Source organism: Phocoena sinus, chromosome 12 (genome assembly GCF_008692025.1).
Source record: "Phocoena sinus isolate mPhoSin1 chromosome 12, mPhoSin1.pri, whole genome shotgun sequence".
Taxonomy (NCBI): Eukaryota; Metazoa; Chordata; class Mammalia; order Artiodactyla; family Phocoenidae; genus Phocoena; species Phocoena sinus.
The window spans coordinates 40,063,677-40,352,034 of NC_045774.1; the positions used below are offsets into that span (position 1 = coordinate 40,063,677).

The following is a 288,358-nucleotide window of genomic DNA, read 5'->3' on the forward strand; positions in this document are numbered from 1 at the left end:
ATCATTAATTTATGTTATTATGAACTTACAGACATTTATTTTATGCTGTGTTATAATCCAACACTATTTTATTGCTCAATTTGTGCCAGTTTGGGCCATTGGGATATCTTTTAGTTGGCTTCTGTGTCCCTTTGACATACCCCCATCATTGCAGGTTTTTGTTCTATTTTGAGCACTTCCTTACTTTCTGACACTACAAGATAATCCAGTACATGTTGTCTATTGCCTAAGCCAGTCCTAGAATCAGCTATTTATCCAACGATCTCTTGTTCCTTTTACTGGAGAAGGATCTTAGAAACCAGATCTGAGTGCTAGTTGTGCTCTTTGCTTTTGAGGTGTTTTGGCTTCCAGGCCCTCTCAGCTGATAGAGCAAGGAAATACCTATGTGTATACTGACCTGTGAATATATACATATCTAATAAATATTTCTATATGTAACCATCTGTATCTATATTAAGCTAAACATGAGTTCATACTGATATCTCCAACTTTAATCCACTACCACATGGATCATTCTAGCCTCCCTTCCTTATCTGTAAACTCTCACTTCAGCAGTGAGACACTGGCTCTCACCACTTGCCATCTATTTACTTAATTTTTCAATTCCAGTGTAATGGATAGCAGTATTAAAATTGTTAACCTATACCACTGTGGAGAAAAAAACTTTATCAACTACAGTGAATTGCTTATGTACATTTTTTTTTGCCTTTAGTTTTACAAACTCCACATATTTGCAAAGTTCTCAGGTCAGCATATTTTCCCCCCATCCTCTCTTATACTTTTCCTGCCCTTTGCCTGAAGTGGGATTCTTTAATTTTTCAGATGGTTTGGAGTCTCAGAGGTGGGAGTGAATGACAAACGACATGCCGAACACCTACAGTGGAGCTTCTACCAGCAGGATTGGGTTAATGTCAGAAGGTGTGAAGGTGTTCCAAGCCCTTTCATTACTTTCCTCAGGGAAGAAATTGTGGGCCCGTGGTGGTTAGACCCACTCATAATCCTCACACCTCATTTGGGGCACTAGGAGCAAGTTTCTCCTTACCCTTCACAGAAACAGAAAAAACAAAACTGATACCTAAACCAAGCTGTTATGAACTGAGGATTTACACACTGCAAGAAATTCTCTTTCCTAGCAGAGATAGCAGCCTATTTTCTAGGAAAGGGCCATAGATATTGATACTTCTCTGAGTAAGAACAACAGACAAAAATTATGGCTCCTTAAGTTCACCTACATCCCACGTGGAGGAAAGAAATCATTACCTGGTGGTGGCAGATATTTCAAGTTCCGCAAATGAGATTTCTCTGAGGGTCTCCCGTAGGACATTCATCTCTTTGCACTAAAAAGATCACTCATACACAGAAAGTTACAAAATATTTTCAGAGTCCACTAAATAACTTTGTGGATGAACTCATCCACACAATGAAAAGTTCTTGGGTTTTAAATTCCACATTTAGGGAGTCCTTTGGAAAAACACAATAGGATGGTTTAGAAATCAGTCTGGTCTAGGTGATTCTGGGAACACCCTCTTAGAATGCTAGTAATGTTCTCACCATTCTCAAAACAGTCCCTTAAGTACTACATTTTGAAGTGACTTAGGTTGTTGTTCTATGAGAAATTTGTTTTCTAGGCAATTTCCTATGGAAGTGGCAATTTTCATTCAACTACAGAGGATGATCCTGTTAAAGCCTCAGTATAGGTCATCCTCAGGAGAATTATTTATTGAGATGGTGAAGGAAATGTTGCTCCATAGCTACCCCATCACGATTGTTACATGGTGATCATTGGATAGATTTCTTCATAGATTGACCCTTTTAGTGCCTTGCTGGGACCATTTCCCATGTGTTACTTTTTAAGGTGACCATGAATTTTAATGGATATGTCTGTGTCCCTAGGGTTCACACCCATCAGCCCTATTATGTCCCTAGAGCAACAATGGATAATTCTGATAAAACTTTCTCAGGAAGCAACCAGATTCAACAATAGGATTTATATCTATTAGTTTTGCCAAATACATATCATATATATTAAATAAGTTACAGTATATAACATAATTATCAATCTGATTCAACAATATGACATATCTATTAGTGTTGCCAAATATATATGGTATGTATTAAATAATTTACAGTATACAATATATATTTCTCCATCAATCTATTTATCATTACTCTCCGCAGACAGCCTCCATTGTTTTGTAGCATATGTGAGTAGAAATTACATGTTATTAGACGCCCTTGTCCAAATTTTCCCTTTATAAGTCTGAAACACCCTGACACACTACGTTTTTCCTCACTTAAGAGAAAACGTAGAAAAAAGTGACTTTTCTATTTTTTCTCAAATAAATTGCAGCAAGATTTATGTGTGCAATACTCAGTAGCTGTAATAATGACAGCTCTAGCCAGAAAGCAAGGTGAGTAGGTGGATTGGGTAGAACATAAACAAAATACAGTACAAATATATTATTTGTATTATTGAGAATAGGATTGTTTTAAAATTCATACTGTGAAAATTGATCTCCTTTCATATGTTTTATTATTAAATGCCTTAATATGTTTTTCTATTTGGGCAAGTACCAGTAATATAATGTTTTATTGTTTAGAGATTAACTATAAGCCTTGATTAAAGAGATGGTATAATCTAGAGGTTAAGAAGGCAGGCTCTGAAACCTGACTACATGGTTTTGAACATAGCACCATTATCTACCAGCTGGTATTGTGTGACCCTGAGCATGTTGTTTATCTTTTTCCTGCCTCAGTTTCCTCTTTGGAAAAATAGGAAAAACGCAATTCTACATCATGGAGTTGTAGTGAGCTTATCAAATTAATTAATGTGTGTGAGATGGTTTGAATAAAGCCAGGCACAGAATAAGTATTCAATAATGTTAGTTATGCGTTATTGCAGGCTTACAATGCCACAATCTGTTTTAATTTGCATGAACTATTCAGTACTTGTAACCAATAGAAGATACTGAATATATCAGTTTCTTAATCATCTGGATTATTATGTTAGGGCTTACAATAAAACTTGGAAGAAAATGAAAAATAAGACTAATTTTCTTTGAAATTATAAATTAAATATCTGCCACCTCATAGAACAATAATCCATAATCTATGTTGTCATCCATATAAAGCTGACCTTATTGTTCTCACTTTGAAATCAATCTGAACATAGTGTGTAATTGGAAAACAAACACACAAATGAAATACAACATTCCTAAAAATTTAAAAAGCAACTTAATTCACCAATGTAATCCCCCCCTAAAAAACCGCCAAAGACGAGATGCAGTCATAACATATCACAAAGTTCTTTGAATCCTCTTTTTTTACCTATCTTTTAGAGTCCTGCCCCACATGGTAGAGAAGATTAACCTAAACTTTCATCCGCAATGCTTCAAACATCCCCTAAAGCGAGTCTGGATTGATCTTTAACTTTCTTGCCCTCCATTCCTTTATTTTTTCTTCTTTTCCATAATTTTCTTTTGCAACTCTGTCATTTCCAATTTAAAGCAATCCAACTGGCTCTGACTCCTTTCAATTCTTCCCTTGCCTGGTAACCTGACTGCCTAAGACCCAGGAATTTAACAGGCAAAAGAGAAATATTCTTAGTGGGCAGGGAAAGAAAGAGGATATGAAAATATCTTATTATTTTTTTTTCTGTAGCAAATGGAGTTGTAAAACAGGAAAAACTCAGAATAAATGATAATTAATATAGACATATATTTATATATATATTAATTATCCAGTCCTCAATTATGCTTACTATTCAACTGGCAAAATAAATATGAAAAAATAACTGTAATTACAAATTGTGGCTTCTTTAGACATATGGCAGGCTTAGTAAGACTAAGCTCTACTTTCAGAAAGAAAATGAAGATCAATTGATCCTAGTCAAAAAATAATGATATTTTACACCTTAAAATAGTTACATATAAGTGGTAGTGGTAAGCATGTGTTTTGGATAGTGTCCTTTATCTCCAAAAGTTGACAAAAATAATATTAAAATGCTGTTTCATCAGAATATTTAGTTGAGCTACCCTTTTTGAATCTTTGTATCATTTTTTGAATCTCTGATCATTTTATTCCTTATTTTGTTTAAACAAAAATGAAAGAATGGAGAACTTAATGCCTTATCAATCAGGTGATTTTTTAAAATTCAGTAAGAAATAATTTCTGCTACTTTGAAACATTCTATTGGAAAGTGAAAGAGAAAGGAAGGGTCAGAATAGCAATACTGACTAGTACCCAGTTCAGTAAATCTTATTTACTTTCCAGTTTCTCTGACACAACTTATTCTGATACCTCATTTCATCATGAGAAAGTATAATCAGGAGTGGATAATTTGATACAATGTTATTACCAAGTGATAAAATGTTTGATTGCTTTATATTATTGCCTAAACACATCCCAAAATGAGTTTTTAGATTAGGAATACGTTTTGAGGTATTATATTATGTTACAGACTGTGAAGTCATTTGAAAAATGTTTGAGGTTTAAATGAAGATAAATCAATAGTTGAAAATATTGTTCATATAAAAAAGCTAGGGATTTTATCCTAGGCATGAGACTGACACTTCTTTTGATTCATATTTACAGACAACTTATTGAAGGGTCAAAAATACAGGCTTCTCTGAGCATACCTTTGAATATTTAGAAGAAAGTTATGAGCATGTTGTTATTCTCTACCACAAGGAAGCATTTTTCTGAAATACATTGGTCCTCTAGAATAAAAATGAACACAATCAATAGCAAGAGTTTCTGAACCTCAGCCTAGTATCTGACTATTTTGCTGCAGATTATCAAACTTTTATTCAAAGCCTTACCAGCTAGGTATCAAAATGCATTATTTGTCTTCACTTTTTGCCTTAGACAACAGTTTAAAGTAGATCTAAGGATTAGACCTTTGGGAAAAAATAAATCATTCAGTTCTTCCCTGTATAACTTATTGTCTCCACCACAACTACATACTAACAGTTTTTCATAGTGAGTATAAGTAGTGCTTTATGTTTAACTATGAGAAAAGTTAGCCCAGAAAACAAAACAATGGGCTTCCCTGGTGGTGCAGTGGTTAAGAATCCGCCTGCCAATGCAGGGGACACGGGTTTGAGCCCTGGTCCGGGAAGATCCCACATGCCGCGGAGCAACTAAGCCCGTGCACAACTACTGAGCCTGCTCTCTAGAGCCTGCAAGCCACAACTACTGAGCAAGCCACAGCAATGAGAAGCCTGTGCACCACAATGAAGAGTAGCCCCTGCTCGCCGCAACTAGAGAAAGCCTGCACACAGCAATGAAGACCCAACACAGCCAAAAATAAATAAATACATTAAAAAAGCAAAACAAAACTGTTGCTGCATGAGAGGATAAGTTCTCACTTAGGTACTATTATAAAATCTGAGCTATTTAGAGAAAATTCTGTCACCCTTAGCCAAGTTGTCAGATAATGTTTTAAGACTTATTCCACAGGGCTATTCTTAATTACTGTTAGTCACGTTCAGTAGCTTCTGAAGATATATGCAGAATATAAAGTTGTGTCATAAATTATGGTCATTACCACAGGAGTGACAATACACAGGATACAATTTAATAGGCATTTTTATGCTTCTCTTCTATTGGCTGCTTTTTACACCCATATGAAATTATTCTTCTGTAATACTTAAAGGAAAGGGAAGCAAGGACTTGCCTGGTGGTCCTGTGGGTGCTCCCAATCAGGTGGCCTGGGTTTGATCCCTGGTCAGGGAACTAGATCTCGCATGCATGCCGCAACTCAGAGTTCACATGCCTCAACTAAGAAGTAGGCATGCTGCAACTAAAAAAAAGAGATCCCGCATGCCGCAACGAAGATCCTGCGTGCCGCAATGAAGACCCAGCGTAGCCTAAATGAATAAATAAATAAATAAATAAATAATAGGGAAGCAAAGAGTTCAACATAGTGAGAGGCAATTGTGGTTCTCAACTGCAAAGACTAATTATGTGTTTTGTTTCTGCCGAAAACCAAACAGCAAGATACTGAATTAATAATGGGCAGAATCTTGGTTGTCATTTACCGTTTACCCACAGGTCCCTGAGGTTGTCTGCTCTGTTCTGAAATGTGAAGTAGCTGATGGCAGGGTATCTTCTTCACTGGGATTCTATTCCTTCCTTTAAGTCTATCTAGTGCTACTGAAAAAGAAATCACTAGCCCTAACAAATTTGCCCTGAGGAAGCTCTGTCTTGATATCAAAAAGTAGGACAAGATTTTTGGTAGGCCTAGGCTAATTAGCAAGCAACAGAAGAACATATAAAATCTGCTTTTTTTTTTATTGGTTTACTAACTTGGAAAATGTTTCCAGATCACTGACTATTGGACAAGGTAGAGACATTATCAAAGATTTTATGAATTATTATAACATCCTTCCCCAACCTGTCAAGCTAAGAAAAATAATGAAGTATTGATAGAATAAATTAATTATGTGACATTAGGTAGAACAGTGTAAGTTTGCATTTACAATGATTAAATTTGAGGGAACAAATTTTCTTTTACCTTATGCTTTTATTCTAACATTTGAACCGAGTTTTTTGTTTGTTTTTTTTTAACTGCCTTTTTGGGGTTCTTGATTCTTTAGTTAGTAAGTGGATAACACTGTATTTTATGTGTCTTAAAAGCACTTTTTTCTTTCCATATGCCATGGCTTGTAGCTACTTGAATGCAAATACTTATAATACTATGCTAGTCTTTTCCTTTTGTCTACTGCAAGCAATTGAAGTGGTGATGAGTATCAATGACCATTGTTGTTGTATTCTGTCTCGAGAGTCGAAGTAAGGCCTAAACATGATTCAGACAAAACTACACAGGAAGCCAATGTGACACCTATTACATATATTAAAAATACAGAGATTTTGGATTCTATCACTATGTTTGTAATCTGTAAACTGTAAAAGTGCTAGGTTTATAATTTTATTCATACCACTCTCATGTCCTTCTTGCTATCACTTCTTGGATTAAAAAAAAAATTGGTTGAGGAAGCAAAACTCAGTGACCACCTTTCATATTTTACTGCTATTAAAACCTTCAGGGCTTATATGATTTTCTTTGTACAAGTAAATATATTACTGTAGACTTTATCTTAGAGATAATTTGTTCAAATAAGCAAATCAATAAATATTATTGAGTCAAGGAAGGTGAGCTACAGTTGGGTGATTGCCAAGAAACCTCACAGGACTGCACTACCACGGAGAATTTACTACAGCGTGACAATAAGGTCTGACGCAGTGTTTCAGGCTTCTAAGATTTAAAATATTTTTGTCAATTGGCCACAGTTGGAAAACCAAAAGCTCACTCAAAGTAGATCAAGCAAATCAGATTCAAGAAGTATGTTAGGTTCTTGTTCTGACTGGTCATCCTTTGTATCTTTTTCACCATCTTCACCTGACTTCTCTTCTTGTTCTTTACCTTCAGTTGTACTTTCAGTCTTCTGGGAACCATCAGTTTTGGATCCCTTATCACTTGGAGATTCTTTGCCATCTGGAGAGTAAGATCTTCTCCGGGATTTATCTTTTTTCAGTAAGTCAATGCCTCTGTTGGGAGTCCTAAGTACCAATGTTTTGTATTTTTCAGACAGGTCAACTTTTGCATATCTCCCTTGAAACCAAAGGGCCTTTTTCAAACAGTGGTCAACCATTGCCATTGCATCTTCTCTGGTCTCCATCTCAATAAAGGCCTTTATTCTTTTATACTTCTAGGATAAATTAACTCTCACTGGCTTGCCAAATACTAATGCTGGTATAGCTGTATAATAATCCACTGCAGCCTGAGCATCTTCTGTGGTTGCCATTTCAATAAATGCCTCATTAATTTTATTTAGAATCAGATGATTTGAATAATTCCAAATGGTTCCACCAGCTGTAATAGTTGATATCTCAAGTTTTTCCCTTGCCAGACATCCATGATGTGAACAACTCAGCTAGTTCCCACTCTGCATGTGTCTCGGTCCTTGCAGGTTTCCATTTCCAGCACCCAGATTTCCTCTTGGTCCAACTGCTGGCCCCCCAAGATGAAATGAGGGAGGTGGAGGTCCCAGAATTCCTGGTGCTGGGTTTGTACATTGCTGCAACATGAATGGATCACCCATTGTATGTCCTATATCATTGTTAGGGTTCCATTCTGGGTAGATTTCAAGAAGAAGCTGGCATCAACAACTGTGACTTGCTCCATTGATATGTTGACTCCACTCCTTATTAGAATGAACTGGCAAATCACATATAGAGCACAGATGGGGATAACCCTTTGGTAAGAGTCCATGGAAGTCTTCTATATTGCTACTTGGAGGATCACCCCTCTTTTTCTTAAAGAGAGATCTCTCTTGTAAGGGGCCAGGACCATGTCCCATTCTCTCATACTCACTGTCAAATTTATGATAGTTACATGAGGTCTCACCAAAAAAAGAATCATCCCTACATCTTTCTCCATCTCTTAATCTGTCATCTTCATAATCCATTCTGTCATAATAACCAGATTCTTCCAAACGACTTCCACGGTCATAACCAAGCACTGGGTTGAAACCAGGACCATGATCATCAAAACTATCTCTTCTTGGGCTTCCCTGGTGGTGCAGTGGTTAAGAAACCGCCTGCCAATGCAGGGGACACGGGTTCGATCCCTGGTCTGGGAAGATCCCACATGCTGCAGAAACTAAGCCCGTGCGCCACAACTACTGAAGCCTGCCCGCCATGCTCCGCAATAAGAGAAGCCACTGCAATGAGAAGCCTGTGCACTGCAAAGAGGACCCAACACAGCCAAAAAAAACCCCCCCAAAAACAAAAAAAAACCTATCTCTTCTAAAGTGCTTCTTTTCTTTCCAATCGTCCCTAGGTACTCTGTATGGTGGCTCCCATGTAGCAGATCTGCCATCTCTACCATAACTCAATGTAGGGCCTTCTTCAGTTCTCCTCCTTTCAAGTTGTAGAAGGATTGGGGGCAAGTTCTCAGGAGTAATCTTGTCCTCTGGATAACGACTCAGTTCATCTAAGTCTCTAGCAGACAGACCAAAGCTGGCCAAAATGTTACTGGTCTGGTATGCACCTCCACGGTGCTGAGAAGACAAAGGGAGGGGACCTCTACTTCCAATGTTAAATACAGAAATCAAATCATGGGAAGAAGTACTAGCAGAAGACAGTGCACTATGGGCTCCTTGTTGATTCAATGAAGAACTCATTCCAAGATTTGTCAAAGTAGCAAGGTGTGCAGTACCCTGGTTCATCCTTCCAAGAGATGCTGGCATACTTAAAGACTGGGTAGCAGCAGCAAGAAGGCCTATTCCTGCTGCAGACAGGTCACGCCCACGGCCCTGTGAGTCGCTAGCAAGAGATGACTGCTGGAATGACTTGGACATTGTAGAACTATCTCTTGTCTAGTTTATAGATTAAATTTTTTTTAAAAAAAAAGATGGCTAAAAAGAAAGCTCAAACTAGAAAACTAGGTTAACTTTGCTTCAAAAAATGGTAACGCCAAGAAAAAGGATCAATAATGACTGTAGAATCTTCTTCAAGCTGAGAACCAGCAGACAACTCTCAGTCCCATTTCAGCACGCGCCAGGCCCCTCCCCCTACTCAGCGCACACACGTCGCTCGCACTCTCAGCTGTGGTCGTTGTTTTCTCGCGATAATTTTTAAACAGTATTTGAAAAAGTGGGAAATAACTTACTGAATAACAACTTTGTGCCAGGAACTATGCTAGTTGCTTATGTGCCATCTCACTTAATCCCCACAATTCACGGCCCTGTGAATTAGGCATTATACCCTTCCTTACAGATTAGGAAACTGATGTTCACTTGTTAGTGCCAGGAAGTTAATGACTGACGTTGCTGAAATACAAGCCCAGATCTATCGAACCCCAGAGCCTGTCTTTCTCTGTCATTTTCTTCCTGGCACAAGTGGGGAATTCTACTTAATATCCCTCAACATTATTATTCCTTTCATAAATATTTAGCTTCTCCCACATGCCAGGGGTACTGCCAGACGTTATGGATACAAAAAAGGAGTTCTTGCCTCCTTATTTTAGTGACTGTTTTCCTCTTCTGAATATGCGAGTCCAGTCTGATAACCTCAGTTATGCTGGATGCAGGAAAGTGGGACTCAAAATGCCTGTCATTTTGTTCAGCAAACATTGAATTAAATAGCAAAACAAACAATTAAGGGTCACATCCATAGAATAAACAAAGTAAATTAGACATAAAATTTTATGAATGCCCTTTTGTCATTCTAAAAAAATAGCAAATGTCTTTAAGATTAATATGACTTTATCTGAGTAATCTCAGCTATGTGTACTTGGCACAAATTCTGAAGCCATTATGGGTTTCTGTCTGGCATTTTGGAAACATACATCAAACAGACTGTAAAAGAATACTATGATCTCTCAGGAACGCTGGAACATTACTGTGTTATTTCTGAGAAGTGACAGCCAATCATGAAGAACTTTGTGTAGGTGTTTGGAGTTCAAAACTTGATGTGTAACTGATTGGCATAATATGTGTTGGCACGGAGATAGTTTTTCTGGAAAAAAACGTAATAGTGCTTTCACCAAGAGAAATGACATCAGGGTGCAATGAATGCACCCTTTGGATATTTTTACCTACTGTCGGAAATGTAGTATACGGCTTTTACTGGAAAAGGAAAAAAGTCTTGGCATTGTCATTACTTTTTGAGAAAGGATTTAAAAATTGTTTAGAAAACTGGCCTTACTTCAAAGGGTACACTTAAACTAGGTCTTGCATCCTGTCTGAAGAATCAGCAGCCTAGTTTGTTTTCATAATTCTTCAACTCATCTGCTTTTTTTCTGCTAACATGGAAGGCTGGGTGCCTGGACTGACTTGCCAATAAAAACAACTAAACAGTTCTCATAAAATATATTTAATAAAATTTCCTTAAATGCATCAGTGAACTAATAATAAGGTAAGAAAATTTCAGGTCTTATCTAAGTTAAGTCAAGAGCTCAGATAGGTAAATTGAGAAATGGAACTGGCTTATTCCCTAACCATGTTTCTCCATGGCCCCACAGGATATGGCAACAGGAAACAAAGCCCAAAACTTGTTCAAGAGAAGGAGTCTAATAGGAAGACACGTCTCCCCTATAAAACTAGGACATCAAATGGCCAAATGTATAATGGTGAGCCAGGATTAAACCTGCCCTCCCTACCTCATACCCCAGAAGATAACAAGGAAAATCAACTTTCTTGAACATAAGTTCTGTGCTGAGAAGGGTACAAAGCTGTAACTGAGAATTTGAACCACAATCTGATTGGCAGGCTCAATATGTACCAGAGGTCCAGTATTAGTAATAAAGAAAAATAAATAAAGGAGATGTGGATTGGAAAAAAGCAAAGATGCCATTATTTGTGGATTTTATAAATAGACATAGAAAAAAATTGAGAGATAAATTACTAGAATTGAGATTTTAGTAAAGTTGCTGGATACAAAATTAATTTGCATAAAGCAAATGCAATTCTATATGATTTGATAGTTTTGTTTGTAACGGCAAAAATAATGGAAACAACTCAAATGTCAAGAGTAGTTTGAACAAAAATGTGGTATAGGCAAAAGCAAATAGAATACAGTGGAAAAAAATTATTGGCAGCAACACACTTTCTTGGGTCAACCTCACAAATATGTGTATTAGAAAATGGAGCTAGTTATAGCATACTATACGCAGTAGGGTTCATTTAGATACAGTCAAAAACAGGCAACATTTAACCTGTAGGTTAGGGATAAAACCTTTGATAGTACAAAGATAAAGAAAAGTGAGGGGGAACTTCCCTGGTGACGCAGTGGTTAAGAATCTGCCTGCCAATGCAGGGTACACGGGTTCAAGCCCTGGTCCGGGAAGATCCCACATGCCATGGAGCAACTGAGCCCGTGCGCCACAGCTACTGAGCCTGCGCTCTAGAGCTCATGCACCACAACTACTGAAGCCCACACGCCTAGAGCCTGTGCTCCGCAACAAGAGAAGCCACCACAATGAGAAGCCTGCGCACCACAAAGAAGAGTAGCTCCCGCTTGCCGCAACTAGAGAAAGCCCGCACGCAGCAGAAAAGACCCAACACAACCAAAAATAAAATTAAATAAATAAGTTAAAAAAAAAAAGAAAAGTGAGAGCATGATTATCACGAAAGTAGAGATAGTAAATATGGTTTTGGTAGGAGAAATTCTGAACTTTAATTTGGCGTTGAATTTCACTGAAAGTGCTCTGAGAATTTCATCTTAGATAAACATGTTGTAGATTCTGGTCCTACAGACCTGTATTTTACATGTTATCTTTTTATATCCTTACATGTAGTCATTTTACAATTAAAAATGTACATTCTTAATATAATTTTTATTTTTAAAAGTAATACATCTATACAGTTTAAAAGAGCAAATAGTACAAAGCTTCTAATCAATAAGCTCTAATACTCAGCCCTATCTCTCTCAAACCTCAATACGTGATTTCCTTGAGAGGTAAGCAATTTCAATACTTAATTTTCTTTTCTCTTATTTACATCCATATTTTATTTTATTTTATTTTAAATTTATGTATTTATTTTTGGCTGTGTTGGGTCTTCCTTGCTGCGTGTGGGCTTTCTCTAGTTGCAGCGAGCAGGGGCTACTCTTCGTTGCGGTGCACGGGCTTCTCTTGTTGCAGAGTACGGGCTCTAGGTGAGCGGGCTTCAGTAGTTGTGGCACGCGGGCTTCAGTAGTTGTGGCTTGCGGGCTCCAGAGTGCAGGCTCTGTAGTTGTGGCACATGGGCTTAGTTGCTCCGCGGCATGTTGGGTTTTCCCAGACCAGTGCTCAAACCCATGTCCCTTGCATTGGCAGGTGGATTCTTAACCACTGCACCACCAGGGAAGCCCTACATCCATATTTTAAATACAATATATTGCCATCCTTTTTTTTTCAACTTAAAGCATATGTTGACTTCATAATATGGAAAACAAGGACGTAGCTATATAATAATATATTTATACTCGCTAGTTCATCTGCTTGTATAGCTATATCACAATTTTTGGTAAAATTTGTATCCATTATGTCTGTATTTGTGACGTGAAAATACTGTTCAATAGCAAGCCAGATAGTATGCTATGATTATAATTATTTTTCTGTACAATGCTTTGTTTCTCCAGGAGTCAATGGTTGCCTTATTTGTTGTTATTATTGTGGCTGTGGTTGTGTTGTTGTTGGGTTTTTTTTTTCTATATTCTTACCACTAATTTTCTCCAAACTCGCCAAGATCATTGCAAGCAAGATATGTCAATGTGATCAAACACTTCAGTTAATTTCTCATTTCTAATTTTATTTTGTAGAAATCATTTCAGTACCGCTTTGCCTTCGATTACAATTTGGTTGCTCTTTAGGACTGCCATTCTCCCTCTGCCATCCCAGCCTTATTCAGATATAATTGACATATAACATTGTTTAAGTTTAAGGTGTTCATTTAATACACTTATTTATTGAAAAATGACTGCTACCATAATGCTAGCTAACACCTCCATCACATCACATAATTACCATGTCTTCTTTTGTTGTAACATTACTCTCTTAGAAACGTTCAACTATATAATACAGTATTGTTAACTATAATCACCATGCTGAACTTTGTACTCTTTGTCCACATCTCCCCATTTTCCCTATCTCCCAGCATCTGATAACCATCTCTCTACTATTTCTGAGTTCAGATTTTTTAGATTCCACATATAAGTGATATCGTACAGTATTTATCTTTCTATGTCTGACTTACTTCATTTAGCATAATGCCCTAAGGATTCATCCATATTGTTGCAAATGGCAGGACTTCATCTTTCCTCATGGCTCAATAATATTCCATTGTATATATACACCACATCTTCCTTATCCATTCATCTGTTGACAGACACTTTTAGGTTGTTTCCATATCTTGGTTATGGTGAATAATGCTGCAATGAGCATGAGAGTGTAGAGCTCTCTAAGAATCTTTTGGGACTTCCCTGGTGGTCCAGTGGTTAAGAATCCACCATCCAATGCAGGGGATGTTTGGGGGAACTAAGATCTCACTTGCTGTGGGACAACTAAACCTGTGTGCTGCAACTACTGAGCCTGCACACCGCAATTACTGAGCCTGCCCTCCACAACTAGAGAGAAGCCTGCACACTGCAACGAAAGACCCTGCATGCTGCAACTAAGACTTGATGCAGCCAAAAATAAATAAATAAATAAATAAATAAAGATTTTTAAAAAAAGAATCTTTCAATTCCTTTGGATAATACACAGAAGTGGGATTGATGAATCATATGGTAGTTCTATTTTTGATTTTCTGAGGACTCTCCATACTGTTTTCTATAGTGGATGAACCAATTTACATTGCCATCAGCAGTGCACATGGTTTCCCTTTTCTCCACAACTTCACCAACACTTGTTATCTCTTGTCTTTCTGATGATTGCCATTTTAATAGGTATGAGATAATATCTCATTGTGGTTCTGATTTGCATTTACATAATGATCAATGATGTTGATCACCATTTCATGTATCTGTTGGCCACTGTATGTCTTCACTGGGAAAATATCTATTCAGTTCCTCTGCCCATTTTTTGATTGGATAGTTTGCTATTGAGTTTTATGAATTATTTATGTATTTTGTATATTAATCCCTTATCAGACATGAGTTGCAAATATTTTCTACCATTCTGTTGGTTGACTTTTCATTTTCTTGACTGTTTCCTTTGCTGTGCAGAAGCTTTTTAGTTTGATGTAGTCCCACTTATTTGTTTTTGCTTTTGGTGTCATATACAAAAAAATAATCTTTGACACATCTTGTGAAGAAGATTTTCACCAAATTTTCTTCTAAGGGTTTTATGGTTTTAGCTCTTATGTTTAAGTCTACAATCCATTTTGAGTTAAATTTTGTGAGTGGTATAAGATAAGGGTCCAATTTTATTCTTTGCATGTGATTATCCATTTCCCAATACAATTTATTGAAGAGCCTGTTCTTGGCTCTTTTTGTTAACTATTAGTTGACTGTACTGTGAGGGCTTATTTCTGGGCTCTAGATTCTTTTCCACTGGTCTATACTATTTTTATGCCAGTACCATTTTGTTTTGATTACTATAGCTTTGTAGTATGGTTTGAAATCAGGAGTGTGATACCTCCAGCTTTGTTCTTTCTCAGGACTGCTTTGGCTATTCAGGGTCTTTTGTGGTTCCATACAAATTTTGGGATTGTTTTTTCTATTTCTGTGAAAAATGAATTGGGATTTTGATAGAAATTGTAGTGAATCTATAGATGGCTTTGAGTAGTAAGAACATTTTAACAATATTAATTTTTCTGATTCATGAACATGGGGTAACTTTCCATTTGCTTGTGTCTTCTTCAGTTTCTTTTGTTGGAGTTCTTACAATTTTTAGTCTTTCACTTCCTTGGTTAAATTTATTCCTAAGTATTTTATTATTTTTGATGCTATAGTGAATGAGACTATTTTTTTAAATTTCTTTTTCAGATAATTTATTGTTAGAGCATAGAAACACAACTAATTTCTGTATGTTGAGTTTGTATCCTGCAACTTCACTGAATTTGCTTATTAGTTCTAACAGGTTTTTTTGGTGGAATCTTTAGGATTTTCTGTATATAAGATCATATTATCTGCAAACAAAGACAATTTCACTTGTTCCTTTCCAATTTGAATGCCTTCTATTTCTTTTTCTTGCCTGATTGCTCTGGCTAGGATTTTCAGTACTATGTTGAATAGGAGTGGTGAGAGTAGGCACTGGAGCACAGTTGTGCAGGCCAGTGACAGAAGACAAAGCCTGATCCAGGCCCACGAGCAGTTGTGCAGCCCTGGCTGTTGGAATGCTCTCCCATGTCTGCACATGTGCACTGCAGTGGATGTTGATGACAAGTGTCAGGCTGGCAGTGTGAAAGTGCCCAGCTTGAGGGGCTAGCCCCAAGTTTGCAGATGGTGGTAGGAGTCAACTGTAGGGATCTAGGCTGTCATCTTGCAGTAGAGCTGCACTGCAGGGAGGTGTGCAGCAGCTGTGCTGTCTATTGTTTTTTTTTTCATTAGTAAAATCTGCCCTGTTTGTCTGCAGAGCAGGTCACTGTAAACCACAGTCTCTCCTACTGCATGGCTATGATTGGTAACCTCTGTTTCTCTTCCTTGTCCCTAGCCATCTCTATTGTTTCTATATGTGTCTCAGCTTTGCTGAGTCTGGGTGGGGCGAAATTGAAAGGAGACCTTCATGTGGTGCCCCAAAGGATGGGGCAGCTGGTTGCTCATTCCACTTTTCCTTTCCTGGTGAGGGTAACTCTTTCTAGCTGGGAAGTTCCTTCTTCCTGCTGAGCAATGACAGCTTGGAGGATGGGATGATGCAGGCAAAATGAAGCTATCTTCTTTTATTTTTTGTGCAGTTATTCTCAGAGTTTTTGTTTGTTTGTTTGTTTTCCTGTGTTGCTAAAGTTGGACTCCAGAGCTCTCCCAGAGCTCTTTTTGTTTGTGGGTAGCTGGGGTTTCACTCCACTCTATCAAGTCTGCCATTCTGATATTTCTCTTTGCCATCATCCAGATCATTCCCTTAGTTCTCTTCTGTATTCATTCATTCGTTCAACAGATATTCTGGAAAGCTATGCACCAGGCAGTATTATGGATACTGGAGTTATATCAATGAAAAAAGATGAAGTCCCTGCTTCTATAGAGCAAAAATTCCAGTAAGAGAAGCATAACATGAAAAAATATAGTAGGATGTTAAACTAGAAGTTTCTACTGAGTCACTAAGGTACATTAGATATGAAATTCCAAAATGAAATAAAAGATCGATATTAAAATTTTCAAAGGAGAGGCTTCCCTGGTGGCGCAGTGGTTGAGAGTCCACCTGCCGATGCAGGGGACACGGGTTCGTGCCCTGGTCTGGGAAGATCCCACATGCCACGGAGTGGCTGGGCCCGTGAACCATGGCCACTGAGCCTGCGTGTCCGGAGCCTGTGCTCTGCAACGGGAGAGGCCACAACAGTGAGAGGCCCGCATACCCCCAAAAAAAAAGATTTTCAAAGGAGAGAGTTGAAAAGTTTTTGCATGATTCTTTACCTGCTTAGGGAATAATCTGTGTAACAGTTGGAGAGAACTTTGTGATGAATGATTAGAAAAGAGTATTTTTTTTAATATAAGAGAGCAAAGATCTCTCTTTACTGAACACTAGTTACTTTATTGATATTTGGCAGAGATCTAAAGAAAGTAAAAAGATCAGCTATATGAATATCTGAAAGTAAGAGCATTCCAGCCAGAGGGAAAACATCAAAGGCCATGAGGTAAGAGAATGCTTAATGCATTTTAGGAATAGCAAGAAAGCTTGTAAGCATCAAAGTGGCTAGGGGAGGGTGGAAGATTAGATGCGAATGAAATCAGAGAGGGAGCAGATGATGTCTTGACTTGGGGTGGTATCACTGGATGTTGTAAAATACAGAGATTCTGCACATGCTTGAGAGCAGAGCTGGCAGAATTTCCTGAAAGCCTGGGTATAGTATATGACTGAAAGAGAGGAATCAAGGATAATTTTAAAAATTTAGGCTGAGCAATTGGAAATGAGGGTGGGTCATTTACTGAGATGGGAGAGACTCAGGAAGTGAGAGGAGGAAGAGTATTTTCTTTCTTTTTAAATAAAGAAAATTATTTTTTTTATTTTTGGGGAAGAGTATTTTCAAAAGTTGGATTTGGAAATGTTAAATTATTAGAGTCCTATCATTTATCCAGATGGAAATGTCAAATAGGCAGTTGCATATAAGAATCTACAGTAAATGTGAAATGTTAGGGCTGGGGATAAAAGTGAGGGAGTCATCATGGTATACTTGGTATTTTAAAGTCATGGCTCATTTAAGTCTTTGTAGAGTGTAGCTTCCTGAGTTTGGAAACCTATGTCTTCTGACTCATTTCACCCTTCCCCCAAAAAATAAGGTTTCTCTCTTGAGTTAGTACGCCCTTGACATCTCACTAAACTCATGCCTGTATTCCTTGTACACCAAAGGTTTTTCCTCTGAGTATATCTGCCTATGTCTCATGAGGTCTAATTTCAGGATAAGACCTCATTCACACTCAGAGGACGCAAACGTCTCCCTTGACTGTTTCTTGGTGTATAATGAAGCTTGAGCTATCAATAAACCCCTGCCCACTTAGAACACACATAAGGCCTCCACCCAACTCTGTCTTCTTTTACAATGTAGCTCGACTTATGGAAAATTCCTATCTACATGAACTATAAGTATTCTTAAATTATGCTTCCTTGCATAGAACAAGGTGAGATTTCAAGCTAAATCCTTACCCACAACTTCTAAAGATTCATCCCAGAACTGCCAGCCTATGTTTGAGTAGGTAAACCCTCACTTATAGTGTACAAACAGAATAAACCAAATTCTCTGTTATCTCTTCTCAACATTCTCTTTGTCCTTGGGGGTTTATGGCTTTTGTATTTCTTTATCCTCATTTTAGTGGGGTTTCTGGATAGAGCAGGAATAAATGCATATGTTCAAGTTGCCATATTTAACAGGTTAAATAATTTTTAAATCCAGTAAAATGCTTCTTATAGGGCATTGCTAGTTATAACAAATGTATTTTGTACAGGCAACTTTGCTTAATAGCAAAATGTTTCTTAAAATGATTTTTTTAAAAAGGCTTTAAAAATTACTCAGTGCTTACTGTTGGTAGTCTAACAGTACTTGTGACATTTTACTATAATTTTGTAATTCACTAGAATATTGTATTATGGAATTTTGTTAGTAATTTTTTTATATCTGCATTAGAAAAAGGATAACAGTTTTTACAGAAAACCTCAAGTTACCAAATTCTATTAAATTGATTCTTCTTCCAATTCAAATGTTATTTTAGTGCCTTTCTACCTTTAAAATGTGTTATCCTAATGTTCATGGTTAGTATAAATAGGAAAAGTACCTGGAAAAAGAAAGGATATGCTTAATTTTATTGTTGAGGACATATATAAATAAATTTGAAACTACCACTAAAATATTAAATATTACAGAATACAAAGGCTATTTTAAATCTGTATATGAAGAAACTGACCTGGAAAACAAAAGAGTTCCAAAAGTAATAATGGGATAAACAGAGGCAGCTGAAGAATTTGAATTAGACTATTATAGCTTCACTTAGATAATGCAAGTATTATATGCCAAGATTACAAGAAAATCACCAAAACTACTATGGACAAATAATTGAACTGAACAGACTCTCCAAATGCTGATTCTTAGAACTGGAGGAAATCATTCAAGATAATATGTAGCACCTTGTCTAATTATCTATAAACATGTCTCCCTTACATGTTACATGTCTATCTCACCAGACTGTGAGCTATTAGGGACAGCAGACTTGTCTTGCCTATCTTACTGTTCACTGATCCAACCATAACATATAACAAAGTACCTAGCACATGGCAGATATCTTATATGTGTTTGATTAGGAGATGGCTAGTGAGTGATTTTATAGAGATGATCAGTGACTCTGGAAAAAGAAACAGAGTATGTCTGCTCGACTCCTTTCTCTTTTTGATTTTTAGCCTCAGCCTATGTGCAGGATGTATGCATTCTGTTCTGCTTTCTGTCTACCTCCTTGGGGGTGGCCTGCTATTTTATAGCTACACAAATGGCTGGGTGGGTAAAGGCTAATTTAGCAGTGAAATATTAGCAAGCCTGTTGTGCCACAAACGTAAGTCACATTTTTCAATTAAACTTTTAATGAAGTTGGTATTTTATCTTCAGCTGTTGGACTCCTATGTTTGCCTCTCAGTTCTGACCTTGGGTGGGAAAGAGGAGCGCTATTTATTGTGACCCCATGTACTACCAACTCTAAAAGGGCATTCTGTTTGTAAAATGAAAGTATAAATATGCATTAATAAAACTAAAATAGTGTAGTAGAACTTATAACAAAAGGCAAGTGTTTCTGCCTCATTGCTGCCCCAACCCTATTGGAGTTTCAACCTTCTCGGAGGCAACCATATTCAAATGTTTGTTTTTAGTTGCCTTGATAGTTTTCTCATTAATTCAATATAATATAACCATGCCATGATGTATCAACTTATCAACTTCAGACATAATCCATTGGCTTTCTATAGTGCAGGAGGATTTAGTATACTTATTCTATACCTGGACTAAGAATTTGTTAGGTCTAGCATTATATATACTAATATGACAATTACGGTAGAAGAAATTTTCATCCATAATTGTAAGATATGTGTGTATTGCCTAATATATAATCATGCAATGCACATTACAGACACTCAGTAAATAGAGTGAATGTATACAATTTTAGGTTCAAACTTTTCCACTTAAAAAGTGAATAGTTCCCCTGTTATTGAACATTCATAGGAAACATATTTTTAAATGGCTGATATTAACAGCATATGCCTATGCCATAATTTATTTAACCTTCATCCTATTACGAAATACTTAGGAGCTTTTCCTGTTTTTTTAAAGTTACAAATAACCTGTCTGTAAACATCCTCATAATAAATCTATCAACTGCATCTCTGATCCTTGGAGTAGATTCTGAGAAATAAAATTACTGAGTCAAAAGTTCTTGATATATATTGCCAGTTTCATTTCCAAGATTTTGCTTATATGTACTCCTTATAACATAATAAAAGAGTAATCATTTCACTGCATATTGTTCAATCCTAAATATATATATGCTCTAGAACTCTGCTAATTTTGTAAATTGGTTACCTTGTTTTAGCTTGCATTTTTTTCTTTTTTAACCAGTGTGGCTGAAGATTTTTTCATGTCTATTATTATTACATAACACTTTAATTCCTTCAGTTTAATACTTGGCTATATCACTAATTTAAACTTTTTAATACTTCAGAGGAGTTTTTTTGGGTTTTTTTTTCCTGCAGTACGCGGGCCTCTCACTGTTGTGGCCTCTCCCGTTGCGGAGCACAGGCTCCGGACACGCAGGCTCAGTGGCCATGGCTCACGGGCCTAGCCGCTCCGCGGCATGTGGGATCTTCCCGGACCGGGGCACGAACCCGTGTCCCCTGCATCGGCAGGTGGACTCTCAACCACTGCGCCACCAGGGAAGCCCAGTTTGCTAATCCTTAAAATTGCTTTGCTTTAGGATTTTTTTCATGTAAAGACTAGCCAATAATGCTAAAACAAATTAATTTTTAAAATATAAGTTTCCTTTGGGATTTTTTTTCATGTAAAAACTAGCCAGTAATGCTAGTCTTGGTCCGTGAGCCATGGCTGCTGAGCCTGCGTGTCCGGAGCCTGTGCTCCACAACGGCAGGGACCACAACAGTGAGAGGCCCTTGTACCGCAAAAAAAAAAAAAAAAAAAAAAGCATTAGCAAACTTACTGAAAGTTCACAGTGAAGCAAAAATTAGCTGCATGGTCTATTGTATGCCATGGCATCCTCTACAGAGTCTTACGGAGTTTTGAATGCAGGAGGCATTGAGCGGCAGTAGAAACAGAGATGATAAAAAAAAGATAAACTGAGTCACAAAAATGATAGGATTATTACAGTCTGAATAACAAATAATTAGGTTGGCACAACAATTTCTGGATTATTTTGAGAGGCTTTTGTATCTTTAACAATGATAAATGATATTTCAGGCCTGCATAAATGCTAACCGTGTATTGCTGAGACAACTGTATTTTCTTTACCTGTATCTTGCAATCCAAAAAAGCAAATCTAAAAAAAAAAAAAGATTTTATTCAACTCTGAAGTGCATCTTATTCAAGGATATTTTGTAAGAACATGTGCAGAAACCTTCTCTGGGAAATTAAAGACTTTTGGAGAGACTGGAAGTTTTGCTTACTTACTTTACATTTAAAATTGCTATATCTTCCCGTTGAATTAATATTTTAAAATTATGAAGCGACATGCCATATTCCTAACAACTCTTTTTCTTAAATTTCATTTTTGCTGACACAAATATAGCTTCAACAACTTTTTCTTGGATAATATTCACCTAGTTTTTCTTTCCTCACCTTTTTAATGTTAATGTTTCTGTTTTTAGGGTTTTTATAAATAGCATTTAGTTAGCTATTTAAAAATCTAATCTGACAGTTCCTTTAAGTGGAGTGTTGAGTTCATTTAAATTTAGCAGTGTTCTGTACTTTATCTGTCATGTATCTTTGTATATTTTAAATTTTTCCCATTTTTCTTATGCTTCTGTTTTCTTACTTGATTTTTTTTCCCAATCGATTGAGTTTTTGTTTTTCTATCCTTAAATCTCCTTATATCATTTTCCCTCCATTTTTTGAATTTAAGTTCTCTATATCTAGTCTTTTAATGGTTACATCTGAAATTTCACCATGCCTACCTGACCAAGTTTAATATATTAAACTTCCTTCAGAAAAATTCAAGGATTGCAGAATACTTCAACTTATCATTATATTTCCTACTTACCCAGGGTTGTTTATAGTATTTTAATACTATGCATTTTCACCTTCACAAATTAGAATATTATAAATTACTTTTTTATACAGACAAGATTTATTGAGGTTTATTTAAATACATTACTCCCCTCACCCCCTTCTTGGCTAATTTTCCTTTTTGAATATCAGGTATTCTTTTAAGTTTTTTTTCCTTCTTCCAAAGGTATATCGTTTAGAACAGTGGTTTTCAATCTGTGCAGTTCAAATCTCCCCCCACTGTTCCCAAGAAAGCATTTTAGAAATATGTGGGGGTCACTCTGTCATCACAATAATTTGATGGCATTTACTGGTATTTGTAGTGTGAGCTAGGGATGCTGAACATCTTGAAATACACAGGACACTCTCCCACACAAAAGAATTGTTCTGGTTCCCATATGACTTTCAACAGTCCTGCTGGACATTCATGTAGATTAAAAAGCTCTTGATAAGATTCTGAGTCCATGAACTGATTCCATTTATATAAAAATAATATTTGGCACAGTTTTAATACACTGACTTTTCTAAGAATGCAAAAACTATGTAAATAAATAGTATATCTTATTTTGTTCTGAATTTTACCAATAACAGTCTACCACTTCAAAAAATTACATCGCTAATGGCTATGTTAATTCTGGTGTCTGAATTGGCAATATAACTCACCTGTGTTAGTCTGAAAATGCAGTTGTCACATGCTGGTGATTCTACGCACATACAGGTATTGGCTTTTATAGCTTCGCCCACAAATAAAGGTACAAGTATGCCTACTCTGCGTTTGTTTTTTTCTTAATGTGGTAATAAGACAACCAAAATTGAGCATATATTTCACCAAGAAACATGCTGCTAGAGCTGGCAAAGATATATCATACTTTTGCTCCTGGAAGTAACAGCATAGACAAAGAAGTCATTGATCCTGGCTGACATGTAAAGTGAATCAGATGTTGTTGGACCAGGGGCATAAAATATAAAGCTGGATAAGGGAGAATTTATTGACATTGAACCACATATCAGTGATTTGGGATTGACTATTCTGTAGACACCAGCATCTGATCCTAACCAACACTGATGGGTTGGTACCTTGCAGCTTGGACATGACCATGGACTGGGTATTTACCTAGATTGGAAACTGTATGAAGGACCATGATTATCCATTGCAACATCCTGCAGAGTGATCTTTATATATGATATCTCACGATTTAGTTCTGGAATCCCACTGTGTTCTACTACTTTCAAGACAAACCTCTAATCCCTTAAAAGTGCCAAATATGACCCTTTCCGATGTGGTCCATTTACTTCTCTAGACCCCTGTCCTCCTCTTTTTAATTCTAAAAATTCAAGTACCAGAATATGCTACACTCTCTCAGGTCCCTACCCTTTGCACGTTCAGTTTTCTCTTCACTTCTTTCCTTGACTCTTCTTTTGGGTTAAAAGGTGATTCTAGGTTTCCACAGCACCTACCTGGCGCATTTCTCTATCGTAACACTTAATTGCACTATGTTGTAATCGCTGACTTCTTGTTTGTTAGAATGTGACAGCGTCCTCTTCTTCACAGCTCCTAGCAAGGTGCTTGGTAAAGGGTAGGAGTCAATAGGTGTTAGCTGTTTGAAGGAAAGATCATTGCAACACTTCAATACCATTCACTCAATTAAAACTTTTCAAGCTGCTTTCAGTTTCACTTCTATTATCTTTCTTTTATTAACCCCTTTCTCCTCCTACCCTTTTCTTCCTCCCACCTACAACCCTTTCAGCAAGCGCACCTGAAACTTCCTCTAGGAGCCCGGGCAGGTTGTCAAGCGGCCCTCCCTCCCATCTGGAAAGTCACGTCAACGTGCGGACGTCACGCGTAGCGGTGACGTCCCGCCGTCAAGTCCACCCGCAGAGGCTTTGGGATCTCTTTTTTGCTCTTAGTCGGTGCAGCTTGAATCCTCTTGGCCCGGAAGGGCGGCAGCGACGAGTTCCAAAGGCGGGACCTCGAGGATTCTTGTTTTCCCAACGCAAGGTAACTTGTTTTTCTGGACGACGCGCCGGCAGCCGAGGGCCCGCCCCTAAGCGCCTGCCGCGGTCTCCCGGGGAACGGCGCTGTTCGCCGGTGGGGGCTGGGTGGGGACGCGCTTGCGCAGGGCGCGGCGTTTGCTGCGACCCTCAGCAAAGGGCATGGGCGTTTGATTCTGACAGAGGATGGCCCATGTCTTTGGCGAGGTCGAAGTGATGCTGCAGGCGATGCTGAGGCAGTTGTTCCAGAGCGTGAAGGAGAAAATCACGGGGGCTCCCTCCCTGGAGTGCGCCGAGGAGATCCTCTTACATCTGGAGGAAACTGATGAAAATTTTCACAAGTAAAATTCCTTTTGATTTCTTAAGCAAACAAACCAGCTGATCCAGAAAAGATCAAAATGTAGTTGGATAAAGAATGTTCACTTGGGGCTTCCCCGGTTGCGCAGTGGTTGAGAGTCCGCCTGCACGATGCAGGGGACACGGGTTCGTGCCCCGGTCCGGGAAGATCCCACATGCCGCGGAGCGGCTAGGCCCGTGAGCCATGGCCGCTGAGCCTGCGCGTCCGGAGCCTGTGCTCCGCAACGGGAGAGGCCACAACAGTGAGAGGCCCGCGTACCGCAAAAAAAGGAAAAAAAAAAAAAAAAAGAATTTTCACTTGATTGTTGTCAAAATAGCGCCCAAGTTGGAGGTTCATGATTTCCTTTATTTAATCAGATACCGAATTTATCTTATATTCTCGTTTTCCAAACCTAATGCTTCCTCTGTGTTTTTACTGACACAACCGACATATCCTAATTATTTTATTTTTTTTTCTCCTGGGCAACATAGTAACATTAGTTGTAAATTATTCTTGTTCATTTGAGAATAATTCTATCATCCCAAGGGCTTTCTGTCACTATACCTCAAAAACATTGAGTTCCCAAGATCCCTGTTGCTTTGCTGATCTGATCTTTCAGTGGCTGCACCAATTATGCATTTTGAGCACGACAGGAACACTCCAGAGAGATTAACTTCCTATGGAATAGCTTAAGTTCCTACAGAGGGATAAGGTGCATGCTCAAATGCCTGTGATACATGTCAGGAGTATAAGTGCTATAGAAGTACAGAGTGCTCTGGGTTTGGGAGCAGTAGATAGGAAGATTTACCATTTGAGGTAAATCTTGAAGGCTATGTTTCCCTAGAGACGTGTGTTTTTCTTTTGATTTGAGTCATGTGTAATTTAAATTAAGCCTCTCCATCGAAAAGTCTCCAGGTGCCTCAATTTATTATTAGTAGTAATGATTTTTTTTTTTTTTTTTGCGGTACGCGAGCCTCTCACTGTTGTGGCCTCTCCCGTTGCGGAGCACAGGCTCCAGACGCGCAGGCTCAGCGGCCATGGCTCACGGGCCCAGCCGCTCCGCGGCATGTGGGATCTTCCCAGACCGGGGCATGAAGCCGTGTCCCCTGCATCGGCAGGCGGACTTTCAACCACTGCGCCACCAGGGAAGCCCCAGTAATGATATTTTTAATTACGTGTTTGCCTTTCATTTTGATCTCATAGAAGATGACATTTAACAATTTTCTTGTTATGTTATCTTTACTGACTTTTGCATGCCCTGAAGTTCTTATCTGGAATTCCTACCTGCTTCATATGTGGGCATCAGTGGAATCCTTGAACCCTTTAATATTCTGAACAAAAGTTTGTGTTTACTTGCAGTTTTATGGGGAGAGCATTACAGTTTTCACCAGATTCTCAAGGGAGTTTTAAGAAGTGTGGAGGGAATTTTTTTGTTAACTAGTATTTCTGGTTATACATATGCTTTCTTTTGTATTTCCATGATTTTCCTGTTTATTCATTAAGTCCACTATTAAGAGCTGGTATTGCATGATAATATTCTTTATTTTGGAGATACCAGAGACCAGCTTTTATTGGTTAGCTATTGATTTATTACTTAAACAGAGGAATATAGAAAAACTGCAACTTTCTCAAATTCAGTTTTGGTTGTTAATGTTTATTATACTCAGGTAATACTTATTTACCTCAAACAAATTCACATCAAGCATTAAATTTGGGGTTTAATTTCTGGTTTTTATTTCACATGTAAATACTTGTTTAAAATATTTTCAGATTATTGAGTTTTTGCTAGGATCATATTCTGGGAATTTGTCCATTTAATCTAGATTTTCAAATTTATTTGTATAAAGATTTTTGTTAATATCCTATTACTTTTTTAATATTTCCAGTATCTATAATTGTCCCCTTTTTATTCTTTTTTTAAATTTATGCCTTTCCTCCTTTGTTCTCCATCTGTTCTGCTAGAGGTTTATCTAGACTAATTTTATTAGTCTTTTCAAAGAACTAGCTATTAACTTCGATTTTCCTTTCTATTATGTATTTATTTTATGGTTTTTAAAATTTCTGCTCTTCTTTATTCCCTTCCTGGGACACTTTTTAAAATTTGTGATGAATGTTTAACTCACTTATTTGCAGCTTTTCTTCTTTTTTTAATGTAAACATTTACGACTACACATTTGCCTATAAATATTGCTTTAGCTGTGTCAATTTTTAAATGCTTTTCAAGTTAAAGTTGGATCATTCTGGTTCCTTTCAGCAGTGTAATGACTATTGTGTTAATTTTAACTCTTCTTCAACAGTTTATTAGGTAGATTAAAGGCCTGCCGATTAATTGCATAGTTAATATTTAATAAAGAGATTTACTTGTGGCCTACCTAAAAAATCCCAGACACATTCAAATTATAAAAGTGTGTAGTCTTAAAAGTAAGATTTATAATTCTAAAAGTAGTTTGAGTAATTTTTAGTCTTAAAAATATAGATAATAAAATTCACGTGTTAGCTGCACTAGCCTGAGATCTGTGTCTTAGGAGGAAGGAACTCCTTATGAAGGAGGAAAGAGGAGGAGATGCTTGTGTTTGGTATTTTCGTAGTATCTTACAGTCTCAGAGTTTGATGAGATCCTAACTGTCAGTCCAGGTACTCATATTTTCATTTGTCTTTCTATTCACTGACCTAACTCTCCTTGAACGCTAAATGTTCTTGAGTCACTTAGGTATATGTTGCTTCCCGAAGTGTTTCATACACCAGAATTATCTGTCATCCCATCTCCACTATCAGAACATTGGTTCCTTAAATCCACCCGATGTTGTCCTGGTATAATAGCAAGAAAAATAGTCTTATTAAATAGTTTTATAGGGGAAACTGGAATCTCTAGGCTATTGGCATTTTTGTAAGAAGCTGGTTGTTAAAACAATTGAGTCCATGAATGATGGAATTTCAGGTAGTATAATAAAGTGGGGGAAGAAAGCAGTCATTTGGAGAGAAACCATAGTGTAGGCAGAATGGCCCTATCTGGGGATTTGCCCTATCTGGGGATTTGCCCCACAGTGCAGCTGCCCTAACCTATCTCTGCTTTCCATAGCCTCTTTTATTATTTTTTTTTACCCTAAACTGTACACTTTCTCTAAAAGATCCAAGCTTTCTTTCTTTTCTTTGAAAGTGGCAGCTAGGATTTGAGGCTTGCAGGAGGGGTGAGAGGTAGGGAAGAAGACATTGCTTTCATTATGTGTCTGTGTATTGTATAAATTTTTACACTTAGACTGGCTTCCTTTAAAAAAAAACAACAGCCCTGTTTTTCAGTCTTGGTTACACTAGGATTGATTGGAGTTTGTTTAGAAAAACACTGATGATGAACTTTAACCATACGTGAATCCAAATTTCCTGGGGGGCTTGGCAGAGGGGCAGTGGTAGAGACTGGGCCTTAGTATTTTTGGAAGAACTCTCTAGGTGATTCTAATATGCAGCCAGGGTTGAGAACCACAGAGCTAGAAAATATTTACTTGCATTTCAATGAGAATTGCTATATATATATATATATATATATATATATATATATCATTAGGGTTGCTAAGTATATAAATACTTAGCAGCCCTAATGATTGTAACAGTCTCTAATGCAGAGGCTCTTCTTTGTAGCCCTCTAATCTGATATATTTTTGGTTTGATACAGAAGGAGCGCAATTGTATTTATTGAATTGGGATTTTTTTTTTTTAACAGAAGAATCTACCAGTGACTTTCTAAATTAGTGAACTCTCTAGTATGTTTAATTAGTGAACTCTAGTATATTAGTGAACTTTAGTATGTTTAACTTCAAGAAAACATCCATTATGTAAAGTGTTATCCCTGCATAGAAGAAATTGCTAAGAATTATATGTATGCTTCCATAATTAATGAATGCATTTAGTAACTGTTTATCATGATTCAGAGGCTTATTCTTTGACCTAAAAGATTGTAGGTAGTATAAAATACTCATTCTTTTTTTTTAACATAGCTTTTTATACACTAGTATGTATAAAGTTAAGTTTATCATATAATAAGTCCTATAATCCTGAAATATAATCCATATTTAATCCAAATATCAGCATTATAATTCATAACTTAATAAGTTATCTTTTTATAACATATCATTACTGATAATTTTTCTGTATATTATTGAAAAAGTTCTTTTTTAAATACCTAAGAGGATGATTTCCTCAAACAAACTTGTATTAGATTTTTTATGTCCTTATACTGTAATAGTAATCTCTGTATATTTTGATATCAACATTTGAACATGTCAGAAGTTCATCATGGGAAAAAAATCCTTAAATTTTCCTAGGTAATAAAGGTGAGGAAAGAAGAATGGAAAACAGTGAATGTTCTTTTACTCAACTTAATAAAATTTTCCTGTGTAAATGTGAAAATTTTCATATTTGTCAGAAGTAAAGCAGAATGATCAGACACATTGCTGTGTATTTTACTTCTAGGATTTTTTTGGGTATTGCCATGAATTCAGATGAAAAGAACCAACACAAAATGAATTATCGGATGGGAATTTGAAGATGTGGATTACTCTTACACACAGAGTAGAAGCGCCCACTTGAAGAAATGACTATTTTCACTAATTTGGGATTGGAGACTCTCAGAGTTTTCCAATGATCAGTGAGTCAGTAGAGCATCCTAAGGTCATAGGCAGCCTGGTAGTCCTCCCATGATAGAGGACCTGGCCTCTCAAGAGATCTTTTTTTCTTAAAAGATTCATTTGAAAAGAGCAGTAACCCATTAAGGCAAGATTCAGACTTGGGGTCCTTGGGTTAATTTAACTTGGCAAATGAACCAAAACTTTAAAGCATTTTGAATGGGGTCTTCAGGGAGATGTTATTGTGGTCATAGGTCAAAGTGATGTCATTAAAAAAAAAAGTGTGTGGTTACTTAAGTTCCCAAAGAACAGATTTAAAAATGTTCCCAGCATATTTGTTATTTACATCTGATGCTAAATAGTGGGGATTTAAAAAATATGTCTTTTATTTTAGAATGATATTATCTTAACTTTCTTGAATACATTTTGTTAATGGGCTTGCATTATATTTTCTTACTGCCTTTGTTATGAAAATATCATTTTTGTTACTTACAGATTGGGCTTTAAACAAAGCAAACACAAGAGTTATATTTCTCAGTTAAATATTCGTTTCTGCTAATTGTCTGATTTGTGGCACAGAGGTAAGGCTGATGAAACTAAGGGACTAGGGTAATACTGCTATTCCATAGTAGGTGTTGATGGTGGGATTCATCCTCAGAATGGCTCTTCTTTCAATTTCAGGGAAATAATTCAGGCTTGCCCCACCTTCCATTTCTCACTGAATATCTCAGAGATGCCAAAGAAAACTGATGTGTCTGATTGACTAGCCTTGGGCAGGATTGTGGAGAAGATCAGAATTATTTTTAGGGACTTTTTGTCTCTCTCTTCACTTTCTTCCACATTCACTGTTCTCTTCTCTTTCCCAGTAAGAGACTGGCTGTGAGATCACACTGGGCTGAAAGGGTTATCTGGATCCTTTTCATTTTCAAAGTCATTTCAAAGAAAGCAGTGATACCTTTATGATATCTTGGCTGTGTAAGTTTTCACCATTTTGTATAGAATATGCAAAGATTTGGTTTAGAAATACCCTAAACAAAAATGTCAACATTTAAAATGGATGGATCTAATAAATTATAATATATAAACTCTAATGGAAAAGATTATGGAAGAGAATATACATGTATATGTATAACTGAATCATTTTGCAGTACACCAGAAACTAACACAGCATTGTAGGAATCTGCTGATCAGAGAGCCTAAGACACTTAGGCTAGTTTAAAAGCTATCTGAATACAGAATCTGTATCTAGATCAGTGCTTCTCAGGTTATGGTACTAGGACCAGCAGCATTGGCATCAGCGTCAGCATCACCTGGGAACTTGTTAGAAATGCAAATTGTTGGGCCCACAGTATACCTGAATTGGACCTCTGAGAGTGGGGCCCAGCAATCTGTGTTTTAATAAGCCCTTCAGGTGATTCTTATCCATGTTATACTTTTTTAAAAAATTAATTAATTTATTTTTGGCTGCGTTGGGTCTTCATTGCTGCACGAGGGCTCTCTCTAGTTGCGGTGAGCAGGGGCTACTCTTCGTTGCAGTGTGCAGCTTCTCATTGTGGTGGCTTCTCTTGTTATGGAGCACGGGCTCTAGGCGCGCAGGCTTCACTTGTTGTGGCATGTGGGCTCAGTAGTTGTGGCTTATGGGCTCTAGAGCGCAAGCTCAGTAGTTGTGGCGCATGGGCTTAGTTGCTTCACCGCATATGGGATCTTCCCGGACCAGGGCTCGAACCCATGTCCCCTGAATTTGGTAGGCTTATTCATAACCACTGTGCCACTAGGGAAGCCCCATGTTATACTTTAAGAACCACTGATTTATAGTATGACCTAAGAGAGCCCTTGCAATTGTTTAGCTAAAGTTATGAAGATGTGAACATTAGTCTGATGGCAGTGGGAAAGGAAAGAGAAGTTGTGGAGGAAGAATTTACAGAATTACAGAGCTTGGTAACTAATTAGATCTGAGGTGTAATAGAGAAGATTGTTTGAGGCTATACACAGGTATCTGATTGAAGGATGGTACCATTAACAAAGATATATGTCAGAAGAGAACGTGGTTTGTGAGCGGATGGGTAGGATGATAAATTTGGTATTGACTGTGCTGATTGATATGGTGAAAAAAACATAAAGTAGCCTTGTCCAGTAGGTAGTTAATATATAGGCATACCTCGGAGATATTGCGTGTTTGGTTCCAGACCACTGCAATGAAGCAAATATTGCAATAAAGCGAGTCACATGATTTTTTGGGGGGTTTCCTAGTGCATATAAAAGCTATGTTTACACCATACTGTAGTCTATTAAGTGTGCAATAACATTATGTAAAAAAAGTACATACTGTAATTAAGAAATGCTTGATTGCTAAAGATGCTAACCGTCATCTGAGCCTTCAGCAAGTTGTAGTAGTAACATCAAAGATCACTGATCACAGATTACTGTAACAAATATAATAATGAAAAAGTTTGAAATATTGTGAGAATTACCAAAATGCGACACAGAGACACAAAGTGAGTAAATGCTGTTGGTGCTGGTAGACTTGGTCTGATGCAAGGTTGGCACAAACCTTCGGTTTGTTAAAAACTCCCAATATCTGTGAAGCACAGTAAAGTGCAATAAAACGAGGTATGCCTGTATAGGTCTAGATTCTGGGGAGACGTTTTGGCTGATGAAAGAACTAAAGGAATCACCTGTTTGTGTTGAGTCTGAAGTTGACACTGTCGGAGTAGAGAATATCCTTCTTAATTTTGTTGTTTATAATGATTAAGTTTCTTGTCTATTGCCTCCTGAATTTAAAATAGTGGAGTGAAGCAGACATGATCATTTCCAAGTTACAGATGGAAAAACAGACTTGTCCCAGGCCACTCCAGCTAGAGTGGTAGAGCTGGAGCTGACATTCAGGCCGTTTTGACTCTGAGCCTGTACCTTTTCTATAATACTACATGGTTTCATGTCAAGTATCTCTACTTGACTTTTGGAGCCTGCATCGTCTATGGCAGGCCTGCCACTTACATTACTGAAGCAGCCATGGAGATTCCAGGAAGCAGCAATGGGTTCAGAGTTGAGGAGAAATGGGCAGGGCAGGAAATCCAAATCAAAAGCAGTTAAAATTGAAAATGAGATCCTTTGGCTACCTGGGTAAAAGGTGGCTGTTCTTTAGAGGACATACAATCATTTAATAAATATTAAACTGAAGACTGTATGCTGGATACCATGATGGACTTATAATTATGTGAAGAAAATTATTCAGGCTCTCCTTGATCTCCTGTACTGCATATATGCAAGGCTCTTATACAGTGATATATTCAAACTACAAGTCTTAAACATAGTGGCATTTACAAAAATGGCCCGTCCTAAATTATCTTTGTCATTTAAGAGGCCACAAAAACTTTTTAAACCTTTGTAAATCGTGATATTAATTATAATCGTTGCTCTTTATTTTCAGTAAACATGTTTCATAATATAATTATCCACTTTTGGAACTCTTGCCCTCTCATATTTGCTTATTGTCTGAGTTTGCAAATGGATTTTAATGTTAGCATCAACCTAACAGTATGAAGAAGAAGGTCCAATGTATTGAATTATCTGAGCGACTTCTTGTGAACATAGTCAGACAAAAGCTGATTAGGTGGAATTTAGGTCAGTTCAAAATGAACACAATTTACAAATGTACAAAAAACTCTTGACGATTGGAGCTTAACCTTTTCCTATTTACTCTTTTATAATTACTGTTATCTAGTGTGGTTTTCTTCATCAGCTTGAACAATTGTGAAAATCTTTAACAACTGCTTTCCCTACCATTAAGCATCACACGTAAAAGATATGAGCATAAAAAAGAAGTGTGAAAAGACTCCTAACCCCCTAAAGTTTGTGCTGGTCCCGAAATTTGCTGTCTGCTGTCTACTCTCATCATCTTTAAATGTGATCTTTTCCAAGTGTCTCAGAAAAAAACAACAAAATTCTAGATTAGCTATATGATTTGGGATGAATGACTAATTTAATCCTGGTTTAAGGTAAGAAATCTGATTATATGTTAGAAATCTTTCTGTGCTAACATTTTTTCTGGGTATGGTTGATAAGTGAGTTCATGATATTTACTGCATTTATTTTTTAAATGTTTGTTTCAGCTATGAATTTGTGAAATACCTTAGACAGTATATATGTAATACTTTGGGGTCTATGATTGAAGAAGAAATAGAAAAATGGACATCTGATCAGAATCAGGGTGAGGAATTTGGCTATGACACAGTGGTACAGCACGTTACTAAAACAACTCAGGAATCTAAAGAGTGAGTATGCCCACAGTAATATTTTAAAGTAATTTTTCTCTCAACAGCGTTCCTTGAAAGCACCCTTAACCCATGTCCCCTACCGTCTTTTCACCTCATAGCAGCCAGAATGATTCTTTAAACCAGTGATTCAGATCATGCCACTCTTCCACGCAACACTCTCTGAAGGCTTCTCATCTCATTCAAAATAAAATCCAGTTTCTTCTGTCGCCTACAAGGCCCACCATGAGCCTTCTGCTCCCTCTCCTACCTGATTTCTTATCATTTTCCCTCTTCCACTGCTCCAGCCACACTGGTCTTGTTTTTTCTCAAACAAGCCAAGCAAAGTCCTCCCTCAGGGCTCTTTGTATTTATGTTGCTTCTGCTACCTAGAATGTCCTTTCCCTAAATATTTGTGTCACTTACTCCTTCACTTTTCACTTTTTTAAAATAGACTTTATTTTTAGAGCAATTTTTGACTCACTGATCTTTTTACTGTCTCCATAGTTTTGCCTTTTCCAGAATGTCATACAGTATGACATATGTCATACATACTATACAGTATGTAGCATTCCAGATTGGGTTCTTTTACTTAATAAAATGCATTTAAGTAGCACAGGGAATTATATTCAATGTCTTGTAATAACCTATAGTGGAAAAGAATCTGAAAAAGAATATATATATATGTACATATATATGTATAACTGAATCACTTTGTTGTACGCCTGAAACATTGTAAATCAACTACACTTCAATTAAAAAAACATTTAAGTTTCTTCTATGGAAACTTTTCATGGCTTGATAGTTCATTTCTTTCTAGCCCTGAATAAATTCGATTGTTTGAATGTATCAGACATCTTGCTTGCTTCCAAGTTTTGGCAGTTATGAATACAGCTGCTATAAACATCGTGTGTGGGTTTTTAGGAGCATGATTGGGTCACATTGTAAGATTGTGTTTAGTTTTGTAAGAAATTGCCCAGTTGTCTTCCAAAGTGGCTGTACCATTTTGCATTTTCATCAACAATATATGAAAGTTCTTGTTCCACTTACTTGTCAGAATTTGATGTTGTCAGTATTCCAGATTTTGGCTATTCTAATAGGTGTGTAACTGTTGTTTTAGTTTGCATTTCCCTAATGACAGATGATGTGGAGCATCTTTTCATATGCTTATTTGTCATCTGTTTATCTTCTTCGGTGAGGTTATCTGTTAAGAACTTTGGGTCATTTTTTAATCATGTTGTTTTCTTATTGTTGAGTTTTAAGAGTTTTTGTATGTTTTGGATAACAGTCCTTTGTCAGGTATGTCTTTTGCAAATATTTTCTCCTAGTCTGTGGCTTGTCTTTTCATTCTCTTAACAGTGTCTTTTGCAGATCAGAAATTTTTAATTTTAATGAAGTATCTTTCATGTCATGCCAAATCCAAGGTCGTCTACATTTTCTCCTATGTTATTTTCTAGTAGGTATATAGTTTTGCATTTTATATTAAGGTCTGTGATCCAGTCTGAGTTAATTTTTGTGCAGGTATAAGGTACCTATATAGATTCATTTTTTTTGCATGTTGATGTCCAGTTGTTCCAGCACTATTTGTTGAAAACACTGTCTTTGTTCCATTATATTGCCTTTGCTTCTTTGTCAAAGATCAGTTGACTATATTTAAGGGTATTTCTGGGCTCTCTATTCTGTTCCACAGATCTATTTGTCTTTTCTTTGGCTGATACCACACTGTCTTGATTACTGTAGGTTTATAGTAAGTCTTGAAGTTGGGTAGTGTCAGTCCTCTAACTTTGTTCTTCTCCTGCAGTAGTGTGCTGGGTATTCTGGGTTTTTTGTCTCTCCATATAAACTTTAGAATAATTTTGTTGATATCTACAAAATGCTTCCTGGGATTTTGATTTAGATTGTGTTGAATCTGTAGATCAAGTTGAGAAGAATTGAGTCTTCTTAATCCTTGAACATGGACTGTCTCTCTATTTATTTAGTTCTTCTTTAATTTCTTTCAATAGAGTTTTATAGTTTTCCTTATATAAATCTTTTTTTTTTTTTTTTTTAAACATCTTTATTGGGGTATAATTGCTTTACAATGGTGTGTTAGTTTCTGCTTTATAACAAAGTGACTCAGCTATACATATACATATGTTCCCATATGTCTTCCTTCTTGCGTCTCCCTCCCTCCCACTCTCCCCATCCCACCCCTCCAGGCTGTCACAAAGCACCGAGCTAATATCCCTGTGCCTTGCGGCTGCTTCCCCCCAGCTATCTACCTTACTACGTTTGTTAGTGTGTATATGTCCATGACTCTCTCTCGCCCTGTCAAAACTCACCCTTCCCCCTCCCCATATCCTCAAGTCCGTTCTCCAGTAGGTCTGCGTCTTTATTCCTGTCTTACCCTTAGGTTCTTCATGACATTTTTTCCCCTTAAATTCCATATATATGTGTTAGCATACGGTATTTGTCTTTTTCTTTCTGACTTACTTCACTCTGTATGACAGACTCTAGGTCTATCCATCTCATTACAAATAGCTCAATTTCATTTCTTTTTAAGGCTGAGTAATATTCCATTGTGTATATGTGCCACATCTTCTTTATCCATTCATCCGATGATGGGCGCTTAGGTTGTCTCCATCTCTGGGCTATTGTAAATAGAGCTGCAATGAACATTTTGGTACATGACTCTTTTTGAATTTTGGTTTACTCAGGGTATATGCCCAGTAGTGGGATTGCTGGGTCATATGGTAATTCTATTTGTAGTTTTTTAAGGAACCTCCATACTGTTCTCCATAGTGGCTGAACCATTTCACATTCCCACCAGCAGTGCAAGAGTGTCCCCTTTTCTCCACACCCTCTCCGGCATTTATTGTTTATAGATTTTTTGATGATGGCCATTCTGACTGGTGTGAGATGATATCTCATTGTAGTTTTGATTTGCATTTCTCTAATGATTAATGATGTTGAGCATTCTTTCATGTGTTTGTTGGCATTCTGTATATCTTCTTTGGAGAAATGTCTATTTAGGTCTTCTGCCCATTTTTGGATGGGGTTGTTTGTTTTTTTGTTATTGAGCTGCATGAGCTGCTTGTAAATTTTGGAGATTAATCCTTTGTCAGTTGCTTCATTTGCAAATGTTTTCTCCCTTTCTGAGGGTTGTCTTTTGGTCTTGGTTATGGTTTCCTTTGCTGTGCAAAAGCTTTGAAGTTTCATTAGGTCCCATTTGTTTATTTTTGTTTTTATTTCCATTACTCTAGGAGGTGGGTCAGAAAGGATCTTGCTGTGATTTATGTCATAGAGTGTTCTTCCTATGTTTTCTTCTAAGAGTTTGATAGTTTCTGGCCTTACATTTAGGTCTTTAATCCATTTTGAGCTTATTTTTGTGTATGGTGTTAGGGAGTGATCTAATCTCATACTTTTACATGTACCTGTCCAGTTTTCCCAGCACCATTTATTGAAGAGGCTGTCCTTTCTCCACTGTACATTCCTGCCTCCTTTATCAAAGATAAGGTGTCCATATGTGCGTGGGTTTATCTCTGGGCTTTCTATCCTGTTCCACTGATCTATCTTTCTGTTTTTGTGCCAGTACCATACTGTCTTGATTACTGTTGCTTTGTAATATAGTCTGAAGTCAGGGAGCCTGATTCCTCCAGCTCCTTTTCTCGTTCTCAAGATTGCTTTGGCTATTCGGGGTCTTTTGTGTTTCCATACAAATTGCGAAATTTTTTGTTCTAGTTCTGTGAAAAATGCCAGTGGTAGTTTGATAGGGATTGCATTGAATCTGTAGATTGCTTTGGGTAGTAGAGTCATTTTCACAATGTTGATTCTTCCCATCCAAGAACATGGTATATCTCTCCATCTATTTGTATCATCTTTAATTTCTTTCATCAGTGTCTTATAATTTTCTGCATACAGGTCTTTCGTCTCCTTAGGTAGGTTTATTCCTAGATATTTTATTCTTTTGGTTGCAATGGTAAATGGGAGTGTTTTCTTGATTTCACTTTCAGATTTTTCATCATTAGTATATAGGAATGCCAGAGATTTCTGTGCATTAATTTTGTATCCTGCTACTTTACCAAATTCATTGATTAGCTCTAGTAGTTTTCTGGTAGCATATTTAGGATTCTCTATGTATAGTATCATGTCATCTGCAAACAGTGACAGCTTTACTTCTTCTTTTCCGATTTGGATTCCTTTTATTTCCTTTTCTTCTCTGATTGCTGTGGCTAAAACTTCCAAAACTATGTTGAATAAGAGTGGTGAGAGTGGGCAACCTTGTCTTGTTCCTGATCTTAGTGGAAATGCTTTCAGTTTTTCACCATTGAGGACGATGTTGGCTGTGGGCTTGTCATATATGGCCTTTATTATGTTGAGGAAAGTTCCCTCTATGCCTACTTTCTGGAGAGTTTTTATCATAAATGGGTGTTGAATTTTGTCGAAAGCTTTCTCTGCATCTATTGAGATGATCATATGGTTTTTCTCCTTCAATTTGTTAATATGGTTTATCACATTGATAGATTTGCGTATATTGAAGAATCCTTGCATTCCTGGAATAAACCCCACTTGATCATGGTGTATGATCCTTTTAATATGCTGTTGGATTCTGTTTGCTAGTATTTTGTTGAGGATTTTTGCATCTATGTTCATCAGTGATATTGGCCTGTAGTTTTCTTTCTTTGTGACATCCTTGTCTGGTTTTGGTATCAAGGTGATGGTGGCCTCGTAGAAGGAATTTGGGAGTGTTCCTCCCTCTGCTATATTTTGGAAGAGTTCAAGAAGGATAGGTGTTAGCTCTTCTCTAAACGTTTGATAGAATTCACCTGTGAAGCCATCTGGTCCTGGGCTTTTGTTTGTTGGAAGGTTTTTAATCACAGTTTCAATTTCAGTGCTTGTGATTGGTCTGTTCATATTTTCTATTTCTTCCTGATTCAGTCTTGGCAGGTTGTGCATTTCTAAGAATTTGTCCATTTCTTCCAGATTGTCCATTTTATTGGCATAGAGTTGCTTGTAGTAATCTCTCATGATTTTTTTTATTTCTGCAGTGTCAGTTGTTACTTCTCCTTTTTCATTTCTAATTCTATTGATTTGAGTCTTCTCCCTTTTTTTCTTGATGAGTCTGGCTAGTGGTTTATCTATTTTGTTTATCTTCTCAAAGAACCAGCTTTTAGTTTTATTGATCTTTGCTATCGCTTCCTTCATTTCTTTTTCATTTATTTCTGATCTGATTTTTATGATTTCTTTCCTTCTGCTAGCTTTGGGGTTTTTTTGTTCTTCTTTCTCTAATTGCTTGAGGTGCAAGGTTAGGTTGTTTATTCGAGATGTTTCCTGCTTCTTAAGGTGGGCTTGTATTGCTATAAACTTCCCCCTTAGAACTGCTTTTGCTGCATCCCATAGGTTTTGGGTCGTTGTGTCTCCATTGCCATTTGTTTCTAGGTATTTTTTTATTTCCTCTTTCATTTCTTCAGTGATCACTTCATTATTAAGTAGTGTATTGTTTAGCCTCCATGTGTTTGTATTTTTTACAGATCTTTTCCTGTAATTGATATCTAGTCTCATGGCATTGTGGTCAGAAAAGATACTTGATACAATTTCAGTTTTCTTAAATTTACTAAGGCTTGATTTGTGACCCAAGATATGATCTGTCCTGGAGAATGTTCCATGAGCACTTGAGAAAAATGTGTATTCTGTTGTTTTTGGATGGAGTGTCCTATAAATATCAATTAAGTCCATCTTGTTGAATGTATCATTTCAAGCTTGTGTTTCCTTATTTATTTTCATTTTGGATGATCTGTCCATGGGTGAAAGTGGGGTGTTAAAGTCCCCTACTATGAATGTGTTACTGTTGATCTCCCCTTTTATGGTTGTTAGTATTTGCCTTATGTATTGAGGTGCTCCTATGTTGGGTGCATAAATATTTACAATTGTTATATCTTCTTCTTGGATCGATCCCTTGATCATTATGTAGTGTCCTTCTTTGTCCCTTTTAATAGTCCTTATTTTAAAGTCTATTTTGTCTGATACGAGAATTGCTACTCCAGCTTTCTTTTGGTTTCCATTTGCATGGAATATCTTTTTCCATCCCCTTACTTTCAGTCTGTATGTGTCTCTAGGTCTGAAGTGGGTCTCTTGTAGACAGCATATATAAGGGTCTTGTTTTTGTATCCATTTAGCCAATCTGTGTCTTTTGGTGGGAGCATTTAGTCCATTTACATTTAAGGTAATTATCGATATGTATGTTCCTATTTCCATTTTCTATACTGTTTTGGGTTCGCTAGTATAGGTCATTTCCTTCTCTTGTGTTTCGTGTCTAGAGAAGTTCCTTTAGCATTTGTTGTAAAGCTGGTTTGGTGGTGCTGAACTCTCTCAGCTTTTGCTTGTCTGTAAAGGTTTTAATTTCTCCATCAAATCTGAATGAGATCCTTGCTGGGTAGAGTAGTCTTGGTTGCAGGCTATTCTCCTTCATCACTTTCAGTATGTCCTGCCACTCCCTTCTGGCTTGTAGGGTTTCTGCTGAGAGATCAGCTGTTAACCTTATGGGGATTCCCTTGTGTGTTATTTGTTGTTTTTCCCTTGCTGCTTTTAATATGCTTTCTTTGTATTTAATTTTTGACAGTTTGATTAATATGTGTCTTGGCGTGTTTCTCCTTGTATTTATCCTGTATGGGACTCTCTGTGCTTCCTGGACTTGATTAACTATTTCCTTTCCCATATTAGGGAAGTTTTCAACTATAATCTCTTCAAATATTTTCTCAGTCCCTTTCTTTCTTTCTTCTTCTTCTGGAACCCCTATAATTCGAATGTTGGTGCGTTTCATGTTGTCCCAGATGTCTCTGAGACTGTCCTCAGTTCTTTTCATTCTTTTTTCTTTATTCTGCTCTGCAGTAGTTATTTCCACTACTTTATCTTCCAGGTCACTTATCCGTTCTTCTGCCTCAGTTATTCTGCTATTGATCCTATCTAGAGTGGTTTTAATTTCATTTATTGCATTGTTCATCGTTGCTTGTTTCATCTTTAGTTCTTGTAGGTCCTTGTTAACTGTTTCTTGCATTTTGTCCATTCTACTTCCAAGATTTCGGATCATCCTTACTATCATTATTCTGAATTCTTTTTCAGGTAGATTGCCTATTTCCTCTTCATTTGTTAGGTCTGGTGGGTTTTTATCTTGCTCCTTCATCTGCTGTGTGTTTTTCTGTCTTCTCATTTTGCTTATCTTACTGCGTTTGGGGTCTCCTTTTTGCAGGCTGCACTTTCGTAGTTCCTGTTGTTTTTGATGCCTGTCTCCAGTGGCTAAGGTTGTTTCAGTGGGTTGTGTAGGCTTCCTGGTGGAGGGGACTAGTGCCTGTGTTGTGCTGGATGAGGCTGGATCTTGTCTCTCTAGTGGGCAGGTTCACGTCTGGTGGTGTGTTTTGGGGTGTCTGTGGCCTTATTATGATTTTAGGCAGCCTCTCTACTAATGGGTGGGGTTGTGTTCCTGTTTTGCTAGTTGTTTGGCATAGGTTGTCCAGCACTGTGGCTTGCTGGTCGTTGAGTGAAGCTGGGTGCTGGTGTTAAGATGGAGGTCTCTGGGAGATTTCCACCATTTAATATTATGTGGAGCTGGGAGGTCTCTTGTTGACCAGTGTCCTGAAGTTGGCTCTCCTACCTCAGAGGCAGAGCCCTGACTCCTGGGCTGGAGCACCAAGAGCCTTTCATCCACACAGCTCAGAATAAAAGGGAGAAAAAATAGAGCAAATTAGTAGAAGTATGAGTAAAGAAAGAAGGAAAGGAGGAAAGGAAGGAAGGAAGAAAGAAGCAAAGAAGGAAAGAAAGGAGGGAGGGAGGGAGGGAGGGAGGAAGGAAGGAGGGAAAGAAGGAAAAAAGACAGAAAGAAAGATGATACAGTAAAAATAAAATAAAGTATAATATAGTTATTGAATTAAATAATATTTAGAAAGAAAAAAAAAAAGGGACGGATAGAACCTTAGGACAAATGTTGGAAGCAAAGCTATACAGAGAAAATCTTACACAGAAGCATACACATACCCCTTCACAAAAAGAGGTAAAGGGGGAAGAATCATAAATCCTGCTCCCAGAGACCACCTCCTCAATTTGGGGTGATTCGTTGTCTAAAGGAGGGAAGGAAGGAAGGAAAGAAAGAACGAAGGTAAAGTATAATAAACTTATTACAATTAAACTTAATTATTAAGAAAAAGAATTTTTTTAAAAAATCATGGACGGATAAAGCCCTAGGACAAATGGTGGAAGCAAGAGTATACAGACAAGATCTCACACAGAAGCATACACATACACATTCACAAAAAGAGGAAAAGGGAAAAAAAAATCATAGATCTGGCTCCTAAATTCCCCCTCTTCAATTTGGGATCATTCCTTGTCTATTCAGGTATTCCACAGATGCAGGGTATATCAAGTTGATTGTGGAGCTTTAATCCGCTACTTCTGTGGCTGCTGGGAGAGATTTCCCTTTCTCTTCTTTGTTCTCACAGCTCACAGGAGCTCAGCTTTGGATTTGGCCCTGCCTCTGCGTGTAGGTCGCTGGAGGGCGTCTGTTTTTTCGCTCAGACAGGACGGGGTTAAAGGAGCCGCTGATTCGGGGCCTCCGGCTCACTCAGGCCGGGGGTTGGGGGATGGGGGAAGGAGGGGCACTGCGTGCGGGGCGGGCCTGCGGCGGCAGAGGCGGCGTGACGTTGCGGCAGAGGCCGGCGTGACGTTGCACCAGCCTGAGGCCCGCCGTGCGTTGTCCCGGGGAAGTTGTCCCTGGATCCTGGGAACCTGGCAGTGGCGGGCTGCACAGGCTCCGCGGAAGAGGGGTGTGGAGAGTGACCTGTGCTCGCACACAGGCCCCTTGGTGGCGGCAGCAGCAGCCCCAGCGTCTCCCGCCCGTCTCCGGGGTCCGCGGTTTTAGCCGCGGCTCGCGCCCGTCTCTGGGGTTCGCGCTTCCCGCGGCGGCGCGCGCCCGTCTCGGGGGCTCGCGCCCTCAGCCGCGGCTCGCGCCCGTCTCTGGGGTTCGCGCTTTTAGCCGCGGCTCGCGCCCGTCGCTGGAGATCCTTTAAGCAGCGCTCTTAAACCCCTCTCCTCGCGCACCAGGAAACAAAGAGGGAAGAAAAAGTCTCTTGCCTCTTCGGCAGGTGCAGGCTTTTCCCCGAACTCCCTCCCGGCTAGTCGTGGTGCACTAACCCCTTCAGGCTATGTTCAAGCCGCCAACCCCAGTCCTCTCCCTGAGCTCCGTCCAAAACCAAAACCCGAGCCTCAGCTCGCAGCCCCGCCCGCCCCGGCGGGTGAGCAGACAAGCCTCTCGGGTTGGTGAGTGCCGGTCGGCACCGATCGTCTGTGCAGGAATCTCCCCGCTTTGCCCTCCGCACCCGTCGCTGTGCACTACTCCGCGGTCCCGAAACTCCCCCCTCCGCCTCCCGCAGTCTCCACCCGCGGAGGGTCTTCCTAGTGTGTGGAAACTTTTCCTCCTTCACAGCTCCCTCCCACTGGTGCAGGTGCCGTCCTTATTCTTTTGTCTCTGTTTTTTCTTTTTTTCTTTTGCCCTACCCAGGTATGTGGGGAGTTTCTTGCCTTTTGGGAGGTCTGAGGTCTTCTGCCAGCCTTCAGTAGGAGTTCTGTAGGAGTTGTTCCACATGTGGATGTATTTCTGGTGTATCCGTGGGGAGGAAGGCGATCTCCGCGTCTTACTGTTCCGCCATCTTCCCCTTATATAAATCTTGTATATATTTGTTAGGTTTATACCTAAGTGTTTAATTTTGGGGGGTGCTGATATAAATGGTATTATGATTTTAATTCCAAATTCCACTTGTCCATTGCTGGTATGTGGGAGAGTGATTGACTTCTGTATATTAACCTTGTATCCTGCAACCTTGCTATAATCACATAGTTGTCCTAGGAGTTTTTTGGTTAATTCTTTCAGATTTTCTGCATAGATGATTATGTCTTCTGCGAACAGTTTATTCTTCCTTCCCAATCTGTTTGCCTTTTATTTCCTTTTCTTGTCTTATTACATTAATTAGGACTTCCAGTAGGATGTTGAAAATCAATGGGGAGAAGGGACATCCTTGTCTTGTTCCTAATGCTTCTTCACTCTTTTTAGGTTTCAGCCACTCTGAGTTCTTGAGCAGTGAGATAGCATGACAAAATGCCTGACTCTCACTCAGAAAACAATTTAATACAGAGCAGTAATTGAGATGAAAGAAGATTTGAAATTTCCTTCTCATGTTTAAACTCAGCTACTTAGGTATTTCTCACTTTAATTATCTTTCAACACTGGCATATGATTGATGATTGAAGGTCTGGTTCGCCACCCCCCATCCCCTCTTGCCCCGCATGAAATGTAACATAACAGAAGACTCTTTAGGGCTATAAAGGGCAGAATGGGCAAGTAGAGAGCATAAATTTTTATTTTCTTCTTAATTCATGCTTATTAGTGTAGCTCTATTTAGTTTCTAATTCTTAGGGTAGGTAGCATATTAATGCTATCTAATGTTAAAATTTGCTTTTTGAAGCTAGATTGCAATGATTTTTTATTCTGATAAAATTTTTGCATAATTTTTATGCACAGTAAAACTTTAAAAATTTGGATCCCCAAAACTTATTTTTGGTGATGATTTGGACACATGACATTTGCTTTGTTAATTCTAGACTGTGGACTTGGATTTATGTGATGTTTTTAAGTGCCTTTGGCATCTGGTTTCTCTGCATGCTGGACCATCATGGTTGCTTCCTATTGCAGTTTGAAGGCAGGTGCTGAAGCTTGAGATATAGCCCCTCTTTCAAGTAGTTGAAAAATTGAAATATATACCTGAGCTTATATTACCTATTATATTTTAAAAATTATATTTGATTTATTTTGAAATTGTTAAACATTTCTTTATGATGTTGGATGAGACCTCTTTCCCCTTGTGACAACTGATTGTTTAAACATGTTATGAACAAAGTGACAGTGTGCAGCTATTTATAAATTTAGCAAGTTCTAACCACAATATATATTAAGTTAAAAGCCATGGAGATCAAGATTTCTTATTTACTGATTTGATGAAAAAACAAAACTAGAGCCACTTCCATCTTTGGATAATACAGTATCCCTGCTTTCCTACAGGGGGATACATTCTAAGACCCCAGTGGATACTTAAAACCATGGGTAGTACTAAATCCTATGTGTTTTCCTGTACAGACATAACTATGGTAAAGTTTAATTTATAAATTAGGCATAGGTAGAGAATATCTGAATTGCTAACATCACTACTCTTTGCATTTTGGGTCCATTGTTAAGTAAAATGAGGATGGCTTGACCACAATCACTGGGATACCTTGACCAGTAGATCTGATAAGCCAGATGGCTGCTAAGTGACTAATAGGTGGGACTGAATAAAGGGATGATTCACATGCTGGGCAGCTGGATGACTCTAGATTTCATCACCTACTCAGAACAGCAGACAATTTAAATCTTATGAATTGTTTATTTCTGGAATTTTCCATTTAATATTTTCAGACCACGGTTGACTGTGAGTGACTGAAACTGTGGAAAGTGAAACCCTAGATAAGGAGGGACTACTGTATTATAATTAGTAGTCTATTTCTGACAGTATCATTAAGCTTATTCTAAAAGGGGGACTAAAACTCTTCATTAGTCAGAAAATAAAAGCTTTTTAATGCTAAAAGCAAAGTTTTACATGGGATTGTTAGGAAATTACTTTTTGTCTCTGGGTAAGACATTTAATTTTCTTCTGTTTTAGTTCATTCATGTGTAAAAATTAATACAACAATAATTACCTCAAAAAGATTTTAAATGTCTTAATGAATGTCTTCTGCTTTGTGAATCATGGATGAAGGATTTTAAGTTGTACAGAGTATTAATTATTTTCTTTCTTTTTTTGTGTGTGATTCTTTAGAAACTACTTGGGGCTAATGTGTCAACAGTACATTTATTAAAAACATTTTTACTGTAATAATTCAAATTGCTTCCCTAATTACACATTTTGATATTTATTTTTTAAATAGAGGTTTGTACATGAAACAGCTCATTTGTAGCATCTGTCATACATTCTCATATATATAAGTGAAAGTACTCACAATGTGTATTTTCATTGTTAATTGATATGGGTTTTTTCACTACCTCTTAGAGCTTTTTCTTATTTTAACTTCTTGGAGTATGAAGGAATCTTCTCAATGGTGTCCATATTCTATCCTTGGCTTTTTCAAATCTGCAGTTGCTACTGAGTTCTAGTTTATTTAACTCTTGATATTCAGGGCCTTACTCTCTAGTTTTTTGTTTTTTTAAGTATTATTCTTTTATCTACCTTTAGCTCATTTGCTGATATTTCTTGCAGAAGAATTAATGTTTGTGGTTTCAAGAAATTTATGTTTTCTGGAGGAAGTATTTCTAAAATGAAACTTAAAGATTTTCTATGGATTTTAATTACCCTTACTCTTATCCTGTAAATCATTGAGATTTACATTTTTTTTAACTTTTTATTTTATACTGGAGTGTAGTTGACTAACAATGTTGTGATAGTTTCAGGTGTACAGCAAAGTGATTCAGTTATACATATACATGTATCTATTCTTTTTCAAATTCTTTCCCCATTTAGGTTGTTACGTAATATTGAGCAGAGTTCCCTGTATATACAGTAGATCCTTGTTGGTTATCCATTTTAAATATAGCAGTGTGTACATGTCAATCCCAAACTGCCTAACTGTCCCTTCCCCCCACCCTTCCCCCTGAGATTTACTTTTATATTCCTTTATTAAATCACTGTATTGTAAATTTTAAGGGGACAGGAGTTTATGTTCTTCACATGGCTATACCTAACTGGAACAGAGTCTGGGGAGTGTAGTTTACTCCTATTCCCAGCTATAATCCAATTACTGTGGAAGGGGAGAGCAGCTCTGGTGGATAGCTATTGATTGCTACTGGGGCATCATTATACTTCCCTGTTTCTTGGTGCACAGAATGTGTAGAGGAGGAAGCTGGGGCCTCCTCACTCGGTTCCTATATGTACTTCACCAGTTAGTCTAATGAGTGTATTAGGATTCAATTCCTTCTTGATTTTTTAAAAAAATTTTTTATTTTATATTGGATTATAGTTGATTAACAATGTTGTGTTACCCTTCTTGCTCTTTATATCCCTTTACTGTAAACCTGAATTTTCCCTGGACTGTTTCTTACCTCTATAGCGGTTCTTTTCTGTATGTGTTTTCCCTCTGTATCATTCCTAATCTATTCTAATTTTCTTTTAATATTTTTGTGTTTTCTCATAATTTCTGGGACTTTAAAAATATGTACATATACAGCTATATGTATTATATTCAATTTACTTAAAGTTATATAATATATAAATTATATATTGTTAAATAATATTAAATATATAATGTGTTTTAAATTACATATAGAAATCACATATATTTAATAACAATGTATATAATATATAATTTAAAATATATTTTAAAATTTCTTTAAAGTTCATTTTGTTTTTATTTTTTAAATTAAGTAATTTATTTTGGCTGCTCTGGGTCTTCGTTGCAGTGCATGGGCTTCTTTAGTTGTGGCATGTGGGCTCTAGAGCACGCAGGCTCAGTAGTTGTGGCACGTGGGCTCTCTAGTTGTGGTGCATGGGTTCTAGAGCATGCAAGCTCAGTAGTTGTGGTATGTGGAATCTTAGTTCCCTGACCAGGGATTGAACCTGGGCCCCCTGCATTGGGAGCATGGAGTCTTAACCACTGGACCACCAGGGAAGTCCCAAAAAATTTCTTTAAACTTTAAAAACTCAGTCCACTATTTTTAGCCAAATCCCCCAGCATGATTTTATTACTTCTATGAGAAAAGTATCCTTTCTCTGATTTATGTAGTTAATATGATGCATAAACCAGAAATATAAAGAAAGGGAAGTTTCTGTGCTTATTTTCTAGTGTATTTCCAGTGTTATAATGATAAACAATCATATTATCATGCTTTATATTTACAAAGAGCTTTCAGATATATATTCTCATTTATTTCTTGCTATGGCTATGTGAACTAGATCAGCTAGATTGTATTTTTTTTTTAATTTGAAGATCTAAATGGCTTTATTCAGTAATTTATAAATTGGGCAGCATCCCAGCTAGTAAATAGAAGAGTGCTCCTAGATTGTATTCTTTTTATCTCATATGTAGTTGAGGAAAAATAGACTTATTTATAATGACAGAGCTTGTACATAAAGTAGTCAGGTTTCTAATCCAGGTTTTCTGATTCCAAATTTAGTACTTTATTCACTATGTTTATTTAAATCTTTATGCCTTTTTATTTTAAATATAGAAATTTCAATAGTTCACATCTCATATTCCTCATTTGTAAAATAAAGGGTAGACTAGATTATTTTTGTTTCCATCTAGCTCTAAAATTCTATTTGTAGGGTTTTGGAGGATCTCAGTCTAATGTTAGTATGGATGTTTGAGAGTTTGCACTTAATAAATGGAGAAATTTATTATAAGTTTTTAAAATATATATATTTTTAGACCGGCTAGAGCTGAAAGGGATCTTAGAAATTATCCAGTTCAAACTTCTACTAATTTCAGGAATCCTTTTCTTAACATCTCTGACAATGGGTTCTCTAGCCTCTGTTTGAAAGGACCCACTGATCTCTTAATACTTATTTAGGTCTCAATTGTGGTGATGGATGTCTATACATATAAATTATAGGCAGGAGAGAAGGGAAGCAAAAAAAATAGAGGAAGGGAGGATAGTGAAAGAGAAATTAAAAAAGGAATAAAAGTGATGTGTAAAGTAGGCTGGGTTTTGGTAGTTTGATATTAATAGTTGACTTTGTTACTAATAACTGGAATCTATGCCATTGGAACATCTTGCCTTGGATTCTTTTAATTTTACTGCCTTGGTTCATGTAACCAGATGGAAAAACTTGGGAAATAACACATTTTAGATTCCCTATTAATTTTTTTTCCTGTTGTGTGAATTCTGTTGTGCCATTTATTCTTTCAGAAAAACTGTCTTTTCTCTTTAGAATTGTTTGTTAAAGGGACTTTACAAGAAAGAAATAATCAGGTAGTTTAATTTAGTTGAATGTTTTAATCTGTGCTAATAGCCATTCTCTTACAAAGATTGCTTTGAATTAAAGATACAAAGAAATGATGCATTCCCTGAAGAACATCATGATGATAGTGGTGGATTCTATGATCAACAAGTTTGAAGAAGATGAAATGCAAAGTCAAGAAAGGCAGAAAAAAATCCAAAAGGAGAAAAGCAATAGTTACTGCACAGACAATTGCTCTGATAGTGATTCGTCATTCAGTCAGGTATGTTGTTTAGTTTTGCATTTATGTCTTGAAATGGTGTTTAATAATCATTACCTTCAATACATTCTTTATTAGCTAGACTTTTTTCCACTTTCTAGTTTTAAGATTCAGAAGGATAATAAACAATAACATAATCTAATATTAAAGATTTAGTCCATGAAATAACATCTTCTAGAATTACATGTTCAGTGAATTATATCTGAACAGTTATTAATGAGGTAAGGAAATAAACTAGTGGATTTTGGATTAAAAATAATAACACTTGAAACAAATCTGCTTAGACTTTAGTTAAAGATCTTATTCCCAATTAATCCTTATTAATCAAATTTTAACTACATTATAGATGAAATATGGAGATAAAACATTTCCCTTATTTATCTTCTGTGAAGGTTGCTGTGAATTGTTAGTTTTAACACATTAAGTTTTTTTTAATGTCAAAAGATTTGAGGTTTTATATTTTATCTTTCCAGGTTATTGGAATCCTTGTCTTTTGGCTTCAGCAGAGCTAAGGGAAAGAACAATGTCTAGATTAGTCCTAATAGAAGACAAAGGAAACTAGATAGAGTAGAGCCCATGCATGCACCATGAAATTCCACATAGAAAATTTCAAGCCAAATGGAATCTGTTTGACCTTTGTGTGAATCCTACCTGATATTTTTAGTGAAACATTTTCACCTAATTAGTTCTAACGTAGGGACATAACTATAACGTAGATCCTAAACGTATAGCAAAAAGGGATTTGTGGAGTTTGGGTGAAACCTGAAATACGTGTGTGTATTAGTCACAGTTGAGACTGCACTTTTGAAGGAAAAATGGTTTTGGAATTAGTCAAAGCAGAATGTAAAAGTTATCACTGCATCATTTAGCAGGAGATAATGTGCTGAGTTTTAAATTTTACAAGTCAGGTTAATTATCTGATGATGTGAGGAAGGAAGTGACAAAGATTGTGAATTTTCTTCATGTTTTGGCTCTTAATCATCCCTTGTTGATGTACTCTTTGGAAGAAGCTGGGCTGTAGAGATTTTAGTTCAGCTTAATACAGTCAGATGGCTTATTCAGTAGGTTTACTGAACTGCTTCTTCAGATCAAGGACTTTCTGGAAATGAAAGACACAGAAAACCCAACTTTAGGACTCTGAGGGATCATAAGATTATACTTTCTTAGTTATTTGATGAACCATGTGTATACACTGAAATCGAACCACAAGAGAAAAAAAGTGGAGCACTGTTAATTTGTTCTAAGAAGTACAAGTATTCAGATCTCAATAGGATTGATTGAGTAGCTGGCAGTTAAGAGGTGCTAGCTAAGCACCAACTTATTTCCAGTCATAGAATCATAGATTTTTGAAGAAATTCACAGCATTGGTAGAAATGGAGTCATACTTTCAGAAGATATTCTTGTTTTTTATTTTGTTTTGATTCTTGAGAAGGATCATGCTCTGAGTTTATATGGCTTCCTTTGGAATGTCCACAGGGTATATCTGCATTTTCAAGTACCTGCCTTATGAATATGACTTTGTGTCAGAAGCGACTAATTGAATTGAAAGTGAAGTATGTCCACCAACAAGGTGTGGGATCCCTGGGCCTTTGGAAAAAAGCAGATGAATGCCAGACCTGTCCTGAAAGCTCTTTCAGTGTGGCCAAACTCTAAGATGTTTGGTTATGCTTTTGTTTAGTGAAAAAAGACTCTCTTGCATGTAACTGACCGAAGAGAGGCTGAATTAATAGGTTCAGAATTGAAAGGATCCCTGAAAATATATCATTCATTCCATCAAATATTGATGTTATTATTGATGCCTTCAAAATTGATGTTACTTGCATTGGGCTTTAAAAAAACTGAATTGTTCTATGAATAGCATTCAGTAAACAATTTTGATGCTGCTGTTTTGATATTAGAACACTTGTATTTTGTGAATAGAGTAGGCTTTATTTCATTGCTTTATTTCATTATTTCATTGCTATTTTAAACATTGCATCCTGATTGTGTATGGATTTCTGACCCAGTATTGAAAAAAAGGACATTACTGCCTTGGAGACTGTTTGTGTAAGTTTGAGCATATTAAAGAATAAAGTCGGCTGATTTTTACTATAGTTGTGAGCAGAGCATTCACTGAAAGCATTTGGCACTGTGATTAAACCTGGAAAAAGTCTGCAAAATAATGCTAGAGAGATAAAAATAATAATATTAGATATCTGTTATTGAGATTGCTGCCATATGTTGGTCCCTTTGCTTGGCTTTATATTCACTATAGGTGTTACCAGCCTACTTTACAGGAAAAAGCGAGGCTTATAATAATAGGTAAAACTTGTGTTGCTCCTTAGGATTCCACTGTGAATTTAAGCCTGGTCTCTTACCCTTGATAGTCTGTTCTCTTTGTTCTGTGCTGCACTACCTGGAGACTTCTTGGGTTCAAATCTTTGTTCTACCACTTACTAGCTGTGTGACCTTAGACAAGTGTCTTAACTTCCCTGCCGTAGTGTTTTTCATTTTAAAATGGGAATGATAATACCACTTACCTCATCCTGCTGTTGAGAAGATTAACTGATTTAATAATTGCTGCTGCTCTGTACATGTTAGCTTTTATTATTGTTGCTATTTCTTGAAGGATATGCTGAAATGGATACCATTGAGAGACATACTCAAATAGAAAATTTCCCAGCTCTAGTCCTGTATGGTTTCTAACTGAGCTTCTATGGGTCATTTTCTACTGCTGGAAGATTAGAGGATTACCTCTAATTAAGCTTTCAAAATTAATATCCTTTCCTCTTGCAGCTTTTCTTTCTCTTCCCTGACAGTATTCAGTTGTAATATGGCACAGGCATTACATTATGCTTTCTTGTAGTGTGCAAACTATCGATATTTTATTACGTTCTAAGGGAACCCCAAGATGTACCCTTTGTATGGAGAAGGTGAGTTTAGGATAACAGTCACCAGCTGTTCTTTCATGATGTGAACCTATTTAAGGAATTTACTGTTTCTTTACTTTCATGGTAACCTCCCCCTGAAGCCCACCCATCCTTTGGTACCTATGGCAGGCAGAATAACAGCCCTTTCAAAGACATCCATGTATTAATACCCAGAACCTATGAACCTGTTACCGTACATGGGCCAAGGGACTTTGTTAGTGTGATTAATTTAAGGATCTTCAGATGGGGAGATTATTCTGGATTATCCAGGTGAGCCTAATGTAATCACAAGCGTCCTTATAAGAGAGACTCAGGAGGGTCAGAGGCAGAGAAGGTGCTGTGCGGGCTGAAGTAGATGTCAGAGTGGCTGCCAATGTATTCTAACCTCTAGAACTGTAAGATAATAAATTTGTGTTTCTTTAAGTCACTAAGTTTATGGTAACTTGTTACAGTAGCAGTGAGGAAACTAATATCTTGCCATTGTTGCTACTTGTTCACCTGAAGGCCAGGATCTTTTCTGTTATTTACTTCCTGGAAAAGAAGCTTTGTGTTTGAACTGCCTCCTGGGAACAATTTGAATTCCATCTTGTTGCTAGGTTTTGAATTCTTCCAGTAAGACTTTTCTTGAGTAGCTTTTTCCTTTTATCGGGTTTGAGGCCTTTCCCCTGTCTCTGAGTATGTGCTGTGTTATCAACCACTCTAATTTACGTTTTACCCTAACTTCTCAAATCTTAGAATATCTTGAGTTCAACCCCTTTTCTGGCCTCTCCTAAAAATCTTTAAAGTTTTTACAATGCTCTTTTTGGTGAGGAATTCTGCTTTTGAGGATGTCATACTACTGCTGAGGAATTACGAGATTCTCATCTCTTGTTCAGCAGCATCGGCCAGAACAGTAGGATAACCACAGCCCAAACTACTATTCAGAAGTTCCTCCATCTCGAGCTACCCTTAATTGATAAGACTTTTATTATTATTATTTGTCTTATAAACAGAAAAAGATAGGAACCTAAAATCCTAAAAATGTAGAAGGGAAAGGGAAAGGCAGCTGAGAGTAGGGAAAAAAACACGGTAGTATTGATAATGCAGCTGCCTAGAGTTAAGCTTGAGGCAGGGGGTTTGTTTAGGAGAAGAACTGGGTAGGTGCAGGTGTGAGCTTTCTTTGCTTGCTGGTTTAATAGTAATGTCTTGAGACAATTTGACACCAGAAAAACTAATTTCTCTGATTAACAATGCTAATATCTTTATGAATACCTAAGTTTCTTTATACTTGTAAATATTAATAGATTTTTGTTATTTCTCAATGGTAGCACTTTTAACGAAAAGTGCAGAAGTTCTTTTTTTGTTAAAACATTATTTGAACATCTAGGAAATTAAGAACTTTATCATTTGAAAATATTTTTAAAACCTTATTTTTGTTTTGAATTAATAACTTTGTTCTATATTTAAGGCTTAATGAAGGGTGGGCTCATAATTTTTTTTTTTTTTTTTTTTGCGGTACGCGGGCCTCTCACTGTTGTGGCCTCTCCCGTTGTGGAGCACAGGCTCTGGAGGCACAGGCTCAGCGGCCATGGCTCACGGGCCCAGCCGCTCCACGGCATGTGGGATCTTCCTGGACTGGGGCATGAACCCGTGTCCCCTGCATTAGCAGGCGGACTCTCAACCACTGCGCCACCAGAGAAGCCCGGGCTCATAATTTTTTTTTTTTTGCAGTACGTGGGCCTCTCACTGTTGTGGCCTCTCCCATTGCAGAGCACAGGCTCCGGACGCGCAGGCTCAGTGGCCATGGCTCACGGGCCCAGCCGCTCGGTGGCATATGGGATCTTCCCAGACCAGGGCATGAACCTGTGTCCCCTGCATCGGCAGGCGGACCCTCAACCACTGCACCACCAGGGAAGCCCCCGGGCTCATAATTTTAAGAAGTTTTAGATGCACTACAATTAAAAAAAACTACTCTGCATGAAGCTAACTCATTCTGAATCTTGGAAACAAGTCAAACTCTGGCTGTGCCATTGATGAGCTGTGGGCTTTGTCTTCTTACCTCTTTCAGTGCCTCAATTTTCTTAACTATTATAGAGGAGATAGTAATAGTATTTACTCTTATAATGTTGCCTTGCAGATTTAATATATGTAAAGCATTTTGAACAGTACTTGGCTCATATTAAGCTCTTATATAAATGTTTGCTGTTATCATTGTCATCATCACTGGGTGGTGGTTCTTTTTCTTTTGTAAGAACAGGAAAGAAATCATTGTACAGTTACACATACTAAAGCCTAAAGAATCATTAGGTTTAATATTTATATATTTTATTTCCCATAGCCCTTTGAACAACAGTAATAGTTGTCTTTCTTTGACTAGTTGTATTTCAATGGTTTATGTAGTTTACAAACCAAATATTTAAAATAGAGATTTCTAGAGTAATTTGAGGGTGGTATGATTTTTGAACTTAAAGTGTAGTTATTGACTAATGTGAATATTCTCCAATATATATTGTAATAAAGTGAATATATCTCTTTAAAACAACAAAAGTTACAGAATGCATCTTATGTTCGCTATCTTTAGGTATACTGAATTTTACAGAAATGTATACAAATCTTATTTTAGCATCTGAAGACCTTTAATTAGGATCCTTATGATCATAAAGTAGGACCAAAATCCATCTTAGATTATCAACCTATTCTACTTCTTGCTCTTTTCCCTGTAGCATTTGCTCAGAAATTATTTGCTTGGTTTATACTCTCACACATGTAAATATGTCTAAAAATGTTTTCCTTTTGGAATTATCTACTTATATTGATAGCAGCAGCAGGTCTCTTTTGTGTTGCTTTACCAATCAAGTTGGCAGACACTGCTCCCCTCAGGAATTTTTAATCTAACAATTTCAGCTGTTCTAAATATTTCTAACTGTGTTGTAGTCAGTGGAACACGTTATCTACATGTTCCAGTTAAGTATCAATAAATTATTATAGTTAGTTGCAATGGAAATTTGTCCATCCAGTGATACACAATAACACACAGAAATGTTAAAAACCTATATAGGTAACCTTTAAGGTAGGTATTAGACTTATTCTCATTTCTAGTGTAGTATGTATTTCATTGCTTAAGTAACATTTTAAGAGTAATTTGTACTATGTTTAAGAAGACAAAGGAATCTTATAGGGTAGTAAGCATATTATTGAGGCTACTCCAATCAGATAACTACTAAAGGCTATGCTTTTCTAATATGCATTACTACCTGAGAGGAAAGGCAAACATGGTAAAATTAAGGGACTTCAACTGTTTGGATACATATTCAACCAACAGATATGTATTGGGCATATGCTGTGTACAATATCTTGTGCCAGGTACTATAAAATTGCAAAGATGAATCAGATATACATTATTTTTTCAAGGAGCTTACTTGAGGGTAAAGAGATAGGATATGTACATAAATAACCAAGTTGCAAGTAGAAGTAATGTGTCATGGGAATTCAAAGACGAGCCCTTATAACCAAGAATATCCAAGAGCTATAGAGGAAAGTATTTCAGACAAGGGAAAGTTCAAAATTTCTGCATCAACAAAGAATGTGGCATATCTGGGAAGCTCTGAGTAGTTTATGTGAAGGGTTAGGACAGAGTTTGCAGGGAGTAAATTGGAAGGTTAGATTAAGGGCAGTTTATGGAGTAAGGGTAAGGATTATATCTTAATCATTATTTATTGTTTCTAGCTATAAAATCATAGTGCCTGGTAACATAGTAGGTGTCTGACACATAGTAGATGCCGAATAAATATTTGAGGAATAGATGAATGCATTCAAAAGCTAAATTTAATTGTTTTGTAATTTGAGAGAAATCATTTTAGGTTTCTTAACAGGAGAATGTGTGTCAGACTTACCTAACAGTTGTATACAGAAGGGCATGGGAAGGGGAGAAAGTGAATGTAGGGAGATAAGTTAGAAGGCTATCATGGTAGTTAAGTAAAAAGTAATGAGGACCTGAACTGAGGAGGCTTTGTAGGAATAGAGACTGATGTGAAATTATTGCAGAAGTAGGATCATTAAGCTTGATTTTTGATATGTTTTGGAGAGAGTAGTGCAAAGTGGAAGTAGAAGTTAAAGGTCTAGTTATTTTTTTTTAAAGCCAAAGTAGCTGGGAGACTATGATGTTATGAACCAAATCTGGAATTAGGGAGGAATTAGATGTGGAGAAGAATGTGGTGGGTTCTTCTTTTATTCTTTTTTGTTGTTGTTGTTGGGTATACATATTGAATTTAAGACACCAGTAAGGTATCCCAGTGGTGTAGCAGGTAGTTGAACATGCAGGATTCATTTGGTAGAAATGTTGGGGATAACAACGTGAGTCATTTGTGCAGAGATGTTGCTACTTAAGCCACCTAAGTAAGCAAGATCTTAGGAAATGCATTTCAGAGGGCAGACAGAAATGGAAGAATGGGTTAGAAAGGGTACCAAACCATATTGCACTGGGTAGGAGGTTAAGGGGGGATGAAGGCTAGAGGGAAGTCAAATAAGGTAAGGACTAAGAAAAGATCTTTGGATTTGGTGGTTAACTGTTCACCACAGAATAATGTTGAGAGTAAGAGGAGGGAAGTTGAGGGATCATCATGCTGATTAGTTGCGATCATTTTTGTGAAGTGAAAAGCAAAGACATTTTCAAAGTAAGGGTTGCTTGCCTGAGGTATTGATCATAAAGAGATAAAAAAAAAGTCTTTGTTAGGGGGAGCATTTAAGCAAATGAATTTTAAGATCTAAGTATTATCTTTTTTGACTGCTACTTGACATAATATTGATTGTTTCACCAAATATGAACTCCTGTAGTTGCAAATGTTCAAACAGTATCTGACCCTGCATTTACCAGGGCTGTTGTAGAACGTGACTTCTCTTTTAGAAAAGAAGCTGAATGGAAATCTGAAATCAATGAATTATATTTATAGATCTTGAATAGGCAGTAGGTAGGGGGGACTCAGTTTTCTATTTTCAGATAGAAAATTTCCTGGTTGAAGTAAATTTGAGATTTACTTCAAATTTTAAAATTTAATAATGATAAAGCAAAAAGACTTTACATTTGTTCTCGTTTAATTCTTACGGTGATGCTAGGAAGTGGATGTGAAAACTGTGGATGGGGTTAAAGATTCCAGGGACACATAGCTAGTTAGAATTTTAAAACCTGGCTTAATCTTCCATCTGATTAAAATTCATGTCCTTGATATTCTTATTTGCTGATGAGTTGGATGGCAGGACATTTTAGACATAGATGATAATCTGATGAAAGTCATGATAGTGGAAGTGGGAGAACCAGAAGAAATCAATTTTACAAGAGGTGAAAGGGCCAGGCTAAAGAAAAGAGCTTGTGTAATTAGCAGTAGAATTAGTGTGTATATGTACTTTATATACATACTGTATACACATATGGACATATATACTTATATCTATATACACACAACATATATCTTAATGTTTGTATATGTATACTATGTAAGATATCCTGTGTTGTCTATACTTTTTTCCCATTAGACAAGACAAGCTGCACTTATATATACTTATATTTTATTTAGTAGTTACCACTCATACATTTTAGTGTTTTAATTGTTGTATAACGAAAACTCAAAATTAAAGCTCTATTATTTAATATACAGTACTTCTAATTTTAAAAAGTAGTATATACAGACTTCAGCAGTTGAACTAAATACTTAATTTTTTAATTTAATTTTTTTTATATACAGCAGGTTCTATTTTATGCACGTTAATGTACGTATGTCAGTCCCAACCTCTCAAATCATCCCACCACCTCCTCCCCCCGACCCCCACTTTCCCCGCTTGGTGTCCATACGTTTGTTCTCTACATCTGTGTCTCTATTTCTGCCTTGCAAACTGGTTCATCTATACCATTTTTCTAGATTCCACATGTATGCGTTAATATATGATATTTGTTTTTCTCTTTCTGATTTACTTCACTCTGTATGACAGTCTCTAGGTCCATCCACGTCTCTACAAATGACCCAGTTTCGTTCCTTTTTATGCTGAGTAATATTCCATTGTATAAATGTACCACATCTTCTTTATCTGTTCATCTGTCGATGGGCATTTAGGTTGCTTCCATGACCTGGCTATTGTAAATAGTGCTGCAGTGAACACTGGGGTGCATGTGTCTTTTTGAATGATGGTTTTCTCTGGGTATATGCTCAGTGAACTATATACCTTTAGAAAGGAGTAAAACTGAGGACATTTTAAGGCTTTTTAAGAAAACTTATGTTGAAGGATCTGAAATATCAGGCTGTTTTGGGTTTGTTATCAAGTGACAATATGTACCCTGTATTGTTAGAGGCAATGTAACATGGTAGGAAGACTGGCTATGGAATCGTTCTCGAGTTTAACAAATGTATATTGAGTGCCGACTCTGTATCCAGCACTGTTTCAGGTATTGAGGATACTATAGTGAAAAAGACCAAAAAGATCAAAAAGACTAAGTGATTGGAAGGCAGCCATGCAAAGCTCTAGAAGAATAGCATTGCCAGGCAGCAGGAGTGGCAATGGCAAAGGTTCTTAGGCTAGAGTGGGCATGGCATCTTCCACAGATGGGGGAAAAAAGGTCAGCATGACTGAAACCTACATGGCAGAGGGCAGAGTGGTATGAGAGAAAGTTAGATAGGCAGGGGCCAGATCGTGTAAGTCAAACTTTTATATTTTATTCTGAGTAAAGCGGGAAGTCTTTTTGTGGGGTTGAAGTAAGGGAGATAAAGAGGCTTGATCTATAATTTTGAGAAGCTTTGTCTATTGCTAGAGAATGGATGATGGGGTAGAGTAGGATGAGATTAAGAGCAGAGGCAGGGAGACAAGTTAGGATGAATTTAAGTAGTCTAGAGTCGATGATGGTGTCAACTAAGGTTTTAGCAGTGAAGTGGCAATGGGTAGTTAGAGTTACGATATGTGAAACTTGGGAGTTGGCATTGGATGTAGGAAATGAGAGGAAGCAAGGAGTCAAGATTGCCTCCTATTTTTGACTTAAGACAAAATATGGTTGGATAGAACTATTTACCAAGATGGGGAAGTTTGAGGGAGGAGCAGGTTTGGAATAAAAGAATCAAGAATTTTATTTTGGATTTGTTAAGTTTGAGGTGCTTATTAAACATCCAGGGGAAGTGTTGAAAGGATAATTATATATGTTACCTTGGAGATGAAGTGACTGATAAATTTTAGTCATTGATGTATTTAAGAACTAGGTGAGAACACCTCAAGAGAGTATAGACAGTGAAGAGAAGAGGGTCTCTAATGAAGATGGGAATCTGAGTTCTGATTGCTGGGTGACTTGGTTTTCATATTTCTCATACTTCAGAGTCATTGTGAATTGAGGTAGTATGAGGCTTGTTACATAATAATGGCAGCTTTTATTTTTAGGTGGTTATTTAAGGTATTATTTAAATTGCTTTGGCAAGAAAAAGATTCCTTTTCTAAAACAGCTTATGGTGTACTATAAACTTTTTTCTAGATAGAAGTTTTTACTTTAGGAATTCTTCACCTAAGAGGAGACATGGAGAAAGTTTAAGGAGAAGCACAGGGAAGAAAAGGAACAGAAAAGTTCAAGCAGCATCATAGCTATGCTTAGGGTACCATCAGTGCCTTCTTATTTGTTTATGTTGTTTTACCTTTGTTTCATACATCTCAGATTCCTGGGTACAAAAGATTTTTAGCTTTATATCTTTTGAGTCTTATAATGTTCTATATGTTGCATTTGCTCAGCAAATGATAACCTCATATACATGAAAGTACACTGTCCTACTGGGACACTAAGTTCTCATTTAAATGCCTTGGGATACAAAAATTCTAAGTTTACCGCTAAATCAAAATAGATCATCCCCTTCTCTTGTTTCAGAATTTGTTTTGTGCTTGGAGTTATATGAAAAATCATTTATAACAATACTTCTAAAAGTCTACTAAATGAATGAAGGAATTAACGTTCTTTTAATTGTGTTACAGAGTTATAAATTTTGTCAAGGAAAATTACAGTTAATTTTAGACCAGTTGGATTCTGGGCAACCTAAAGAGGTAAGTTTAAAGGAAAACTGTTAAGTTCAGTCAGAGAGATATATATATATAAATAAATAAAATAGATTATAATTAGTAGCAGCTGGAGTATTTCTCTTGAAGATAGTAATTTAATACCATGGCAGTTCTAGACTGATATCCCTGCTAGACTTCCTAGTCTTGAAATGAAAAGTCACAGAGTAAGAGAGGCTCTCCTTAGAGAGTTCTCACAGTTTGTAAGAGGAAATTTTTATTTCTAGTTTCAATTTTCAAGGGATGAATTTATGAGCAGTTTCTCCCAAACTGTTCCTTCACTGTTGCTTTGTATGTGATATTTTAGTGATTTCTTTGAAGAAAATAATCTTCATTTAATCCTCTTTCTACTTCTGGAAAACGTGAGCAACTTTGACACATGTTCATTTATTAGAAAATATTTTTAAAAAGCAATTTTATTGAATTGAGCCTCTTTATATTGTAATAATTGTATAAATTACTGTTTATGAAGTTTTATTTCATTTGAAAGTCAGTCTGTTTCACTTGAAATAGAAAATTATAGGATTTTTGAAGTACCTCAGACATCTGTTATATCTTGCCATTTGGTCTCGTTTTTGAAATACGTTGTTTTTCTTCAACTTTTCATTTTAAATTAAGTGAATAGCTATGATTTACTCCCACTGATTTTTTTTTTTCCTCTCAGCATTTCACATTCTGATTTATTTTCTAGGTTTTAGTAAATGTTTCAACAGATTGGCAATGGGACCTGACTTTATATGATAACAATATTATTGACTTTAAGTGGATTATTTGGAAATCTATACTTGTTCAGAAACCTTTGTTCTACTTCTGCAAATAGTAAATTGTTAATGGAGTTTTGTCCTAAAAATTAACTGAAAAGGAGAAATTTACTTACTGTTTTTAAACTCTCTTCATAGTCCCCCTAATGCCTATCCCAAATAAAATTGTATTTAAGAGTTTTTCATATGAATATATAGACATTTTAAACACATGTATATTCTATTTGTTTCACCTAAAACTTGACACCCTGAAAACTGACACCTTGACACATTCAGAGTGCTTGGTGTCCTAAGGTCTTAGCTCTTTGACTCTTCATTTTTTTTCCCCCCCACTAGGTTTCAGTTATTTCAGCTGAGGAACAACCAAATTTTGAGGAACAGGTTGGAATCAGTGTGTTATTACTCACTAGTTGGAGAGTGAGTGGGGGAGAAGCTTTACTCCACTTACGATTGGAGTAGAGCTATTTGCCACTGCTGTCCCTTGGGTCATACTGTCCTGAGTGAATTCTGATTGAATTTTGAGAAGAATGCTTAATAAGATTTCTGTGAAAATTCAGAAATTCAGTTTTGCATCACATTGCTGAATCACTTTTTTTCCCCTATGTCAGTGGTTAGAAGGTCAGAAAATATGGTGTAGCGGCAAAGAAGTTCAAATTAATTGCTTTGTGAGAATTGTTCATATATCCTAGAATGGGAATGCTTCACCAGGGACATAACTGGGCAGTGTTTTAGAATTAGAGTCCTCAAACTGTAGGACCACCTATGGGGTCTGTTCAAGTGAGGAAAGTCTATGGAGGAGACACTGGAATACCTTATTCTGGTTATTCAGATTTGGCTACCATCCCTTCTCCTCTTCCCCTTAGATGTGTGACCTAGAATCTCCTAATATATTTAGGTTATTTTATGTAAAGCAAAAATTAAAACACTAGTTTCTCTGCTTAACAGTTTAAAAAATGAATTATCAAGAATTGTTTTATAAAAGGGCCTCTGATTTTCAACTGGCTCTTTAGAGCAGTTATCCAGACTCCGCGTTTCAATGTTTGTTAAATATTTGGAGAATTGCTATTATTTTGGTGGCTGAGTATTAATAAAAATTCTTTTAAAAAATTATAGGTGAGATATGAAGCCTTGCAAACGTTATGTTCAGCTCCTCCATCTGATGTACTGAACTGTGAAAATTGGACCACTCTCTGTGAGAAACTGACAGTGTATCTTTCAGATCCTGATCCTGTATTTAGTGTAAGGAAATGCTTACAGAAGTGTTAAGAATTCCTGTCTTTTTTCCTACTATTCTAGGAGCAAATGGAATATAATTTTCTTTAATAGTAGCTCAAATATTTAATAGTAATGCAAATATAATTTCAGCTCCAGCTTTTGAATTGTCAAGATTTTTTTTTTTAAAGGAATTAACTTACTATGTCATGATTAGATTCAAAGTATGGTTGGTCAGTGTCATACTTCATTGCCAAATAATAGACTATGTTAGTTTATGCATTTTGTTTTATCTTGTAAAGGGATATCCAAGTATCTGTGTCAATGTTTTTGAATTAAGAAAAATATTTTAAAAGAAAGAGTGGGCTTCCCTGGTGGTGCAGTGGTTGACAGTCCGCCTGCCAATGCAGGGGACGCGGGTTCGTGCCCCGGTCTGGGAGGATCCCACATGCCGCTGGTCCTGTGAGCCATGGCCGCTGAGCCTGCGCGTCCGGAGCCTGTGCTCCGCAACGGGAGAGGCCACAACAGTGAGAGGCCCGCGTACCAAAAAAAAAAAAAAAAAAAAAAGAAAGAGTGTGTTTTTGAAAGAATTCATGATATATGAAGACTTGAACTTACAATGATTACAATTTATTCTAAAGGATTAATAAGCATTTTCCCTGTGCAGTTAAGTGTTAGAGATTGCTTAACTGCTTAAAAAGAAAAGTTAGAAAACTGTAAAGCTAACACTTTAGAAGATAATTGAGATGAATTATAAAACTAATGTAGAAAATTCCCCAAACTGTAAAGTTAGTCAGTAGAGAGTTATTTTATATATATAAAAAAAATGATTCACATATGACTTCTCAGAAACACTATGTTGAAAAGTAAGATTATATTAAAAAGTGCAGTAATTATATGGGATTAAAAAAAATCCTGACTGTATTCCAGCATCACATTTAACTACAAACTAGGTTTTTTATGTATGTACATATGTATTTATTTTGGCCGCACTGGGTCTTTGTTGTGGCGCATGGGCTTCTCTAGTGCGGCACGCGGGCTTAGATGTGGTATGTGGGAACTTAGTTTGCAGACCAGGGATCGAACCTGGGCCCCCTGCATTGGGAGCACAGAGTCTTAACCACTGGACAACCAGGGAAGTCCCCCAAACTAGGTTTTTTTAAGTGTCTTTTTCTTCATAAATGATGTGTCAGTGAAGAAAAACATTAGCTTTAAAATTGATAAGGTTTTTTTATATAGAATTTTTAAAGGTATTAGTAAAAAAGAAAGTTTTCCAGCTCTTCAACAAATATGCACTGAATACCTACAGTGTACATCATTCTAGTTCAGATGCTGGGAACACTGAGCAAGACAGAAGCCTTTGCCTTCATAGAACTTTAGAAGAGGAGACAGACAGTAAACAGTTAATACAAATAAAAATAAAACTCAGTACCTTTTTACTACTTAAAATTGCTCTTCCATCAATGAAAATATACTGGTAAACAGAAGTGGTTTAGAAACAAGTGGTTTGTTATTTTTATAAGGGGGAAAATGGTGTTTAATTACCCAATACCTGGATGCAGTTCAACCATACTAACCCCAGAGGGTGAGGCAGACTTCTCTAAAAACTCAAGGATTCAGGAACTTCAAAGGGGAAAGATATTTCAGGGTTATCTTTTAACATTTCAAGACATTCTAACAGGAAATTGTAAATTTCCCTTTTAAAGACATAATAGTGGTCTAATAGGTTTCCTTTATTCCTTTTATAAACATGGTAAAGATCTTACTGGGTCAATGTAAGTGGCCTGATTTGTCCATTGTATTCAGCAAGAGTCAGTGTGGATACTTAAGGCAATAAAACTGGAAGATGTTGTCATAGAGGGGAAATGGTAATAAAACCAATCAACTTGAATAGAAAACAAGGCATGGTGTTCTTTTCATCTAGAACTTATGCTTTACCCAAATTCTTGAGTTTGATTCTGTTTTTTCCTTCTCTACTCTAAAGCAGGGGTCCCCAACCCCCAGGAACTGGGCCACCCAGCAGGAGGTGAGCGGCTAATCTTCATCTGCCACTCCCCATGGCTCGCATTATGGCCTTAAGCATCCCCGCCCTCCTGTCTGTGGAAAAATTGTCTTCCACAGAACTGGTCCCTGGTGCCAAAAAGGTTGGGGAACGCTGCTCTAAAGGACTCTTACATGTAACTGAGTGGAGCCTATAGTGTTCGAAAAGTATGACAAATACTTACCAATTGCTGCAAATATGAAAACTTCCCAAAGTATTTAATATCCTGTGTTCAGTACGAACCTCTTGGGTTATTGAAATATATTTTTAGTCACTTGGGTAACCATTGTTTGTAAATGTATTCATCTAATATTTGATATAGTCAAGGTTATTTTTTTCTTCAGAGTAGATCATTTGAGGGAATTTTATTTTTTTAATGGGAAACTGAATCTCACGGTTAGGATCAATCCCATCAAAGTTGGTATAATTAAAATGATAAGCTGTCATTTCTAGGTACCTACGAGTGTCAGGTACTGACTACATCTGTTATCTCATTTAATTCATTTACATTGTGGTAGTTTCTACTTTACATTTTAATAATGTAAAATTTTGGAATATAATATTTTTCTTGGGAATAGGCAAAATTATTGAAGTCCTAACAATCTAATTAATCTTCCTATGTGAGCAATTAAAACAAAAACAAATAGTGGATTTGGAAAGGAGTGGGGTTTTTCGTTTGTTTTGTTTTACATTTAGTACTCCTACTGTTTCTTTGTTTGACTCCTTTACATTGTGTCAAATTGTAACAAATTATATTGTTTCCTTTCTTCACTCCATCTCCCCATGTCTGTATCTGCTATTACCAGATTTTACAACAATATACTGCTGTATTAGATTGACTCTTAGTTTTGGTCGACTTTACTTTTTGCCAACCAACACAAGAATGCGCCGTTTTAATTACATTTCTACTGAAATTTTTGAATGGTCTTGTGTTTATTAAGTTTTTTACTATGTAGAAAACGATTCTTACAAAAATAGATGATGAAAGAATATTGGATACAAATCTTGTTTCATTTCCATAGGACCGGATTTTAAAATTCTATGCACAGACGTTTACACTTTCACCATTACATATGACCAAGGAAATTTATAAAAGCTTAGGTATGTTTATTATATAATTTTTAAAATCTATAAGTTTGTACTTAAGAAAATGGATAGGAAATAACTGTTTCAGAAAGCACTGTGAATGAATGGTATTATAACCTTATTTTTATATTTTCTTTTTAGCTAAATATTTGGAGTTATACTTTCTTTCTAGAGAAAATCATATTCCTACTCTTACAACTGGCATAGATATAACTAATCCTAATGTGATCCACTTACTTAAAAAGGTATTCATTTTTTATAATATGCTTTTATTTCTGTTTAATTCTATATTTAAGAATTCTAACTTCTTGAGAACGGTTATGCACTGTTTTATAGGTTCGTCTTCTAAATGAATATCAGAAAGAGGCTCCAACTTTCTGGATTCGACACCCAGAAAAGTAAGCCCCCTAGTTTATGCCAGTATAAAATTAGGAGTGTTACTGTCCATATACATTTCAAAGAGAGTAGAGACGGTCTTAACTGATTTATGTGGTTGGGAAAGGCTTACTAGTTTATTTTTTAGCTTTTCATGTTTTTTACTTAACTATGTGAATGGCTCTATGCAAGTACCATTTTATACCATTTAATTATCACAACAAGGTAAGAGGCTGTTGTAGCTTCAGGTTCTTTCATTACTGGTCTTTGCTACTTTGGTCAAGTTCCTTGAATGTTCTTTAAACTTTTCCCTTTTTAGTTCTAAGATTTTTAATAAGGTTGTAAGAGTAACTGTGGGTCTAAAAAGGAAAGTTAAATTTGGACAGCCAGTGTTGAAGTAGAACGTACGTTTTTAGAGCAGAGAAAACTGGGGGTGAATTTCACCCCTGCTATTTACTGAAATATTAAAAAATGTTTCTAAAGATTACCTATTACTTTATCATTCCATAAATATAAAATGTCACTATTACATATATATAGCATTTGTTTTTTTCTAAAAATCACTTCTTTCCCAAACTTTAAGGTATATGGAAGAAATTGTGGAGAGTACTTTGTCTTTATTATCAGTTAAACATGATCAAAGCCATCTTGTCTCACAAAAGATTTTGGATCCGATATACTTTCTTGCATTGGTTGATACCAAGGCTGTGTGGTTCAAAAAGTGGATGGTAAGGAAATACGGAATGTTTTACTACCTTTCTTTGTGTATTGCTCTACTGTGTCAAAGAATAGCTGCTGTTTGAATGTTTACTGTGTGCCAAGAGTTCTATCACTTTTACACATGTTAACTCACTTAATTCTTATAACAATCTATGATGTAGGTGGTATTATTATCCCATTTTACAGATGCAGCAACTGAGGGATAGAGAAGTAACTTGCTTAAGATGGTTTACCTATTAGGTGACAGAGTCAGAAAAGGATTTTAATGGTAATTCATTTGAATCTATTAAACTGATGACCTATCCAAAATCATGTCTTAGTTTAAAAGCTATGAATTTTTTTAAGCAGATGTGGTAGAACATAAGGGTTCAATGCTCACTTTTCTCTGGCTTAGAGGTCTGAAAACATCTCTTCATTTGCCACTTAATGAAATTGCAGTTTGTAAAATGTGTCTAATGCCTGAATGCTGGTGACTTCCTGTGGAGTTGATCACTATCTTAGAACTGAAACTAATATAAAAGATTCTTACACTGTTACCTCCCTCATCTGTTGAATAAGAGTGGTCTGTGTCTGGCAGTAGTCATAGCTGTGTTGGCCTGCGTTCTTACATCTTTGTCCCTCTCAACCTGTATTTGTTGCAGTGGGGAAGGATGGGAATGGGACCATGACTTGCCATGCAAACCATGCAAAGCAAAGCAGCAACATGTTCATTTACTGCTGAGCATGATTTGGACATTATCTAGCTGACGGCTTTCTTTCTTTCTTTTTTTTTTTTTTTTTGCCTTTTATCTAGACTGTATAATAATGCCCAGTTAACCAAAACATAATTCTGTTTGGTGCTTAGCATTTACCTGGCCTACATATAGTATATGTTTGATAAATGCTTGCTCAACTTAATTTTACCTGAACCCTTTGTTCCTCACATCTGACATTTGACCTTTTTCTTTTTTATGATTATCAAATTACACCACTATTGTGGACAATATACAAAATATGTAAAAGCACAAGTAGAATTATATTTCTCTAATTCTATAACTCAGAGATAACAGCTATTAAGATTTTGTTTTATGTGGTTGTATGCTTTAAAAAGACCTAAACAGGTGAATTTTAACAAATCATATTCTGTTTATAATTAACTTTTTTTTACTTAACATTTTTATTGTCAGCACTTGATTCTTAAGAGAATGATGCACATTACAGGAAAACTAACCAATGGAAAATTATTAAATCAGCTCCCCAAGTGTGTTCTAGTATTATTAAAATTTATCACATTCTCCTCCACTCATCTAAGGCAGAAGTTGTCAAACTTTACATAAAGGGTCAAGCAGTAAATATTTCTGGCTTTGTGGGCTGTTCTGTTTCTGTTGCAACTACTCAGTTCTCAGTAGCCCAGAAGCATCCATAGGTAATATATAAATGAATGGATGTGACTGTGTTACAATAAAACATTGTTTGCCATATCAGGGGGCAGCTGAATTTGGCCTGAGGGTTGTGGTATGTCAACTCCAGTCTAAGGGATGTACTGTGAGGCTTTCGTTTTAGAACATGATCAGTAGTTTAATTGTAAGTCAATATGTTTCTCTTACTAAACCTGAAAAAAAGATTAATGGTTTTTTAAAACATTTTAAGCTACAAGGGTTAAAACACACAGGGTTTTGATTAACCCTCAATTAACCCAAACCCCACTTAATTAAATTCTATTCCCCAGAATTTTGATAGATTTTTAGACTATTATTTAATTTTTTAAAGTAAAATAAACTACATTGAAGGCTAATGATATCGAACATAAGTAATATTCATGTAAATTTTCCCCTTTGTACAATGCATAAAAATCATATTTTAATCTCATCCATGTTTAGTTCTAAGGAGAGAGTTTTTTGGCACTTCGAATCATTTTTAAAACATGACTGGCAGAGAATGATTAAGATACTGTCCCTTCAGAGCATTTCAACCTTGGCAGATTTCTGCATGTGTAAACAGTACAGTACCCTCTTCGTTGTGAGAGTTGTGATTCCTCCCCCGACCCCCCTCACCCTCACTTCTTAATCTTTACTTTAGGCTCTGTCATACACTGGTAGTCAGACATGGGTTTTTTTTTGGTTTTAAAGTAATTTAGCATGGTAACTGGACACAACTGAGGGGTAGATTGTTTTCTATTGGTCTGTCAGTAAATGCTCCAGTTTTTAATATAATTTTCATTCTTATGACTGCTATGCTCATAATCCATTGTACTTAGAAAAACGTGTTTTACCCTGATTACAATAATTTAAACTAAGTTATTGTGTAATTTATGTTAAAGAAATGTTACAGGAAAAATAGATTTTGAATGGTATAGCTTGAATATTAAATACCATTTTACTCCTAATTTTAGCATGCATATTACAGCAGAACTGCAGTACTAAGACTTATTGAAAAGAAATATAAATTTCTGGTAAGTCTATATTTCTGTTCTTATCTTGAGAAATATTATCAGAAAAAGATATATGATGTAATAACTTGAATGTGCAAAGTTGAGTGATTAATTAATATCGGATAATGAAGCAGTCCCCCTTTTATGTGACTTTTAAACTACCATTCTGTGAACATAAAAGGATAAAAGTAGGGGCTTCCCTGGTGGCGCAGTGGTTGAGAGTCCGCCTGCCGATGCAGGGGACACGGGTTCGTGCCCCGGTCTGGGAGGATCCCACATGCCGCGGAGCGGCTGGGCCCGTGAGCCATGGCCGCTGAGCCTGCGCGTCCGGAGCCTGTCCTCCACAACGGGAGAGGCCACAACAGTGAGAGGCCCGCGTAACGCATAAAAAAAAAAAAAGGATAAAAGTAGAGACTTAAAACACTGTCAGGATAACAGTTAGGAAATATATAACTTCATAGTAAATTGGGCTGGTAACTAGCTATTTTGGGATAAGCCATATTAAGTATTGGGTTGGCCATAAAGTTCGCTCGGGTTTTTCTGTAACATTATGGAAAAACCCAAATGAACTTTTTGGCCAACCCAATATTATCATATAGTTTAATTCAGATCAGTTGTTTGTAAGGGAGTTTGTTCTATAAAATTTACCCATGCTTTTAACTGAAAGTTGCATGATAAAATTCAGAATGGTAAATGCTTTTGTACTTGCAAAAATTGATTCAAGTTACACTAAATATAAACTAATACTGTAAAATATTCATAAAATTTTCTGCATTTACTGTTATTAGTAGAACAACATGTTGGGCACTGAAAGGAACTGAAATCAGCAAGTCTAGCAATTAATAGACAAACATGAAGATTGTGAAATTAAAGTTATACTAATATGACTTTGAGATAATAAATACGTTCTATGTAGTTAGGTAGAATCTTGAGTTGAGGAGTGAGGTAAAGGGAACGATTCCTAGAACTGTGAATTTTAGGAAGACTGCAGTAGAACATAAATTGAAAGGAGAATAATAATTGTTTTGTGTTTGAGAATTAGGCTTCAGAAAGGAGAAGAGGGAGATGTTGAATATTAGGATGGGAATTTATTTGTAGAGGTAATAGGTATTTAAAAATCCTTAGAGAAACTGAAAGTCTTTCCACATTTCTCTCATTCCCATTTTAACTGGAAATTTGTTGCTGCCATATGAGCCTAGAGTGATCTTGCTAGAAGAGAAAAAGGAGAAAAAGCCAAGAACAATTTTTTTCCTCTTATGGTTTGACATACAAATAACTGTTGGTATGACATAGGCCCTAGTGGACGTATTTCAAATGTTTCTTGTAGATTAACTCTTAAAATCCATTCCTTATTTGGAAAGTGAATTATACTATAATCAATTCTTAGCCTACAAATAGTTACTTCATTATCAACTTCAATATTCTATCAACTTGTTCAAATATTTCATGTTCATAATTAATCAAACTTGCATGAGATTTCATCTTAAACCTCATTTTCTCTTAAAGCTTTCCTAAATTTACCAAAATATCAAGAGATTTTTTTTAATGGGGTGTGTGTGTGTATGTGTGTGTGTGTGTATATATATAATTTTAAAAGTAAACCCAACTTTTGAAAAGAAACATTGGGGAAAATGGATGCCATGTGTGTTTGTTCCCATTTTCCTTTCAGAATTGAAGATCAAATTTTGTATATCTTAAAAAAAAAAAAATTTGTATATCTGCAGTGGGAACTTTGGACCACTCCATGGATTTGTCTTTGGGATCTGGGATCTTCCCAGGCCAGGGCTCAAACCCATGTCCCCTGCATTGCCAGACATATTCTTTATGACTGTGCCACTAGGGAAGTCCCTAAATTGATTCTTTAATTTTAATTAATTTAAATTTAAAAGTAATATGGGTTAGTGGCTACCCTTTTGTGCAGTTTGTTCTGTCTGTGGCATATATGACATTTTCAGTAGGTAGCATTGGGCAACAAATAATTTGTGTATGTGCTATCAGTTTTTTAAAGCAATATCTGTACTGATTGAAACGCATTTTGGCTATCAGCATAACTATTATTTTTAACAATTTGAATCTTTGGTCCAGTTTACCCTTAAGGGAATGACTTCTGAAATGGCTTTATTATGTAGTACGTTTCCTATTTTTCTTGCCCTCTTAAAGTCATTTAAAAAAAATATTGACAGCTAGGTTATTTAAATTCTCCCTACCTTACTGTTTTTTATATTTCCCCCACCCCGCCTCACCAATCTTAGGGGTTAACAGTTAAGTGAGCTGGCTAGTACATATTTCCTAGTGCAGGAGAATAAGTATGAAATAAAATACTGAATTTTACAGCAAATTTGTCTTTCCTAAGGTTTAGGATACTCGCTTTTTATACCCTCAACTTGACTCTTTAATATTTAAATTTACCTACTGTAGATCTTTTTTTTTTTTTTTTTTTTTTTGCGGTACGCGGGCCTCTCACTGTTGTGGCCTCTCCCGTTGCGGAGCACAGGCTCCAGATACGCAGGCTCAGCAGCCGTGGCTCATGGGCCCAGCCGCTCTGCGGCATGTGGGATCTTCCCAGACCAGGCCACGAACCCGTGTCCCCTGCATCGGCAGGCGGACTCTCAACCACTGCGCCACCAGGGAAGCCCTAGATCTGCTTTTAGCTCCTGCAATTTAAAGGGGTTATTATATCATGTGATTGTCTCTCTTCTAAGATGTATCTTTTTCTGTGATTGTTACCCCTTCTCAAATAAAAGATAGAACGTGTAAGAAGTAACAGGAAGGAGTAGAAGGAACAGAAGTGGGTTTAAGTGGGTAGTGAAGATAAAGGTGAGTAGAACTGAGTGCAAGGAAGAATGGGTCTTTGAAGGTTTGAGTGGAAGTAAAGTAAAGAGTGAGAAAGATTATCTTGGAGATGGTACTTTGAGTTCTCAGAGAAGCTATTTGTTCTTTTGTCTTCTAATTCTTTAGAGCCTCTCAAGTATATTTGTCACATCAAAAGTTCTCCATAATGGCAGTTTTTCAAAGTAATTTTTTTGTTTCTATTTATCAATTTATGTGTAAGAATTAGGATCTTAAGACTAAGTTCATCTAGGAAGTAGTTCTGTCAAGGAGGTTGCACCTTAGATAAACTCATGACAAACGTGAAACAGATCACTATACTTTTGGGCAAAAGTGTGTGCTTATGAATGGTGTCTCAGGTTCTGACTAAGCAGAAGCTAGGGAGGGGCTGTGTGATTGGTGACATGATGATCATTGATTCCCCTCTTTCAAGAATTGACAAGTCAGGGAGTGTCCTCATGAAATTTTTGTAGAAGTCCCAAGGCAGTTTGACCAGTTGCCTTTGCATGAGTTTGTTGCTGGTAGCCACTCATCTCAGGGCTGGCTTGGATTGGATTGACTGGATTAGAGACTTTTTGGACTGTGCCTCCTTTTGTTTCCTATGAACACTCCTTTATATATTCAGTAGATGCAAGCTAAACCAAAAGAAGACAGGAGTTCAGAGTCTACAAATAACAACAAAAGCAAAATGAACACAGAAGAATAAGCAGGTTAATAGTAGAACTATTGAGCAAATGGTGCTCCTCCAAAACAAAAGGCCACTTTGTACAAAGACCTATTTCATTACAAATCCAAGGAAAATAAAATCTAGCAATGAGAACTCAGTGAAGCAAGTTGAAGCTTAGATCATTGTTGAGACAGACTCACATGGTGGCAGATCTGAAGGATTATCAAAGTATGGGACTTGGGGACCCAGTGAACACTCTTCTTTGAGGACCCCATGGAATGATGCCAAATGAGAATCCTCAAGGTAATCTCAATGTAAGCTCCAGAATCATTGAGGGTTAAGACCACTGTTCAGTATCTGAAACAATGCATAAAACTGAGTTTATTGCTTACTTAATTAGGCAAAGCAGATTGTTAATATAAAATTTCGGGGAAAACTTGGAACTCAGGTTGGGCTTTCAGAGGTGAGAGTGAGTTATGGCCAACTGTAGATTTCCTGGAATGTGTCTGTTGTTGGCTGACTTTTAGAAGAAAGGGGCTAACTGATTGGTTTGCTTACAAAAGTATGTTCATTGAGATCTGTTGACATGTCATGATTAACAAGGTTTTAAACTTGTTCTAGATACCTGTTAACCATGGTTATATAGAAATATGGTTCTGGTTTTTATCTATAGAACAATTGCTCATTTTCAAGGATAGTGGGAAATTTTTTTTATTAATGAATAGGTGTTATTCTGGGAAAGAGGGGTGGTGGTTAAGGCAGTGGTGGGAAAATATTTCAGGGCCACGGGAATAGCATGTTTAAAGGCTTTAGGGATTGGAAAACACATAGTACACTTGGAAACTGCACATATTTCATACGGCTGGACATAGATTGCTAAGAGAAATGTGAATTAGTATTAGAGAAATTTCCTGAAAATCAGTTCCCTGAAAGCTAATATTAAGTGGATGATGTTTTTTGAAAAGTTCTTAGATGCTTTAAGATGTGCCAGTTGACCTCAGTTTGTTTCATTCATGTATGAGGCAGGATAGGGCCTCATAATTCCATTAAAAATAGGAAAGAGCTACTTAAGGGGAATCTTAAGCCCTTTCCCTTTTGCAGATAAAAATGAGTTTGTTGTTAATTTCAGGTTTGAATGTGTTTCACATTCAGTTGGTATGCATTGACTGGTGAGATTTTTAGTGGATTTGCTTTTAATGAACTGGTCATTTGACTGGTCACATGTTGAACTGGCTTTTGGTGACAGACTTTTACACAGGTAAATGTATTTCTCTGTGCGTGCGTGTGTGTGTGGCTGCAGAGGGGGACATCTGGAGGATGAGAGGAATAAGACTAATGTTAGATCATTAAAAAGTTCTTATTGTCAAATTTAGGAGATTGGCCTTTATTCTGGAGGTTTAGTGAGCCACTGATAGATTTTCATGTACTGAAGTAATATCATATTAGGGCTTTGGAAAATTTGGAAAATGGGCTGAAGGTGCTAGGTGGAGATAGTTTTTACTTCAGTACTTCTCCCCTAAGAGGCTTTGCAGTAATCCAAGCAAAAGATGATGGAAACATGAATTAAGGCTATGACAGTGTATTGGGATAAATGGGTGGACTCAGGAGTACTGTATTTAGAGTGTAGGTTTTAGAGGACTTGGCTTTTTGAAAGGGGTTTTGGTGAGGACTTACTCATTTGAATGTCTATCATTCTTTGGTCATATCGAGTTTGAGATCCAGATTTCTGGGGGGAAGTTTCATTTTATTGATCTGGATCCTAAAGTTTGATTTAGATAAGACATAGATATGGAAGGGGGTTCCCTAAGCCCACCCCCAGATTTGATGATTTACTGGGAGCACTTATAGGAGTCAGCACATAGTTGTACTCCCAGATGTGATTTCTTACAGAAAAAAGATACAAAGCAAAACTGGTGTAAGGAAGAGGCGCATTGGGTAAAGTCTGGAAGATACCAAGCATAAGCCTCCAAGAGTCTTTTTTGCCAGTGGGGTCACACAGGACTCCACTTAATTTCTCCAGTGTCAAATTGTGACCGCTCATGTGAAATGTTGTTTACCAGGGTAGCTCATTAGAGACTCAGTGCCCATATTCTTTTTAAATTGGGGGTTAATCATGTTGGCACCTTCTGCCTGCTACATACCAGGGATTCCACATTCCCAGAAGGAAAACAGACGTTCAGCATAAACCACATTGTACAGTTTAGGTACAGTTCTTAGAATGGGGGGAAGCTCCTGAAATCCAAGTTCCCAGATGCTGGTTAAGGACCAATCTTGTAAGCAGGCCTTTCTAATGATAGAAATCCTGCCCTGTTAACTCTTCTGCGTGAAACTGAGGCGATAAGAATGAATGAGACTAGGAAATCTATCAATTCCTTGATTCCATGGTTATGAACTTGCCTCTATCCACACAACCTCCATCTTTTTCCCATCTAAAGCTTAACCCTTCCTTCCACTTAGGTCCTAGCTGCTCCTGCTCTTAGACACCTTTCTGTCAATTATCCTTTCTCTCCTGCATAGTCAGACTTTCTATTTACTTCATTATGACTGTATCCTTTCAACCTGAGGAATTCATTCTTGACTGTAAGATCCCACCCCTATGTTTTACTCGTTTTTTTCTTTTACAACCAGCCTTCTTGTAAATGAAAATTATACTATAGCTGCCTTTATGTTTTCCATTCCTATTCCTTATAGTTAGTTTTATTCCCCAAACTCCCCTGAAAATGATCTTTTCAAAGTCACCAAAAACCTTCTTATTACCAGATCTAACAGTTATCACTCCTTGTCTCACTGGTGGCCTCTATTTTATTCGAGAGTTAGAATGAGAGGGCATCTACAGGAAGTATGTAGGTGCAGAAGAAAGGGAGGAGATCAGAAATCTCTGCTTGAGGAGAATGGGAGAAGGAGGTAGAATAAAGACTAACAGAGAATCGCTGGGTATAGAAGTTGGAGGTCAATTTTTATGACTGTTCTTTGGGTTGAGATTTTTTTATAGTTTTTAGCAATTCTGGTATCTAAGATAGAAATGAAGGCTAGATCCAGTTCACATTTTGCTGGCTAAGTAGGAAGAAAAGACTCAAAGGCAAGGGAACTGGGGATATTGGCAAGATAATTTTTAAAGTCATGGCCAGAATTTTTGCATCTTTCACTATAAAATGTAAAGTACAGTTGTATTTTTGCCTAGATACCAACATTGTGACAATGTTATATTTGTTGGTTTACAAATATTTTCTGTGTTTCCCAGAATGATGCCATAGTTAAAATGTAACTGGGGAGACTGAGCTTTAATGGCCTGGAAAGGTGCCATTCTAGATTTTCTGAATATTTTTCTTAGATATTTTCCCAGCATGTTTTATAGCCTTGACTAACTTCTTTTAATACATGGACTTGTGGACTTAAACTTCTGGAATTAATAAGCTATTATTTTATTAGATAACTACAGCAGTTCAGCAGTGTGTTCAGTACTTTGAGTTGTGTAAGACCATGAAAGCTGATGAGGTTTTGGGACATTCAAAGCCTTGTGGTAAGTATGATACTTTGTTACATTTTAAAAATGGTAAATTTTGTTAATAAAAACAGCTTAGTAATTTATTTTTTAATATCATGATAAATTAGATTGCTTTTGCTAATATAAAATACTTTCCACAAATTTAAGATATACCGTAATGATGACTTTTTATAGCCGCTCTACATTTGAGGTTATTGTAGTGAATCTTACCATCTGCAGTTCTTCAGTTCATACCACGGTGTATGTCCTAGTGTGTTCTGCTGCAGTAATACACTAGAGGAAGAAAGAATGAATGTATCAGCCATTTATGCATTTTAGTGGGAGGAAAGTTTCTGTTTTATAAAATACTGTCTTATTATTGGACACTTCACCCCACTCTGTGATTCTTCTCTGCTTATCCTCAGTCTGAGCTAAAATATCCTAGTTATTTCATAATCTGGCCCTAATATATCTATCTAATCTCATATCTAGTTATTGATTAAAGTGAATCTTGTCTTAGAAGGCATGCCAGTGCCTGTATACTTTGTTATTCCTACTCCAGCTGTCACTATCCATAATCCCCTACAATGATATAAATCTTATTGTGAAAGAATAAACTGTTTTCAGGAAGCTTCCTTTGCCTAGTGTGACTTTTTATTGCCCTTTTGCTTACGTCACACAACTTGCCATGTGAATTTGATGTCTTTTATCATTCTATTTTATGTCACTTCTCTAAGCAAATATTAAGTTCTTTGAGAATATGAAGATATCTTATAATTTTCTTTATCCCTGAGTAAATTCTTAACTCAAGGAAAATGGTCAAAGACCAATTATTAACAGGTTTCAATAGATAAGTATTTTGTAGTAGAGGAGAAAGTACAGAAGCCAGAACTTCGAGAGACAAAAAAGGTATATAAGTTGATATATATGTTCTATCATCTGTAAATTCATAAATTTTTCTACTCTAGTATTAAAATGTTGTATCTAGCTTTTTTTTCCCTCTACCACTCTCCCAGCCCTTCATGGCTTTGATTTTTTTCCCTATCTAGTGAAGACCTCTGGGTGCTTCACTGCATTCTTTTGACATTTCTTTCAAAATTCTTGCTTTCTTTCAGAGTTTCCTGCCTGCACTTACTCAACTTTAGATCATCTCTGGTCCTCAGAAAATTGAACACAGAGCATTGTAACGTTAAATTGATGGTGCACTGATGTATTTCTCTGGCTTCCATGGCTCTTTGTGTTGCTTTGGAATCAACTTATTCTTTCTTCAGTGTTCCACCAGTCCCATCAAAACCCCCTGCCTTGTTCCTGCCTACTTTTCTCTCCAGGAAACCTTGCATCCTACTTTACTGAGAAAAATGGAACATTTTGGATATGAAATTCCCAAATGTCCTGCATCTATACCTACAGATGCATATTTATATGCCCTTATCAGTATTCCCTTCTCCAGGCTACAATGAAGAGTAATCCTTCCATTCCAGATTGATCTATTCGACTGTTCTTGATTCTGTTTGCATCTGGTGTTTTTTTTTTTTTTTTTTAAGAACCAGGACATTGCTTCATTTGTTTTGTCTCCCTTTCTGTTGGTACCTTTCCTTGCATTCTCTAAACCTACTCATATCTTTCATATAAAAAACTGAGCAAGTTCATATGTACCTCACATCTCTCTGCTTCCCTTAAGAGAAAAGGCCTTCCAAGTGTTTAATATATACCCAGGTCCCATTTCTTTACCGCCTATTCACTTCTCAATCATGGAAATGAGGCTTTTATTTCTATGGTTCAGTGATCTTCCCATTATTAACTTTCTCTTCTTTCTTGCCCTCATTTTATAGCATTCACCTCTCTTGACCCTTTCCCTCATCTTCCTAGTACCATTCTTTGATTTCTTCATTCTCATCTAATAAGTTTTTCTTAGTTACTTGAAAGGCTCTTTTCTTTATATGTCTGTGCTCACAAAAGTTTTGCCTTTTATTTTTTTTTTCAGCTTAGTCTACCTGTTCTTTCTTGAAGGAGCCCATTCACTCTCATGGTTTCAAATATTACATATTTATATATATAAGTGATGACTCTAAAATATTTAAGTCTATACTGCTTTTATGAATTCCAGACCAATGTACTCATTATATTTAGTATTCTATCTGGAAGATCCATGGCAGCTTCAATATTAAAATATCAAGGACTGAAATCACTATTCTCTTTCTAAACATTTTTTCTTCAGAATTAAATAGAAGAAGAATTTACTATGTACACAGATATTTGAGTTAGGAACTTGAGAAATTTTTTAATCTTTTCATGGTCTGCATGTAATCCTGGCTAAGGCATATTGATTTCAGTTCCTTAAACATTTGTCAGCTGTTCTCCATTCTTTTCTCTTATGGAGGTTTTTGTTCATGATTTTCCTAATGAGTCTTACTTTAAGCCTTGGCCGCCTTCCATTCACCTTTCCATGTTGCCATCAGAGTCAGTTTTCCACATACATGTTTGATTCCTTTCCTGCTTGAAACCCTTTAATATCATCCCAGTTGCCTCTATAATAAAGCCCATACTCTTTCTGCAGCTCAGTCCTATGTGATCTGCTGCAGCTACCCTCTAGCTTTTGTTTCTCCTACTTGTCCTCGCTATGCTCTATGTGTATCAGGCTGTTTGCCGTACTCTGAATTGGAAGCCCAGTTTCATGCTGCTTCTTGGTTTTTGACACCAGCAAATAGTTCAGGGTCTTAAATAAAAGAGGTACTCAATAGATCTCGAATGTATGGATGAATGAGTGAATAAATGACATATGTTAGAAGGAGTCTGTATTTTAGAGATTGTAATTTCCTTTGCAAACATGGTTGTAAATATCGTTTGTAGTACTGGCTTTTAATTGGTAGAATTAAACAATAAGTAATGTTTTATATTCCTTTCTTCCTTAACTTGAAGTATCTTTATAATGAGAGATAACTAACAATCTTATGGTGTTTGTTTTAGAATGAACACTGTATGCATGTTGTACTTTTCTGAGGTTTGACAAATTTTATTATGAATGCTTTTCTTCAGATTTAGGTGTGTTAAAGTCTCTTGGGAAACAGTAAAGAATGTTTAAAAAAACTTACACCGAGTGTCTCCATTATAGACTGCAGCCTTGTTTAATATTCAGGCTTGTTTAATGAAATAACTACTGTAAAATATAATGGCATTAAAACAAATGTAATTGTTTTTCTTTTAAGGGAATAAGCAGAAAACTTTCTACTACTCAGGACAAGAATTACAATATATTTATTTCATTCACTCACTGTGCCTTTTAGGAAGATTATTGATCTATACACAAGGCAGAAAGCTATTTCCTATAAAGCTGAAGAATAGAAAAGGTAAGTGCAATTAGATATGAATATGTTCAGGTATGGTAAGATTTGTGCTATGGATTTTTAAAATTTAGAGGTTTGGCTTGGTCTCTCCTAGGGTACTGAGCAACATACCTTTTGTTTTGCTGACAGGCTTACATATCTTGAAGTGTTATTATTTTTTTTTGTTTTTCAGTATGTACTTCTTCCTATATGTATAATTTTATTTTCCCTGTCTTTAATGTTTTCCTTATTTTTTCTCTGACCTTCAAAATCCTAGATATACTGGATGATCCAAATCTGGATACAGAGCTGGAAGTCCTTGTTTAAGTTCTGGTTCCCCTAAAAACTAGCTGAGATCTTTGGGCAAATCACTGAACTATTTGTTTCTTTATCTGTAAAAACTAGAATATCAGTGCTGGACTCAGGGAATATTTGAGATGATCACAGAGAAGAGGTTTGGGAATAGTATTTTATAAACTGCAAAGCCCTGTACCATATGATATATTACTGTATTATTGTTACCCTAAGTCCCATTTTTAAAGTTTTCTCCTTCAGAATTCACATGCTGTTAGTTGTCTTCCTTACTTTCCTTAAAACTTTTGTCTATTCTAGGAATATAGTACAGAGTAGAGATCAGCAAACTTTGCCTGTAAAGTGCCAGATAATAAATATTTTGGGCTTTTTGGGCCACATACTGTCTCTGTTGCATATTCTTTGTGTGTGTATATATGCACACGCATGCATGTGCAAAAAAGTTAACGCATTAGGCAAGAGACCACTATCCTTAGAAAGGGCTGCTTGCAAGGCTGGACTTTGGCTGGCATCTAGGAACTTGGATTTTTCACTGTTGCCAGAACTAATAACATTTTAGGCACAGTGAGCCACTCTTAATACAAACAATGTGTTTTAAGCTGAAAACCTGCTTTCCTTCTGGGTGTCTGGAATCCTGGTATGTATTGGGCAGAGAGTGCTTATGTATACGATCAGTCTCCAATAAAAAACTTTGCACATTGACTCTCTAATGACCTTCCTTGGTAGACAGCATTTCACATGTGTTGTCACAACTTGTTGTTGGAAGAATTAAGTGTATTCTGTGTGATTCCTTGGGAGAGGACTCTTGGACAGTTGTACCTGGTTTGCTCTTGATTTCACCCTATGTGCCTTTTCCCTTTGATTTTACTTTGTTTCCTTTTGTTGTAATAAATCATAGCTGGGGGTATTACTGTATGTTTAATTCTGAGTCTTCCTAGTGAATCTTGGAATGGTTTTGAGGACCCTGACATGTTTTACACACCTTTTAAAAATGGAAAAATCATTCTTAGCTTGCAGGCCTTACAAAATTAGGATATGATGACTATATATGCCCATTCCTGTTATAAAGTATCTTCATTTTGAACATTTTATACTGTTTCCTAGTTGTTTTACTTAAACCTTTTCTCCATGGTTAAGTTGATTGTGAACTCCTTAAGAAAAACTGTTTTATGTACTTTTATGTGGTACTGCCATATAATCCTATGTATAGTGGGCACACAGAGAAATGACTTTCAAGAAAAGAGCTGCCGTTGTATAGGATATTGTTAACTTTACAGAAATAGAAAGAATGTATATTTGTGATGTTTCAGGTGTTCAACTTAAATTTATGTCTATCATCCAACTTATTTAGCATTTTTAATTGACTTTTGACAGCAACATTTTGGCCTATCAGATGTCACAGGTCATCTCAAAACTCAGTTTTGAGACATCTATCCTACTGTATTTAGTATAGGTCAGCATTCACTTTTAATTCACATGTGCTTTCACCAGAAATTTTTTATGTAAGCTTCTATAACAGGTGTTGGTAAACTACAGCCCATAGACCAAGTCTGATACACTGTTCTGTATGGTTTTTGAGCTAAGATTAGCTTGTATATTCTTAAATTATTGGGAAAACTTAATGTGTGATGGGGAAAAATATATAAAATTCAAATTTCAGCATACATAAATTTTTTTTGGAAAATAGCCACACTCATTCATTTGCAGATTGTCTATGGCTACTTTAGTGCATCAAGAGCAAAGCTGAATCTTTGTGACAGACTGGCCACAAAGCCTATACTATTCACTATCTGGTCAAGGTTTGCTAACCTCTATTCTACAGTGCTATATAGGTAAGTTAGCTGGACCAACATGTTAAGCTGAATTTTACTGCTCCTAATTGAATAAACTGAAACAGCCCTGATCAGATTCATAGATCTTTCTATGGTAGGTTTATATTAAATGATTGGTTCAACATAAGTGGTAAAACTACACCTTCACATTAGCACCTATTGCATCATTTACCCTTGTTATCTTTTAATTTACTATGTCTAATTTATTCTTCCTGATACAATCTTGGATTATAGCCCCTTTCTCCCTAATTGTACCACAGTCTTTATGAAACCTCAGATTAGGAGGATGGAAGCTTAGTTAAAATTTTTCTAAGTTGTAAACATATGCTAGAAAGTAACTTTTTTTTTTCCTTCCTTTTTGAAGATTCAGTATCCCTTGCAGATCTGCTGGTTCTGTTTACCCAACTTATCTATTACTCACCAAGTTGTCCAAAGATGACATCACCTGGTCATTTAGGTAATTCTGCTTCTATTGTTATTATAAATAGAGAAATAGAAACCATCTAAAAATATTCTATTTTCTGGATGTTTTGAGTGATGGACCTAGTTTAGTAAAGAGGTTTCATTAAGATGCAGCATTATTCATAAGAAATTACATTGGTCCTCCCAGATGGCTTCACAGGAGCCATCCTTCTCAAGGAAACAGAATCCAACAGCACATTAAAAGGATCATACACCATGATCAAGTGGGATTTATCCCAGAGATGCAAGGATTCTTCAGTATACGTAAATCAGTGTGACACACCACATTAACAAATTAAGGAATAAAAACCATATGATCATCTCAATAGATGCAGAAAAAGCTTTTGAAAAAATTCAACACCAATTTATGATAAAAACTCTCCAGAAAATGGGCATAGAGGGAAGCTACCTCAACATAATAAAGGCCATATATGACAAACCCACAGCAAGCATCATACCCAATGGTGAAAAACAAAGCATTTCCACTAAGATCAGGAGCAAGACAAGGATGTCCACTTGCCACTATTATTCAACATAGTTTTGGAAGTCGTAGCCACAGCAGTCAGAGAAGAAAAAGAAATAAAAGGAATACAAGTTGGAAAAGAAGTAAAACTCACTGTTTGCTGATGATGTGACACTATATGTAGAAAATCTTAAAGATGCCAGCAGAAAATTACAGAACAAATCAATGAATTTGGTAAGGTTGCAGAATACAAAATTAATGCCCAGAAGTCTCTGGCATTCCTATACACCAACAATGAAAAATCAGAAAGAGAAATTAAGGAAACACTCCCATTTACCACTGCAACAAAAAGAATAAAATACCTAGGAACAAACCTGCCTAAGGAGGTGAAAGACTTGTACTCAGAAAACTATTAAACACTGTTGAAAGAAATCAAAGATGACATAAACAGATGGAGAGATATACCATGTCCTTGGATTGGAAAAATCAAAATTGTGAAAATGACTATACTACCCAAAGCAATCTACAGATTTATTGCAATCCCTATCAAGCTACCAATGGCATTCTTCACAGAATTAGAACAAAAAATCTTACAGTTTATGTGGAAACACAAAAGACCCCCGAATAGCCAAAGCAATCTTGAGAAAGAACAATGGAGTTGGGGGAATCAGGCTCCCCGACTTCAAACTATACCACAAAGCTACAGTAATCAAGAGAGTATGGTGCTGGCACAAAAATGGAAATATAGATCAAGAGTACAGGTTAGAATGCCCAGAGATAAACCCACGCAAATATGGGCACCTAATTTACGACAAAGGAGGCAAGAACATACAGTGGAGAAAAGACAGTCTCTTCAGTAACTGGTGCTGTGAAAACTGGACAGTTACATGTAAAAGAATGAAATTAGAATACTACCTAACACCATACAAAAATAAACTTCAAATGGATTGTAAGATCAGGCACTATTAAAACTATTAGAGGAAAACATAGGAAAAACACTGACATAAACCACAGCAAGGTGTTTTTTAACCTATCTCCTAGAGTAACAGAAATAAAAACAAAAATAAACAAATGGGACTTAAAAGGTTTTGCACAGCAAAGGAAACCATAAACAAGACAAAAAGACAACCCTCAGAATGGGAGAAAATATTTGCAAATGAAACAATAGATAAAGGATTAATCTTCAGAATATACAAACAGCTCATGGAGCTTAAGTATCAAGAAAACAGTCCAGTTATAAAATGGGCAGAAGACCTAAACAGACATTTCATCAAGGAAGACATACAGCCAAGAGGCACGTGAAAAGATGCTCAAACCCACTAAATATTAGAGAAATGCAAATCAAAACTACAATGAGGTATCACCTCACGCTGGTCAGAATGGCCATTATCAAAAAAATGCTGGAAAGGGTGTGGTGAAAAGGGAACCCTCCTGCACTGTTGGTGGGAATGTAAATTGATAACAACCACTATGGAAAACAGTGTGGAGGTTCTTTAAAAAACTAAAAATAGAACTACCATATGATCCAGCAATCCCACTACTGGGCATATACCCTGAGAAAACCATAATTCAAAAAGAGACATGTACCACAGTGTTCATTGCAGCACTATTTACAATAGCCGGACATGGAACCAATCTATATGTCCATCGACAGATCAATGGATAAGGAAGATGTGGCACATATATACAATGGAATATTACTCAGCCATAAAAAGGAACAAAATTGAGTTATTTGTAGTGAGGTGGATGGACCTAGAGTCTGTCATACAGAGTGAAGTACATCAGAAAGAGAGAACTACCGTATGCCAACGCATATATATGGAATCTAAAAAAGAGAAATGGTTCTGATGAACCTAGTTGCAGGGCTGGAATAAAGTGGTAGACATAGAGAATGGACTTGATGACATGGGATGGGAGGGGGAAGCTGGGGCAAAGTGAGAGTAGCATTGACATATATACACTACCGAATGTAAAATAGTTGGCTGGTGGGAAGCAGCAGCATAGCACAGGGAGATCAGCTTGGTGCTTTGCAATGACCTAGAGGGGTGGGATAGGGAGGAATGGAGGGAGGCTCAAGAGGGAGGGAATATGGGGACATGTGTATGCATATGGCTGATTCGCTTTGTTGTGCAGCAGAAACTAACAGGGTATTGTGAAGCAATTATACTCCAATAAAGATCTATTAAAAAAATTAAAAAAGGAAATGCCTTGGTCCTGGAAGTAAACCATGAAATTTAATTTTTTTCACTGATATTTAAGGTGTATATTTTTATTTAGAACCAATTTTGCTGAGAATTCTGATGTTTAAGATCAAGATGTTCTTAAATGATATTAAGATAAGTTCCATAGGTACTAGTGTGTTCTTTATTGCTATTTTCTATCCTTTATATTTTCTTGGGTGTTTTGATCAGCTTGCTTGTTTCAGCTTATATCCAGTACTTATTTTCGGGGTCATCTTTTATTGAAGAATAAAGCAAAGGAAAACCTTTTCTTTTTTTCAGAAAAATACCTTTTAGTCTTATAACTGTTGGCTGACTTATAAAATTTTTTTAAAATGTTAACATTTAAAAGATAACTTGTATTGATATTCAAAGGAAAAATTTGTTTTCAAAGTAAAACACTTAATAACAACCCGCCTCCTCCCCCCCACCCAGATTTATAGACTCAAACATTCTAAACGTGGAAGTTACTTTAGAAATGATGGTACAAATTCTTAGAGGAACACAGGTGAATCACAGAAAAAAATTATTTGGGTCATATATATAAGTGTTGTAATACATCTATCAATTGGTAGGTTTTATGCATGCAATTATAATGGCCTATTAGTCCTAACAATGTTTCTCATACTTTTTCTGCCTTTAAGGTATTGATATTTACATGTATAAAGTACTAGGTTAGGTACCCCTGCTATATGCTCCTACAGCATACTATGCTTCCTTTATGAAAAATATTATCCTTTGTTATAATTGATAATGTCTTTGTTTACCATCTTGTGAAGTATTTGTCTTATTTACTTCTTTGTCTACGTAGTACTCAAAAGTAGCAGAAAGTTGGATGAGTGAATGAATAATGGTCAGATGCTCATCAGTAGTCTCTCACTGCAAACAGCATTTCTCATCTTGAGCTGGTTAAAAAAATCACTGAACTTTTCTGTTTTCCCTTTCTGTCAAGTATTTGCTTAGTGTATTTATGGAGTATGGAATATTGTAGTATAAATTAAGAACTTTGGTGTTTTAGTCTTGTATCTTACTAGGACAACCTTACATTACTAACTTTTGTAAAACTATTATTTTCATGTAAAACACTTTTGTTCAGTATATTAGGAGTTCAAGTGTCTGAAAATGTTAATTTATGAAACTAAAAATACCATATTTATTTTAGGGACTGTTCCCCATATTATATTTATTTGTATCTGTATCTTCTTATGTATATTTTAAAACAAAGTCTTAAAAATTCTCATTCATTTCATTGGTTTTATGGTAACATAAGAAGTATTCTAGTCTCCATTAAAGTTTCTCCTCTGCCTTCTTTTTGGCTGTGTTTTGTCTTAATGACTCTAATTTTCTACGAGGCTTGACACCTGAAGACACTCTTATTTTTTAAGAAAAAGAAGAAAAGTGAATACAATAAGTAAGGTGTTTGCCAGGAGGGGAGAAGTTGTAAATTTGTTTCAGACCACATTCTCACTATCAAGCAGAGCTTTAATGTCAAACAGCAAGTGATCTCATGGTGTCTTTTGGTATTTATATTATCATTTACTCACTTTTATTAACTTGAAGATAAGCTAACATTGTCTTAAGTTTAAGGTCATAATTTGGTAATAAATCATCCTTTGGGCATCCTTTAATTAACCTTGATGAGCTTTTTGGAACAGCAGTAGTTAACAGAAATAAAAGATATAATAATGTTCTAAGTTTTAATTTTCAAAAAATACTTCTTCTTTATCAGAGAATTACTCTCCTGCAAGTATGGTAACTGAAATTCTTTGTATACTCTGTGATCAAAAAGAATGTGCAATTGAATGTTTATATAACAACACTGTGATCGAGGCGCTTCTTCAACCTATTCATAACCTAATGAAAGGAACTAAGGTTAGTATTAAAGTCTCTTAATTGGATATTAGTGAATATTCAGTGGGACTTCTAAATTTGATAATCTGAAGTATTATACCATTTTCCCTATAAATGTATTTTAAATCTTAGTTATACAATCAGTTGATTTTAGTTGTGACAATGTGGGGAGAAAGTACATATAACATCTTAAACTTGTTATGGTCAGGCTTAGATTGTAAGGACTAAAGTTATTATATTAAGCTATTTGTTTTGCAAATCTAATGAGTCTTGTGAATGTTTTGTTGTTTGTTTTAATGGCAACTGTATAGCCTTTGGAAATGTTTTCCTGAAGAGCCAGCTTTGTTTTACATGAAGAACAAGTACTACTTTAGAAAAACTTATAATTATCCCAGTTCTGAACATACATATATGTCTCTTTACAGGTTGTACAGTATATTTCCTTACATTATATAATTTAACCTTCACAGCTGAGGCTGAAAGAAGCAAATTGCTTAAGGTCAGACATTTAACAGGTGGAAGAGTTGGTACCACTACCACTAGTGCAGTCTAATATATCTCTCCACTTTTTATGACTTAAATTTCTGGGGAATGACTTAAAGCTTTATCAGTAGGCTACAGGTTTTCGCCTTTCCATGTCTGTGTTTTGTAGTGTTTTTATTAGCTTCGTCTCCCTTTGCCTACCTCTCAGTGGGCTGGGCAGCTGCTCAGCCACTCAAGTATTCATTATTTATTGCTCATTTAGAAAACATTAAGCGTTTATGTGAATGTAGTACAAAGTATGGAATTCTAGGAAAGTAAGTAGATATAATGAAAGTATTTTGACCTTAGTCCACCTCAGGGAAACGAGATGAGCAGAGAAGAAACAAATAGAGCATAATACACAACTGAATATTATAGAATGCCATAAAGTAAATTGTGAAACGTAAACCGTATACCAGAGCTGAGAAATGTACTCCTGAATCTTGAGCCATAGCTATTGTTTGCTTCTTTGCTTCATACATCTATCTTTAACTTTCTGTTTTCTTTTGGCATCTTTCTTTACCAGTATATACTGGTAAAGCTAGTTTTAGTACTTTTAAGAATCAAAAGTGGGGAAATATGATTGGTCCAACCTATGTTTTCTCATTAGATGACATCATTGGCTATTTGCCAGCCCATGAATTGGCTGTCCTTAGTCACACCTACAATTCATGACCCAACAACCAGGTGTAGGAAGGGATGGCATCCCTTAGAAAAGATGGTAGTATATTAGATACCATGTATAATAAAATTAGATCGGATATACAGGAACCCAGTGAGTGAGAAGTAAAGGGCTAAAAAGAAGAGCTACTCCATTTGTCAACTAGAATTATATACATATAAAACTGTAATAGCAATTTTTTCAACTGTCTAAATAATAATTGGTTTGGGTAAAAAGTGTGTATGTATTTGCCTTATCAACTGTGCTGGTACGAGAATATAATCTAATGACACATTTAATTCAGACATTATTTCACAGCCAAACAATCAACTTTTTTGTTGTGGTAATATAACTTTATTGGACTACACGACCACCCTTGAATGTTAGTCTGTTATATGTTAGCGTGTCTTAAAATTATATGATATATTTAATGTACAGGCTGCTCCAAATTGCTCTGAAACAGCTTTAATTCATGTAGCTGATATTTTGGCAAGAATTGCTTCTGTAGAAGAAGGACTTATTCTACTACTTTATGGAGAAAATATGAGCTCTTCTGAAGAAAAAAGGTATGTTTCTGTTTTGAATTTGTGGAATTTTTTAGCATATTTTCTCATACCTGATTTGAAGTTTCCCAAAATTTTGTCATATATTAATGAAAATCGGGATAACTATTCTAGACATAGTTAGGTTTCCTGATCAACTGCTAACATTAGATCATCAGAAAGTTGCAGGAGTAACCAGGATTATGGATTATACAGGCAGAGTAGGTCTTGATGTCTGCAACTTCAAAATAAGAATAGGAGGGTTCACTCTACATGGGATCTTTTTTGCTTCCTTGGACTGTACTCTATCAACTTCTAAAGCCACACATGATTGATTTCAAGTTAAACCACACAATGGAAATGCTGACTACTTCCACATCTTCCTTCTCTAACCCCTACTCCGTTCTATCTCCTGGCTTAGCCAATGGTAACATTTTGGTTATGCTTCCAGACTTTCTCTTCACCTATAATGATGCATCAAGTATATATGTTCATGTTTATAGAATTCTTTCTCATTTCAAAAATGGTGTATACCTTACTCTGCAGTTTTTTTGTGTGTAACCAAAGCATCTTCCTAGGTGAATGAAACATTTTTAATAGCTCTATGATACTTTTTTGTATGCTTTACCATAATTTATTCAAACTTCTGTCCAATTATTGGATATCAAGTTTGTTTAGGATTTTGCCTTCATAAGTAACACCACAGTGAGTGTTCTTTTATCCTGTTGAAGTGGTAGATTACATTAATTAACTTTCTGAATATTGGACCAGCTTTGCGTACCTAGAATAATTGTTTTTATACATTGTTAAATTTGATTTGCTAATATTAGTAGAGGATTTTTGTCTGTGCTTGTGAGAGAGATTGGTTTGTAGTTTTTGTGATCTTTGGCCTTACTGTAAAATGCTGGTCTCATAAGTTAGGAAGTGTTCTGCGTCTATCTTACGGAAGAGATTTGGCATAATTTCTTAAATGTTTGATAGAATTCACCAGTGTACCTATTTGGGTGTGGTGTTTTCTGTTTAGGAAGATCATTATTTATTCTATTTCTTTAATAGATTTGGGTTTGTTCAGATTGTTAGAATTTTGGCAGGTTGTGTCTTTCAAGGAATTGGTCCACTTATCTAAGTTTTAAATTTGTGGGCATAGAGGTTTTTTTTTTTTTTTTTTTACAGTATTGCTTTATTACCCTTATAAAGTCTATGGGATTAGTAGAGACAGCCCCTCTTAATTCTGATGTTAATTTGCTTCTACTTTTTCTTTTTCGCCTCTAACCTGTCTAGAGGCTTTTCAATTTTACTGATCTTTTTAAAAGACTAGCTTCCCCCCCCCCGTTCATTTCCTGTTTTTAATTTGACTGATTTCTGCTCTAGTTTTTATTGTCTTCTTCCTTTTGGATTTAGTTTCATTTTCCATGGTGAAAGCTTAGATTATTGAATTTTAGGTTTTCTTTCTAATATGTACATTCAATGATATAAATTTCCCTCTAAGCACTGCTTTTGCTGCATCTGACAATTGAGTTGTGTTTTCATTTTCATTAGTTCAAAATATTTTTAAACATCTCTGGAGACTTCTTTGACCTCTGAGTTATTTATGGGTCAGAGAGTATATTTTGTATGATTTATATTTTTAATTTGTTAAAATGTGTTTTATGACCCAGAATGTGGTCTCTTAGTGAATGTTATGTCTTATGTGAGCTTGAGAAAAAGTATATTCTGCTATTGAAGTATTCTATACATACCAGTTATGTACTGTTGGTAGTTGGTGGTGTTCAGCTATGTCCTTACTAGCTTCATGCTGGATCTGTCAGTTACTGACAGGGGTGTTGAAATTTCAGACTATATCAGTGAATTCATCTTTTTCTCCTTGCATTTCTGTTAGTTTCTGCTCCATGTATTTCGATACTATTGGGTGCATACACATGAAGGATCGTTATGTCCTTTTGGAAAATTGACCCCCTTTATTATGTAATGTGCCCTTTGTGTAATTTTCCTTGCTGTGAAGTCTGAAATTAATATAGCTACTCCAGCTTTCTCTTGATTGTTAGCATATGTCTTTCTTCATCCCTTTACTTTTTTTTTTTTTTTTTTTTCGCGGTACGCGGGCCTCTCACTGTTGTGGCCTCTCCCATTGCGGAGCACAGGCTCCAGATGCGCAGGCTCAGCGGCCATGGCTCATGGGCCCAGCCACTCCGTGGCATGTGGGATCTTCCCGGACTGGGGCACGAACCCGTGCCCCCTGCATCGGCAGGCGGACTCTCAACCACTGTGCCACCAGGGAAGCCCCTTCATCCCTTTACTTTTAATCTGTCTTTGTCATTATATTTAAAATGCACTTCTATAGATACCACATAACTGAGTCTTGTTTTTTTATCTAGTCTGACAGTCTGTCTTTTAATTGATTCTTGTCATTTAGAGTGATTTGATATGATTGGATTAATATCTACCGTATTTGTTACTGTTTTCTGTTTTGCCTTTATTCTTCCGTTTTTGTGTGTGTTCCACACTTTTTCTGCCATCTGTTATTTTTTTTTTCCATCGTGTGTTTTAATCTGTTTACATCTGGGAACATACTGTCTTTCTGATAATAGTCACACAACAAGACCAAGGTCTTTTCTTGGGTCACCGTTTAATCCTCACAGTGGCTAAGGAGGGGGCCTCTGTGGTCATCTTCATTATATAGATGGAGACTTTGAGGCTTGGATTTCGATAACTTTGATTTAGTATAAGAGAAGTGGTTTTTTTCTTTTTTTTTCTTTTTGACCTATTTTGCACTAATGAAACATTTCTTTTCTCTGCTATACAAAAGTAACACATACTCCGGACAGTGAACTTGGGAAGGAGGAACGGAGCATTAGTAACTAAATTGAGAGGCAGCACTGAGTGAGGGTTAGTCACACAAGCCCTGGTTCAGACTACTTGGGTTCACATCCTAGCTCCACCGCTCAGTCATTCCTCACCTGTGAATTAGGGACAATCAGCACTACCTGACTCACAGGGCTGTCAACACTTTAAGCCAGTTACTACATGTGAGGCAGTAAGGGTTAGTTCGCTTTTAGTGTGTGTACATGTGCCTTATAAAAAGGGGGCTTGTGCCTTACGTTCAAGTACTTAACACGTTTTGTAGAAGGTAAGCTTTCTGAACTCCTACCTTTGAACAGAATAAATACATTTTCATAGTTGGTTGATAGCTTGGCTAGGTGGGGAGACTGGAAACATTGTTACATTGCCTTCCTGCATCCACTATTGTCAAGTTCCATAGCTGAGTTTCTTTCTCAGGAGCCTTTTAAAAAAAAATTTTTTTTATAGTATCCACTACAAAGGAGTAAAGTGATGAACTTTATTTATTTATTTATTTTTGGCTGCATTGGGTCTTCGTTGCTGCATGGGCTTTCTCTAGTTGCAGTGAGCGGGGGCTGCTCTTGCTTGCGGTGCGCGGGCTTCTCATTGCGATAGCTTGTTTTGTTGTGGAGCACAGGCTTCTAGGCGCATGGGCTTCAGTAGTTGTGGCTCGCAGGCTGTAGAGCGCAGGCTCAGTAGTTGTGGCGCACGGGCTTAGTTGCTCCGCGGCATGTGGGATCTTCCCGGACCAGGGCTCGAACCCGTGTCTTCTGCATTGGCAGGTGGATTCTTAACCACTGCCCACCAGGGAAGTCCCCAGGAGGCTTTTTTACCTCTGAAACTTTCCAGGACCTGATGTTTCTTGAGGGTATGACACTGGGCCTTTTTCCCTTTTCTCAGGCATTAGCTGGACAATGTTAGGGAGAGGACTTGCATTCTTTGGCACAGGGGACTTTGCTTCTGTTGTGAGTTTAATCACTTTCTCTGCTTCTGTTTTCTCTTTTTGGTGCTCCTGTGAATTGGATGTTGAATTTCCAGGTGTGATCCTCTGGGTGCCTTAGCTTTTCCCTCATAGTCCTGCCTTTTTGATCTTTTTCGTTACGTAGGAGATGTTCTTGGATTTATTTTGATAGTGATTTTTACTTTCTAAGAATACTTGGTTTGATATGTTTTAAGCTTGTCAAATGGGCCAGGTTTTCCATGCCTGGCTTCCCAGATCCTGTAGTTTAGTTGGGGAGGGGCCCTTCTGGCCCAGAATGCTGACTTCAGCCCCTCTCGAACTCCCTGTCTAGTTGGGCACCTCATGGCTCTCCTCAGCTATGCCTGGCTTCCAGCTCTGAGCCTCTTAGGCTTACCTTCTTCAGAGCAGCTTTGTCCAGTAGAGCTTTATGTGATGATGGAATGTTCTAGATCTGAACTGTCTAGTAACGTTACCACTAGACACTTATGGCTGTTGAGCACTTAACATATGGCTAGTGTGACAGAACTGAGTTGTAACTTTTATTTGCTTTTAAATTAAAAAAAATTAAATGTGGTTAATGGCTATGGTATTCACCACTCTAGAGAATAAACCTCTAGTCTTTTGGCAGGATGGGGAATCGGGGCTATGGATTGGGAGACCTTAGACTACTACTCCTGTGTTCAGCCCCACCTGCATCCTGCCCTGGGCTGTTCTTGGTGCCTGAGATCTCTGGGCTTGGGCTGTGCCTTGCTTCTGCTCAGTTCTGCAGGTCTGCTTCTTCCTGGGCTGCTCCTCAGTTACCACGTGTCTCACTGCCGCTTTCCACCTCTAAGTCACTGCTGCCATCTTTTGGCTATTGTTCTTTTTTCTCTTTTCCATTGTGGGTTTATATCTCTTTATTTCTTGGTCCCTGTTTTTCTGGGGCTGGGAGGGGGGAGGGTGCTGAGTAAGCATGTGGTCTAATCTTCCATGAGTAATCCGTTTTCCTGATCTTCTATTCTTATTTACTGTGATATTCTTCCCAAATCACTCTCAGCCCAGTAGTTAGCTGTTCTTTTCTATTGCTTGAGTTCTCTTCTTTGGGTTCAGCTTTTCATGTTATTCGTTCTTTTTTTTTTTTTTTTTTTGTGGTACGCGGGCCTCTCACTGTTGTGGCCTTTCCCGTTGTGGAGCACAGGCTCTGGAGGCACAGGCTCAGCGGCCATGGCTCACGGGCCCAGCCGCTCCGCGGCATGTGGGATCTTCCCGGACCGGGGCACGAACCCGTGTCCCCTGCATCGGCAGGCGGACTCTCAACCACTGCGCCACCAGGGAAGCCCCCTGTTATTCGTTCTTTAAGACAAAATGGATGTAGACAAGGGCTCTGCCGCTTAGTTTTTATAAGTTGGGGAGTTTCCAGCTAGACCTTTCCTGAACAGGATTTTGATCAGCAGCTCTGTGTGGACCAGTGTGGTGAGTTGATTGGCAAATTTTCTCTGAGAGTATAAGGGCATTGCTGGGAATTTTCTGTTATATTGAGGACATTTCAGATGCCAGAATTAAGACTTTTACCTTAGGAGCTCACTTCTCTCTCTGGAGAAGCCTTCACTTCCCCTAAACATTTGTTCAGAATTTTGCCCTGGTATAAAAGCTGCTCATGCTTCTGAGGTGAGTGTGGGGCAGGGGCAGATCAGACTCCTCCCCACTTTGGGCCCCACTGCATTTGCTGACTCTGAGCTCAGAGCTCCATCATGGGCTCTCCTCTTCTGCATTCCAGGCAGGGTTTTTATACTGTGGGTTCCTCTGCCTCTGTAATCTGGAGCTGCTCCCTCCCTGTCTGCCTTCTCCCAGAAGTCTTTAAAACCTCTTTCTCTTCCCATTCTTGCCATTGTTCAGGGGTTTCCCTTTTATACAACTGTATTCTTATTTTACTGGGCTCTCATGAGCAATGGGAGGCAGATGTGTGTGGACACCTGCGTATACCTTCTTTGGCTTTAATTGAGCTGAGCATTTTATGATTCAGTCTTCTTCTTTCCTAGCATATCAATTATACTTTTCTTTTTCTTTCTTTTTAGTGGTTGCCCTTACGTTTGTAATACATATTTACAGCTGAATTAGCTGTAACTTCTGGTATTAAATCTTCTTTCAAATAACGCTATACCACTTAACAGGTAGTGCAAGAACCTTATAAGAATACTCGCAGCTCCTCCTTCCTATCCCTTATAACTTTGTTGTCATTTCACTATTCCATAGGTATAATCATCAAATACTTGTTTGCAATTATTATTCTGAAAAAACTTATCTATTAGGTCAATTAGTAATACACGAAAAATTTGTATTCTTTATGAAGTACCTTATATACTAGGCTTTTTTAAATTTCAAAGTAGACTGCCCTAAAAATGGTATTGCTGGGTCAGAGCAGCATGTATATTTTATATTTCATGGGTACTACCAGATGATTTTCCAATGTTGTAGGATTTTACCTTCTTGCTGGCAGTGTGTGAGAAGCATGAAGAGTACCCTTCTTTCCATATTCTTGTCAAGACTATATAATCAGTTTGACTATATTTTGGCAAGCTAATGGGTGAAAGACCTTGTTTTGATTCATATTGTCCAACTCTTTTTGTGTTTGAGCATCTCATTGCTCCTATGGAGTTACGGTTTTTGGCTATTTCCATTTCTTTTTTTTTTTTCAGTTTACTTTTTATTTTTAAAAATTTTATTGGAGTATAGTTGCTTTACAATGTTGTGTTAGTTTCTACTGTACAGCAAAGTGAATCAGCTATATGTATATATATATATCCCCTGTCTTGGATTTTCTTCCCGTTTAGGTCACCACAGAGTACTGAGTAGAGTTCCCTGTGCTATGCAGTGGGTTCTCTATTTTATACATAGTATCAATAGTGTGTATATGTTAATCCTACTCTCCCAACTCATCCCACTTGCCCCTTTCACCCTTGGTATCCATACATTTGTTCTCTACGTCTTTGTCTCTATTTATGCTTTGTAAATAAGATCGTCTATACCAATTTTTTCAGATTCCACATATATGTGTTAATGTACGATATTTATTTTTCTCTTTCTGACTGACTTCACTCTCCATCCACATCTCTACAAATGACCCAATTTCGTTCCTTTTTATGGCGGAGTAATATTCCATTGTATGTGTGTACCGAATCTTCTTTATCCATTCCTCTGTTGATGGACGTTTAGGTTGTTTCTACGCCCTGCCTATTGTAAATAGTGCTGCAGTGAACGTTGGGGTGCATGTGTCTTTTTGAATTATGGTTTTCTCTGGGTATATGCCCAGTAGTGGGATTTCCGGGTCCCATGATAGTTCTATTTTAGTTTTTTTAAGGAACCTCCATACTGTTCTCCGTAGTGGCTGTATCAATTTTACATTCCCACCAACAGTGAAAGAGGGTTCCCTTTTCTCCACACCCTTTCCAGCATTTATTGTTTGTAGATTTTGTGATGATGGCCATTCTGACTGGTGTGAGATGATATCTCATTGTAGTTTTGATTTGCATTCCTCTAATAATTAGTGATGTTGAGCATTTTTTCATGTGGTTGGCCATCTGTATGTCTTCTTTGGAGAAATGTCTATTTAGGTCTTCTGCCCATTTTTGGATTGGGTTGTTTGTTTTTTTTTGGTATTGAGCTGCATGAACTGTTTGTATATTTTGGATATTAATCCTTTGTCCATTGCTTCATTTGCAAATATTTTCTCCCATTCTGAAAGTTGTCTTTTCATCTTGTATATGATTTCCTTTGCTGTGCAAAAGCTTTTAAGTCCCATTTGTTTATTTTTGTTTTTATTTCTGTTTCTCTAGGAGGTGGGTCAAAAAAGATCTTGCTGTGGTTTTTTTATGTCAAGGAGTGTTCTGCCTATGTTTTCCTCTAAGAGTTTTATAGTGTCTGGCCTTACATTTAGGTCTTTAATCCATTTTGAGTTTATTTTTGTGTATGATGTTAGGAAGTGTTCTAATTTCATTCTTTTACATGTAGCTGTCCAGTTTTCCCAGCACCAATTATCGAAGAGGCTGTCTTTTCTCCATTGTATATTCTGGCCTTCTTTGTCATAGATTAGGTGACCATTGGTGTGTGGTTCTATCTGTGGGCTTTCTGTCCTGTTCCATTGATCTGTATTTCTGTTTTTGTGTCAGTACCATGTTGTCTCGATTACTGTAGCTTTGTAGTAGAGTCTGAAGTCAGGGAGCCTGATTCCTCCAGCTCCTTTTTTATTTTTTCTCAAAATTGCTTTTGCTATTTGAGGTCTTTTGTGTTTCCATACAAATTGTAAAATTTTTTGTTCGAGTTCTGTGAAAAATGCCATTGGTAATTTGATAGGGATTGCACTGAATCTGTAGATTGCTATGGGTAGTATAGTCATTTTCACAATATTGATTCTTCCAATCCAAGAACATGGTATATTTCTCCACCTATTTGTTTTGTCTTTGATTTCTTTCATCAGTATCTTATGTTTTTCTGCATGCAGGTCTTTTGCCTCCTTAGGTAGGTTTATTCCTAGGTATTTTATTCTTTTTGTTGCAGTGGTAAATGGTATTGTTTCCTTAATTTCTCTTTCTGACCTTTCATTGTTGGTATATAGGAATGATTCCTTTTCATAGCTTCAGCCCACTTTTTTAGTTTGATTTTTTTTCACCGACTCTGAGTTACATATACACACAGTGAACATGCAAAGCTTATTATAAAAAGTTCCTTCCTTGTTCTCCAGAGGCAGCTACTTTTGGCTGCTTTAGATGTTTCCTTTAGAGCTTACATCTAGATCATTAAATAATGCACTTATAATACTTTTAGATTTTAGTTTAACGTATTAGTCATTGACTTATTACAATGATTTATATCTCTCTCTCCTTATCTCCTCCAGCCCACCTGCATGTACACACTTAGTCTCTCCCTTCCCTCTATCAGTGCAATATAGTTGAGCCAGTAGTCTTGGTTGGAATCATACTGTATCTACCCTACCATGAGCAACCTTCACAGCCCAGCCATATCATTACTTTCACAACTTGTTTTCTTTGGAGTTAGTTTTATTTCTTTTGTTGGCATTAATTTTCAGTGTACTTAACTTTCCTAACTAATTATATCTTCTCTCAGTATATTCAAATGCTAGACAAATTCTATCAATTTTTATCAAAGACTTTTTTAGCCTTCTGATCTACTTTATTCAGACTAGTTCCTGGCTTGGTCTGGTGCATAGCTTTTATCCTTGTAATGACCTTTATCATCACTAGGATGACTTTTTCCCCACCGCCTCTGGAAACTTTTCAGTCTTCTGTTGCCTGTTAGTATTCTGAAATTTTATGATGTTTCTTGATGAAGTTCTATTCTTAACCTATTTGATGGACTTTTTTAATCTGAAGATTTATGTCTTTCAGTTTAAGAAAAATAGTTGGATTTCATTTCTTTTTGGTGTCTTTGTTTTTACATAATATGACTTTATTCATATGAAATGTGAAAAATAGACAAATTCATAGCAACAAAGTGAATTTGTGGTTGCTGGGGGCCAAAAGTTGGGGTAATGATCTTCTGTTTTCTCTTAAACTCTCATTGGGATTTAGACTTCCCTATCTGTTCTATGTGTTTTTTTTTTTTTTTTTTAACTTTCTAGCAAATTGCCTCAGCTTGCTCTATTTTAAGCACTTCTACTGAAATTTTTATTTCTAGTTCTTTTTTAAGAGTACATTCTTACTCTACCACCTTATTATTTTAATTTGTTTTTTATTTTATGTGAGTTTTAAAGGTTACTTTACATTTACAGTTATTACAAAATCTTGGCTGTATTCCCCATGTTGTACAATGCATCCTTGAGCCTGTCTTACACCCAGTAGTTGTTTGTACCTCCCACTCTTCCACCCCTATATTGCCCCTCCCCCTCCCCACTGGTAACCACTAGTTTGTTCTCTTATCTGTGAGTCTGCTGCTTTTTTGTTCACTAGTTGTATTTTTTAGATTCCACATATAAGTGATATCATACAGTATTTGTCTCTCTGTCTGACTTATTTCACTTAGGCTAATGCCCTCCAAGTCCATGGATATTGATGCAGATGGCAGAAGTTCATTTGTTTTTATGACTGAGTAGTATTCCACTGTGTGTGTTTGTGTGTGTGTGTATATATATGTGTGTGTGTATATGTATACACACACACACCACATCTTCTTTATCCATTCATCTGTTGATGGACACTTAGGTTGCTTCCATTGTAAATAATGCTCCTATGAACACTGGGGTGCATATACCTTTTCAAGTTAGTGTTTTTGTTTCTTTTGGATATATACTCAAGAGTGGAATTGCTGGGTTATATAGTAGTTTTATTTTTAATTTTTTTGAGAAACTCTGTATGGTTTTCTACAGTGGTTGCACCAATTTACATTTCCCCCCAGCAGTGTTCCCTTTTCGCTACATCCTCATCTCTACATCCTAACATTTGTTATTTGTGTTCTTTCTGATGATAGCCATTCTTACAGGTGTGAGATGAAATCTCATTGTGGTTTTGATTTGCATTTCCCTGTTGATTTAGCAGTGTTGAACATCTTTTCATGTGCCTATTGGCCATCTGCATTTTTTCTTTGGAAAATATGTCTATTCAGTTCTGCCCATTTTTAAATCTGGGTTTGGTTTGTTTTTGATGTTGAGTTGTATAAGCTGTTTATATATGTTGGATATTAACCCCTTATTGGTCATATCATTTACAAATATCTTCTCCCATTCAGTAGGCTGTCTTTCATTTTATTGATGGTTTCCTTTGCTGTGCAAAAAGCTGTTAAGTTTAATTAGGTCCCACTTGTTTATTTCTGCTTTTATTTCCTTTAGGAGATGGATCAAAAAAAATATTGCTATGATTTTATGTCCAAGAGTGTTCTTACTAGCATCCTATTCTTGTTTCATGAGTGTAAGTTCTTCTTACCTCTGTGAAGGTAATGAAGTTTTCATTTGTCATTTTATTTTTCTGTTCAAATAGACTTTTGTATTTGTTATCTTGGTCTCTGACTTTTTAAATCAGGTTTCTTCAAGTATATTAAAGTTAGTAAAAAGCTGCTTGAAACTCATGCAGGGAAGTGTGACTTGTCACTTGTGGCCTTTGCTGAAGGGGAACCTTGCCATGGTATTGTTTGAGGAACCTTTAATGTAAGTATCTTTAGTCTTGTCTTTGTTCTGGTCAGAGTCCATGAAGAAGGCTCTTACAGTTAGCTGCCTGAAGAGAGTATAAGCCTAGTGAGAGAAGACCACTGAATGCAAAAGGTGATGGGTCTCAAGCTTTAGTATATAAAACTTGATTAAATCCTGTGCTGCTTGCTATCAGTTTTAACCTCTGCCTAACTTCCAAGAGGTACAGGGGTGACTACCTGGAATGTGAAAAGAACCTGGAGGTCAAATTCCTTCTTAAACTAATTTCAGGTATCTCTATTTTAAGTCCCACTTGTACCCCCAATTATAGAGATTTTTGGTGCCACCAATTTGAGTTTTTTGAGAGGTTCTATGAAATCATGTTGATTCCATTTTCTATGCTGTGGCTGATCATTCAGTTTTTCTAGGCTCTGAATTATTCTTTTATTCTAGGTTCCAAACTTTGTTACTATCATATCCTTTTTTTTCTCCTTGTCCTTGATGGCTGCAAGAGCCTTCTGAAAATTTTGTTCACTTTTGCATTTTAATATTTCAGCAGGGAGCAGATGTGAATGTATGTGTTCAATCTGACATAGTTAACCTGGAAGTCTTTTTCTTATCCATATATAACAATTCTTTTAAAATTATGAAGACTAACCCTTTGTCATGAGTTCTAAGGTTTCTTTTTATTGTCCATCACTTCTCTATTTAAGTTTTTTTCTGCTATGTAGACATCCTTTAATTGTATGTAGTCGTTTTTCCCAATCATTATCCTTATGATTTCTAGATTTTTTTTTTTAAAGCGTCTTCCTCACATTGAAGTTAAACAGATAAAGCATAAAACGTTAGAACTTCTTCTGAATCCTCATTGTGCAGTGGTGAAGAGTTTCTAACTTTATTAGCGAACACCTGGATATATCTCAGATGTCCAACAATAAGAGGCTAGTTGATTAAATTATGTTTATACAAAGGAGTACTTAGCAGCTGTAAAAAGGGGATGAGGAATTTTTTTATGTACTGCTATAGAATTATCAGAATATATGAAGTAAAAAACAAAACAGAAGAATGTTTATAGAATGCTACCTTTTGTATAGTACGATGGAATATGAATAAATACAATTATATTTGCTTTTTCAAAAGGGAATGATAAAAGAATAAGCTAAAAAGTAATAGTTTTAGAGGAGGGGAAGAAGTATATGGATCGGGAGGTATCGGTATGAGACATCTGGGATTATTCCTTGATTGTACCTAGGTCTAACTTAGGAATCATGTATCTGTTTCATATACTAAATGTTAAAGTTAAAAAGTAGAATTTAAAAAAATTCAAACAAATGGAAATAAGTGAACTTAACTACCAAACAGTCAAGTTAGTGATATACTCATGCAGAGAAAAGCAGTTCAGTCAGATTAGGTCACTTGAAGTACATTGCTTTTAGGTATCATCTTTTAGTCCTACAGGTGCTCATATAATTGCCCAGTTTTCGAAAAAAGTTCTTGATGAAGATATTTCTATTTTTCCTGGATCGGAAATGTTTCCTGCGGTTAAAGGAGCTTTTACTTCTGTGTGTCGTCAAATATATGGTACATGTGAAGGCTTGCAGGTTTTAATTCCTTATAGTTTGCATGAATCTATAGCAAAGGCATGGAAGAAGGTAAGTATTTTCAAACTTTTTTTCTTCTCTTCAAATCTTTATTTCAAATACGGTCACTATTGTAATATCATACTACAGTTAAAATATTTTACTGGAGCAAATATGACGACTTTAGCACCACAGTAGTCCAGGGGACATAATGCTTTCTTATTTGGCACAACATGACTTCAGTACATCCTCTCCCCATAGCACAAAGCTCTATGACCTAACTGGGCACTACAAAGTCTTTTCTTCTGAAAGGAGAGCCTTTGAATAAATTGTCTCTGCATAGACTGACCCTTTGGAAGTTATTTCTGAGCAATTTTTACAGATACCTGGGTTTTTGTTGCATACACTGGAGATCATAATGTAGCAACAGTCAAATATAGTATATATGACATATAGTATATGGCAATATCTTCCCCCCACCCCATTTATATGCTTCATTTATGAAATACTTTACATTATAGTTAAGAATCAAATAACTTAAAATTTGCAGGTAATTTAATTTTTAATTACATTGAGTCAAATATAAAAATGTTGCATGAGAGCTTATGAATAACACTATCAGTAAAAAAAAAAAATGTAAATTTGTTATATTTTAGACAAGTTTGCTATCAGAAAGAATTCCTACTCCAGTACAGGGTTCTGATTCTGTTTCTTCGAAAAGCCAGGAATCCCAGAACATGTAAGTAAATCTGTTTTTTCACATTTGCTGAAATAATTTCAAGATGAGAAATGTAATAGAATACTGTGGCAAAAACATTTTATAGGAAGCTAGATGTATATATATAATATATAGGTTCAAGGAAAAGTACACCTAGGAGGAACCTTAGCAATCATATATACTTGTGCCTTTTAAAAGAAGAAAAAATAGCAATATTTATTATACTTCAACCTGTATTTACATTTTGGGTTAGGAAATGTGACATGTTGTAGTGTTTCCAGAAAACTTGGAGAATTACCAAATACTAAAATTGGAAATTCAGTAGAAGTAGAATGTTTTCAAATGCCAGTGAAGTCCATTTACATTTAAACTATAACTTTCCAAAATGTGTGGGGTACATTTTAGATTTTGGCATTGGAGAATTATTTAAATCAGTATTTATAGTAATTTTAAAATTTAGATGTTTCCATGTTGTTTTCACAAATATCAGTAGGATATGGAGTCAGATTAATGGGGACTATATATATATATTTTAAATTAAGATCTGGTGATGTATTCCTGGAGTCTCTTTTTAATTGAGTGTTGGCATAATCTACAAAGATAATTGGAACTTTAAGTGATGTTTAGTTAAGAGAAATTTTAAAAGTCACCATTTTTCTTTAGGTAGGCATAGTTTAACTCAAAAACAAAAAAGTCAAACAAAGCCTTTTACATTTCCTTAATGATGTAATCGTTCAACAAATAGTTAATTTTCTAAAAATCAGTTATAGTTTTTTTGTCTGATATAGTTGTGAAACTTAAATCAACTGCCATCTTTTTCTTTGCATGAGGGGGTGAGTAACAATGTTGCTGCAGTTCATTTTTCAGGTAATTTCTAGGTCTGTTTTCTTCGATCTGTGATTTATCGTTTTCATTCATGCATTCATTTTCTACTCATTCATGCAGCCATTTATTGGACCGAGTACTTTGCTGGGTTCTGAGTATACCTATACACCTTAGAGAACTTATTGTGTAGTGTAAAATACAAATAAGTTAATACAGTGCGTCAATGTAGCATGCTAAATTTATGAGAGGGGGTCATTCAGGGTCCTTTGGGAGCTAACTTGGGGAAATCTTTCCCCAAGAAGCAGTTATTAAACTAAGTTAAAATGGATACATGGATATTAACTGTCTGAAAAGGGGAGAACATTATTTCGGGTGGAAGAGATAGTGTGGTCAACAGACTAGCAGTGAGAGAGAACATAATGTATTCAACACGTTTTACTGTCAGTAAATTTTTAGATTCTGATGTTAGAGTCTGAGGGAACTAATAAATTATATGTCACTCCTTCTCTCCTGTGTTGTAAACCAATTAATAGAGATAAGTCAAGGAAATCAAAACACTGAATAACATAGGCTTCCCAAGATCAGAAGAATTAGACAGATTTACCCTTCTTTCACTATCAGCAGTGGATAGGCTTCCATCACCCCCAGAGGCAGAGCTTACAAAGATCAAACTTAACCATGTAGTAGAACCAAGCAGACTGTGTGCTTCCTACAGGTAGCTGGGTCACAAAGAAGTGGTGGACTGGGGGACTGGCATTGCCTAGCCAATCATGCTTAGGTCATCCTACAAATTTCCTAAGTCCCTTCTTCAGTGGGGAGGAGTGAGTGATTAGGTGGAGAGAGGCAAGCAGTGTTAAACTGGGGAATGTGCTCCATGTGTAAACTTGATGCTAGAGGAAAAGGAGGTTCCTTCAGTATCTGATATTACTGTCTTAGAAACAAAGGTTTAATAGTTTTTGATAAAATAGAACTGTTTTCATTTTTGTCATCAAAATCAAATGATCTCATGGAGTTGTTGAGTATCTTCTGCATTGATTGAAAAGTTGGTATGAGATGGGCATTATTTGTTCCATTGTAGTTTGGTAAAACTTGAGCACAAAATCATTTTGGCCAGTTAACTAGACTAGCTTGTCTCCAGCATGTAGCAGGTGCTTGATAGCTTGGTTGAATTAGTGAATGAATAACATTTCTCCTACCACCAGGCACTAGATTCTAAATAAGGACAGTGATGGTAAGACTGAGATCTTAGTCTTACTGAGTAGGGTAAAATGAAGAGTAAGTTGTTATAATCTGACAGGCTAATGTTAGGCATTTTGATCTTACTTTCTGACAGTATATGTTGGAGATTTCCTCTCCGTCCTTTCATTTATTGGTGCTTACAATACTGTAGAGAAGATAGAAGCTGCTTTGTAGTCATCGTAGGGTATGTCTTAAATCTAGACTTTGAAATGCAACCCCAGATGAAATTTCTACGAGGCTAGTTTGATATTGGTGATTGCAGTGACAGCAAATTACTTAGGGGCCATCCTTAGGGTGATGGTAGAGAAGAATGTAATCACAAAAAAGCCAATGATGCCCAACCTGCCCCAACCAATTACCAAGGGACCTTTGGTAAAACTAGATGCTGAAGTAACGGGGGAATCTTTGATCTGCAAAAACAGCCTATGATCCCAAAGAAATAAACACCTAAAGCTTAATTACCATGAGAGTGTCTATACTATACACTCTATAATATCTAACCATTCAAAAAATGGAGTTCTCATAAGCTAATAAAGCAGTGTGATCGTTGCCTATTGTCCTAGGGGGAAGGGTTCTCCAAGGATGATAAATTCAGTAGCTTAGATCTTCCGTTTTGAAACATTGAGTGTCTTCACTATAATTTGAAGGGAGAATTAAATGCTAGGTTAATAGGAGAAACGATAAGCTAAAGGATATTAACTTTCTCAGAATTATATGACACAACCTGTAAGTTTTTTACCTGTGTTTTTACTTGGGGGGAGTCAGGGTAGACTTTTTAAAAATAATTTCTTTAATGGCTAATAGTTCATTCAAGGTTTTTATCTCTGCTTGAGTGACTTTTGCTATATTTTCTAAAAAACATATTTTTTTAATCAATATTTACTTTTTTGGTGTTAATTTGTACAAAGTATTCTTGTGATGTTAAAAACAATTCTTTACCTGTAGTTATTTCTCCTTTTTTGATTCTTAGTATTTTTTGCTGCCCCCCCCACCAATTTATTTTCATTAGTTTATGCAAAGACCAGTTTTTGATTTTGCTAATGTTCTCATTCCCTCTCTATCTTCTCTCCTTCCCTCACTTTAGTAGTACAGGAAAACAAGTGAAAGGGGATTGAGAATGGATATTAAAAGAAGGAATCTACATCAGCCATTCTAACTTTAATACATTTTGATATGTAGTACTTTCATTATTAAGCTCATAAATATTGAGAAATTTCTATCTTGATTTTACTCTTTAAATCCATGAAATATTTGGAATACATTTAAGTTTCCAAACGTAGTTTGTTTGTTTTTTACTACTATATTTTACTGTTGACTTCTAATTCATTTCTGTTCTTTTCAGAAAATATAGATTGCATAATATGTATCCTTTTAGGTTGGTTGAGATTTTGTGTTGTAGTACAGGGTCAATCAAAACAAAAATCTGTCCTTGTTTGAAAAGACTATTTTATGTTTTTTATTGGAAATAGAGATATTATAAGTTTTTAATATTTCCACCAATATTTTGTTTTGTCTGCATATATATAATCATTCACTATAAAAGTTGATTTGTCCATTTCTCTTTGTAATTCTGGGGTTTTGTTTTACATATATTTTACGCTATTAGGAACATAATTCACTGTTTCTTGGGAACTTTTTATTATATAGTATTTCATTACTGCTTTGCCTTAAGTTTTATCCTGTATGTTACCAATATTGCTAAATATACTTGGCTTTAGTTAGTATTTGCAGAGTACATGAGTTAAGAATGTGTCTGATTGCAGATAGCTCAGTAAGACTTTCTTTTTCTCATAAAGCAAGAAGTCTCATGGAATACTATCCAGGCATTGACTTAACTGATGTGGTTTGAGACCCAGCCTCCTCTTCTTTTTCATTATTAATGTTTTTTGTGGGGGGGGGTTGCCCTCAAGTTTGCACTTTTGAAGAGGAAAAAGGTTGTAGAGACAAATGGCTTCTTTTCATGATGCTTTGTCTTTTATTTAGGAAAGAAATCTCTTCTCATTAACATTTTTGTGAACATCTTACTGGATTTGCTGTATGGCCACTTCTTGCTGGATGGGAGTTGATAAAAAAGGAGTTTAGATGGAGGTTGGGTCAGCCTGTTAACACAAAGTATATTTTTCATCTCTTTATTTCCTGTCATTCAGAGCAGTAAATTTTGAATTTTTATCCAGTCTGATAATCTCTATTTTTTACTAGATGAATTGAAGTTTTTTACATTTTCGCAATGCTAATATCTGGGGCTTATTTTTCTTATTTTGTACTTTCTATTTTTATTCTATTTTCTTTGCTTTTCTCCCTTTATTGCCTTATCTTAGATCAATAAATTTTATCCTGTTTTTCCCTTGGTTTTGACTTTATAAGTCACTGTTCTGTTTCTTTTTTTAAGTGGTTGTTCCTAAATTCTCAATATACATATTTAACCATATATTTTTCTAAGGAAGTAAGAAGTAATTGGGTATTTATATCATGTTTTGAAAAGCATTATGGAGTTCAGCGTACTTTGACCAGTTGCTGCTCCTCTAAATACTCCATGACTGTCTTGTTATAGTTATCCAGAATTTTGGTTTTATATTTTTTAATCACCTGATTTATTTTTTCACAGATATTAAATTTTTTGACATGTTTATTATTTTAGGCCATTTGTTGAAACTTGTAGGCCGTTCTTTCTGATAAGCTCACTTTTTTCCCTAATAAGTTTCTAAATATAGTTATCCTTTAATTGTTCTTAAGGGTTTGAGGGTAGTAAACTGTCCTTATCTTTCTGTGTCTGATAGTAGCTATTCTCCTTCCAGCCCACACAAACCACCCCCACCCTGTCCACAGCTTTTGAGGGCTCACATTCTCTCTCCTCTAAATGGTAGTTTATCTGGGTATCAAAGTTTTGATAGACAATCATTTCTTATTATTATTTGAGGCTTTACTCCACTGTCTTCTAGAATAAGTAGTAACTGATAAGCCTGTTAGTATTTTATTGGTCATATCTTTTCTCTCTCATAGCTTTTAATTTCTTTTTGGGGATGTTTGCTATTTCTGTGTGATTTAAGTTTATCCTGCTTGGTACTTTTTTTTTTTTAATTTTTCTTTTATTTTGGAGTATAGTTGATTGGTACTTTGAATGTTCTTTTGATTGATAGACTGGAGTGGCATCTTTCTTCAAATCTAGAAAATTCTTAGTATTTTTCAAATATTTCTTCAATTCTCCTGAAGCTTTTACTAGATGCATTTGAAAACTTTTAGTATGTTCTGTCTCATCTGTTTTCTTAAACATTTCTTATCTAGCTACCGTTCAATTCAATAATTCTTTGTGGCTGAGAGTTTTCCCATTTGCTTTTTTAAATTAATTAATTTGTTTTTGGCTGTGTTGGGTCTTTGTTGCTGCGTGCGGGCTTTCTCATTGCGGCGAGTGGGGGCTCCTCTTCGTTGGGGTGCACGGCCTTCTCATTGCGGTGGCTTCTCTTGTTGTGGAGCATGGGCTCTAGGTGTGCAGGCTTCAGTAGCTGTGGTATGCAGGCTCAGTAGTTGTGGTGCATGGGCTTAGTTGCTCTGCGGCATGTGAGATCTTCCTGGACTAGGGCTCAAACCCGTGTCCCCTGCATTGGCAGGCGGATTCTTATCCACTGCGCTACCAGGGAAGTCCCCCCATTTGCTTTTTAAGTGGGTTTTTAAACAAATACTTCCAAGATTACCAATGGGTTTTTTAAAAAAATATCTACCTGTTTTTCATTTCTGCTTTTTGCTTCAGTTTTAATGGAAGATTAAAAAATTTCCTTTATCATAAATAAAGCTAGTCATTATTTCTAAACTATTTCAGCTGGAATGGATTCATTTAACAAATGTTGATTCTGCTGGCTCTTAGCTTTAGATGTCTTTTGAAGTTTGATTTCAAGTGCATTTAAAAATGAGTCTTTTTTTCCTTCACTACTTTCCTCCCTTCTGCCCTCCCTCATTTCCCCCACTTTCTATTTCTATATTCATTCTTCCCTGTCCAGCAGTTTTATGTTTTTTTCTTTTACCCCTATGTTTTAAATAAACATTGTATTGGCATTTTGAGGCTCCTGTCAGTGATGATGAGGATACTGCATATACTGTTAAAAGTTAGAAGATGAGGGCTTCCCTGGTGGCGCAGTGGTTGAGAGTCCGCTTGCCGATGCAGGGGACATGGGTTCGTGCCCTGGTCTGGGAAGATCCCACATGCCGCGGAGCGGCAGGGCCCGTGAGCCATGGCCGCTGAGCCTGCGCGTCTGGAGCCTGTGCTCCGCAACGGGAGAGGCCACAACAGTGAGAGGCCCGCGTACCACAACAACAACAACAACAACAAAAAGTTAGAAGATGAATTGATTATCTGCTCATTTCTAGAAATGAAGCTTTCTCTGTATCTTCAAGTCTCCCTAGGCTTATGGCTTGTCAAAAGCCCCAATTTTAGTCAGTTTTATACATATATAAGTATTTTGTTTATATATTTATGTATATAAATTATATATTTTAATTAAACATATATTATTTTTAGTAGTCTTACCCAGTCATGAATCTTAAGCAGTGAGCTTACTGCTGGTCATACATCTCATATGCCACTCTTTGAGTCCTTTATATCCTTTTGGAGCCAAATTTGGTTTCCATTGCTTGCATTTGCCTCAGAACTAGTCCTACTCCTTTGTCCAAGGGATATATATTTTGTGTTTGAACATAGTTATATCTTTGGCCATTGCTGTGTGATCACTGATCGATATGTGTCGGCATGTACTGATTGTTCCTTTTCTGATCAGAAAAGTTCTGAATTTCAAATCTCTTACCAGTTTCAAAACACATTTCTGAAACTTCCTTGGGCAAAAAAAGGCACACTTTTCCATGCTCTGTTTCACTGTGCATATAAGCATTTGATTTTGACCTATTTTAATATCCAGTTTTTTTTTTTTCTAGGCAAGTAGGAATATCCAGTAGGGTGGGTAGAACATTTTCTCTTACATCTGATACTTCAGGTGAAGTGCTGATATCCTCTCCTGTGTTTCCAAATTGCTAGCTCTGACTCTCCAATTTACTGTGTGTCTTCTGAATATTTCAAGTTGTTTTCTTTGTCCTTTCTTTTTCTCTGGAGAATGTTACTGGCCTTTTAGAATTATTTTGAGAAAAAATGTTATTCTCCAAAAGTAAGATTAAGAACCAATGACAATAAAGATAAAATGCCTGATATGCTTTAGAAAGTCAGAAGACAGATACTCGGTAATGAAAAGAAAGTATAGAAATAATGGAGAGTTGGGGCTTGGGGAATCCAGGCACAGCAGAATTATAATAGGAAAACAGAATGAAATTAAGACCTGATTGAGAGAATCTAGGTGTAATGAAAATGCTGACATGTTCAGTTAATACTTGATTCATTTAGTGAAGGAAAATTATTGGATAGAAGAAATAAGAAAAACAACTCACTGTCGAGGAAACCATGATGTTTATCTTATTTTTAAACATTTGAGTACTTTGTAGCCAATGTGTACTCTATAAATTTAATTGTTAGTAGTATTAAGCTGTTTTTTGTTGTTGTTGTTTTCAGTTTTGAGTACAATAAAGACGTTCATACCTTTCTTTTTACCTGTTTCAGTACGGCTTGGGAAGAGAATTTGTTAGACTATTTACTAAATTTTGCTGCCACTCCCAAAGGACTACAACTTCTTCAAAGAACAGGTGCCATCAATGAATGTGTGACATTTATGTTCAGCCAATACACAGAAGAATTACAGGTGCGAATTACCATCTGCCACAGGCAAAAGGAACTTTCCTTTCTGTAAAAGCCATTAAGAACATTATTCTGTTTTCTTTGTGTGAAGAGATTATTAAACCTCAATTAAAAAACCATATAGCATTGTAATATTTAACGATATTTTTTCAGGAAAGCTTTAGAGAGTTGATGTTGGTATCTGTGAGTATTTTACAGGCTGAAACAACTGGATGAAATTGAAAAACTCAGTTAATCATCTAGATGTTTTATAAATATGATATCAAACATCTGGCTATACTAAAACTCGGTGGAATTCCAGGAGAAAAACCTTTTGGGTCTAAGTGTATGTGTCATTGGGAGTTTGGGGTTCACATTTTGGAAGAAATAAATATATTTGTAGAGGGGTTTTGTTATTGGTACTGTTAAATAAAATTTACTATAAATTTAGCCCTTTATCAGACAGAGATCTTTGAGGTATATTCATCATTTTGCTGTTACAGTAAATATCCCTAGATGTCAGGGATATGCTTTTAAAAGTGTGTCCTTTATCTCTGGAAGCTATTGTTTCTTGATGTTCAGACTTCTTATTGTAGCCTAGCAGAAGGGGCTAGGGTCTCTTGGGGATCTTTTTTTTTATAAGAGCACTAATTCCATTCGTGAGCACTCTCTACCTTCACAACCTAATAGCCTCCCAAAGGCTCCACTTCCTACCATTACTTCCAGGGCTTAGGATTTCAACATAGGAATTTTGAGAGGAGATAGACATTCAGATTATAGCAAATATAGAAGGTTTTCAGGCTTTTAGTTTGCATAAATTGTGTTTTGATCTGCTGATGAGTTTGAATTTCTCCTTGTGTACTAGTTAACCATTTGGGTTTCCCTTTTTTTTTTCTTTCCATTTTTGAAAATATTCAAGTGACTGAGAGATTTTTCTTTCTCATTCAGATTCTTGAGACCATGTAGACATAGCTTTTTACTGTTGTGATAATACACCTAGGACTAGATGTCATTTTTTTATATTCATAACTTTTAAAACAATCTGGTCTTCCTTTTAATATACTGTTCGTTTTAATAGAAGATGTTGTTCCCTGGACATCAGTAACTTACAACCATATAATTTAGTATAATAGTTTAATGTTGATTTACACCATTCAAGACATTTTTTGAACATTTAGATTCTCAGTTATCTTGTAAGAAGGCAACTAGACTTTCCTTAATTTTGCTGAAGAGAAATTGGAGATCCAGGCTGGTTATAAATTATCTGCTTGTGTTCACACATGTAGTTATTGATGGTAGTAATACTGGAACTCAGATTAGTCTTAACAGTGTCCGTGAAATCTAAGTCTTGTTTAGTGAAGCCCCTCTAGCTTCTCTGAAGTTTTCCTCTGCCCTTCCTTTTTAGTATAGTGTTGATCTGGAAGACCCCTGTGGCTGCTAATATCTGAATCAGCAGTGTCCTTTGGGATGATTGATGAGTAAGGTGTTTTTCCCATTGTCATGGAAGAAGGCAAGTGGGAAAAAAGATAGGCATTTATCTTGCTGTACTTCTGTGTTATCCCACTGCGGAACTAATGGATGATAAATTAAGGAAAATGGAAAATAAGAGTAATAAAAATGGAAAAGGAAGGCAAATTTATAGAGAGATGAGCAGCAAAAAATTTTAAGAAATAAACCTAATTGTTTCCTATGGTCTTTTAGTCTCCCCCTGCCTTTTTTTTTTTTTTTTTTTTTTTTTGCCCTTAACATGGAATGTGTAGTTTATATTTTAAAAATTTGATAAAAACATATCCTTATCCTTTTAATGAAATGTTGAAAAATACAAATTCTAAATGGTTAGCTCTGTTTAGAAGTCAAACACTTTGTCTAAGGTCAGGCTGAGCTATAAAGTCTGAGGAAGGAGGAATATTTTATAACGTCTTTATTTTCTTATTCTGATTTCTGCTAAGGGATACTTCTCAACTTTACCATGAATACATGGATGATATTCTTTGTGAAATAACAAATTATTTAAGGTTTTCTACAATGTTGTTTAGAAACCTGTATATTAAATGAGGATTGTGTGTGTATATATAACTTCCTTCTTTAGGAAAAAAATCACATTGCCTCTAAAACTGTCATTTTTAAGAAGATACCATTATTCTGTTTAAAGTCGTTTACTTGAAAGCCCAGTTAAAAAACTGGCAGTCAATACAGATTAATTAATGAGAATTTATTATCAAAGAACCAACCTAAAGAATAAAATAGTAAGATAACAGAAATTAGAATTGGAAGGAGTTTCTCTTCATCTGGTCCAAAGTCCCTTATTTTATATATAAAGAGACTTAGAGACATAGTGACTTGTTTAGGGTCATGAAGCAACATAGTTTTAGGGCTGGTTCCAGAACCTAGATCTCTGAAACAAGATTATCAAAAATATTACATTAGTATTAACTCACTGATTGTTATAGTTTGAGTTTTTTCTGCTCTTGTTATCTTTTCTTGAAAGACTGTCCAGCATTTTAATAAAGAAATCAGTAATGCTACATGTAACATGTAAGTAAAATATTAGCATGCTGTGTTTTCCTGCTTCTCATTATTCCTTATTTATGTTAGGTCAGCAGGCATAAAAAGTTTGGCTATGGAGTTCTGGTTACGCACGTGGCATCAACAGCAGCAGGTGCAGTAGCACTACAAAGTTCAGGTAAGTTCTTTAGAATTATAATTTAAATAAAATGAGTGAGTCTATGCAAAATTTAACTGCCATGATCAAGTATCAGGTATTTCACTCAAAAGTTCTTTTTCCCAACTTAGGCCTTAGGTAAAAAGAATGTTATTGGGATTTCCTTTTTACCTTTTCTCTTCTGTGCAATCCCACTAGGAATTTTTTTTTTCTCTGTAAAAAAATATATAATTTTTTTCTTTCCTCAGAACAATGGTGCATAATGATCTAAACTGAGTTATATTTGATGGCTTTAAGAAGCCTTCATCTTATAAATCAAAAGTTTGTCATCCTCTCTTGGTATAATTGCATCTGATAGGATTTAATGCTCAGTTTCAGTAAATTATATATAAATCAAGATTTCCAGTCATAATAATCACACATACATGCCATTTTCTTATTCCTTTTTCTCTTCCTTTCTTGAAAGATTCTCTCTCACCCACTTAATTTTCACCACTATTTTTGGAGTTTGTAGTTGGCATGTATTGAATATTATCTACTACAGATTGGATTTTTAAGACATTCTAACATTGGGAGATTTAATATATTGTATATTAAGGTTATCTGAACCCTGAACCAGAGACAAGATGTAATCTCTAATAGAGATGCTGTGATTATATTTAAGTCTTAGAAGTGAAGAATCATAACATCAGTGGTCACTATTGATTCTCTCCTCAAATGTAAATATTTTTCTATAGTGTATCATAATATTTCTTGGCTGGACTAATTTGGAATACTTATGAAACACGTTTCTTGCAGAAGCTGCCCTAAGCTGAGCCACTTACTCTTTTATTTAAAATAAAATCCAATTTATAGTATTGAGGGACACATTAATGGAAGCATTTGAAGACTAGATTCAATCCCAGATTTTCTTGTTGCTCAAGTCATTAAGCTTCTAAACCTCGTATAGCCAACTTTTCTTGAGAGGATTAAATGCAGTTTTTCATAGGACAAAGGAAGGAAGACTAACACTGCTCGAGTTCCTCTGATGTCTTGGTACTATATTAGGACCTCTGTGTATATCATCCCATTTATACTTTATGGCAACCCTCAAATGCAACACTTTTCTCAGCTTTCAAATCGGGAACTGATGCTCTTAGAAGTCAAAAGATTCAAGGACATGTAACTAACAAGCTGGCAGATTTGTAACTTGAACACTGCTATTTTCAATTTCAGAGCCTATATGTTTTCCATTGTACCAGAGGACCCTTTCTGCTCTAATGTGTTATTATGAACTTACTGATTTATGATTAGGTGTTCTGTCTTGCACCTTTCCATATGCTTTGATTCCTCATAAAGGAATTTGATAATTGGGCTTAATAATCACTTTCATTTAGATTTATAGTATCTGACTCAGGAGAATTTAAAGACTGTATAGAGCCAGAAGTTGTATGAAGTGGAGAAATGTTCTAAGCATATGGAAATGCAAAAAAATTGTTACACTAAAGAAAGGGAACACACACTGGTTGTTTACTGTGCCTCCAGGATACCTCCTTCTTTACACACATACACTCCAGCTTTCAGGCTGCATTTCACTATTAGCTTATTTGCTGAGTAACATGTAAACCTTATTTTTTTCAGGAAAACATGCTCGGAGAGGTCATTGGCTAAAGGATAAAAACTGGGGCTCAAAATTCAGTCCTCTAGGGAAATAGTCTTTGAGAGTTTAGGCATTCCATAGTTATATGATAATGAAGCACCAAGGATACAAGTATGTCTTCTGTCAGTGTGGACCAGTCTTGTTAGAAGGATAATTATGTCTTTCCTCCATAATCCAAAGAAGTAGTATATTATAAATATGATGTAAAATTCTTCTTAGGGTTTATTAATGCACTTTTAACTGAATTATGGGCCAATCTGGAATGTGGAAGAGATGATGTTAGGGTAACCCATCCCAAATCTACTCCAGTGGACCCTATTGACCGAAGCTGTCAAAAGGTAAGAAATGATTTAACTAACAATGTATAGATTTGAAATATCTCTCTCAAATTACTTCATCCAGACCTTAATCTATACTCAGTTACAACCAGCAGCCTTTCCTAATTTTTTCCCTCCTTTCTTTTATTTCTAAATTTTTATTTTTAAAATAAACTTAGTAAAAGACAAATACCAGTGTTCCCTGTGAATTGTCTTGCAAGGACGTTTTTCTTTTAGGATATTCCTACTATAATTTTACTCAATTAATAAACAGTACACACCAGACATATTAAAAAATCAAAACAACAAATGCCGACTCAAAGGAAGTAGTAAAAGAACAAACAAACCCAAATTTAATAGAAGGAAAGAAATAATAAAAATCAAAGCAGAAATAGAGACTAAGAAACCAATAGAAAAGGTCAGTGAAACTAAGAGCTGGTTTTTTGAAAAGATAAATAAAATTGATAAACCTTTAGCCAGACTTCTCAAGAAAAGAGAGGAGCCAAATAAATTGGAAATGAAAAAGAAGTTACAGTCAGTACCACAGAAATCATGATATTACTATGAACAATTATATGCCAATAAAGTGGACAACCTAGAAGAAATTGTATATTTCTAGAAATTTATCCATCTCCCAAGACTGAATCAGGAAGAAATACAAAATATGAGCAGACAGATGACCAGTAATGAAATTGAATCCGTAATTTTTAAAAACTCCCAACAAAAGTCCAGGATCAGATGGCTTCACAGGTGAATTATACCAAACATTTAAAGAGTTAATGCTTTTCTTTCTCAAACTATTACAAGTTTGAGAGGAAGGAATGCATCAGAATTCAGTCTGTGTGGCCGGCATCACCCTGATTCCACAACAAAAGACTGTGAAAAAAAAATAAAAAATACAGGCCAATATCACTGAATGTAGTTGCAGAAATCCTTAATAAAATACTAGCAAATCAAATTCAACCATATATTAAAAGGATCATACACCATGATCAAGTGGATTTATCCCAGGGAGGCAGGGATGGTTCAGTATCTGCAAATCAGTTGTTGTAATATACCACATTAACAATTGAAGAATAAAAATCATATGATCATCTCAATAGATACAGAAAAAACGTTCGACAAATTTCAACATTTATGAAATTCTCAATTCACTGACGTATGAATGGATAAAGAAGATGTGGTATAGGCATAGAATGAAATATTACTCAGCCATAGAATAGAATGAAATCTTGCCATTTATGACAACATGGATGGACCTAGAGAGTATTATGGTAAGTGAAATAAGTCAGATGGAGAAAGACAAATACCATATGATTTCACTTTTTTTGTGTGTGTGGTAAGTTCTGGAATTTATTGTAAAATGAGATTTTTCTAACCACAAAACTTATCTTTATGTTTAAGGCTTTTCCTATACGTTGCTTTATTCAAAAAATATTTTTGACGTTAAAATTAATTTGAATAGTATTTGGTCAAATATGAACAACTACAGCAACAAGGCTGCACTGTCTATGAATGTGAATATGTGAAGAAGAAACATCATTTACTAATTTGTAGAAGATGAAAAAGTTAACATATGATTTCACTTATATGAGGAATCTAAAAAATGAAGCAAATGAACAAACATAACAGTCATAGATTCACAATAGACAGGTGGTTGCCAGAGGGAAGTGTGGTGGGGGAATGAGTGAAATAGGTGATGGAAATTAAGAGATACAAACTTTCAGTACAAAATACATGAGTCAACGTGATGAAATGTATAGTGGTGAATATAGTCAATAATAGTATAATATCTTTATGGTGGTAAAGGTCAAAATGTACAAAGTTTCAGTTATAAGTAGGTAGTAGGGATGTAATGTACAATGTGATTAATATAATTACCACTGCTTTATGTTATATGAAAATTGTTGAGTAAATCCTAAGAATTCTCATCACAAGGAAATTTATTTTTTCTATTTAATGCTGTATCTATATGAGATGATGGATGTTCACTAAACTTATGGTAATCATTTCCTGATTATGTAAGTCAAATCATTATGCTGTACACCTTAAACTTATGTAGTGTTATATATCAATTACCTCAAACTGGAAGTGAAAAACAAAGCTGAAACAAAAACCAACCAACCAAAACTAAGAAAGCCTTGAACACTTAGACTCAAATCTAACAGAAAATTGTCGTGATTATTTGAAGGAGGGGGTGGGCAGAAGATTTGACACTGAAGAGAAGAAAGGTGTCAATTAGTAAAGTGCCTTGAAAGTCATGCTAAGGAGTTTAGACCTGATGTTTAGTAATGGGCAACCACTGCGTGCTTCTGCATAGGGGATCCAAAGAATGAACTGTGCTGGAGAAAAATATTCAGATTCTTGTCGATAAGACAAGAGCAGGAGCTTAAAAATTTCATGGAGAGATTAACTTGGTAAGATTGCACCAGAAAATGAGCGGGTTTGGATAGGAAAAGCCATGGCTTTTTCTAATAACTATATTTAGATTACTTGAATTTCCAGTGAATGTAGTTAAAGGATAAAGATAGCCTTGTGACCTGAGTGCTATAATATATAGAATTTATTATTATCTTGCTCCAGAGCCCCAAAGTATTTTCTTATGCATCAGATATAACAGTGCAAAGAATGAGAATGATTGCTCATTTCATTTTTTGTCAGAACCTAACTTTCAAGAGATATGTGATATTTTAAAGCATTTTCCAGTTCTCATTTATGTTTTGTTACAGTTATGTATTGTTAGGACATAGATTATTGTTGACGTTAACTATTTTGTACTTATCATAGATGCATATATTTCAGTTATATGGATTGATTAGACTTATTTTAAAAATTGCCCTTCGCATTAATGAGTCTTCCTTGGATGTGATTAAAAAAAATGAACCATTTGAACGATTGGTTGTTTCTCCCCCTCCCACCTCCCCCAACCCCAGTCTTTTCTAGCACTGGTGAACCTGTTATCTTATCCTGCTGTTTATGAGCTTGTAGGCAATCAGGGTCTTCCTGATAAAGAAGAATATTCTCTTCGTGAAGTCCCAACGAGGGTTATTGTAAGTCATTTTCTTTTAATCTTTCACTCTTATAGTGCCGCTTTTTAAGATCTGTAGTAAAAATGCAATTTAACAGAAAAAAAGGTATACTAAATCACATTTAAAGACTGTTTGATTTATTAACCTATAGAATGTTAGCTTCTGAATTATCTGTAAATGGAATCTTTGATCTAGCTGTCTAACAGTGGTGGCACCTATTGAAATAACAAGGTTAAGGCTTCGCAACTAGGAAAGAGATTTGGCATATATAGAAGTACGTGTATGAATTATTTTTAGGTGACTTACGTTAATAAATTGTATCTAAGGAGTCCAATGCATTTTCTGCCTATATTTTAAATGAACTACATATTACTGCCCCATGAGGGCAGTATATACATATTTATTTAATTTGAGACTTATTTTATATTCATACTCTAAGATGGGTAATTTGTTTTAATCATTCAGAGACATTTAGTTCCTCATCTTTGGGTAAGTTTATGAATTGAACACACATAAATATGTGTATATATGCATTAGTAAAGAATTATTTTGTTCTGAAATTCTGTTGTTAATCATTACTTTTATTTCTGGTCACTTTGTCCTGTGTGTTGTCTTTTTTTTTTTTACGGTTTTGACATTTTGAATTCTTCTAATTCTTTTGACCCTAAACATTTTATTTTTTTAAACTTTCTCTACTTTGGGAAATTTTTTATGATTTATGTGAATGAAATATAAAGATAGGTATTTTTATCATTAAACTTTTATATTCTTGAAGTGTTCCAATTTTATCTTATCCTTGTATCTTGGCACTTCTCTTTTTTTGCTTGTTTAATTTTTAAATTTATTTTTTTATACAGCAGGTTCCTATTAGTCATCAATTTATACACATCAGTGTATACGCGTCAATCCCAATCTCCCAATTCATCCCACCCCCACCCCCACCCCCCCGCAGCTTTCCCCCCTTGGTGTCCATACGTTTGTTCTCTACATCTGTGTCTCAATTTCTGTATCTTGGCACTTCTTAAGTAGTTTTATAATTAGCCATTTATGCGCCTGTCTTCCCTACTATACTGTGAGGGCCTGAGAGCAAGTAGGATATCTTAGTCATATTTACATATAGAACATAGTAGATATCCAGTGAATGGTTTTTAAAAGTATTTCTAATATTATTACCTTTATTGAAATCTGTTATGGAACACAAGTACAAATGAATTATTTAATCTAGCACAATCACTTGGATGTTTGTTCTCAAGTTTTCATGGATGTTCTACAGTGCATAGTCAGAAATATCTTTCCACTTATGTTAGGATTGATCTTTTAGTTTTTTTAAATAAATTTATTTATTTATTTTTGGCTGCATTGGGTCTTTGTTGCTGCATGCGGGCTTTCTCTAGTTGCGGTGAGCAGGGACTACTCTTCATTGCAATGCATGGGCTTCTCATTGCGGTGGCTTCTCTTGTTGTGGAGCATGGGCTTTAGGCACGTGGGCTTCAGTAGTTGTGGTGCTCGGGCTCAGGAGTTGTGGACTGTGAGCTCTAGAGCACAGGCTCAGTAGTTGTGGCGCACGGGCTTAGTTGCTTCGTGGCATGTGGGGCCTTCCAGGACCAGGGATCGAACCCTCATCCCTTGCATTGGAAGATGGATTCTCAACCACTGGACCACCAGGAAGTCCTGCTCCTCTATCTTTGAGATTACTCCTTAGTGGTACGTAGAGCTCTTACTCATGCCTTTTTACAGTTACATAGTGCTCTTGTGTGGATGTACTAGAGTTTATTTATCCAGTTGTCTATTGGTGAACCCTTGGTTTCTTTCAGTCTTTTACTATTATCAATTATGCCAAAATTAATAGCCTTGGCTTATCTTGTGTTTACCAGTATGTCTGTAATTTTTTTTTTTTTGTATTGCTGCATAACAAATTGCTACCAACTTAGCAAATTAAAACACCCACTTATTATAGGTCAGAAGTCAAGTACTGTGCACCTGGGTTTTCTGCTCAGAGTATTAAAAAGACTGAAATCAAAATGTTGGCCAGGCTGAGTGCTTGTCTGGAGGCTCTGGGGAAAAATCCACGATAACAAATTCGTTCTTGTTATTGGCAGAAGTCAGTTTCTTATAGTTGTGGGATTGAAGTGCCTGATCTGCTGGCTGTTAGCCAGGGGCTGCTTTCAGGGCTTTGTCGGATTGTTCCCTCCATGTCAGCATTGAAGAACTTCACTCATGCTTTGAATCTCTCTGACTTCCTCTTCTGTGACCAGTCAGAGAAAACTCTGCTTTTAAGTGTCTCATGTGATGAGATCAGAGCCACCCTGATAATCTCCTCTTAAAATCAACTAATTAAGGGCTTTAATTACATCTGCAAAATCTCTTCATAGCACTACCTATTGATACATTAGTGTTTAAGGGCTGAGAATCTTGGGGCCATCTTAGAATTCTGCCTACTACTGATTTTTGGGCTGGATTTCTATAAGTGGGATCCCTGCATTGAAAGGTAAATTCATATGTAATTTTGGTATGTATTGCTAGGTTTCCAACCACAGGGAGTAATTCTTCTGCATTCCCATCAATAAGATATTACAGTGCTTGTTTCCTGACAGGCTCATAGAAGATAATGTGGTTGGTGGTTTAGATATTTGTCTGACAGGAAAGAAGTGTTGATTTATATTTTTCTCATTATGAGCAGAATATCTTTTCATGTGTTTAATGTCCATTGACGTTTCTTCTTCTCCTAGTGGTCTTTCAACTTATTTTTGCTTTTTTTCTATTTGTGTTATGTTTCTCAATTTTAAGAAATTCTTTATACTTTAAGAATATTTGGCCTTCACTCTTCATGGTTTCCTATTGAATATCTACCAAAATTCTAAGCCCTGGAACAACTTCCAACTTGTACTTGTGTATATTAAAGATGAATGACACAAAATATTCTTTTCCTCTGACAGATATATTTTTCAATTGCTTTTCTATTTCTTTTCTATTTATATACATTGTATATTAGGTTGGACCCCTTTAGTTATTGGAGAAACTCAATTTGAATTAGTTTAGGCAAAAAAGGAATTGACTTACCATCTTGCAATAAAATCAGGGACAAGTGGAAATAGAACTTTGAATTCAGTCAGGTCGACATCTGTCTCTCTTGCTTTCCCCACTCCCTTTCTTTTTATTGCTCTCCATTTTGACTTTATTGAAAGGCATATACATAGTATAGTGGTTAAGAGTTTGTATTCTGAAGCCAGACTGCCTGGATTAGATTCCTGGTTCTGCCTCTTACAAGCTGTGTGACCTTGGACAAGTTTGACCCATTTTCTCCTCTGTTAAAAAGAGGGCAATACTGCTACTGTCTCAGAGTTGTTGTAAGAATTAAGTGAATTGAACTCAATTAAATATAAAAGTTTAAATCACTGACTGGCAGATAAGTGCTATATAATTGTTTGCTGTAATTATTATTAATATGTTCTTTTGCAGATGGTGTCCTCTATAGAAGAACACATGGGAGGGACTACCTGTCATTCCATACTGACACGTTCACCATCTCCCCTTGTATTAGTTTCCTAGGGCCACCATAACAAATTACCACAAAGTAGGTGGCTTAAAACAACAAATTTATCCTCTCTCAGTTCTGGAGGCCAGAAGTCTGAAATCAAGGTGTCAACAGGACCACATTCCCTCCAAAGTGTCCAGGGGAGAATCCTTCCTTGCCTCTTCTCATTTCTGGTGGTTTCAGACATTTCATAGCTTGTTACTGCATCCCTCCAATTTCTGCCTCCATCTTCACATGGCCGTCTCCTTTTCTTTCTTAAATCTCCCTTTGTCTTTCTCTTATAAGAACACTTGTCAATAGATTTAGGGCCCACTTGCCTAATACAGGATGATCTTATTCTCAAGATCCTTAATTTCATTACCTCTGCAAAGACCCTTTTTCCAAATAGGGTAACAATCATAGGTTCTGGGGATTTAGAACATGGACATATCTTTTTTTTTAGAGGGAGTCACCGTTCAACTCACTACACCAGCAGAGTGGCATTTTCCTCTACCTCCTGTCTATAGACTGAATGTTTGTATACCCCGCAGATTCATATGCTGAAACCTCATTCCCAGTGTGATAATATTTGGAGGTAAGGTCTTTATGGGGTGACTAGTGCCTTATTAAAAACCCTAGAGAAACCTCTCACCCCTTCTGCCATCTGAGGACACAGCAAAAAGATGACTGACTGTGAACTAGAAAGTAGGTCGTCACCAGACACAAAATCTCTGGCAACTTGATGTTGGACTAACCAGCCTCCAGAACTGTGAGGAATAAACTTTCTGTTATATATAAACCACTCAGTCTATGCTATTCTATCACAGCATCCAGAATGGACTAAGACACTCCCCACTTTGAAAAATCCCAAGGGAGGACCTTAATAGACTGAGTTTTGTTCATGGATGTTTATGGACTAACCAATCACAAACCACTCCTAATAGTGCAGGTATAGGAGTATTGGCATTATGGTTGACATATTCCTCACTCTTCACTTGGCCCTTTCTTAAGTAAAAGGGATCAGATAGCACAAACCCAGCCATTGGGACAATTGTAAACGGAATAGGCATATTCCTCTTTGTTTTTCCAGTCGTGGTTTCATTCTGGCTTACTAGATTACTGAACATATTCCCAAGCTAGACAATATGCTTTTAAAAAAGCACAGGTTCCAGACTCCTTTTTGAGTCCCAAGCCTTACTTGCACTAACTTATTTCTCAGAAGCTGTTGCTTAATTTAGGAAACTGATTGCCTTATTGACACACATTGTGGTGCTTACAAACTGAATTTCTCCATAAGGTGGGCTTCCCGGGTGTTTACTTCCCTAAGTGGTGATCCATCAGTGTAATCCTCTTTGAAGAAGAATTTATTTACTGTAACATTTGTTCTCTGAAAATGCATTATCATTGATAGATAGCTGCTATTAGCTTGTTGGTAATACATTCTCTACCTTGTATTCTTACAGTATCTAGTACTTAGATTCAGAACTAGAACTTTGGAGTCACAAGGTGTCATGTACTGTTTTGAAATGAGTGTCCAGCTAAGTAGCAGCCAACAAGGGCAGATTGTTTAAGATAGCAATCTTTTCATTCTTCATTGTTAGGCAGTTTATTTAATATTTGCTGATTGTAAACTCTTTGTGCTAATATTATTTACACATTTTACAAGATGTTTGTAGAATGGTAAATGCATTCCCTAAGTGTTCCATGTAAACTTTCAGTTGGTAAGTTCATACAAAATCCAGTTTTTACTGTGTCTTATTTAGTATTTTTCAGATGTGATTTTTAGATCCATTATTTCCTCCTCCTTACAGTCTTATTTCCTGGCCTCTTACATATTTGATATGTTTGTACTATCATCTACATAGACCTCAGGAAATATTATGTGACTTTATTCCCTAGCATAACCATTCTTCTTTTGCCCTGTTGGTTACAGAAATATCTTGAATTTAAACTCGTGGAAAGTAACAAGTTTCTTGATCAGGAAAATGATCAATGAGAGAGACAAGTATTTGCTATGAATAAATTTCTTAGGCCTGAACCCAAAGATATGCACAAAAGCCAGGTCTTATAGAAAGAAAGGCTTTTAGAGAATGCTCAAAATTTTGTGATAGGCTTAAATTGTCAGTGCTTGGAACAATTGATGGCACCTAGGCATCAGGTTCTCTCTGTACTTGCATCAGTGATTTTTAAGCATGGTTACCCATTGCAACAACTGTGGGAAGCTTTTACAAGGATGTTAATGCCAGAATCATACCCCAGGGATAGTGACTTAATTGCTTTGGGATAGAGCTTGGGCAGCTATTACACTTACTTTTTTTTTGGCTGTGTTGGGTCTTTGCTGTGCATGGGCTTTCTCTAGTTGCAGCGAGCGGGGGCTACTCTTCGTTGCGGTGCCCGGGCTTCTCATTGTGGTGGCTTCTCTTGTTGTGGAGCATGGGCTCTAGGCGCGTGGGCTTCAGTAGTTGTTGCATGCAGGCTCAGATGTGGCTCGCGGGCTCTAGGGAGCAGGCTCAGTAGTTGTGGCACACGGGCTCAGTAGTTGTGGCTCACGGGCTCTAGAGCACAGGCTCGGTAGTTGTGGTGCACGGGCTTTGTTGCTTCGTGACATGTGGGATCTTCCCGGACCAGGGCTCGAACCCGTGTCCCCTGCATTGGCAGGCAGATTCTTAACTACTGCGCTGCCAGGGAGGCCCTATATTTACTTTTTAAGTTCTCTAGGTGATTGCAGTGTTTGCTCAGGGTTGGAAACCACTGCTTTACATGAGCAGAGAATGTCTATTAACAAAATCTCAAATAATTCCTAGATAAAACTATTTAAATCCACTGTTCATGCTTCACATTTTTAGAGTTCATATTTGTTTTTCAAGGTAGTTTACATTTTTAGCAGTTTAAACAGTATTTAACTGGCTGCAATAAACAGCTTTGGGTAAACATTTGATTCATTTCAGGAATGTTTACACGTCTTGATGCTCATACCACACCCAGACCAATTAATTTAGAATCTCTAGGGGTGAGATTTAGGCTTAATTTTAAAAAGTTTTTTTTTAAACAGCTCCCTACATTCAAATGGAAAGCCGAGTTTGAGAACCACAAATCTAAATAAATAATTGTTGATTTGATTTTCTTTAAATGGTTTCAGCCAAGAACAGTCTAAGTCTCTTTTACAGGATATTATTGACAGACTTATAATTTTGAATTCTGAAGCCAAGATTCGTTCTTTATTCAACTATGAACAATCACACATCTTTGGTCTAAGGTAAGATGCTGAATTTCACTTGATGTTTTCTTATTGCAAAAACAGTTAAGGATATGTTCTATATACTTTAAAAAAGTATTTAAAATAAGCTAATTTTTAAAGCATGTTTAAATGTAATTTGTCTTTCTGTAATATTACAAAGTAAATTATAGTCACTAGATTTTTACATTATGGCCTTTGCCACATTTAGGTTCTGTATTATCACAGTGTATTTCACTTTTGCTCGATTCATTAGAGGCATCCTGTGGACTATTCAGTTTACTCAGGAGTCAACTGGGGCTTCCCTGGATTGGTGTTGGATTGGACTCCTGCCATAATGTAGTCTTGAAAGAGGCCTAGAAATGGATGATTTATCTTGCCCAAATGTTGCTCCTCAATGTTAATCATACTCTTTAACCCAAGGTTTAAATATTTTCTGGTTGAATTTATATTCCTTAACATTTAAAAGCAGCTGAATTAAAGAAAATTTTCACTTTCATAGGTTCATGATTTCCTTTCTACTAGCAAAGTAACTTTTAAAAGTATGAGGGGGAGGGAGTCAGTGAGAATGTTCTACCTAAGAAATAAAGCAATTACTTTTCTAAAATTAGATTTCTCTAATGGTAGTGTATATTATAAGTCTTAAGCCTTTTTTTTTTACATTCATTAATAGCTGAGTTTCATTTTTGGATTTATAGTTCAAAGAAGGTAGGAAAAAAAGCTGCAGCTATTATAGTTCTTTGTGGTGGTATGCTCTTTATCTCAAAACGTACTTTCACATTAAATTTTAACTTTCTGTGAATAGCATCAGATAATCATATAGCAAGAAGTGATGAGGAATTCTGGGGAAAACCTATCAGTAGAATCTCCTTTTGCATAGCAAGTATGTTTCTGAGTTTTCTAATTATAGAACATAGATTTTGGTCTCTTGTTATTAATATGTTGAGTAAATTTTTTTTTCTGTATGTTTTCTTTCTTTTATAGAGTAATATTTTCTTCTGGTGTTCTTCTGGCAAAATATTTAGCAGTAGGATTTTAAGTCATGTAAAAAGCAATCCAAGAAGTAAAATGCTCCTGGGAATAAAATATATTAATTTGCATAGTGTATGCTTTCTCATAAAGTCTAAATGGAAACTAGAAAATTTGCCATCCCATTGTAGATACCTATAATAGCCGTGCAATATAGTGGTCAGCAACGTGGACTCTGGAGTCAGTCTACCTACTGTTTACTAGTTTTGTGAAGTGAGATCTCAGTTACCCATCTGTAAAATGGAGGATAACTATATACTTTTCCTCACAGAGTTACCATGAGACTTAAATATGAAAAATTAGAAGGGCTTATAGCAGTGCTTGGCACATAGCAAGCACTATAAAAATGTTAGTAATAGATATAAAGTAGCAGTACTTCGTTTCTTTATATCTGTCTACTTGCAGTATACGGTTTTTGAGTTTTACTTAGGAAATAAATTGACTTCATTTTTTCAGTATCTCAGTAGTCTTCCACATCTGCCAAGAAATGTGCTGTTTACAATATCAGCATTCAGACAAAGAAAATGGCAAAACCACTTTTTGAGGAAAAGTTTGTATTTTAATTTTATGTGTCTTTTAACAAATTTTTCTTTGACAAGAAATTTCATGGTATTTTGAAGTCCATTCTTATAATACTCAGTTGTATTTTTAAGTTATGCATCTCAAGTTAACTTTCATTTTTTAAATGAAACTTTCACTTTTCTATGAAAGTTTACTTTCATTTGTCTATGAAAGTTTACTTTCATTTGTCTACTGTTTCAGTCTAGCATTGGTAACTGAGGTCCAGTGGTGATAATTTAAATCATAGCTTAGTATTATATAAATCTCATGTTTCTATGTATTTCAGATTTTTGCCTGTATCATTTTCTTTCACTCCCACAGTTTTTTGTTTTTAATTGTACCGTTCCCTCCCAGTAAGTCATCTCATTAATGTGTTTGATTCCTACATTTAGCATTGCTTTGTTCCATTCACTTTATTTTTTTTCCCCTTGCTTCAGAAATCTAGACTAGCATGATGGTAAGTTTGATACAATTTCTTTAGGTTTAACGCAGCTCTTAGATGAGGCTAATTTGGGGCTTAAGGAAATGTGGATTTTCACATTCAACAGCATCACATTCTATTTAAGTTTCTGAATTTTTATTTGCCAAGATCTTCTTACAAATCTTATATTGTAAATGACTAATATACAAGAAGCTTGCTCCTTTGATTAGCCCTCCTATCCTCTTTGTTTCCACTTCCAACCTGTCCTTTTCTACTACTGGTATCAGTGTGCAGACATGCCTTCACATGTCCCATTTTACAATGAAATGAAACAAAACACACGCACGGAGAAACTCCTTGACATCACATCTCTCTGCAGTCACTGTCCTATTTCTCTGCCTCTTGCAGCAAAATGTATCTATACAAACTGTCCCTACTTGCTCACCTCTGCTTCCTCCTCAGCCCCCTTAGATTTGACACTGACTTTACAGTTCTGTCAGAACTGCACATCCTACTCATCTCAAGGTCACTTATAACTTTTATGCTGATGAATCTAGTGGATTCTTCTCTTGATTCTCATCTTACTGTAAGTAACATTTGACATAATGGGCCATTTCTATGTGAAAGTTCTTTTAGCTTCTGTGATACTACATACTCCTATGGCTGCAGTTTCTCCTTTTCATTCTCTAAGCAACCTCTGAATGTTCGAATACTCAGGACTTGGTCCTGGGTCCACTTTTTTTCTTTACACGCTGCCCCTAGTTCATCCACTTATTCCTTTGCCTTTAAGTATCATCTGTATGCCAACGGATGCCCCAATTTATATCCCCGATCTAAACTATCATTCTGAGCTACCAGACTCATATATATGACTGCATCCTGATATCTCAATTCATACATTTCTCAGATATCACAAACTTGTCTAAAATTGAACTGTTGGGTCTTCTCCCACAAAAACAAAACAAATCTTTCATTTCCATCTTATTAAGTGGCCCAACTATCTATTTAGTTGTTCAATATTGAGTCATCTTAACTTTCTTTCTTTGTGTTTCAAACAATAATTTGTCTTTATTATAAAAAAATTAACCAATGCAGGAAATTAAATATAATAAATTAAATGAAATTCCTCCTAACTCTGAAAGTGATATTATTAACACTGAGGAAAATCATTCTAGATGTCTTATATGCATATACAGACAGAAGAATAGCTATATGGAAATATTTTATAAAAATGGAATCATAATATGGTTTCTATTTTAAATTCTAAATGAATTTTATAGAAAAGGAAAAGAAACCCTAGTGAAACAGAAGGAATTGCTGAATTTCAAATAGCTGTTTTTTCACTCCAGAGGTAATTATTTCCCCAGCATTTCCTAGAGCTTAAGAACAAAGATTATATAAAACACTTCAAGTGGTTTGAGCATTATAATTCACTTTTAGACAGTATGCTCTGTGCTACATGTGGGAGATGTAATAATGTGTAAATGTGATGTGGTTCTCATTCTCTTTAACTTGGCTACCTAGTGAGGAATTGGATTTTAAGATAATGAAAAATGTGAGGTAATTAATGCAGAAGAGAATAGCATCTTTTTTTTGCGGTACGCGGACCTCTCACTGTTGTGGCCTCTCCTGTTGCAGAGCACAGGCTCCGGACGCACAGGCTCAGTAGTTGTGGCTCACGGGCCTAGCCGCTCCGCGGCATGTGGGATCTTCCCGGACCGGGGCACGAACCTGTGTCCCCTGCATCTGCAGGTGGACTCTCAACCACTGTGCCACCAGGGAAGCCCGAGAATAGCATCTTTATAAAGCTCTCCATCTTCCCATTTTAAATAACTGGCAATTCCAGACTCTATTATGGGCCTTTCAAGGAGCTCCAGAATATCTCCACCTTTCCTGTGTATAATATTTTCCACCTTACTCAGCCTGAACTAATGCTCTGAGTAAGTTAGACTTATCTCCCTCAAGCACAGTGTTTATTATTGCCTCTATACCTGTTTGTCTTGAATATTGTCTTCACTTTTGCTGTCTTTGTACAAATTTGGATCATCCTTCAAGGAAAAGCCTGCTTCATGAATTACTTTCTCCATGACTTATTATAAGAACACTCTGATAATTTTCCTGAATGTCCTTTGCCTTTTTTGTCATTCACACATTCTTAATTTTATTTCTGTCTCTGACTAAAACTTAAACTTCCCAAGGGAGTATCATTTTCTTTTACTTTCATGTCCGCCACATTGCCAAGTACTTTTTGGTTATTTGTTTAACATTCATTTGCTAAATCTGTTGATTAAAAACAGTTGCCTGGAAACTTTTTTAAAGAAAGTTGTACATTTATTATATGCTGCGTGCAAATTATTTTCTTGAACACCTGTCTTTCAAGGGCACTAATTAAGGCACAGTGAGGTTTTTGTCCTCGATAATTTGAGCTATAATTAACATGACGTATTAATTTCAGATGTGTAACATAATGAGTTGATACTTGTATGTATTGTGAAACGGTCACCACAAAAGTCTAGTTAAGATCATCATCATACATAGTTACAGGAATCTTTTTTTTCTTGTGATGAGAACTTTTAAGATCTACTGTCTTAGCAGCTTTCAAATATGGAATACACTCTTCACCCATTTTGCGCACCCCCCCGCCCCCCGCCGCCCTTGGCAATCACCAGTTCTCTGTATCTGAGTTATTTGTTTTTTTTAAAATAACATGCTTATATACTATGTCTTGATTTTTGAAATTTAGATTTGTTCTCTTTTTTGAATACTTTTAAAATTTTTATTTGGCTGCGTTGGGTCTTAGTTGCAACACTTGGATCTTTGTTGAAGCATGTGGGATCTTTGTCGCAGCATGCGGGCTCTTTAGTTGCGGCATGTGAACTCTTAGTTATGACATGTGGGATCTTGTTCCCTGACCAGGAATCAAACCTGGGCCCCCTGCCTTGGGAATGTGGAGTCTTAGCCACTGGACCACCAGAGAAGTTCCTGATCTCCTGTCTTAAAGAATTTCGAGTCTTAGGACTTAGGTTTCCTCTGCTCTCCCTCTCTCCCTGCTCTATAGTTTCATAACAATCTTGATTAAATCACTATTGAAAGTTTACATTATTGTGTCTATATAAATATTATTCATTTATGGGCCAAGTAGTATGCTATGACTATTTCCTTTTTCCTACTTTATTTTTTCTGAAGTTAACAATTGCGTGGCTTTTTCCCATTTACTTCATTTTCTGTGTATCTACTAATGTATTTCCAGACTGTCCTAAAAAAAAAAAAATACGTCTGCTGCTGCATAACACTTGTATAGTGCTCATTATGTCCCAGGTACTGGTATTAGTTTCACATTTAAATCTCTTAATTTTAGAACCACCCTATCAAATAGGTACTCTAATTAGCTTCATTTTTTTAAATGACTCAGATGAGCCACAGAAGTTAAGCCTTTTAAGATGACACACCTAGTAATTAATGAAGCTGGTATTTGGACCCAGATGGTCTGGTTCCAGAGAATATAATGCCTGACCCATACATTGCATTGTTTTACAACAGGCGTCCCCAACCCCTGGTACCGGTCTGTGGCCTGTTAGGAACCGGACCGCACGGCAGGAGATGAGCAGTGAGCGAACCAAACTTCATCTGTATTTACAGCTGCTCCCCATCGCTCGTATTACCGCCTGAGCTCTGCCTCCTGTCAGATCAGCGGCAGCATTAGATTCTTACGGGAGCTCAAACTGTACTGTGAACTGTGCATGTGAGGGATCTAGGTTGCGTGCTCCTTATGAGACTCTAATGCCTGAGGCGATCTGAGGCGGTGATGCTAGTGCTGGGGAGCGGCTGCAAATACAGATTATCATTAGCAGAGAGGTTTGACTGCACAGAGACCATAATAAATCAATTGCTTGCAGACTCATATCAAAACCCTATCAGTGAGTGGCAAGTGAAAACAAGCTCTTGGCTCCCACTGATTCTGCATTATGGTGAGTTGTATAATTATTTCATTATATATTACAGTGTAATAATAATAGAAATAAAGTGCACAGTAAATGTAATGCGCTTGAATCATCCTGAAACCATTCCCCCCACACCCCAGTCCATAGAAAAATGGACTCTCACTCTCTGGCACACCTATTGTCTTCCACGAAACCAGTCCCTGGTGCCAAAAAGGTTGGGGACTGCTGTTTTGCAACATAAATGTCAAGGGCCTTATAACCATTCTGTCCAATTATATTTTATAGTCTCAAGGTTTTTACATTCTTGAAGGCAGGGACCATGTCCTGTTCATATTTGTGAATAATAAACTAAAGGACATCAGGTAATATTTTATCTTTTGTTCTTATATCACCTGTGTTTGTACTGGAGGATCTTTTAGCCTTATATATCAGCCTTCCTGGGATTTCCCTTCACCGTCATCCTGGGAATTGCTTCTTCTCTCTTCTAAGTTGGATTCTCTTTTACCTGGGATTTAATTTCCTATTTCTTGGTTTACTCCCATTTTTTTTTTTTTTTTTTTTGCGGTACGCGGGCCTCTCACTGCTGTGGCCTCTCCCATTGCGGAGCACAGGCTTCCTGAACCGGGGCACGAACCCGTGACCCCTGCATTGGCAGGCGGACTCTCAACCACTGTGCCACCACGGAAGCCCCTACTCCCATGTTTTGATGGAGATAACTTTTTCAGAAAGGATTGTGGAATGGAGGTATCCACAATATAATGTCAGGAGCTACAAAACAAATGGGTAAATTGTAACTGATTTAGTAGGTCAGCAAAGCTAAAAGTAAATTGGCAGGGAATGCCCAGAAGCAACTTTTTATCACAGTATTCTAGAAACACTAGGAATTAGAGACACCACTGAAAATGGAGATGAAAATAGAGGATTAGGTGTGAAAGTCTAAGATTTTCAATAATAGGATTAGTTCAAATTATAAGATTTAGATATGCCCTCACATTCTCTCAATTCCTACCCACTCAGCCTAGGTTACTGTTCTTCCCAACTTCAGCAGAACATTGGAGGTTTACCTTCTGGAAATCGTGAATCAGAGACAAGTGCGGCTAAGGGAAGGGGTATTGTGTTGAAAAAGATTAAATGTTATTATCTGTCAGTTCAAGAGATATATTATCATTCAATTTCCTCTCCTCTCCAAATTTGTTTTTCTTAGCATTAATAAGGCATTATTTTTCCATCTGCTTAGTTTTCCCCTATGTATCTACCAATAGTATATCTCAAGACTTTTTCTGCAAAAGCATAATAATAATAATGTCAAATATAGCAGTGCTTACTGTGTGTCAGGTATTATTCTAAGCGCTTGGAGGATTGGTTTAAGAAGATTGGTGGAAGAGGTATTTAGATGATCCTCTGAGAATACACTCAGATTGAGGGAGTATTTTTGACTCATGTCAATGCTCTGATCTCTCCTTCTGCAAAGGAGGTAAAATAATCCCTTTTGTTTGGCTCAGCCTCTTTCCTCAGCTACCCTAGTGCTTACTCAGCTGGGCTTATGAGCAAAGTAGACATGGTGGCAGGGGCTAGACATTGTTTATCAAATAAGGATGAAAAAACAGGAATATTTATTTAACAAAGAGAACATGGATTTGCTCCAAAATGTTAGGAGACCATGTGTGTATCTTGTATTGCCCCTTGCTAGAAGCTCCGTATAGTATCTAATCAGCCATTAAGTTTGAACATTGAATCTGCTGGATTAAAGGCTCAAGTGATAGAGTTTCTAGATTTGGAGCCTGCCTCAGATCTTATTCTAGCCTCTAGGTCACATAAAGTTGATAGTTAGGGGTTACATGATATAAATCAGAGAAGCATACCCAAATACTGTAGGTGTTGCTTCTAAAACTCAGAGGCTAAAATCGTACATTATGTCACTTCCTGGTGGTAAATAGTATAAGATTTAATAATACATCATGTATATTACATGTGATTTCTTGACATTCTAGGCCACTAGAACTCAGAAACTTCACTGAGATGCCAATGAAATGTCCCAGTTTTTTGGATCTCTCACTGTCTGGCACACCTATTTTTTTTTTTTTTTTTTTTTTTTTTACTGAAACATGTAGAATGCCAGATACTTCTTTTTCACCTAGGCCCAGTTAACATATCATCGGTAGAGTAGTTTTTCATGACGACCTGAGGGATGATAGGACAATCAAGGCTGCCCTGGACTAAATTTTGTTAAAATGAAAGATGTATTACTGTCCATGTTGGGTGAAAGCAGACCGCTCCTGGTATTCACATTGGCCAAATTAGCAGTATCTTCTCAGTTAGAGGCTTTGTTAATTTACTCTCCTAAGGAGACTTCATCCTGATTATGTCTTTTGTTACATATAATTAACAGATACACTAAGGCAGGAAACATGTGCAGGCTGAGCAGTGCAGCAGAAAGTGTCTAATAAAGATATAGGGACTTAGCCTTCAGTGCCTGAGGTGAGACGAGAAAGCTGTTATTAGATGTTATCAGTAAACCTGACTCAAATAAGGCAGTAGATTTTTTTTTTTTTTTTTTTTTTTTTTTTTTGCGGTACGCGGGCCTCTCACTGTTGTGGCCTCTCCCGTTGCGGAGCACAGGCTCCGGATGCGCAGGCTCAGTGGCCATGGCTCACGGGCCCAGCTGCTCCGCGGCATGTGGGATCTTCCCGGACCGGGGCACGAACCCACGTCCCCTGCATCAGCAGGTGACTCTCATCCACTGCGCCACCAGGGAAGCCCAGGCAGCAGATCTGATTGAATATCACCACAGGTATACAAATTCTTTCATGGAGTTACTACAGGGGCCTGGATCCTTCCCCACTTTAAATAGTCATGTCATGCCTCCAAAAGCTTTGCGGTAGGCAGACAAACTCTTATGTCTTCACCACCTTCAAACAACACCATATCCCTGAGTGCTAGACTGTTTGGGTTCTTGGGAACCATAAGGCTATGATAGTGTCTGTAATATTTGCACATTGCTTAGGATTGTATGAAATAGAGAATGAACAGCTAAGGTCTGTGATTACTGTCTGTCTTTTGGTGTACAGAAACTTCTCTTATTTTGATAAAAGTAACCTATAACACCTAACAACCTGAGGGGGTTTGTGCCTGGGGTAGGTAGACTCCATCTAATTCTAACTGTGTTCTGAGAGAGAGATACACATACATATTCACAAACACTTTGAAATTTCTTCTGTGAAACTTACTGTTGATATCTTTACATTAACTTTATTTTTAATACTTTATCTGTCCATAAAAAACTGAAAATATACCATTAAAGCACTTATCCAGTAATGAATTTGGATTCATCTTGGATAATTGTTGATTTTCTTTGGAATACTTCTTGATATAACTAACTTTATGTTTGAAATAAGCAGCAGATTTTTTTCTTAACTCTGGGAAATTTGGGTTGGGGCCAACAAAACTTCACAATTTGTTACTTGTAAGCCTAATAATATGTAAGTTTTGAGACATGTTTTTATGGTCACTTTTCAAAACTTAATGGATATAAAATAATCTGCACACAACACTCCAATTCACTTTGTAAACCTAGCCTCATGGTTAGACTAAAAAGATGGTCTTACTCAACTGGCTTTTTCTTCCATGTTTACTGTAGCTGCTAGCTTATACACATATGCTGATATAATTAATGGAACATTAAGATCTGTTTATTAGATGATTAGATGATTGAGTAGTAAATGGCACTCGTTATCAAGGCTTTTATGCATAATTATTAAAGTATGCATTGTTTTATTGGTGTTTTCGATTTGTTCATTTATTGCACACATGTTTATATTTCTTATAGATATAATGCTATACTTTTTCCCATTATCCACCCAAGCATGACACAAGTTTTTTATGAAATATTAAAAATATAAATCCTGCATAAAATATAAACATAAATTTAGCAAAGTGTTTTAAAATAAATGTCTACATAAAATCCCAGTCAAGTAAACAAAGAGAACTTACTAGTACTATGCATTTGTTGATCATGACTGCCTCCCATCTCCCTAATGGGTAACCACTATTCTGACTTTTATGGTATTTACTACTTTATTTTATATTTTTACTACTTAGTTATGTATTTCCAAAAAAATACACTTAATTTTGTTGCTTTTTGGGCTTTATTTTAGTGGTAGCATAGACTGTATACTCTGTGACATCTGACCTTTTATATGTAGCATTATGTTTCTAAGGTCAATATTTATTGCTATATGATATTCCATAGCATGAGTATACTGTGTTTTGTTTATATATTATGCTACTAGCAGACGTTTGAGATACTTATAGTTCTCTAGTTTTGGCTATTATAAACAACTACACGTGGAACATTAGCTACGTATCTCTGTGTGCATATATATACATAATTTTTTTGTGTGTTACAGAAAAGGTATCTAAATATTCAAAGGTATGTTTTTGAACTTCCTATTCTATTCAGTTGGATTTTGTTCATCCTTGTACAAATATTAGATTCTGTTAATTACTATAGCTTTATAATACGTTACAATAATTGATAGGGTGATTGTTCCCACTTGGTTCTTTTCCAAAAATATCGTGGCTACTTTTAGTCCTTTTTTTTCCATACAAATTTTAGAATCATCTTGTCACCCAAACCAGCCCACTGGGATTTTAATTATCCTTGGATTGAATCTACAGATAAATAGTGAGTGAACTGACATCTTTATACTGAGTTTTACAATCTGTAAACATTGTATATATCTCCATTTTAAGTATTCTCTAATTACTCTCATTAGGACATTGGGGTTTTTTTCATAGGTCTTATATATCTTTTGTTAATTTAATATTTGTAGCCTTATGTTCCCCAGTATATACTACAGTATGTGGCAATATCACCCAGTGGTTTAAGAGCATGGACTCTGGAACCACATCATCAAAGTGATTTTAGACAAGATTCGTAACCTCTCTATGCCTCCATTTCTTTGTATGTGAAATGGAGACAGTAACTCTACCTTCCTTGGAGTTATTGTGAGACTAAATATGTCACATAAATTTAGGACATGGTAAGCACCATATCTGAGATAAATGTCTGAGACTGTATAGATAAACCAATTATTAATTCATTTAACTATTCTCCTTTAAATGCTTTTAGGTTGTTAGTGGAGCCATTTTGTTGAACTCTTACCACAAACTTTGTGGCTTAAAACATCACACACTTACCTTAGTTTCTCTCTATTTGGTTCTCTCTGCTTGGTTCCTTGTTCATAGTCTTACAAGGCTACAATCAAGGTGTCAGATGGGGCTGTGATCTCTTTTGAAGCTCAATCAGGAAAGTATCTGTTTCCAAACTCACAGATTTTTGGCAGGATGTAGTTCCTTATGGTTTTAGGACTGAGGGTCATGTTTTCTTGCTGCTTAGAGGCTAGAGCCCTCGCAGCTTTGTTAATTGAAGTCTGCCCTCAATTCTTAGAGGCTACCTGTAGTTCCTTGCCACATGGGTTTCTCCAGTATGGCTGCTTGCTTCTTCAAAGCCAGCAGAGTAGAGAGACTCCAGCGAGAATGGCATACTGTTCTTCAAACATGCCAGTCATGCTCTCAACCTTCAGTCCCTTGCTCAAGCTGTTTGCTCTGCCTTGGAACGTTTATCCCTCAGATAGCTCCATGGCTTGTTTCTTCATTTCTTTTAGGTCTTTACTCAGGTGTCACCTTCTTGCTGAGGTCTTTCCTAACTACCTTATTTGAAATTGCATACAGTGATCTATCCCCACTGCTCTCTTATTACAGCTCCTTATTCACTCCCCTGCTTTAGTTGTATCCATGCTGTGATTTTGTTGTTGTTCACTGTCCCCCTCCTCTAGTATTTAGCATTCCATAAAGACTGGGATTTTTGTGCATGTGTGTTCAGTGAGGTATCCTTGGCACTTAAAACAGTAATAGGCACTTAGTAGGTATTCAACCAATATTTCTTAAAATCAAGTAGATTGAATTTTATGTCATGGGGAAGGGTAGTTTCCAAATAAACAGTTTTATCATCTTCTGATAATGAACATCATTATTTCCTTTCAGATAGCATTCCTCTTTTTCTTATCTTTTTTGCATTGGCTTAAACTTCTAAAACAATGCTAAATAATGGACAGTTTTGCTGTTTTCATGACCTTATGGGAATGCTATTTTTTGGAGGACAGGGAGTAGAGAGTGGATGTTGAATCTTAGATTAAGTAGCTTTCAAGCATCTGGTCAGATGATTATATATTTTCTATTACATATAGATGTCATGAATTATATCAGGAGATGTTTCAATATTAAACTATCCTTTTCTTCCTGGAATGAACAGTGCTTGATCACAGTATGCTATTCTTTTAATTTACTGCTGGATCAAACTTGCTAACCTTACATTATTCCTAGTATTTGTAGGATTTTAAAAGTCTTACATCATTTGTTAAAGTTTCTATTTATTCATTCTCTAACGAGAATTCAGTCCAGGCATGGATCTGCTTTCAGAGCTACTCTAATTCACCTTGGATCGTCTAATTGTCCATCTAGAGTCTATAGACTCCTCTTTTCAAATCATAAACTAGAGGATGTTGAGGTTATTTTCATTACCTGTTCACTGATTTAGTAACCTAAAGAAAGTAGAAAGGTTACTAGGTCCTCCCTAAACCTTTATAACTTAAAGCCTTATTACCTAGTTGGTGACAACTTGATCCTTCTTATCTTTCTAACAAAACATCTGAAGTCATCCTTGGTATCTTTCTTCTTTTTGCTCCACATATTCCGTCCACCAGGAAATTCTATCTGCCTTTGACATATTTTAAATTCCTCTATATATTTGCATCTGTTTGAATTTTCTTTTGTTTATTCATGCCATTACTACACTTTTAAATTTTTCACAGCTTTGTAATGCGTGTTACTATCTGGTGTTAGACCTCCTCCCAGTATTGCTTCATTGTCCTGCTGGTATTGAATGTTGCTGTGGGTATATCTGAGAACAGCTTGATTCCCTTCCCCCCAACCCCAACTCTGTTAGTGACTTATCTTTTTCCCTGTATACCCCAGCGGTTCTTTCTCTAAGTCTAATAGCTCTGTCTCAGTGTTGACTCTTTTGGTTCAGTTTACCCTGGGCATGCTGTCATGGTTGCTTTTCTCGTGGAATTTGACTAGTATCTCTAAAGATGTATCCTGTTAGGTTATTTCTGTTTTCTCTTCAAGAAATCAGTAGTTTAGGGCTTCCCTGGTGGCGCAGTGGTTGAGGGTCTGCCTGCCGATGTAGGGGACATGGGTTCGTGCCCTGGTCCAGGAGGATCCCACATGCTGCGGAGTGGCTGGGCCCGTGAGCCATGGCCGCTGAGCCTGCTCGTCCGGAGCTTGCTCGTCCGGAGCCTGTGCTCCGCAACGGGAGAGGCCACAGCAGTGAGAGGCCCGCGTACCGCAAAAAAAAAAAAAAAAAAGAAATCAGTAGTTTAAATTCTTTATTTTCATTATGTTTTTCACACTCTCATTCTGTTCCCTGTATCATTTATTGTGCTTTTAGCAGCATCTGTTCTTTTTTGCTATTTCTAATTGTGCATTAATTTCTGTGACACTTTTGTTCTTCTGCTTCTTTCCTTAGCTCTGCCAGTTCATGTTTTATCTTTTCTGGTTGTTTTGCTGTTTCTTCCCTGTGCTTATACAGCTCTACTTTGTGCAAAGAGCTTATTGGAGACTACTGCTTTATTAAACTTTTCAGTTGAGAGATAATTGCAATATAATATTCTGTAAGTTATACAGCCTGTTGATTTGATACATTTATATAACTTAAAGAATTCACGGACAATTACTTGGTCATAGTTTTGGAGTGTATAATGGCTGCCCTGTGTGTTTGTATTTGCCATCTGCTCATCCTGTTATTTCCTCCTTTTTCTTGGAGCACCTTTGTATGCGTCCTGTGGTATTTGTTTTTGGAGGAGTGTGAGTTCTTTCATCATCAGCTGTTTACAGGAGGCTCGTGTTGAAGAGAAGTTATGGTCATGTTCCCAGTTAGTTGAACTTTTTCTGTGGGCCTGAGTTTTCGGTCTGTGTATGTTTTTGTGTTGTCCCTGCCAATCTCACTATACATGTAGTCAGTTTTAATTATTAATAATTGTCTCTATAACCTGTAACCAATTACTAATAATTGATTTGTCTGTGACTCCATGTTCTACCTTGTTTCTTCTATTACTACGAACCATAATAGGACCAGGGATCTTCCTGCCTCTGTCTCGTGTATCCTGTTTCCACTATCGTAAACAGAGAGTTTCATCTGAGTATACTCCTCATTTCTGAAAGTTTTGTTTTTATGAATTTTTTTGAGAAATTAATTCTGTTGTTTTTCATGGGCAGCCATAACATCCTTTCTCAGTTTCTTTCCTTCCCATAGTGGTCTTTGCCCAATTTTGATTGCCCTTGACTGTCTTTTAGCTCATTTTGTGGCTAAACATTTTTATGATCTTTTCCTTCCTTCTCAATCCATGGGGTTATTTCTAGGCTGAGAAAAGGGAAATACCAACTTACACTACCATCTTTAAACTAGAAGTCTAAGTATTCTTTTCATTTTATCTAGCACAAATGTTCTTACTTTTATAAGCTAAGTATGGAACATTTCACTAAATTGATAGTAGATTTTCCCTTAGTTTTGGATACATTTGGTTATTTTAGCCAGGTTCTGGGGAGTGATATTGAATTGCCATTTTTGACTGTTAAATGCATCCACCAAACATTTTTCTATTTATGGATGCTATTGACTAGATAAAACATGTGATTGCACCAAAATTCAGAAACTGTAAAAGATATACTGTGAGAAGTATATTCCTTCCCTTCAGTCTGTCAGATTCCAACCACCCCCCCACCCCACCCAGCTAACAACTCTTACCAGTTTCTTTTTTGTCTTTAGAGAGGGATTCTACGTAGAAACAAATATGTACTTAAATATGTATTCAAATGGTTCTCCATTTTGGTTCAAATGCTACCACTATGCATGTCTTGTGCCTCTTCTTTTTTACTTAACATACCTTGGAGATAGTTCCTGTGTGACTCAAAATGCATTTTCACAGTTTTTGGTTGAATCATGATCAAAACAAAATCTTCACATTCATTTTATTTTTCTTTTAATTTATAACTTCCTTTATCCCCTCTTTTTTTATGAACCATTTTTTCCCCAGAAGAAATATATAATGTGTAGTATTCTCCAAATTCTGGCTTTTGTGTTGACTGTTTCCCTCTTGTGGTGTCTTTTTACATATTTCTCTGAGCCTTGTATCAGTATAAACTGATAATGAGATATCTAGGATTGGTTAGTTTCAGGTTCCATTTTTTTGGCAAGAATATTTTGTAGATGGTGCACTCACTGTACATCCTCTTGCATCACAATAGGAGCCACATGATTTCTACTTTTAGTAATGTTAAGATAGATCATTGTGTTTTGGTGTTCTCAGCTTTATCTGACAATTATAAAGTTAGCCATTGACATTTCACCTAATAAATATTTCCTGGATTGGTAGCAAGATGATTCTGTCATTCCTTCTGTATTTAATTGAGTAAAAAGTGGTGGCAATTTGTAGTTTTTATAGATTTGCTAATGTTCCCTAATTAATTTTTAAATTAAATATCAGTTGAGAATAAAATTTATTATTCCTAGATTTAGATAAATTCTTAAACTAGATTAGAAATAACCCATGGTCTTTAAATGATATTTCAATTAGAAAATTTTTTGAGGTCAATTATTCAAAATGATTAAAAATATATCTGAAATAACTACCTGATTTTTCTTATAAAATTTTTATTTCCATGTCTCTTGGTTTGAGACACTAAGAAAGTTTCTAAACTTTTAGGATATATTTTTGAAAATCTACTTTTATTGTTCCTTTTTATTTAGGTTATTAAGTGTGGTATGCTGTGATCTAGACACTCTTCTCCTATTGGAGGCTCAGTATCAAGTATCTGAAATGTTACTAAATGCTCAAGAAGAAAATACCTTAGAGACCTCTGACAGTCACAGGTAAAAAATAATAATAATAATAAAATAATTAAGAGACAATAACAGCTTTCTTTACAGATGTTCTGTTGAGGCAGTAATTTTCTGTACAGTTTATTTAATGTTTTTCCATTATCTGAATTCAGTAGATTTAAATAAGAGTAAAAAGCAATAAAGCATAAATGTCACAGTTAAAAAGATTGTAGACAATGTTCTTGGAGACAGCTTACAGAGTACTGCTTTCTAAGTTTCTGTTTAGTTTTTTGTTTTTTAGTTAAGTCCTAACTTTATTAAGTTGTATCAGCTTTAAATTCAGACTCATGTGAAAGATGACCCATTAAACAAAACGTTTGATTTTTGTGTCCCTTATAGAGGCAATTTTTACTTCATTCTCTTAATTATGTTAGCTCATAGTTATAAATTCTGATTATTGCAAAACGAGGTTATGGTAATATCTTGAAAACTTTTTTCTATTAATATGTCATACTTACCATTACCTTGATTCTGTTGACATATCTTGAACACACATTCAATAGCTGACATTGTTTTTGTGTCTGTAATTTTAAAAAAGTGTGCCTCCACTCTAGCTAGACCTTGGAAAAATAGTACAGAATACCAGGCCACATTACTGAATACTCTAGGTTTGATATAGAAGGATAGTATTAACAGCTGCAGGAAGTGTGGAGGATACAAAGTGAAGAATTTGAATTAAGTCACTGGGTCTAGAACTTAAGGGAACTTTGACTAAGAATGTGGTTTCCCAGGTGGCGCAGTGGTTAAGAATCTGCCTGCCAATGTAGGAGATACGGGTTCGAACCCTGGTCTGGAAAGATCCCACATGCCACGGAGCAACTAAGCCCGTGTGCCACAACTAGTGAACCTGCGTGCCACAACTACTGAAGCCTACACGCCTAGAGCCTATGCTCCACAACAAGAGAAGCCACGGCAATGAGAAGCCCACACAAGGCAGAGTAGCCCCGGCTCTCTACAACTAGAGAGAAAGCCTGTGCACAGCAACAAAGACCCAACACAGCCAAAAATAAATAAAATGAATAGATTTAAAAATGTGATAGAGTTGGTGTGGAAATAATGCACATCTTAATCCCATTTCTTTATAACATGTGACATTTATCAAGGAAATATTCTTAATCTCATTCATCTCATTATATGAATTATATCTCCAATTCTTTGCTCTGTAGCTAAGAAAGCTGTAAGATAAAAAGTGAATTTATTTTTCAGACTCTTTTATAGAAATTGTATTGCTTTTTTCTTCTACATTCCACTGACATGATCTTAAAATAAAATCATATTCAATTAAGGCAGTAACAATTGATATAATTATTTTTCAGAGATTTTATAATTGATAGCTTATCAGTGGAGAGAAATCATGTTCTTGTTAGAATAAATCTTATTGGTGGGCCAATGGAACGAATTTTACCTCCAAGGATACTAGAGAAGGTAAGTGGGGTAAAGAGGAGGGGGGAATGTTTTTCTGACATTTTGAAGCAAGGTAGCCAGCTCAAGTGACAATAAACAACTTCTGAATATCCACATCACAGAATTGAACTTTTGTTACTAGAAAAACTTTAGGATGCAAGTAAACACTTTCTAATGAAAAGAGCATTCTTCAAGGCAAGGTATCTTGAGTGGTAGTTTGTGTTGCAGAGTAGGATATTCTTTTATTAAAAACTTGTCATTCTCCTTGTGTGTCTTTGAACACATATTAAAATTTTTTCACTTTTAATATCTTTCCCCTTCATGATACCTGATTTTTATTAGATGGCTAATTCTTACTGTGTTTCATTGGCTATATTGAGTACCTCTCGTTTCATCAGTATCCATAGAGTCTGGTTTTCTCTTGAAGGGTTTTTTTGTTATTTTTACTGTGGTTTGTTGTTATATTAAGTACTTCACTCCAGGAATGGTGAGCTAGAAATGATTGACAGCATAAGAGAAATAGTTTTGTGAGCAGTCTAGTTGCTACAACAAGTTATCATATTTGTCTTTAGTACTTATTTAATGTTCTTTCTATATTTCATTTTAGTTAGTATCCATTAGAGTGTTGAATTATAATGTCAGATAGCTTTTGGCTAGTTATGCTACAACTCTGGAATTTATGAAACAAAAGCCAATTTAAGTGATATTTCAGAAAGTCTTAAAATTTAATATTAAACTACTTCCTAAAGTCATCTGTCTTCTTTTTTAGGGTGATGATCCATATCCTTGGCCAATGTTTTCATCATACCCTTTACCAAACTGCTATTTGTCAGACGGTGTTACGAGAAATACTGATCTAAAACAAGGTAAAACATTTACCATCAAGTGCCATGCTTTACTGCTTTTTATTTTTGTTATAATTTGAAAAAAGATAAAGTATTATGAAGGGAGATTAATACTATTTTTCATTCAGCTTATATACCTGAATCCATATATGTCTGTTTCTTTGTAAGTTTTCATGATTTCACATGTTCCTTACTAAATGAATATTTGTATGATGCTTAATAGTTCTTATCAGAACCTTTTTTTTGATTTAAAAAAGGGAATTAGTGATTTTCGATGAATTAATTCTCGATACGTAGAACTTTATTCCACAGATTAATATTCTTTAATATCTGTGTGCCATACGTAAGTCCTGTGTGCTCAGGACTTAAAATATAAATGTTATATAAATATAATAAAATAAAAATTCTGATATTTATGACCTTTTAGGGAATACATTCAAGTAATTAGACAATTGTATGGTAGTACCGTGTGATAGGAGCTAAATATATAGAAAAATGTGTAGCCTGCTAGGGTAGCACATAAGCAGATGCTCTTCCAAAGAGCACTGAGTTTAAAGTGAGAAGTGAAGTAGGTGTTTTCTGGGTATTAGAAGAGCGTTTTTGACAGAGGAAACAGCAGTGAGACTAAAAGGAGCAAATTATATTAAGAAACGTGAGTAGTTCAAGGATGTATGAGATTTGGACTGTGAGGACAAGAGTGACCAGAGATAAGTCTTAGGCAGGTAAGCCAAGTTCAGCCGTAAGACCAGGGTACCTCAAGTTCAAGTATTTAGACTTTATCATAAGAGCAATAAAAATTCAAGCGGTTTTTAGACTTGAGAATTCTAAGATGAAATATGAAGATTTTAAACCATTAATTTGAGAAGTTAAATCTTAATATCAACATGATCTCCCTGTACTATCAAACTTGCATTGGAAAGAAATAACGTATATAATTCATTTCATGTAGGTTAGATTCCACAGAGTGGTTGTTGAAAAATAAGAAATTTTTCTTCTGTGTGAGGCTTCATAAGCCACTTAACTTTTCCCGGTGTTTACTTGCCTTAAATCAATCAATAGAGGCCATCAATTGATACATGTTTTTATTTCTATCCAGTGTTTAAGATATACACTATGTATCTCACAATTGCATAGAGACAAATTTCTATTTGTTTTCTGTCTACTTAGGTTAGGGAAAGAGAATGTGAGGGATTTTTAGAAGTTTTTAATATTTGTCTTTTTAATACACTTTTAAAATTTTGCCATATGTTTTTCTCGTGTGACCTAATTCAGAGATGTGGGAGCAATATTAAGTATTTTTCAAGAAGAAACTCTAAAAAGAATATCATTTTGGACTCTTACCACTGACTTGGCGTCTTTCAGTGAACCCAGTCTTTTATGTCTTCCTCTCCTACTTTCAGTCTTTTTAATCAGCCTTTATATTTTGTCATTCTGTCTTTAGGTTTCATTATGTATTCGCCTACTCATTCCTTTATTCAACATGTTTCTTGAGTGCTGATTATCAGGTACTTCACTAAGCACCGGATATAAGATGATGTATAGCATATGATCCATTCTTCGTGCCTCAACCATTCAGCCCTTTTCCTTGTTACCATATAGCATCATTACCTTTGCTAAATTTCGCTTGGAAACAAATATATCTTTTCTTTTGAACAGCAGATTCATTCATTGTCAGTCTTACTTTGTGACTGCCATATTAGATAGTTTGTTTCTTCGAAGTATAATAGTTTTATAAAAAGCATATGCTTTATTTTAAAATGACCAAGGCAGACAAATCAGAAAGTAAGATTAAATGGATAGTTCCCTGAGAAGGAAAAAAAAAAAAATCAATTCCTAGGAATTGGTGCTCAGAGGAGTATAATTTTTTTCCCTGCTCTACTTTTATAAGTGGTTTAGAAAAGGGAGTAATAATAGCTTATCTGTCTAGCCCAGAAGATAACTGCAGAATGGTTATTAAGCTCTAGTAAGCCTGTAATGCTGCCAGGCAGTCATATAGTGTGTCCACAGGTCCATTTACTCTCCTAGTCTAGATGACTGTTTTCAAATATTCTCTTTCATCATACCTTCCTAACCTCTTCCCAATCTTTCCTATCAGATGATAACTCTGTTTCCTTTTTTTTTTTTTTAAACTGAGGAAATAGAAACAGTCAGCTTCCATGTGCTCCTGATACATGTCAGCTCACTCGGCTGCATCTGTGCCAATTTAGATTTTGTATTACTATGAATAAAACTGCAAATGTTAATTACAAAGTCCAGTTTCTCCATTTGTGCCCTGCATTCCATCCTCTTTTTTGCAAAGATATTGCTTTTAACAGTTCTCCCTTTTTCTTTATTGCTTTTTTTTGTGGGTGGGGGTTGGGTGTGGATCTCCACTATAGCTTTCCTACAGGACAGTAAGCATGCTGTTAATTTTTCCATATTTAAAATATCTTCTTTTGAATTTACTTTCCCCTCTCTACAATCCCATTTCTGTCCTCCTCCTGCAAAATTCCTTGAAGGAATTGTCTAATCTTAATATTGTAGTTATTCTCTTTCCATGCTCTCTTGAATCCACTTGAAAGCTACTCAGGCTTTCACTCTTACCATTCTACCATGATTAAATTGACAGGTCAGATCTCATCCTCATCCTACTACACCTAGCATTAAAACTTAAAATGTTTGGGGCTTCCCTGGTGGTGCAATGGTTGAGAGCCCACCTGCCGATGCAGGGGATGCAGGTTCCTGCCCCGGTCCGGGAGGATCCCACATGCGGCGGAGCAGCTGGACCCGTGAGCCATGGCCGCTGAGCCTGCGCGTCCGGAGCCTGTGCTCCGCAACGGCAGAGGCCACAACAGTGAGAGGCCCGCGTACCGCAAAAAAAAAAAAAAAAAAACAAATAAAACTTAAAATGTTTGATGCCTCTCTTTTTTGAAACATTTTCTTATTTGGCTTTCAGAAAGTACATTACCTAATTTTCTTCCCCCCTGCTGCATTTCTGGCAAATTCTTCATCTCTTTTGTTGGATCTTTCACATCTCTCCAACCTCTAAACTTTGGAGTGCCCCAGGTCTCAGTTCTTTTTTTTTTTTTTGTCTGTACTTATTCTTTTGGGGATTTTGTCTAGCCTTATGACTAAGATACCGTAAGATACCGTCCAGTACACTCTGATTTATATCTTAAACCCATATTTCTACTTGACTGTGTACTCATATCAGTTTACTTGACATCTTTACTAGGATGGTTAATAAACATATCAAATTTAACACGTCTGAGACAAATTTCTGATACTTGGTGTTCTTCCTCATTTCAAAAAGGACAACTTTATGCTTCCAGTTCTTTAGGCAATAAACCTGAAGGTTTTCTTTGACTCCTTCTGTCTTCATAACCCCACATCTACTGTGTCAGCAAATGCTCTTGATCCTTCATATCGGAAATAAAACCACTTTTCACTCATCTACTACCGCCCTCGTCTCTCACCTGTATTATTGTAGTAACCTGTTCAGTTTGTTTCCAACACAGCAGCCACAGGAATGGCTACTGAAATGTGGGTTGGATCATTTAACTCCTCTACTTGAAACCCTCTCATGACTCCACTATAGCCTACAAGGCCCAACTCATTCGTGCCTGCCTTTCTGTCACATGTTCTGTTTTAATTTAGTACAATTTCAGTTTTCTTTATTTAACTTCATATTTTCCCACCATATTGGACAGCAACTTCTAGCTGCCCTTCTGTTTGTACCTAAAACACAAGTGTTTGAATAAGACATTATTCTCAGTTTAACAGCAGTACCTAATACTTCCTCCTAATAGTGGTCCTGGCATTATTGTGGTTCTTGTTAAGCAGGAGAGAATGATCTAGGTACCAGTCAGTGGATAGCCAAAGAGGTACCTCAGGAAGCGATTTTGCATAGGTACGTACTGAGTCAAATATGAATCAAATATATGTCGTTCTGGTATTGCCGATGTATCACTCACCCTATACTCGTAGAAGAATGGCAGAAAATGGGAGAGGAAATCAGAAGCACGTCTGATTTTGATAGTACGTAAGAGAATACAGTGATGATATCTCTGTAACCTCAGTGAGAATAATGGAGCCAAACGTATTTCTAGCAGATACAAGTCTAAATTGAAAGTAATGTTCCTGGTTAAGCTGTTCAATGTTAAATATTAATTATGCATTTAAAAATACTGTTTAAGCAGGCTTCCCTGGTGGCGCAGTGGTTGAGAGTCCGCCTGCCGATGCGGGGGATGCGGGTTCATGCCCCGGTCTGGGAGGATCCCACATGCCACGGAGTGGCTGGGCCCGTGAGCCATGGCCGCTGGGCTTGTGTGTCCAGAGCCTGTGCTCCGTGACGGGAGAGGCCACAACAGTGAGAGGCCCGTGTACCGCAAAAAAAAAAAAAAAAATACTGTTTAAGCAATACTTTAAGATACAAATAGCTATTTTAAAAGCAAGCATTCATATACTTGCTTTTTAGATTTAGAGGTAATAATTCACTGATTCTGATAGGTGTTATTCTAGTCATTTGCACTTCAATATTTGGGATATCATTTCATCGTTGTGGAAAAAATATCACTGTAGTTGTGTGCACATGGTGACATTCACCTAATTTGCCTCCCAGCTTCTAGATTTATCCTTCTTGCTACACTTAGCATTTCCTCATCTGTTAAATTGCCTCTTGTTAGTTCCTTGGCATCAGTGTTAGCTATTAGATGATTTATCTTCATCTGTGAATACGAATCTTGAGACATCATTTGGTTCAGTTATTTTTCTTTGTATTCATTTTTAGGGTCACCATATTAAAATGTAAAAGCCCTTTAAAAGCTGATTAATATTATTTATGTACATATGTCACATATGTGAACATACCTAAATCATCATACATAAAAATCTATTCCAAAATATCATCTCTCTGTTATCTGAGAGTCGAGAAAAGTAGGAAGAAATGTGTTAGTATGGTAACTTACTGTTCCTGTGCAGAAGATAAGAAAGAGGGAAGGGGAGTCGGAGAAAGAAGAGTTTGTATGGTGGTTAAAACCAAGTACCTGTTAGCATGCACTACTAGAGATTAACTCATAATTCCTTTCCCATACGAAGCAGGAAGATTGTGAGATAGCAATCTGTTTTGTTTTGTTTTTGTTCTCCTAAGCTAAAAGTAGATCTCCCAGGAGTTAAAACATTCCTAGCCACTAGTATATGTTCCATTTTGATGTGTTCAGGATGGGTACTTCTTTCTCTAAGGAGGAAGGGGAATTCAGTACTTCCATACTGGGAAATAAAAATAGCTTGAGGAGTTGGATAGTGTACTCTGGGTATTGAAAGCATCAGAGAGAAATATCTTAATAAAATGAAAAATAAGCTCTTCTTACTTCCCTTTCTAGCATCTTCCATTCACTTTATTTTTTATTTTATAATGTTTATTCAGGCTGAATTATAAAAATCAGCAGTCTAGATTATGCCTGTATCCTATATACCTTACTACTGTAGAATTTCTATCTTTATCAAGAAACTGTTTGGAAATATATTTACTTCGTTGGGGCTGGTGTCTTCAAAGTGGAGAGTAAGTTGGTGGTGGTGGTGGTTTTTGGTTTTTTTGTTTGTTTGTTTGTTTTTTGTTTTTGTTTTTGTTGGTCATTGCCTGTGTGTTTCTAGTATTCCTAACAGGGCCAACAGAGTAGCAGAAGCACAGCAATAACTCACAAGGTTACTGACTGCCAGGCCATTGGCAATGATTGCTATTCTTTGATCTTAGAAATTCACATGGCTGCTCATTGAAAGCTTCAAACGTATTAGTAACTCCTGATGTGAGTAAACTTGAATGTTCCAAGAACTCCACAGTAGTCACTCTTTACTCATACAAACCTCTGGAGGCCCTTCCTTTGTGCTGTCTAAGAAGTAAACAGAGTGAAAGCTAATAACAAATATGTTACTTTCCCATTCTTTCATCTTGCTTCTCTTTTACTTCATCTCTTGTCTTTTCTCTTTCTTATGGTAATTATCCTATATATTCTGCATCAATCATAAAGGTCTTTGAAAAAAAATTTTTTTTTTTTTTTTTCCGGTACGCAGGCCTCTCACTGTTGTGGCCTCTCCCGTTGCGGAGCACAAGCTCCGGACGCGCAGGCTCAGCAGCCCTGGCTCACGGGCCCAGACGCTCCGTGGCATGTGGGATCTTCCCGGACTGGGGCACGAACCCGTGTCCCCTGCATCGGCAGGCGGACTCTCAACCACTGTGCCACCAGGGAAGCCCTGAAAAATTTTTAAAACAGCTTCATTGAGATATAATTAACATACCATACAATTAACCCATATAAAGTATGCAATTGACTGCTTTTTATTATATTCAGGTATGTGCAACCATCACCACAAATTTCAGAACATTTTCATCACCTCAAAAAGAAACCCAGTATCCTTGCTTTCCCCTCTTTCCTCACCCAGCTCTGAGCAGCCACAAATCTTTCTGTCTCTAGAGATTTCTCTAGTCTGAGCTTTCATATGAATGGAATAATATAGTATGCGGTATTTTGTGAAACAAACTTGGATTGTTTCCACCTTTTGGCTGTTATAATAATGCTGCTACAAACATTCCAGTACAAGTTTCTGAAAGCACCAAATCCTAGCCACTAGGCCACCAGGGAACTGCAGGTACAAGTTTCTGCATGAACATGTTTTCTCTAGAATGTTATACCTAGGAGTGGAATTGCTGAATTATATGTTAACTCTGATAGTTTGAGAAACTGCCTCACTGCCTCACTGTTTTCTAAAGCAGCTAAACCATTTTACATTCCCACCAACAGTGTATGAGAGTTGATGTTTTCCACATCTTCATTTGTTATCTGATATTTTTGATTCTAGCCATCCTACTGGGTGTGAAGTGCTATTTCCTTGTGGTTTAATTTGCATTTGCTTGCTGACTAATAATGTTGAGCATCTCCTCATGTTCTTTTTTTAAATTGAGGTATAGTTGATTTATAATATTATGTAAATTTTAGGTGTTCAACATAGTGATTTACAATTTTTAAAGATTATACTCCATTTATAGTTATTGTAAAATATTGGCAATATTCCCTGTGTTGTACAGTATATCTTTGTAGCTTATTTATTTTATAGACAGTAGTTTGTACCTCTTAATCCCCTGTCCCTATCTTGTACCTCTCTGATTCCCTCTCCCCATCTCCCCACTGGTAACCACTAGTTTGTTTTCTGTATCTGTGAGTTGTTTCTTTTTTGTTGTATTCACTAGTTTGTTTTATTTTTTAGATTCCACATATAAGTGATACTCTTCATGTTCTTATTGGCCATTTGTATATCTTCCTTGGAGAGATGACTATGCAGATCCTGTGCCCATTTTTCAATTGGGTTATTTGTCTTTTTATTTTTGTATTTTTTATATATTCTTAGTATAAGTCCCTTATCAAATATATGATTTAGAAACTTCTTTCATGCCTTAAAATACATTGTTTGTGCTTCTGGGCCTCTGCTCTTGATATTCCCTTTTCCTGGAGTACTAATTCCTACTCTTCATTTGGGTAATTCCTTCTAAACCTTTTGAAGCTTAGTCTGAATGTTACTTCTTCATAGAAGTAATTTCCACGTTATGTAAAATAGACTTCTTCCCTTGCTTCTCTCTCTGGCTCCCTGTTTATTTCTCTAACAGCACTTATAGTTTACCTATGAAGTTTACTTATGTATTTATTTTTTCACTGGCTGCTACTCTAGAATGTCACCTCCATGAACATTTTTGTCTAAAGTAGTAGGCAATAATAAATATTTATTGAATGAATGGGGGAATTAATATTGGATTTCTTCTCCCTTTATTTTTCTAATCATCAAACTCTGTCTTCCAAATCTTTGTCAGAGGGTACTGGGAATTCCTTCTAGGCTAATCTGAAGTAAGTTTAGAAATTTTAATTTATACCTGGAATAACCTCTGATCTGACTCAGTTTTTAGAGAATGAATGGCTTTGCAGTTAGAAAGCTCCTTGAGCTAGACTTCTACATATATCATTCACGAAGGAGTCACTTTTATTATTCTTATTTTATCATTTACAAAGTACTACTTTACCCATATATAGCACATGAAAGGTATGCATTGTTAGCATTACATCTCATTTTTTCACAATTGAAAAAAAAACCGAAAAAATGCACAACCTTTATTCTGTGATTACATCCAATTTAATCTTTTATAGCTTTCAGTGTCTTAACTCTACCACTTCCTCTACTGCATTTCTACTTATCTCATAGGAAATTGATTTTCTGACTGGCAAAAACATTCTGTTTCAAGTACTGTATAAAAGAGTAAGTTCCATGGTGATAATCATTCCCTTTAATGGAAAGCACCAAATAATGTTAAAATCGTTACTCTCAGATTATTCAGATATTGTAATTGGATATTTTTAGGTGACTTAATACATATATGAGAAAACAGGTCATTTTAAATCTTATATGAGAGATAAATCTCACTATGGTATCTTTTTTTTTCTTTTTGCCTGAACATGAAGTTGTTTTTCTTTCTACAAATTAAATGAGAAAAAGAGGGAGATTGTCATAAAAAATTGAAATGAGTTCTAGATAGAACTTGCTTTTCACACTTTGTAATTTTTCAGCTCTGAGTGAACTTTGTATAAAATCTATGTTGAATCGTTAGATTCTGTGTGTTGATCAAATGCTTACAAGGACCATGTGATGTTCTTAGGTGAAGATCAGGAATCTAAGTCACTGTATTAAATCTGTATTGTTTGCATAGATTTGATACTTTATAAAGGCACAAGTGAACATTCAAACCATTGGCAATGTTTATTAAAACATATTATGTGTTAATATGTTGGGGGGTGGAAAAGGCTTTTTGCTAAGTATTTTTATATATGTCTACTTTGAATGTTTCATAGTTGGAGCCTACTGTTTATCGAAAGTTAATCATTGCAATGCATTTTGGTCAGTAAGAAAACAAATATGGATCAAGTTTCTAAATTAGAGATGGAGCTGTAGAACAACAGTACCTCTGGGGTTATTCAGTGTTGAGTGAATGAGCAATAAAGTTGATAGCTTTTGTAGTTACAGTCTTAGGATGCCAACATATTCTAGCTCTCAAGACATGCTGATGTTATTTTAAATTGTTTGCATTAAAAGATGTTGAAATTTAGCCTTTTCAACTACAAATAGTTATTTTGCCATTAGAATAATATCCTTAATTTTAAAAGACAGTTTTCATTTCTCTATATTGATTTTGTTTACCAGATTTTTATTTTTATCTTACTGGGTTTAATTCTTTTTTTTTTTTTTTTCGGTACGCGGACCTCTCACTGCTGTGGCCTCTCCCGTTGCGGAGCGCAGGCTCAGCGGCCATGGCTCACGGGCCTAGCTGCTCCGCGGCATGTGGGATCCTCCCGGACCGGGGCATGACTGGGTTTAATTCTTTATTCACTGATGCTGCTCCTTGCTGACACTTTGGTAATTTCTGTCATTTCAGACATTAAGTTCATGCCCATGTCCCTACGAATTATCTTCATGTCTTTTTAACTTACAAATGGGATGACAATCATTATATAATCCTAATAGTTAGATTCAAAATTGGAATATTATCTACATAGTAAGTAGAATTGAACTTAAGAGGAGAAAAGGGAGAATGAGATGACCTATAATGGCAACTACATTTTAATAAAAGAATGAAAATTGCCAAATTAACAAATGAGTAGACTAGGTTGCTTCTATTTCTAGTCTGATAAATTATGTGAGATTTAGGATTACCACTCTTCCTCCAATCAACTAAAAATAGAATCCCATGGGAAAAATTGAAAGTGCTTTGAAAAATAATATGATACTACATGAAATGTAATGCAACATGATGATGGGTATTCTGATTTTAAAAGCCTTTTTGTATTATGTCTTACACATATAGTCTATAAATATTTTTAGTGATGAATTCTCCCTTTTATTAAATATTTATCTAGGCCTTTATGTCAAGTCAGACACTTTTTCTTTTTTCTTTCTGTATTGTTTCTAACCTTGGAATTAAAATTTATTTTCTGCAGGTAAAGGTAAATGGCTTTGATTTGGCATCATCCTGTTAACTGAGAATAGGGATATAAGATTATGGTTTCTTTCCAGTGTAGTAAATCTTGAGCTGCAGCTGTTGAGATACTTCATTTAAAAATCAGAATAAGTATTTACTTTTGAATGGTAAAACTCTTCATGTGCTTCTTACTTTCATGTTTGCAACAAACATGAATGGCAACCAGCAGAAATAGATCACCTGCTAGTTTAGGTGCAGGTAATAAGGGAAAACTAATTCCTTATTTTTTTAAAAAAACTTTTCACTAATTTCTCTTATAGTACATGCTTAATTATCACATATTAAAAGGAAAAGTGATATGATAATTCCAAAGTGAGGAATAATCTATATAACATATAGATGTCATGGGTTTAAGAACTCACAGTTCAAACAAAATAAAGACATGGAAGAATTTAGATACTCTCACATTTAGAAATGTAGGGAGAACTAATATTAAGCATCTGTCTAGTTGCTTCTTGGAGACCACTACAGAGTCTTCTTATTTGTTGTATTAAGAGTAAGCTGGAATAATTGTATTAATCTACATGGAAAAAGAAAAGATAAGCAGAAAACACAAATTGGAAGCAAATATTTCACAAATGAGCTTCAGTCTAATAGAAAGAAGGGTGACTTTCCAAATTAAGCCTAGGAATCTGCTGCTAGTTAGTTTATGAAACCTTCCATTTATTTGTTTCTTTTGTAGCAGTTGTTTATGATATTCTGTATAAAATGGGCATTTAAAATGTCTGATATCCTTGGAAAGAAGTGCTAAAAGTTTTCTGTATAGATTTTCTTTGCATTTATATTAAGCTTACATTTTTCCTCCCCTTGAAATTGAGGTTCTTTTTACGTTATTTATAGTATAAGTATAATCTTCTATATAATAATCTTTTGAGAAATAAATTATACAATGTCATCAAGTATGAAAAGATTATGGTGCTTACCATAACAAAGAATTTGTTGACTCTAATTGAATTTTGTAAACATGAAACTTGATGATTTTCCTTTCTTCCATTTTACTCAGTGGTAGTAAGTGCTTAATTGCTTGTTGCCAGAGGGAGCTGTCCTGTGCATTGTAGGATTTTTAGCAGCCTCCTGGTCTCTGCTCACTAGATGCCCATAGAACTCTCTCTTTGCACCCACCCCTCCCAGCTGTGACAGCCAGAAGTATCTATAGACAGTACTGAAATATGGGGAGCAAAACTTAGTCCATTTGAGAACTATAGCTATAGATTCGTTTTTCTATTCTAGCACTTCATACAAATAGAATCACATAGGATACTTTATTTGTGCTTGCTTTCTTTAAGCATAATGGTTTTGAGATTCATCTAGTTTGTTACATGTACCACTTGGTTGTATCATTTTACTAAGTAGGATACCAGTGTAGATAACTACGATTTGGTTAAACATCACTTTTTGTTTGTATTTTCTTAAAATCCTTAAAAACAACTGCTTTAAAATTTTGGGCTGCTAATTGTATCACCTCAGTCCTTTCTGAGTCTTTGTATTAACTGATTTAACTACTGGTTATGAGTTGTTTTTTCCCCCTTTCTCATGTTAGTAATTTTTAATTGAATATTCAACATTATTAATTTTACATAGTTGAGTGCTAGATTTTGTTGTCTTTAAAGAGTAATGGACATTTTTGGGCATGCAGTCAAGTTACTCGTGGATCAGTTTGATCATTCAGGGCTTTCATTTTTTGTTAGGGTAGGTGCAAAGTTGTCTTTATGGCTAATTTAACTCTGTTACTAAGGTGTGACTCTTCTGGTCTGTGGAACACTCTGGTAATTAAGGAGGACGCTTCACATTCTGTTTGGAACTTGGACATCTTCTAACCCTGTGTATCCTCTGGGAATTGTTCATTTTACAGCTCTCAGCTGTTCTTTACCCAGTCTTGTGGAGCTTCACTCTTCAACTGCACAGCTGATTCTTTGCAACCAACTTGACAAATACTTATACAGATTTCTGGAGTTCTTCCTTTGTTCATCTTCTTCAGTACTCTGATCCACAGATTTTAGTCTCCTCAGCCTCTCTGCAATTTGACTTCTGTCTCTTTAACTCAGCCAGACCTCCAGGGCATCCCCCTTCCTGCACAGTGATCTTGAAAGTGATTCCAGAAAAAAAACAGGGCCCAAGTGTAAAAGTTACCTCATTAGTTTCCCTTTTCTCAGACATGACGGTCCTGTACTGCCTGTTGGCCAGTGTCTGAAAACTGTTTGGGTATATTTTACCCATTTGTCAAGTTGTTTATGGCAGGACGGCAAGTCTGTTTCTAGTTTCTCCTTCATGACCAGAAGCAGGACTCTGGTTTTTATTTTTTTGTGTGTGATTATAAACATAGAAATTTTGGCAAACATGAAATTCTGTGTATCGTTCATGCTTGTTCTACTCCCCAAATCACTGATTCAGAGTTACTGTATTCCTATGGTACCATTCCTTTGATTCCGTTTCCCCTTGCCTCATTCTCCATGGCCAAGGGCTTTTGCTGGAGTAAGATTATTAGCCTCTCTCTGGACTTCCTCACTTATTCTGTACAAAGTTAGGAAAGAAAAATGTTTGGTAGGTGAATTTTGGAGAAGGAATGGAAAATCTTAGATTAGCCTACTTAAAGGCTGTATTTCCAAGTTAGCCTACCATTTTATTTTTTCTGTTTTTAAAAAATTTTTTTAAGTTAGCCTATCTTTAGATTATACTCATACCTTTCCTAACAAGAGCAGTCAGGAGAGGCCTTTGGTTGTCTGTCATTGTCTGTAATTGAATATATTCAGTGCAGGGGAGATACTTGTAAGTCTATGTGGCAGGAGATCCAAGTTATGGTGCCTAATTTAGCTGTTATAGTACTAGCACTGATATTTTGAACTCCATTTATCTTCTCCTGTCTACTTTTCATTTGGTTCCAAATTTAGAGGGGGGGGATAAAGGAACTGTTTCCCTCAAACTTGGTAACATCACAGATACAAATTTTCAATAAACATATCAAATCACTAAATATTTTTAGCCGTGACGTTGCATATTGAAGAGCTCACGCTTCCACTGAGAGCTGAGGGAAACGATAACCAGAGGTTATGAGCATACAAAGTTGTCTCTCTAGGAGTCTTGCAGGCACTCTGTCTCCAGCTCAGCATTTGTTTATTGTCTCAAATCAAATTTCCAGGTACTAAATTGGGCCCTTTAGCCTTTCTACCAGTTGGTAGATTCAGATGCATACCACATTTGCTGCTTCAGAATTGTTTACAGTCTAGTGCCTGTGCTCTTTTCCTTAGAATGAGATGAAAAAGCAAAATAGAATAGCAAATGTGAAGGGAGAGAGACAGGAGAGCAAGATGAGGCTGTAGAGCCGGAGGGAAGAGGCAAAAGGTAACAGGATTTTTAAAAAGCAGGTGGGCTTCCCTGGTGGCGCAGTGGTTGAGAGTCCGCCTGCCGATGCAGGGGACACGGGTTCGTGCCCCGGTTCGGGAAGATCCCACATGCCGCGGAGCAGCTGGGCCCATGAGCCATGGCCGCTGAGCCTGCGCGTCCGAAGCCTGTGCTCCGCAACGGGAGAGGCCACAACGGTGAGAGGCCCGCGTACCGCAAAAAAAAAAAAAAGCAGGTAATTTACAGAAGAGCTGTATGGACATTCTCTATTTGAAGGAGATGGTGGTGGTTATAAAAGGCAGGCTTACACATGGATAGAAAGAATGACACAGAAGGAAACAAAAATGAAAAACAAACTGCATTTGTCTTTCCAGTCATGTGCCACTAGTGATTTTTTTATAGCAGTATAACTGACTCTTAACAGTATTATATTAGTTTCAGGTGTACCACATAGTGATTCAGTATTTTTATAGATTATGCCCCATATAAAGTTTTTTTTTTTTTTTTTTTTTTTAAACATCTTTATTGGGGTATAATTGCTTTACAATGGTGTGTTAGTTTCTGCTTTACAACAAAGTGAATCAGCTATACATATACATATGTTCCCATATGTCTTCCCTCTTGCGTCTCCCTCCCTCCCACTCTCCCCATCCCACCCTTCCAGGCTGTCACAAAGCACCGAGCTAATATCCCTGTGCCTTGCGGCTGCTTCCCCCCAGCTATCTACCTTACTACGTTTGTTAGTGTGTATATGTCCATGACTCTCTCTCGCCCTGTCAAAACTTACCCTTCCCCCTCCCCATATCCTTAAGTCCGTGCTCCAGTAGGTCTGCGTCTTTATTCCTATCTTACCCCTAGGTTCTTCATGACATTTTTTTCCCTTAAATTCCATATATATGTGTTAGCATACGGTATTTGTCTTTTTCTTTCTGACTTACTTCACTCTGTATGACAGATTCTAGGTCTATCCATCTCATTACAAATAGCTCAATTTCATTTCTTTTTAAGGCTGAGTAATATTCCATTGTGTATATGTGCCACATCTTCTTTATCCATTCATCCGATGATGGGCGCTTAGGTTGTTTCCATGTCCTGGCTATTGTAAATAGAGCTGCAATGAACATTTTGGTACATGACTCTCTTTGAATTTTGGTTTTCTCAGGGTATATGCCAAGTAGTGGGATTGCTGGGTCATATGGTAATTCTATTTGTAGTTTTTTAAGGAACCTCCATACTGTTCTCCACAGTGGCTGAACCAATTCACATTCCCACCAGCAGTGCAAGAGTGTCCCCTTTTCTCCACACCCTCTCCAGCATTTATTGTTTCTTGATTTTTTGATGATGGCCATTCTGACTGGTGTGAGATGATATCTCATTGTAGTTTTGATTTGCATTTCTCTAATGATTAATGATGTTGAGCATTCTTTCATGTGTTTGTTGGCATTCTGTATATCTTCTTTGGAGAAATGTCTATTTAGGTCTTCTGCCCATTTTTGGATGGGGTTGTTTGTATTTTTGTTATTGAGCTGCATGAGCTGCTTGTAAATTTTGGAGATTAATCCTTTGTCAGTTGCTTCATTTGCAAATGTTTTCTCCCAGTCTGAGGGTTGTCTTTTGGTCTTGGTTATGGTTTCCTTTGCTGTGCAAAAGCTTTGAAGTTTCATTAGGTCCCATTTGTTTATTTTTGTTTTTATTTCCATTACTCTAGGAGGTGGGTCAGAAAGGATCTTGCTGTGATTTATGTCATAGAGTGTTCTTCCTATGTTTTCTTCTAAGAGTTTGATAGTTTCTGGCCTTACATTTAGGTCTTTAATCCATTTTGAGCTTATTTTTGTGTATGGTGTTAGGGAGTGATCTAATCTTATACTTTTACATGTACCTGTCCAGTTTTCCCAGCACCATTTATTGAAGAGGCTGTCCTTTCTCCACTGTACATTCCTGCCTCCTTTATCAAAGATAAGGTGTCCATATGTGCGTGGGTTTATCTCTGGGCTTTCTATCCTGTTCCACTGATCTATCTTTCTGTTTTTGTGCCAGTACCATACTGTCTTGATTACTGTTGCTTTGTAATATAGTCTGAAGTCAGGGAGCCTTATTCCTCCAGCTCCTTTTTTCGTTCTAAAGATTGCTTTGGCTATTCGGGGTCTTTTGTGTTTCCATACAAATTGCGAAATTTTTTGTTCTAGTTCTGTGAAAAATGCCAGTGGTAGTTTGATAGGGATTGCATTGAATCTGTAGATTGCTTTGGGTAGTAGAGTCATTTTCACAATGTTGATTCTTCCCATCCAAGAACATGGTATATCTCTCCATCTATTTGTATCATCTTTAATTTCTTTCATCAGTGTCTTATAATTTTCTGCATACAGGTCTTTCGTATCCTTAGGTAGGTTTATTCCTAGATATTTTATTCTTTTTGTTGCAATGGTAAATGGGAGTGTTTTCTTGATTTCACTTTCAGATTTTTCATCATTAGTATATAGGAATGCCAGAGATTTCTGTGCATTAATTTTGTATCCTGCTACTTTACCAAATTCATTGATTAGCTCTAGTAGTTTTCTGGTAGCATCTTTAGGATTCTCTATGTATAGTATCATGTCATCTGCAAACAGTGACAGCTTTACTTCTTCTTTTCCGATTTGGATTCCTTTTATTTCCTTTTCTTCTCTGATTGCTGTGGCTAAAACTTCCAAAACTATGTTGAATAAGAGTGGTGAGAGTGGGCAACCTTGTCTTGTTCCTGATCTTAGTGGAAATGCTTTCAGTTTTTCACCATTGAGGATGATGTTTGCTGTGGGCTTGTCATATATGGCTTTTATTATGTTTAGGAAAGTTCCCTCTATGCCTACTTTCTGGAGGGTTTTTATCATAAATGGGTGTTGAATTTTGTCGAAAGCTTTCTCTGCATCTATTGAGATGATCATATGGTTTTTCTCCTTCAATTTGTTAATATAGTTTATCACATTGATAGATTTGCGTATATTGAAGAATCCTTGCATTCCTGGAATAAACCCCACTTGATCATGGTGTATGATCCTTTTAATGTGCTGTTGGATTCTGTTTGCTAGTATTTTGTTGAGGATTTTTGCATCTATGTTCATCAGTGATATTGGCCTGTAGTTTTCTTTCTTTGTGACATCCTTGTCTGGTTTTGGTATCAAGGTGATGGTGGCTTCGTAGAAGGAATTTGGGAGTGTTCCTCCCTCTGCTATATTTTGGAAGAGTTTGAGAAGGATAGGTGTTAGCTCTTCTCTAAACGTTTGATAGAATTCACCTGTGAAGCCATCTGGTCCTGGGCTTTTGTTTGTTGGAAGGTTTTTAATCACAGTTTCAATTTCAGTGCTTGTGATTGGTCTGTTCATATTTTCTATTTCTTCCTGATTCAGTCTTGGCAGGTTGTGCATTTCTAAGAATTTGTCCATTTCTTCCAGATTGTCCATTTTATTGGCATAGAGTTGCTTGTAGTAATCTCTCATGATTTTTTTTATTTCTGCAGTGTCAGTTGTTACTTCTCCTTTTTCATTTCTAATTCTATTGATTTGAGTCTTCTCCCTTTTTTTCTTGATGAGTCTGGCTAGCGGTTTATCTATTTTGTTTATCTTCTCAAAGAACCAGCTTTTAGTTTTATTGATCTTTGCTATCGTCTCCTTCATTTCTTTTTCATTTATTTCTGATCTGATTTTTATGATTTCTTTCCTTCTGCTAGCTTTGGGGTGTTTTTGTTCTTCTTTCTCTAATTGCTTGAGGTGCAAGGTTAGGTTGTTTATTCGAGATGTTTCCTGCTTCTTAAGGTGGGCTTGTATTGCTATAAACTTCCCCCTTAGAACTGCTTTTGCTGCATCCCATAGGTTTTGGGTCGTTGTGTCTCCATTGTCATTTGTTTCTAGGTATTTTTTTATTTCCTCTTTGATTTCTTCAGTGATCACTTCATTATTAAGTAGTGTATTGTTTAGCCTCCATGTGTTTGTATTTTTTACGGATCTTTTCCTGTAATTGATATCTAGTCTCATGGCGTTGTGGTCGGAAAAGATACTTGATACAATTTCAGTTTTCTTAAATTTACCAAGGCTTGATTTGTGACCCAAGATATGATCTATCCTGGAGAATGTTCCATGAGCACTTGAGAAAAATGTGTATTCTGTTGTTTTTGGATGGAGTGTCCTATAAATATCAATTAAGTCCATCTTGTTTAATGTATCATTTAAAGCTTGTGTTTCCTCATTTATTTTCATTTTGGATGATCTGTCCATGAGTGAAAGTGGGGTGTTAAAGTCCCCTACTATGAATGTGTTACTGTTGATCTCCCCTTTTATGGTTGTTAGTATTTGCCTTATGTATTGAGGTGCTCCTATGTTGGGTGCATAAATATTTACAATTGTTATATCTTCTTCTTGGATCGATCCCTTGATCATTATGTAGTGTCCTTCTTTGTCCCTTTTAATAGTCCTTATTTTAAAGTCTATTTTGTCTGATATGAGAATTGCTACTCCAGCTTTCTTTTGGTTTCCATTTGCATGGAATATCTTTTTCCATCCCCTTACTTTCAGTCTGTATGTGTCTCTAGTTCTGAAGTGGGTCTCTTGTAGACAGCATATATAAGGGTCTTGTTTTTGTATCCATTCAGCCAATCTGTGTCTTTTGGTGGGAGCATTTAGTCCATTTACATTTAAGGTAATTATCGATATGTATGTTCCTATTTCCATTTTATATATTGTTTTGGGTTCGCTACTATAGGTCATTTCCTTCTCTTGTGTTTCGTGTCTAGAGACGTTCCTTTAGCATTTGTTGTAAAGCTGGTTTGGTGGTGCTGAACTCTCTCAGCTTTTGCTTGTCTGTAAAGGTTTTAATTTCTCCATCAAATGTGAATGAGATCCTTGCTGGGTAGAGTAGTCTTGGTTTCAGGCTATTCTCCTTCATCACTTTCAGTATGTCCTGCCACTCCCTTCTGGCTTGTAGGGTTTCTGCTGAGAGATCCGCTGTTAACCTTATGGGGATTCCCTTGTGTGTTATTTGTTGTTTTTCCCTTGCTGCTTTTAATATGCTTTCTTTGTATTTAATTTTTGACAGTTTGATTAATATGTGTCTTGGCGTGTTTCTCCTTGTATTTATCCTGTATGGGACCCTCTGTGCTTCCTGGACTTGATGAACTATTTCCTTTCCCATATTAGGGAAGTTTTCAACTATAATCTCTTCAAATATTTTCTCAGTCCCTTTCTTTCTTTCTTCTTCTTCTGGAACCCCTATAATTCGAATGTTGGTGCGTTTCATGTTGTCCCAGAGGTCTCTGAGACTGTCCTCAGTTCTTTTCATTCTTTTTTCTTTATTCTGCTCTGCAGTAGTTATTTCCACTACTTTATCTTCCAGGTCACTTATCCGTTCTTCTGCCTCAGTTATTCTGCTATTGATCCTATCTAGAGTGATTTTAATTTCATTTATTGCATTGTTCATCGTTGCTTGTTTCGTCTTTAGTTCTTGTAGGTCCTTGTTAACTGTTTCTTGCATTTTGTCCATTCTACTTCCAAGATTTCGGATCATCCTTACTATCATTATTCTGAATTCTTTTTCAGGTAGATTGCCTATTTCCTCTTCATTTGTTAGGTCTGGTGGGTTTTTATCTTGCTCCTTCATCTGCTGTGTGTTTTTCTGTCTTCTCATTTTGCTTATCTTACTGTGTTTGGGGTCTCCTTTTTGCAGGCTGCACTTTCATAGTTCCCGTTGTTTTTGATGTCTGTCTCCAGTGGCTAAGGTTGTTTCAGTGGGTTGTGTAGGCTTCCTGGTGGAGGGGACTAGTGCCTGTGTTGTGCTGGATGAGGCTGGATCTTGTCTCTCTAGTGGGCAGGTTCACGTCTGGTGGTGTGTTTTGGGGTGTCTGTGGCCTTATTATGATTTTAGGCAGCCTCTCTGCTAATGGGTGGGGTTCCTGTTTTGCTAGTTGTTTGGCATAGGTTGTCCAGCACTGTGGCTTGCTGGTCGTTGAGTGAAGCTGGGTGCTGGTGTTAAGATGGAGGTCTCTGGGAGATTTCCGCTGTTTAATATTATGTGGAGCTGGGAGGTCTCTTGTTAACCAGTGACCTGAAGTTGGCTCTCCTATCTCAGAGGCAGAGCCCTGACTCCTGGCTGGAGCACCAAGAGCCTTTCATCCACACGGCTCAGAATAAAAGGGAGAAAAAGTAGAGAGAATTAGTAGAAGTATGAGGAAAGAAAGAAGGAAAGGAGGAAAGGAAGGAAGGAAGAAAGAAGCAAAGAAGGAAAGAAAGGAGGGAGGGAGGGAGGGAGGGAGGGAGGAAGGAAGGAAGGAGGGAAAGAAGGAAAAAAAGACAGAAAGAAAGATGATACAGTAAAAATAAAATAAAGTATAATATAGTTATTGAATTAAAAAATATTTAGAAAAAAAAAAAAGGGACGGATAGAACCTTAGGACAAATGTTGGAAGCAAAGCTATACAGAGAAAATCTTACACAGAAGCATACACATACACCTTCACAAAAAGAGGTAAAGGGGGAAAAATCATAAATCCTGCTCCCTGAGACCACCTCCTCAATTTGGGGTGATTCGTTGTCTAAAGGAGGGAGGGAAGGAAGGAAAGAAAGAAAGAACGAAGGTAAAGTATAATAAAGTTATTACAATTAAACTTAATTATTAAGAAAAAGAATTTTTTAAAAAAAGTCATGGACGGATAGAGCCCTAGGACAAATGGTGGAAGCTAGAGTATACAGACTAGATGTCACACAGGAGCATACACGTACACCTTCACAAAAAGAGGAAAAGGGAAAAAAATCATAGATTTCGCTCCTAAATTCCACCTCTTCAATTTGGGATCATTCCTTGTCTATTCAGGTATTCCACAGATGCAGGGTATATCAAGTTGATTGTGGAGCTTTAATCCGCTGCTTCTGTGGCTGCTGGGAGAGATTTCCCTTTCTCTTCTTTGTTTTCACAGCTCACAGGAGCTCAGCTTTGGATTTGGCCCTGCCTCTGCGTGTAGGTCGCTGGAGGGCGTCTGTTTTTTCGCTCAGACAGGACGGGGTTAAAGGAGCCGCTGATTCGGGGCCTCCGGCTCACTCAGGCCGGGGGTTGGGGGATGGGGGAAGGAGGGGCACTGCGTGCGGGGCCGGCCTGCGGCGGCAGAGGCAGCGTGACGTTGCGGCAGAGGCCGGCGTGACGTTGCACCAGCCTGAGGCCCGCCGTGCGCTGTCCCGGGGAAGTTGTCCCTGGATCCCGGGAACCTGGCAGTGGCGGGCTGCACAGGCTCCGCGGAAGAGGGGTGTGGAGAGTGACCTGTGCTCGCACACAGGCCCCTTGGTGGCGGCAGCAGCAGCCCCAGCGTCTCCCGCCCGTCTCTGGGCTCCGCGGTTTCAGCCGCGGCTCGCGCCCGTCTCTGGGGCTCGCGCTTCCCGCCGCGGCTCGCGCCCGTCTCGGGGGCTCGCGCCCTCAGCCGCGGCTCGCGCCCGTCTCTGGGGTTCGCGCTTTTAGCCGCGGCTCGCGCCCGTCTCTGGAGTTCCTTTAAGCAGCGCTCTTAAACCCCTCTCCTCGCGCACCAGGAAACAAAGAGGGAAGAAAAAGTCTCTTGCCTCTTCGGCCGGTGCAGGCTTTTCCCCGAACTCCCTCCCGGCTAGTCGTGGTGCACTAACCCCTTCAGGCTATGTTCAAGCCGCCAACCCCAGTCCTCTCCCTGAGCTCCGTCCAAAACCAAAACCCGAGCCTCAGCTCGCAGCCCCGCCCGCCCCGGCGGGTGAGCAGACAAGCCTCTCGGGTTGGTGAGTGCCGGTCGGCACCGATCGTCTGTGCAGGAATCTCCCCGCTTTGCCCTCCGCACCCGTCGCTGTGCACTACTCCGCGGTCCCGAAACTCCCCCCTCTGCCTCCCGCAGTCTCCGCCCGCGGAGGGGCTTCCTAGTGTGTGGAAACTTTTCCTCCTTCACAGCTCCCTCCCACTGGTGCAGGTGCCGTCCTTATTCTTTTGTCTCTGTTTTTTCTTTTGCCCTACCCAGTTACGGGGGGAGTTTCTTGCCTTTTGGGAGGTCTGAGGTCTTCTGCCAGCCTTCAGTAGGAGTTCTGTAGGAGTTGTTCCACGTGTGGATGTATTTCTGGTGTATCCGTGGGGAGGAAGGCGATCTCCACGTCTTACTCTTCCGCCATCTTCAAGGTCCCCCCTTTTTTTCCTTTGTGCTTCATCTAATTTCACTTGCTCACAGGATACTGCATGAAGAGGCCTCACACCCGGCACTTCAGACCAGAGTTGCCAGGGCGAGACGGCTGTGCCGGCGCCTCAGCTTGTGCACGACTGCCCCATATAAAGTTTTTATAAGATATTGGCTACATTCTCTGTGCTGTAATTTTATCCTTGTATCTTACTTTACACCTATGGGGGGTGGGGCAAGATCAGTGAAGGGGATTAAGAGGTACAAACCATTAGTGATTCTTAATAGGTTCTAGATAGTTTGTTCTTGGGAAATAAGTAATGTAGATATTCTAAATGGAAACTATAAAAATTCCATTTTAATGCTGTTCAGTTGTCTTTTACCTAACTTATATTGAGATGCATTTAACATTAATACTCTGCTGTTAATAATATAATTTTCAACAAAATTATCAGCTTTGATATTTCTTGTTTAAAGGTTTTGAGAATCTTTATTAAAAATAATAATTTTCTCCTTTGACTAAATCAGTTTCATTTTTCTCTAGATATTGCTTCTGATTGAGGCCATTTATGGAATATTACAGAATCATTCTGGTCTTGATACTTAAAGAGAATAGATTAGATTAGTACTAAATATCAGAATTATACACTCTTCCAACAAAACAGTTCTTTCCGGTTTGTGTGTATATTAGTGTGCATATGTTTGGTATAATTATATACTCATGATGATTGTATGAAAGAATATGTCTGTAGCTTTGATATGAGAAGGTTTTTTAGTGACCTAATTGTCAAATGTGGAAAGTTGAATAAATTATGATTTATATACTTAATCATATAATTTTATATATGATGACCATGAGGACTGTGTGAGGATATGTAGCTGCTTTTTTAGGACTAAATAAAACCAGTTTAGACCATTGGAATATGTATGTCTTTTTTGTTGTTGTTGTTATATACACTTCTTATGTATGTCTTGATTATGCTCAATTACACTCCTATCTGTGTATATATAGTATATGCATACACACAGGCATACACACACACACACACACACATGCTTTATGACATGTAAGTTTCATGAGGGCAAGTGACCTTGTCTGTCTAGATAAAGTAAAATACTTTTTCTGGAAATTGTAACTGTTTACATAAGTAAGTTGAATACTTATTTTTCAGTGTATCTAGCATGTTTTGTTAACATAACAAGTCATCTTTCTTATTAGACAATGATCTTGGCAAACTTCTGTTGCACTTCAAAATGTCTGATAAGCAAACTGAGTGGATAGAAAACTGCCGAAGACAATTTTGCAAAATGATGAAGGCCAAACCTGATATAATCAGTGGAGGTGGTGAGTATGTTTTAATTTTTGTGAGTTTTTTGGCTTGAAGAGTATATTAGCAGAAGCTGTGTTTTCCTGAAGACTAATACTGGCATATCATATCTAGAATACATGATATTAATTCCAGAAGTCCATTGACTTCTGAGAAATTTGTGGTCCTGGAGAACAAAAATTAAAATTTGAGAAATTACTCAGCTTTCTTTTAGTACTATTTCAGAGGCCTTGGAAGCTAAATCTACCTTTGCCTAGGTAACAGTTTGCTTGGTTTCACCAGCTTTCACCTAGCTATACCATACTGCTATGTTTTTGGAACTTTATTGAATGTTTTGACATATTTTGAAACTCCGCCACATCTAGCCAAATAAATTTAGTGACTTTTAAGGAAATTTGGGTGTGTGTGTGTGCGGATAACTATGTTGTCTAAACCAGCAAGCAAGTTGTTTTATGTTCAGATATTTATATGCGTGCATGCTTCCTAAAATTATCATGTTTTAATTAACATTATCTTAAATAAAGATAGTCTAAGAAAAAGTTCTAATGTCAGTATAAGCTAGATTTCTTGAAAGCTCTAATTTGAGAATGATTGTCCTCTTTATCAGCCATGCTTTATGGTTTTCATGTTTGTATCATTTGCTGTAAAATTAAAAATGGGAAATAAAAATAAGTTTATATTTTGTTGGAGAAATTATATTTTCAGGGAATATGATATATATGGGCAAGAAATCAAACATTATTCTCCAAAATTTTAGTGTAAAATGAGCAGTTCACCTGTTTCATACGCCCCCAAATATTTTAAAAATAGGTATTAGAAATATATATTTATCACTGGTTGCATAATAGAAAATATTTAAAATAGGTTTTGCAAATGCAAAAAGGTACAGAACAAAATGAGAAAGCAGCAGCTTGGAATATTGTTCAGTTTAAACACCCTAAGTAAAGGTGTAGTTTTCTGAGTTTCTCTCTTACAGGGATGGTGATAAGACAAGAGAGAAATCACCTGTTCGGTCCTATCCATGACTCAGAAACAACATAAACAAGTAGAACATTACCATTAAAACTGTGTTCTATTTGGAATCTGGGGCACTTCCCACAAGATTTGACCTTAGTTCTACATTACTCTGATACCGTGTCCACTGTTAGATTTTGAGCTACTTTCAAAAGTAGATCTTGACCTCTCTGCCCAGCAAGGTCTAGTAGGTTACACAAAACTCAGTTACTTTTAACAGCAACTTTATAAGATAGTCTGCATTTTATGGATAAGGAAACAAAAGCCAGGAAATGTTAGATAACCAGCTCAGTTCACAGTGGCAGACCCAAGAAGTGAATTCAAGCAATCTGAATCCAAAACTCATGCTTAGTATCAGTTTGCAATACTACCTCTTTGCACCTTCTCTTCACTACCTAATATTTTCCACGTGGGAGGCAAACAATATTTATTAAGTAAACCCAGGTGAGCGTGATACTGATTGAGATAGAAGATGATAAAAGTTTTTAATATCTCCAGTCTCATAGCATACTTGTTTTCTGTCTATAAGCTAAGATGAACTAATTTGGGGGGTAAGCTGCAGAAATACTAAACAAATAACTGCTTTTGTAAGGCAGGCATGCTTATTTGTCTGTGTGCATGCACATGTACGTCTGGCTCTATAATCTGGTTCAACTTGGGTTTTTTTTTTTTGGACATCTTTATTGGAATATAATTGTTTTACAATGGTGTGTTAGTCTCTGCTTTATAACAAAGTGAATCACCTATATGTATGTGTATATACATGACTCTTTTTGAATTATGGTTTGCTCAGGGTGTATGCCCAGTAGTGGGATTGCTGGGTCGTATGGTAGTTTTATATTTAGTTCTTTAAGGAACCTCCATACTGTTCTCCAGAGCGGCTGTATCAATTTACATTTCCACCAGCAGTGCAAGAGGGTTCCCTTTTCTCCACACCCTCTCCAGTGTTTGTTGTTTGTAGATTTTTTTTGATGATGGCCATTCTGACTGGTGTGAGGTGATACCTCATTGTAGTTTTGATTTGCATTTCTCTGATGATTAGTGGTGTTGAGCATCCTTTCATGTGTCTGTTAGAAATCTGTATATCTTCTTTGGAGAGATGTCTATTTAGGTCTTCTGTGCATTTTTGAATTGGGTTGTTGGCTTTTTTGATATTGAGCTGCATGAACTGCTTGTATATTTGGAAATTAATCCTTTGTCAGTTGCTTCATTTGCAAATATTTTCTCCCATTCTGAAGGTTGTCTTTTCGTCTTGTTTATGGTTTCCTTTGCTGTGCAAAGGCCTCTAAGTTTCATTAGATCCCATGTTGAACAGTAGTGATGAGAGTGGGAAACCTTGTCTTGTTCCTGGTCTTAGGGGAAGTGGTTTCATTTTTTCACCATTGAGGATGATGTTGGCTGTGGGCTTGTCATATATGGCCTTTATTATGTTGAGGAAAGTTCCCTCTATGCCTACTTTCTGGAGGGTTTTTATCATAAATGGTGCTGAATTTTGTCTAAAGTTTTTTCTGCATCTATTGAGATGATCATATGGTTTTTCTCCTTCAGTTTGTTAATATGGTGTATGACATTGATTGATTTGTATATATTGAGGAATCCTTGCATTCCTGGGATAAACCCCACTTGATCATGGTGTATGATCCTTTTAATGTGCTGTTGGATTCTGTTTGCTAGTATTTTGTTGAGGATTTTTACATCTATGTTCATCACTGATATTGGCCTGTAGTTTTCTTTCTATGTGACATCTTTGTCTGGTTTTGGTATCAGGGCGATGGTGGCCTTGTAAAATGAGTTTGGGAGTGTTCTTCCCTCTGCTATATTTTGGAAGAGTTTGCGAAGGATAGGTGTTAGCTCTTCTCTAAATGTTTGATAGAATTCACCTGTGAAGCCATCTGGTCCTGGGCTTTTGTTTGTTGGAAGATTTTTGATCACAGTCTCAATTTCTGTGCTTGTGATTGGTGTGTTTAATTTTCTGTTTCTTCCTGTTTCAGTCTCGGAAGGTTGTGCTTCTCTAAGAATGTGTCCATTTCTTCCAGGTTGTCCATTTTATTGGCATAGAGTTGCTTGTAGTAATCTCTCATGATGCTTTATATTTTTGCAGTGTCAGTTGTTACTTCTCCTTTTTCATTTCTACTTCTATTAATTTGAGTCTTCTCCCTTTTTTTCTTGATGAGTCCGGCTGATGGTTTATCAATTTTGTTTATCTTCTCAAAGAACCAGCATTTATTTTTATTGATCTTTGCTATTGTTTCCTTCATTTCTTTTTCATTTACTTCTGATCTGATCTTTATGATTTCTTTCCTTCTGCTAACTTTGGGGGTTTTTTTTGTTCTTCTTTCTCTAATTGCTTTAGGTGTAAGTTTAGGTTGTTTATTTGAGATGCTTTATGTTTCTTGCAGTATGATTGTATTGCTATAAACTTCCCTCTTAGAAGTGCTTTTGCTGTGTCCCATAGGTGTTGGGTCATTGTGTTTTCATTGTAATTTGTTTCTAGGTATTTTTTGTTTTCCTCTTTGATTTCTTAGTGATCTCTTGGTTATTTAGTAGTGTATTGATTAGCCTACATGTATTTGTATTTTTTATAGATTGTTTTCCTGTAATTGATATGCAGCCTCATAGCATTGTGGTCAGAAAACATACTTGATACAATTTCACTTTTCTTAAATTTACCAAGGCTTGTTTTGTGACCCAAGATATGATATATTCTGGAGAATGTTCCATGAGCACTTGAGAAGAAAGTGTACTCTGCTGTTTTGGCAGGGAATGTCCTATAAATATCAATTAAGCCCATCTTGTTTAATGTATCATTTAAAGCTTGTGTTTCCTTATTTTGTTTCATTTTGCGTGATCTGTCCATTCGTGAAAGTGGGGTGTTGAAGTCCCCTACTATGGTTGTGTTGCTGTTGATTTCCCCTTTTATGGCTGTTATTATTTGCCTTATGTATTGAGGTGCTCCTATGTTGGGTGCATAAATATTTACGACTGTTATTTCTTCTTCTTCGATTGATCCCTTTATCAATATGTAGTGTTCTTCTTTGTCTCTTGCAACAGTCTTTGGGTTTTTTGGGGGATTTTGGGCGGGGTTTTTTTTTGTGGTACACAGGTCTCTCACTCTTATGGCCTCTCCCATTGCAGAGCACAGGGTCCGGATGTGCAGGCTCAGCAGCCATGGCTCACAGGCCCAGCCGCTCCGCAGCATGTGGGATCTTCCCAGACCGGGGCACGAACCCATGTCCCCTGCATCAGCAGGTGGACTCTCAACCACTGCCCCACCAGGGAAGCCCTAGTCTTTGTTTTAAAGTCTATTTTTTCTGATATGAGAATAGTTACTCCAGCTTTCTTTTGATTTCCATTTGCATGGAATATCTTTTTCCTTCCCCATACTTTCTGTATGTGTTCCTAGCTCTGAAGTGGGTCTCTTGTAGACAGCATATATATGGGTCTTGTTTTTGTATCCATTCAGCCAGTCTATGTCTTTTGGTTGGAGCATTTAACCCACTTACATTTAATGTAGCTATCGATATGTATGTTCCTATTACCATTTTCTTCACTGTTTTGGGTTCGTTATTATAGGTCTTTTCCTTGTCTTGTGTTTCCTGCCTAGAGAAGTTCCTGTAGCATTTGTTTTAAAGCTGGTTTGGTGGTGCTGAACTCTCTCAGCTTTTGCTTGTCTTTAAAGGTTTTAATTTCACTGTCGAATCTGAATGAGATCCTTGCTGGGTAGAGTAATCTTGGTTGCAAGTTTTTCCCTTTCATCACTTGTAATATGTCTTGCCACTCCCTCTGGCTTGCAGAGTTTCTCCTGAAAGATAAGCTGTTAACCTTTTGTGGACTCCCTGTATGTTATTTGTTGTTTTTCCCTTGCTGCTTTTAATATTTTTTCTTTGTATTTAAGTTTTGATAGTCTGATTAATATGTGCCTTGGCGTGTTTCTCCTTGGCTTTATCCTATGTGGGACTCTCTGCGCTTCCTGGACTTGGTTGACCATTTCCTTTCCCATGTGAGGGAAGTTTTCAACTATAATCTCTTCATGTATTTTCTAGTCCCTTTCTTTTTCTCTTCTTCTGGGACCCCTATAATTCAAATGTTTGTGTGTTTAATGTTGTCCCAGAGGTCTCTGAGTCTGTCTTCAATTCTTTTCATTCTTTTTTCTTTATTCTGTTCTGCGGTAGTTATTTCCACTATTTTATATTCCAGGTCACTTATCTGTCCTTCTGCCTCAGTTATTCTTCCTTTGACTCCTAGAGAATTTTTAATTTCATTTATTGTGTTGTTCATCATTGTTTGTTTGCTCTTTAGTTCTTCTAGGTCCTTGTTAAACATTTCTTGTATTTCCTCCATTCTGTTTACACGATTTTGGATCATCTTTACTATCATTACTCTGAATTCTTTTTCAGGTAGACTGCCTATGTCTTCTTCATTTGTTTGGTCTGGTGAGTTTTTACCCTGCTCCTTTATGTGCTGTTTGTTTCTCTGTTTTCTCATTTTGCTTTTCTTACTGTGTTTGGGGTCTTGTTTCTCAGGCTGCAGGTTTGTATTTCCCATTGTTTTTGGTGTGTGCCCCCAGTGGCTAAGGTTTGTTCGGTGGGTTGTATAGGCTTCCTGGTGGAGGGGACTGGTGCCTCTGTTCTGGTGGATGAGGCTGGATCTTGTCTTTCTGGTCATCAGGCTCGTGTCCAGTAGTGTGTTTTGGGGTGTCTTTGACCTTATAATGATTTTAGGCAACCTCTCTGCTAATGGGTGGGGTCATGTTCCTGTCTTGCTAGTTATTTGGCATAGGATGTCCAGCACTGTAGCTTGCTGGTCTTTGAGTGGAGCTGGGTCCTAGCATTGAGATGGATATTGCTGGGAGAGCTTTCACTGTTTGATATTATGTGGAGCTCGGAGGTCTCTGGTGGTCCAGTGTCCTGATCTCGGCTCTGTCACCTCAGAGGCACATGCCTGACACCTGGCCAGAGTACGAAGACCCTGCCAGCCACACAACTCAGAAGGGAGAAAGAAAGAAAGAAAAAATAAAAGTAAAGTTATTAAAATAAAAATTTAAGTAATAAAAAAAGAAAAAAAAAGCAAGAAGGAAGCAACCAAAGAAAAAACAGATACAGCAATGATAAGCGCTAAAAATTATACTAAAAAAAAAAAAAAAGGACAGGCACAACCCTAGGAGAAACGGTAAAAGCAAAGCTATACAGGCAACATCACACAAAGAAGCATACACATACACACTGACAAAAAGAGAAAAAGGAAAAATATACATCTCTATATTAAAAAAAAAAAAAGGAAGAGAGCAGCCAAATCAATAAGCATATCTACCAATTATAATAAATTCTAAATACTGACCTAAGATAAACATGAGACCAGAAACAAATTAGCTGCAGAAAGCAAAACCGAAGTCTACAGTTGCTCCCAAAGTCCACCGCCTCAATTTTGGGATGATTTGTTGTCTATTCTGGTATTCCACAGATGCAGGGTACATCAAGCTGATTGTGGAGATTTAATCCGCTGTTCCTGAGGCTGCTGGGAGATTTCCCTTTCTCTTCTTTGTTCGCATAGCTCCTGGGGTTCAGCTTTGGATTTGGCCTCGCCTCTGCGTGTAGGTCGCCTGAGGGTGTCTGTTCCCACCCAGATAGGACAGGGTTAATGGAGCAGCTGATTAGGGGGCTCTGGCTCAGTCAGGCCAGGGGAAAAGAGGGGTACGGAATGGGGGGCGAGCCTGCAGCAGCAGAGGCCAGCATGACGTTGCACCAGCCCGAGGCGCACCGTGTGTTCTCCCGGGGAAGTTGTCCCTGGATCACGGGACCCTGGCAGTGGCGGGCCACACAGGCTCCCGGGCGGGGAGGTGTGGAGAGTGACCTGTGCTTGCACACAGGCTTCTTGTTGGCGGCAGCAGCAGCCTTAGCATCTCATGCGCATCTCTGCTGTCCAAGTGGATAGCCTTGGAGCTCGTTTAGGTGGTGCCCTGAATCCCTTCTGCTCGCACACCCTGAAACAATGGTCTCTTGCCTGTTTGGCAGGTCCAGGCCTTTTCCCAGACTCCCTCCTGTCTAGCTGTGGCGCACTAGCCTCCTTCAGGCTGTGTTTACGCAGCCAACCTAAGTCCTCCCCCTGGGATCTGACCTCCGAAGCCTGAGCCTCAGCTCCCAGCCCCCACCCGCCCCTGCGGGTGAGCAGACAAGCCTGTCGGGCTGGTGAGTGCTGGTCGGCACCGATCCTCTGTGTGGGAATCTTTTCGCTTTGGCCTCCGCACCTCTGTTGCTGCGCTCTCCTCCATGGCTCCAAAGCTACCCGGCTCCGCCAGTGAAGGGGCTTCCTAGTGTGTGGAAACTTTTCCTCCTTCACAGCTCCCTCCCAGAGGTGCAGGTCCCACCCCTAATATTTGTCTCTGTTTTTTACTTTTTTCTTTTGCCCTACCCAGGTACATGGGGAGTTTCTTGCCTTTTGGGAAGTCTGAGGTCTTCTGCCAGCATTCAGCAGGTGTTGTGTAGGAGTTGTTCCACATGTAGATGTATTTCTGATGTATTTGTGGGGAGGAAGGTGATCTCCATGTCGTACTCCTCTGTCATCTTGAAAGTCTCGGTCAACTTGGGTTTTAAATATAAGCAATCTACAGTTATCAAGAACCAAAGATTTTAAAATTATCATTACCTATGCTGCATGTTCTCCCCAAAATCTCTACCTAAGACTCTGCAGTGCACAATAGATACCATGTACCTTCATTAATATTTTTTCATAATTATAATATTGAGTGAATGAATTCGTCTTAATTTCTCTATAAATTATACGATCTGAATCCAAAAGGAGGTAGACAAAGGAAATTCAGTTAACAAGAAACTTATTGAGAACCTACTTGTTGACTCCCTGTTCTGCTCCCCACTATGGGCAGCTACTGTCCTTTGTAGGTAATGGTAAGGAGGGGGCGAACAATCCATCAGTAGTCTTCCCAAATTGATTTAAACCCAGGGCATCTAAACAGCTATCAGGAGAGAAAATTTCCAACTTTCTCTGGCTTGAGCTCCTGCTGTTTCCAGAGTTTTCTTTTCCGGGTTTTAGCTTTTAAGAACAAGTGAGACAATGTAGATGTGTAATTGCCTAACATTCCTGCACTCACTTATAATGAGTCACTCGGAGAAGTGATAGATTATATGACCCAGAGCTCACAGGCCGAAGTTAATTTTTTTAAAACATGAGTTAGATTTTTCCTTTTCATGACCTTATTTTTGGTCTGTGTGTATTTTCCACCCTACCCCCAACTATATCTGAGACCTTTTTCCTAGCATAGAACTAACGAGGACATGTTCCCTGAACCTCTATAAATTTCCTTCATTTTCATGTGTTTATTTCATTCAGCTCTGGGAGAGAACATAGTTTCTTGTCAGGAAGGTCTCTGTAGGTCTGATTGACTTCTAGTTTCCCCTGAATTTACTAACCTAGCCTCTTGTTGTCTATCCATTCTAAACATTGGATTCCATCATCAATTGCACGTTTAATTTCTTCTACTCTTATATCTGTCTTTGTAGAGTTGTCTCCGTATAAAAAGAAGCTTCTATTTCTCACATTATCTTCTAATCATTGTTTCCCACTAATCTTTTATTTGTGACCTAATAATTAAATATACAATTTTAAATATGTTCCAAGTATGTTCTTCCTATTTCTGTTCTCTAATATTGATAATATAGTTTATAACTGGAATTCTAGTGTAGGATTCATATAATTTGAGTTGGTCACTAGATAACATGTACAACATGTGTGATAGACAGTGTTGGAAACTGGTATGCTTTATAACTATAATACATTTTGTATAACTGTATACTTCAAATGCTCAAATTATCACAACTTGGACTCTTAAGAGTTTTTGTTTAAGCTGGCCTCTTTGTCCTTTAAATTTTAATTTATTTTTTCTGTTTTCCTCTGAAAGAATCCTGGCATAGTAACAGCAATGAGGTCATCTAGACTCACTTTTTCGGCTCCTAAACATAGTTCAAGGGATTCTGGTTCCTTTCAGTGGGGAGAATAACATTAGGGGCAAAATTTGAGCAACAGTGTGCATTAGGTGCCTCCACATAATCACTTAGGATAAGATGACATGAGTCAAGTGTCCTCTTTAAAAAAAAAAAAAAAAAAAGTGGGGGCTGTATTTTTGTTTCAAGTTTACTTCTGGCTATATATATTTTTTAATTTTCCTCTGAGCATTTAATCTAGTTTTCTCATTTTGTCCTGCCATTTAGATTTTATCTATATGAGATGCCATGGAAAGTATTAAAATGTATTCTTCTTGCATTCTCTTTTCTTACTGCTGTCACTAGTATATACCTAGTACAGTAATTGAAAGAAACAGCCTGGTTCCCTTTGACTTCTCTCTTTCTTTCATCCTCTGACTCTCATGTACTTGGTTACCATGTCTTAGAGTTTATTCTTAATTTTTTTTTAATCTTTCTTTCTCATCCATGTCCTCTGCTACTACTTTAATTCAAGTATTAACCATTTAGCAACTAAATTATTGTGTGAAATACATGATCATTTTAGGAAAACTAGAAATTATAAACAAAATGAAGAAACTGATATTTACCTGTAATCTCTGAAGGATAAGGTTAGCACTAAGTTAATTTTAGCCAAAAAGATTTAATACCTACCATACTATTTTCTTTTGCCATTTCACTCAATACAGTATTGTACAGAATTTTCCATGTCAGTGAAAGTGCTTATACAAAGTAATTTTTTTAAATATCTTTTTTGGAGTATAATTGCTTTACAATGGTGTGTTAGTTTCTGCTTTATAACAAAGTGAGTCAGTTATAAATATACATATGTTCCCAAATCTCTTCCCTCTTGCATCTCGCTCCCTCCCACCCTCCCTATCCCACCCCTCTAGGTGGTCACAAACCACCTAGCTGATCTCCCTGTGCTATGCGGCTACTTCCCACTAGCTATCTATTTTACATTTGGTAGTGTATATATGTCCATGCCACTCTTTCACTTTGTCAGTCTACTCATTTATCTATGGATCTGATTCCTATAACACTTTCCTTTATCTCAGTTGGCCCCCTGGGATCCTAGCCAGTTACTGTTTCAAATATACAGTAATGAGACCAAAATCTTTAATAATTTAGGTTATCTGATAATATCAAAGCACTAGTAAATCACTTAAAAAAAAGACATATACAGCCTGCTATAAGCAGAAACAGAGACATTAAAGCTCATGAAAGAAAGCATAAGAGGTGCTATGATGATAAAAGCCTGAGGCCTGAAAGGAGGATCCCTAATGGCTGATGCTAAAGGGGCAAAAGCATCAATTCCTTTGTTTTTCCACTCACTTTAACCTTGTGAGCACCATCATATATCGTTATTGGTCTAGCCTTAATTGCATTCTTCGTGTGGTATTTGCCCATCGTGTGATTCTTTTACCAAAGCTCCTTTTTTCATACACCCTCTTCTTGGCATAATTAACCAAGGGAAAGAGGAATTCAGCACAATTTCTAATCCATCACCTTCTGAATCCTTCTGCGCTTCAGCTATACCATAACAACTCAAAGTTGTTTTGTACCCATGGACTTTAAATTGGCCTGTCTTCTATCTACTTATGGTTATAAAGCAGTTGTACTTGATACAAGCAGATAATTCTCTAAGACTCAATATTAATCACATGAATAATATAAGAATAAAGAATGATTTCAAATAGGCTAAGAATAAAAAATTTTTTACGTGTGATTGTCTAATTTATATGATGGAACTTACATCCAGCCTTTAAGGAGTCTAAACATTCATAATGAAAAAAGTACAGAGATAATTTCTACTTTTAAAAGATGGAGTAGATGATCTTTCCCTTTTCCCTCATCCTGTGTACAGCTAAGATTTCTGGATATCATCTTATGTTTTATATGTGACTCTGGAAGATGGAGAGAAGGCAGACTGGCTAGGGACCTTGGGACCTAAGGAACAACTCAGAGGTGATGTTTCTTGGGTTTTCTTTTTGCCTTGTATATCCTAGGCTGAGTAATTAAGATTGCCAACAGATGCAGGAAGAAAAATGAGGGCTGGGCAGTAAAAGCCTGCTCTCTCTAACCAAAGGACCAGGAAAAGGGCAGTCTACCAAGACAAAATTTGTAGATAGTGACCACTTTAATCCAGACAAACACCACTTTAGAAAATATTGCCAACAAGACTTGGGGTTCAGCCTGGACTTCCATTCTCAGCTGCCAGTAATGAGGCACCCCTGCCTCTCCCTGGTAGGATGGTATCGGAGGAGACCTAGGTAGAGAGTTAGGAATTTCACCATCACCCAATGGTAATAAGGCCACCGTCTCTCCTTCCCCTCCACACATGTATTTGTTTCACACATGAAACAAATTTTAAAATACAAAGTGTCAGCAAAGAAATATATAAAGAAAACCCAAAAGGAAATTTTAGAACTGAAGAATTCCATTCCCAAAATAGAAAGCTCAATGGATGGGCTCAACAATAAAATAGAGGGGACAGAGGAAAGAATCAGTGAACTTGAAGATATTAAGAGAGGAAATAGACTGAAAAATTTTTAAAAAAGATTGAATCCCAAAGTCCTGTGGAACCATAACAGAAGATCTAACATTTGCGTCATTGGAGTCATGGAAAGAGGTTGGAGCTACAAATGTATTTGAAAAAATGATGGCTGAAAACTTTCCAAATTTGGCAAAAGACCTAAGCCTGTGGATTCTAGAACCTCAAAGAGGGTAGACCCAAAGAAGTCCACACCAAGACACAATACAGTTGACCCTTCAACAACACAAGGTTGAACTGTGTAGGTCTACTTATACACAGACTTTTTTTCAGTAGTAAATACAGTACTAGATGATCTGAGGTTGGTTGAATCTGTGAATGAGGATAAGGAGGGCTGACTATAAATTATATTGGGTTGGCCAAAAAGTTTGTTTGGTTTTTTCCATAAGATAGCTCCAGTGGCACTTAGTTGTCTTTAACTTCATTCGAAACAATTTTGTTAGACTGTATTGTGACAGCTGTCACATCAGCGTGCATTGAAAAACAAAACTTATCAAAACTGATGAATTTTTGTGTAGCCATTTTCATATTGAAGATGAAAGAAAAAAGCCACATCTTCGGCTTTATTTCACAAAAGGTAAAAACCCAACCAAAATGCAAACAAAGATTTGTACAGTGTATGGAGAAGGTGCTGTGACCGATCGAATGTGTCAAAAGTGGTTTGCGATGTTTCATGCTGGAGATTTTTTTCTGGACGATGCTCTAGGGTCTGGTAGCCCAGCTGAAGTTGATAGCAATCAAATCGAGACATTAATTGAGAACAATCAACGTTATACCACACGGGAGATAGCCGACATAGTCAAAATATCCAAATCAGGCGTTGAAAATCATTTGCACCAGCTTGGTTATGTGAATCGCTTTGATGTTTGCGTTCCACATAAGCGAAAAAAGCCTTCTTGACAGTATTTCCACGTGAGCTTCTCTACTTAAATGTAATGAAAACATTCTGTTTTTAAAACAAATTGTGATGGGCAACGAAAAGTGGACCCTGTACAATAATGTGGAACGGAAGAGATCATGGGGCAAGCAAAATGAACCACCACCAACCACACCAAAGGCTGGTCTTCATCCAAAGAAGGTGATGTTGTGTATATGGTGGGATTGGAAGGGAGTCCTCTATTATGAACTTCTTCCAGAAAACCAAACGATTCCAACAAGTACTACTCCCAATTTAGATCAACTGAAAGCAGCGCTCAAAGAAAAGCATCTGGAATTAGTCAACGGAAAATACATAATTTTCCATCAGGGTAATGCAAGACTGCATGTTTCTTTGATGATCAGGCAAAACTGTTAACAGCTTGGCTGGGAAGTTCTGCTTCATCCTCCGTATTCACCAGACATTGCACCTTCAGATTTCTATTTGTTTTGGTCTTTACAAAATTCTCTTCATGGATCAATTTTCAATTCCCTGGCAGACTGTAAAAGGCACATGGAACAGTTCTTTGCTCAAAAAGATAAAAAGTTTGGGGAAGATGGAATTATGAAGCTGCCTGAAAAATGGCAGACGGTAGGGGAACAAAATGGTGAATATGTTGCTCAATAAAGTTCTTGGCGAAAATGAAAAATGTATCTTATTTTTACTTTAAAAACCGAAGGAGGACGGGTGCGGAGGGCAAAGCGGGGAGATTCCTGCACAGACGATCGGTGCTGACCGGCACTCACCAGCCCGAGTGGCTTGTCTGCTCACCCGCCGGGGCGGGCGGGGCTGCGAGCTGAGGCTCGGGTTTTGGTTTTGGACGGAGCTCAGGGAGAGGACTGGGGTTGGCGGCTTGAACATAGCCTGAAGGGATTAGTGCACCACGACTAGCCGGGAGGGAGTTCGGGGAAAAGCCTGCACCGGCCGAAGAGGCAAGAGACTTTTTCTTCCCTCTTTGTTTCCTGGTGCGCGAGGAGAGGGGTTTAAGAGCGCTGCTTAAAGGAACTCCAGAGACGGGCGCGAGCCGCGGCTAAAAGCGCGAACCCCAGAGACGGGCGCGAGCCGCGGCTGAGGGCGCGAGCCCCCGAGACGGGCGCGAGCCGCGGCTGAAAGCGCAAACCCCAGAGACGGGCGCGAGCCGCGGCTAAAACCGCGGACCCCAGAGACGGGCGGGAGACGCTAAGGCTGCTGCTGCCGCCACCAAGGGGCCTGTGTGCGAGCACAGGTCACTCTCCACACCCCTCTTCCGCGGAGCCTGTGCAGCCCGCCACTGCCAGGTTCCCGGGATCCAGGGACAACTTCCCCGGGAGTACGCACGGCGGGTCTCAGGCTGGTGCAACATCACGCCGGCCTCTGCCGCAACGTCACGCTGCCTCTGCAGCCGCAGGCCCGCCCCGCACGTAGTGCCCCTCCTTCCCCCATCCCCCAACCCCCGGCCTGAGTGAGCCGGAGGCCCCGAATCAGCGGCTCCTTTAACCCCGTCCTGTCTGAGCGAAAAAACAGACGCCCTCCAGCGACCTACACGCAGAGGCAGGGCCAAATCCAAAGCTGAGCTCCTGTGAGCTGTGAGAACAAAGAAGAGAAAGGGAAATCTCTCCCAGCAGCCACAGAAGCAGCGGATTAAAGCTCCACAATCAACTTGATATACCCTGCATCTGTGGAATACCTGAATAGACAAGGAATGATCCCAAATTGAAGAGGTGGAATTTAGGAGCGAGATCTATGATTTTTTTCCCTTTTCCTCTTTTTGTGAATGTGTACGTGTATGCTTCTGTGTGAGATCCTGTCTGTATACTCTTGCTTCCACCATTTGTCCTAGGGCTCTATCCGTCCATGACTTTTTTTTTAAAAATTCTTTTTCTTAATAATTAAGTTTAATTGTAATAACTTTATTATACTTTACCTTCGTTCTTTCTTTCTTTCCTTCCTTCCTTCCCTCCTTTAGACAACGAATCACCCCAAATTGAGGAGGTGGTCTCAGGGAGCAGGATTTATGATTTTTCCCCCTTTACCTCTTTTTGTGAAGGTGTATGTATATGCTTCTGTGTAAGATTTTCTCTGTATAGCTTTGCTTCCAACATTTGTCCTAAGGTTCTATCCGTCCCTTTTTTTTTTTTTTTTTTCTAAATATTTTTTAATTCAATAACTATATTATACTTTATTTTATTTTTACTGTATCATCTTTCTTTCTGTCTTTTTTCCTTCTTTCCCTCCTTCCTTCCTTCCTCCCTCCCTCCCTCCCTCCTTTCTTTCCTTCTTTGCTTCTTTCTTCCTTCCTTCCTTTCCTCCTTTCCTTCTTTCTTTACTCATACTTCTACTAATTCTCCCTACTTTTTCTCCCTTTTATTCTGAGCTGTGTGGATGAAAGGCTCTTGGTGCTCCAGCCAGGAGTCAGGGCTCTGCCTCTGAGGTAGGAGAGCCAACTTCAGGACACTGGTCAACAAGAGACCTCCCAGCTCCACATAATATTAAATGGTGGAAATATCCCAGAGACCTCCATCTTAACACCAGCACCCAGCTTCACTCAACGACCAGCAAGCCACAGTGCTGGACAACCTATGCCAAACAACTAGCAAAACAGGAACACAACCCCACCCATTAGCAGAGAGGCTGCCTAAAATCATAATAAGGCCACAGACACCCCAAAACACACCACCAGACGTGAACCTGCCCACTAGAGAGACAAGATCCAGCCTCATCCAGCACAACACAGGCACTAGTCCCCTCCACCAGGAAGCCTACACAACCCACTGAAACAACCTTAGCCACTGGAGACAGACATCAAAAACAACGGGAACTACGAAAGTGCAGCCTGCAAAAAGGAGACCCCAAACACAGTAAGATAAGCAAAATGAGAAGACAGAAAAACACACAGCAGATGAAGGAGCAAGATAAAAACCCACCAGACCTAACAAATGAAGAGGAAATAGGCAATCTACCTGAAAAAGAATTCAGAATAATGATAGTAAGGATGATCCGAAATCTTGGAAGTAGAATGGACAAAATGCAAGAAACAGTTAACAAGGACCTACAAGAACTAAAGATGAAACAAGCAACGATGAACAATGCAATAAATGAAATTAAAATCACTCTAGATAGGATCAATAGCAGAATAACTGAGGCAGAAGAACGGATAAGTGACCTGGAAGATAAAGTAGTGGAAATAACTACTGCAGAGCAGAATAAAGAAAAAAGAATGAAAAGAACTGAGGACAGTCTCAGAGACCTCTGGGACAACATGAAACGCACCAACATTCGAATTATAGGGGTTCCAGAAGAAGAAGAAAGAAAGAAAGGGACTGAGAAAATATTTGAAGAGATTATAGTTGAAAACTTCCCTAATATGGGAAAGGAAATAGTTCATCAAGTCCAGGAAGCACAGAGGGTCCCATACAGGATAAATACAAGGAGAAACACGCCAAGACACATATTAATCAAACTGTCAAAAATTAAATACAAAGAAAGCATATTAAAAGCAGCAAGGGAAAAACAACAAATAACACACAAGGGAATCCCCATAAGGTTAACAGCTGATCTCTCAGCAGAAACCCTACAAGCCAGAAGGGAGTGGCAGGACATACTGAAAGTGCTGAAGGAGAATAGCCTGCAACCAAGACTACTCTACCCAGCAAGGATCTCATTCACATTTGATGGAGAAATTAAAACCTTTACAGACAAGCAAAAGCTGAGAGAGTTCAGCACCACCAAACCAGCTTTACAACAAATGCTAAAGGAACTTCTCTAGACACGAAACACAAGAGAAGGAAATGACCTATAGTAGCGAACCCAAAACAATATATAAAATGGAAATAGGAACATACATATCGATAATTACCTTAAATGTAAATGGACTAAATGCTCCCACCAAAAGACACAGATTGGCTGAATGGATACAAAAACAAGACCCTTATATATGCTGTCTACAAGAGACCCACTTCAGAACTAGAGACACATACAGACTGAAAGTAAGGGGATGGAAAAAGATATTCCATGCAAATGGAAACCAAAAGAAAGCTGGAGTAGCAATTCTCATATCAGACAAAATAGACTTTAAAATAAGGACTATTAAAAGGGACAAAGAAGGACACTACATAATGATCAAGGGATCGATCCAAGAAGAAGATATAACAATTGTAAATATTTATGCACCCAACATAGGAGCACCTCAATACATAAGGCAAATACTAACAACCATAAAAGGGGAGATCGACAGTAACACATTCATAGTAGGGGACTTTAACACCCCACTTTCACCCATGGACAGATCATCCAAAATGAAAATAAATAAGGAAACACAAGCTTTAAATGATACATTAAACAAGATGGACTTAATTGATATTTATAGGACACTCCATCCAAAAACAACAGAATACACATTTTTCTCAAGTGCTCATGGAACATTCTCCAGGATAGATCATATCTTGGGTCACAAATCAAGCCTTGGTAAATTTAAGAAAACTGAAATTGTATCAAGTATCTTTTCCGACCACAACGCCATGAGACTAGATATCAATTACAGGAAAAGATCTTTAAAAAATACAAACACATGGAAGCTAAACAATACACTACTTAATAATGAAGTGATCACTGAAGAAATCAAAGAGGAAATAAAAAAATACCTAGAAACAAATGACAATGGAGACACAACGACCCAAAACCTATGGGATGCAGCAAAAGCAGTTCTAAGGGGGAAGTTTATAGCAATACAAGCCCACCTTAAGAAGCAGGAAACATCTCGAATAAACAACCTAACCTTGCACCTCAAGCAATTAGAGAAAGAAGAACAAAAAAACCCCAAAGCTAGCAGAAGGAAAGAAATCATAAAAATCAGATCAGAAATAAATGAAAAAGAAATGAAGGAAACAATAGCAAAGATCAATAAAACTAAAAGCTGGTTCTTTGAGAAGATAAACAAAATAGATAAACCACTAGCCAGACTCATCAAGAAAAAAAGGGAGAAGACTCAAATCAATAGAATTAGAAATGAAAAAGGAGAAGTAACAACTGACACTGCAGAAATAAAAAAAATCATGAGAGATTACTACAAGCAACTCTATGCCAATAAAATGGACAATCTGGAAGAAATGGACAAATTCTTAGAAATGCACAACCTGCCAAGACTGAATCAGGAAGAAATAGAAAATATGAACAGACCAATCACAAGCACTGAAATTGAAACTGTGATTAAAAACCTTCCAACAAACAAAAGCCCAGGACCAGATGGCTTCACAGGTGAATTCTATCAAACGTTTAGAGAAGAGCTAACACCTATCCTTCTCAAACTCTTCCAAAATATAGCAGAGGGAGGAACACTCCCAAATTCCTTCTACGAAGCCACCATCACCTTGATACCAAAACCAGACAAGGATGTCACAAAGAAAGAAAACTACAGGCCAATATCACTGATGAACATAGATGCAAAAATCCTCAACAAAATACTAGCAAACAGAATCCAACAGCACATTAAAAGGATCATACACCATGATCAAGTGGGGTTTATTCCAGGAATGCAAGGATTCTTCAATATACGCAAATCTATCAATGTGATAAACCATATTAACAAATTGAAGGAGAAAAACCATATGATCATCTCAATAGATGCAGAGAAAGCTTTCGACAAAATTCAACACCCATTTATGATAAAAACCCTCCAGAAAGTAGGCATAGAGGGAACTTTCCTAAACATAATAAAAGCCATATATGACAAGCCCACAGCAAACATCATCCTCAATGGTGAAAAACTGAAAGCATTTCCACTAAGATCAGGAACAAGACAAGGTTGCCCACTCTCACCACTCTTATTCAACATAGTTTTGGAAGTTTTAGCCACAGCAATCAGAGAAGAAAAGGAAATAAAAGGAATCCAAATCGGAAAAGAAGAAGTAAAGCTGTCACTGTTTGCAGATGACATGATACTATACATAGAGAATCCTAAAGATGCTACCAGAAAACTACTAGAGCTAATCAATGAATTTGGTAAAGTAGCAGGATACAAAATTAATGCACAGAAATCTCTGGCATTCCTATATACTAATGATGAAAAATCTGAAAGTGAAATCAAGAAAACACTCCCATTTACCATTGCAACAAAAAGAATAAAATATCTAGGAATAAACCTACCTAAGGATACGAAAGACCTGTATGCAGAAAATTATAAGACACTGATGAAAGAAATTAAAGATGATACAAACAGATGGAGAGATATACCATGTTCTTGGATGGGAAGAATCAACATTGTGAAAATGACTCTACTACCCAAAGCAATCTACAGATTCAATGCAATCCCTATCAAACTACCACTGGCATTTTTCACAGAACTAGAACAAAAAATTTCGCAATTTGTATGGAAACACAAAAGACCCCGAATAGCCAAAGCAATCTTTAGAACGAAAAAAGGAGCTGGAGGAATAAGGCTCCCTGACTTCAGACTATATTACAAAGCAACAGTAATCAAGACAGTATGGTACTGGCACAAAAACAGAAAGATAGATCAGTGGTACAGGATAGAAAGCCCAGAGATAAACCCACGCACATATGGACACCTTATCTTTGATAAAGGAGGCAGGAATGTACAGTGGAGAAAGGACAGCCTCTTCAATAAATGGTGCTGGGAAAACTGGACAGGTACATGTAAAAGTATGAGATTAGATCACTCCCTAACACCATACACAAAAATAAGCTCAAAATGGATTAAAGACCTAAATGTAAGGCCAGAAACTATCAAACTCTTAGAAGAAAACATAGGAAGAACACTCTATGACATAAATCACAGCAAGATCCTTTCTGACCCACCTCCTAGAGTAATGGAAATAAAAACAAAAATAAACAAATGGGACCTAATGAAACTTCAAAGCTTTTGCACAGCAAAGGAAACCATAACCAAGACCAAAAGACAACCCTCAGAATGGGAGAAAACATTTGCAAATGAAGCAACTGACAAAGGATTAATCTCCAAAATTTACAAGCAGCTCATGCAGCTCAATAACAAAAAAACAAACAACCCCATCCAAAAATGGGCAGAAGACCTAAATAGACATTTCTCCAAAGAAGATATACAGAATGCCAACAAACACATGAAAGAATGCTCAACATCATTAATCATTAGAGAAATGCAAATCAAAACTACAATGAGATATCATCTCACACCAGTCAGAATGGCCATCATCAAAAAATCTAGAAACAATAAATGCTGGAGAGGGTGTGTTGAAAAGGGGACACTCTTGCACTGCTGGTGGGAATGTGAATTGGTTCAGCCACTGTGGAGAACAGTATGGAGGTTCCTTAAAAAACTACAGATAGAATTACCATATGACCCAGCAATCCCACTACTTGGCATATACCCTGAGAAAACCAAAATTCAAAAAGAGTCATGTACCAAAATGTTCATTGCAGCTCTATTTACAATAGCCAGGACATGGAAACAACCTAAGCGCCCATCATCGGATGAATGGATAAAGAAGATGTGGCACATATACACAATGGAATATTACTCAGCCTTAAAAAGAAATGAAATTGAGCTATTTGTAATGAGATGGATAGACCTAGAGTCTGTCATACAGAGTGAAGTAAGTCAGAAAGAAAAAGACAAATACCGTATGCTAACACATATATATGGAATTTAAGGGAAAAAATGTCATGAAGAACCTAGGGGTAAGATAGGAATAAAGACGCAGACCTACTGGAGAACGGACTTGAGGGTATGGGGAGGGGGAGGGGTGAGTTTTGATAGGGCGAGAGAGAGTCATGGACATATACACACTAACAAACGTAGTAAGGTAGATAGCTGGGGGGAAGCAGCCGCAAGGCACAGGGATATTAGCTCGGTGCTTTGTGACAGCCTGGAAGGGTGGGATGGGGAGAGTGGGAGGGAGGGAGACGCAAGAGGGAAGACATATGGGAACATATGTATATGTATAGCTGATTCACTTTGTTATAAAGCAGAAACTAACACACCATTGTAAAGCAATTATACCCCAATAAAGATGTTTAAAAAAAAATAAAAAATAAAAACACTCCAAAAAAAAAAAAAAAAAAAAAAAAACCGAAGGAAACTTTTGGCCAACCCAATACATGATTTTTGACTGTGCAGGGGGTTGGCACCCCAATCCGCCCTTGTTGTTCAAAGGTCAACTGTATAGTTAAACTTCTGAAAATTTAAGACAAATCTTGAAAGCAGAGAGGGAGAAACAACACCATAGCTACAAGGGAAAATCAATGCAAATGACAGTGGACTTCTCCCCAGAAAAGATGGAGGACAGAGGAAGTGGCATGACATTATTCAAGAGCTGAAGGCAAAGAACTGTCAACCTGAGCTCTGTGTTTTTTGAAAGTAGCCTTCAGGAATATTGAGGAAATCAATACATTCTCAGGTGAAAAATATGTCACCAGCAGACCTACCCTAAATAAAGGAATTTTTCTACCTCTGTCATGTGCCTGCAACCTCCTGTTCGTCTATAATTGTACAAACTTTCTTTTAAAAACAAGGAATGAATATAAACTACTTGAGAACATTGAGAAAAATAGTCTGTGCTTATAATTTGTATAAAAAGTGAACATAGTTGGATGTGGTGAGATTGTAAAGTGCTTGAAACACATTAGTAGAGTTCTGACTTCATGGAGGGTAGAGAGATGAGAATTGTAAGTTCTGAATACTGAAGTGTTCAGGAACAAACATCTGGTGGTTACATGAAGGATGGTGATTGGGAAAAAATTGCACGCATAATGTAATTGTCTTGTGATCTGGTGATGTGCCAGCAGTGATAAAAGATGAAAGAATTAAAGAGTGAATCCCGGAGAAATTTTGTATGTTTTCAAACATTGAACTTTTTGGAACCAGCTGCTGTTGTGATGGCAATGCCAGGGGAGAAAACAGTCAATATCCAAGTATCCCTGAATAAGCTGCCTTCAGTTTTTCCTCATCAGTAAAACCCGTGTCCTCTTTTATTATATACGTATTATAAACCTTGGTTTCGTAGTCTACTAATGTCATGGTCCAACCCTAGGGAATAAGTATAATTAAAAGGACATCTCCTAATTTAAAGTCCTTTTGAAATTCCAGGTCTGTCATTTAAAATAAAAATCCATTTAAAACAATATTCTGAGGTTTACTTTCTGGATAGTAATATCCTAGAGTTAATTTACTCTTGAAGTTAAGAAATGTTTTATGTGAATTAATTTCCTTGAGTCACAGATAATGGAATTTTTAGTGAATTGACAGTCATACTGAGACAGCCACTGTAGTAATTATGCAGTTTAGCTACACTTACATTTGGTTAGTTAGAAAGATGATACCAATAAATTGTAGCCATGGCTTCAATTACCATATATGGATTAGTTTTTAACATTGTTCCATGGCTTAGCTTATCCCTCAAAATATTTGGAAGTGCATAGTGCTGTTCATATGGGTTGCTGGGAAAAGCAAAAATATTGGAATCAGCAGAAATTCAGAACCTTCTCTAGGTAGTTCAGTGATGTCATCCTTATATAGGATGCATAGAATTACTTTATAAGCCTCCAATATATTGATCTAATAACATAATTTCATATTTCAAGATCAGTGCTTGCTGGAAAGTAGTATGCTTTGCAGAGTCTGCAGTTAGTCTGGTGACTCTTAAGTTTCAAATCATTGTGTTTTAGCAGCTTCAAAGATGTGTATTTTGTCTTCATTAACATATGTTTAGCTGTCTGATGGCTAAACCTGATTTCAGGCATTGGATTCAAATAACTGTTTAGCAGTGTGCTGTGACTTTTCCCATTAACTCAGCCACTTTGCTTAAATGCATAATTTGTAACAAACATATGGTTGTGCTAAAATGAGAATAATTATAGTTGAATTTTAAATGGACATTTCCACTTAAAATTTTTATATAATCTTTGTTACTAATGTATATCTCACACCTTATTAGGAATGATTGTATCTAAATTTCATCGACACACTGAAAAATTATAATCTCAAGAGACAGCATTAGGTGACTTATAAACAAACATGTAGAAGTTGAAAGCTCTCACCTAAGGGCCATTATTTACATATAGGTTCATAGAAAAAAAATTTTGAAAGATTTCTCTAAGAGTGGGAGAATTTGTGCCTATGTATGTGAAGATAAAACCAATCTAAACAACTATAAGTTTAAATAATCTACAATACTGGTGTCCTTTCTGATCCTCGACTATTGCATTTTCATACTTTTAAATATTCATTTCAACTTGAAATCAGAATATGAATAGAGTTCCATGAATAAAAAATTTCATTTTTATCTTGAGATATAGCTCAAGCTATATCATGAGATGTAGCTTGTTAGGCCTATAGTTGTTGGAAAGCATATGTTATTCTTCTTTGACTTTAGATTTTTGACATGTTTAACACTAATTTTCCTTCATGAATTATATCTTTAAAATGCACTTGGATGTGAAAAAGGGTGCATTCAGTTAATACAGGCCATAGTCAGAATCCTGAATATAACTAGGGCACAATTTTAAAAGGTGACTAAAACTTACTTTCTGTAAGTGTAAGCATATCAGTTACCCTCCAGATATATTACTTTCCAGCAAAAATAATTCTAGATTGCATATTAATTATAATCCACCTGGTTATATCTATTTGGGAAGTAATATATGCAAATACTGTGGCATTATTTATATACTATTACATTGACAGGCATCTTTTCAACTTTTCTTTAAATTAATAAACTTAGAGCAGTTTTAGATTCACAGCAAAGTTGAGTGGAAAGTACAGAAAGTTCTCACATACGTTCTATCCTTACATATGTACAACCCCTCCCCCCCACTATCAACGTCTCATGCCAGAGGGGTACAGTTGTTACAACTGATGAACCTACACTGACATATCATTATCATCAGGAGTCCAAAGTTTACATTAGAGTTCACTCTTGATGTTTCACATTCTATGAATTTTGACAAATGTCATAGTAATGACACGTATCCACCATTGTAGTGTCTTACAGAAGAGTTTCACTGCCGTAAAACTTCTCTGCTCTGCCTGTTCATCCTTCCCTCTCCCCAGCCCCTGACAAGCCTACTTTTGATCTGCTTGCCTTGAACAGATACCGTCTGTTGCAAAGTACATAAAACACATAATATGTCCTGCTTTGAAAGGGATGTGAGCTATGCATTGATTCTGGTCTTGGAGCTCACATGATTTTTTTTCTGCATGTGTGAATGATGATGGTAAGATATTATAGCCTAGTTTGTGATTTTTTTCTGAATTGAAATCATTTAGCAAATTCTGAAGTAATCCTTAGAGGATCTAAAGATAACAGATGATTCTTTTCCAGTTTTATATTGAATAGGTTCTCAGTGAAGCTATTAAAATTTAGTTTACATTGGAAACATTGTTATGAATATTACAATGATGTTTTGAATTGGCCCCCCTTAAGAGCATAACTGTGAAGAAGCTCTGATGACTTTAACATCCTAATTATTCTCTTGTTTATTACAGCTTTAGTAGAATTACTTGAAAAATTTGTCCTTCATCTCTCTGAAAGCCCATCTGAATGCTACTTCCCCTCAGTGGAATATACAGGTACAGTTTAAACATTTTTGTATTTTGGAAAGTGCTCAATGTGCAAATAGATAATGTTTCATAGAGGAGTGTAATTAGACACAAATATGCACAAGGTTTTTTCACCCTAAAAAAATCTCTCCCTTTGTGCCATATACATTCCAGATATCTTTCAGTTTCTTCTGTGCAAATGTCTGGGTTTCCTTGTAACTTTCTAGCTTCGTTTTTGAGCTCTTTTTTTTTCTGTCTACCCATTAAATATTGTTTTTCCTTAAGGCAGTATCTTCCAATGTCTTTCACTCTTCTGTTTTTATCCACTAGGAGATGATTTCCTAGTGATCTCATCTGCTTGTACTGTTCTACCCACCTTATATATTGATGACTTCTAAATATACCTCTTCTACTCAAAGATCTATAAGCTTCATTCTCATATTTCCAGATGCTTAATTGGTAAACATCACCTGGATGTGCTAAAGAACCCTCAAGCTCAAAATGTCCACCTTCTTGTACATCACTGAGATACATCCTCCTCCTACACTGTCTATTTTTGTGGGCAGTGCAATCATCTGTCCATCTAAGCCAGGTTCCCCCCCAGTCACCAAACTGTATTCTGTGTTCTTAATATAGCTCAAATTTATCTACTTATATCTATCTCTACTCTTCTTTATGTTAGTTTAGGCCACCATTACTTTTTGCCTAGGTTATTACAACATTCTCTTTACCTGATGTCTCTAATTGAAGTCTCATTTCTTTTCAGAGGTATTCTTTATGCTGCTTTCAGAGTGACCTGTGAAGTGTAAATCTGACCCGCTCTTTCCTCTACCTCTTAGAAGCTTACCATTGACCACTGCATACAGTTTAATCTTCTTATCATAGTACCCAAGGCCTTATGTTACTCTTCTCCTTTCTTCTCTAGCATCATCCCTTTCTCTCCACGCCTCATATTTGTTTTTCAGGGGCACTAAACTATTAGCAGCATTGCCAACCTCACCCTCTCTTCTCCAAATACACATTCATTTATTCAACAAATGGATATTTTCCTCTGCTGTATAATAGAACTGCTGTAAGCACTTGGACACATCAGTGGACAAAAGAGAAAAAAGTCTTGCCTTTACAGAGTTTACCTTCTGATTGGAAGACAAACAATAAATAAGTAAAAAGATTCAGTATGTCAAGTGGTATGGTGGTAAGTGAGAAATGCAGAGCAGGGAAGGGGTCTAGGAAGTGCTAGTTGGGGGTGGCGGTTCCAGTGTTAAATAGTGTTCAGACCAGCAGAAATTGGGAGCAAGATACATGGATGTTTCCAGAGGGAGAGACTTCCAGCAAGTGACTAGGAAGGAGATTAGTACAGCTCAGAAGGAGTAGGGGGGAAGGATTGTTGGTGTTGAAGTTAGAGAGGAGAGGATGATATAGGTTTTTTGTTTTTTCTTTTTTTTTTTCTTTTGGCCATACTGCGTGGCTTGTGGGATCTTAGCTCCCCAACCAGGGATTGAACCTGTGCCCTCGGCAATGAAAGCACGGAGTCTTAACTACTGGACTGCTGGGGAACTCCCTGATCTAGGGTTTTTAAAGTCATTGCAAGGTCTTGAACACAGGAGTGACATGCTCTGATTTACATTTTTAAAAGATCACTATTGCTGCTGTATCAGGAAAAGACTGAAGAACAAAGGGCTAAAGCAGGGAGATGAGTTAGGAGGCTATTGAAAAGATGAAATGGCAGTGGCTTGGATAAGGATGTCAGTGGAGTTAGAAGTACTTGGATTCTAGGTATATTTTGAAAATAGGACCAACAGAATTGAGTAACAGACTGAATATGGGGTGGGAGAGAAAGGAGTCAAAAGACCCAAGTTATTGATCTGAGCCACTGGAAGGATGGGATTACCAAACACTGAGATAGCGAAGAATGGGTAAAGAATAGGTTTCAGAGAGGAGATTAGGAGCTTGCTTTTATGTTATGTTTCCAATACTTACTACACATTTAAGTAGACATGCTCTGTACATGTTGGCTGTTTGAATCTGGAATTTAGGGAGAAGGTAGGGCTGAAAATACAAATTACTAAATCATCAGCTTAGTATATAAAGCCAATACACATCTCTTTGTCATGTTTTTCTCATATTCTGACTTAATGTCTAATTCCTCACGTGACAGTACACTCCTGTAAGGTAGTTTCCTTGTCTTACCTGTCGTATCCTCTGCACCTAGAGTAACAGTGCCAATAAATGTTTGACAAATAAAGGAAGAAATGGGGCTTCCCTGGTGGCGCAGTGGTTGAGAGTCTGCCTGCCGATGCAGGGGACACGGCTTCGTGCCCCGGTCCGGGAAGATCCCACATGCCGTGGAGCGGCTGGGCCCGTGAGCCATGGCTGCTGAGCCTGCACATCCGGAGCCTGTGCTCCGCAACAGGAAAAGCCACAACAGTGAAAGGCCTGCATACCACAAAATAAATAAATAAATAAAAAATAAAGGAAAAAATGGATAGAAGAATGAAGGATAAAAGCTTTGTATACTGTGTCAACCAGTTGGTTTACTCTATTGTCTGTTAAAATTAAAGCACTTAAGATTTCTGAGCATTGATTTATCTTGTGCCTTAGGACAATGAATTTAGTAACTGTGTAAAGGGTGAAGAACTAAAATTTCCCAAAGGTGAATATCCAGTGCCTGGGGCTCAGTAAATGAAGACACAGTGAAGAAAAAGCAGAGAGGTAGCATAGGCTCATAATAGATCATCATGGGATATTGCCCCTCTTCCTCATAAGGGTAACATGACTTTTCTGTTTGCTAAAGAAACCATCCTTCAAATATGTGTTATTTATTCAAGTTAGACACAATGTGTCAAATCTCCATAAAAAGAAAAAAATTTTAAAGATACATTTTCAGTCTGGCTCAGACTAATTTTTTTAGCTCTGTTATTCATCACTGCCCAAATACATCCTGTGCATTCATATCACTGAACCTTTGTTCCTACTGTTCCCTCTGGAAAAACCTTTTCCTCCCCATGACACCCATATGATAATGTCCAACTGCACTGTGAAGTTGCAGCTAGAATGTCACCTACCTTCTTATTCCCAGTCAGAAGTCCCTCCTCTGTGCTCCTGTTGCATTCACATTAAACTACCATTTTGATATATATTATATTGTATATGGCTAATTTAAATTATTTCATTAGGTCTCAAATGCCTCTGTATCTTTAATATGGCATTTGAGATATTTTTATTGGGTTACATATACATACTGTTACATAGCATCCATATTCACACAGTACATTTGTATAACAATCCTAAATCTATTGGGATTTACAAAAATACATAGGAACATATACCTAATTAAATCATAGTGACATCTAATGCAGATTTGGGAAAGGGATAAAAGTGATCATAAGAAAATGAAAGCAAAGAAATGAGAGGAAAATACAAGGCAGAATTAAACAGAAATTAAGGTAGGTGAAGGGAATTGGTAACTATTGACCACTGCTTGTGAATTAAATAGAGTGCCGAGGCACCTGATGTGCATTATATCATTCAACCCTGTAACTACAGTTGCCCCTTGAACAACATGGATTTGAACTGTGCAGGTCCCCTTACAGGCAGATTGTTTTCAATAAATACATACTACAGTACTACCAATCCATGGTTTGTTGAATCCTTGGATGCCGAACTGGGGATAGAGAGGGCCAGCTGTAAAGTTATACTCGGATTTTTGCCTGCATGGGGTTGGCGCCCTAACCCTTGTGTTGTTCAAGGGTCAGCTGTACTCTCTGAAGTAGGCATACTCATCACATTTAAAATCAGGAAACTGAGGCTCAGAGGGAAGAAAAGAGAAATTGTCAAGAGAATTTTGAGGAAAAGCATCTGTGAAGAAAATTACAACTTTATGAACAAACCTTAAAAAGAGTGTGAAAAACATACAGGGATTAATGATCAAGTCTGTGAGTAAGAAAGGAAACAAGTAAGCAGTGGTGATCATGGAGATTTGCATGGCCAGGGTGGGTATCGGGCTTCCCTTGTGGCGCAGTGGTTGAGAGTCCACCTGCCGATGCAGGGGACATGGGTTCGTGCCCCAGTCCGGGAAGATCCCACATGCCGCGGAGCGGCTGGGCCCGTGAGCCATGGCCACTGAGTCTGCGCGTCCAGAGCCTGTGCTCCGCAACGGAAGAGGCCAGAACAATGAGGGCCGCATACCGCAAAAAAAAAAAAAAAAAAAGTGGGTATCTCTCGTCTTCAGTATGATGGTCTTCAAATTCTGCAGCTCACTTTAGCACATTGTTCTATTGGGTCGTATTTTCTATAGATAATTTAAAATTAACATGTTGTATATGTTATCTGAATGCTCAACAAGGCTGATTGCTCAGTGTACATGCATTTACTACCTCTGTTATATTTCTAAATTATGCTGAGGGAGATCTCAGATGTTGGCTTCGTTGAATGTATTAACTAGACAGATAAACCCTGAATGTGAATTTAAATTCTTTAAAGGCTCCAGCGGAACAGCTATCCACTGGCGTTGTAGAGTACAGATGAAAGTAAAGTGGCTTCCTGTTGATTGATTGTTATCCTTTATCATTTATTTTTTGGCTGGTGGAACAGTGGTTTGCTATTATAAAATTTCACTCTATTTACTTTAAATAACCAAAAACCATGTTTTGATATAAAAGATGTTTCAAAGCAGACACTGGATAGATATATTCAATGTTTTTTCTTGTTTCTTGGAATGAGAAATTGATTGGCTTCTTAAAAATGACAGCTTGCTAAACCCTAAGGTAGCTGAAATTAGAATAACACAGTCATCCATCTGTTGTTAGCTCCCTCAGGATGTCAATCCATTATAAAATTTGCAAATTCTGGAAAAATCAAATTAGTTTGGCTGTTTATCACCTTAAAGAAAGAGGACAAACGGATAAAGTTCTGCACACTTGTGGTTTGTAACTCCATACAAGTATCTTTCCAAATCCTAACAGGCATTAACCATTTGTCAGCTCATTTCCCTGGGATGAGTTGGAGATTTTTTCCTTCTGCATTTGCTTCTTTGAAATGATAAATTAAGTAGTCCTTTCAGGGTGGTAAATATTTTAATTTTATCCTTTTTCTCTTTATGTTATTAATCAAAAGTTTGGAAAAAATATCAGAATATCATTGTTTCACCTTTTGATTAATATATACAGTTAAATATCCATTATACTTCCTTTGGGTATTCAGCAAATATGCTCTTTTCTGTTTTGCATTTATGGAGCGTGTTTGTGAGTATGGTCAATAATTGGCAAGGAGGTATATAATATGAATGACCCTGTCCTCAAGGAAGGGAAATAGGACATATACCTAAAATGATGAATTAAATAATTTGCAGCGTATGGTAAAATAGAAAATAAAGAAATGGAAAACTGACATTTTTCAGCTGGCTACTTTGTTTCAGGCAATGTGCTAGAGCGTTTAAGTATGCTATTTGAATTGAGGTTTTGTCAAATGAGGGGTTGTGTGGTATGTGCCACAGGTGTTCAGTGGAAAGAGTGACCAGTGTTGACTAATGCCATTATGGAAGATTAGGGGAGGAAGCAATGATAGAGCAAGAGGAGTGGCACTAGTGCAGCCTCCTGGGCTATTACAGCTGAAAGAAATAGGAGAGGCGAAGAGTCTGGCAGGCAAGGGCAATTGTATAATCAAAGACGTGGAAAAGAGTAATGCTTTTCTCCAAATAGTGCTGACTATATCACGTGGGATGCTGAGACTTAGGCTAGTTTACTGGTCATAAGGAATTAAATTTTATGGCAGTAAAAATTGAATAAAATGGCTAGATAACCACATGTTTAAAAAGAAGCAACAGAACCTTCAGGCTTACTTTGGGGAAGGAAGAAGGTAGGAGGAAATGGACTGACTGGTTGGTTTCTTTGGGTGGTGAGAGTTCTCTGGCTTTACTGCTGATATAGCAGGGCTTCAAGAGATTCAGTCAACAGCCAAGCTGTAACTGCTCCTCTAATACTGGATTTGTCCCCCAGTGGAGATACGGTTTATTCTTCTGAAAATTTATTTAGTTTCGCACTATTAGCCAAGTGCCAGGCAGAATAGATTTAATTTCTTCTACCACTGCTCTGTGCTAGCTTTCCAAATTAAAAGTAGAACAGAATGTATTACCAAAGTGAGTGATTTCAGTCAACATTCAGTTAATTTTTTCAACTCATTTTGTTTTGAGACTATTATATTTATAATGAAAATGATTGGTTATTGCAAATAATTAATGCTGAGATTGAATTAGGCATTGTTGAGTAAGGTAAGTCTGATGCTATAGGTGTCATTGTTTGGTTGGCCTTTATTCAGTAACTTATTTTATTGTGCTTCACAGTGACTCTGGGGTATCCTTTTGTTTCTTGATTTCAATATACAGAAAATTGTTTGTTTATTTATGGCTGCACTGGGTCTTCGTTGCTCCATGCTGGCTTTCTGTAGTTGTGGCGAGTGGGGGCTATTCTACTTGGCAGTGCACTGGCTTATTGCGGTGCCTTCTCATTGCAGAGCACGGGCTCTAGGCGCGCGGGCTTCAGTAGTTGTGGCTTGTGGGCTGTAGAGCACAGGCTCAGTAGTTGTGGTGCACGGGCTTAGTTGCTCCTCGGCATGTGGGATCTTCCCAGACCACGGCTCAAACACATGTCCTCTGCACTGGCAGGTGGGTTCTTAACCACTGCGCCAGCAGGAAAGCCCCAGAAAAAATTTTTAAGTTCATATCTATTTCCATCTCCACCTTGCTTCTAGTTTGATACGTAAAGCACAATTTTTGTTGTTCATTGGATGTTTGTTCATTTATTCGTTCATCTACTCATTCATTCACTCAATGTTTGTTAAGCACTTATTACATATCCCACACACTATTGTGCACATTTCAGTAAATCACTGGTTACCGGTGATGCATCAGAGTCCCCTGAAAACATCCATTTTTATCATTAAATTTTACTTCATCATTTTGCGCCATCAATTTTATTTCTGAAGATTTTAATTTCTGCTTCATAAATTGTTTTTAGTCCAGATTAAATGTAACAAAGATTATTTCACTGAACTTTTGTAGCCCAAGATCCATTTCTACTTGTCAGGTTGTCATATTGTATGTCAAATACAGATTTAAACATGAAGTCTCTTTTTTAATATATACCTGTGAACCATTTTCTGACTTCATTACTGCTTCAAGAAACTTTTCATTTCTTCTTTTTCTAACGGAATTTTATTCACTCTCAAGTCACCTACATCTGTATCATATTAGTGATTTTTTGAGTGGATATTTGTTTTGGTCTGCTTAATACCTCATATATTCTCCTTTAAAAGTCTTTTTGGAGATTTAACTGATACCTTCTTTAAAGTGAAATGTGTGGAGCAAGGTATCACTGTCCAATTATAACTGTCTCTAAAGTTCAGTTTTATTCCTTTAAGGATCTCAACTTCAATGCACAAGAAGTAAGCTGTAGAGGTCTTCTAAAAAGACAAATGACTGAACAGTCACCTTCCGCAATCTTGTTCAGTAGTCTGGAGTATTTATTTTTACTTTTAAAATGCTCCTCCGAGGATTTTGATATACAGCCACAATTGGAAAACATTATCTGTTGAAATGTGCAGAGTTAAGTTTTTACTCTGAAGGTACAGAATCATAAGCTTTTAGAGGGAATGGACTTGGGAAATTATTCCTACAACATCAGGAAACTTATCTGTCATCTCAGGCCGACAGCTAGGCCACTCTGGAAAGACGCTATTCTTCCATGGTGAAGAACTAAGAACTTGAACCTTATGTAAATATTCAGTGTCATAGTCTTTTTGGGCAAATTCTCTCATCTTGATTCTTGACTTTATTCCATTCTTTACTGTAATGGTAGAAGGTACTCTGATCTATAGAATCCATGACATTGGGAATGCCCATTCTTAGCACTCTTAGTTCACTGCATACTTCTCCTCTATTGTGAAGATATCTATATGTATTCTACTTTCCAAAAGGGAAACATAAGTATTATTTTAAGCATACAAATCTACATATTAACAAAGATATTTCTTATGCTTAATAATCTAATTTTACGTGTACTACATTCTAAGTGTTATCAACTAATCTAACTTAACATTGGTAGTAGCTTATAAAATCACTTTTGTCATTATATCACATTATGATAGTTGATAAGTAGGTCTGTTCCATGGCTTTAGCAATATATAAAGTCAATGTTTATTTTATTGAAACTATTGAAATTTTGCAAAATCAGCCAATGTCACTGACACTACAGCACTAAAGTTTTACATTATTTAAACTTAGGAAACTAAGAACTTGAAATTATGGTGAGCATATGAATGATGATTAATAGTTTTTAAATATTGGTCATTATTTTGTGAGTGAGAATAATTTGTGGTATATGTTTTAGTACCAAGTGATAGAAACCCAAATCAGACTTTTTTCTTTTTTTGTCTAAGCAGAAAAAGAGGCAGAATCATTGGCTCATAGTATTCAGTAATAGTGTAAAGCTGTCCTTAGCAATTTGTCTCCTTTCTATGTCTCTCCCTTTCCTTGTATTGAATATATTGGATTCATTTTTCTCTACTGGAGACACAGAGTACCTCATAGCCCTGTAATTAAAGGCGAGGGCATTGTGGGGGAATACCATCTTCACGCTAGTTTGAAAAATCTGGGGAAGACATTGCTCAGCCTGTTGCTAGGAGAAGGACAAAACTGGTATCCTTCTTCCTTAGGGACAGAAGGTACATCTGTTAGAGTAAGAGTTATGAATAGCAAGGAATTCTAAGCTATATGAACTGTAGCTTAATTGCTATCATTATAGGTGAAATTCAGCAATATTGCTGAGACCGTATTCTGATCTAGATAAGTAAAACTCAGATGTAGCTTATCAAGAAATTAACTGACACCTATCTTTTAAATTTTTAATTTATTTTTCTTTAAGAAATCACCCCTCTAGGCTAGATAGGTGACCAACCAGCCTGGTTTGCCTGGGACTGTGAGGGGTTCCTGGGCCATGAGACTAAGTGCTAAAACCATGCAAGTCCTAGGCAAACTAGGAGAAGTAGGTTACCTTTACCAAGAGTGCTGAAAGATGAATTGTTGCTTTAAAGAGTAGATGTTTGATAACCGTGATGTTTACTTTGTTCTTCCCTATCTCTGCAGATCTCAAGGCTACCCATATTTTAAGGTTCAGTTTAAATGCCACTTCTTCCCAATCTCTGCCTCCTATGAATTCATGTAATTCTTTATCTGCACCACTCTTGTTCCACTTTGTGCTTTAAAACATCTTTGTCAGAGTTATCTATATACACATTTTATCTCTGACACTACAGGCAAAGTTCTTTTAGGGCATGATGTATGACTTATCTTTTATCCCTCATAGATTCTAGTGTGGTGCTCCACACTTTATAAGAAGGGATTTATTAAAAGTAATGAATAAATTCATGAGTTAAGTAGGTATATTGTTAATAATATGAGATGTACCAGTGTGTAATGGGAAAAAAAAAACTGCTGATACAGAATTCAGAAAACCTAGCTTTTGCCCCTCCCTATCATTAGATAACTCTGTGATTTTGGACAATTTCCTTATTTGTGTGTGTGTGTGTATCCGCACACACACTGTGCACACACTATAGTTTCTTCAGGCAAAAATTGAAAGTTTCAGCTAGATCCCCCTTGTTATCTAGTGATGCTTTTGAGTGTTCATGCTTAATTTGGTCATCCAGTGTTGTCAAAGACTAATCCAAACTTTCAGCCTCTCCTGTAGTCCTCTGTACTGTACAACCCCTTCACTTTTGGTAGATGATCACACTTCATACCTCACAGAGAAAATCTGCCTGCGGGAAGAAACTTGTTCAGTCCACCCTCGTACATTGCTGTACATTATATGTAGAATAATATCAATTATTCCTTCCCTGACACTCACGTGTAAATCTTTAAGAAGTAAACAGACATACTTATCTATATTTGTAATTCAAAATCTTATATATGCATTGCTTGATGAAAGTACAGTATTCTAGACTATTTTTGTGTTAACAGCTTTTGTGTCCTGAAAACCAAGTAAAAGTAGATTGTTTTAAAACTATGATTATTTGTTTTGTACTTAATATACTTTTAAATGCTTTTTTTAAGAGAAAAGTTATTTTGTAAAAAGTTTCCTGTTAATTCCTTTGAAAAATGTAACTGACAGCTCTTAAAAGAACAGGATTCATCAGTGTGTTTTCAAAATTTACATTAAAATATGTAAAAATATTGCTTTCATCAATTTTCAATTAAAATGTGATTATTATGCAGAGTTTTATGATGTTTATAACCCAGTGTTCTGTTGTTTATAGCTACTGATGCAAATGTGAAGAATGAAAGTCTTTCATCTGTGCAACAGCTTGGCGTTAAAATGACTGTCAGGTATATTATAGGGAAATATCTCCCTGTGCATTTCTAGAATTTGTTTTGTCTAGCTGATGTGTGCTTAATAGTATTTAATTTAACAATCAACTATTTTGTATGCTTTAAATGCAGAGTTTGTCATTCAGAAAATAATAACTTTGTTTTGAGGATATTGGCATATGATTGAATTACCCTTGCAGGTAAATCAGTTACAGTTCATTACTACTTCATAGGCTAACTACAACGTATTTAAGTCTCTATGACTGTCAGATTTTTTCCAAAAATAACATTTTAAAAATCAGCACATTGGTAGCACAATCATACCATTTTCTAAAATATGTTTAGTTTTTACTGTCAGGATATAGTTATGAGTACAAAAGTACCTTAATGTAGATGCAGAAGTTAAAATGAATAGACCAATTATAGTAGTTTGAATTTTTTGTACTGAAATTATAATTTTCAAAAGAAATGGACAAGCGGAACAGACTGAGAGTTAAGGTCTGAGTCCTTGAACTCCTCTTTTTCTTGATTATTGCATGGGAATCTTGATAGTCCCATTCTGTCTACTTCATTGGGTCATCTTCAGAAGCAAGTGTAAAAAAGATGCATGTGAAAGCTTTTAAAAAAGACTGTTTGGGGCTTCCCTGGTGGCGCAGTGGTTAAGAATCCACCTGCCAATTCAGAGGACACGGGTTCAAGCCCTGGCCCGGGAAGATCCCACATGCCGCAGAGCAGCTAAGCCCGTGCGCCACAACTACTGAAGCCCATGCACCTAGAGCCCATGCTCCACAACAAGAGAAGCCACCGCAATGAGAAGCCCGCGGACCTCAAGGAAGAGTGCTCCCGCTCACCACAACTACAGAAAGCCCACGTGCAGCTACGAAGACCTAACACAGCAAAAAATATGTATATAATAATAATAACAATAAAAATGAAAAAGACTGTGTAAATCCATAGCATTATAACAAAAACTATGATAGTAATTCTAGCTCACCCACCTATATCACATAGGGTATATAACCCATTGGTTATGTTTTGTGACCCTGTACCCGCCTTTTATATTGTAATGACCTATTTCCATTCTGAAATGGAAACCATAGATAATATGAGCAGTCTAGTCACATATATTTTTTTAATTCAACATAATGTCTTACTGTTAAGAGATAACCAAAGTGATTTATAATGAAACATTTGTATACTACTGCGGTGCCAGTAGTGAGACAATAGCTGGCACCCATTTAGAATCGTTGTAGCTGTGGCAGCTACAAATAGACTGATTTTATTTTGGTGCATCAAATATTACAAGAGGGTTGCCACTGGCAAAGTGACTTTGCAAAATGGTGAACAAGTCTTAGTAAAGCTTCAATCAAAGCAAAAGAACTATCTTTCCCTAACTTACACATGGTTTCATTCAGTGTATAATAAAATATATGACTAATATTTTATGATTTTATATGAAACAGAATTAATTTCAGATAATTATAAACAGATTTTTCATCTCTGCAAATGACAGGCAGGACATTTACAAGTTGTTACTGTGCAGGACTGACTGTCCCATGTCTAACCTCCTGGCCCTTACTCAGCAACTATCTGTAGTCCCCCAGTCACTATGACAATCAAAAGCACTCCCGTAAATTTCCAAACTAGCCCCTGGGGGAGGTGCCACCCTCATATAGAACCATCGGGCTGTATGAACTCTAAACTTAACATGTCAACCTAGCCTGTGAACATTCCGTGTTTTAGATTAAATTCAGGAAAAAATGCTTATATTCTACTACTCATCTATAGTACCCATGTTTTGTTCTTTCACAACCATTTCATTTTCCTTTAAAGTTGTTGTATTTACCAGATGAATACTGCTAATTCCAATAGATCATAATTATCAGGTACATATACTGAGTGTTATTCTTTCATAAGTGCTCTGTATAACTAGTTATGCTAAAAGTAGAAATTTGAAAACTTAAAACCATGAGATCTCAAGAGAACTACACTTTGATGAATGTTAAAAAAATGAATTTACAATGCAGGGCCTGACATTTTTTCATTATGTTTTCTGGGCTTTTACAGGTATGGCAAGTTCCTCAACCTGTTAAGAGATGGTGCAGAAAATGATCTTACCTTGGTTTTAAAGCATTGTGAGAGATTCCTGAAACAGCAGCAAGCTTCTGTAAAATCTTTTCTTCATATCCTTTTCGAATAATTGACAGTACTTGAACTCTCTTCATATGTTTTTCAGAATTCTTTGATGGGGTACTTTAATACATTAATAGGAAAAGAATACTTTAACCTATATTAGTGATTTGTTATGATATACCTTTATGGTATTTTATTCTATATTTTAAATATGTACTTCATTAGTCTGAGTAGTAATTATTAAATTTTATTAGTTGAATCTTAAATGAATAAGTAAAGTTATTAGAATGTATTTTCAGTTATATATAAGGAGGTTTTAAAAATAGGTTTAGTAAATCAGTATAATACTCTAGATTTAGTAAATCTAGAATAAGAATAAAACATGCATTTATTTTATTTGAATTGGTTATCTTTCAGAAATAGGGTTTGACTTTAAGAAAAAGTGTATACAGATCTTTTGCATTACTGAATTCTCAACATGTGTGGATTTTTTTTTATACTTGATTATGCTAATAATTTGGCAGACAACGTAAACTAGAGAAAGGATGGTACTATTGTGTTAGTGACTTGAACAGTGTGTTTCCACGGAACAGATAGTTTTTCCTCCCGTTGCTGGTGCTGTTGGCCTCCACTGGGCGTGTCAGCGCACATGTTACATTAAAATAGTCACTGTGCAAGTGATTTATTAATAAAGTTTGATTTTATATCAATAGCTTATAAATTGGTTGAAGACAAAAGGACTAACTATCCTTAGTCTCTCCTTCCTGAGATTGTAGAAATGAATATTTATGGAGTTCTTATATCTCACCATGTTAAGATAAACTATTATAAAAGTTCCTTAACTGTGCTTTTCAGTCTGCTTGCAGGGGAGTTACACTGGCCATGACTGGTTTGTATCTTCTTTGTTCATAATAATGTTGGGGGACAAAGACAAAACATTCCGATTTCTTCAGCAGTTCTCCAGGCTTCTGACTTCTGCTTTCCTTTGGTTGCCAAGACTACATATTTCTGTAAGACTTTTTAGTCTATTTTTAAAGGAGCATTTTAACTTTTAAGGAAAATCCTATTTAAATTCATTGGGATCTTATTATTTTATTTGTAGAGTGCGCTATGTACTCAATATTCGTTTTCTATCTGAATGCAATTTTGAGTGATTCCTTTTGAAGATATAGATTTGGCATTTTCTCGAATACTTGCTGTCTTACCTAATGGTAACTGAATGAGAGATTAGTGATAATAGGTGCATTATTAAATTTTAAACTTGTCATTTAGTAAATTATAAAATTCCATATATAAAAAGAAAACTATTGAATGGATATTTTTATTCTTGCTCTGTTAGAAAGAATCTCTGGTTAAATTATAGTATGAGAAAATAATAAGTTGGAATTGTATCCATATTGTATAGAGGAAAAGCACACTAACTTTATATACATTTTGGAAATCTATGATGAGTTTTGATTAAGGTAGTATAGTGTATTTTTAAAGATTTTACTAGTTCCATGAGATCCAAGTTTAAAGGTAAGTGCATCCCTCTATTAAAGTCTCTGTATTTTGTTTTACTACTGTACTTAGTGCACTTAAGACCTCCAACTTGGGGAAACTGTCCATTAAAACAAGCCATGCTAATGCTTCCAAACCTTTTTCATGACATGTTATCCTGGGACAACAGAATTACACAGTACCCAAGGATAAGTTGTTAAGGGGGCTAGAAAGTATCAATGTCAAGTTAAATGAAAGCATTTATGACATGCTTTTGCAATATGTATTTGTGATAAAGAAAAGAAAGCACCAAGGCATACATTAAGTATTGAAATTTTATGATTTTATGCTTGAAATAGCTGTATGTAATTCCTGAATAATACTTCACCATAATGAGAAATTTGCTCACGTGAATAGCAGGAAGCAAAAGGCAAAAAGCTATGTACTAGCTTTTCTCCAATCAATGGAACTGTTTTCCTTCTGTTAACCAGAGTTTGAACAATTCTTTAAATTGTACGTGGACATTTAAAATATCTTAAAGGTCTTTCACTCTTTCATTTACAAATGTAATGTTGAACATTCTTTTGATAGTAAGTATGGATTTTAAGTCTATCACACATTTTCATGTCAAGTATTTTAAAATGATACCTACATGCCACTAGTCTTAAGTATTCTACTTTAGTGTTCAGAGTGTGACACAGTCAGACATCACCAATGAACTGTTTTTAACCATAATTTTGTAAAGTTGCATTTCTGCTTTGACGCTATAAACCTAGTTTTCTCACACATTATTTTATTTTTAACACAACAAGAGTGATGTGCTCCACTAGCATTTCTTCCTATAAAACTGAAATCAGGCAGGACTCTAGCAGCTTTGAGTTTATCAGACTTGCCATTTTGATAGCATCAATTTAATATGGAATATAGATCCGTGAATGGAATGGAGTGACTTATTACTCAGGGGTTTTAGAATGAGCTCTTGATGTAAAACCTTGACACCTTTCTGTTGGTGCATCTGTATCATCAGTGAAGACTCATGCAGTGCCTTCTGTAGTATCATTTTTTTTCCTTTTCAAGTGCAAATATACCAAGTTGAATATTTTATTTATTTTATTACCAGTAGTTTGTCTTACTGTTTCTTTGTAAAACAAAAACATTCTGCTAAACATTCCTCTTCAAGGATTCTATCTAGAACTGTTAGCTAAGTGCAGTTACTAATGTCCATATAGTCAGTACTCCATAGTTTAAATGTTTTTGATTTAGTGATCTTTTGGATTGGTGTTTTTGCTATGCCCCTTTCCTTGTTAGTGCATGCAGTAATAGACTTTAATATATTACTTAAAAAGTGGTCCTTTTCTATTATGTTTGTTCCATTGGTCTCAGACATTACACTGACACTTTCTATGCAGGTTGACAACATAAGCAAATCTGCAGTTGCCACAAGACATGTTAAAGACACTTTAGCTTTAGCCATTAATAGCACAGACTTGTCCACCATCTTTAGCACAATACCACATTTTTGTAATCAACCTCAAAAAAGCTTCAACCTGTTCCCCCAGTCCCCCATTCTTCTACCTCATTACCCTGTTCTATTTTTTTCCTTTTGTTCCATAGCCTACATCAATTCCCACTATACTTCTTAATTTATGTATTTGTTTATTATTTATACACTTAAACATAAGCTCTCTGAGGGCAGGGTTTTGTTCGCTGACATGTCCCAAACTATGTCCCATCATAATTATTCAGTAAATGTGCTGAATATATGAATTAATATTTAAATAGAAATTTGTAAAGGACAGTAGACTTTTTTATTACTTTAGGAAATGTATTTAAGAGAGCTCCTCAGGCTTCCCTGCTGGCGCAGTGGTTGACGGTCCGCCTGCCGGTGCAGGGCACACGGGTTCGTGCCCCGGTCCGGGAAGATCCTACATGCCGCGGAGCAGCTGGGCCCGTGAGCCATGGCTGCTGAGCCTGCGCGTCCGGAGCCTGTGCTCCGCAGCGGGAGAGGCCCCAACAGTGAGAGGGCCGTATACCGCAAAAAAAAAAAAAAAAAAAAAAAAAAAAGAGAGCTCCTCTACATTCGTAAAAGTGTTGTAAGCAAATTGCATCAAAAAGATTTAAAAATTTGGCCTAGGATAAACAGTATAGGATATAATGAAATATTAATTTGAAGTTCTCAAAATTTTATAAACTATTACTGTTATTGTGAGATAAAAATAATTTGAAAAATGTGTCCTTAAGCTGTTTAGACCAGAAGAACTCTTTAATGTATTGATTTAATTAAATTATCTTCCAATTTTATTTGTCCTTAAGAAAATCCTTCCTGAATGATAAAATAATCATTTTTTATGGAATTTCATCAAGAATCAGTTTGACTAATTGTTAACATCAAAGCTGTTAATAAATATAGATTAAGAAAAATAAAGAAATCAGTTATTTCCATGGAGGAATACCTAATCTCAAACAATAATTATAATAAAAGTTACAGTTATATATGCCTTCTCTGTTAGTAGAAACATATGAAATAGAACAAATTAAACTGAAATAAAAACTGAAGTATTTTAATGCACATAAAACCAAAACTGCATTGATGATAAACCAGGCTGAAGTGGCATTTGAATGAAGTACTGTAGTTCAACAGTAAGGTATCATGGGACACTTACTTTATATAATATTATTTATATAGATAAAATAAGAGTGTGTGCGAATATCTATATCTTCCTCTTCATAAAATAAAGTAATAACTACCTAACGCGGGAAGTTTGGAGTTAAAAATTCTAATAGCATTGAAATATTCATTTGATTTAAATTTTACAACCATTATGTCGTGGAACATTTGTAATCCATTTGCAGGGCATTAGCAATGGTAAGTCATGTAACAAGTCACTTGCTTGGAAAGAGGACAGGTGTCAAAACCCCTTCCCTTTCTTACATGCGACTTTAAATCTTAATCATATTTGAAGATTCCATTTTCCTATGTGTTTTTTTTTCCCTGAGAGGAGAAAGATTTGTTTTTTAGAATTATAGAATCAAAGTTTAAAAAGATATCTCCAGAGTTTTCTGTTCACCCCTCTGCACGATGTGCATGACGCACATACGGCACAGAGTCACTGCAGCACTGCCAATCAAACACGGCCTGTTCTCTGCCCACAGAACCCTAGAGTGGAAGACTGGACTGGATTGGATTGGATCAGTTTGGATTGGTTTGGAGAGTTTGTCTTTTCTAATAGGGTCTTTCTATTTAATTTCCATAGATTTTTCTTAGTGTCAGGAATAAAATGACTCATCAGAACTACCTCTAGTGGAAGAAGAAAACTAAGACTGCTTACTGTGTTTCATTTCTTTAAGCCCATATCTTTCATTTTTAACCATTAAAGCCAAATACTCTAAGAAGTGGCATAACATGAACATTTTGGTACTGATAATTTTTTACTGATAATTTTTTGCATGATACTGGCCTAGTGTATATGTTACTTAGGTGATCTATTAAACGCTGTGATCCTATATGTGGTCTGCTTAATCCTATATTCTGAATTTTATTTAGAGTTAGCTTTTATTAAGCGTTACCATCCTTTCCAAGAGTTATGACTAACCAAAATATATCAAAACACTAAAAGTATAACAAACATAATTTATAATTTGATGATTCAGAAGATTCCTTGTTATATTCATGTGACTCAGAGCTGTCATTATTGATTTGGTTTTATGAATACCATTTCCTGTAAATTAGAGTTATGAAATAAAAATAGGCCAACTAACAAAACTTTCATTATAAGAAAATTTCCTGTGATTACAGTGTGCAATCATTAGTATGTTGTCATTCAGTCAATTTGTTGAGTAGCTACTCTATGCAGGGCTTGGCGCTAGGAGCTGTGTTGGTTACCAAAATTTATGGCATAATTTCTTCCAACAGAGTATAATTCATAAGAGTAGAAGAATTCTTGCCTTATCTTTGGGAATCCATTACATAATAATGTTATATTTTCTTTGAGAAGGTAATTAATTAGTCTATTATCTCCATCTCTATACAAACCTATTCTAAATATGTTGTTTTTAATGCAAATTAGAGAACACTGTGTAAGAAATATTTCCAATATATACAATTCTTACTCTATTATATATATATATATTCAGAAAATTATTAGCTAAGTTTGCATTGAAAATTAAAGTATTACATATGTATAAGTTGATTTATTTTGCTTTTACATATATTTATTAGATTCATTAATTCTACTCTACAAATAGTAATTAGTAAAACACATTGTGTATTCAACAAAAGAAGATAAATCAAAGGGTACTAATTCTCATTCAGTTCATATTATTATTCTTAACTACTTAATAAAAGTAATTTTCTTTGCACATCCATCTGAAGTTGACTACGAGATGTTCATTTAATATGCTATGTATGTCTTCAGTCCTCAGTGTATAATATTTTTTGTGTACTGTGAGATACCTCCCTAAGAACCTATCATAAAATATATATTTGTACCTATATGTTCCCACAAATATATATTTCTACAATGTGAAATGGTAAACCATTTATCATAATGATAAAACACAAAAACTACTGATAAATCAACTCACTGATTTCAGAAATTTTCATATATTACTCAAACCTAAATCCTTAAAAACGGTTTAGCAGTATAAAGTTTGAAAAAATACTCCTTATTTTAACTCTTATGTAATTGTCATACATGAGTTTGATTTTTGATTTTAAAGTATTAACTTTCTGGGGCTTCCCTGGTGGCGCAGTGGTTGAGAGTCCGTCTGCCGATGCAGGGGACACGGGTTCGTGCCCCGGTCCGGGAAGATCCCACATGCCGCGGAGCGGCTAGGCCCGTGAGCCATGGCCGCTGAGCCTGCGCGTCTGGAGCCTGTGCTCCGCAACGGGAGAGGCCACAACACTGAGAGGCCCACATACAGCAAAAAAAAAAAAAAGTATTAACTTTCTTTTATTAAAAAAGTTTGAGTTGCCCAGTAAAGGTAAAAACATTAAAAGGGCTCTCTAGAAGTCAGATCTAATTTGAGTATCAATGTTTATTATAAGTCTGTAGGATATAATTGTTAGTCTAATAGTTTTTCTTGACACAAAATTACATCTTCAGGTTTATTCTTTGTTTAAAAAATTTATTGTGGTTAGATGTTGGGTTTAAAGTAACACTCATTAAAACATTGAGCATTCATGATAAATTGTACCCAAGAACTAAATTGAAAAAATAACCGACTTTATGAAGAAATGGCTGAAAAATGCAATGCAAGCTTGTAAATATATGTGTATATGTATCTATACATATATATAATATATACATAGACATATAAATAAATATAAAAATATATGAAATAAATTTTATATATTTGTAAATAGATAGCCTGAGTACTTTGATGGAAATGCATCACAGTTTTAGATACAAATTTCTTACGGATTTCCCAATTTCACTTATTAGTAACTAGAGCTTAGATATGGGTTATTTAACATTAACTTAGAAAAAGCAGATTAGGCAAATACCAAGAGCTGACAGAATAAACCTTTTTGATGTTTTAGAGTCATTGACTAAATCCAAGGATATATAAGCATATTGAAATATACTTAGTTTTAGAATGTAAAGCATTTATTACTCATGTACTCATCCATGTATTTATTCTTTCATGCAACATCCTTCTCCATTATTCCATAAGGGATTCAATTTGTCACAATTACGAAGTGTTAATTTTATTCCTTTATCTTGGAAGGAAGGTATATCATACTGCCCTTATTGAGTTTTAATCATTCTATAGTGTTTAATGTTCTAACTTTTTAACTTACATAAAATTTGCAGTAGCTTGTTATGCCACCATGGTAATTTTGAAGTAGCAATTTAGAGCAAAACATTTAGATGAATTTGATTGGTTTTAAATTAGCTGCATATTCATTAATTCTCAATTTTTCTCTTTTATGCAGAGGTACCTACCTATTGACACTATAGAATCTGGCATTCATCCAGTATATTTTTGCAGCACTCACTATATTGAAATGCTACTGAAAGCAGAGGTGCCACTTGTATTTTCAGCTTTTCACATGTCTGGTTTCGCACCATCACAGGTAATCCATAGGAAATAGTATTTCTTCAACTCCAAGATCTCAGTGTATTTAAAGAAAATTACATTCTCATCAAATATAGGAAATACATTGAAATTAATCACATCATTTTTGTAAGTAGTCATACATCTCTATGTGTTTAAATCTTTAAACTGGCTTTTTTCCCCTAGGTCTTTTATAACATATAGGTTTGCTTTATTGTAGATCCCTGGCATTCACGGATGTTGAGTTCTGTTTCAGCTATTCAAGACATAGACATTCTGAAAGTCTATGACATGTAGCTTTTTTTTTTTCAACATCGTTATTGGAGTAGAATTGCTTTACAATGGTGTGTTAGTTTCTGCTATATAACAAAGTGAATCAGCTATACATATACATATATCCCCATATCCCCTCCCTTTGTGCTTCGCTCTCACCCACCCTATCCCACCCCTCTAGATGGTCACAAAGCACCGAGTTGATCTCCCTGTGTTATGTTGCTGCTTCCCACTAGCTATCTGTTTTACATTTAGTAGTGTATATATGTCCATGCCACTCTCTCCCTCCGTCCCAGCTTACCCTTCCCCCTCTCCAAGTCCTCAAGTCCTTTCTCTACGCCTGCATCTTTATTCCTGCCCTGCCCCTAGGTTCTTCAGAAGGTTTTTTTTTTTTGAATTCCACATATATGTGTTAGCATATGGTATTTTCTCTTTCTGACTTACTTCACTCTGTATGACAAGACTCTAGGTCCATCCACCTCACTACAAATAACTCAATTTCGTTTCGTTTTATGGCTTAGTAATATTCCGTTGTATATGTGTATCACATCTTCTTTATCCATTCATCTGTCAATGGACACTTAGGTTGCCTCCATGTCCTGGCTATATAGATAATGCTGCAATGAACATTGTGGTACATGACTCTTTTTGAATTATGGTTTTCTCCAGGTATATGCCCAGTAGTGGGATTGCTAGGTCGTATGGTAGTTCTATTTTTAGTTTTTGAAGGAACCTCCATACTGTTCTCCATAGTGGCTGTATCAATTTACATTGCCACCAACAGTGCAAGAGGGTTCCCTTTTCTCCACACCCTGTCCAGCATTTATTGTTTGTAGACTCTTTGATGATGGCCATTCTGAGTGGTGTGAGGTGATACCTCATTGTAGTTTTGATTTGCATTTCTCTAATGATTAGTGATGTTGAGCATCCTTTCATGTGCTTGTTGGCAATCTGTATATCTTCTTTGGAGAAATGTCTATTTAGGTCTTCTGCCCATTTTTGGATTGGGTTGTTTGTTTTTTTGATATTGAGCTGCATGAACTGCTTGTATATTTTGGAGATTAATCCTTTGTCAGTTGCTTCGTTTGCAAATATTTTCTCCCATTCTGAGGCTTGTCTTTTCGTCTTGTTTATGGTTTCCTTTGCTGTGCAAAGGCTTTTAGCTTCATTAGGTCCCATTTCTTTATCTTTCTTTTTATTTCCCTTTCTCTAGGAGGTGGGTCAAAAAGGATCTTGCTGTGATTTATGTCATAGAGTATTCTGCCTATGTTTTCCTCTGAGAGTTTTAGAGTGTGTGGCCTTACATTGAGGTCTTTAATCCATTTTGAGTTTATTTTTGTGTATGGTGCTAGGGAGTGTTCTAATTTCATTCTTTTACATGTAGTTGTCCAGTTTTCCCAGCACCACTTATTGAAAAGGCTGTCTTTTCTCCACTGTATATTCTTGCCTCCTTTATCAAAGATAAGGTGTCCATACTGTGCGTGGGTTTATCCCTGGGCTTTCTATCCTGTAACATTGATCTATCTTTCTGTTTCTGTGCCAGTACCATACTGTCTTGATTACTGTAGCTTTGTAGTATAGTCTGAAGACTGGGAACCTGATTCCTCCAGATCTGTTTTTCTTTTTCAAGATTGATTTGGGTATTCGGGGTCTTCTGTGTATTCCATACAAATTGTGAAATTTTTTGTTCTAGTTCTGTGGAAAATGCCATTGGTAGTTTGATAGGGATTACATTGAATCTGTAGATTTCTTTGGGTAAGTATAGTCATTTTCACAATGTTGATTCTTCCAATATAAGAATGTGATATATCTCTCCATCTGTTTGTCTCATCTTTAATTTCTTTCATCAGTGTCTTATACTTTTGTGCATACAGGTCTTTTGTCTCCTTAGGTAGGTTTATTCCTAAGTATTTCATTCTTTTTTTTGCAGTGGTAAATGGGAGTGTTTCCTTAATTTCTCTTTCAAACTTTTCTTCATCAGTGTTTAGGAATGCAAGAGTGTTCTGTGCATTAATTTCGTATCCTGCTACTTTACCAAATTCATTGATTAGCTCTAGTAGTTTTCTGGTAACATCTTTAGGATTCTCTGTGTATAGTATCACTGTCATCTGCAGACAGTGACAGTTTTACTTCTTCTTCTCTGATCTGGATTCCTTTTATATCTTTTTCTTCTCTGATGGCTGTGGCTAGAACTTCCAAAACTATGTTGAGTAATAGTGGTGAGAGTGGGCAACCTTGTCTTGTTCCTGATCTTAGTGGAAATGGTTTCAGTTTTTCACCATTGAGAACAGTGTTGGCTGTGGGTTTTTCATATATGGTCTTTATTATGTTGAGGTAGGTTGCCTCTATGCCTACTTTCTGGAGGGTTTTTATCATAAATGGGTGTTGAATTTTGTCAAAAGCTTTTTCTGTGTCTTTTGAGATTATCCTATGGTTTTTCTCCTTCAGTTTGTTAATATGGTGTATCACATTGATTGATTTGCATATACTGAAGAATCCTTGCATCTGTGGGATTAACCCCACTTGATCAAGGTGTATGATCCTTTTAATGTGCTGTTGGATTCTGTTTGCTAGAATGTTGTTGAGGATTTTTGCATGTTTGTTCATCAGTGATATTGGCCTGTAGTTTTCTTTCTTTGTGACATCTTTGTCTGGTTTTGGTATCAGGGTGATGGTGGCCTCGCAGAATGAGTTTGGGAGTGTTCCTCCCTCTGCTGTGTTTTGGAAGAGTTTGAGAAGGATAGGTGTTAGCTCTTCTCTAAATGTTTGATAGAATTCACCTGTGAAGCTATCTGGTGGTGGGCTTTTGTTTGTTGGAAGATTTTTAATCACAGTTTCAATTTCAGTGCTTGTGATTGGTCTGTTTATATTTTCTATTTCTTCCTGGTTCAGTCTCAGAAGATTGTGCTCTTCTAAGAATTTGTCCGTTTCTTCCAGGTTGTCCATTTTATTTTCATATAGTTACTTTTAGTGATGTATCATGATTCTTTGTATTTCTGCAGTGTCAGTTGTTACTTCTCCTTTTTCATTTCTAATTCTATTGATTTGAGTCTTCTCCCTTTTTTTCTTGATGCATCTGGCTAATGGTTTATCAATTTTGTTTATCTTCTCAAAGAACCAGCTTTTAGTTTTATTGATCTTTGCTATTGTTTCCTTCATTTCTTTTTCATTTATTTCTAATCTGATCTTTATGATTTCTTTCCTTCTGCTAACTTTGGGGTTTTTTGTTATTCTTTCTCTATTTGCTTTAGGTGTAAGGTTAGGTTGTTGATTGGATATCTTTCTTGTTTCTTGAGGTAGGATTGTGTTGCTATAAACTTCCCTCTTAGAACTGCTTTTGCTGCATCCCATAGGTTTTGGGTCTTTGTGTTTTCATTGTCATTTGTTTCTAGGTATTTTTGGATTTCCTTTTTGATTTCTTCAGTGATGTCTTGGTTATTTAGTATGTATTGTTTAGCCTCCATGTGTTTGTATTTGTTACAAATTTTTTTCTGTAATTGATATCTAGTCTCATAGCATGGTCGGAATAGATACTTGATACGATTTCAATTTTCTTAAATTTACCAAGGCTTGATTTGTGACCCAAGATATGATGTTTCCTGGGGAGTATTCCATGAGCACTTGAGAAGAAAGTTTATTCTGTTGTTTTTTTGGCAGAATGTCCTATAAATACCAATTAAGTCCATCTTGTTTAATGTGTCATTTAAAGCTTATGTTTCCTTATTTGTTTTCATTTTGGATGGTCTGTCCATTGGTGAAAGTGGGGTTTTAAAGTCCCCTACTATGATTGTGTTACTGTCAGTTTCCCCTTTTATGGCCGTTACCATTTGCCTTATGTATTGAGGTGCTTCTATGTTGGGTACATAAATATTTACAATTGTTATTATGTTCTTCTTGGATTGATCCCTTGATCATTACATAGTGTCCTTCTTTGTCTCTTGTAATAGTCTTTATTTTAAAGTCTATTTTGTCTGATATGAGAATTGCTACTCCAGCTTTCTTTTGATTTCCATTTGCATTTTTAATGGCGATGATAATATCTCCTCCATAAGGCTTCTGTAAGGATTAAGTAGGGTAACTAAGGGCAAGAATTCTCATCACCACTGCGTATCTGGTATGTGAGATACTGTATCTTATCTAACAGTTAGCATTCTTGTCTCTGCTTTTGGGGTACTGGGAAGGTTTAATGATTTTTTGAGGGCCTGGAATTGGAAATGTCATATGCAGTAGCCACAGATGTCTCCCTCCTGTGCATAGTTAGTCCTTCATTGGTGGAGTATGGATTGTTTCTTCACTATGTTATCAGGCTCAAGTTTAATATTGTAGAACTTAAACCTTTTTTCTAATTTTAGAATCTTTAGGTCAGAGTCCCAGATGGTAGAAATACTTAATCAAAAAGATATGAACACTTTTAAGGCTCTTGTTGCATATTATCAAATTGCTTTGATTTTTCTTCTAAGAAAAATGAAGAGACTTTCTGTCCTTCAGGACCCCGTATTTGGCTTTTTTAAAACTAATTGCTAAATTTTTAAAATTTGGGAGGTTTGGGGAGTTTTTTAAACATTAATACGGTTGATTATAATTCCATAGCTTTATTAATTAGATGTATCTTTTTATTAATTGCCCACCTGTCTTAGTGTTTCATATTAACTTGTAAATAGTCTTTAAAAGTAACTACCACTATACAAATCTCTTCAATTCTTGAGTAATAAATATTGTTACGTATTTACTTTTGTAATATATTGGCCATTTACTTATTTACTCTTGTATTTTACTTATTGTAACTTTATATTGTGTCTTAAAGTGGGGTAAGAGTAAACCTATCATTTCCTTCCTAACTCTGTCCTTAAAAAGTTAGTTTAGCTATTTCTACCTAACGGTTCCTCTATGTGCACTTTAAGGTAATTTTTCCCAGTTCAAAGTGGGCATTTGAGTTTGAAATTTAGATTGCTACTATGTTAAACTATAGATCCTCACTGTACTCAACTTTCCTATCTAGGAACATGGTAAGCTTCGACATTTATTTTCTTTATGTTATATTTTACTAAAGTTGTAAAGCTTTTTCCAAAGAGGTGTAGTACATTTCTCATTACAGATATTTCTAATTAGTTTAGCTTGATCTCTTTTTCAGTTCTATTTTCTCTTTGGTTATTATTAATAACTAGTGAAGTCATTAGCTTTTGTATGTTAATTTGGTAATGTTTTTTCTAGATTTTTGTTAATTTTTTCCTCCAACCTTCTAGTATACTTTATTTCTCTTTCATTCTTTTTTTAATTATGTAATTTTTCATTAAGCATAATACCCTCCAGGTCCATCCCATGTTGTCCCAAATGGCAAAATTTTATTCTTTTTTATGGCTGAATAATATTCCATTGTATATATATGTACCACATCTTTTTTAGCCAGTTTATCTGTTGATGGACACTTATTTTGCTTCCATATCTTGGCTATCATAAATAGTGCTGAATATGAACATTAAGGTGCATATATAACAAATAAAAAGCAGACTCACAGATACAGAGAACAATCTAGTAGTTACCAGAGGGGATAGGGTTGAGTGGAGGGGCAAAATAGGTGAAGGGGATTAAGAAGTGCACACGACTAAGTATGAAATGTTACAGCATAGGAAATATAGTCAGTATTGTATAATAACTTTATATGGATTATAATCTGTAAAAATATCAAATTTCTGTGTTATACACCTGAAACTAATATAACATTTTAAGTCAACTATACTTCAACAAAAAATTTTTGGAAAATTTTCCAGTATAATACTAAGTAATAGTGGCTTACTTGTTGTAGACTTGAATGATTACTGGGAGTTCATCCAGCATTTCACCATTAAGTAGTAACTATTTATGGAGAGTATTTTTCCCTGTCATGCTGTGGAAGAATCTTTCTAGTCTATGTAAGGTATTGAATTTTGATTTCTTTAATCAAGTGAGAAGGTTGAATTTTGTCAAGTTCCTTTATGGTTAAGATTATCTTGATCTTGGAACTTATTTGACCTGCTTATAGGACATGTTGATAGGTTTTTTAATAGTAAACTATCCTTGCATTCCTTTGGATTTGTCCTACTGGAGGTCTTTTTCTTTTAACTAGACAATATAGTTCCTGACATTATGATATGTGCCTTTATACTTATTTTGAAGAGACCTTATGTCATTTATTACATCTACTTGCATCAGGTTACTCTGCCTGCTGAATTTTAAATTTCCTGAAGTTTAATAAGAAGTCTAAATATGACAGAGGAATTGCATGTAGTGGAAAAGCCAATTCTTTCTGTGCCAATTCTAGCTCTTACTGTGTATGTACCTAAAACACTTCTGAGAATTTTGAAACAGAAAATGTTTAATTCTGCTTGGAAGTAGATACTTAAATATTTACTATAAGCTCAACAATCCATTCTTTCTATTTTTTTTTAATAATTCAAGCCAGGGAGCAGTATGTTTCTGAGAGTTCCTTGTGTCATTCTAGTCTTGATTAATATGTATATTGTCTAATATCTCCAATCATTTATTAAATTGCTAACATATAACCTTTAAGAATGGACTACTAAAAACTGGGGAAAAACTTGCAATACCTAAGGCCCCACTATATGAATTTGGTACCTCTTTATCATTTTGGCATCTCTTTAACAATTTGATATATGTTTATCAATTTGAAACTGCATACATGTAGCAGGTTTACCTAATAAAAACTACTGCATTATTTCTGAGTAGTAATGTTAGTATGTTTCTTAAATGTATCTAATGTAAAAATGCCTTTTTAATGGCTCCTTATGTGAGCTAATCATTTTGTGCCTTAAGTGTGTATCATTGCTTTGTTTATATTATTTGCCATTTTATTGCTAATTATGAACTATGAGAACTTTTAAGTAACTAGGTATATGTGGTTAAGTAATTATTTGGGTACAAATTTTGTATTTCAAAGCTTATTCATTCTGGTCTAATTAGGAGTGGTGCTTCTTGAAGTTGCGTATTTATAGACACTAAGGGATTGGTTGATTAATGAAGGAATTTGTGAGCAGGTTGTTAAATAAAATATAAGATCTCTAGAGTAAAAATAATAAGCTTAACTAGAATACAAAAAATTAAATGTAGTTAGAAATATATATTTGTTGATTAGCGTTTGAGTAACTGAGATTGGAAGGAAAATCAAAATTCAAATATATATTTTTTCTTTTTAAATGAACAGAAAATCACATGGTCTAACTAACTTTTTGACCAATTTTATTCTTTGTTAAAAAAGTCTTTATTGTATTTTAGTAATTTTCGTGCTTTAAGAAGTACCCTTTATCTTTAATGATTTATCTTTTTTTCCTTGGGGTTGTGATTCTGCATATCAGTGATTATTGTACTATATACTGTGTCAGCAAGTGGGCTAACATGGATAATCTTCTGAATATATTTACCCCCAGCATGAAAGCAGGATTAAAGAAAACTGTTTTATTATTTCATATTTTGTGACATAGTGCTTTTTTAAAATGCAAAATTATACAAATGTAAAGCTAAATTTCAAGACTGGGAATGCCCCTTGTTCAGTCACATTAATAAATGTGCATGTCCCCAAGCTTTCCCTTTCCTCACATTGCTGATGTTGCTACCTGAAATGATACCTTCTCCCTCCTTGTGCCCCATCTTTACTTGTCAGGTATTTATCCTTGATATCTGTCCAAATGGAAGCTTTTTGGATCGCCTACAAGTAGATGATTCTGCTTTGAATTTGTATGCAGTTTCTGTATTATTCTTCTGGTAGAAATATATCTTTTTCTTTGTGGAATCATTATTTGTGTGTTTACCTCTTTCTTACTAGTTGAAGTTCCTTAAAGGTATGTGTGCCTGACCTATCTTCAAGTCCTTTAAGTGTCTGACACTGTGTCTTGTCTAGAAGTGCAACAAAAATACTACCTTTTTATTTATAACAACTTTTTGCAGTATAAAAAGTGTGTTTCCAGATGTTATTTCATTTAAAATTTTAACTTCATGACAAATGGAGAAATTCAGGATCAGTGAAGTGAGTTAATTGACTTACTGATATCAGCCTGATAGTGAGGACTTCACTTTAAACCACATCTTACTTTACTAATATTCTTTCTATAATGAACAAATAATGCCAGAAGAGCTGTTAAAAATAGTGTCTTTGTATCATAAAACTTGATCATTTAGAGCATACCTTTTTTTTTTTTTTTTTTTTTTTTGCGGTACGCTGGCCTCTCACCGCTGTGGCCTCTCCCGCTGCAGAGCACAGGCTCTGGACGCGCAGGCCCAGCGTCCATGGCCCACGGGCCCAGCCGCTCTGCGGCATGTGGGATCTTCCCGGACCCGGGCACGAACCCACGTTCCCTGCATCGGCAGGCGGACTCTCAACCACTGCGCCACCAGGGAAGCCCTAGAGCATACCTATTTTGACTTAATCAGGTATCCATAAGTAATTGTTCTAAGCAATGTTTTTACTTAAGAATTAAGTAAATATTTTGAAGATTGTTTTTTTTTTTTAATCTAGATACAAGTGAGAATAATTTACCTCAGCTAAAATAATTATGTTTGTCTCAGTGTTGCATCTTAATGTGCTTTGGCATAAGCTTAAGTATGATTAAGGAGCAAAATTTTCTAAGAAGGCTGTGGTACGTTTTGATGCATATTGTATAAGCGATTTTCCTCCCTCTTTATCCTCAAAAGACATTCAAATGTTTCAAATTATAATTCAGTGTAAGGAACATTGGTTTACTATAAAAACATTATTAGTTTGTTTCACTTTCTTTGTAACCTATTCCATAAACTACTAATAATATTTTCTCAATGACTGTAAGGCATCAACTGCTTGGTTTTGAAAATATAGTGTATTTTTGAGACTTATTATAAGAGGGAATTTGGCAGTATCTAGCAAAAACATATACGCATTTACCCTTTCATCCAGCAGTCTCATTTATAGAAATCTATCCCAGAGATACACGGACAAAAATTTTGAAAATGTATGTGTACAAATATGTTTTTATAGCATATAGTATCAGAAGACTAGAAATAATGCAAGTGTCCATAAATGGGATTGTTGAATGAGTTATGGTTTATCCACAGGGTAGCCCTATGCAGTTATAAAAATGAATGAGAAGTACCTCTTTATATTGCCATGGAGTGATATACAGGATCTTTTGTTAAGTGAGAAAAAGGTGGAGACAAAAAAGAATGTTTAGTACGTTACTATTTGTATGAGAAAGTGTGGAGATATAAATACATATACAAATATCCTTATATTAAAAACATGAAAGAATGTATCATATTTTGTTAAATGATTTCTTATAGGGATAGGGAAAAGAATAAGGTGAAGAGTCAGGAAATATACCTTACTTTGTCTTTTTACTTTGGAGTCATTTAAATAGTTCATATAATAATATAAACACATATAATGAAATGAACCTAACAGTACCCACTTGATAGTATAACCTTATGAGGCACTTTATTTTTTTTAACCATTTTTAAATTATAGTTAATTTACAGTGTTGTATAAGTGATTCAGTTATACATACATATATGTGTGTGTGTGTGTATATATATATATATATATCTGTTATTTTCAGAATCTTTTCCATTATAGGTTATTACAAGGCATTGAATATACTTCCCTGTGCTCTACAGTAGGTCCGTTTATCTGTTTTATATATAGTAGTGTGTATATGTTAATCCCAAACTCCTAATTTATCTTCCACACCTGCTGTAACCATAAGTTTGTTTTCTATGTCTGTGAGTCTCTGTTTTGTAAATAAGTTCATTTATATCGTTTTTTTTAGATTCCACATATAAGTGATACCATATGATAGTTGTCTTTCTCTATCTGAGAAAGACACTACTTCACTTAGTGTGATAATCTCTAGGTCCATCCATGTTGCTGCAAATGGCATTATTTCATTCTTTTTTATGGCTGAGTAATATTCCATTGTGTATATGTGCCACATCTTCATTATCCATTCATCTGTCGATGGACAGTTAGGTTGCTTCCATGTCTTGGCTATTGTAAATAGTGCTGCAGTGAACATCGGGGTGCATGTATGTTTTCAAATTAGAGTTTTCTCCAGATATATGCCCAGGGGTAGAATTGCTGGATCATATGGTAGCTCTATTTTTAGTTTTTACAGGACCTCCACACTGTTCTCCATAGTGTCTGCACCAGTTTACATTCCCACCAACAGTATAGGAGTGTTTCTTTTTCTCCACACCCTAAAAGGCACTTTAAAACACAGTAATTTGACTGTACATGCCAAGTAATACATTGTCTAAATGACAAATAAAACAGCAAAAATACTACTGTTTTAAGTAATCATATTGCTTATGGTCATGTTAGTATTATTATTCTGGATTGTTGTTTTTGTCATGTGTGGTAAATGAAATGAAAAATTGATTCCATTTGTTTTAAAGCAAACACAGATGTAACATATAGCAATTTACGATGTGTTTTATCTTAACATTTTTAAGGAGGGGGAACCTATACAGGAAAATGGACTTCAGACATATCAGCCAGTCAGAATTTTGAAGCTTTGATGAGTCTGGTTCATGTACTGCTTTTTTCCTTTTATGTATATTTGGAATAATTCCATAACAAAAATGTTAAAGAAAAAAGTTCATCATGTCTCTTTGGACACATACTATTTCTTTTGTCCTGTTGGAGTCCTAGACTGTCAGCTGATTCACGGACTATTTCATTTTATAAATATAGAGAAGTTATTTCCTTAACTCATGGTTCAGCATTCTTCCAGGGAAATAGTGTTTTAGAATTCTATTACAATTTATTAATTCTGGAGTATCCTACACATATAATAGCAACAGCAGATACAGTTCCTACCAAGTGAAGAAGGTCATATGTTTAAAAACTGTATGTCTCCTCTTTAAATATAAGTCCCATGAGAGCAGGATCTAAATGTCTTTTGTTCACAGAAGAATTATAACACTTGTAGATTAGGTACATAAATGTTTGTTAAATAATAAACATTTGTACCTTTGTTATAGAAAAACATTTACATAGCACTTGATATATTTTCAGAGTGCTTTCAATTATAATCTCTCTTTTTCCTTTCCTAAATTTCCCATGTGTAGAAAAGGCTGGTGTTATTCTCCGTTTAATGGGAAAAAATAGACATTGTATAGAAAACAGTGCATGAATGTTGTGTAAATGCCAGAAAATTGCCTCTGCATTAGAAACTATGTATAATAAATAAGTAATTGCAGATTTGGGGGCAACTTTTTTTAACCAATATGGGTAAAGCTTTATGGATAAATAAGTATTTTGACTTCGGATATCTTTGTTTGAATCATATAAAATTGCTAGGCTTAAAGGTCAAAATGAGTTGACGATCAACAGTTCCACACCATTCAACCTGTAGAATAGGCCAACTAGAAAGAAGATAGAAACTGTTACCCCTTCATTACTGTCAACTTGCTAGTCACCTATGAAGCTGACAACTGAATGGGAACTGCTTTCTCTGGCTACCTGGATCATTTGTATTAATTTTCACTCTTCGGTTGTTTCTCCTTCTTCATTCATCCAGAGTCTCTCATTTTCATTAACAAAGCGTGGCCCTAAGTTGATTGGTATTAACATCTGTAGCAAAGAACAGACAGAAGCCTGGCAGCAGTGCATTAGGGAATTAAAAACGTTTTGCTTCTAGTCAAAGAACCACTGACTCTTTCAAGCCATCTAGTCAAGTAGGAGCAAGAGATATATTTCCTCCCCAGGGCAGCTGAGCTATACTGTGTGGATACTTGATTAGGCAGTGAAAGTTGGTGATGAGCTTTGCATACCAACCTTCCCTCCAGGTCAAGATCTAGGAGAAGAATCCTGTCCTGCCAAGTGAAAAGTAAAGTTGTGACCAAAGGAAATTAAATATATCCTTCCTATTGACAAATATTGGATGTTCACAGATATATTTTAATTCAATATTGAGTTAACCCATGGGCTCTATGAAAAGATTTTGAAACATAATAGAAGGGAACATAATTACATAAACAGAATTACAGTTTAAAAAAAAAAAGAAAATATTTGGTCATGTATAGTTGGCATTGTCAATAATAAGAAGTATGACCAGACAATGAGATGAAAAGATATGCCTATAATAGCCTGAAATTAAAAGGTTAATGGTTGACATGAGTAATGATGTATGGAAAACAAAAATTTTATGATACCATCTGGTATGGGCTGATTTGTGCCCCTCCCTCCCTGCACCCCCCCCTACAAAATTCATATGTTGCAGTCTTAACCCTCATTACCTCAGAATGAGACTGTATTTGGAGACAGAGTCTTTAAAGGGGTAATCAAGTTAAAATGAGGTCATTAGGGTGGGTCTGAATCCAATATTATCAGTGTACTTATAAGAAGAAATTTGGACACCAGACACGTACAAGAGAAAAACCATGTGAAAACGTTGGGAGAAGACGGCCATTTACAAGCCAAGGAGAGAGGCCTCAGAAGAAACCAACCTTGCCAATACCTTAACCGTGGGCTTCTCCAAAATCTAGAGGAGATAAATTTCTGTTGTTTAAGTCACCCAGTCTGTTACCTTGTTACGACAACCTCAGCAAACCAATACACCTTGATAAAGGCAGTTAAAAGCAGAAGCAGCATCCCTCTAAACTGAATCAGGGAAATAAAAGCAAATTTTAGAAACTGTTCAATAATATACTTTTTAAAGGTCAAAACAATGGAACAAAAAAGGAAAATTTGTGTATGTCTACTTTATCTATGACAAATTGAGATAAGCCTCCATATCTGTTCCCGTTCCTTCCCACCTCTAAAGAACAAAACTATAGGGAAGAGAGGTTCAATCAAAGAAATCTTTCCTCAGTGGTAAATTATAAATCATAAATTAAAAATATTGGAAAGTAATTGTCTTAGTTTCCCAGGACTGTAGTATCAAAGTACTACAAACTCAGTAACTTAAAACAACAGAAATTTATCATCTCACAGTTTTGGGGGATAAAAGTGTTGGCAAGGCTCTGTTCCGTTGAAGGCACTGGGGAAAGAACTGTTAGATGGCTCTCTCCTAGCTTCTGGTAGCCTTAGATATTTCTTGGCTTATAGATGCATCACTCCAATCTTCTGTCTTCACGTGACGTTCTCCATGTGTGTCCTTTCAACTTCTGCCTTCTGTGTGTATGCAGATTGTTCAGTTTCCTTGATACCAGTCATATTGGAATAGGGTTCACCCTAATGACCTCATTTTAACTTGATTACCTCTGTAAAGACGCTGTTTTCAAATAATGTCACATTCATAGGTCCTGGGGTTTAGGACTTTGACATATTTTTTGGGGGAGACACAATTCCACCTGCAACATTAATCTACCAAAATACTAATGTTAATCACTGTATTTTTTTTAAGTTTTCTGTTTGTTTTTGTGATGGGTATGTATTACTTTTATAATCTGAAAAATATTATTCAGAAAGTAAAGTAAATGATTTTTGTGAAAAGTCTCATTTTTGAATTCTATTCATTAGCTCTCAGTTTTTATGTTATATAATTCTAGTTGGTTTAAATTGTTTTCTGATTCAGCAAGAGTCCATATGCATATTTAGCAATCATCATCTGCATAATTATACAGCTGTTATTATAGGTAGGATAGAAAAAGCTCCCATTTCTGAATTAAAATAGTCTCAGCATTTGTTATCTGTAGCGAGCAGACTGGTGTTATGGTAAGAGGAGGAAAATATGACTGAAGAAGGCATTTAGCAATAGCATATGAACAGTGTGAACACCATCAGTTACCCCTAAGTCCTGAATCCCAAGGCCATGAAACTTTTCTCACACATTAGGCAAATAGGTGAAGCATCCTTATTAGGCTTCTTGTATGCAAAATGTCTTTCTATTTTGATTAGATGTTAAGCTCTTCATTGGTTTTGTGTGAGTTATTGGGTACTGTTTTTTAAAGTCAAATATGGCTTTATAAGCTTTCTAATGAACTAAATTCTTTTTTTTTTTTTTCCCTAGATTTGCCTGCAATGGATAACTCAGTGTTTTTGGAATTATTTAGATTGGATAGAAATCTGCCATTATATTGCTACTTGTATTTTCCTTGGTCCTGATTATCAAGTGTATATCTGTATAGCTATATTCAAACATCTACAACAAGACATTCTACAGCACACTCAGATTCAAGATCTGCAGGTTTTCCTAAAAGTAAGTAACTTTACTTCTAGAGGAAAAATTTTGGCTGAAAGTTAATGGTCAACTTTGATGGGGTATCTAATGCCAGATATTTTTCTAGACACTCATGAAATCCTAAAAACAACCTTGAGAGGTAGGTATTATCTTTATTTTAGAGATGAGGAAACCAAGGCACCGAGTTAAGTAAATTACCCAAGATTTTACAGCTGGTGAGTGGTGCTAGAGAGTGGTGGGCCTGGGATATGAAGTTAAGCTGCCTGGCTACAAAATTTTGCTTTCAGCCAGTATGCTGTGCCAAAAGGGCTTTTTTTTTTTTTTGGATATTCCTATATCTTATTTAGTCAATAAAAGTTCAAGTTACTGTGTGTTAATACAGCTTTGATACTTTGTAAAAACATTTATTGTAATTGCCTATACCTTCATAATTTTCTAAACTATCAAATATTTTTATAAAAGGTTTCCATGAAAGATTCTATCATAACACTCTTTTTTAAAAAGTCACTACTATATATAAGTTAATATTTTAAAGCAAGATATAGCTGCTTTCTTTCTCACAATAATGGGACTTTTGAAGCTCTGGACTTTAGAAAATACAAGATATATAAATATATCTCTATGTGTGATTCTTCCTGGAAATCCAACTTTTTGTTTTAAGTTAAAATCTTTCCTTGAATTTAAAATATGTTTCCCTCCCCCTGCTACCCTCAGACACACATATGCACTCATATGCATACATACACCAAAACCAACATTAGGTTTTTTCTAGGTGGACAGATAATTGCTACGTGAATTAATTTTATCTTTATTCTTTACCATTAGATACTTATCAGTTATTTTTCATTTAATGATGATTTTTTGTAAGTACATGTTATTGATCACTTAAGATTGTGAAACTATCAAGCATTTTTACTTCATAAATACTGAATTCAAAAGATCTCAAACTTCCTACATATATCAATAGAATTATGATCTTAGAAACATTTTTAATGAAATAAAGTATAACAAGACAATGGTCATACATGTAGAAGGAAAACTTAGGTAGAAAAAGAAAAAAGTGGTCTGTAAGAAGTAATTTGGAGAACAGGGATGGTTAAGTAAATGAGAATTACATTGAGGACAAAATGTGGGTTCCTTTTCAGTAAGGGACATTTTCATTAGTTGCAGTGGTCAGTTATAGAGATTTCAGTCTGAAATTTCCACAAACTCTTATATTTTTATATCTCCTAACTTATAATTATCTAACCTCTTATCCTACTTTAGTTTCTCTTATAGTGTTTGTCACTGGCTGAAATTATTTTAGATATGTTTTTGTCAATCTTCCCCAGTATAATGTGTAATCCTCCGCAAGGATTGTGATTTTGTCTATCTCGTTTACTAATGTATTTTTCAGTGCCTTGAACAGCACCTGGCACAGAGCAAGTGCTCAATAAATACTTGTTGATAGAGTAAACAAAGAATGTAAATAAATATAAAGGGAAAGATGAATGAACTTAGTTTTTATTCGTATTGAATAACAAACATTACTAACATCTTCCTTTCTACCAGAAGGATATCCTTATATTTCATGACCTTTAAATCTGATTGATGTTGGTGATTATTGCAGTTTCATCCCTTTCTTGATTACTGCCAGGAAAAATTATAATAGGGTTTACAAATGGTGACCTCTTTAAATATTTCCCAAACTCTGTTGTGTTCTGAGCATAATGCTGTCAATTTAAAACTTAAATTTAAAGAATTTTAAATTTCAGCAGGTAGGTCTCACGGTCACTGATTTCTTTTGGTGGGTATTTTTCTTGTGAGATAAATTCCAATGTAGTTAATTTTGAAATATGCATTTACATACCCCTTTAAGTACTCCATTAAGCCCTGTTATAATCTCTTCTTTGCAAAGTATGTAAACGTATGTATACTGTTTTTCACTTATTCACATATTACCCAATCATGAAATTTTGATTAAGGAAGTGATTTTTATTCTTCCTCCCCTCAAAAGATCCCCCTAGTCAGAAAGATATATGATTTTAAATGTCCTCATTAAACTACAGTTAGGGAGATTAAACCTTGGAAATTATGTTTTATATCTGATCCAAATTCTCAGACTTGTTCAAAAGGAAAAAGCTTATCAATAATTCTCCATATAACTACATACCACAGCCATAATAATATTCTTACGTAGATTACATGTTGTGCCCTGACTCTACATATTTAATAATGACTGCTTCTGAGAGGAAAGAGGAGGTAGAGTAAAACAAGGGACTTTTATTTTTTACTGAGTATATTTATGTGGACTTTTTTTTTTTTTGAATAATGGGACCGTGCTTCTTTTGTAATAAAACTACTTTTTAAAAGGAAGATATTAATCATTATATAAAAATGGATAGAACAAGCATCTGACTGTGGTAAATAAGTTCAAATAATCAGTCCCAATTGAATTAGTTTCCAAAATACTGAAAAACCACAAGCATGTTTTCAGTTACAGTATTATCAGTTATCCCTCAAGAGAAACTTGAGATAATGAGATGATTCCAGAAGATTGAAAATACGGAGTTCTTTTCCCGGTTTTAAGTTTCATGTACTGACAGAAGGGGCATGTTGGAAATATTACTTTAGGAATAAAAATCTGTCTGAAGCATGTAGTATAGACAAAATACCAACCCATTCTGTATTCATTTTGGTTTAGGCTCAAGATTTTAAATCAGGTAATTGAATCTAGACTCAGTGTTTGCATTCCTGGCAGGCCACTGAACAATTCTTCATGATCAGTATATTAAAAAGATGACTTGAAATTTCTTAGCTCAGGTTTACTAAAAAAAAAAAAAAAAAGCAAGCAATAAAACTTGTTTATGTTTCCTCATTTAATTAAACCACTAAAAGATTAGATGAATGCCATGGGTATAAGTTTATCAGCAAGGTGTTATCTGAGTTTTTCACAATATGTTTTTAGGCACCACAAGAATGTGGGTTGGATAATAGAGCAGCTAAGTGCATTGTTCCCACACTGTGGTGACTGATAGATTAGTGCTGACCTAGAAGGCAACTTCTAAAGGTGTGCTGAAGAGCTTAGTCCTTGGACCTAACGTTTTTCTGTGACAGATGATGGTTCAGAAAATCTGTAGGCATCAAACATCCAGAAACAAAAACATCATCGGACAAAATAAATATTCTCAAATATCTCAGACTTGAAAGTCTAAAGTTGGGTTGGTTTATTTTTCATGGTTGGATATCTCTCTCTCTCTCTCTCTCTCTCTCTCTCTCTCTCTCTCTCTCTCTCTCTCTCATGCACCCACACACACACACAAGCAACAAGTGTAGGGAGAATTACTTTGATAGTACTTCAGAAGACCCACTGTTTTACCAGACTGGCTGTATTGCATTCCTCTGCATGGTAATAGGCTGACAGTGATCTAGGTTTTAGTTTATGAATTCAACCTGGGGACAAACGTCACTGAAATGCCAGGCTAGGAGAAGATTGCCTTCCAGTGAAAATCAGGCTATGAAGACTCAAAATACTTAATTAAAATGCTTCAACTAAATCCTGCATATTATGGCAAAATCAATTTATGATTATGTAAAAATAAGATTAATTTCAACCCATCAGTAAATTGTCAAGAGGGTTTTTTTGTTGTTGTTACTATTGCAGCTGTGGTTACCTGAGCATGTTGACAGGGTAAGAAATGGAGATCAGATTGAAAATAATAATAATAATAGTAATTGTATACTAAGCTCTCAAAAGACAAAAGTGTTTATAGTATTAAAAATAATTCACCATCCAAAGGATCAGACACAACAAGCTCAGTATTATTCAACTGTGGTTTTCAGTTATGTTTTCTGCATTGACTTTATATCACTTGAGTCCACCTCAAGTTAAATTCTGCCACTCTGTGTAAGCTTGGGCATGTTGCTTACCTCTCCATGCTTCAGTTTTCTCATCTGTCTAATTGGGCATGAAATAATACCTATCACATAGAGTTGTTGAGGAACTAAATGAGATGATATCTGTAAAATACTTCTAGAACATTATCTCACACATTGCAAGTGCTTAAAAAAAAAGTAGCAGTTATTTGAGTTTCTACATCCCTGTTCATCCTTCTCTTGTATTTTTTTTTTTTTTAAGAAAAAATGTGCAAACAACACAGCAAAAGAAACAGGATTTTCTCCTGGATCCATTGCTAGACTATATACTTCTGCTCCCATTTTCTTCTCCAGCTCCTGAGACATCTTGGTATTATATCATGTAGTAATACCAGGCATATACTGCAGATCTATGTCAGGAACATTCTCTTACGTTGTATCTGATCAAGGCCTATTCCCTCATTTACCCAGCCAAAATTTAATCATCTCTGTAGTCATCACATATGCCATGTACCCTCAGCTGAGTTAAAGTCTTTACGAATGCATACTTTATCCTAACTATATAAGAACATCGTGTTCTCTCCAGAACTACACTTTCTGTCTAAACTTTCCTGATCTTAAAAATCACTAGGGTCCTTATTAAAACTGATATACCTAGATTCCTCCCAGACCTACTAAGACAGAGTTTTCATGACAGAGAACTACATTGTCAGATTTTAGTATAATCTCAAGTAGCTTGTAACCTTTAGAATATGTGAAAATGTTACCTTTGGAGCTTGAACGTGAGGGTTTCAGAAGTTTGGGAAATATTGGGTCCAGGAATTTCTAATTATACCAAACACTCTAGGAAGAATATACTAGAAGAAACGTGACTTACAGGTTGTTTGTGTTTCTACCGCTTTGACCAGGAAGGAAGATCCTTTTTCATATCATAGTTCAGACATAACACACAAGAGGTCATCTCCAGCAAGGGTAAAGAGCAGAACTAAGTTCACAAAACCCCTTCTCTTATGTAACTCTAACTGTATAATTTGGTGCTTCCTATGTGAGAGATGACATTAATATGGATCCTTTGTTAAGTTACCTTAGTGGATAGTAAGTTCTATATACCTTTTGTGGCAAACTTATTTTATATGCCTCCTGGTGATTATTAATTAGTTGACTCTTTGTTCCAATTTAACCCAAAGTGATGTATCTTACTTTTTTTCCTCCATACGCTATAAAGAGCTATTATCTTTTTTTAAAATCACCTTTTGAATGCATTAATAATTAAATATTAGGGAAACGGTATATCAGAAAATACCTAAACTTGGTCCTAAAATCTTAAAACTAAGGCATGTCATGGTAGCACACTTCATCTTTTCATGCTTTGTATCTATTTACCACCCTGAAAGTCCTTATCTTCAATTCAAATTCCAAATTTACAGGGCTTGCAGTAGGTCTAAAAACATTTCTGCTGGAAACTATTTTTGAAAACTTTGATAAAAATGATGATTGAAATTATAGGTATAGCTTGATTCCATAATAGGCATATTCTTGAGAAGTTGCAAGAAAGGACAGTAATAGCTTAATATTTTAAGTGAATTGTTCTCTTACATTTTTGGTAAGGGGTTGAAGAGCAGAGACTAGAGTCAATAATCTTTAATGGGCCTGTCCACACTTAACGTTACAAATTGGCGGTTCAATCAAGAAAATCTAGCTCAACCATTTCAGAGAAAGGTTAATAAAAACGTTATTATGACCACGGTTAATACCGTGATTGCTTATTGAATGCCAGGCACTCGGCAAAGGGAGTAACAGGTACTGCTCATTCACTCATTGACCATCGTCCAGCATCTGTGTTCCAGGCGTCGTCGTAGTCACAAGAATAGGCCATGGCCTTGCCAAATTGACCTTAACATTCTACCAGTAGATAAATAATATGTGAATAAATATATAATATTTCAGGTATTGATAGATCTTATTATAAAGAAATCAAACACAGTAAGGGAGTCAGAGAGTGAGATTCCTAGGTGCTGTTTAGATAAAGAGCCCAGTGAAGGCTACTCTGAGGCTAATTAGCCCAGTGAGGCTAATCAGAAACCTGAATAAAGCAAAGGAAAAAAAGCAATGCACAGATTTCTGTACAAAATCCTTCTACATGAGAAGAAAGACAAGTGCAAAGGCTCAGAGGTTGGAATGAGCTTGGCCCACTTAGAAAGTGTCAAGATGACCATTGTGGCCAAAACGAGGTGAGGGAGTAAGAATGGTCGGAGATGAGACAGGAGTCAGATCACATAAGGCTTTATAATTCATGGTAAAGAGTTCAGACAACATAATTTATGCTGTTATTCAGCCTTTATAAAATTGAGGCTTAGAGAATCTGTAAACTTTCCCAGGTTCATACATCTAGTAACTAATATAGGTGAGTTTTTACCCTTTTTTGGTCGGAATCCAAATCCTGTGATCTTTCTAGTGTATTATTGACCAGTCTGTTTACTTAAAAAAAAAAAAAAATATCCTAAATTCAGTGGAACTTCTAATTAAGTGCTCTCAGTAGTAAAAGAAAACCAGTGGTTACATACTTGAAACTAGATTCTATGTACAAAGGAGAGAGGGAAGCTGTGTATACGTCATATTATATAATTGAATACACACCCAGCATTGTGGTTTAAGATGGTGATTTTTAATGCTTTTCTGATGGTTCAACATTTGAAACCCAACATTAATGAGAAAAAGCAAATCATTGAAGGCACACTGGTTGAAAAGCCACTAGAAAGAAAAAGAAAATGCAGTATACTCATTATGGACTTCCCAACCAAGACAAACTACTTATTAAAACAAAACTTGAACAAATAGTGCCCTGTTTATATAAAATGGAATGTTACTTTATATAATTACATATGCCTACCTATTTAAAGAATAAGGGAATTCATATTTTTAGAGTCCAATATACTTATGTCTATAAATGAAATGATAATAAAGCAGTATTCTGAGGAAATGGTCCTTTATAACTTGAATGATAAGCTGGCAGTCTAAATGGTCATAATTACAAAGAAAATTAATTCACTGAAAAGGCTATAAGAACATTTCAGATAAAATGAAACATATTCCACTTTGAAGACAAAGTGGAATTCAGAGATTCTAAAATTTTATTCAGAGTTAAAATTGCCTGTGAATTTTAAATAATCTGTATAATTTAAAAACATTCCTTTTAGAATGAATATTTAATTCATTATGAAATAAGACCTTACTAGCCTTATCTTTCTCCTATGAAATAAGACCTCAACTTTACTTGCCATTTTATGGGTGTGTCTTCAGTATAATAATCCGAGTATTTTCTCTTTATTTTAAAATTAATGTCCAAAATGGAAGCCATAATTCAAAAAACATGTTTTAAGGAAAAAAGTATTTTTAAACCAAGTAATAGCTATGGTTCTCCGTAGGTAGTTTTTATTTTTAAGTTAAAGTGGAGCAATAATTAAAAGACGTTAAAATAGGTTTTGCTTATTTTTGCCCAGAAAGAATTATTAGAGGTATTGTTCAAATGCTGTCATCTCCTATTGTAATTCACATTTAATGAACAATAAGCATTCTTTTAAAAATCATGAATATGTACTAAGACAATTTTTCTGGCATTAGGTTTTTTTTCTTCTGGTTAGAATAACACATTACTATAATTCTTTTCCAAGTTAGGTATAGTTTTAGTGAAAGGGTGATTAATGTCAGATCACACATAATTTGAATGAAGAGAATGGATAACTTCATAAATAATTCCGTGACTACAACTCTAACCGTTTAAAGTGAATTCTTGAACAGTAAGATTGGTCTTACTTCAATCCTGTTTTTTGCCCAAAGAACAAAGTGAAATATGTTTGACAGAGAGAAATTTACATAGTATCTCTGCTATTCATAAGATGAACATCTTCCTTTTGATTCAGTTGCTTATACATAAAACTGGAGATATGATATATACTTCAGTTGTTAATGTTTTAGGACAGAGACCCGTCTCATTCATCTTTGGGTCTTCACTGTATAACCAAGAACTTTACATACAATAAGGGAATGAATGAGATTAATGAATGAAGAAATGAAGAAATGGATAACATCACAAGTATTTTAAAATTAAGAGTAAAGTTCAAATTTTTATGTTTGAGGGTATTAGCTCTAGTCTTAAAGGTGTAATCTTATGCATATAACTTTACATCATTTAGTTTTCTTAATTATAATATCAGCCTTGTAGATCAGTAATAATACTTTTTTTTTAAAGCACCAATTAACTTTTCCCCCAAATTACCCAGATTTTAGGTGGTATGTGGCAAGTAAGTGTACTGTTCTTCCATTATGTGCAAGCTGTGAACTATTACTAATCTAGTAGTGACTAGCGACATCTGAGGCCTTTAAAAACATCCATTCTTACTGAGAATTTGTTGTGTTTTCCTAACTGTCCTACACTGATGTCTCTCATCTACAGACTGTCTCTAACACAATATTTGGTATATGATAATATCTTATTCTTTTGAATTGTTTATTGTTAGTAGCTTTTGCCTTTAAGCTATTTTCTCCAGAAAGGCATGAATTGCTCCAAATTTTTTATAACCTCCAAAACTTCTAACATAATACATTACATTGAATCAAGGATCATGTTTCTTTTTTCTTTTTTTTTTTAAGGGATCATGTTTCTTTTGCAGAATTTTTTTGTTGTTACCTTGAAGGGTAGGCATTGCATAGCAAGTATTTGGAGATACTAAAAGAAATAGTCATAAAATTTCCTAAAAGTGTCTAAGATTCTAAATGGATGCTCCTACTATTTTTCATTCTTGAGTGCCTCATTTGGGACACTAACCATTAAATTCCAAATTAGTATAGACATGCATAGTACCAACATTATGAATTGCAGACTGTTGGAGATTTTATGAACAGTAGCTGTAGAACTGATATTTCTTACATTATAAGTATCCTTTGATAAGCTTTAGAGCCTTTACTAATTACAAATGTGAACAATCATTCTATAATTGAAACTATTATATCTTAAATATTAGGAAGATTTCATGATCTTGTTTTTTTGTTAGTGGTAAAGCATTTTTGGTTTTGAAAACAGGCAACCTCGTTTCATAGGGACATGGTTTTTTGCTATCATATACATATAGCCTACTAAATAAAAAAGAAGTTACACATTTATTAGAAACATAAAACCCCCATCTATAGCTGAAAAACAATGATACATTAACTGTTTAAAACTCATTAACTTAGAATTGTGTGTCTTTACCCAAGCGAATGAACATCTCTTTCTATTTTTTTGACAGGAAGAAGCACTGCATGGGTTTCGAGTGAGTGATTACTTTGAATACATGGAAATTTTGGAACAAAACTACCGACCAGTGCTGCTGAGAGACATGTGGAACATTAGAGTGCAAAGCACATAGATCATGGAACACGCAATTTAATTTTATGTTTTATTTATTTTTAAAGGAGACAGAGGGACTTGACTTTTCTGTCTGTGTCTATAACAACATATGCTTTGTGAATACACAGTATTGTAAATCAGTACTGAGAGTTTTTGAATATAATAATATATTCCAGTAGCTATTGGCTCAATTGAAGTGAATTCATTTTTGTAAATTTGTTGTTGTGTAAGGTTGTTTTAGAATCAAATCTAGCTTATTTATAGTTCTTTATGTTTAAGAGTTAGTCTTAACCTACATTTCCTTCTTCCCAGGATGATTAAAATATTTTTTCCAATGAGTTTGGAAAGTAGCAGCAGTATTGTAAATAATTGACCAGCCAGAGAGATTCCATAGAGACAAGGAAGACAATTGTTTTCTTCATTTTTATTTCTTTACATATAAAGGAAAATAGGCAAAACCATAACTGCTTATTTTACATATGTAGGAACAAATGATATTATGGCAAGTGGTAGGAAAATTGTCGTCGTCAGACATAATTGTTTTTCTAGGAATTGCTTTTGATACCTATATCAATTTATAATTTTTCATATGAAATGTAGCCTCTACATGGTTCATTTAAAAGATAGATTGGTTATTTCATACTGATATGCATTTGACTCTCGTTTGTTATGTGGTTTACTCAGTGATAGATTTGATTTGTACTGAACTTGAAAACATTAAAGGGAATAGATTTGTAAATTATTTTAAATGACCAACAGTGTTTTATTTAAATAGAAGGCTCTGCTCCAGTGAGATTAATATGCTAGGCTCTATTTTCTTGTAACCGTTACATTTAATATATGAAAGATAAGACACAAAAATATTAATTTTTCAGTCAGCAATTTCAACAAGTTTTAAAGATTATAGGTAGAGGTCATTTTGTATTCATTGCTTGTATTTAAATATAAATCAACTATTAAAACCATTCTGGAGCCTTTTTTTCCCCCAACCAAAAATGGCTTATCTACAGACTCTATTTTTCCTTTTAGTATGATGAAATAACTGGTACCATACAATTTTCAGTTTTGTGATATTTAGGCGATTGTAGTATCAACCTTCCAAAATCAGTTTTTGTGCTGTAAATGCCAACAGCAGCTTCTCAGTAATGGTGTTCCTAAAGGACACTGAAAAAGTTAAGAAAAGAAAATTGAGCAAGTTAATTTGACATATTGCTCACTTTAGCTCTGGCTGATGTGAGTTAAGTAAGAAAGCCCCAGGTTACTCAAAACACCAAGTGTTGTCTACTTTCAAACTTAATTTTGAAAAGCTTGTTCCACAGAACCTGTAGTACCTGTTTCTGTTTTTTCCCATTCTGAGACGTTGTTATTTGTCCTGAGAAACTTGCAGCTTTATTTCTTTTTAAAAGGTCTTACATGGTAATTGGAAATACAAATGGAGAAGGAACTATAACTTAATTTTATAATATTCATTGGTGATTTTGATTGAAAACTGAAGCAAGATCTAGATAATAATTACATTGTGGAAAAGTGACTTCAGCTGGAGCCAGAAGGCTTTCATTTTCATTTGATAAATATGTTATGAACAATGACTTAGCAATTTGGTGAAATAATATTATAAAATATGGTAGTTCCTGTAGCTACCATTGTGAATTATTTTTGTACCTATTTTTATTTTAAGAATACTCTTTAGAGTAGAAATACAGCCCTGTCTTGCTTCTCCATTTTATTTTTAATTATTTAAAGTGTAAGTTCTTAGGACTTATTTCTAATTTGTGAAGGAGGACTTTATACATTTTACAAGATTTATTATAGTTATATTTTATAATACAATGTAAACAAATTTGTGAAAAATTTAAGTGTTCATATATACATCTTCAAATATCTGTTTTCAAAATTGTATCTTTGTAGTTCTGCCTCTGCATGTTTAGGCATCTAAAGAATCTGTGAAAGTAAAGTAAGTCTCAGAACTTCATCTAAACTTGCTAACAGGATTCTACCTAAATTTATGATTATTAAATTATGGTGTGCTCTAGTTTGATTTTCCAGTTCCAAGATGTTAAGGAAATTTCTTTGGTCATTCATTATACAGACATATTGTGAGTATTACACATATAATGAAATATTTTTAATATTCAAGGTAGGATAAATGAGATACAGCACCTCCATTCAGAGAGTCCACTGTCTTTGTGGGAAGGTGAATAATTTTAAAACTGAAAATACAGTTATAAAGATAAATGAGAATTGACCTTTGAATTTGTTGACTTGATAAGAGTAGTTTTGATGGAGTAGTGAGGGCAAAAGTTTGGAGCTGGTTTAAATGATGCTGAGAGGAAAGATTTTGGAAACTGCTCTTTCTAGGAGTATTGCTGTCACAGGGAAAGAGAATGCATGTGGTAGCTAGAGTAGGCATGGGATCAAAAGACTTTTTAAAGATGGGAAAGGGAAACATATGTGGGTAGAAATGATGTAGTAAGGAAGGAAAAACTGATGATGCTGAAAAGAGAAATGCTAGAGTGAATGTCATGATAAGTGGTAGGGGAATGGTATCTAGTTAATAATTTTTGGAATTAGCCTTTGCCTGGAACATGGACCCTTCATTCAAAGTAACAGAAGAGGAGACAGTTTAAAATGGAAGAGTTTCAGCATTAACAATTATGTTATCTGTAGGTTTTTCGTGGATGCCTTAATCAGGTAGGTGAAGATCCTTTCTATTATTTTTGTGGGAGTTTCAGGAACAGAATTTCCACTGTAAAATAATTTTTATCAGATACTTTATATTAAAACAATCATGAGTTTTCTTTTTTTTGTTTTGTTTTTTGGTTTGTTAATATGATGACTTACCGACATTTTCAAATGTTAAACCAACCTTGCATTCCTAAGATTAACTCTACTTGGTCATGATATTTTATCAATTTTACCTGTTGTCAGATTCAGTTTGTTAAAATTCTATTAGGAATTTTTATATCTTTTTTTTAAGTTTATTAATTTTTGGCTGAGTTGGGTCTTTGTTGCTGCACACAGGCTTTCTCTAGTTGCGGCAAGCAGGGGCTACTCTTTGTTGTGATGCGTGGGCTTCTCATTGTGGTGGCTTCTCTTGTTGCAGAGCATGGGCTCTAGGACACACGGGCTCGGTAGTTGTGGCTTGCAGGCTCTAGAGTGCAGTCTTAGTAGTTGTGGCGCAAGGGCTTAGTTGCTCCGTGGCATGTGGGATCTTCCCAGACCAGGGCTCAAACCCGTGTCCCCTGCATTGGCAGGTGGATTCTTAACCACTGTGTCATCAGCAAAGCCCTGTATATATGTGTATGAGGGATACTGATTTGTAGTTTTCTTTTTCTGATTTGATGTCAGGGAATGCTGGCTTCATAAAATGAGTTGAGAAGTATTTATCTTTTATTATCTAGAAGTTTGTGTATAAATGATATTTTTCCCTTAAAGCTTTGGTAGCATTTTCCAGTGAAGCTTGGAATTTTCTTTGTGATAAGATTTCTAACAAAATTAATTTCCCTAATAGATACATGGCTATTCAAAGTTTCTTTTTGTTAAGTAAGCTTTTGTTTGTTTCTTTCAAGGAATTTGTTTGTTTCATTAAGTTGTCAAATTTATTGTCATCATCTTATTCGTAATAGAAACTTACTACCCTTTTTAATACATGTAGAATTTGTAGTGACGTCACCACTCTCATTTTTGGTTTTGTTTATTTGTATTTTCTCTTTTTTTCTTTTCAGTCTGGCTAGAAGTTTATGAATTTTATTGATGTTCTCAAAGAACTAGCTTTTAGTTTCATCAGTTTCTCTATTTTTCTGTTGCATTGATTTCCACTCGGAACTTTACTATTCCCTTTCTTCTACTTTCAGTTTCATTTGCTCTTGTTTTTCTAGTTTCTTAAAGTCATTTATGTGAAATCCTTCTTTTCTAGTATAGGTGTTCATTGCTATAAAACTCCCTGTAAAGTACTTGCCTTAGCTGCATCCACAAATTTTGTTATGTTGTTTATACATTTTCATTTAGTTAGAAATACTTTATAATTTACCTTTTGACTTTCTGTTTGATCTGTGGATTATTTAGAAGTATGTAATTTAGTTTCCAAATATTTGGGGATTTTCCAAGTTTACTTCTGTTATCGATTTTTAATGTAGTCTCATTGTGGTCACACATTCCTTATATGATTTTATTCCTTTTAAAATTGAAACTTGTTTTGTGTCCCAGAATATTATCTACCTTGTAAAAGGTTTATATATACTTAAAACGAGTATATATATTTTGCTGTTTTTGTGTGGAGTGGTCTATGAATCTCAATTAGATCAAATTGTTTGATACTGTTGCTTGTATATTTTTACTGATCTTTCTGGCTGTTTTAGCAATTATTGTGAGTAATGTTGAGATTAACCATAATTGTGCATTTGTCTGTTTCTCCTTTTAGTTCTATCAGTTTTTACTTCATGTACTTTGAAACTCAATTTCAAATTTACAATATTAGGTGTATAAACTTTTATGATTATTATATCCTTTTGATGAATTGGCTGCTTTATCCTTATGAAATGACTGTGTTTATCTCTAGTAATATTTTTTTGCTCTAAAATCTACTTGATATTTAGGTTTTTGGTTTTTTGTTCAGGATTTGCATGACCTTTTTCCATTATTTTACTTTACCCTTATGTATTTTTATATTTAAGGTGATTTTTATTGTAAACAGCAAGGAATTAGCTCTGGGTTTCCCTTACCCACCCCCCCACCCCCCCACCCCCCAAATTTGGCAAATCATGCCTTCTAATTAGGATGTTTAGACCATTTACATTTCATGTAATTATTGATATTTTTGGGTTCATATTTTATATTTACATTTATCATCTTGCTATTTGTTTTCTATTTGTCCCAGATGTTTTTGTTCCCTGTTTTCTATTCTGCATTCTTTTGGATTAATTGAATGTTTTAGTTGATTTCATATTATGTCCTTCATTAGTTTATTAGATGTATTTCTTTCTTTTCTTTTTTTGAAAATAATAATTAAAAAAAGCTTTAACTCTCATTGTTATTTAATGCCAGCATTATTATTCCAAAAATGTATCATTAATAAACACTTTTCTTTGGGAATGCCATATCAAAATTAAGTATAAACTTTTTTTCCTGTTTTTGAAGTTTTCCTTTTCCTTGATTTTTAAAAATATTTATTTATTTATTTATTTATGTTTTTGGCTGCATCGGGTCTTAGTTGTGGCATGCGGGATCTTTCGTTGCGCACATGGGCTCTTCATTGCAGTTGTGGCACGTGGGTTCCAGAGCACGCAGGCTCGTTAGTTGTGGTGCACGGGCTCTCTAGTTGTGGTGCACGGGCTCTCTAGTTGTGGCGCACAGGCTTTAGTTGTCCCGCAGCATGTGGGATCTTAGTTCCCTGAAGAGGGATTGAACCCGCGTCCCCTGTATTGCCGGTTGGATTCTTAACCACTGGACCACCAGGAAAGTCCCTTCATTGATTTTTTAAAATTTAGTTTATTGAAGTATAGTTGATTTACAATATTGTGTTAATTTCTGCTGTACAACAAAGTGATTCAATTTCATATATATATATATATATATATATATATATATATATACTTTTTCATATTCTTTTCCATTATGGTTTATTACAGGATATTGAATATAGTTCCCTGTGCTATACAGTAGGACTTTAGGATTCTTTTATTTATACATTCTATGTATAATAAGTAGCATCTGCCAGTCTCAAACTCCCAATCCATCCTTCCCCAACCTTCCCACTCCCCCTTGGCAACCACAAGTCTGTTCTCTATATCTGTGAGTCTGTTTCTGTTTCATAGATAAGTTCACTTGTGTCATATTTTAGATTCCACATGTAAATGATATCATATGGTATTTGTCTTTCTCTTTCTGACTTACTTCACTTAGTATGATAATCTCTAGGTCCATCCATGTTGCTACAAATGTCATTATTTCATTCTTTTTTTATGGCTAAGATTCCATTGTGTGTATGTGTGTGTATATATATATATGTATATATGTGTGTATATATATGTGTATATGTGTGTCTGTGTATATATATATACACACACATATATATATATATATATACCACATCTTTATCCATTCATCTGTCGATGGACATTTAGGTTGTTTCCATGTCTTGGCTATTGTAAATAGTGCTGCTATGAACATGTGGGTGTATGTATGTAGTGTAAGCATCTTACGGATAGAGACAAAGTTGATTAATTCCTATCTCCCAGAAATTGTAGCCTAGTGCTAGGCACAGAGCAGAGTTTCAGACTATTTGCTGAATGAAATATAAAAGTTATTTTGAATTATGACATTGATACAGAAAAAACAGATTAGAGATATTAAACCAAATTTCCCCCACAGATCCTTGATTCAGTACAGCAGGGTGGAAATAACATACAACATTCTTGGTGCAAATATGTTTTCTGTTTACTGTGGAATGTGTATTTAGTAGAAATAATAGTTCACTAAATTCTATTTAGCAAAGGTTGTAACTAAAATGTGTTATGTGTAAGAGTTTTCCTTCTGTATGTGTGCACACGAGTGTTTGCATGTGTTTGAGGGTATTATTGCCTATGGGTATTGTTTTGGCTATAACTTGTGTCTGATAAGCTTCTGAGACCTAGCCTGAGAATCTAACCATGATTTGGAAACCAGACTACACCTTTTTGAAATACATCATATTTGCAAATGTGTTCTTATCTTGTATTTACAAAAACTGACAGATGAGTTTGGTGTTTGAATCTGTATAGTCTCTCTTCCTAGAAACCATCAGAGGGACAGATAGTTATATGACTAAATGACATAGTTCTAAAGGCAGAAGACTTAAATATCTGAGATGTCAAGATCTCTCCTAGCACAACGCTAGGTTCTTGCTAAATCTTGCCTTACTATTCTTTTATTACATATGATACTTTAGACATGAGACTAACTACAGCCTATTTTTGTAAATAAAGTTTTGTTGGGACAGAGTGCTCATTTGTTTATGTATTATCTATTGCTTTTGTGCTACAATGATAGAGTTGAAGAGTTGTGACAGAGACTGTATGGCCTGAAAAACCTAAAATATTTATTATTATCTAACCCTTTACAGGGAACTTTTGCCAACTCTGGTTTAGAGTACTAATTACACATATAATTCCAAATCCATGTTAGATGGTATAACCTATTTAGCTTCATGGATGATGAAGCTGTAACTCGGAAAGTGATGAGGAATTCCCAAGATCATATAGAAGGGAAATATAATGCAGTGGGTAAAATGAAAGTTCAGGAGGCAGACTGCTTGAATTTAGATCCCATGTCTGTCTTCATCATCAAGTTATTTAACTCCTCTGTGCCTCAGTTTACTTGGTAAAATGAGCATAGCTGTAGTACCTGCCTTATAGGATTATGATGTAATGCATGTGTTTGTAAGAACTCCTTAGTAAGCATTCAATAAGTTATAGCTATTATTATATGCTCTTGTGTGGCTAGCTGGTGGTAGCATAGCCTGAGCCTAATTCTTCAGACTTCAAGTTCAGTTCTCTTTCAATTCTTATTATTTGTTCATTCATTTAGTCATTCAGTATACCTTTCTTAAATTCCTACTGTAGATCAGGCACTCTGTTAGGTATGGTTCTAATCTTTTCCCTCATTCAAACTTTTCCAAGAGTAACATTATATTTTCCTATTTATGTTTTCCTTATGAGTTACAAAATAGCAGGAAAGAAATAAAACTTCTATACAATCCAAGATGACACATTTTTGTAGTTTATTCCATTTTCCTATATTTCTTTCCTGTTTTGAAAGGTTAAATTTTTTATACTCTAGATTTAGCAGTATAGACCAGATCAATGTATAAGGGATTATCAATGTATTTTTGAATTGTTTTATCTTCAGGTAAAACAAATGTTTCCTTTTTTTGTGACATAAAATTTTACTGACATGTTTTTTGTAGCAAAATTGACTTACCTACATTTTTTTCCACAGAATATTAAAAGAGTTATTACTTAAGTAGGTGCCGATGTATTTACTTATCTGATGAGTTTAAACAGGGTCAAGACGGTTAGCCTCACATAAACCCTGAATTTTCAGCACTAGCAATATTTTAGCTTTTAAAATCACTTCTTTGACACACTTCCCACCCCATATTCTACCATTGGCAATAGGCCACCATGAAATACTGAGCACCATGGAAATAATTGGACTGTCATGTTTGCTAATAGAGTGCTTTTGAGATACATTAGGGGAGACAGTTATTAAAATGTTGGCTGTTAACGTTTGATCATCTAATCCATTTATCTGCTCTCATTATAATATGTGTCAGCTGTTCTTTATTGAATAACATTTACATTTAGCCTTTTCCTAAAATTCTAAAGTTCATCCTTTTCAGAGCACCTCTAACATGTAATCATTCCTCTTACAACATCAAATAAAATTCACTACAGTTTCACTGTAAATCATCAGATAATGAAAACCAAAATGCTCCAAACCAAAATTATCTCCACAACTGCCTACGTTTTTCTTATTATTTTCCTCAGAGAAAAATTTTCAAATTAGTATTTTGCTTACCATCATTTTGCTATCAAATTATTTTGAATTGAAAAAAATTCATTAGAATGGATGATGGGTACAGCAGAGACTAGTTAATGTTCACCAGTCGGTTTCCTCTTCCTAGGTTAAGTATATTTCAGGTCATTGAATCAGCTTAACCAATGTTAAGTGAGCAGACCAAAGCATAAAGGGCAGGTGTGCCTTCTCTATGAGCTTTCTTTCTCTTTGCCCCTAGAGCCTGGATGCTTAAATTTGTGAAGAACAAAACCTCCCTATCAACCCTCATTGGACTGTGACCGGAGGAAAAAAATCAACCTTGCGTTAAGTGACTGAAATCACATGCTTTTGTTTGTGTGTTTGTTTGTTTGTTTTTAATGATATCTAGCATTAAATACCCTGTCAGCTTCTTTGAGTTTCCCCATTTCTGCTCCCCTTTCGGAATAATTTTTGATGATCCTAGATAGGTATATTCTTAATTTCATAGTGTTTTATGGGATTTCATATTGAAAATCTAAGTGTATTGTCTAGCACAAAAGCAATTAAGAAAGTTTCATCATACCCTTCATTGATATTTTTAGCAATCAGCAAACAGTTTTGCAGACATAATAGATACCATTTGACTAGTAGATATGTGTACTATCAAGGAAGCCTTGTTTCTATAGATGAAGGCTGGGACGTCTAAAGATAGCCATTAGGGTATCAATCTCATCAGTGAACTCAAATTTGACCAGAGTTAGGTATTTTGAATCTTATTCTATGTGATAACTTTTTAGCATATATAACCTAATTCTACTTTCTTTACCCCTAAGTCAATAACAAGAGAAGCTTATCTGCCAGCAAATCTGCAAAATGTGGTCTAAGATTCCAAAAAGCTCAATTTCTTTTGTTACCATTATTTTATTCTTGGAGCTCATATCATTATTCAGAAAGAGCTTGCTCAAACTATTCATGTTCTTCTGGTTAAAGAAATTGTTTACAGTCTTTGGTTCTGCTGGTCCTTGACCCAAACTCTACATCCAGGCTACATCCTCATCCTAAGGAAGAAAGCTGAATCAGGGCTCAGACATACTTGAGCAGCATCACAGCCTTAGGCTCACCAGGATTTCAGAAAGCCCAATTCTCCCCAAAGAGCTAAATGCAAAAAAAAAAAAAAAAAAAAAAAAAAACAGAGGAAACAGAAGTGACAAGTTTAGAAGAGTATACAGAATACATCTAATATCATCACTGAAAAGACAGAATAGCTCCAAGAAAAAAGTGTCAAAAACTCTGTAAGTTTGTATAGTGATTTATTGTTTTCAAGGTACCTGTATGCATATTTCATCTTTATAACAACTCTACCACCCAAATATATCTCTTTTAACATTATATATACATATCTCCAATATTTCTCATGAAGTGAAATGTAATCTTTATATATGGACAAAATTGTGATCATATTATATAGATCATTTAAAATTCCTTGTTTATTTTTATTAATAGTACAATATAAGCAGTGATCAATATTTAAACTCATACCTGCTGTACATGGAAATTATTTACTTCCATATTATAGGATTGTTTGATAATGAAATAAATTTCAAACTGATGAGTATTTGAGAGTCTACTCTCAGACATCAAGTATAAGACAGTCTCTACCTTCAAGTGCTTATGACTGAGAGTCATAAAACTCATACAACAGAAAAGGCAAGTGTACAGGTTCCTATTTTTTAAATCCTGAGCAATATCAAGAGCAATAGGTGGTAGAAAGACTCAGAGGGAGGAGGCAATACCTTGAGCTGATCATGGGAGGGGCAGGATTTTCATCTGGAAGGGATAGGAATAAAGCAAAACAGCAGGGAGCACACAGGATGGAGCTGCAGAGGGCATATTGAGAGTAGCCTGAGCAGCGAGAGCCTTAAGGAGCAGTGGAGTTTCAGTAGAGCCCTCTGGCTAGAGTGGAGGTTTTGTTTAAGGAAAAATACTGGAGGGTAAGCTTGGCCAAATAATTCAGACTTTCTCCTGTAGGTTGTAAGTAATACTGAAGATTTTTCAGCAGTAGAGTAACATGATGTAGTATTTTACTTATTCCACAAATTTCATTAAATATATCAATCCATTATAAATGAAATGCTATGCTTAAAACCATTTATTTAAAACCAATTTTTTTCTTTATTTTTACCATATGCCATATAGCTCATAGTAGTTACCAATAGTTCACATCTCTAGAACTTTTTAAGCTGTGGTTTATGCTAATAAGGAACATCCTTCAAAATGACTTACTGCAGGATTTTAAAAAATTTCTCCTTAAATGGTATTTGAAATGCAATTATACAGGCGATGTGAAGATTAAAAAGTTTGCATTCAAAATGAAAGGACAAATAAAACCTTCAGCAACTCTAGAGCAAGAATCTATTCAAGAGTCTGAACACTGCTAAATTTCTCTAATGAAGTAATTATTTCAAGCTGTGTTTCTTAAGGAATATTAAGTAATTAAGTTTATGAGTCCTTAATGAGAGCAAAGCTGAAATAAAGCACTGTACAGAATCCTCTTGACTGTTGTAAAACAGCCATAGAGAGTAGATGAAAGGATGTAACCTTGAAAGACCGCCATCCATACTATTTTTACTTGTGAGAGTCTTTATAGTAGGTTTAATGCTGATTTAAAATGCTATATGTCTGCAGCATTGGCCCTGGACAAAGCTGTCACTTAGGAAATTTGTTATCAATACCTCTTTCCATCACCCTTCCACCTCTTTGCCAGTAATTTTCCTAAGGGAACCAACTAATTTGATCCTATCAGTTCTCCTTCTAAGTCACCTCTGTTCTATATTTCACAGTCTAGAGCTTTACCTAACTTTAACCTCTTCATATTTAATCATATTACATTGTGCAATGAAGAACACTAGGACAAAATATCAATAAGCATGTATTCTAGTCTTGGTACCATAAACAACTAACCAGGTCATCTCAGCACCTTAATGTTTGTGGACCTCATTTCTTCTGGTGTAGAACGAGGGTACATGACTTCTTGGGGTCATCCTGGTCTAACTTTTGGTTCTAATATTCTGTGCCATGTTACTGAAGCTCAGTTAATAGTGAGGCACAGATTGCTGATCAAAGTTTCAAGTGGTCTCATTCCCAGATTCCACTGGCATTTAAAAAAAAAGAACATTAAGTGAGATTATAAAACAGTAGGGGTTGTGGACATACTAGGTACTAAAATATGAATTTCCTCAGTTGTTTCTTTAAAAAAAAAACTCGAGAATTATAAGTAATGTAGAATACTGACAGAGATGATATCTTTATTGTGCAGTTATGGAAACTTGACCTATTACATAAATACATATATATTTTTTAGTTTAAATAAAACATTTTAAGATAATTTGTGAGAGTATGATAGTTCTGAGCTACTCTTTTTCTACAGATATATCAGTGAAACAAATCTGTATTCTCTTTGAATCTGGTCTATAATTATAGTTAACCAGTACTTAATGGTCATTTGACACTTCAAAAATGATACCCGGGTATTAAGCAAGAAAGACTGTCTTAAAATAGTTTGCCTTTGGGTACAGGCAACAGTGAAAAACTTCTGCCAATTAGAATCCCTTATATTGAGAATACATTGTGACTGAGATGTTATTATGTGGCCTCATCTTATTTCCATTCTCCTTAATTTCAGTTTAAATAAGATCCCTAATCAACAGGAAAACCATTTTTAGCATAGAGGTAAGGAGGGGAGCTAATTCTTTACTTGAATCCTGCAAGGCAAGATTTTAAACCATTAGAGTAACTTTGGCAGTAGACTGAATTTTAAGGATATTGAGTGCCCAGGAAAGTAGTAGGAAAGAGCATCCGTGCAGTCCCCTTTGCTTTTCTAAATTTGATGGCAAAATTGCTAATGCAGATAAGGTTAGAAAATTAAGAGAAACTATAGTACTTGGATCCATAAATTTTATATTAAACCGTGTTTAATGAAAAGCAATATCAGTAACAATTCATCCTTTAAAAATATTGAACATCTGAAGTTTAATGAGATAGAAATTTAAAATTTTGTACTTTGAAGGAAGGAAAACCTTTAGAGCAGTACTTTTTGTGTATAGTTGGCAGAGAAGCAAAGTGTTGGAAAGCAATCTGGCAACGTCTATTAAAATTAGAAATACCTATACCTATAGACCCAGCAATTCCTCTCCTAGGAGTTGATTCTCACAGAAATAAAGGTACCCATATGAAAGACACTAGTACAAGGATATTTATGGCAGCATTGTTTCTAATGATGAAAAACTGGAAACAAAGCAGATGCCCATCAACAGAAGAAGGGCTAACTAAATCACAGTGCAACTATACACTGTACCATTAAAATGAATGACTTAGAGCTCTGTCAGCTAACCTAAAGGATTTTCATAAAGGATTCTTGAATGCAAAAAACAAGATGCACAAAAATATGTGTATGAGCCTATTTTGTTTTTAAACAAAACCTGTATGCGTATACATGTAAGTGTGTGTAAATTGTTATATGAACACAAAGAAAAATACAAACTACGTTGTTAGCATCAATGTGGTGGAGGGTGCAGAGATTCTGATATGCATGGAAGGGAAAAACAAAAAGATGAAAAAGTCTCTAGCAGCGGAATAAAAAATCAAGAAACACAAAATTCACAGCATCAACTCTTATTTTTTGGCTCAAGTTTCTCTCACAGTTATTCTTGCAAGTTTTTAAGTTATAAAAGTTCCTGTTTTGACTGACCAATGTTAAACCATTGAGAATTATCGGCCACGATCAGTTTGGCTTGACAAATGTTAACCTTTGGAACATGGTGAAAAAAATTAGATAAGTGAGATAAAGGAAGGCAATGGGAGATCTGAGGTCAAAATAACATGGTATGACTAAAAAGAAAGGGAACCAATATCTTCAAGTGAATAAGCCAGACTAATTACATTCATAATATATAATTGTTTTTCAAGAGTAAAGAAGTAATTGATATGTTGATGAAAATAATCAATAAACCAATCTGTAATAGGAATAGAAAAGAGTTTTATTTGAGCCAAACTGAGGACTGTAGCCCTGGAGACACAGATTCAAGAAGCACCTGAATTGTGTTCCACCAGACTAAAAAATGGGGGAGTCTTATAAAGGCAAAACCCACAAAATTACATAAATTGTGTGTCAAGAATTAAGATTGGATCTGGCAAGAATTAAGACTGCATGTTAAGCAAGGATTGGTCGGGATTTGAAATGGTTATGTAGTTCCTAGGGGAGAACTTGAGACCATAATGTTGCAGCTGGCAGCTATACTAGCAGATATTATTTTGAGAATGGCTGGTGGTGTCCTTGAGTATGATGTAGTTCAGAAAATTCAGATTCTCAGTGATACAGGAATATGTCTGAAATCACATCCACAATGGCCACCTAGATCCATTTTGAATGCCTGAACCACAGTTACTCCATTTTGATTTTTAAATGCATTGTTTTATTTAATGGTTAAAGAAGATGTACAATGCATGTTTAATAAGCCACAAAACAGGCTGTTCTAATAAGCATAAATTTTAAGTTATATCATGTATAAGCCAGAATAACTTCCCTATGCCTCAATATGTGAAAACTTCTTCTATCAGATACTAAAATAGTTCTAGTCATTGAGAAAATAATATAGTTAGCAGGTTACTCAAATGGAAGACTTCCAAACACCTTGAGTAGACAATGGTAATGATAACTATTTAATTTACCTTAGAGGGACCGTTCATTTCAGGAAATCTGCGTCATTTTAGCAGGTCACTGGAATTCTCTGTGCATAAGATTCACTAGGCAGTTTGAAGAAACAGTGAAGGAAAGACTAAAACTGATGATCATGTGTGCAAATATCAGGATTAAGGGTCTCGGGTAATAAAGTTTGGCCAAGACCAGGGCAAAGTACTCTACACAGCTCAAGCCTGGTTCTTGAGGCATGTGACATAACTTCCTAAAAGAATATAGCTACTTGGGGTGGAAAAAAGAGTTTCATCACTTAGAAATCCAATTGCCTAAGGTGACTGAAATCAGTGTCACATTGAGAGAAATTTCTCTGGTTGGAGTGGAAGGAGCTATGGTTCCCAGGGCATGAGCTGGAGAAGGATGGTAGCACCTACAACAATGAACAATTAGGAGCAACTGGAGAGGAGTCATAAACTACTACAGCGGTAATGGCTGAGGCGGGGGAGTGGAAGGTAGGAGCAATAGTGAATTGATATTGGGGGCTGAGATAATATGAAGCCTCGGAAAAGGTTGTTGATGAGGATTTTCTCCTGATTTTTCCAGTCTCATTTAAGGAGTGAATGGAGTTGAAATTTCTCTAACGGTGGGTCTGGAGCTGAGTGCTTCCAGGATTGCAATTCAGGTCAGTGATTTTCCTTATGGCTAGTATATAATAGAAGTAATATTTCTGCATTTGTTTATTAATTTGTTTAACAAATATGTGTTAAGATTATCCACTGGCAGATTTTACTTTGTGCAAGTATGAACCAAGCAGGTAGACTGACTATGCATTAACACCTGGCCCCCAACCCAGGAGCCCTAGCTCTTCCTGAGTACAATGTTCCAGTTGCCTAACTTGCCCTCCATACCTGATGACTGGATCAGGAATAGCTTTTTCGATGAATCCATCTTTCTCTGTATCTGAGAATTACCTACAACCCTGGCTTATCTCTCAATAGTCCCTTCTTTTCATCTTGCAGAAATCATCTTGATCCTTTGGTTTTCTGATATTCCCAAATCCAATCCACAAAACTGTTACGGACTAAATTTTTTTTTTTTACCCATTTGCTATTATTTTGATGCGATTTTGGAGGGAGGGATAATAAATATGACAGGAAGATACCTTATATTGGTAACAGAATAGATGGTGGTCAAGTGTAGAGCAGAGGCAGAAACGGAGGTGAGGAGATTAAATAGGCTACTTCAGTAGTCCAAGCCAAAAGATTTTGCTTTTCTGTTTTTTTATTTGAAATAAAAAGTTTTTATTTTAATATATCAAAGGAAAATTGGAATTGGAAAAAGTAAAACAGTAAAAAAAAGTTACAAAGAGTAACTTAATACCTTATCAAAACCTTAACAGTGAGTCATTATTTCAGAATTTTTATCACTGGATTTAATCTTTTTTATATCAGATATAAAACAGATATCATCTGTTCTCAGTTGAAAATGTTACTGCTAATGCTATGCTTTTATTAGCATATTAAATATTTTAAATATATTTTTGATATCTAAGTTTATATAATTATCTCAAACATCTATTTTGACAAGACTGTCTTTGGCAGTTACATAAGTGCTGCAGTCACACCAGATAGACTCATATTCGTGCAATTAACAAAAAGGAATACCTTTTTTTTTTTTTTTTTTTTTTTTTTTGCGGTACGCGGGCCTCTCACTGCTGTGGCCTCTCCCGTTGCGGAGCACAGGCTCCGGACGCGCAGGCTCGGCGGCCATGGCTCACGGGCCCAGTGGCTCCGCGGCATGTGGGATCTTCCCGGACCGGGGCACGAACCCGCGTCCCCTGCATCGGCAGGCGGACTCCCAACCACTGCGCCACCAGGGAAGCCCAGGAATACCTTTTTTTAATAAAGATGCACCAACCAACAAAATTTAAGAGGAAAGCAAAAAGTAAGCTGAAAATTTCAGAAGTTGAGCCTGGAAAAATGGAAGTTCAATAAGGCATGGCTGGAAGCATAGTCAAAGGCTTCATATTCAATCAAAACCTGAACTCTGCCTATAACTGCCCCTACAAGTGTGTGCCTATTTCTTTTGGCTGTTTAGTCCAATTTCATTATACTCACCATAGGTGTTTGAAGAAAGAACAGAAAAGCCGAAACTAATGAGTGTGTGTAGAGTTGTAAATCTGTATAATGGCCAGAAGCTATTGCTATTGTTTTCTGTAGTGGCTCAGATCACTTTTCCTCTGCTTGAAATAATTACTGTCATCAGTGATGCACGTTCCTGAATTTAATATATCTAGGTTTATGCTGTCATCCATCACTGTGCAAACATCTTCTATCTTCTCTACTATCATGAAAAGTTTCTTTAAGTTTTAAGATATTTTACGGACCCAGTGATGCGTTTTAACTATGAGAAATCACCAAGCAAAAATTCTACCTCTCTAAGTTTTATGTATATTATGGTAGTTATATTAGTATTTTTTTTTTTGCCAAAACCTGAGAACAGTGGATGCTAATAAGCTCCACACAACACATCATCATTCTCTCGTGTCATATGATCTTATAACACAATAAATTGTTACCACTTAATAAAGGCCTTGATTTGATAATTTTCTAGTCTTCTTAAAAGGGAGACTTTTACATAACTTTGTTACATAGCTCTGTTCAGGATTTGGCCGTCATCTTTTTCTGTTGTTCAAGTATAAGCAAGATGATTTCCCTGTACTCAGTAGGGAAGTGTGGGCAAGGAGACACTCCTAGCTTCACGGCTCTCTCCGGCTTCCTCTCCTGTGGTTATTCTGAGGTGTTCAAAAGTATGACCTTTCTGAGATGTGTCTCCTCTCCTTCCCCGTTTTTATCTGTAATGTCCCTTTTCTTAGCCATTTTGTCTCTGTCTTGCTCAATTTAGATTCTCTGAGTAAGCTCTCCTGTTTGTAGGGCTTTGTCCTAGAAGAGAGCTTCACTTGGCTAATTTCAAAAGTTCTTACAACCCATATCACTCCACCACCACCTGAATTTAATTTTGTGTTCCTCTGGCTCTTACCCATTAGCTCTACTATAGATTTGTCTGCTCCTCTCAGATAAGTCAGCTGAGCTTTCTCTGTGGAGTAGAGACACTGCTTTAGAAGTGAATACATGCTAACAATTTAGTTTCTGGGATTCTTAGAAGTCTTTTTGCTTTACCTTTGTTTTTTGTTGGGCATTTCACTAATACCACACTTGTCTTGCTGTAGCTATTTTGCTGCATCTACTTATATTTTGGAGTCTGTGGTGATAACAAGTCATTTAGTTTGTTGTATTTAGCTTTTGTCTGTGGATTTTTTTCTTTGCTATCTTATTTACTTGGATTCTGAGGGGGTTTGGGAATTTACCCAACGAGGCTGCCCACTATAGCTTTCAGTCTTGCTCCAACTTCCCTTTTTATTTCTTCCTGACTTTGTTTTGCTAAATAATATTTTTCTAGGAATTTGTCCTTTTTGGGTTTTTTTGCGGTACTCGGGCCTCTCACTGTTGTGGACTCTCCCGTTGCAGAGCACAGGCTCTGGACACACAGGCTCAGCGGTCATGGCTCATGGGCCCAGCCGCTCCGCGGCATGTGGGATCTTCCCAGACTGGGGCACGAACCCGTGTCCCCTGCATCGGCAGGCGGACTCTCAACCACTGTGCCACCAGGAAAGCCCTGTCCATTTTTTATTTCATTTTATTGAGAAATATAACACACATACAGAAAAGTGCACAAAACAAAATGTACAGCTTATGAGTTTTCATAAAGAGAAACTCCATGTAACCATAACCCAGCTCAAGAAATAAAATTAGTATTTTCTAATTTCCATTTGCCTTCCTCTGACCCTTGAATTAATTAGAACTGTGCTATTTAATTTCCAAATATTTGGGGATTTTCCCAGATATTTTACTGTTATTCATTTCTAGTTTAATTTCATTATGATCAGAGAACATCTTTTATATTAATCATTTAAAATCTGTTAAGCCTTTTTAAAGGCCTAGTATATGGACTATTTGGTGATTGTTTAATGTACAGTTTTTAAGATTGTATACTCTGATGCTGCTGGATGCGGTATCCTGTAAATATTAATTAGGTCAAGTTGGTTCATAGTCTTGTTTAGGTCTTTATATACTATCTGATTTTCTATCTACTTGTTTTATGAATCACTGAGCTAGAATGATAAAATCTACAACTATACTTCTACATTGCCTATTTCTGCTTTTAATTCTATCATGAATTTTGAAGCTCTGTTGTTAGATGCATACACATTTCGGATTTTTATGTCTTTTTGGTGAACTAGCCCCATTATGTATATGAAATAAACCACTTTATCCCTGATAACATTCTTTGTTCTCACGTCTACCTTGCCTTTTACTAGTATAGAAATACCAGCTCCCTTTAGATTAGTTTTGCATGGTATATCTTATTCTCTCTTTTTACTTTTAACCTATCTGTGTCTTTGTATTTAATGTGAGTTTTTAGTAGACAGCATGTAGGTGAGTCTTGCTTTCGATCCAAACTTTCTTTCAGTTGGTGGTTAGATCTTTTACATTTAATCTAATTATTGATATAATCAGATGAAAACCTACCATCTTGCTAGTTTTTTCTATTCTGTTCTTTAACTTACCTGTTTTTCTGCCTATTTTTGGTTAATTGAATATTTTTCATGTTTTATTTATCTCCACTATTGTCACATTATTAGTTATTTACATAGCAGTATATATAGTTATATATATATATACATATATAACTATCAATATATAACTATTGTCATATTAGTTTTATATATATCAGTATATATACATATATAACTATATTATATATAACTATATATATAGTAGTTATATGTATCTTTTATCTTTAATCACAACCTACCTTCCAATAATATACTGCTTCACATATAGTATAAGAATTTATGACCATATATTCCCAATTCCTCCCATCCTTCTTGCAATGTTGCCACACATTTTACTACATTGCTACTACTTTTGCTATTGGTAGTCAAGTACTGTTTTTGGTCTTCTGGCTAGGAGTCTGGGGTTTAACTAACAATCCCCCTCCACTGGGTAATTTCACAACTGTGTTCACATCTAGGGCCAAGTGATTGATCGAGGGAGGACAGAGAGAGAAAATACACAATGGGGTTTGGCTCCATTTTCTTGGAACCCCAGCTTCACCAACTGGACAGGAAGTTACCTATTATCAAATTTTGTTTCCTATGAATTCTCTTTACCAGTCACTGACACCAACACTATCACCATGGTAGTGCTTGGGGGCTGAAATACCAAACAATGGTTGAGATAAAAGAGAAAAAAACCAAAACAGAACATTGCTGTGCTCTGTCTCTGAGCATTAGGAGTTCCTTTTCCAGCTCCTTGAGCCAGAACCAGAGAGATTCTCAACAGGTGCCCATTTTTGGGGCTGTCATTGCTTTGAGTTCAAGTCAGGGAATACTGGAAGAACAAAATGTCAAACTCACTGACAATTCAGTAGCACTTGTAATTTTGGTCTTCTTCTGCAATCCTCCTCTGATATTTAATTTTATGTGTCTTGCTGTTCCACATAGTCTATCAACCTTTTATAGCTGTATTCATTGAGGGAGATAGAGTGGAGTGTGCTTAATTTACTTAACCCCAAAACTGGAATTGTATATTAAGGTTTTAATTTTTATTTCTCTGTTTACTATTGAGGTTGGAAAACTTCTCATGTATTTACTGGCTGTGTGTATATTTTTGTTTGTAAATTGTGTGTTAAAGCCTCTTGCCCTTTTTTTGTTTACAACTGGGTTGCATATCTTATTATTGATTTATAGAAATTGTTTTGCTTTAAAGGGACATTTTCATAAATTATCAAGTGCTCTGTATGTTTATGGTCTGTTCCTGGGCTCCCTATTTGCTTCTTCTTGAATATTTGCCCATTTTTGCACCAATACCACAGTGATTTAGTTATTATACTTTAATAAGTTTGATATGGAGTAGAGCAAGTAATTTTATCTGACTTTGTTCTTCAAGAGTTTCTTGGGTATTTTTAGTTCTTTGCATTACATACAAATTTCAGGATCAACTTACTAGTTCTATCCCAGTCCCAACATGAAAATCCGATAAGGTTGTGTTTGGCATTGCACTGAATGGATAGATCAATCTGGGGGGAAGAGACATATTCATAATATTGAATCTTCTAATCCCTTCATTTCTTTAGGAGCTTTTTCTCTTAATCTCAGTAGTTTTTATAAATTTCTGCATCAAGATTTCACACAACTTTTGATCTATTTATTTCTAAGTATTTAATATTTTCACATTACCCAAAATCTTTTTTGAATTTAGTTTTCTGTTTCCTGCCAGTATCTAAAAATGCAAATGATTTGTGCAAAACAGTCTTCTATCCAGCAATCTATCCTAATAATTTATCTGTGTATTTGGGGGGGGGTGATTTCCTTTATACACAATCATCTTTGATATGGTTAGAACTGAAATTTCATTTTTAACTTTCCAATCTTCAGACTTTTTATTTATTTTCTTTTTACACTTTTGCTAGATATCTAGTATAATTTGCTAGAGCACCTAGTATGATGCTGAATAAAACATGCAACAGTGGAGATCCTTGTCTTGCTTCAGATTATAAAAGTAAATCTTTTAAATGTTCACTATTTAGTATAATATTTACAGTAGGATTTTATAGATATCTTTTCTTTCAGTTTAAAAGAAGTTCATGTTTTCCCCTAGTTGGCAGTTTTTTTAAAAATCATGAATAAGGTTTAATTTTATTAAGTTCTACTTCTTCATCAATTGTTGGATTTTTTTCCCCTAATTCTGTAAATCTGGAGAACTACTTTGATTTATTTTTTAATATTAAACCATTCTTGAATTTCTGGAATAAATCCTACTGGGCATACATATTATTCTTTCAATAAATATATGGACTTGGTTTGCCAAAATATTGTTTGTGATTTTGCATTTATATTTATGTGAAAGATTGGTCAGGACTTTTTCTTTCTTATAATGTGTTTTTTCAGTTTTGAATTAAGATTGTTAGATTATTCTGGATTAATTAAATAACTGAAACTGTTATTTTTATCTGTTTTTTGGAAGTGTACAAAATTGAAACGCTCTTTCCCTGAAATTTTGGTAAAATTTGCCTCTGTAATTGTTAGGTGGTTTCTTTGGGGAAAATTTTTAATGACTGCTTTCTATTATTTCTTTTGTAAGTTGTTGTTATATTTTAAAGAGATATATCCATTTTACTAAGCATTTAACTGTATTAACATAGTAGTTTTCTCTTATTTAAAAAAGAATACTCTTCTGTTTCTATAGTTATGTCTCTTTTTACATTAAAATGCTATCTGTGCCTCCTCTCTCTTCTTTCTTTTTTTTTTCATAAGATTTTACCAGATGTTTGTCTAGTGTGTTATCCTTTCCAAAGAACCAACCTTTGACTTTGTTGATCATCTGCAATGTGTCTTTGTTTTCAATTTTTTAAAAAATGCTGCTCTTCTGGGCGTGGAGTATATAGGGATTCTCTGTATTATCTTTGTGGTTTTTCTGTAAATCTAAACCTGTTCTAAAAGTAAAAAAAAAAAAATTTCTGCTCTTAACTATATTGTTTCTTTCCTTCTCTTTTATTCAGGTTTATTCTATTTTTATTTTATTAAGTTATAAGTGAGATACTTAGTTTGTTAATTTTCAGAATTTCTTATTTAAAATGTACATTTAAGGATAAAACTTTCCCCTGTAGGTCTGCTATCACTGTACCTTTAAAGATGTGGTATGTTAGTATTTCATTATCGTTTATTTCTGTGGATTTTTAAATTTACATTATAATAGTTTGATTACTAAGTTTTTAAGTTTTTATAATCTTAAATATACATAGAGCTTTTAAAAACTTACCTTGTTATTAACTTCCACTTCAATTGTTGTCATTAGAGAATGTGATTCATACTTATGAATGTGTGTGTATAAAATTATGTTTGTTAGTAGTTTACAAATATTTTTTTAATCTCCTTATATATCTTCTTAGGACACATCAGTAATTTAGAGCTATGTTGAAATCACCTACCATGATGGTAGATTTGTTAATTTCTTCCTATAATTCAATTTTTGCTTATTATATTTTGAGGGTATTTTATTTTATGCCTGCATATTTAGAAAGTTTTATATATTCTCAGTGAATTAAATATTTTAGTATTATTTAGAGACTCTAATGAAGTTTTTTGATCTAAAGTTGTTTTCTCTTATGTTAGTAGGACAGCATGATTTGTTCATTTGTTCCTGATACATACTTTTCCATTTTTTAACTTTCAACTTTTGCATAATCTGTGTTTTAGATGTATCTTTTATAAAGAGCATGTAGCTAGATTTTTTAAAATACAATCTGACAGCATGAGCTTTTTAATTAAATCAATGTAAACTGACAATGATTATGTATTTGCATATTTGTAATCTTACATTTTTATTTTAATTTATCCCATTCTTCCTGTTTTTTCTACTTTTTTGCCTATTTAAAAATTAATATTTATATCTCTTTTAACAAAACAGTTTATTATTTTCTAAATGTGTCTAGTTCTTCCTTATCCTCTCCCAGATGCCCATGAATTTATATTAAGTAGGATTTTCCTTGGGGCTCTATCTCAGCCTTGGTGGTAGTAGCTATTCCTTATTTTTGGCATTCCTATATTATTTAGTATTCTCTTTGCTTCCACTAGCCAATCCTTTGTTATCCCAATCCCCTATTACAATGAATAATTCTTGTCTCACCCTATTCAAATTACTATGTGGTTGGACCCTGAACAGCTCATACAGCTCAATATCAAAAAAACAGACAACCCAATCAAAAAATGGGTAGAAGACCTAAATAGACATTTCTCCAAAGAAGACATACAGATGGACAGGAGGGACATGAAAAGATGCTCAACATTGCTAATTATTAGAGAAAGCAAATCACAACTACAATGCGATATCACCTCACACCAGTCAGAATAGCCATCATCAAAAATTCTACAAACAATAAATACTGGAGAGGGTGTGGAACAAAGGGAACCCTCCTACACTGCTGGCGGGAATGTAAATTGGTACAGCCACTGTGGAGACAGTATGGAGGTTCCTTAAAAAACTAAAAATAGAGCTACCATATGATCCAGCAGTCCCACTCCTGGGCATATATCTGGAGAAAACCATGGTTTGAAAGAATACATGCACCCCAGTGTTCACTGCAGTGCTGTTTACAATAGCCAAGGCATGGCAGCAACCTAAATGTCCATCAACTGATGAATGGATAAAGAAGATGTGGTAAATATGTACAATGGACTATTAGTCATTAAAAAGAATGCAGTAATGCCATTTGCAGCAACGTGGATGAACCTGGAGATTATCCTACTAAGTGAAGTAAGTCATACAGAGAAAGAAATATCATATGATATGCAGAATCTAAAAAAAATAAAGATACACACGAACTTATTTACAAAACAGAAACAGACTCACAGACTTAGAAAACAAACTTATGGTTACCAAAGGGGAAAGGTGGGGGGTAGGGATAAACTGGGAGTTTGGGATTAACAGATACACACTACTATCTATAAAATAGAAAAAACAACAAGGACCTACTGTATAGAACAGGAAACTCTGCTCAATATTCTTAACAACCTCTATGGGAAAAGAATTTGAAAAAGAGTAGATACATATATATGTATAACTGAATCACTTTACACCTGAAACTTAACATTGTTAATCAACTATACATCAATATATAATAAAAATTTAAAAAAACATTCAGTCCATGACAGGATGGAGTAAATGTAATGTGTGATGCAAGGGTATCTGAATGGTACAAGAGGAGAATTTAAGTACATAATGTTAGCGCTCCACTCAGATGCCCTAGTATTTGGCAAGTTTTCTAACAGGCAGCATCCACAGTTCTTTTTCAGAGGACTGCTATTAGATACCAGAGTCCATTGCCTATGGAGAGCCAGATGAGGTACAAATTGCCTTTTCCCTCTCTCTCCTTCCCCATAAAAGATGTGACTATAAAAGGTCCTTCTGCCTTGTCTTGAGTCAGGAGGACTCTGAGGTGTGGTAACTTTGAAAGGATCAGACTGAAGCTACAATCTATAGTGTTTTGCCTGATACCACACACTTATTACTTCCCCAACTCTTTTTTTTTTAAATTTATTTATTTTTGGTTGCATTGGGTCTTCCGTGCAGGCTTTCTCTAGTTGCAGCAAGCAGGGGCTACTCTTCATTGTGGTGGGCAGGCTTCTCATTGCAATGGATTCTCTAGTTGTGGAGCACGTGCTCTAGTCCTGCAGGCTTCAGTAGTTGTGGCTCGCGGGCTCTAGAGCACAGGCTTATGGTTGTGGCACAGGGGCTCAGATGCTCTTCGGAATGTGGGATCTTCCTGGACCAGGGCTCGAAACCGTGTCCCCTGCATTGGCAGGCAGATTCTTAACTACTGCGCCACCAGGGAAGTCCCACTTCCCCAACTCTTTTACCAGTTTTTTTCCTGAGAATCATTTGCGCAAGACTCTTTATCTCGGGTTCTGCTTCTGAGGAAGTTGATTTAAGACACTGAGTCCATCTGTTCTACTAGTTCTATTTCAGATAGTGTATTTTTTCAGATTGTAATATTTTTGAGATAATTGTGCTCAGTACAGTTTTGGCCTGTGCATTTGTATCACCTGGAGATACTGGCTTCTGTATATGGTAAGATGTGCAAAGGCCAGCAGTGCAAAGGCCAGACCTAATGTGCTCCCCCTTTAGTTAAACTGAGAATAAAGGAGGTGGGAAGCCTTAAGACACAAGCGCTAGGTTCCCCGAGACAATGGGTAATCTTTGCATTTATTTTTCTAATAAGCCTCTTTTTAGGTGAGGTCTTTTCTTTGGAATAAACGACATTGGGAGGAGGTTGACCTTCCACTTTGTAATCTAAGAGCCTAGGAGTTTAAAGGTGTAGGGGAAGAAGAGAGAGTACCCAGGCTCTCACTTCTAATGGTTGTGTTTTTATTTTTTACTTATTTTTTTAACATCTTTATTGGAGTATAATTGCTTTACAATGTTGTGTTAGTTTCTGCTGTACAACAAAGAGAATCAGCCATATGTATATGTATATCCCCATATCCCCTCCATCTTGCGTCTCCCTCCCACCCTCCTTATCCCACTGACCTGACATATAGGTGATCACAAAGCACTGGGCTGATCTCCCTGTGCCATGCAGCTGCTTCCCACTAGCTATCTATTTTACATTTGACAGTGTATATATGTCCATGCCACTCTCTCACTTCGTCCCAGCTTACCCTTCCCCCTCCATGTGTTCTCAAGTCCATTCTCTACGTCTGCATCTTTATTCCTCTCCTGCCTCTATGTTCTTCAGAACCATGTTTTTCTTTTAGATTCCATATACATGTGTTAGCATACGGTATTTGTTTTTCTTTTTCTGACTTACTTCACTCTGTTGGACAGACTCTATGTCCATCCACCTCACTACAAATAACTCAATTTAATTTCTTTTTATGGCTGAGTAATATTCCATAGTATATATATGCCACATCTTCTTTAGCCGTTCATCTGTCTATGGACACTTAGGTTGCTTCCATGTCCTGGCTATTGTAAATAGTGCTGCAATGAACATTGTGGTACACGACTCTTTTTGAATTATGGTTTTCTCACGGTATATGCCGAGGAGTGGGATTGCTGGGTCATATGGTAATTCAATTTTTAGTTTTTGAAGGAACCTCCATACTGTTCTCTATAGTGGCTGTATCAATTTGCATTTCCACCAACGGTGCAAGAGAGTTCCCTTTTCTCCACACCCTCTCCAGCATTTATTATTTGTAGACTTTTTGGTGATGGCCATTCTGACTGGTGTGAGGTGATACCTCATTGTAGTTTTGATTTGCATTTCTCTAATGATTAGTGCTGTTGAGCATTCTTTCATGTGTTTGTTGGCAGTCTGAATATCTTCTTCAGAGAAATGTCTATTCAGGTCTTCTGCCCATTTTTGGATTGAGTTGTTTGTTTTTTTGATATTGAGGTGCATGAGCTGCTAGTATATTTTGGAGATTAATCCTTTGTCAGTTGCTTCATTTGCAAATATTTTCTCTCAATCTGAGGATTGTCTTTTAGTTTTGTTTATGGTTTCCTTCCTGTGCAAAAGCTTTTAAGTTTCATTAGGTCCCATTTGTTTATTTTTGTTTTTATTTCCCTTTCTCTAGGAGGTGGGTCAAAAAGGATCTTGCTGTGATTTATGTCATACAGTGTTCTGCCTATGTTTTCCTCTAAGAGTTTTACAGTGTCTGACCTTACATTTAGATCTTTAATCCATTTTGAGTTCATTTTTGTATATGGTGTTAGGGAGTGTCCTAATTTCATTCTTTTACATGTAGCTGTCCAGTTTTCCCAGCACCACTAATTTAAGAAACTGTCTTTTCTCCATTGTATATTCTTGCCTCCGTTATCAAAGATAAGGTGACCATATGTGCGTGGGTTTATCTCCGGGCTTTCTATCCTGTTCCATTGATCTATATTTCTGTTTTTGTGCCAGTACCATATTGTCTTGATTACTGTAGCTGTATAGTATAATCTGCAGACAGGTAGCCTGATTCCTCCAGCTCTGTTTTTCTTTTTCAAGATTGCTTTGGCTATTTGGGATATTTTGTGTTTCCATATAAATTGTGAAATATTTTGTTCTAGTTCTGTGAAAAATGCCAGTGGTAGTTTGATAGGGATTGCATTGAATTTGTAGATTGCTTTGGGTAGTTAGAGTCATTTTTACAGTGTTGATTCTTCCAATCAAGAACATGCTATATCTCTTCATCAGTTTATATCATCTTTAATTTCTTTCTTCAGTGTCTTATACTTTTCTGCATACAGGTCTTTTGTCTCCTTAGGTAGATTTATTCTTAAGTATATTATTATTTTTGTTGTAATGGTTAATGGAAGTGTTTCCTTAATTTCTCTTTGAGATGTTTCATTGTTAGTGTATAGGAATGCAAGAGATTTCTGTGTATTAATTTTGTATCCTGCTACTTTACCAAATTCATTGATTAGCTCTAGTAGTTTTCTGGTAGCATCATTAGGATTCTCTATGTATAGTATCATGTCTTCTGCAGAGTGACAGCTTTACGTCTTCTTTCTGATTTGGATTCCTTTTATTTCTTTTTCTTCTCTGATGGCTGTGGCTAAAACTTCCAAAACTATGTTGAATAAGAGTGGTGAGAGTGGGCAATCTTGTCTACTTCCTGATCTTAGAGGAAATAGTTTCAGCTTTTCACCATTGAGAATGATGTTGGCTGTGGGTTTGTCATATATGGCCTTTATTATGTTGAAGTAGGTTCCCTCTATGCGTGCTTTCTGGAGAGTTTTTATCACAAATGGGTGTTGAATTCTGTGGAAAGATTTTTCTGCATCTATTGGGATGATCATATGGTTTTTCTCCTTCAGTTTGTTAATATAGTGTATCAAATTGATTGATTTGTGTATATTGAAGAATCCTTGCATTCCTGGGATAAACCCACTTGATTATGGTGTGTGATCCTTTTAATGTGCTATTGAATTCTGTTTGCTAGTATTTTGTTGAGTATATTTGCATCTATATTTATCAGTGATATTGGCCTGTAGTTTTCTTTTTTGTGACATCTTTGTCTGGTTTTGGTATCAGGGTGATGGCCTCGTAGAATGAGTTTGGGAGTGTTCCTCCCTCTGCTATATTTTGGAAAATTTTGAGAAGGATAGGTGTTAGCTCTTCTCTAAATGTTTGATAGAATTCGCCTGTGAAGCCATCTGGTGGTGGGCTTTTGTTTGTTGGAAGATTGTTAATCACAGTTTCTATTTCAGTGCTTGTGATTGGTCTGTTTATATTTTCAGTTTTTCCTGTTCAGTCTCAGAAGGTTGTGCCTTTCTAGGAATTTGTCCATTTCTTCGAGGTTGTCCATTTTATTGGCATATAGTTGCTTGTAGTAATCTTTCATGATCCTTTGTATTTTGCAGTGTCAGTTACTTCTCCTTTTTCATTACTATTTCTGTTGATTTGAGTCTTCTTCCTTTTTTTCCTGCTTATTCTGTCTAATGGTTTATCAATTTTGTTTTTCTCAAAGAACCAGCTTTTAGTTTTATTGATCTTTGCTATCATTTCTTTCATTTCTTTTTCATTTATTTCTGATCTGATCTTTATGATTTCTTTCCTTCTGCTAACTTTGGGATTTTTTGTTCTTCTTTCTCTAATTGCTTTAGCTGTAAGGTTAGGTAGTTTATTTGAGATTTTTCTTGTTTCTTTAAGTAAGATTGTATTGGTATAAACTTCCTTCTTAGAATTGCTTTTGCATCATCCCATATATTTTGGTCCATCATGTTTTCATTGTCATTTGTTTCTATGTATTTTTTTATTTCCCCTTTGATTTCTTCTGTGATCTCTTGGTTATTTAGTAATGTATTGTTTAGCCTCCATGTTCTTGTATTTTTTACAGATTTTTTTCCTGTAATTGATATCTAGTCTCATAGCATAGTTGTCAGAAAGATACTTGATATGACTTCAATTTTCTTAAATTTACCAAGGCATGATTTGTGACCCAAGATGTGATCTATCCTGGACAGTGTTACATGAATACCTGAGAAGAATGTGTATTCTGTTGTTTTTGGATGGAATGTCCTATAAATATCAATTAAGTCCATCTTGTTTGTGTGTCATTTAAAGCTCATGTTTCCATATTTCTTTTCATTTTGGATGATCTGTCCACTGGAGAAAGTGGGTTGTTAAGTCCCCTACTGTGATTGTGTTACTGTTGATTTCCCCTTTTATGGCTGTTAGCATTTGTCTTATGTATTGAGGTGCTCCTATGTTGGGTGCATAAATACGTACAATTGTTATGTTTTCTTCTTGGATTGATCCCTTGATCATTATGTAGTGTCGTTCTTTTTCTCTTGTAATAGTATTTATTTTAAAATCTATTTTTAAGGAACCTCCATACTGTTCTCCATAGTGGCTGTATCAATTTACATTCCCACCAACAGTGCAAGAATGTTCCCTTTTCTCCACACCCTCTCCAGCATTTATTGTTTGTAGATATTTTGATGATGGCCATTCTGACCGGTGTGAGATGATATCTCATTTTAGTTTTGATTTGCATTTCTCTAATGACTAATGAACTACCATACGGCCCAGCAATCCCACTACTGGGCATATACCATGAGAAACTCTAATTCAAAACAAGTCATGTACCAAAATGTTCATTGCAGCTCCCTTTACAATAGCCAGGACATGGAAGCAACCTGTGTCCATCAACAGATGAATGGGTAAAGAAGATGTGGCACATATATACAGTGGAATATTACTCAGCCCTAAAAGGAAAGGAAATTGAGTTATTTGCAGTGAGGTGGATGGACCTAGAGTCTGTCATACAGAGTGAAGTAAGTCAGAAAGAGAAAAACAAATACTGTAGGCTAACACATATATACGGAATCTAAAAAAAAAAAAAGATGTTCATGAAGAACCTAGGGGCAAGAAGGGAATAAAGACACAGACCTACTAGAGAATGGACTTGAGGATACGGGGAGGGGAAAGGGTAAGCTGGGACAAAGTGAGAGAGTGGCATTGACATATATACACTAACAAACATAAAATAGATAGCTAGTGGGAAGCAGCCGCATAGCACAGGGAGATCAGCTCGGTGCTTTGTGAACACCTAGAGGGGTTGGAGGGAGGGAGATGCAAGAGGGAAGAGAAATGGGGACATATGTATATGTATAACTGATTCACTTTGTTATAAAGCAGAAACTACCACACCATTGGAAAGCAATTATACTCCAATAAAGATGTTAAAAAAAATCTATTTTGTCTGATATCAGAATTGCTACTCCAGGTTTCTCTTGATTTCCATTTGCATGGAATATCTTTTTCCATCTGCTCACTTTCAGTCTGTATGTGTCCCTAGGTCTGAAGTGGGTCTCTTGTAGACAGCATATATACAGGTCTTGTTTTTGTATCCATTCTGCCAGTCTATGTCTTTTGTTTGGAGCATTTAATCCATTTACATTTAAGGTAGTTATCGATATGTATTTTCCTATTACCATTTTCTTAATTGTTTTGGGTTTGTTATTTTAGGTCTTTTCCTTCTCTTGTGTTTCTGGCCTGGAGAAGTTCCTTTAGCATTTGTTGTAAAGCTGGTTTGGTGGTGCTGAATTCTCTTAGCTTTTGCTTGTCTGTAAAGATTTTAATTTCTCTGTCGAATCTGAATGTGATCTTTTTTTTTTTTTTTGCGGTACGCAGGCCTCTCACTGTTGTGGCCTCTCCCGTTGCGGAGCACAGGCTCCGGACGCGCAGGCACAGCAGCCATGGCTCACGGGCCCAGCCGCTCCGCGGCATGTGGGATCTTCCCGGACCGGGGCACGAACCCGTGTCCCCTGCATCGGCAGGTGGACTCTCAACCACTGCGCCACCAGGGAAGCCCTAGAGTACTCTTAATTGTAGGTTTTCCTCTTTCATCACTTTAAATATGTCCTGCCACTTCCTTCTGGCTTGCAGAGTTTCTGCTGAAAGATCAGCTGTTAACCTTATGGGGATTCCCTGTATGTTATTTTTCCCTTGCTGCTTTTAATATTTTTTCTTTGTATTTAATTTTTGATAGTTTGATTAATATGTGTCTTGGCATGCTTCTCTTTGGATTCATCCTGTATGGGACTCTCTGTGCTTCCTTCACTTGATTGACTCTTTCCTTTCCCATATTAGGGAAGTTTTCAGCTATAATCTCTTCAAATATTTTCTCAGTCCCTTTTTCTCTTCTTCTTCCGGGTCCCCTGTATTCGAATGTTGGTGCATTTAATGTTGACCCAGAAGTCTCTGAGACTGTCCTCAATTCTTTTCATTCTTTTTTTTAAATTCTGCTCTGTGGTAGTTATTTCCACTATTTTACCTTCCAAGTCACTTATCCGTTCTTCTGCCTCAGTTATTCTGTTGTTGATTCCTTCTAGAGATTTTTAAATTTCATTTATTGTGTTGTTCATCATTGTTTGTTTGCTCTTTAGTTCATCTAGGTCCTTGTTAAATATTCCTTGTATTTTCCCCATTCTATTTCCAATATTTTGGATCATCTTTACTATGATTACCCTGAATTCTTTTCCAGGTAGACTGCCTATTTCCTCTTCATGTGTTTGGTCTGGTGGGTTTTTACCTTGCTCCTTCATCTGCTGTGTGTTTCTCTGTCTTCTCATTTTGCTTATCTTACTGTGTTTGGGGTCTCCTTTTCACAGGCTACAGGTTCATAGTTCCCACTGTTTTTGGTGTCTGCCCCCAGTAGGTAAAATTGGTTCAGTGAGTTGTGTAGGCTTCCTGGTAAAGGGGACTAGTGCCTGTGTTCTGGTGTATAAAGCTGGATCTTTTCTTTCTGGTGGGAAGGTTTTCGTCCAGTGGTGTGTTTTGGGGTGTCTGTGACCTTATGATTTTAGGCAGCCTCTCTGCTAATGGGTGGTGTTGTGTTCCTGTCTTGCTAGTTGTTTGGCATGGGGTGTCCAGCCTTGGAGCTGGCTGGTCTTTGAGTGGAGCTGAGTCTTAGCACTGAGACAGAGCTCTCTGGGAGAGCTCTCACTGATTGATACCATGTGGGGCTGGGAGGTCTCTGGTGGTCCAGTGTCCTGATCTCAGCTCTCCCACATCAGAGGCTCAGGCCTGACACTGGCCAGAGCACCAAGACCCTGTCAGCCACACAGTGCAGAAGATAAGGGAGGAAAAAAAAGAAAGAAAGAAAATAAATAAATAAAAATGTTTAAATAAAAAATTAAAAAATATATTATTAAAATAAAAAAATAATAAAAGAAAGAAGAGAGCAACCAAACCAATAAACAAATCCACCAATGGTAACAAATGCTGAAAACTAAACTAAGATAAACATAAAAATCAGAAACTAGTCAGTCACATACATCAAACCTCAAGTCTCCAGTTGCTCCCAAAGTCCACTGCCTCAATTTTGGGATGATTCGTTGTCTATTCAGGTATTCCACAGATGCAGGGTACATCAAGTTGATTGTGGAGATTTAATCCACTGCTCCTGAGGCTGCTGGGAGAGATTTCCCTTTCTCTTCTTTGTTCGTACAGCTCCTGAAGTTCAGCTTTGGATTTGGCCCTGCCTCTGCATGTAGGTCGGTTGAGGGCATCTGTTCCTGCCCAGACAGGATGGGGTTAAGGGAGCAGCTGATTCGGGGGCTCTGGCTCACTCAGGCCGGGGGGAGGGAGGGGTACAGATGTGGGGCGAGCCTGCGGTGGCAGAGGCCGGCGTGACGTTGCACCAGCCTGAGGTGCACCGTGCATTCTCCCGGGGAAGTTGTCCCTGGATCATGGGACCCTGGCAGTGGCGGGCTGCACAGGCTCCCGGGAGGGGAGGTGTGGACAGTGACCTGTGCTTGCACACAGGCTTCTTGGTGGAGGCAGCAGCAGCCTTAGCGTCTCATGCCAGCCTCTGGGGTCCGTGCTGATAGCCGCGGCTTGCGCCCATCTCTGGAGCTCGTTTAGGCGGTGCTCTGAATCCCCTCTCCTTGCACACCCCAAAACAATGGTCTCTTGCCTCTTAGGCAGCTCCAGACCTTTTCCCGCACTTCCTCCTGGCTAGCTGTGGTGCACTAGCCTCCTTTAGTCTGTGTTCTCACAGCCAACCCCAGCCCTCTCCCTGGGATCTGACCTCTGAAGCCCGAGCCTCAGCTCCCAGCCCCCACCCGTCCCAGCGGGTGAACAGACAAGCCTCTCGGGCAGGTGAGTGCTGGTCGGCACAGATCCTCTGTGCGGGAATCTCTCCGCTTTGCCCTCTGCACCCCTGTTGCTGCACTTTCCTCCATGGCTCCGAAACTCCCCCCTCCGCCACCCGCAGTCTCCGCCCGCAAAGGGGCTTCCTAGTGTGTGGAAACCTTTCCTCCTTCACAGCACCCTCCTAGAGGTGCAGGTCCCATCCCTATTCTTTTGTCTCTGTTTTTCCTTTTTTCTTTTGCCCTACCCAGGTACAGGGGAGTTTCTTGCCTTTTGGGAAGTCTGAGGTCTTCTGCCAGCGTTCAGTAGGTGTTGTGTAGTTGTTGTTCCATATGTAGATGTGTTTTTGATGTATTTGTGGGGTGGAATGTGATCTCCATGTCTTACTCTTCCACCATCTTGAAGGTCCTCTAGGTTGAATATGTTTTTTAAATATGTTAAAATTCTGAATTTACAGTTTTTAAAAATATATTAAACATGATAATCATTTAAAAGTACTTTAGAAACTACAATTTACTGTGCAGATTTTTTTACAATATTAATACTTCCTTAGAAATATATAAATTGTATCTTATAATTATTTAAAATTTCTTTACTGTGCATTCTATTTAATATTTCATTTCATCAGTAGTAATCACAGCAAATAAAATGTGTTTTTATGCCTTTAATACCCTCAGACACATTAGCTTCTTTCTTAAGCTTTAAGCTAGGTTTTCAAATAGGAAATTTAATGTTCAGACCTTCAGGTGTTACTCAACAAGAATACTTCAATATAAGTACTCAGCTCCCATGATTCCCTCTCTTCAAAGCATTAAGTACAAACTGATCTTTCAAGAAATGTGCAAATGATGCACAGTATGCAGGGCAGCATGAACAAAAGATCTGAAAACAGCAAAACCACTCTGAAACCTCTGGACTTTCTTATATTTCAGGTACAGAGAGCTTCCATTCTGAAAGGTAATATATCTTTTTAAACACCCAGTTTTCCTGTTCCCATCTCCCAACGTTTCATCTCATAAAAAATGTTAGTTGACATTATAAACAGATGCTGGAAAGCACTCATCCAATTCATGAAAGATTCAGCGTGTTTTAAGCAAACATAGCAAAATCACTTATTAAGAAAAAATGCATAGTCTGATAGATGACCATGATTATCAGGTAAATTATTCATTTCTCTTCACAAAGCAATCACCCATTAAAGACTCACTCATTATTCAGAGATTGTCAGGGAATAGGGGATAAGGAGTGAGGTTGTGGAATGAGTGAGCAGTGTGTCCAAAAACCAAGTACAGTAAGAAGTCCAACTGGAGCAGGGTAAACATGAAGTCTGGGGCCAAAAACTTGCAAAGGATTCACTGTCAGATTAGCATAAATCAGTGCTACAGAGATTAAATCCATGAGAAGTCATCAGGGCCCAGAAACTCTTTTTTTCAGAATCTGAAATCTGCTTACATTAGGAATATAAACAAAAATTTCTGCCAGTTTTATTTGCAAAATTCTCAAGAACAAAAATAGTTATAAACCTGAAGCAGCACTAAGTTGCACATTAAAATATTTCTGTCAGAGACAAACTTTGCAATGATCATAATTCCATCTATGAGATTGTACTATGGATTATGTTGTACTCTGTAAACATTAGAAAACCCTAAACGCTAAATATGAATTAGATGATGCAACATGTCACCTGCTAAGCAATATATTGATTTCAGTGTGTGCTTTGGGGAAATTTAAAAATTACTTTATGGTTATATCTATTACAGTTGTGCCAGAAAAGTTCTTTTCCTCTTGAGCCAATTATACACCTTTTTAATTCAGACCAACGAGTCAATATTTATGGCCTGGGTTGTCCAGTAGTGTTTGAAGTTGTTTTTGACGATGGTCTGTAATCAGAATGGTTCTGCAAGTAGTCATGGAAGATAAAATAGATGTCACCTATCTTAACTGAAATACAGGGGTTTTGCCTTCTAGCTAGACAGTAATGTCTTTATAGATCATCATCCATGATTCAATCCTATTTTCTCTCAGGGTTTGTCTGTACCAGAGAGTTGTTATGTGGCTTATAGTTAGGGCACTATAATATGCTAGTTTATTCTGCAATGTAGTACTCAACTCTTATCACACATTTAGAGTTGGGTCATATTAGAAATATGTATCCTTCATACATAATCCACATTCCAATAGGTTCCACTGCTGCAGAGACCCAGTAAGAGATCCAGTAGGAAATATGTGTCTATGTAAAAAGTAAATTTGGACATCTAGTCCCATCTCAATAAAAAGTAACTCCTTTTGGGGGAAACTGTAGAGTATGACTGGTCAAGGTACACCTATAATTAGGCAGCAAACCACTACAAAGTAATATTCAGTCTAAAGGAAAGTGAAGTTCCAGTTCAAAAATTTCCCCCCTTGGAAACCCTATACATTATCAAACAGGCAAATCCAAATCTGCCCTAAAGTTATGGAATCAAAGGAGCAGAACCCACAGGCATTAAGGTTTGGCCTGGTCTTTCTTCCTACTTTCATGTTTGATTACAGTAAAAAGGCCAGGTGAAAATTGGATCTAGAATAAGTTCACTAACGATTCCATTTATTATAAATGAGTGCTTACAATCACGAAGACAAAGAAAAATGTACTAAGAGATCTTGGACCCGAACTTCTCTTTCTGCTTGTCTTTCACTTCCTCCCTACACTCCCTTTTGAATTCTTAAGTGCACAGTTGATGGTCTTTTCTTTCCTAATGATTATTTCACATGCATTCAACCTTTAAAAAGTTTTAAATTCTTTTAAAATGATTTGTATGAGGTGCATTTATTTATACTCTTTGTATTTTAAAGTATTCAAATCTAGATGTGTATTAACATTGAAGAATTGAACAGTGAGTGTAGGGAGGCCTATGGAGTAACACTAGAGTCAGCAGAGAGAGCTGTTGGGGGTCAGAAAGCAAGGTATAGACTAGCGGGAGGCCACATACCCTAGATTGGTCACAACAAATGATTCTACCAGCACTGAATAATTATTGGGGAATAATGAGTAGGAAGAAAGTTTTGAGAATGAGTGGCCTAAAGCACAGGTGATCATCCTTTTGCATACTGCCATCACTGGTTAACCCAAAGATTCATAGAGGCTTCCTCCATTTTGGCAGGTTCCATTCCATTAAGTGATATGTTCCACTTTTTCTCTCTGGAAGGTTGCTTTCCCTGGGTTATCCTAGAGATTCTACCAGATGGTATTAGGTTCTATATCATTGAAAGATTTCAGTTTTCTAACTCCTCTTTCTTCCCCTTCTCCTTTTCTTTAGCAATTGTATGGCTCAGATATAGGCCATGATCATGATCTAGGTGCTAGAAATACTTCAGTGAACATAACTCTTGCTTTGAAGTTGTTCATAGACTAATGTGTGGATCAAGCAAATGATACATGTTTTTATTTTTTCTCCACATATGCTAAGGGTTTGATGCCCAATCTAATTAAGTCCTGAAAAACATATGAAGACACCTGTATTAGCTCAGTTGCTATAAAAAAATTCCATAGACTGGGTGGCTTAAACAAAAAAAAACTTGTTTTCTCACAGTTCTGGAAGCTAGAAGCCTGAGATCAGGTGCCAGAATGATCAGGTTCTAGTGAGGTCCCTTTTCCTGGCTTGCAGATGAGAGAGTTCTGGTGTCTCTTCCTTATAAGGGTACTGGTTCTATTGGATCAGGGCTCTACACTCATGACCTCATTTAACCTTAATCACCTCCTTAATGACCCCTATCTATAATATAGTCACATGGGGGTTAGAGCTTCAAAATATTTGGGGGACATAATTCAGTTCATAGTATATCTCAGTGATATCTCCTTCAGTGATACTTACCATCTCCCAGTTCAAACCCATGTAAGCTTTTATCATCCTAGGTCTACTTCTGGTTAACTATTTACTATTTTAAAATTTCCAGTTCAAAAATATCTTCTGCTCTGCCTTTGCTTACTTCCTAGCTCATAAAATTTGATACATAACTAATATGGCATTTTGATGTATAATTAGTTATGTGTTTTATCTCACTGACGAGTGCCTCAAGAACAGCGTCCCAATTATCTGTGGCTGCATAACAAATCACACCAAAACTTAGTGACTTAAAATAAGGATCATCATTTTATTACCTTGCATGGTTTTTGTTGGTCAGGAATTTGGAGAGGACTTGACCGTATGGTTCTGGCTCACAGTTTCTGTATTAGTCTGCTCAGGCTGCTGCAACAAGAAGTTTAAGATCAAGGTGCCTGCAACATTGGTTTCTTGTCAGGCCTCTTTTACTGGCTTGCAGATTACTGACTTCTCACTGTGTTCTCACATGGTCTTTCTTCTGTGCACACATGAAAAGAGAGAGATATCTCAGGTGTTTTTCCTCTTCTTATAAGGACACTGGTTCTATTGGATTATAGCCTCACCCTTATGACCTCATTTAACCTTAATTACCTTCTTAAAGGCCCTATCTCCTTATAAGTCACTTTAGGGTTTAGGGCGTCAACATATGAACATTGGGCGGGGGCCACACAATTCAGTTCATCACAGTTTCTCATTAGTTTAGTCAGTCAGTGGATGGAGCTGAAATACAGGGGGCTGGAGCAGATGGGAGCTGTTTGAATTTCTCTCTGTTTCTCCTCTCTCCACATTTTCTTAGAATGTTTCTATGTGGTCTCTCCATGAGAATTATTTTGGGCTCGGCATAGTAATCAGTGTTGTTGGGCTGCTTACACGGCATCTGGCTTTCCCCACAGCAAAGGTCTCAAAAGAACAAGGCAGAAGAACATGGATGGCATTGTTATGACCTTGCCTTGAAAATTATATCACTTCTGACATACTATATTTGTTGAGGCAAAAGCTGACTCAGGTTCAAGGGGAGGAGATACAGACTCTGCCTCCCAATGGGAGGAATATCAAAATCACAGTAAGAAGAGAATGAAGGTTAGAAGGTATTGTTACTGCTTTTCTGGGAAAATATGACTTGCCATACACAGGAACTATGTTTCCCCCCTCTTTTTTTCCCCCTTAAGTTTTATATTCCTTGTGCCTAACACAGTGACCAATATGAACAAATGTCCAATAAGCAATTTTCAAATAGAGTGATTACTCTCAAGTTCACGTGCATGTGTTTTTCCATTTGAACCTTCTAAGGGCAGCCTTTTTTAAATTTTTTTTTTTTTTTTTTTTTTTTTTTGCGGTACATGGGCCTCTCACTGCTGTGGCCTCTCCCGTTGTGGAGCACAGGCTCCGGACACGCAGGCTCAGCGGCCATGGCTCACGGGCCCAGCCGCTCCACGGCATGTGGGATCTTCCCGGACCGGGGCATGAACCTGTGTCCCCTGCATTGGCAGGCGGACTCTCAATCACTGCGCCACCAGGGAAGCCCTAAAATTTTAAGTCATTATTGTTTATAATTATAATTGAAAAGATGAGATACACTTGTGATACAAAAAGCAGTAGCAGGACTCATGAAGAAAATCTAAACATATTTCCATGACAAGTGTATTAATTCTAAAATGAATATAAGATGCCATTTTACTTGACATGGGCTAATTAACACACACACACACACACACACACACACACACACACACACACACACAGGAGTAAGGGAGGCAGAGAGGGAGAGAAGAATTTTAAGGAGTTGGCTTATGTGATTGTGGATGCTGGCAAGCTCAAGATTTGTAAGGTTGGCCAGCAGGCTAGGGCCCCAGAGAGAAGTTGATGCAAATTGAGGTGAAAGGCAGTTTGATAACAGAATTCCCTTTTCTTCAGGGTAGGCTATTCTTTTTCTTAAGGCCTTCAACTGATTTGACGAGGCCTAACCACATTATGGAGGGTAGTTTGCTCAGTCTACTGATTTAAATATTAATCTCACCTAAAAAAAATACCTTCACAGAAACATCCAGATGTGTGTTTGACCACACATCTGAGTACCGTGGCATAGACAGGTTAATATAAAATTAACCATCACAGATACTAATGATGGAGTTAGTCATTGTTCTCACTAGGAATGTTAAAAACCTTTAAGCAGATTTTACTTGTGAAATTAGCTCAGACAGATACCATCTGTATTTCACAATTTCCTCTCCATTGAACTATTCTGTGTGTTTGTACAAGATCCTCAAGGAAATATGGTATGAAAAGGTTAGGCTAACTGCAATAATAAACAAACCCAAGATTTGGGGGACTTAACACACAAAAAAATTTATTAATCTTTTACACAAAAGCTTAATATCCATGAGACAAATCAAGCACTCAGACTCTTTCTAGCTGTACATGGGGAAAGGAGAGTGAAGAAAAGTCCTGCCTAGGTGGCAAGGAGCTAAGAAATGCAGTCTAGCATTGTCTCAAGGAATCAAAGGTAATCGTAGATCTTGGTGAGCAATCTTAGGATCAGACACAGGCCATCACCTAGGGGCATGAGAACTCTGGGGACTACCCTCCATCCAGCAGTGAAAAATGAACCTAGGAGTAGCAGCAGAACAGGAACTCTGGGACTTCCTTGGTGGTGCAGTGGTTAAGAATCTGCCTGCCAATGCAGGGGACACGGGTTCGAGCCCTGGTCCGGGATGATCCCATATGCCGTGGAGCAACTAAGCCCGTGTGCCACAACTACTGAGCCCGCATGCTACAGCATGCCACAACTACTGAAGCCCGTGAGCCACTGCTCTGCAACACGAGAAGCCACTGGGATGAGAAGCCCATGCACTGCTACGAAGAGTGGCCCCCACTCGCTGCAACTGGAGAAAGCCTGCACGCAGGAACGAAGACTCAGTGTAGCCAAAAATAAATAAAGAAGTTTATTTTAAAAAAAAGAACTTCAAGTATCCACATTGTCTTTAGAGTATCCAACTCTTGACTGGGATGTGGCACAAGATTTTTCTACTTTCCATTCTGTAAATATACCTAAAGTATAGTGCCTCTATTTTAACTATGTATTTTAGTTTAAGTCTATAAGAAGAGAGGAGATTCTGCAAAATTTCTCTTTGCTGGGAAACAAGAGATTAAAAGTAACACTCCAGGCTTTCGATCAATCACTTGTTCCATCTGGTGAATGTCCTCTTTGATGGCTTATTTAGAACTTCAAGAGATTTTGCACAGATTTAAAATTCTCATTAGAGTCCTTGCCAAAGCATCTTAAACGCAAAGTAATCTTAACTTTAAAAATTTAGAAATTGTTGAAGGAGACATATCATTTAGAACCAATAAACGAAAACCATGAGACAAAATGGATCAGAAAAAAATTCTAGCACATTCTATAACACTGCTGCTCTCTGAAAATAAAAGTAATCTAACCTTCACTACTGTTTTTTAAGGTGCTTTTCTATATAGAACTATGTTCATTTTTTTGTAACTTTGTAGCTTCCATTCCAATTCATAGGGAGATATGAAATATAGCTGGTAGAGATTTTTCCTAATATTTGCCACTTTCTTCACCTTTGGAATGAATCCCAAATGGACTTGATTTTATAAGTTACATGTTTCTTCTCTTCAAGCAGTATTGATCTCCTCCAATTCCATTTCTTTCTCTTCTAGAAAGATGGACATCTCAATTTCTTCAGCATAGCCTATATAGCCATTTTTAGTGGACAAGGAAAAATGTACATTCGTTATTTCTTTCCCCAAGAAACACTGTATTTTATCATTAAATTAACCTTAGTCTACCTTAAAGTCTCAGTGGCTACTGAGGTTTTAAGCCTTCTCCATAACATCTTACTCTTACTGGGTTTTAGAGACATTTTCTTAACTTTACTATTTCATCTGTGAAGGTCTTTTCCATATTTTATATGGACTCCCACAACACATATTTTTTTCAAATTTTAATGTCCTTTGAATTCTAATATGCATAATTTTCCTTGCATATTTTCCTATTTGGATTTCTAATTTTTTACTACCTTCTCTATAGTAAAAAGAACCATATAATATTTCTTTGGATAGAATGGAAAGGAGAGAATAAGCAGCAGGAAAGTGTGCAGAGCCATCATAGTGATAGATTGGCAATATCTTTATAATTATTTCTATCATAACTCTTACAGTGATAGCACACAGTGACTTCAACAGAAGATATATGTATTTAAGTCTTCTTGGGAATGTCAAACACAGTATGCTAGAGAGAGGTGCAAGGCATATTGCTGCACATTCATAATGCCAACAAATTGAAAGCAACCTGATTTTTAAATTCTTTTTCAAAACTAATGCTTTATTTGCTATAAGTGAAGAATAAAACAGGCAGAAAGTAGTCCGGATTTGTGATGGAAATGGAAGAAAGGAAAGAGGACCATCCTTTGGTGAGTACTCTCTTTAGATACTTTCACACAAATTATCTCATTAATTCTCACAACAATATCCTAATTGTTGTATGTGTATATAATTGTCTCTACCATGTATATGAACAAATGAAGACTCAATTCAAGTAGTAAGCAGAAGGTTGCATTGCTAATAAAAAATCATGTAAGGATTTGAACCAGCTCTGGATGGTAATGATGCTATGGCTGTGGCGCCTGTAGGAGGGGAAAATGGAATCCACAGAATGGCTTTGAGCACATTAGTAAGTCATTTATAAAAAGAATATTCAGCATCTTCAAATCTATCCATTCCAGCATTTGATAAAAGCTAAGCCAATTTTATTTAATTGGTCCTGATGTGGATCATGTACAAAGTGATGGTAAAGACTATGAATTTGAACTTAACCAGTTTTTTCATGATTTCATGGATGACTAAATTAAAATAGCTGAAGGATCATTAAGCACACAGTATTGATTACTTAAGCATCTTGCTGAATTGTTTTCTTTGGCTTTCTTTGAGGATGAGGGAAAATGCATGATCATCTTTTCCAAGCTAAGAAGATGAGAGAGAGAATTCATTTTCCTCAGCTTCTTCAACATATAGCTCCTCTGAGAAATCTACCTTAATGTATTACCTTAACAATTGAATCTTCTATCCTATGCTTCCTCAAACACTTAATGTACCATAATGCTTTGTATAGTAATTTATATCTGGTCACTACAAGTTCTGTAAATGTGTTTGGAGTATTATGTATAGTACAGCTCAGTGAACTGGTTATTAAGCTTCTTCAGGACAGTGCTCAGCTCTTTAAAGTGTTTGTACTGGGGTGCATGTAGGGGAGGGATAATGGGTAAGAAGGGCAAGGAGGCCAATATTTTAGCAAAAAAAAAAAAAAAGCAATAAATAAGACTGAGTATTAGGAGACTTAGGAAGAAAGAGGAAAGCCAAAGAGAATGGTATCATGGGTCAAGAAAAGGAGACTCTAGAATGAGAGAGGAATCAAATACCACAGAGAGGTTGAGTAGGATGGGATTGACAGCAGGCTACTGGTTTTCAAGGAAGAGATTGATGGCAATTTTATTAGAATGATAAGAGAATAAGGCAGACTGCAGAGGATATATGAATGAATTGGAGGTGAGAAACTAGAGGCAGAAAGTAAATTATCTTAATTTGCTAAGGAGCTTGATCATAAAGGAATGGAAGAAGCTAGAGGGTGGTTGGAAGGGAAATCAAGACTAAAGAAAGGTAGTTTTAGGATAAAAATACTTGAGCATGTTTAGAGAGCAAGAGGAATAAGAGGACAAGAATAGATTGAGGATAAACAAGAGAAGGGGCAGTATTGGTCAATGCTAATCTTGTGTTATTTGGTACTAGACCACTAGGGTTTGAATTTAGATTTATGTTTTATTAGCTGTGTGAATGTACAAGCCTCAGTTTTATCACTTATTAAATGGGGATAATTTAGGATTATGGTGAAGATTAAATGTTACAGTTAAAGTGCTTATTCTAATGACTGGCACCCAGTTAACATTCAGTAGGTAACAGCTATTATTGTCATTGTTAGGAAGCTCCTAAATAAAAATCATAGATGGAGATGTTGGTGTGCAGAAGAACAGAAACATTTTTTTCTCACTGAGGAAGATAGGATTGATGTTATAGATTATACCTAGGAGGTAAGCTGAAATTGAAGGAGGAAACATCACATGAACTCAGGTTTTGTTTTGCTTTTGTTTTTTAACAAAGAAGGGAGTTTAATTTAAATAGGTAGAATTCCCAAAATAAAACTGTCTTGTCTTGGATGAATTTTTTTTTAAGTTTCTTTAATACTCATTTGTCTATTCAAGTTTTTTATTTCTTTTTGTGTTCATTTCTGGTATTTTATTTTTCTTCAGAAAATATGAAACTCCCTTCTTTGTTTTTTTTAACAAAGAAGGGAGTTTAATTAATTAAGAATGAGGACTTAATCATGTTAGATTTGGCTTCAAGCAGCTTTATTCTGTTGACAAGAGAATTATAAGAAATTGATGAGGACAGAGGTAGATAGAAAACACTGAGTTATTGAAGGTGAAAATCACAAATTTTATTGTAGCTGATCTCTACTGTTATGTGAATTTTCTCCAACACGTGCAATAGTCCAGAGGAAAGAAATGAGAAAAAAACATTGTGGTTCTCCAGGATTGATCAGAGAATTTGTTATGATTAAAGTTGGGTAGGCCCTGGGATTTGTGAATATTTCTAAGAGAAGAAATGAAATTTAGACTGGATAGGGAAGGAAATGAAATCAAGGAGGGATAATAGTCTCAACATTAAATTATATTGAGTTTAGAGCAGGATTAGTAGGTCCAGCTGTAGGAGGAGGAGGTTGAGTCAGAGAAGGGAATTGCAATATTTCAAAAATTTAGGGGCGTAGGTGTTAAGGGTAACAATGATTCCCAGGTTTATTGCTCATTGTCGAGTAAGGTGAATGGTAAACTCTATAGGAGTAGATACATCTTCTGCAGATGTATCTACAGAATATGCTGAGAATCAGGCCTAAGACTTAATTATAAGGGAAGTAGAGCTTCAGAGAATGCTTTCTTTTCAACTCTGCAAGTCTTCTATATCAAGGTCAAGACTCTTTTGGGAAGATGTGGAATCTTGAGATTTGGGATGGGGATATCTGGGTCAACACAATTGGAAACCTCGAATCCTCGTGTTCCCTGAACTCTCTGAACCTATGGAAGTGGCCCACTCTTCCTTTTTGAAGACTAGCACACCACCTCATTTTGAAGATGATATAGGCAACAAACATTATCCTCCATTTCTCCGCTTGTCAAGTATCAACATAACTCAAGCAGGGTAATCGTGGGCTTACTCTGTAAGAGAAAGGACTTAGCCAACATGTACCAGCAGGAGTCTGGAGAATATATGTGGGCCTGGATTCTGGGGATAACTGAATCAAGAGAGAACAGAACATTAGGTTAAATGAGTAGTTTATTGACATGGAAGTACTCTCTTTTGATATAAGATTTAGCACTGTCAAGGACCCTGGGAAATGCTACTAAAATGCAGCTAAGCTGACTCTTAGAAATTTAGAGAAGGCAATGGTCCACACTAAATGATACAGAAATGACAGAGTTGCCATGGCAGATAATGGAAGAAGAAATCAAAAGACAGAGAAGTGAGCATGCTAGAGAAATGTACCCTGTGAGTACAGAGGCCTCTCCATTTCCCAAAGCAGCAAGAAATGTTCTGGTGAAAGGAACCAATATCACTGAGAATCTTTGTGGCTCTCCTCTGTAGATCACAACTGACGATAGATGGTGTTACAGAACTGGGCTCCCTAATAGCAATGGAAATGATAGGATTCTGAAATAATAGAGATCAGGTTATAGCACTCAACCATCTGAAGCAAAGTAACGAGTGGCAAGGTCTGAGGCGTGTGTGTGTGTGTTTGTGTACTGACTCACAGAGATCATTACAAATGGTTATAGAACATGACATCCCTAGAGGTGAATTTAAATCCTACAACAATTCATTGGTTCAGTATGTCAATGAAATTTTTACCTAGAGAGTGGTCTGTGGCCTGCTGGGGGCAACCCCTCCAAAGTACAGGACAAATTATTACATCTCATAATTCTTAAAACCTGGGCATAATGCTCTGGCCAATTCATAAGTGACTGGAAAATGTTAGCTTTCACTGAGGCACAGAGTGGGTCCAGGATGGAATCAAAACATATTCTGGCTATGTGTTTATATCCTGTCACTGAGCCTTAGCCAACATCACTAGTCATGATACACTGACACGATATTCCACATAACATCACATGGGACTAAGTGACTCACTTTGCAGCAAAGAAAGTGCAACATTACTGCACATGTTGTCTACCAAGAAGCTGCTGACCTTATAGAGCAATGGAATAGCATTTTAAAGCGGCAGCTGAGGCACTCAAATGAATACACATTCGGTGGAGAAAAGACAGCCTGTTCAGTAAGTGGTGCTGAGAAAACTGGACAGCTACATGTAAAAGAATGAAATTAGAACACTACCTAACACTATACACAAAAATAAACTCCAAATGGATTAAAGACCTAAATGTAAGACCAGACACTATAAAACTCTTAAAGGAAAACATAGGAAAAACACTCTTTGACATAAACTACAGAAAGATCTTTTTTGACCCACCTCCTAGATTAATGAAAATAAAAGCAAAATTAAACAAATGGGATTTAACTAAACTTAAGAACTTTTGTACAGCAAAGGAAACCATAAACAAGACAAAAAGACAACCCTCAGAGTGGGAGAAAATATTTGCAAATGAAACAACAAAGGATTAATCTCCAAAATATACAAACAGCTCATGGAGTTCAATATCAAAAAAACAAACAATCCAGTTAAAAACTGGGTGGAAGACCTAAACAGACATTTCACCAAGGAAGATGTACACATGGCCAAGAGGCACATGAAAAGATTATCAATATCACTAATTATTAGAGAAATGGAAATAAAAACTACAATGAAGTATCACCTCACACCGGTCAGGATGGCCATTATCAAAAAATCTAGAAACAATAAATGCTGGAAAGAGTGTGGTGAAAAGGAAACCCTCCTTCACTGTTGGTGGGAATGTAAATTGATACAACTACTATGGAAAACAGTATGGAGGTTCTTTAAAAAACTAAACATTGAAATACCATATGACCTAGCAATCCCACTACTGGACATACACCCTGAGAAAACCATAATTAAAAGAGATGTGTCACAATGTTCTTTGCAGCACTATTTACAATAGCCAGGACATGGAACCAACCTAAATGTTCATCGACAGATGAATGGATAAAGAAGACATGGCACATATATACAATGGAATATTATTTAGTCATAAAAAGAAATGAAATTATTTGTAGTGAGGTGGATGGACCTAGAGTCTGTCATACAGAGTGAAGTAAGTCAGGAAGAGAAAAACAAATACTGTATGCTAACATGTATATATGGAATTAAAAAAAAATGGTACTGATGAACCTAGTTGCAGGGCAGGAATAAAGATGTAAACATAGAGAATGGACTTGCAGACACGGGGTGGGAGGGGGAAGCTGGGATGAAGTGAGAGAGTGGCATGGACATACATACACTACCAAATGTAAAACAGATAGCTAGTGGGAAGCAGCAGCATAGCACAGGGAAATCAGCTCGGTGCTTTGTGAACACCTAGAGGGATGGGATAGGGAGAGTGGGAGGGAGGCTCAAGAGGGAGGGGCTATGGGGACATATGTATGCTTATGGCTGATTCTCTTTGGTGTACAACAGAAACTAACACAGTATTGTGAAGCAAATATACTCCAATAAAGACCTATTAAAAAAATGAATACTACACACTCAAAGGTAACTATATATGGTTATAGGGATGTGGATTCAAGAGACCAGGAACCAAGACGTCAAAGTAGGAATGGCCCAACTTATCACTATTCCCAGTAACCCATTTGGGGAATTTGTGCCTCCCAACCCCACATTTTAGGTTCTGAGGAGCTAGAGCGCTTGTTCCCAGAGTGGGAGGATGCATCTACCACGAGACAGAGCATGAATCTTATTAAATTTGAAGCTGTGGATGTTCCCTGGTCCCTTCAAGTGTCTTGTGGTAAGAGAACAGCAAGCAAGGAAAGAAGTTAGTCTGCTGGCAAGGATAATTAACCCTGATCACCATGGAGAGGAAAGGCTGTTTTTGTATGGGGGCCAGAAGAATACACTTGGCTCCCAGGTGTCCCTTGAGGACACCTCTTGGTATACATTGGCAAGTTTTGATGATATGTGTACGAGTAGAGCAGTTATGGTCTGAGAAGGGCATGGTGACCAGGGACTCAGACCCTTCAGGGGTAAAACTCCTGTTCACTCCACCAGGTAAACCACCTATATCAGCAGTGTTCTAGCTGAGGGTGAGGGGAATCTAGAGTGGATTACAGAAGAGGGAGAGGATGTGTATTGATGGTGGCTATAAGATCAGAAGCAGTAGTGGAGGCTATATTTTTTCCCCACTAACTTTTCTATTTTAAGTTTCACCAGTGAAAGAGAACATTTGAGTTGTTCTCAATTGGGCAAACTTATACAAAATAATTGGACCCAGTTTGTGCAAAGGATGTACTGTAGTAGATACTGTGGTACACTGCTCAGGTCTCTCCTTCATGGCTTAGCCACTTATTTCCCTAGCTGTTAGGTATATTGGCTGCTTTTGGCTCACAGTTGAGTCCCTCTCTAGAAATTGCCTTCAACGAAAAGGACTTCCTTTGCAAAAGATTGTGCTGCCTCCTTGGGAGCACCCCTGTTATCCAATGACTAGTCATTGTGGGGTTTCAAGGACCTTAGTCTTTTTCCCTCAATTCTGGGCACATATGAAAAGTCATCGTAGCTCTAGAACATCCTGTGTGACCTTCTGAGTCCCCTGTTGTCACTGTGACACAATTTATCAATAAATTCCCTTTCTGCCCAATTCTACTTCCTTCGCTTCCTTACAAATCTTATTTGCAAGAGCACTCTTCAAAAAAGTATCTACATGTGAATTCCTGTCTCAGAATCTGTTCCCTGGGGAACCCATACTAAAACAATGATGGATTTGAAAAGGTGAGTACGTATGCTCTTAAGAGGCTACTCTAGAAGCCCGGAATGGTCTTCTTGTTTATCTTGCATCTCTCTTCTTCCTGACTTCCAAATATGGTTTCAGTATAACTTTTTTTTTCTGAAATATTACTACAATATCAGAGTGTAAAGTTAGGATATAGAGAAAATAATATTAAAATAGATTTATTTTATACAGAAATTGAGACTAATTATTTAGGGATTATTTGTGTAAAAAGTTAGGTAGAGATGCTTAATAAACAAGACTACCCGATATGTAGCACAGGTCCAGGCACATCGTGGATGGTCTATAAATGTTTGTTAAGTGGATAGGTAAATGAGATTTTCAGTAGACCATTCTAATTCTCATACTGTTACTAATGTCCAAGTTAGGTGTGGTATTTAGAACAACAATAACTCATCAGAAGATTCAGTCATCTTTAGTTGTTTAACTTCCTTGAAACTTTGTTTCTTTGTCAGTACAATGCCTGCCTTCAAGTAGATTACAACTTAACTCAGCCTTGAAGGTAAATTATAATTTTTCCACTGCTATTCCTTATGTGCTATGATGACAAATGGAATAATCAACTGAGAGAATACTGTTATTTGCTTAATGAGTACCTTTCTCTTTTAGTATAATTTTTTCCTCCAAAATTTATTATTTTTTTATTTTATTGTTTATTTTTATTGAGGTATAGTTGATGAACAATATTATATAAGTTTCAGGTGTACAAAATAGTGATTCACAATTTTTAAAGTGGTATTATTTTAATTTTTGTTTTCCTACAATGCAGCTTATATTAAGTATATTTCTATTCAAATTATGAATCTGTGGGTTCTTTCAAAGTTCATTTTTGTACTAAATCATTCATGGGAAAAACATCAAACATATATTCAATTAGAAAATAATTAAATTGTTAACCACGAGTTTTGGCAGATTTCCAATTTTGCTTTAGTTATTTTGAGGTCACAGTTGTAATTATTAAGCTTTAAATATGGCTACAGTCAGCAAAAACAACTGATTTAATCAACTGTGATCATAGATCAAAATATTCATGCCCCAAACCTTTTATATGTATAGCTGAATGGGGAAAAAGTATATTTTTATTCACTGGAAATAGAGTTCCTTTTAGGAAAGGAATTATCTTTGCTTAGGAAAACAAAGGTAAGTGATTTGGTAACTTCAGATTAGAAGGAAAGACATCAGGGAAATGAGACTGAAGGAGTTTTTTTTTTAATGCTAGAGCAAAATTACTCTGTATAAAAAAATATCTGATGGCAGCATTTTGGGTCTTGAGAGTAGTAATGAAAGGAGAAGAGAGATGGAATCAATCAACATGGAAGAACACTCCAAAGGACTTTAATAAACAATGATACTGAATGTGAAGTTGTCTCTTTGCTGTGATATTACTTCTTGCTCTCCAGTTAGCTGAACTTTCTCTAGGGTATGGCCTTTCAACACATGAAATGGAGTTTCTTTTTGTGAAACCTAAAGAGGAGGGGATGAGTTCCTCATTTTTAGCTAGTCCAGAATGGACAGAAAAAAAACAACTTCCTGACATAGAACCAAGACTAAAAATTCAATAGACATAGAAAATTACAGCCAGAGGTGGCTCTGGGAAAATACTTAGGCCTTCAGTCCAGTCTTATTTAGATTCTGGGAGGTAAAGTAAACCAAGCTGACTCTGTGTTACACATGGTTTGATCTCAAGGTGTTCAGCAATCATTTCTGTAGTACTAGCTGTATGACTTTCGTCAAGTAACTTCACTACTCTGTCTCTGTTTGTTCGTCTATGAAAATGAAAGAAAAACAGGGCCTACCTAAATGGGTTGCCCCAATGAGAATTAAATGTTAAATATTTTCCTTGTAGTTGTTATTGTTACTATTAATATTGATATTGTTTCTCTTTGTTCTTCATTTTTTTCATTCCTAGGAAACAGCATTATTGTAATAGACCAGTTAAAGATGATTAGGATTTACAGGCATGGAGATGGAGAGTTAAAGTGGGTATATGTAGAATTAATCTTTTTCTTCCCCTGTTCATCCAAAATCAACCATCAGCTGGAAAGCTCTACTAAGGTGTCTTTCAGATACCTCAACATACATTCAAAATTAAATCTATTTTCTTTTCTCCCTAAAACTGGCTTCTGATCTGTCATTTTAAATTACATTTAGTAACAACAGCAGCACAAATTGCATCTTGTCACTCAAGTCGAAACCATAGTCTTCCGTATTCCTTTTCCCTCCCATTTCCTACCCACATCTAATAAGTTAATGGTGTCCAGACTCTTTTGATCTTCTTACTTAGTAAAATATACTAAGCAACCACTCCAAAATGAGTTAATTTAGGTATTATTTACATGTATCATCAATACATATATTAAATGTAAGGAAAGCCTATTTTTTCTGTTTTAAGATAAAAATTAAAGTTCTAATATTTATTGCCCACAACCAACATATTGTCATGTTAAATCCTGCTAATTCTACTTCTGAAGTATTTGTTTAATTGATCTCCTCTCATTTCTTACCTCTTTTCACACTCTAGTTCAGACCCCATTTGCCTAGACTGCTGCAAATGACCCTGTTTGTGGTTTCTTGACTCTGCATGTGTCTTCCTCAAATCTTCACATGTATTATATTCTATTTCAATATTTTATTCAAACTATACAACTAAACCTGTTTTACTCTCCCGCATAAAACCTTTCATTGCCTATAGGATAAAACTAAGCTCTATTTAAGGCTTTCCATGATCTATATCCCTTTCTAGCTTGATGTGTTACCATTCCATTCTTTACATTTTATTTTCAGCACAAAATGCTGTACCTTATTAACTCACTTCTTTCTCACCTCTATTCCTTTGTGTATTTTCAGTGCCTCTTTTTTTATCCCCACCCTCCCTCTTACTACATTTATTTTTCTGATAATCTCTACTTATTCTTTTAGGCTCAGATTGGGTGTTGGCATCATTCAAAATGCATTTTCTCTGACTACTGGGATTAGAGATCCACATAAATCTGTAATATCCTTGGATAGCTCCACCATTTTGGAAATGAGTGTAGTGGGAAGAACATGCCCAATTACATTGATTAGTCTCACCCTAAATATACGACTACAACTTTCAAGTGCGCTCTTAAAATCAAGTGGTTGCTCCTAGTTATTCACTCTCTTAATTTCTTGGATATTATTTGACAGTCTTCTCTTTGCCAATCCCCAGCACCATTCAGTCCATTCTGCATTTCAGCAAATGACTCAAATCTTATTCACTACGAATAGATGCAAATAGAAGTGAAAATTCTCACACTCTTACCACCCTATTTGTCAAGGTACCCAGCATCTGTTACCACAGCAAATACTGTGCCTTCTCACTTGTTACCGCAGATGAACTATTCATGTTCTTATTTAAGGCTAATTCCTCTTCTTGTGCACTAGATTCCATACCTCTATTGCCTGCTCAAGGATGTTGCTCCAACAATATTATTTTGTCTGTCTTACATCATCATTTTCCTCTCTAATAGATTATTTTCATTACCATAGAAACACCCTATCATTTCCCCCAAATCAAAAAAACAAAACTTATTAGCTATTGATGATATTAAGGACTTGCTGTAAATTTTGTTTGAGGTGACAATGATATTATGGTTATGCTAAAAAGTCCTAATCACTTGGAAATACATACTGAAATATTTTTAGGTGAAATGATATGATGCTTAAGATATGCTTTAAGAATATGGGAAGAGAGATGAAATAAGATTAGCAAAATGTTGATAATTTTCAAAACTGGATGATGGGTACTATACTATGCTCTGTACTTTAGAGCTTTTATAAATTTTGTATTAGATTATTTTATCAATGAGTTGTAAGAGGTTTTTTGTTGCCGTTTTGTTTTTTACATATTTTGGATACAAGCCCTTTATCACATATCAGTTTTGCAAATACTTTCTCCATGTTTATGGTTTGTTTTTTACCTTTACTTAATGAGTTTTTTGAAGAAGTAAATTTGTTAAATTTGATGAAGACAAATTTATCAATATTCTCTTTTTGGTTTGTGCTTTGTGTGTCTTACCTAAAAAATATTTGACTAACTAAAGGTCACAAAGATTTTCTTCTACGTTGTCTTCCAGAAGTTTTATAGTTAGAGGTCTCACAGTTGGGTCTGTGATACATTTAGGGTTAACTATGGTATCTGTTAGGAAGTATGAATTGAAGTTCATTTTCACATATAGATGTCCAATTGTTCCAACACCATTTGTTGAAAAGACTGTCCTTTTTCCACTGAATTACTTGGGCACCTTTATTTAAAATCAGTTCATCATATATGTTTGTCTATTTATGAACTCTTTATCTTTTGTTCATTGATCTCTTTGTCTACCCTTAGTTACTATAACTTTTTTTTTTTTTTTTTTTTTGCGGTACGCGAGCCTCTCACTGTTGTGGCCTCTCCCGTTGCGGAGCACAGGCTCCAGACGTGCAGGCTCAGTGGCCATGGCTCACGGGCCCAGCCGCTCCACAGCATGTGGGATCTTCCCGGACCGGGGCACGAACCCATGTCCCCTGCATCAGCAGGCAGACTCTCAACCACTGCACCACCCGGGAAGCCCTATAAGTTTTTATAAAACCTAAAACAGGTAGCTTTAGACCTCCAACTTCGTAACTCTTCAAACTTGTTCTGGATATTCTAGGTATAAGTTCTATGCATTTTGATGTAAGTTTTAGAATTAACTTGTTAATCTCTAAAAAAAAGTGCTTACTGTCATTTGGGATTATATTTAATTGAGAAATCAATCGATCAATTGATAGATTACCTTAGCAGAGTGAGTCTTCTAACTTATGAACACGGTATATCTCTCCATTTCTTTATGTCTTTAAATTTTCTCAGCATTGTTTTAGTTTTCAGAGTATAGACATTGCACATATTTTCTGAAATTTATCTCTTTTTCATGTTGCTTTGATGCTGTTGTAAGCAATATCGTTTGTTAAATTTCAATTTTCAATTGTTTATTGATAGTATATGAAAAATCAATTTGTTTTAAATATTTACCTTGCATCCTGTGACCTTGCTAAATTCAGTTATTAGTGCTGTTAGCTTTGTGATAGATTCCCTACTATTTACTATGTAAAGAATCATATTGTCTGTTAAGAGAGACAGAAACCTTTATCACTTTAAACATGTCCGGCCACTCCCTTCTGTCTTGCTGAGTTTCTGCTGAAAGATCAGCTGTTAACCTTATGGGGATTCCCTTGTGTGTTATTTGTTGTTTTCCCCTTGCTGCTTTTAATATTTTTTCTTTGTATTTAATTTTTGATAGTTTGATTAATATGGTTCTTGGCGTGTTTCTCCTTGGATTTATCCTGTATGGGACTCTCTGTGCTTCCTGGACTTGATTAACTATTTCCTTTCCCATATCAGGGAAGTTTTCAACTATAATCTCTTCAAATATTTTCTCAGTCCCTTTCTTTTTCTCTTCTGGGACCCCTATAATTCGAATTTTGGTGCATTTAATGTTGTCCCAGAGGTCTCTGAGACTGTCCTCAGTTCTTTTCATTCTTTTTCTTTATACTGCTCTGCAGTAGTTATTTCCAGTATTTTATCTTCCAGGTCACTTATCTGTTCTTCTGCCTCAGTTATTCTGCTATTGATCCCTTCTAGAGAATTTTTAATTTCATTTATTGTGTTGTTCATCGTTGCTTGTTTCCTCTTTAGTTCTTCCTGGTCCTTGTTAAATGTTTCTTGCATTTTGTCTATTCTGTTTCCAAGATTTTGGATCATCATTACTATCATTATTCTGAATTCTTTTTCAGGTAGACTGTCTACTTCCTCTTCATTTGTTAGGTCTGGTGGGTTTTGCCCTTGCTCCTTCACTGCTGTGTGTTTCTCTGTCTTCTCATTTCCCTTATCTTACTGTGTTTGGGGTCTCCTTTTTGCAGGCTGCAGGTTCGTAGTTCTCATTGTTTTTGGTGTCTGTCCCCAGTGGCTAAGGTTGGTTCAGTGGGTTGTGTAGGCTTCCTGGTGGAGGGGACTAGTGCCTGTGTTCTGGTGTATGAGGCTGGATCTTGTCTTTCTGGTGGGCAGGTCCACGTCTGGTGGTGTGTTTTGGGGTGTCTGTGGCCTTATGATTTTAGGCAGCCTCTCTGCTAATGGGTGGGGTTGTGTTCCTGTCTTGCTAGTTGTTTGGCATGGGGTGTCCAGCACTGTAGCTTGCTGGTCATTGAGTGAAGCTGGGTCTTGGTGTTCAGCTCGAGATCTCTGGGAGATTTTCGCCGTTTGCTATTACGTGGAGCTGGGAGGTCTCTTGTGGATCAGTGTCCTGAAGTTGGCTCTCCCACCTCAGAGGCACAGCACTGACTCCTGACTGGAGCACCAAGAGCCTTTCATCCACACGGCTCAGAATAAAAGGGAGAAGAAATAGAAAGAAAGAAAGGAAGAGGATAAAATAAAGTAAGATAAAATTAATTAAAATAAAAAATAATTTTGGAGAAAAAAAAATGTTTTTAAGTAAAAAAAACAAAACAACAGACAGACAGAGCCCTAGGACAAATGGTGAAAGTAAAGCTATACAGACAAAATCTCACACAGAAGCATACACATACACACTCACAAAAAGAGAAAAGGGGAAAAAATAATATATGTTGCTCCCAAAGTCCACCTCCTCAATTTGGGCTGATTCGTTGTCTATTCATGTATTCCACAGATGCAGGGTACATCAAGTTGATTGTGGAGCTTTAATCCGCTGCTCCTGAGTCTGCTGGGAGAAATTTCCCTTTCTCTTCTTTGTTCGCACAGCTCCCGGGGCACAGCTTTGGATTTGGCCCCACCTCTGCGTGTAGGTCACCTGAGGGTGTCTGTTCTTCGCTCAGACAGGACGGGGTTAAAGTAGCAGCTGATTCGGGGGCTCTGGCTCACCCAGGCCGGGGGAAGGGAGTGGTGCGGATGCAGGGGTGGGGCCTGCGGTGGCAGAGGCTGGCGTGACGTTGCACCAGCCTGAGGCGCGCTGTGCGTTCTCCCAGGTAAGTTGTCCCTGGATCACGGGACCCTGGCAGTGGCGGGCTGCACAGCCTCCCCGGAAGGGGGTTGTGGATAGTGACCTGTGCTCGCACACAGGCTTCTTGGTGGTGTCAGCAGCAGCCTTAACGTCTCATGCCCGTCTCTGGGGTCCGCGCTGTTAGCCGCGGCTCGTACCAGTCTCTGGAGCTCCTTTAAGCGGCGCTCTTAATCCCCTCTCCTCGCGCACCAGGAAACAAAGAGGCAAAAAAAGTCTCTTGTCTCTTCGGCAGGTCCAGACTTTTCCCAGGACTCCCTCCCGGCTAGCCGTGGTGCACTAGCTCCCTCCAGGCTGTGTTCACCCCGCCAACCCCAGTCCTCTCCCTGCGCTCCGAACGAAACCCGAGCCTCAGCTCGCAGCCCCGCCCGCCCCGGCGGGTGAGCAGACAAGCCTCTCGGGCTGGTGAGTGCCGGTCGGCACCGATCCTCTGTGCGGGAATCTCCCCACTTTGCCCTCCGTACCCGTCGCTGTGCACTCCTCCGCGGTCCCGAAGCTCCCCCCTCGGCCTCCCGCAGTCTCTGCCCGCGAAGGGGCTTCCTAGTGTGTGGAAACTTTTCCTCCTTCACAGCTCCCTCCTACTGGTGCAGGTGCCGTCCTTATTCTTTTGTCTCTGTTTTTTCTTTTTTCTTTTGGCCTACCCAGGTACGTGGGGAGTTTCTTGCCTTTAGGGAGGTCTGAGTTCTGCCAGCGTTCAGTAGGTGTTCTGTAGGTGCTGTCCCACATGTAGGTGTATTTCTGATGTATTTGTGGGGAGGAAGGTGATACCCGCGTCTTACTTTTCCACCATCTTCCTCAACCTCCCTCCTACACTTGCACTTTTTGAGAAGGAATAATTATTCTTCAGGCAACTGATTTATTTTCAAAATGAAAAAATATATATTTTAGAAAATTATTGAAATTAATGCTTTTAATGCAATTAATACCCAAAGTTCAAACGGAAAAACCTCTATTGCTTAAATGAGTTAATAATACCAAGAGCCTGAGAATATCCACAGAAAAGAATAGCTAAAGTAAAACTATTGATATTAGGCAAACGAAATGTTGTCAGTCACAAAGACAGCCCTGAAAAACAATCAGCTTGTATTTACAGTTGATAAGGTAAATTTTGATCCACAATAAAGTATTTTATCATATAAGCATAAATTAACAGGATATATAATCCACCTTCTTGGAAAAGAAAAAATTCTGAATGTGTATATTTTCTTCCTCATCTTCTTTTTTCTTCTTCCTGCTTTCCCCTTTCTTCCTTCCTTCCTTTCTTCCTCCCTTCCTCCCCCTCCTTCCCTCCTTCCCTTCTTCCTTCCAACAGCTTTTAATATCTAGTTATTTTTAGGTATGATCTTCCTAGCACCAAAAGGGGAGAACTTTCTCATTATAAATATAAAATACTAAGATGCCCTTGAAGGAGTTTTAATCTTTAGGAAGTGGGCTTTCTTAAGTGGGCTCTTCCAGAGGTGGTAGTGCTGGAATTAGGGAAAAGAGCAGAAAAGTAAATAAAGTTTGCTGCTACGCAATCAGGACAAGAAATTCAGTATAAAATTTCAAACTCAATAAGTCTCACACAGTTCATACTAAACTCCTCTAATTGCCAATGAATAGTACACTCCGGTGTAGAAAACCAGAAAGGTCATGCTAAATTACGTAGGTCCATGCTGTTCCGTAAATTCATTGCACCTTGCATCTCTGCCTTGTGTCTGCAGTGCAGTTTTCTGAACTTTGCTCAACTTTACCACCTACTGGTTATTCGATTCTAATCAGTAGAAGCAAATATTCGTGTAACTTGACCTTCAGCAAACTGCAAGAAGACTAGAAGGGCAAGAGAATTTAGAGAGGAAATAAAATATTGACCGTGTCTT

General features: G+C 36.4%; 1 protein-coding gene, 1 non-coding gene and 1 pseudogene across 4 annotated transcripts; 1 reads left to right on the top strand and 2 right to left on the bottom strand.

Annotated features, from left to right (window-relative positions):
• Nucleotides 1–7,313: 7,313 nt before the first annotated feature.
• LOC116763290 lies at nt 7,314–9,365 on the bottom strand (annotated as a pseudogene).
• Nucleotides 9,366–24,224: 14,859 nt separating this feature from the next.
• On the top strand, nt 24,225–233,687 carry TBC1D32 (TBC1 domain family member 32). 3 transcript variants are annotated; one of them, XM_032651612.1, is made up of 34 exons: nt 24,225–24,384; nt 24,561–24,718; nt 33,443–33,604; nt 48,676–48,853; nt 59,728–59,796; nt 61,683–61,808; nt 64,845–64,923; nt 65,050–65,153; nt 65,245–65,306; nt 65,867–66,011; nt 68,375–68,434; nt 75,339–75,429; nt 78,600–78,740; nt 81,225–81,317; nt 85,734–85,876; nt 87,477–87,604; nt 99,941–100,142; nt 100,727–100,809; nt 108,446–108,584; nt 111,155–111,242; nt 113,080–113,198; nt 116,111–116,227; nt 122,888–122,976; nt 138,776–138,898; nt 140,224–140,332; nt 141,081–141,177; nt 163,903–164,028; nt 187,924–188,007; nt 198,289–198,358; nt 200,408–200,523; nt 201,329–201,483; nt 207,891–208,031; nt 222,259–222,447; nt 231,570–233,687. In XM_032651612.1, exons 2-34 carry the CDS (start codon nt 24,564–24,566, stop codon nt 231,687–231,689), a joined length of 3,903 nt encoding a protein of 1,300 aa, XP_032507503.1. In that variant the 5' UTR covers nt 24,225–24,384; nt 24,561–24,563; the 3' UTR covers nt 231,690–233,687. The 3 variants fall into 3 exon arrangements, with proteins under 3 accessions (XP_032507503.1, XP_032507504.1, XP_032507505.1); XM_032651613.1 differs by lacking the exon at nt 207,891–208,031; XM_032651614.1 differs by lacking the exons at nt 198,289–198,358; nt 200,408–200,523; nt 201,329–201,483; ... (1 more) ...; nt 222,259–222,447; nt 231,570–233,687 and adding an exon at nt 190,190–190,235.
• On the bottom strand, nt 47,227–47,299 carry TRNAW-CCA. The gene has a single exon. It is a non-coding gene; the product is annotated as a tRNA-Trp (tRNA).
• Nucleotides 233,688–288,358: the final 54,671 nt, after the last annotated feature.

What these genes read in the sequence shown, in the direction of transcription:
- TBC1D32 (XM_032651612.1), top strand. Translation starts at nt 24,564, where the DNA reads ATGGCCCATGTCTTTGGCGAGGTCGAAGTGATGCTGCAGGCGATGCTG. An exon ending in ACAACTCAGGAATCTAAAGA is followed by an intron (nt 33,605 to 48,675) that starts GTGAGTATGCCC and finishes TTTGAATTAAAG; the next exon opens with ATACAAAGAAATGATGCATT. An exon ending in GGCGTTAAAATGACTGTCAG is followed by an intron (nt 198,359 to 200,407) that starts GTATATTATAGG and finishes GGGCTTTTACAG; the next exon opens with GTATGGCAAGTTCCTCAACC.